This window comes from Protopterus annectens, chromosome 5.part0, assembly GCF_019279795.1.
Source record: "Protopterus annectens isolate FY-2018-M chromosome 5.part0, PAN1.0, whole genome shotgun sequence".
NCBI classification, from domain to species: Eukaryota; Metazoa; Chordata; order Ceratodontiformes; family Protopteridae; genus Protopterus; species Protopterus annectens.
This window is the reverse complement of record NC_056735.1, coordinates 276,300,166-276,588,523: the sequence shown is the minus strand read 5'-3', so window position 1 is coordinate 276,588,523 and position 288,358 is coordinate 276,300,166. Positions and strand designations below refer to the sequence as shown.

At 39.2% G+C, this 288,358-nt stretch overlaps 1 protein-coding gene across 1 annotated transcript; it reads left to right on the top strand.

Moving 5' to 3' along the window:
* The first annotated feature begins 71,211 nt into the window (after positions 1–71,211).
* Positions 71,212–253,832, top strand: LOC122802151 (fibroblast growth factor 4A-like). Its single transcript, XM_044071828.1, has 4 exons — positions 71,212–71,311; positions 91,567–91,710; positions 228,297–228,400; positions 253,478–253,832. Exons 1-4 carry the CDS (start codon positions 71,212–71,214, stop codon positions 253,658–253,660), a joined length of 531 nt encoding a protein of 176 aa, XP_043927763.1. The 3' UTR covers positions 253,661–253,832.
* The last annotated feature ends 34,526 nt before the right edge of the window (positions 253,833–288,358 follow it).

Here is a 288,358-nt window from a genome sequence, read left to right as displayed (position 1 = left end):
ATACACCATTAAAGCAGGAAGGTTGTAGCACCAAGAAAATATCAGTCTGGGACAGGAATGTGATATAAAGCAACTTGAGCAGGAGGGAAGGTATAAATATTTAGGAAGTGACGAAGGATCAGCAATAAAGCATGAAGAAATACAAACAAAATTCAGTAAGGAATATATTTCAAGACTAAAATCAATACTGAAAACAGCCCACATATCTAGGAACAAAGTCCAAGCTATAAACCAGTTTGCTCTTCCTGTTCTAACTTACAGTTTTGGGGTGATTGACTGGTCCCAAAAGGTATTGGATCAGTTGGACAGGAAAACAAGAAAAATGATGCACACTTATGAAAGTATATACAAAAATGAGTGTATACCAAGATTATATAGTCCTCATTCTGGAGGAGGTATGGGCCTTCTATAGATCTGCAGTCATAAGACTGCATACATATCTGCTGATCTCACCAAATCCAAACATAGTGAAAGTTTTGAAACATGAAGAGAACAAGTCTAAAATGACTTCCTTGCTTAGTTCAACAGAAACATTTTGGTGTCAAGCGGGAATGGAAACCAAACCAAAAGTAGACAAAAATCAGGAAGTAATTGAATGTGTCAAAAGAAAAAAAATAAGAATAGTCATGCAAATGGGAATAGGGGTTGACGATGGATGGATCAGATGAGAAGGCAAGAAATGTGGAAAAGGCATAAATATAGTTGCAAGTCAGAAAACTCCTGGAACAACCTCACGTTGATCAGGATCTGACACAGGAATGGTTAAGGAGAGGTGAATTTATACCAAAAGATGAAAGCTTAATATTAGTGGACTATGTACAAGTTGGTTGATTGGTTGAAGTCCATTGAACATGCAAAAGAAATGGACAAATGCAGATTCTGTAAAACAGAAATGGAAACAGTCCCACATCTTGTTGCTGGGTGTGATACACTAATGGCAAAGGGCCTGTATGCTGAAAGGCGTAGTAATGTGGCAAGACTGTTGCATTATGCAAATATTACAATATTGAATTAGTCAAAAAGCATTGGAATCATGAACCACAAACTTTAGAAAATGATGAAGTTTATAGCACATGAGATTGCCCATTACTAACAGTCCAAAAAATAGATGTGAGAAAACCAGATAATGTAGTCCATGAAAATAAGACAAAAGTAGTACTGATCTCTGAAATTGCTACACCCAGTGATCACAGTGTCCTGCATACAAAGAGACTCAAAGTTATAATATACCAGAATTTGCAGGCAGAAATTGGGGCAATGTGGAAGGATACCAAGACAGTTTATTTATTTATTATTTATTTATTTGCAGTTGGTTTACCAAGATAGTCCATTGGGCCAAAATGAACCCGTTTTCAATGGAGTCCTGGGGAGAAAAGCTCCAAAAACAAAACAAACTAACTAGGTACATACAATAGATTACTAATGATAAAATATACAAATGTAAAAAGATACAAGCATATCATTACAAAATTCAGGAAACATTTCAAACAATACAGTCAAGTGATCAGGGTCAGTTCCAATAGTAATAGGAGCAATATAAAAAAGAATTTACAGTCATATTTAGATATGCTACCAATATGTCTAACTCCATTTGAATTGCAGAAGGAGTCATTTCTGGGCACATTGCAAGTGCCTTGAAGAGCACTTTTAGCTTACATCAAAGATTGAAACAATGCTAATTTCATGAACTTTTATCATACCTTGAGTTAGGAATGGGATCCATTCCTGTCATGGTATTAGAAACTCAAAAGACTTGGAGAACTTAAACCAGGAGAAGTTATAATGCGAGTCTCCAAGATATGGAGAAGTTAAACCAGTAAGAAGTCATAATAACTCCTTATGAATTGCTGAAGGAGTCAATTATAGGCACATTGTGAGTGCTGCAAAAAAGCATTTTTGGGTATTATTAAAGATTAAAAAATACAAATTTCATGAACTTTAATCATACCCTGACTTAGGAATGGGGTCCATTCCCATTATAGTATTAGGTGGGGAGAAACTGAACTAAAGTTATAGTTACAGGAATCGTGCAGTAAGTGATTCTTGTTTGGCTTTTAGAACAGTAGTTAACATAGACTACTTCCAGGAACCTGAATATATTTAAGCTGAAATGGCTGTACTCATCACCTGTACTAAGAAACGAGTGTCCAACACTTAAAGATTTTGTTTTAGACTTTCATGAGAAAAAAACATCTACATTTGGAGTTTTATTACATTTTATGGAAGCTTTCATTTTCCTGTAATCCGGATGTGATGATAAATACCAACATGACATTAAATTGATCTGGGAATTCAGAAACACCATGTCTGTCATTGCTTCCAAGCCAGCATTATTTGCACTGCTTGGGAGATGTCCCTCAGTGCTAATTACCCATGCATATGGCCAAGCCATTGTGTGCGACTGCTGATTACCCATGCATGCAGCCAAGCAGTGCCTCATTGCAGCCATAGTACAGACCCCTCTGGCTGGATGATGTTAGAGTACTTCACTGCCAGATTAATGTATGAGCAGCTGAAGTAAACACTGAATGTGCATGAGCACCCCTAGGAATTGTCATGATCCCATGTGCACAGATGGAAACATACATTGACAATGTGTTGGTATAATTTACAGCAACATATATGCAGATAAATGCTCCATGAAAAGTTAAATGCCAGAGATGGCTAAGGGTGGAGTGTAAAGGTTTCACTATAGCAACACAAACAGCAGACAGAAGAGTGCAAAGAGGGCTGCCCAGCAAAGCAGTGCTGCAATGCACAATGGAGAAGGTGGTATGACAATACTTGAATTTAGAATAAAATGAAACTTAAGACAAGAGGGATACAATAAAGTAACATGATGTAGCGACCTGCAACAGTCCTGACAACATCAAAGTGTGATCAATGGACTTGTACTATAATGTTGATGTCATTAAAAAAGGAAAATATAACCTCATGGGAGTTGAACCCTGATTTCAGTTCACATAACAGTATAGCCCAATTCTTTAACCAGGTGAAATACAAAAATACTCAAAAAGTGTCATAAAACACACATTTCAGGGAGATGTTAACACATTAAGGGATTTGAACCCATGCCTCTTTTACTGATATTCTCATAAGGAAGGCATTAGCAAGGTGTGACACAGAAGCACTCAGAATAAAAGGTGTCGTAAAACACAACTTTCAGGATAATGTAACACATTGGTAGACTGATGACTAAAAAAAAGAGAGAACTCAAGGAATTTGAGCCCATGCCTGTTCTGCTGACATTCTCCCAGTGAGGGCATTAACAAGGTTAGTGAGATCAGCACTCAAATTAAAGGTGTTGTAAATCACACATCTTGGGAAAATGTAACTCATGGCAGACTACAGACTTACCATCGTAAAATAGCATACAACCGCTTGGTGCTGCGCACAGGTGCTCAGGCATGTGTACAGCATCACTTGTAAAGCAACACAATGTGTATCAGGTTTGTTAGTTGAACAATAATGAGAGGAGTTCTAATTAACATACTCATCACACCAGAGGGCAGTTTTTAAAAGATATACATTCTACAAGAAGCCTTGTTTCTCATCAGGTTACAGAAGAAAACTTGGCTACCCTGAGCTGAAATACTATTGCTGACTTTTTTGTTTATGATTGAGATTTCTGCTTATTAAGTACTATTTACACAGCTGCTTATTTGTATAAGTCTAGATTTTCATTTGCTCAATAACGTAAAACCTAGAAGGGATGTCAGTTTGTTAGGGCTTCTAAATGTATTGATCAGAAATGTCTTAGTGGTACATTGCAAGTGTATTGAATGTAGTATTCTGCAGGACTCTTAAAGTACATTGGAGAAATAGGACTGTGCAGTACTGTTGTAGTGTTTTGTCATAGACATATATGATTAGCTACAACCTTTATAGCACTGCTGTTGCAATGCCTTGTGCTTGTTAAGTTGCACTTCGTTATTTTGGGAGGATATGTGCTCAGGACTCATACATACCGGGCATTTACATAAGACTTTCTTGTGGATTTGGTTATGTAACTGTCAGGCACAACTGCAGCATACTATATGGCTGAGTAGGATAGTAGCATTAGGATTAGGAAGTCCCATGCAGGAGCAAGGCTTTTAATTCCACTGTTTTCCCTACCAGCAGACCTATACCTAAAAACAGATGTAGAAGAAGGGTACTTAGTGTGGTCATACTTTCACCTAAACCTGTAAGCTGCAATTAATGGAAACTGAAAATGACATAGCACTAGAAGCCCTCCGTCTTCATGGTAGATAGCCCTTTGCAGTCCTTTCCACCAATCATCCATTCTCTGTCCATGTCGGGCATGAAATTGTCACTGATGTTAATGCTGTGGGTAGTCAGGATCATACTTACAAATATAATTTGCACAGTAGGGCAACTAATATAATCTGTGTTGTCACCCACAGAGCCAAGTCTTTCGCATGGAAACAGAGGGCAACAGGTGGTTGGCCTGCTACTGAACCACCCCTTATTGAAATGCAGGAGTTCCTAGCCATGCTTAAAAATGGTACCACCACTACAGAGTCCCATAATATGATGCTGGATGTCAGGCCAGAGTTGGAAAGGCCCCAGGGAATTTCAACTCAAGATACCCCAAGTATGCAGTCCTATATTGTAGTATCAATAACTGACACCCAAATTTAACTTTTTGCCACATTACGCGGTCGAGTGGCCTCCGAAAGACATGCGTGAATGGGCGTGCCTTTGCTGAAGGTTGGGCATCGGGCTGGCAACTTGGCACCATAAAAATCTACTGCCAATCATTAGCGGACCGGAGTTCTGCTGTGGCGACCCCTAACCGGGAAAAGCCGCAAAGACAAACAAACAGCTTGAAATATCTGTCTTGGATATTTTTTGCTTTAGTGTATTCAGAGGTGGAATTTTGTCTGGCATCAGCATTGTGGAGCTGTCCCTGTCTGATTTTTGAAGATCTGTAGCTATGGCAATCAAAGTGGGGATGAACTGGCACAGTCTGAGTGCAGAGTATGTGGCCACCAGCAGTGTGATCCCCTGCATCCCCTACTCAGTATGTCTTCTGCCTGAAGATACTCACAAAACATAGCCATCTGAGAAATAAGTTGAAAGGCAGACTATAGATCAGGGAAGTGTGGTGGCCCCAATACAGAGATGTCTTAATCTTGTCCCTAACAATCTTGGGCAGAGGGATCCACATGGGAGCTGTTAATGTTGCTCACTGGAGGTGTGATTGCCACCATCTTGATCTGCCACCCAATGTATGTGCAGGATCATTGTGGAAGCACAGGTTTGTTCTACTACAGCCATGGCAGAGCTAGTGAGGGTGATCCAAGCTGTGTTAATGCTGAACCAAATGGGTGCATGACACATATGTGTGATAAAGTGAATTCTACATTGAACCAAGCAGTGTCTTCTCTGGGTCAGAGGAGAATGGCCATCCATGCAGTTATTCATCTGCTACATCCACAGATGGTACATAGCTGTGGATGAGCAAGATCCTAATCCTAGCAGTCATAGTACTTCCATAGCAACATTTAGTTGCAGATGTGTCCACACCCAGGAGAGGCCATCCCCATGGTCTTGGTCATCGCCATGCTAGGACATCCTCCAGGAGATGTCAGTCACGGTCTGGCAGCATAGCAGCTTATGGCGTACAACATGGTCATAGGATCATAGGAAGTTACTAGGCTGTTGGCCCTGAGGCCCCTACCAGCCTAGCCAAGAATTTAGCCCCTGTTCCAACAGGTCAGCACCCTATGCCACTGTCCAGCAGGGACACAGGTGGAATCCCAGGGGTGTATATTCAGTTCCCCATCCAGTTGTCCAGGTAGCGCTTAAAAGGTTTAATGAGGTACTGTGCTTTACATGGAGCGGGAGTCTATTCCACAAAAAGGGGAGTCTTTGGGGCACAAATCTGTCCCGCCAACAAGTCCTATTGATGTCACAGACCAGGTTGAGGTCACGCATGCCAGTTACTCGAGTGGAGCTTGACTTGCAGATGTGCAGCAGTTCCATCAGGGTGGGGTCTGAGATTGCTTTGTATGCCAAACAGAGGTCACCTCTGAGGAGTCTGTAGGAGACTGAGTAGAGGAACAGGACTTTTAGCCTATCTTTGTAGGGTAGATGTTTGAGACCATGGATTCTCCTGGTGAGAAACCTCTGTGGTCTCTCCAGCTGCTGCATGTGCTTTATGAGGTACATGCCGAAAGGGGCATTGTACTCAATAATGGATCTTATAAGGGAAGAATCCAGGGATGTTATGACCAACTTGACCCTGAATGAGATACCCTTACTAATGAGGTGGGCATGTAGAAAGCTTTCCATACAACAGAGGCAATATGTTGGTCAAAAGTCACTTTTCTATCAACCTGGGTGCCCAAGTCCCTCACAACTGATTGCGTGCTTAGTGCCTTATTATCAGTGTGATAATTTGTGGTGACATCACTCCCACCAAAAGGGATGACTGCATTTTTTGACATTCAGTTTGAGGCCATGTTTCTGGCATCAGTCAGTTGTTTGGGTGAGACCCTCTTGGAGGACATCCACATCACTAACAGAATTGATGACAGTACCCAGCTTGCAGTCATCTGCAAACTTGGTCAGCCATAGACCACTAGATTTGGCCTGCACCTCTGAGAAGTATATCCCAAACAGCAGAGGCCACAAGACTGATCCTTGGGGTACACCACTTGTTATAGGTTTACTACTTGAGGTGGCTTCCCCTATTTTGTCCAGCTGGGTTCTATCAGGGAGCCAGTTTGCTACCCATCTGGTACCATATGGATTGATGTCTAGTTGAGAGAGTTTATCTATTACACCTGAGTGTGGAATAGTATCAGAGGCCTTGACCAGGTCAAGGTAGGCATTGTGAACCATCTTCCCATCGTCTATGGCCTTGGTGACTGTCTCAAAGAAATCAACCACATTTAACAGGCATGACCTCCCCTTGACAAAACCAAACTTTGTGGGATCAAGTGTCTGGAGGTTGCCAGTGCCCTTGTTAATGAGGTCCATGATAATCCGCCCCATGTTCTTGCAGATCAGGCTAGTTAGGCTGATGGGTCTATAATTTCCTGGATTGGTGGATGCTCCACCTTTGTGCAAAGGGATGACAGTAGCTGTCCTCCACCCAGCTGCGACAAAGCCGGTACTCAGGATTTAGTTGAATAGGGTACCTAATGGTGCTGCAAGCTCCTGCCTGAGTTCATGTAGGATGCAGCCTGGGATGTTATCAGGTCCCATGGAGGCTGTATTTTTTGCCTTTGAGAATGCAGTGATGACTTACTCCCTAGAGATAAGGGGAGGGGAGCAGGTACTAGGGATGTTCTGTTTTACTGATGGCGGGACAGAGGAGTGAAGTTTTTACTGAACCTGTCTGCCAGCAGGTTGGCTTTATCTACAGGGTCTGTGTATGTGGTGTCCTTGACCACCATTTCTGAGTAGATCTGTGTGCTTCCCTTGAGATTGCGGACACATGTGAAGAAAGCCTTATGATTGTCTTTAGTAGATGTGGCCAGTTTGAACTTGAAGTTTGCTTTGGAGGATTTCACTAGTGGTACTGCCAGTGTAACTCCTGGCAGAGCTAGCTTTCTTGGGCAGAGTTGTGCATGGGTCAAGCCACAGTGCTGAGGCTGTGTCTTTGCAGACATATACATACACACACACACACACACACACACACAAACCACCATCACATCCCACACATCCACTGACTCTGGCCCTTCTACAAATTAACCCTCAAGTCCAGTTCTCACATTACTCATAAAAGCTGTTTTTCTTTTACTACACCTCCACACTTACACTTATCCCTGTGAAAGACATGCAGTTCTGTACTTTCTTGTCCACCTGAATAAATGATAACAGTGTCCTGTCCTTTTTACATTGTAACTTGGGTTACCTAAGACTAACACACAGTACACCCAGCCTATGCATGGATAAGCACAATCTGGTATTATTGCATGCATCTGTTTTATTGTAGTGTATCTCCTTGATTCTTGTTTAATTATGTTGTAAAGTTATGTGTGATCTGCTGCCTCTTTTGTAGTGCCACAACATACTGTGCCCACCTTTGTCTGGCATGATCATCCTCTGCTGCTGGCTCTTCCTCTGACTACTTGTCAGTCTCCGGTACCACTGCATGCGGTGCTGGGAAATGCTGACCTCCAAGAGACCACCCTGCTGTAACTGCTTTCTAACTATAATATTATGTAACATAGCAAATATAAGCAGTATATTTGCACACGTGGAAAAGTTCATACTACAGGGAACCACTGGATGTTTCCAGAGGATGAAGACAGCACAAACACATACTCTATAATTTTTCTGGTTTGTGTTAATGTATAGTTGTACTCCTGGTCAGTTTGTTTGTGGAGATTTCTGATTGGTGTCATGAGCCAGGGCTCCAGGGCATCACTAGCATCACCAAAAAAAAATGGCCATGTGGGAGGTCACCAGTTGAAAATTGTTGGTATAAATCCAATGTGTGCTATATGTGGGAGTCATTATAACTATCCAGGAATCATGCACACACATTGTATATGATACCCTGTGCATTACAGATCACTTGGTAGTTCATAAAATTATGATCCTTGCAATTCACATGCCTCCTTCCCAGTTCACTAGATGGGGTTTGTATTTCAAAGTGAGTATAGTCTTTGACTCCCAGTACCTCAGTGAAATGGATTATGTCAAAGAACACATGCATGGTGTTTTTCTCTTTCTCTCCATCCTCTGTGTTACATGGGAACCACATATACTCCCCCACATGCTAAAGCATGCCATCATGGATTTGATGTAGTATTCTTGAGGCAGATGCCTGAGATAGCCCCTATATGTCCCCAGTAGATCACTAAAAGATCCCCTTAGCTAATACATATAAAGTCACACATACCTTTGTACCCACTTGAGTAGATACTCTACAAATCCCAATAGGCTCCAGATGAGGCATGTCCATGATTTCCTGTATGGTGCCCATCTCCACACAGTACCAATTCACTATATCACTGTCATGGAGCATGGCAATGTCACAAACTGTCAGGGAAAGCATGATGTGGCAACTCCAGACACATTTACATGATGTGTATTGTTTGAAAATGAGCATATGGCTGAGTTCAATCTATGATAGCACAGTGTCACTGTATGGGATTTAAGCATTTCTGAATCACTCTGCCATCTTGACTTGCCACCTTATCTTGTACAGTGCTTCATTATATGGTCATTAGCATAGAGCATGATTGACCACATTGTCTGGGTTAGCCACATCATGGAGCCAGATTTTCTGAATCACACCCACCCTTCACACTGCTGCTGCTTTTCGAGCAAATTAGCTGAATGTGATGTGGCAACATTTTCTGAACCTGACACTGAGTTTATGATAACATTCCATAAAAATAATCATAAGTTTCACATGATGTATGTATATATACATATATGTGTGTATATATATATATATATATATATATATATATATATATATATATATATATATAGGTTAGATGTAAGAGTATATATAGACAAAATGTTACTGTAAAATCTGTTTCTTAAAGAAGAAACAATCGCTGTTTGTTTCAGAAGTACTGTAATCATGGGAAATGATCTTTGATTTTTAACTTTGAGCAAGAGAATGCTTACGTTTTGCATCTGCAGGATTTGCAAGATTCCTTAACTTCTAGAAAAAAAAAAGAATAACTATTATCTTGAAAAGATAATCCTCAGCATTAGGCTTCATATTATTTGGTAACATTTCTAGGTGATATAACTCCTCTTGAAAAGATGTTTCTTCTATTCAGTTTGTTATAATGAAATCTCTAAGTGCTGCTTTCACTGTCTGACAGGACAAGTGTCCCCGATTGTAGACACTGTTGAGCAATATCTGTGAAATATGCTTTACTATAAGTTTTTAAAAATGTGGATTTTAGAGATGAAATGGGCTAAGACTCCAAACAAAGGGATCATTGATCCCTGAATACACAACAGTAGCTAAAACATGCCTTCTAACATGCACTTGGGTCTAAAAATTTTTAATTAGAGGCATATCTAGCCACTGTCTGCTATGGTAGGAAAACTGATACCGCCATCCAGTGTCATTAAGGAGTACTTCTCATACTGCTATTCATTTCAGAATAACCCTGTTCTGTTTAGGGCATAATGCAGGAAAGGCCAACACTTGTGTCAAGAAAATCAAAATTAAAATATAGAAATCCAGATTATTAGGGGACTCATTTACACCTTTGCTTCGTGAGATCCTCTAAGTAAGGAAACCACTTGCTTCTTGAGAGCTTTTCTCCAAAATCCTTTACTGAAATTATACTTCATAAGATTTATAATATCTGATAAATGCTGTCAGTTACAAAAAATGTAGGTTATTATGGCTGTTTGGTAGACAATGGGCTAATGCTGATATCAAAGGTCTGCCTGTAGGTGCTGATTTTTTACTGCATATTTATGAAAAAAAAAACTGTTTGCCAAAAACACTAGTGTTATGGTCAAACAAAGGGTTATATCTCTGTAAGTGTGCAAGGTAGAGTCAAGATATTAGTGAGGGAATTGTTCACCTGTTCAAGAGCTTTCCAATGAGAGGATACCATACTGCTGTTCTGTGATTCTACTGAATCTTATGCAAATTATGCATATAATAATTTCACAATATTTCAAAATAACATTAATGTACAAAACCATGTGTTAGATAACCATTGTCCTTGGCAACATTGTGAGCCTTAATGACACCATTTGTTCACCTGTAGGTGACACTTTTATGAAATAAATGCAGTTATAAAAATATAGGTAATAGTCATAAATGCTTTACCAAAAGAGCATTTATATCTCTGAATGTCTTCACATTACCCACTATGCTTTAATGCCATTTTACTAACACCCACTTCTTGAATATACCACACCCAACATGACAATTTCCACACACTGTTTTTGCATTATTAATATAAACATGGAAATATGTCCTATTTTTTCATAACATTTTGTAAACCCTCATTAACAACTCCAGCTTTGCACATCCCATGCTGATCATTTCACTGTTATGCTTAACAAATCATGTTAGCTTGTAGATGCCACATTGATGCTTTAGTTTTATGAATGTACCTTTGCCAGGACTTCTGAAATTAGATGAGTATACGCATTTTAGGAGTACGGGGAAGTCTCCTGTAAAGGTGAGTATACACTTACAAGAGACACAGGAGCTCTATTTTCCCTGACAACTATACTCTTGTAGGAGGCAGTGAGTTAACAGTAGTAATAGGCAAGACTAATTTCTTAGCCATTGTCTCAATCATCCTTGTAGCAAAGTTCCTGTCTCCGCAAAAAAGAGTTAATTGCTGTCCATTTTTAAAAATTGGTGTCCACCTGTAAAAAGAAACTAGACATAGAGATTGATATGCATAAGTTCCAAGATGCGAAAACTACAGTCTGCTTCTTGATGACCTCTGGGCTGTAAACTTGAAATGAACCTGCAAATCTATAAAGTAAAATAAATAGTGCTGGTAATAGACTATGATTATAAAATGTCTCTGCATGTACCAAGCTCATCTCAGTTTGATGTTGATATTGATAATCATTGTTAGGTCTACAATGAATAAACTGGGTGTCCACATTTCGGAATGATGTAACTGCATTAAACACAGCAGATGCCATACTGAAATTATTATTATTATGCATGCCAGTACCAATGTATGTGAGAAATTAAAGAAATATTTGAAACCTGAAAAAATGTACATTTTCAAATTTATACATCCAGGAAAGTGGAGCAGCAACTGGACAGGTGGAGGAAACAGACTGTATGGCTTAACTACTCCCTGCATTTCTGAAGGGGAGGAGAGAGAGAGAGCACAGGCAGCAGATTGTAAGGACTACTCCCTGGGTCTCTGAGGGGGAGAGGGCGTAGACAGCAGATTGCAGAGACTAACTGCTCACTGGATCCTTGAAAGGGAGAGGAGGGGAGTGCAAGAAGCAGTTTGTAGAGAATAACTACTCCCTGGATCTCTAAAGAAGGAGAAGGAGGCACAGGCAGCAATTTGTAATCCCAAACTGCCCCATAGATGTCCAGATGAGAGGGAAGAGAGGGCAAAAGAGATAGATTTTAGGGAAAAACTCCTCACCAGAGAGGGTTGTATTATTACAGTGGATGGTAAATAAGGGAGTCAGCCAGACATTCAAAAGGACATGAGCTAGGTGAAGAACAAGTGGAAAAAGTAGGGATATAAGAAATGTAGGCAGTTAATGCATTTAAAAGACAAACTAGATAGCCTTATTCTTTCTTCTGGTCCCAAATAAATGCAATGTGATATAATGCAACATGCGAATAGAGATGTATACTACACAAATTAAATTACCTAGCAAAGAAAAGTAATTTCAGTGTTATAAATCAAGAGATTAAAGCACACTTTATAAACAAATGTACTTCAAGAAAGGTATTGTCTGATCAAGATACGCCACCTGGTAGTTTATAAGATATACAAGCTACAAGTATAGAAGTGATAAAGGTTAAAATGAAAAGTTCAACAGTGATCTAAAATGTACATCACATTAGCCACTCTTTCATTGTTTAGATTTGGTTCTTTTACCCATGCACTTTGCCACCTCATCCTACCCCTGTTCTATCATTTTAAAACTTTCTGTTAGAATTTTTACCACTTTCCTATGTTTCATCTCTTCATCTCCATTTCAGTATTATGTTTCTATCCTTACACCTACTATTACTTACCCTTTCTTATTATGCATAGACTAAGGATCCCTTCAGTTTACCTGTCACACTTATGCTGCCTTAGACTGACTTGTCATTCCTGCTAGTTATGATTCCTAGTTGCAGAGTAAACTACTTTCTCACCATCCCACCTTACCTCTTTGTAAATATGCTTCTATACACTGTTTGTAATCTACACTGCTCCAAATTTTTAACCCCATGTATTTCTACCGTATTAACTTTTCATTATTTATATTTGTTTATTATTACAAATGTTTACTGTGAATGTTATCAGTATAATTTGTATTTCTATTTTTATTGCTGTATTTTAATTTCATTGAACAATATTGACATTCTATTACCAACTTGCCCAGGTCACACATGAGAAGGGTCTTTTGACTAGTGCACTTACCCAGTTAGTAAATTTATAAATAAATATATAAATAAGATGCATAATAATAATAAGACAAATAAATAATTTGTGTCAAAGTACAAAGCAATAAATCGTTTGAAGTATGAAGAGTTTTTTAGATATCACTGAGGTAATTATCCATGCTATTGATAGGAAAGGCTGCAATCCTCTTTAACTGCCAAGTAGTTTGAGATGCATGGATGCTGATTAACCATGTGTATGTGGTATCCTGGCACTTCTCAAGATTCACATATTTGGCATGCTTTGGAACTGCACATCCATTCCAGCATGGTGATATCATGTAGGTTTGTCTTGTTGGCAAGTGCTAGATGGTACATACAACATATGGGGAAATACACACACATACATGCACACACTAAGCATGCAACCAGTATCCCTCCAAATTTTCTCGTGTTTTGCAGATGATGCTGGCTGGCCCCTTGAACCAAGGCTTAGACCCCCATGAATAACCCTGAAACCATTGCAATGATAAAATTCAGCACTTCTTATGCCTAGACACTGAACATCTCAGAGCTTGAGTTTGAGCTACTAAAGGCATGGTTTGGTTGCCTGGTTACGTGTTGTTCCCTGTGGTACACTGACAGCATTATCAGTAAGATGTTTGCAGTCTACTTCATAGTTTGATACTAAGGATCACAGCATCCCTACTATATGTCAGCATTACACTGTACACCAGCAATAGCAGCAGCAGTATATGACAACAACAGTAGCCATTAGCATCAGGTTGAAGTACAATCAGCAAGATTCCTTGGACAGTGACCACAGCAATATTCAGCAGTTCTGGCAAGGTGGGAATGTTTGGCTAACTTTGGGCCATGAGATGTAAGGATCAAAACAGTAAACATGATGCATTCAGTGTTCCTATCAGATTTTGTTGGTCAGTGGATGGTCTAGTTTCACTGTGCACTACAGTAACTCAACATCACATGGAATGAAGGATGACGATGTTTACAGTTATCACCATTTTCACAAGGGACAGTGAGACACAGTTTAAGACTGTCAACACAATCTGGGTAGGGAAAATGGGGTGGAAGGTGTGTTCACAGGGCAGCAGATACACATTGGCCACAGGCTATAGTAACACAAGACTGACAAGAGGAAATGAGTCTGCTACACATGTCACTGGAGAAGAATGCTGGGAATGGGATTGCTGGAAGAATAGATGATGTCAGTAATTCTATCCTGTGACATAGAGCAATGCTGTGAGCCTGTCTTCCGATGTTACTTTGCCTGTATGAGAGAACAGGCCTCAAGGACTACAGTGGCATACATGGTGTTCTATTTCATGGCCTCAGCCTGTTGTACCTTTGCTGGTCAGTGGGTGCGCAGCTCATGACCTCCTGAGGCAAGGATGGCAATATGTTACATAACCTGGTCCTGCATCACATCCTCATTTTCATATATGCTCAGTTTATCCCAAACATTTTTATTTCAACACTGATACATCCAGTGTATAATACAGATAAACTCAGTTTACTGTAGGGTTGTCATTGAAATGATTTACATACCACTATTGTTTTTCATAAAAGCAATTATTCAATGGTAAGTATATGTTTATCCAAGAATGCCAAACACTATATCTTTCACTATGAATCCTGTCCTGTTCAGTTTTGCATTTGTTACTTTTTTATGTTTGAAAGCATAGTTGCAAAAAAAAAAAAAAAAAAACTGTGAAATCTTAACTCGTGATCTTTAATTCTGATTTTGCACAATGTAGCCATAATGAGCAACACCTCCAAGACTGCCTTATTGCATTCTCAAAGGCAGGTGCAAGAAAGAGACATGCACATAAGCACTGCAGAACTGAGCAGCACATACTTGCTTTATATGAGACTTGTGTCTATTTACATGCGTTGCTGCTATTTTGATATACTGTTTGGTATCCTAAGACATACAGATGGTTGGTAGTGTTTACAGACTCTGAGTTTCTGCATGGTGTATGAAACATATAAATGTTCTTTATCTACTTCACACCCACTTCAGGCAGCAACATTTAGGTCCATATTATGGACCTTTCAAAAACGTGGTTGCTTAACATGAAGTAGGCTTCATGCTTATCAACAGCAGGTATCCATTTATACAGTGAGCAATGCTAATTGCAACTCCTATGAATCCTAGAATATTGGCACCATTCTAAGGGCCTGATGCAACACTGCCTGAAAGTACACAGGAGTGAGAAGTGGAAGTGCAAAGAGAGACCATAGAGATGTACCATAAGTATGAAAATTTCGCTTAAGCTTCAAGATAAATGCATAACCCTCAAGGAGGTACTAATAATGTGCTCACCTTTATCTTTCAGTTCATAAGAAGAAAACATCTCAGTAAAGTAAGGTATCATAGGAGGCAGAAATATCTCAGTAAAGTAAGGTATCATAGGCGGCAGAAACATCTCAGTAAAGTAAGGTATCATAGGTGGCAGAAACATCTGGCTACATGACAGGTATGTATTATTGTTGTCAACAGTGTGTTTCAGGTCCACCTGATGAGGAAGATGAAGATCAGCATGTCAAGGCACTTTCAACACCTTCTCCTTATTTTGTGGCTCATGACACAGTTGCAGTAGATCATTGAGGCTGTGGTAGAGGATGAAGTTGAATCTAAGATCAGCCACTGTCTTGGCCAGATAATTGTAGATTTGTTGGAGAAGTAGACTCCACCAACCAGGACACAAGAAGGTTAGGCACCAGCTGGCAATGCTTAAATGGGATCATTAGCTGGCAGTGGTTCTATGTTAGAAGCATTCTGAGCAGGACTGGATTAAGGGCTTGAAGGGCTTGGAGCTAAAATATATGCTAGGCTTATTTGCTCAAAAAGGACTAGCCTTAGGTGAAATGGAGCCCCAGACAAGCAACTCCATGGTGCCTCCCCACTGGCTTCCTCAGGCCTCCCTCCCCATGCCTCCCCTCCCCTTATTTTCTCCCAGCTTGGTTCCTCGGAATATACTGATTACTTTTTCTTGCTCTTTGCTCCATGTTTTCACCTACTCTTCAGCTTTTTCCTCCATCCTTTTAACATAACCATACTATCTGAGGCAGTTGTGCCATGATGTTCTTAATGCTTATTTTTCCTCTGCATCCTTTCAACACACAACAACTGTCCTAAACTTCACCACAATAACTGTGAAAGAAATACCTAAATTAAGCCAGAAGTCTCAGGGCTGCTAGGTCACTAGAAGTCATGGGGTTCTATATGCTCTGAGATGCATTTTAGAGCTTATTTCCAACCTTTTAACTCAGTGATTGCCCAAACAAAAATATATTTACTTTTTATGTTACTGGGTGTAGTCATTGATGATCACGTTTGGTTTGATCTTCACATTCAGCAAAACATTAAGAAAACCCACCAGAAACTAGGCACACTCTACAGATACAAACACACACTAACCTCCTCTTCGAAAAACGCAATCACTAAGACTTTGCTTTTACCTTCCCACCTCTGCAGTGCTCCAGTTCTTAACAATTTACAAAGCTCCGCTATATCCAATCTGGAACAGTGCTATGATAAAGTGGCCAAGTTTGCCACCAACTCAAAAACTAGAACTCATCACTGTTATCACTAAAGAATCTAACATGCCTAGCAGTCCTTTACCTACTGTATACCCAACTTCTTACATTTCACAATGTAGTCTACAAACCACTAGCCTGCCCAGCACTAAATAGAATCATTACACCATACAAGCCCTACAGAACCCTAAGGTCCACAGACAAAGAGCTTCTGTCTATATACAAACCCTGTAAGGCAGCAGGACAAAATCCCTACTCCCACTATGCTGCCAAAGCATGGAACTCTCTCCCACTAAAAATAAGAAGCATCACTAACTTACCTGCCTTTAGAACTATACTGAAATAGCACATGCTCATCCTGGCTGTGCTCTTGCTCTAACCCACACTATTCCTCTCTCTCCAGATGACACCAAACTGCATCTCTCTTTCACTATCCATCTAACACATGCATATTTATTTCACTACCTTGAATATTTTACAAAAAATCCCAAGTGAAGGAAACATGTACCAAATTTGAGTAATCTCATCTATGTCATAGCCTCTGTTCTCACACTCAGTAGCTAGTTGAGTCATAAGAAAAATAAGAAAAAGGTCATCGACAAAACGTTGATAAAACTCTATATGTGAATTCTGCTTTTTTAATATGAATTGATGACCTTTTTCTTATTTGGGAGGGTGATGAGGATGCATTAATAGAATTCCATAATTACCTGAACAATACTAGCCCTTTTTTGAAATTTACTATGAAGTACTCCACTAAGTCAGTGGAATTTCTTGACGTCTCAGTAACTAAAATGGGCAATCTGCTATCTATTAAACTATATAGGAAGGCATGCTATTGTCCAACATATTTGCATAGAAATAATATGCATCCGAGATTCACCTTCCAAAGAATAATGAAGGGTCAAGCGTTCAGGGTATCTCGGTTATCATGTGAAGAACAAGATTTTACATCAAGTATGACCCAACTAGCTACTGAGTTTGAGAACAGAGGCTATGACAAAGATGAGATTACTCGAATTTGTAGAGAGTTGACCAATGAGAGGATGGATCGTGCCCATCCCTATTATAGCAATAGACCCATAAATAGAAAAATGAAATCTACATTGGATCAAGTACCATTGATTCTTACATATACTCAGAATATTTCTAATATACAACAGATTGTTAAACGGAATTGGTCCATACTCCTTACAGATCCTGAAACCACAGCTATAGTGGGGCGTCAGCCTACTTTCATATATAAGAACAAGAAGAATCTGAAACAATTGTTATGTAATTCGAATGCCAATACAATACCTTCTCGATTAAATAATTTGAATGGGACACGTAAATGTGGGAAGTGTGCCCATTGTCAAAATATAGATGAGTCTAGATTTTTTAGACATCCTGAGACAAGAAAACTTTGGGAATTAAGGACCCAAGCTAATTGTAATACAACAAATGTAGTATATTGTGCACATTGCATACATTGTTTTAAATTTTATATAGGTAAAACAAATAGACGTCTTAGAGAACATATTAGGGATAATATATATTGCACTAATAAAGGTTTAGAATATAGTGCTTTAGCCAAACACTTCTTAAAAGAAGGATCACAACATGCATTTTTATTTCAAGTGTTGCAAGTGGTGGATGAAAATATAAGAATGGGTGATACAGTTAATAAAACGGAAACCTTAGAATTGCAGTGGATTTTACGTCTGGGCTCTCATAGGGGACACGGTCTGAATGATAGTGTCCCATTGGATCCTGTTCTGAAGTCTAGAAGGGTTGATAAATGTAAGAAAGGTTTATAATATTTATAGTTTACATACAGTTATATTACATAGTTATATATTATGCTCTGCAAATTGCACATGTATTTGTTTTGAAGTTTAGATGAGTTAATAATTGTAAGAAAGGTTTACAATATTTATAGTTTACATACAGTTATATCATGTAGTAATATATTATACTATGCAAATTACACATGTATTTGTACTCATTATAGGTCGTACTTATATTTAGATATTGTATTTATATATGTACTTTTTAGCCACATTTATAATTATAAATACATGATACAGCTTTTATTTATTATTTTTGCATTATTTCATTTACTTTATTGTTGAATATTTATAGTATCTTGTATGTATGTAACATGAACTGTAGGGAAATTTGCTTAGAAGCTACAATGTTATCTAATGTATCGTACATACAACTTAGACCAGGAATTAGTTACTTTGTCTTTAAATTTTAATTGACCTTAGATTTGCTAGCTTTTGAATGGCTATTTTGAATTTTGAGATCTAGAAATGTTATAAAAGGATCTATGTCAGTTGTTATTCTTGGTCTGATGAAGCAATATTGAGTTACTGTGAAAGCGCTTACCGTTGTTAAGTATTGGAATAAATGTAACTGTTGTTTTTATTCAGTTGTATCTCTTATTGGAACGTGTTTCCTTCACTTGGATTTTTTTTGTATATTTACAAGGTGATGCTCTCTTTTGGGTATTTGGTGACCTTGAATATTTTACTATCTGCCTTGTATCGGATTTACTGTAACCAAGGAATTGCTGTTATATGTGTGCAAAATTCTATTGTTTTCTGTTCCATACAATATATGTAAGTATGTATAAAATTCCATTGATTTCTGTATTGTAAATGTCTGTAGGAACTTTTAACTTGTGTAAGAAATTTTTTTTATGATTCCTGTATAAAGAGTGTAAATGTTTGATATGTAACAGAAGCTTTTCTCCCCAGCCCTCCGCTGAAAATGGGTTCTTTCTGACCCGGTCGGACTTTCCCAGTTAACAAATGTCAAATAAATGTCTACGGAAAGAAATTTATTTTTCTTTTTTCTTTTAAGAATGAGAAATATATTGCATGCAAGGCTTAATGTTCAAAGCTGACAAAATAGTAGTGCCTAATAAAGTCAGAATACAAATACTTGTGAGGGCATATACAGTTCTGAGAATAGTGCCTGTTTATCTAGCCCCCCCCCCCCCCCCCCACAAAAAAAAAGATAGTTACCATCTGTTAGCCCTCTAGTGTTAGATTGGGATTAAAGTGAAAGAAAAAATGGCCACAGTCATATATTTCAAGTTGTTCCTATGTTACATATACACAGCATGCTTCCTCACCCCTTCTCCCAAAAGAAAGCCACCTTCTGTGTACTCCTCTGATGTCAGACTGGAACAAAAGTGAAAGAATAAATTTCCACAGCATTATGTTTCAACGTGTTGCTGACAGACTGATATACACACTGCATGCTTCCTTACTCCTACCCCAAAAGGATAGCCTCCTGTGTATATGTCTGATGTTTGATTGTGAGGAAAGTGATCTCCAACACACACACAATTTTATATGGTACCCATTTCCTTTTACAAGAATAAGGCAATATACATATCTGTTGTGAAACAAACCCAAATGCATTTATAGCAAGGATGCTATGATATTATAAGCACCTGAAAAATTAAAACCTGGATTTTACCTTCAGTATGTTCATAAAATACCAAGGTCACTAGTTTTAAGACATTTGTATTTACAGATGCCAATTCTGACAGGGTACACCTACTCATACTGTGATAAACTGACATAAAATGTCCTTAGGCAAAAAACATAAATGAAAACTTGTTCACACACATCCAAACCCCCCACCCCTGCATACATGTGCATATGCACACACACACACACACACACACACACACACACACGTAAACTGTAGGAAGGAAGAGATAGCTTGTAGATAAGATTTACTTTGATTTACATTTTGTTGTTTTACCTTGAATTTTCACTGTTGGTTGTTAGAAAGTGATAGGTTTTAGACAGTCAAGCTGTAGCCATCCCAGGGGGCCTAGTCAGCTATAAATTCACAGAGACTACAGAGAGGTCAATCCGGGGCTTATCTAAACAATCCCATCTTGGCTTGTGATTTATGGATCTTTACTGTTAAAAAGAAGTTTGACTGCAAGTAATGTAAAGGAATTACAGTTTTTATCTGATTTCAGAACTTGTATGGTCAGAACAACTTTACTATGAAACAAGACAATGTCCCTGACAACTTTGGAATTCTGGATGCAAGTATTCAGCAATCTGAGGATTTGGAGTGTTTAAAAGGAAACAAAAAAGAAATAAAGGAAGTAGTTCACAACAGATAATAAGGAAGAAAAATAAACGAATGTCTGTAAAGTAAAGAGAATGTTGTCTTTTGGCTTTTCCCGGTTAGGGGTCGCCACAGCAGAACTCTGGTCCGCTAATGGTTAGCAGTAGATTTTCACAAACACCAAGGTACCAGCTCGACATTCAACCTTCAACGAAGGTATGCCCATTTACGCATGTCTTTTGAACGTCCACCCAACCGTGGGGAGGACATGCAGACTCTACACAGAAGGCACTTCCCACACTCCAGCCGAGAATTGAACAGGAGAACCTCTTGCTGTGAGGCAACAACACTACTGCTGGACCACCGCGGAAGTAAAGTAAATAGAATACATACTAAAAAGGACACTGCTTTGTTATGTAACACAGACATTACAGGGAATTATAATACTTTTCTATCAGAAAACCTTCAGTCTACAGAAAAAGCCACCATTTTTTTTTCCAAAAGGGAAAGTAGAAAAAAGAAGCAAGGGGCAGATGAAAAGCAAGAGATCAAAATTAAACATGGAAGGATTGAAGAACATTACTGAAAGAAAAAAAAGAGAAAGACGTATGTTGACTACATGGCTCAAGTTGTGGATGTACAAAGCCAACTGGATGAAAATTGTATGCTTGCAAACTTAATATGCAATGAAAACAGTGAGAATAAGACTAATGGTGATGAATATCATTCATTTGTAACAATTTATAGAGCAGATATTATTGTATTAGAAGTTGAAGATTCTTCAGATCTGGTCAGAGAAGATATTCTTGTAATTGGATATACAATTATTAGAGGAACTGATATTTATATTTGCAGAGGAGATAATGAATGCCGGACAGTGTTATGCTTGCCAGGAGCAAAAATAGAAGATGTGAGACAAGCCTTGGAATGCCTATATGTAAGGAAGTATGGATCTGTTTTTATTCATGTCTGTACAAATGATCTCATCTGCAAGGACTCTTTGACTGTTAGTAGGGCACTTACAGTTACTTGGGTAATATAGCTTGTACTGATATTAGGAAATATTTTTCATAAATCTCATATAGAAAGGATAGTCAGGTCACTGTGAATGAAGAGATTTTTGGAGTAAATACCTACATGGAAAAAATGTCCTGTTTTAAAAAATTGAAATGAGTAGAGCATCCAAGCCTAGTTTGGGCAAAAATGTGTTCAGACAGGGTGGCATGCATTTGTCAAGATCAGAGAAGAGAATTTTTGGAGCAGATATTTTACAATGTTTGACAAACACTAGGCAGGATTTTTGCCAGGTCAAAAATTTAACGGTTCACAAATAGCAACATTTGATGCATTTCTGTTGGTTTTTATTAATAATAAAGTTTTTTTAAAGGAAAATTTGCTACCTTCCCCCAGTATTGATGTTGCTATTTTGTGAAACTTTTTAAAGAACAATGACTGGAAACCAGTTTTGTCAGGGTATAAATGTTTTTACTGTTAACAGGCATTCTAACAAAAATCCGGTGGAGGTGTTATGATAGGGATTAAAGATAGTTATGAGACCTGTGATTATTACATGTTTGATGATTACACCAATACTATAGACAGTGTAACTGACAATAAAGACAGCCCTGGAACATATAACAATTGTTGGAGTGTATAGACCACCAAAGTCAAGTGCAGATGTCCTAGAGGAATTCATACAATTTATTGCATGAAATACAGGAGTGAAGAATAATATTAGCTAGGGACTCACATTTACCAGAACTAGACTGGAATAATATTGATTCAACAACATTTGTAAGGAAATTATTGACAAGTTATATTCAGGAACAACAGTTGCTTCAGATTGTAAAAAAAAAAAAAAAAAAAAATACCACGGAACAGAACATATTAGACATTGTTTTTGTTCCCAGAGAAATTACTGTTACTTCAAGTCAAGTTTTACTACCGTTAATGTGCAGTGATCATGGAGTTATAAAGGTTAATTTTTTGCTAGATAATTCTGCCAAACTGAAATATAAACCAATGCACAGAAGGTTAGTCACTGTCTAAAACTAACTGGTGTGATGTGTTGAGTGGAAAAACTGCAAATAGAATGTGGAAGGTTTAAAGAGAAATTGAGTGCAAAAAAATTTTAAAAAAAAGTTGAACATCAGGACCTAGGCATAAAACGTCAGGGGGATATAGTTCCATAAGAACAAGATACCCAATTATGGTGAGATAAGAAATTGAAGAGAAGTCAAACTACAACTTTGAAAACTGAAATAAACTGAACAAACAAATTAAGCATATTGTGAGACAAGATCAATAAAAAGTTGAAGAAAATTTATATAATGATACTGTGCGTAATAGGAAACCTTTTTATAGATACATACGATGTGGAAGGAGTAAAGAAATACAGATTGATAAACTGTCTGCAGATTCTAAAATTTATTCTTATATACAACAGTTTATAGATGTAGTTACAAAATCTTATGCAGAACAGTTTGGCTCCACAGAGGGGGTGATAGGTTATCCTATTGACATCTAGGTAACTTCAGATACTGAAATCAAATTAGATTATATTGAAAAAGAACTGTACAAACTGGATCCAAACAAAGCACAGGGAGGGGGCGAAATTAGTAATAATGACCTGAGAGCACTTCAGTGAGAACTTACATTACCACTATATCTATTATTCACTAGGTCATATAAATATGGGGAGATTCCTCAAGACTGGAGAAGGAAACGTGCTTATTAAACCTGTCTTTAAGGGAAAGAGAAAGAGGACAAACTTAGAGTCATATACACCCTTTAGTTTACTTTCATGTTGTGGCAAAATAATGGAGAAGTTAATATTGGATAGGTTATTATCAGGATTGCATAGGTTGGGACTATGTTGAAAATAGATCCATTACCACCTGTAACATGATGTTCTATAACAATATAATAACAGTTATGAATGAAAAATGTGACGTGATGTAATTTATGTAGATTTAACTTCAGCATTTGACAGGGTTATACACAAAACACTGATCAAAAATTAGAACAACTAGGTATTGATGTACTCTTGATAAAATGGATAGCTGCATGACTTACAAGATATGGCAAGTATCATACAGCAACTGAACAGGTGAGATTCTTGGTTACATTCAGGGTATCCCATGGAGATCTTTCATAAGCCCATACTTGTTTAGATTGTATCTTTCAGACCTAACTTTTTCATCTGAGGTGTTCTACAGTTTATATGCAGATGACCTGAAATTGGTTAAACAGATTACATGTGTTACAGATAAGGTATGTTTGCAAAAGAACCTGACTAAATTGACCATTTGGGCACAGGAGAGTAATATACTGATAAATACATCAAAAACTAATCACATGAGATTTGGAAGACATAAAGTGAAAGGTGAATATTTAATGCAACACACAGTGATTGAAACTGTAACTGCGGTGGTGGTGCTGTGGTAGCATTGTCGCCTCACAGTAGGACGTTGTCCTGTTTGATTCTCAGCTAGAGTGTCTTCTGTGTGGAGACATGTGTGAATGGGTGTACCTTTGTTGAAGGTTGTGCATCAGGGCCGGCAACCTGGCACATAAAAATCTACTGCCAATCATTAGCAGACCGGAGTTCTGTTGTGGCGACCCCTAACCGGGAAAAGCCGAAAGACACAACAACAACAGTGATTGAAACTGTAGATTCATTTAAGGACTTGGGTATATGGGCAGATCCAGGTATGAGTTTTTCTAATTGTATCAACCAATTACTTAATGATAGTTATAGAACTATAGGTTGTATAAAAAATATTTATAAAGTCTAGGACATCAGAAATGATGAAGTCATAGTTTGTTAGTTACATTAGACCCAAAATTAAGTATGGAATAACAATATGGAAACCTTATAAAAAAACAAGCATGAATAAACTGGAAAGAGTACAGTGGAAATATACCAAGAGCATGCATAGATTTGAAAATTTAAGTTATGAAAGAATAAAATATTGAAAATTGTACAGTGTCTCTTATAGATATCTAAGAGGAGATCTTATTCAGGTATATAGGGCATTTAGAGACAGCTACCTCTGGGAATGTTTGGGGTTATCAAAAAGTAGTAGAGAATCATCAGATAACCTATGCAGAAGATTCTATAGGAATGAGAAGTGTACTAGTTGGTTCTCTAAGAGAGCAGCCAAAGCATGGCACAGACTACCAAATTGCATTGAAGCAAGTACTAGTTTAGATATTTTTAAGAACAGCCTGGACACTTATTATTGGAACAGCTGTTTTGGTATATTGGCAAGCTAGAAGGGCTTTAATGCCCATGCTTGAAATATTTGTATGAATGTACACAATGTTATTGCAGAGATATCCATGAAAACTGAGAAGCAGGGCACTTGAATCAGGGTTGGTAAGAAAGCAATGAACCACCAAGACACATCTGTGTGGCCATAGCCGGCATTAGGCACCCGCTGAACCCGCGGCTATGATGAGCCCCTGATTATCTCCCCACGTATGAGGGCCCCCACATGAAACAGCTGCGGGTTTCTTCCGCTCCCTGCTTGGTGCCTCATTTGGCTATACAGCGTCATTGCGTGATTCCGTTTTTTTTTTTTTTGAAAGAACTTGCTTCCTTGACTGCTGCAGCCAATCAGGTCCCTTGCTTCACTTGTAAGCTACATTCAATCAGGTCCACTCAGTGAAGCAAGGGACCTGATTGGCTGCAGCAGTCAAGGAAGCAAACCTTTTCCACAATTAAGCTTCTGTAAATTAAAAATATCCACCCATTATGCCATGAAACTGCTTAAGCTATTAATACCATTTTCCTAGTGTTAACAATTATATATTGTGTATAATATGAGTTCCAGTACTTGTGAGGCTTATCACAAGCAAACAAGGTCTGAAGGTCCTACAACGATATGCAAGGAAACCAGATAAGATCCTCCTAAATTCTGCAAACAACTGTCCAAATGCAATGCATCTAGGATTTCCAAGTTTACATTTAATGCATCTACATCTCTGTGATGAATCTTCTGAGTTATGCTTTGCTTCAACAGTACTGAGGACATAGATTTTTGTAATACATAATCCTCGTAGTTCAAAGAAGAAACCTTCATGGCAGATCCTTATGAGTTGTCTAGATCCAGAAAAAGCACTTCCTTTTGGAACAAGGGTCAAAGTCAATTCTAGAATCCCATTTACTTTATGAATCCCCCTCTTTAATGCTATTGCCTGGCAGCTTAACCTAAATGTTTTACACTTAAGAAATATGCTTTTGACTCTAGAATTCAATATGCAGCTGTAGATCCCGGACAGATGTCATTAGGTACTATACATGTATCCAACATAAAGACAATCCAGTTGGTAATAGTAAAACAAAACAAAATTCATCTCTCAAAATAAATAAAAAATCACTCATAGAATTATCATCTAATTGAAGTTTCTGATATTTCCAGTTTATTTTGAACCCCCTTCCACTCCTTACCAAAAACTATTAGCAATACCATAATGGTGTTAAAAATGTTAACCTTGTCTGCTCATTTTCATTAACTGACTTTCAAAATGATGCCTTATTTTTCAAATGCCCTTTATTCCATTTGCACATTACAAACATCCTGGAAATAATCCAGTCTAGAACTGACTGGCTGAATTTCCAAACAATCAAGAAACAAAGGCAGTAGGGCAAAGATTTTAAGTACTAAAATTCAGGATAGCACAGTGACATTTAAATGATTGCTCTTGTATATTGAGTAAAAAATAAGGTTCCAGTTAATGTAAGTGTTATGCTTTAATCATTTTAGTTAAACTATATCACAGGACAGCATAACTGAATTTCAGAAAATTCAGATACAGTGTTTTTCAAAATATAAAAAAAAAAATAACCGAATCACTTAATGCAATCATAATTTCTATTTGTGTCTCCTTTTTGGGATGCAGCAATAAATGACTTCTAACAAAAAAGTACTTGCATTATATCCTAGATAAGCCACATCCAACTCCTGATCCAAATCAGCACTATCTGGACAGAATAGGCTGACAGCTTAATAAAAACTCCTTTAATCTGAACATTCCACATATTGTGATTTACCTCATTTTAGAGTCAGAAAAAAATGTGCAGTACTCTTCTGGAAAAATGGATTTAGTCTAGGAGAGGATTTTAAGTAAGGAGAAGAAATGATGCAGCAGTAGCTGTGATGCCATCTGCATTTGGCCGCACTACAAACTCAGAAATGTACTCTGGCCTTTAGTGGTCATAACTGGGAAACTTGAGAGTCCAAATATAAATACAACTGTACGGGTGAAGCATATTTTTGTTAGCATCAGAGTGGAAAGCCCTCATCACCACATCTTGCATTTTGTCACTACTATTTGGTATCCTTGTCTAGATTCCTGCAAACTCAGAGTACTACTAACATTTAGTAAGGGACCAGACATTGATATTTTTATTATCCCTCATCTGCAGGGTTAATATCTGTATGTATTTAGTATGAAACCATAAACAAATACTGATAATTCTACATAAATTATGGTTCAATAAGTCAGAAACTATGCAGTAGACCAACCAAAAATTACAAAATATCCTTTATTGAGCAAGCTATGTATTATAAAATGAGCACTTTCACATTAACATCACATTTCCTCAGGTTTAAAAAATGAAGAATTGTGATGTTAATGTGAGAATATTGGTTCCTTTGCCAGTTTTCTCGAGTAAATTCCAGTCCCTTCTTGCCTCTTCTGTGTATCCCTAATTGTAGTACCCATATTTGCAGAATTTCCTTTCTCCATTCCTGTGTTGGCTTAGTATTTAAAATACTTCTGCTACTTTATGAATATAATATTCTGTATGGCTATTGTTTTTCTCCTTAAGGATCTACATCCAAAATCACAATCTCTCCTTACTTCTTAAGCTCTCCCATCCCCATGTTTCATCAGCATCACTTTCCACTTCGAGTTATAATTTTCTGCATGTGCTGTGTATAGGATCCTTAACTATGTAGAAAATACTCCTTCAAATCATGTGATCCCAAACCACATTGTTTCCATTGGAAGGGTCAACTTATCCCACTTGACTCTTGCCCTCTTCCCCTCCCAAATACAATTCTTCAACTCCTTATTAATTGCTATCCACAACTTCTCATCTGGTTGTTAAAAATATGCCTGACCTGTGTCTAAAACTAAAGGGACTAAAAACATTTTCACTGCTTGTATCTTGCTATCCATATCCATAAAATCTCAGTTTTTGTGTTATCTTTTGTTTAGTCTCTTCCCACATATAATTAGCTGCCATAACAGAATCCTTTTTGCGCCATACTCCTAAGTACTTCATTTTATCATGTCCTCATAAATATGGGTATTGATGAACCAATTAATTTGTGGATACATTGCTTATAGCTATTGCCTTTGTTTTATCTTCATTAATTTTGCATCTGGAAAAGACTTGAAACTGTCTCAGAATGTTCCACAACACTGAAATGTCTTTTTTTGGATTTATCAAGTACAAAATAATATCATCTGCAAATAAACCCAACTTTTTTTAATTACCATACCAATTATAGCCTTGAATTTTGGGAGTGCCTTATTTTCTTTGCCAATGGTTCTAAATATAACACCTATAACAAACAGGAAAGATGACTCTCCTTCCAGATTCCTCTGTTCAAACATAATTTATCAGAGAAGAACTTAATCAGCAGTGGCAAGGAGCCATGGCCAAAAGATTATCAATACTTATCAAGACAGTAACCCAAGGATTCATCGAAGGCTACCAAAAGTGAGAGGAATTGTCAACTTAAAGATGAGGGCCTTTTGTATAAAAGTAGCAGGGTGCTATTTGACTGACAGGCACTGACAGGTTAAGAAGGCATCAGCCATAATAGTTGCTGAATTGAATGCCAGGATATGGAAGGAGTTTGATAAGGCCATGGAAAATTACTTTCGGATGGCTTCAAATGAGTTCTAGTAAATCATTTAGTGATTTGTGGGGAGTGCAGATGTGGTGCAGGTTCTTTTTAGTAAGGGTGGAGAAATGTTAACCTCAGCTGGAGACATTGTTAGATCATGGCAGGAGTAATTTTAAGAATGTCTGAACCTTGTGAATGCACATTTCCTCCAGGTGGTGGCTTCAGAAGCAACTAATGGAACTGGACTCATTTCTGTAAATGCGGTTGCTATGGCAGTTAATCTACTTCATTGTTGCAAGGTTGAGGAAATGAGTGAGATGTATTCAGAAATAATAAATAATACTAACTAATATAAATACTATATGTTGGACATTGGGATGGATGAGATTAATTCCAAAATAATAATTAAATAATAATAAACAATACAAAATACTATATTTTGGATACTTTTAGAGTTTCATGGTTAACATGCCTTTTCAATGTTGCACAGAAGACAGGGACAGTATTGATTCATTGGCAAATTGTAGTGGTGGCCCCATTTCTCTTGGGGACAGGAGTCTGTAGTCAAATTTCAGAGGGCTCATCATCCTCAACCATCCTGGGAAAGCCGATGCAATGGTCCTGGAAAAAAAGACTCCATCCAAAAGCAAATTCTATTATTTCAGAGTAAAAGTATGTATTTTTTCATGACTATGTCTGTGGAACACTGGATTAGTTCTTTGTCCATCCAAATTGTTGGAGTTCATCTGTATAGTCTACATATGCTCTTTAGACCTCAAGGAACCATATGATTATGCAATTAGGAGTGTTTACAGGAAATATTACAGCAATATGGCATTTCTGCATGCTAATCAATTCTTGTATTTGTAAAATGAGAACCATTGATTCATTTTCAACATTAAGTAAGATACACTGAAGGTGAGTGTAGGACTCTGTCGAGAATATCTTGTGTATCCTCTCCTGTTCATGATCTTCATGAAGAGGATCAAGTCGCAAATAAGATCTGGAGAATATCCAGTTTGGGAATGTATAGGTTACATCTTTGTTTTTAGATGATTTTGGCTTCTTTCAAAAAAGTGAATGTAATTTCCAGCATGCTCTAGCCTACTTCACTACTGAGAGTGCACAGGTGGCTAGAAAATCAGCATCTTCTAATCAGAGGTCATGGAGATCTTGTGTTAAAGAGTGAGTTGTTATCTATAGATGAGAAGGAAGCAACTACCTCATAGGAGAATTTAAGTAGCTTGAGATCATAGTAATGGGTAATGGTACAGGGGACTGAAAGACTGACAAGTGATTATACTTCAGGCACTGCTCTGTGACAGAGTAAAGAGTTTGACAGTGTGGAAGATTTTGGAGTAGAGGAGGCAGTGCTTCTTTGGGTTGAGAGAAGTTAACTGAGGTGGTTTGCTCACCCTTTAAGGCTAACCCCTGGGTATGTCTCATAGAAAGCACTGCAGATAACTAACTGGAGGGATGCCCTAAGAAAAAGACGGATATTGTAGAGAAATTACATTACTCAGCTTTATTGGGAATCCTTGGGTATCCTGCATCAGGAGATGAGGACTGCTGATGTGGACAGAGATATGTATTCTGCCCTACTCACCATGTTACCATCATGGCTCTCGACATGATAATTGTTTTAGAAGATGGATGGATGAATTAGCAAACATCTTTAATGGTGCATTTAGGCCAGTAAACCAAACTCCACTAGAAATGGGGACATGATTTTGCCTTATTATGATCTGATTAGTTATTTAATCATTAATGGAAACTCTGACGTAGCTTATAACATCTTCATCTTAACAAGAAACCAATAAATTGTAACCCAGTAATGTGGAAAAGTAAAGCCTAAGCCCCACAGCAAATGTATAGAGGATCTAGTAATAAAGACCCTGACAAAACACAAAAACATATGTATGAAGAAATTTAGAAGCTTCCCTTTATCAAGTTATAGTAGGAGATATGTGGAGGCTTTTGTGTTTAGTAGCTAGATGCTATTAGCCTGTTTTGTGCATTGCTACTAAATAAGTATGCACCAATAAAGGTCATATTCTTCATTTAACCATAAAGGATCTGGCATGCACAGTGGTAGTATATTTTCTACAACCCAAATCCTATCAGAGTGAGAACTTCTATTTTCCATATCTTTTCACTAGGTATCTGTATATAATCTGATGTGGACCAGAATGAGCCTTAGCAAAGGCAAGGTATTATTTCTTGTAGTCCTACTTAGATATTGCGAAGAAAAGTTCCTCCCTTAGTAAAGTAACCAGGAACATTTGGTCCTAAACTAAATATATATTAGAGAAATGTGAAGGAAAATAACCATTAAGCATAGCTCTATAAAGTCAGTTAAGTCATTCCATGTAATTTGTGGAGTCAGTATTAACCAGGAAACAGCTGTGAGACTCTCTTAGCAGTAGATGCACAGTGCTGGGAACAAACACAGGGAACACAGGAACTGATCCCATGAAGTATTTCAGTTAAGGAAGGTTGCAAAATGTTGATGTCAGCAGGCATGTCATACAGAAAGGGAATAAATACAATTATTGAAAATGTGGTAGATTAAGTGAGTATCGGAGAAACAAAAATAGCATTTTGTCTGTGCTAGGCACCTGATTTTTATATTATTTTAAATGTACTTTTCCTGCTGCAGTGTGTATTACTCAGGCCAATAAGGTAGAGTGGGATAACCAAGGAACTTACTGAAATTCTGTGAAAATGTCTGCAGTGATTAAATAATTTCTTATCCTTCCAGATGCCTGAATTATGAAACTTTCTATTGAAATGCTTCTTTGCAGCTCTAAGAAAGCTGGTGGTCCTTATCATAACCTTGGCAGAACAGCAGCAGAAAATAATAATAACAAAAAGCATAAAAGCAAAAAGTGATTCAGACTGGCCTTGCAGGCTGCTATGACCTTATATAATGCACTATTTACTTTTACAGGGGACAATCTGTTTGTAAATTATATTAATGATATGCACAGTATGAGAAATGAGGGCTGTCTGAGCACTTACACATGAAAGTAACAATCTATACTTTGATTAGACAATATTCATTTCATCTAGCACAATATCAGTGTGCTTGTACTAGATGGGTGTTGTACTTTCCCAAATGTTGCAGAGCTTTGACCCATTGACAGTGTATACTTTTCTATTTAAAGTGTTCTGCTTTTGACAAATAAGTCTTTTTTTTCTAGCTATTCATTTGTAGAGTTAGTTTTTGCAGTGAAATGGAATATTTTTTTAAGTGAAGACATTGTAATGTTGTCACTTTGTCCACTATGCTGAGTATTTTATGTCAGCAGACAATACTTGTGTTACTATGTGCATTGTGCTTTTACAATGTGCAAAGCAGTGGCCATGAAGGAATGATGACTGGGATGCATAAAAAGGCAGTAGAGCTGTGGATTAACTTGAAAAGACTCAGAGGTAAAACAAAAGGCAAGTTTATAATTTATTATTATTTTTGTTGTTATTATTATTAGTAGTAGTAGCACTATTCTGTGAAAGAAAATCTTCTTCTGCTGACTTTTGTAGAGATCTAGCACAGTAGAAGGTTATAAAGCTATCTCCAAGTTATTCGTTTGTATGCAAGCAGGGTAGGCAGCCTTAAGTATTTGACACTTTGCTGATATGTGTTTTGTAACTCTAAAGTTGTAATTGTTGTCATTTAATGTAAACAACACATTATGTAAGAGGATACTAGACTGTTTCCTGTCTGGAAAATAATCTATACTGAGCAAGTTAAACTTTTCTTATATGGTATATTTATGCCAGTCCGGTAATCTGTTATACTTTGTAGTTAAACTGTGGCTTAACTGTAACATTTTACTGCAGAATATTTGTTTGTTAGGATTCAAAACATGACAGTTACTTATCTGCTTTTGAAAATAACTAAAAAGTACAGTGCATCTTTAATGGTAGAATTATTTAATTAGCTAACATATTTATGACATTTTCGGGTGAAAGAGGTAAGGAGCAGAAATAGTTAAATTAAATAACAGGAATAAAATATGAGGCAACTAAATGGTACATTTACATGGTACAGAAATTATTGTGTCAGGAAACAACATATACAGTATATTTCAGTGAGATCTTTCAATTAAATTTTCAGCCACAGTAAAACAAACACTCATGTGAACTGACTGTAAGAATATCAAGTTGTTTAAACAATAATTCCAGCGAGGTGGAGAGTACTGAAGAAAAAAGGAATCCAAGGATGGCTGTATACCTGTCAAATGTAGGCAGATTAAGTTGGCCTGTTTTGTGCTCCGGCCCTGCTCAACCTGAAATGGAGGACTTTATTGCATTTGGAAATCACAGTGCAAACAAAATGTTTTTGATGCTTTACTCAAAATTATCTCGTAGATAAGTGTGACACTAAATTCTTAATTTTTCTGAAAACCACAGGATAACTTAAATTGGTGTCACATGGCACTTGATAATATAGTTGTGTTATCTAATTTTGATTGTTCATTTATGCTTTGAGATGCATGTAACAGATTTTGACAGAAAATGCAAACAGATGGTTCAAATGTACATTTTTTGCATGCCTCTGAAAATTTATAGGAAAAGACTGCTTTTATTTTAAGCCTGTTTTGGATTCGACTTACTTCTGGTAACTAAACTGGCTCTAAATGACTGCCAGTCATGTGCTTATTTGCTCCCCTTCCTATAATCCTTTTCTGAGGAAAGGTACTGTGTGGTGAATAGCATGGTCCAAGGGCATCATACTGTAGATGAAGGGCAGGGATCTTTTTTTCTTTCAACTTTAATTTCTTCTTCCACCTGGTGTTGTCTAATTGTATTATGCATATGCATTGCTGCATGTGTTATTGGATGATTTGTCCATGTGATTCTGCTACCTGAGTTAATAAAGAAGACTGCTCTCCAAGATTGACTGAGGGACACTCATGCAGTGGAAACCCTCATCTCACACTCCCCTGATAGCACAGAGAGAAAAATTCTGTTGTGGTCTTCTATAGTATAAATTCATGGGATTGTCTGTGTACATATAGTAATCATAAATATGATCTTTTAGTGAACTTGTTTATTTTTTCATCCACTCTTAAGTATATCAATGTGCGTGTTGCTCTAATCTCTAATAATGTATCAGTAGTTTAAAGTAGTATTGCTGGTGTTCAGTGATACTGGCTATGACTGAATGTTTCACCGTGTGACACATTTACATTCCTGTACCAGCGAAACCAATGTTAGATGGTGGACAACTACTAACTTTTGTTTCATTTATGTAAAATACAACACATGCTTTTTTAAATTTCATGATGTTTGCTCATTTAATAACTTCTTCCAAAAATCAGAACACCACAACTTAGCCACAAGCAAATCCACTTTAGCAACCATTTTGTATGATTTCCTAAAATGATCAAGTTTTCATTTATAATAGCTTTCCTGCTTTGGTTCTAACATATCTTCTCAGACATATCTATTAATTGTAGTTTATTTTAATTGCAGCAATTGCCCTACAAATCTCAAGAATGTAGCCAGAAAGTCTGAATTTACACACCAAGCTTCCATATTGCTACTCTCTAGCAAAACTTAATTTTGTGATGTGCATGTGTTTATGCGTGTATTTGCGGGTGCATGACCTTTATGCCTTGCATCCATTGAGTGTTGGATAGGCTCCGGTTCACTGAAGACCCTAAACTGGATAAATTAGGCATTGGAGAATAAACAAACTAATAATTGTGAAGTACATCCTGAAATTCTTATATCAGAAGCATTTTATTATGTATGTATGTATTATTTGGTCTGCATTACCTTCATTGCTGGCTCAATTCTATACATTTAACTTCATAAGTTTTTGTTTGAAGAGAGAAAAAGCTACTCCAGACTTCAGCAAAATGTTACCTTTCAGAAATTATTTATATGCCAAGGTGTATGTGGTTTGATCCCAGCACATCCTGTTTTTATTTTCAGTTCTGAATTAACATTGGTTTGATGCATCTTTTTTGTGAAAAACCTCAGCTGTTTAATGGTCAGCTATGATCCTTTGTACCTAGAAAAACATTCACACATGCACAAATACACATATGCATACACAGTCCCACTCATGTTCTCTCTCGCACACAAACACACAAACACATACACACTTGGAAACTGTCAGTCATTCTGTTACACAAGAGCATTTGCGCACAAACACATGCATGTGCGCACACATAATGTCTCTCAGGCATATGAGTCATGCTAGTAAGCAACCAAGATGTTTACTGAGGTATTTTCTCATAAAGATATTTTTATATGTCTCTCCTTCTGGAAAAGTAGTGATACAGTATATATCTTATATATACCTACGCTCTTCAAACAAACTACTGGTTAATATTATCATACCCAATAACTCTGCAGGTGACAGCCTTTCTTCTAACTCTGTTGGAAAAATGTGGAACAAACTGCCATCTGATATCTCATCTTTGTCTAGTCTTCCACTCTTTAAAAGACAGCCGAAAACACATCTCAATAAACACTGGCTTTGTTCCTGTAACAACCCAGATTAACCTTCCTTTTTCCTTTCCTCCTTAATTCCTCCTCACACAACATCCTATAGACATATGTAAAAAAAAAAAAAAAAAAAAATTTTTTAATTATTTTCTTTTTCACCTTTTTCCATATTATATACTTATATTTTTAGAATTTGTATAGCAAATATCTACTAAACTTTGTTTATGTAATTTCCTGCTATGACTATGCCTGTCTGCATGTATATCTCATGTTCTGACTCAATGTGTTTATAATTTTTACCTTGTATTGCCCGTTTCTGTGAATTACTTGTAATACCGTTGGAGCTTTTCTCCCCGGGCCTCCGCTGAAAATGGACATATATCCAGCTGGACTAGCCCGGTCAACAAATGTAAAATAAAATAAATAAATAAATAAATCTTGTTGGAGCTTTTCTCCCCGGGCCTCCACTGAAAATGGACATATATCCAGCTGGACTAGCCCGGTCAACAAATGTAAAATAAAATAAATAAATAAATAAATCTTGTGTGTGCGTGTGTGTGTGTGTGTGTGTGTGTGTGTGTGTGTGTGTGTGTGTGTGTGTGTGTGTGTGTGTGTGTGTCTGTGTGTGTGTGTGTGTTAAAGCATTTTGTTAAACAACTTGCTAATTCAAGAAAAAGGATTCATTTATGTAATCCCAAAGCTTATCCTGTCTTGCTTGTAAAATCTTTGTAAGTGCACTAAAATATATAATTTCACTTCTATGTTCCAGTGCTGCCTTTCCTTCATTATCATCAGTTCAGTGACTTTTATTCCATCCAACTCCACCATCCCTTTTTCTTCTTTAATATTTAATACACCTTGAAGCTATGTATTACCAAACCATAACCTTTTCCATCATTGTACATATTCTGTTGCACCTGCAATAGCTATTTATTCTTCTATAAGTGCAGCATGCAGCTGCCGATACTTTTGGTTTAATATGATATTTGGCATTGTGACTATCACCTTCTACCACTTCCTTCCCTGTTTCCATTAAAACCTCCTAGCATTGCCAGATTTTCAGATGGGTGAAGTTGGATATTTTTCACTTAGACACCTAAGCATAAAATCCACAATCAGTGCAAAAGGCAAAAAGTCTATTATCAAAATAAAGGGACAAGTCTTTAGAAGTTCATTTATTTCTATTGTTTTGTATCATAAGTTGCTTCATATGCAGAAATGATATAGTTTCTGCAGCATTTTAAGGAGTGTTAGAAAATATTTATTGTCCTAAAATTGCAGGACACTTTTTTTCACCAAGCACAACTGATTAACCAGGGAGTGGTCTATGAAAAGTGAGGGAGGGGGTAACCCTTATGTCTCCTGTAACCATATCCCTTCTTCCTATCCCTTGTACCACCTCTAAGGTTTAGGAAGTGATGATGCACTACCCTTTCCACCTTTTCAATGTTAGGGGACATTTATCAAAAACACATCTTTACATTTAACTGACTAAGATTTTACTCTTCATTTTCAACAGAAATATTTTTTTCATACAACGTTACTCATCTGGGAAGATTTATTAGAGTCAGAAAGTAGTCTGTTGTCAATCACAATATTAGGATTACAATTGTTACAGTCAAGTTTTCTCACCGTGAGCACTATATCCTAGAAAAAAAAAGTTATGTTAATTATAATTTATACTGGAGTGCTGCACTGCCGAGTCTGTCATCCATTGGATTAGATGTTAAATCGAAGCTCCTTCTGCCTGTGTTGATGGTAGCTCAGGTGGATGTAAAAGATCCCATGGTACCTGTCAAAAAGAGGAGTGGAAATTTTCTGATATCCTAGCCAGTTTTCCACTGGTAGTATAAATACCTCCTCAGAACTCCCCTGAAAAGAGGGTACTAGCCTTATGAGACTAACCAGTCAACAAAGGATAAATAAATAAAATATATCAATATACTGAATTATATCAGCTGTAACTTTAGTCCATGGCATCTATTTAGTTGATGAAATTTTGTTGACTACACACATGGTCAACAGTTGTGTGAGATTGCACAGTTCTCAGGTTTGCATAATATGCCCTTTCCCTGGCCTTGTACAGTCTCAGAGTTATTGTATATAACTAGCAGGGAGTATAGGAGATGCAGCCCCCCACATGGAGGATACAAGAGGAACTTGCTCCCTCAAAAATGATGATGAATTCATTTATTTTTTTAACTTGAGTTCCATGCACAGAGGTTGTTGCTTGGCACGTGTAAAAGTGTGTTAACATTCATGTTGTTTACCTTTTCTGGTAGACATTTTTGACAGTTGATGTTTGGTAGTTTTTACTATTGTCAGTACACCTATATATATGGATTTTTGCTTTCTTATATGCCAAGTTATTTATGAGCTATTTACTGATGATAATTTACTATTTATCTGCAAAGGGGATGCTCATCACTATTTTTAAGATATTTCCATTCATAGATTTGGTCTGGAATTCACTTATGAATTGTTTTTGTCCCAGACTAATTAGCAGATCTTACATTAATCAGTGATAGTTCTGGTAAAATACAAACAAAACTGAATAAGATGCTTACATCTTATGTGGCACAGCCCACCATCCAAGCATATTAATAGTTTGCTAAGAGCATGACAGGCAAGCAGTGTTTGGGATGGTTTCTTGCAAGAAGCAAAAATGATGGTGCATATGTTCTTTTCTAGAGTTTATAATAAAAATTAAGTTATGACAAAGTCTTAGAAAGTTTGTACCTCAGAGAGAGAGAGAGAGAGAGAGCAAGAGAGAGAAAAGTATATTAAGCTGTCTGGCTGTTGTTCTGTTGTTCATGACAATAAATATGTGAAAGCTACAGCTGTACATTCTGGTAACATTTATATGGTGCTGAAACAGAATTGTTTGACAACTAAGATAATAAATATTATTAAAGGAGCTTGGAACATTTTGATGGAAAATAGTCAGTTAAAAACTGATTTTACCCCTCTGCTAAAATTTACTTATTGCATGTGGCAACAATATATCAGATTATGTAGTCCACAGCTTATTTATAAGATCGAGAGCATGGACAATATAATTGCCTGTTGGCGACAGTCCCCCCCCCCCCCCATCATTGCAATATCTGTCAATATATTGTAGTGGAAATAGGTCAACTAAATAATAAAAACATTGAAATAGTAATGTCTTTTGGCTTTTCCCGGTTAGGGGTCGCCACAGCAGAACTCCGGTCCGCTAATGACTGGCAGTCGATTTTTACATTGCCGAGTTTCCAGCCTGATGGCCAACCTTCAAAGAAGGCACACCCATTCACATACGCACCTACATGCATGTCTTTATACGTCACTAGACCACAGAGAGGACATGCAGACTCCATACAGAAGGCGTTCCAGCCGAGAATCAAACGGGAGAACCTCTTGCTGTGAGGTGACAATGCTAACTGCTGCACCACCGCGACCCTAATAAAAACATTGAACTAATGGTCTTTTTTCTTGTAACAGTAACTGTTTAGTGTATGCCCTCAGGTGTTCCTGTAACTTGGTGAAACTGAAGGAATTCTTAAAACTGAAGTGCAGTGGCACATATATTACCCTAGGGTTCATAGACCTGTTGCAATGTGTTTGTTGTAACACCATAACAGTTCTCCTGCAGACCTTGTAACCACCATTACTGGATAATGAGTATTAGACATGCTTTTCAATATGATGGAGAGCTACTCATTTTAAAAGTTCATACTTTAATCCTAATGGTTTTACTTCTTCTGGAATTTTCCTGTACATATGTATGTATGTATATATATATATATATATATATATATGTATTATATATATATATATATATATATATATATATATATATTTATATATATATATATATATATATACACACACACATACACACATTTGGTTGCTCTTAATTTCTCATAGTAGTAGCTGTAATGATGCCATTGGCTTATTGATTACTTATTTTTATTGGAACCTAAAACAAGTTCGCTTGGAGATCCAAATAAGGGTCAGAAACCAGAAGCCAGAAGTGAATCCTCTTTAATTATTTATTACTTATTTTTATTGGTTTTAAATTGATTAATAGGAGATTGGGTTCACATTTTATGATCAAGGACCATAACTATAACCCTTGAAACTGAGAATGTAAGTGCAGCTATGGTGAAAGCTCTACTAACTTTGAAACTGATGTATCTCAGAGTACACCCAGAGTATGGAAGTTTCACCTCCACTCCACATCAAAAGTTGCAGAAGGCTTTGCTCCTCTGCAAACAAGAATAAATACACATTAGTTATTAATTATATATATATATATATATATATATATATATATATATATATATATATATATAATAGTGACTTTTAAAGTTCAATGTTACTTGTGTTTAAATTATATTTAAACTTTCATAATTTCAGAATTTACATTATTGAGGGGCTGGTTTATCTGAGTATGGTTCCTTCATTTGTAATCTTATGAAGGTCAGTGCATTAAGGTGTTAGGAACCAATAAACCATTTTAGAGCTACTTCTTACTACTTATTTCTTTTTTCAATATATAATAAGTTTCTTTTCATGTTGTACCATTGTGCCATTTGTGTTAGCACAAAACTGCATTTTTACAAGTAAAATAACTTCCCTGCATCACCAGTAATAGGTGTCAGTTTAATCCTTAACACTTTGATCTAGAACTCATCAAATTACATATGCATAGTCTAATATTGCTCAGCTGAAAGGTACTGTAATGTTTTAATACTGACTTATTACTGGAGTAGTACCTGTTTAAATCTGTTAATCATGAAGAATGTTTGGTTCTAAATTTAGTGTTGCAATATATCTTAGTTTACATTCAGCAACATACTTTTGTTACCCCAGTATAATCCTTGATTTTGTGTAAGCAAAAAAAATAATAAATATTAATGGATGAAAGACTGACCTTTGAGATGTATCACATGAGAAATTATTTCTGTGAAACTTTGACTCATGGTTTTCTTCCTTCAAAGCTTCTTATACACTAAATTACCTATTTTATGTTTTAGTGTTAGCATTTAAGTTTCCAGATGTGCTATGTTGTACAAGTTGTTTTCTCATTTTTGACATAACACGGCAGCTGTTAATCTTACATCTACAGTTGCTATGACTTGTCCATAAAATGCAGCCAGATTCAGAAAATAAAGTCTCCCTTTAAACAAAATGATTGATCAGTTACTAGTATCTTTATTAGTAATTTGATGATTATAACTACAGTTACACTTATTTAGAACTTTACACAAAATACAAATAAAGCTTTGTTTTCTAATATCCAACCTGTCTAATTCAGTTTACCTTTATGGAGAGGGGCTGTTAGGTTTCTTTCCAAATGCTAGGAATGCTACCAGTTTGAACTGAATTGCCTAATAGTATTTGAACTGATTGTACAGTGATATGTTTCAAACAAAATGTAGATATAACTTTGATACAGTAAAAGATCATTAGTATTCAAAAACAAGCATGCTGAATGGACAGCCCATCCAGCGTACCCATTATAAATCAAGCATGTACCCACAGCAAAATGTTTGCTAAAGCACCACTGAGGCAGCATACTTTCTATTAGTATGTGCTGGATAACAGCATTATATATCAAGGGCACACCAAAATATGAGAAAAAGCAGGTACAGTCTGCAAAACTAAAGAAACGCAAACATACCCGATATTCCTCTTATTTTGTCGATATATCTTGTAAAATTTTCTTTGTTTTTTTTTTTTTTAAATGTAAAAAAAGTAGAAAAAATGCAGCAGAGATGTTCCTTGCTCCATTGCTATTGGGAATGTAAGTCCCATACACATGCTTAGTCCATCAGCAAAGAGAAGACAACAAGGAAGGAAACTAAAGCACTGTTATACAAGCACATTATTTAAGAATGTTAAGCTTACACCTAAACATATGGTTTGTTACCCATTAAATATTATTATTAGTTATCGTAACTTTATATTCATGCACCCTAAGTATAGGGAATGGAATTTTATTATATTCCCTATAATGTATACTCAGGGTATGCTTTTGTCATCTACTTCTGAAGGAACTCATTTAGCTATAGATAATGATCTAAAGTACTGGTATCAGTTGATATCTTATAATAAAGTTAAAAATCTAGATTTCTTAAAACAAGAATTTGATCTAAGAGAAACTTGCTGGTTAGAGGTTCAGACCTTTAGACAACATCTCATTAATAAAATAGATCTAATATCTATAAAAGTTAAAGAATCTATTCCAACACTGATTGATTACTTGATATTAAATTTACAACATAAAGTTTCTGATAAAGGTAAACTTTCATACATACATAAAATTATCAGACAAGAAACTTTTTACAGTGTAGATTCATATTGGAATTATTTCACTTCTATTAATGGGGACCCACCAAATCAACAAAATAAACAATATATATTGGAATCTGCCTATAGAACTACATCTTCCATTGTCTGGAGACTTTATACATGGAAATTTTTACACAGATCTTTTTATACACCTTTGATGATGAATAAAATAAATAATAAAGATAATCTATGTAAGAGATGTAATGTAGAAATTAATGCTGACTGGGCTCATATGTTTTATGACTGTATAAAATTGAAAGAATACTGGAAGTCAATTAATGAATTTTGCAGGCTCTTTTACAGATTATTTCATTATTTCTAAATCTCTTATATTATTCAACACACCTGTACCTCAAAGTGTTGAGAAGGTTATGCTTCCCTTGTTATGGTCTATTCTAGCAGTGGCTAGGAAAATAATAACCAGAAATTGGATTTCAGATACACCTCCTTCGTTCAATGAATTTAAAAATGTTATGAATATAGTGTGCCATATGGAAATAAACACAATTAGGTCAAGAACAACTAGAAAAACATCTTATTATATTGTATGGGATAATTTACAAAATTTGTTAAAAAAATCCTAATTTCAATAGCATGGTATTTTAGTTTAATTAATTGATCTGATTGTAGTGGATGTCTTTGTAAATACTTTAGTTGTTTTGTTGAATGTTATAATCATATCTATTTTTAATTACTTGTATAAAATTGTTATGATATTTCTCTTGTATGTTAAAACAATAAACCTGTTTTGAAAAAAAAAAAGAATGTTAAGCAATTTATTTCTTAAATAATATTATTGTATAATAGCAATAATCCACTCCAGTGTGTGGGTAAATCAGGATTTACCATCAGTTGGCTTTGTTTAATCACTCAGGCTTTGCACTTGTGTTCAAACTACATCAACTGTGAATAAATCCTGATATACTCATACACAGTCATGGATTACTGCTTAAGGATCCATTGAGCTGGTGCAGTGGATGTTAAACGAGAAACACAGAGCAGTACAACAGCCAACCAAAGACACAGGAACTAAATTAAATTTCATCAGGTGAACTTTAACAAAAAGTCATTCAGTCAGCCTAGTATCTGCATTTCTTGATGAACTATAACCCATCCCGACGTCAGATATGATTCTGGAGTTGCATAAGTAAGTAAAAGGGCTGGCTGAAAGCAAAGCTGCAACATCTAACAAAATCTATTGGAATGATATTTGGCCAACCATTTTCAGTTGAATGTTATTTGGTGCATCTGCTTTTGATAAATCAGACCAGATTTAAGCAACAGTAATACCTTATTTACTGAAACATTCATAACCCATTTAGAATGCTAAGAAATTTCTTCTACACCATTTCCAAAAGGGGAGTTAAAACATTTTAAGATCATCCAGTGACTTTGTTGAAATGTGAGAAAAATTATTTAAGATCACCTCAACAGTATCAGTTATTTCTGTGAATGACAAACCATCTTTTGTGAAAATTCTACAATATTGGATTGTATTTATACTTTAATGCCATAGATACAAATTGATATGCTGTTGTCTTTGATTGTGCATACAGTGGCATTGTCATATTCACTTTTTGGTCATTTTTAGTATTAATTGAGAGGAGTTTCTTACAAAACAGTAAGCACTTGTTTTTCTTGTTTACAGAATTTTGATATCTTATAGTTCTACTACACTAGTTTGTTTTTAGTGTTTATAATAATATATTATTACATAATGGAATATTTTTAGTAATATAGTCATATAATCTGTTATAAAGCAAACATACTTTTAAAAATTCCTAATTGTATGTAACTTACTGTTTTCTCTTTATTAGTACCTTATTCGTAGAGTTTTCTCCCTTAACAACTCTCCAGAATTCAGGTGTGTTATTAGTACTAATGTTACAAGCCAAATGTTCAAGTCTTATGTAAAACAGTGATTTCAGAGTGGAGGAAATGACTCCTGGTGTGGTACATTTTTTATGCTATTTGTTACAATTAGGTGGGGAATGATGTTGTTGTGTCTTTCGGCTTTTCCCAGTTAGGGGTCGCCACAGTGGAACTCGGGTCCACTAAAGATTGGCAGTAGATTTTTACATTCCGAGTTGCCAGCCCTGACGCACAACCTTCAATGAAGGTACACCCCTTCATGCATGTCTCCGCACAGAAGATGCTCTAGCTGAGAATCGAACGGGACAACATCTTGCTGTGAGGCAACAATGCACCGTAGTACCACCACCTGCTAAATGGAACTTTAATGCCTTCACTGTCCTTGGATGAATGTAAAGTGAATGAAGCTACCACTCATTGCATACACATTTCTATGAGTTTTAACTTGGCAATTATTATTTCCTACTGGAAACCACTGCTTGTGCAGTTTTGATTAGTGCACTGGCAGTGATTCCATGTTTTGGCATTTTTCAGTTTTCTCCAAGACTGCCCAGCCATTAAGTTAGTAAATTCAACTAAGGGTGGGTATATGGGTGCTTGCCCCTGTTAAAATGTTTATACTGCATTTTGTTTCTTGTTGAAGCATTGCTTGGTTTGTTTCACCTGACTGAAGCTTTGAACAGGCACAAGTAAACAGCCATAGTGGAAACAATTTTATCTAGATGCTTTAATTTATCACAACTAAGAAATTCAAAATATGTTTGTGCATATCTGTTATTCATGTGATGTAGCTCCAGTCTAGCTTTAGATAACTAGAGCAGTCTGTTTTAACAGTACAATGTTTTAATGATACACATTTGGCACAATGGTTAAGGTATTTGCTTCCCATGTACACAGTACAAGGTTCAAGCCTGACCTATGGCTAATGTCTGTATGGAGTTATCATTTTCTCCCTGTGTCTGCATGGGGTTCCTCCTACTGCCCAAAAACATGCAGTTTCCAGATCAAACTCAGCCCAAGAATGGAGTTGTGGGGAGCAGCATAGACTCAAGATGTTGCCTATTGGGGGAAGAGTTCTATAGACCAACAACTTTGGCCATCAGCTGTGGTGCACAGCTTACCTCTCAAGCATACCAAATTCTTTGGTAAATACAGGTTTTGAGAGCAAAATATTGGGGTCCCACTAATTCCTGCGTGACCCCTTTAATTTCTGAATTTCCCAGGTTTTTTTTTTTATGACTGTGCCCAACATCATCGCATGCAGGACATGCACAATGATGTCAGCCAGCTTCATGAGGCCGAGCCATAATTTAACATTAATGGTTAACCATCCATGAGACTGTGACCGCAGGTTTATTCAGCATCAGCAGCATACATGGCACATATTTCTTCCCGGCTCATCCAGCTCCAGGTAAGCTGTTACAATTGTTAGGATCAGCAGTCTGCTCTGCATTGAAGTTTGTGTGTGATTTATGGTTTATTCACCGCACAAAACGTCTAACTTTAAATGTCCTCGAGACTCGCTGCATTGAAGTGTATTAATTCACAGCACCAACGAAACCCGTATTCAGATATACTGCCAAATACTAATTTGCTATTTTGGATATGCAGATGTTATATTCAGCTGTAGTCAGTTGCTGACAGTGTGCTAGTGCTACCAATAATGCATAGTTGGCCTGGAATTGCTTGGCTATATATCCAAGCATTTGATATACAAATGTTATGGTCAGTTGTAATTATCTGCCTGTATATGAGATTGTGCCGGCAAAAGCTGAAAGTGTGCTACCAATAATGCTTAGTTGAGCTGGAAATTGCTTGGCTATATGTCTGAGCATGAACTTAAGTGTTGCTGTGAAATAACTTTCTTATCTGATTAAAGGAACAAGTAAACAAAACAATTATGCCAGTACTGTGTGAGTGGTACAGTAGATGCACGTTGTTATGAAATGCTACTTATCTTCAATCTGAAAGCTGTTACTGTTGGTCCACAGGTTTATTCAGTGGAGAGCTTTCTTTCTGGCTCCTTAAACTGTTAACTGCTTACTTAATTCTCTATGCTCAAGTGTACTGCCAAGAGGAACTCCATTATTTTGGTTACTGTTGGTCCGTGGGTTTTTTCAAAGTACAGCTTTCTTCCCGGTTCCTTAAGCTGTTACTGTTTATGTTTATTTAATTCTCTGCTCAAGTGTACTGCCAAGAGAACCACATTATTTTGAAAGTGACTGTGAGAAATGTATTACAAGTACTTAATTCTCTGCCCAAGTGTACTGCTGAGAGAAAATTACAGACTGCATTATGGTGTGTGTGTGTGTGTGTGTGTGTGTGTGTGTGTGTGTGTGTGTGTGTGTGTGTGTGTGTGTGTGTGTGTGTGTGTGTGTGTGTGTGTGTGTGTGTGTGTGTGTGTGTGTGTGTGTGTGTGTGTGTGTGTGTGTGTGTGTGTGTGTGTGTGTGTGTAACTGGGTAGGGAGGGAGGGAGGCATGTGTGTATGCAACCATGCGTGCATGACTGTGTGCCCAGAATTTAGCTAGGAGCTTAGGAAGTCTTTCAGAGTGGTTTAAAAACAAACATTGGCCAAAGGCTGAAACAGCTTGTTAATACTGATAATAGACTTTACAGAAATGGATATCCACTTTATCCAGTGATTTTTAAATAGCTTCTAAAGACTGACTGTCTTTAATGTGTATTTATTCTAGTAATTTACAGCTCTTTCTATAAATTGGCGGATAGATGATTTGTTCTTTGAGAATGTTTTTATTAATTAGTCTGTGTCAGTTCTGCTGCTCTTTTAAGTCCAAGGGATTCCAATATGTTTGAGTAGTTTTATAAAAATGATTCAGATGACTCTCCTTTATTTGTGGCTTTTAGAATAGTGTCAGTTAATTGCAGCAGAACTCTGCAGGTAGCAGTTTAATGTAGAAGCAGTTTAGTTTTTTTTCACAAGTTCAAAGTTTGATATTCTGTTTATTTTGTATTTAATATTTTGTCTGTTTTTCAGTTTGCTTTGAATGCTGGTATCCCACAATTCCATAGGAATGGGTGGGGTTACATAATTATGTATGCAAATTGTATGTTAATCAGCATACAGTTTTGTACCTATTTTTCATGGGCCTTGTCCAGATTTTTGATGTTTTCAGGTGGAGCGGTATGGTGCACAGTATCCCCCTAGATAAGAGAATATGGATCACATACTGTGCATCTTTTCAGAGCTAGCCACTTGGTGTTAAAATTGTCTCTAGGTGATTTGTTCATTTCAACTAACGTTGCTAAAAATGGAAGTAGAAATTTGCCAATGATAAGTGGGTTGAAGACCTGGCCTAATCTGACCTACATTGGAGAGCTACGCTAATGATAGGAGGGATCTATGTTTCCCTCTTGGCCATTGTGTGCTCCCCATAAAGCCTAGAACCCTGGGTTATTAAGCTACTGACTGTCTGGAGTCTAGTTGCCCAGCACTCTTGAGTGAAATCTAGATGTAAAACCAATCAGCCTGCTAAATATGAATTAAGGATTGCTACACTCATTATAGGTTCACTGACAGAAATGAGCTTGGAAGTGGACAATGTGATGGTAAGAAGGAGACTGCACATCCTCTGTATCCAGGAGACAAGATGGATCCAGAGTCTACTTCACAGGCGGAGGAGAGACTAGAAATGATATGGGAACTGTGATGTGGGAGAACCTTCAGAAGACAGTGAAGGATGATATCAGAATTAGTGACAGACTCATGGCAGTCAGACTACAGTGTAAATATAGGGCAGTAATTATAACCTTGCCTATTCCTCACAGCAGGGTTTTAACAGCAAGGAAAAGTGTGCATTCAGGCAGCAGTTGTAGGACCTACTAGATAAAGCAGGACAACATGAGTTGCTTTTAATAATGGGGGACCTGAATCCACATATCGGGACAGACATAACAGAATATGAGGACTACCTGGTTCCACATGTGTGGGGCAACCAAAATAAAGAAGGAGAGGTTATTCTAGATTTCTATGTGGCAAATGGCTGGATGGTGGCCAACACATGGTTCAGCAAGAGAGATAGTCACAAGATCTCATACAAGAGTGGCCAACATGCAAATCAGGAAGACATCTTCTTAGTAAGGAAAGGGCACTGGGGTAGACTCAGTGATTGCAAAGACATCCCCAGTGAAACAGTTGACCCACAACATAAACCACTGGTTGCCACAGTCAACTGCAAGCAGTGGTCACAGAAGGATCTCAGATCAGCAGAGACTAGGCTTAAGACCTGGAAGTTGCCTGGAGAGAAAGCACAAGAATTCAAGGAAATACTCAGAGTGCAAGTACCTCATGAAGAAGAGGAAATAGGTGGAGCTGAAGAAAAATAGCAGCATCTCAAAATAGAATGTGTGAGGACTACAGAACAGATATGCAGCTAAGCCAGGTACAGAAATAAGGTACACAAGGAAAGTTGGGGGTAGAATGCAAAAATCATAAATAAACAAAGAATGCAGGAAAAAGTGAGAGACAGGAAAGACGTACTAGGCTAGGAAGGAATACTTGTTTGCTAAGAAAGTGGAGAACAGCTGCAATAGAAAATGACAATGCATCAGAGGCACTCTACCAGTTTCTGGAAAGCAAATTAGTAGATAGCACAAAGAAAGAAGACAATCATCAGAAACCCCTCATAAGGAATGACAGCAATACCCTGCTCACCAGTCCTTATGACATTAAAGACAAATGGAAGGAGTACTTCTGTCAGCTTCTGAATAAAGTAAACCCCACAGAAGCTGTAATGCCACAGAGACAGCCTATGATGAAAGAATGGGAGCCCTTCCTCAAAGAAATAAGAACAGCACTACAGAAAATAAAGTCAGGGAAAGAGCAGATTCAGGTGAGATCACAGCAGATATGATCAAGCTGTTGTGTGAGTTAGGGCTTTCCAAGATGGCTGCACACTGATTAACAGCTTAATTTCAGCCTTCCAAGTGTGAAAAAACAAACTGAAAGACGGGCCAAAAACTATGCTGCTTTTAGTAAATTCAGTTACTAGCTAGTAAGTGCATTGCCTGGATGTCAGCAAAGAAGATACTAAGAAAATCAACTAGAAAAGGTGAAGAGAAAGCACTGACTATGAAGAATTCTGCAGCTGTTCAGCAAAACAAGATCCAGCTTTGGTGCCAGACATGACTTCCAGTAATCTAGATGGAAAAATAACTCAAATGTGATCAGAGGTGATTAAAATAAACAAAACACTGAAGCAGTATATCAACTCAGATAACTAAAACCTGAAAAGAAAAATGGAAGAAACTTTAAACAGATATTCAGAATAGCTGATAAAACTGCAAAAATCAGAGGTCAAAATGAACTAAAGGCCGACTGAGTAGAGACTATTCAAAAAGAGATGTTTCCAAAATGGTAGAATAAGAGGACCAAGCATATAGGGAAAATATGAGATTTTCTGCTGTACTAGAGAAACTAGAAGGAACAGACTGTATTAATTTTATGAAATCACAAATAAGCAACTGGACTGGTAGTCTACAACAGGAACTGTTAATTGAAAGGGTACACCATGTGAATGCTACAAATATAGCCACGTGAAAGCAGCCAGGACCAGTACTGAAAAAGTTGCAACCCTACCAGCAAAAAGAGTTGATCCTGACAAAACTGTAGCAAAAGGGCAAATTATTAAAAGTTGGATACAGTATAATACTTATGGAAAATGATTATTCACTGTACACCAGCAGAAGAGAAACTGATTTATTCCAGCAATCAGGGAATAATTAGAGACAGTTGTGAGATTCGAGCTACTGCATCCAGCTGTCTTCAGATTATTTTTCCTGGGGGATCAACATTGTTTTTTGATGCAAAACAGGCTCATGGGGAAATAGAAAAGCTTTCCTAACAAAAAGTGAGCTATCAAGCAAAAAGCAACCATGCTTTTCATTCTTCTGATAATTAAGAACACAGAGAGACTTTGCCAGTGAAACACTTTCCACTGTTTCACTGTTCCACTGTTCCAAAGGAAAATGCTTAAGAGACAGAGAAAAGCACAAGAGTTGACTAGAAGAACTGGGAGTACCTTAGAATTGAACCAGATTCTGGAGTTGGGAGATGGAGATGAACAGGAAGAAGACCAGCAACATGGAAATTAGTGAATAAATGTGAAACTGCAAAGCATAAAACATTTGTAAAACATGGTTGTAGAAGAAAAAACAGAAAGAGTGGATTTTTGTTGACCTTGTTAAACTTGTGGGGGGGACGGAAAGGCATTTGCCTCACTTCATGTCATTAATGTTTGGGAGGACACTGATGGGGGAGAAAATGAAGGAAATAAGTGAATGTCTGGATTAAGACCATTGGCTTAATCTAATAAGTTTTAAGTGGAAACAAGTTAATAAGAGAACACTAAATGTAACCAAAAGTTTTCCTTTAGCAATAAATGTTTCAGCTTGTCTTTAGAAGCCTGCAGCTGAGGACTACATTTTTTTTCCTCTTGCATTTCCCTGGAGACAATCTCATAACAGGCACAAAAGCCAGAACACTGACTTCTTGAAAGCTAAAAATGTATGTTTTCTGAAAGCATGCAAGTTGTTTTTCACATCTGGGAGGGGAATAAAGATAAAAAAGAATAGGCACCAATTAGTGTAAGTAGCAGCATAGGCAATCACATGTATCTTAGCATACCCTCAATTTTAAATTAATTAAAGCCTGTGTTTCCAGCTCTCTGTTTGGGGCAATTGCTCCTTATTAGGAGGGTTAAACTTTATTACTTGAAGGTGTACATAATTGTGTGTGGTATTATTAAGTTAACAGGTTATGGGGGTGTTTTTGAGGGTTTTCATTAAAACAAAATATCTTGTAAAATGTGACATAGATTCCAAGATTGATGATGAGACAAAATGTATAAAGGATTAATCTGCCAAACATTAATGGGTGAGTGTATCACAAAAGATGGAAATAGACATTAAAAAGGCTGTCGTTTATAACAGGTGGAAATAATGACTTCTTATCATAAAAGCAACACTTTTCAAATAAACTTCGAATGGGAATGTCTCACAGGTACAGACAAAAGGAAAGGATATTTAATCATATTAAAAATGTAGAGTGTTGGAAAGCCTTTCTGTGTTGGAGGGAAGCTTTCTAGCTTATCAGTGGGACTGGTAAGCACTAGGTAGCCTATCTACCACAAGAGGAGTGGTTTCTGGCCCAGAAATTGTAGTTTATTGGCCGTTTGGCCAGGTTTTCCATCTCTTTCAACTTCTGGTTTAAAAGACCACATTTGCACTTGTTTCCCACCTTTCCTGTAAATAGTTTAGTCCAGATACAGATTTGCTGCATTCAGGACTGTGTGTAAGCTTCTGAGCCCCCCAAGCCTTTCTGTGTTGAAGGGAAGCCTGCTAGCTTATCAATGGGAGTGGTAAGCAGTAGGTAACCTATCTACCACATAAGGAGTGGTTCTGGCCCTGAAATTGTAGTTATTGTAATTTTGGGCAGTTTTTCCATCTCTCTCAACTTTCTGATTTAAAAGCCTGCATTTGCACTTGTTTCTTTCCTGTGACTAGTCTAGTCCAGATACAGATTCTTAGTTTTAGCACTTGAATTTGCTTATTCATGCTCAGCACTTGTTCAGAACTTGTTGTAAGCACTAAATAAGCTACAAATTACTACAGCACTCAACCTTCCTCATTACCTAGAGGAAAACAGTTTTTGTACTTACTTTCCTCACTTGCTTAGAGAAAAACAGCTCTTGTACTCACTTTCCTCACTTATCTAGAGGGAAATAATTTTTATTCAGGCATGTCCAAGGGTCAGCTCCCACTGTTCTCTCTGTCTATCTGATGAATCTGGGCATCTTGGGGAAATGTAGCAATTGCCTTATGTACACAGACAACCCTCTTCTCCTACCATCCAACACTACAACCTGTGAGAGATGCACGTCTCTAGCCAAACTGGAGATAAAGCTCTCTCCAACCAAGACTGAACTTCACAGTCAAGAGGAGAAGGCAAACACTTGCACCATACCACACTCATCACATAGTCCCACTAAATCTACACCACCAAAATCCACATGTAGAAACACAAAAACATTCGTGGAGCCTCTCAGTAATAATCTGTTCAAGCACCAGAGACCTCCAAAGCAGAAATGCAAGCAATCTCCACCCCCCCCAACACAACCCAAATGACACATAGCCTACAGACTCAGTGTGCCACTCAACCACAGCCCTTAAGGCAGAACAACGTACCCAACACACTACTCATAGGTGACTCAATATCAGGCACACTGATGTCCCACTCACCAGGCTAAACAAGGAGAAGGTTACTGTCAGCTGCCTGTCAGGTGACAGGATCCACCACATAACCCACGCACTCAGGTCACTTCACAACAAGTACAAATATGACTCTGTCATTGTCCATGTTGGTGTGAACGACCTGAGATGTACCTCCCTGGACTACATGAAAAGAGACATGGAAGAGCTCTCCGATCTTGCTGCCCAGGCAGGTATGACCCTAACCCTGAGTAGCATTCTGCCATTGCCCAGAATGATACAACACTACAAGGGCAAAATGATTGACTTCAAAAATTGGCTAAGCTTCTGGTGTCATTCTAAGGGAATCCCCTATCTGTCTGCCTGGGATGACATGGTCAACAGACCATGATGCTTTGCCAGAGATGGCCTGCACCTGTTGCCCCTGGGATTCTGGATACTGGCTAAGGCTCTTGCCGCCCCTATAGTGCCAATTTTAGGCAAGGTTCAAATGACAAATTCACTACCATAACAGGAACAGGCAAGCAAAAACTGAGGGCAATGCTGGAAGTTTAAATCTCAAAATGCACTCACTCGAGGCACTTCTTAAAATGGAGAACATCGATATCTGTGCAGTGACTGAGACCTGGTTCAAGGCTCCAGAGAGCTACCAGGCTATAACTCATACCACACTTTTTGGCCATGTAACCTGGACCAGAACACCAAAGGCGGAGGTGTGTCCATATTCATTAAGGATAGCCACACCTCCAGGCTAGTTGCTGAGCATAATGCATCCGAGTTTATCCAAGTGCAACTAACTCTGGGCAAAACTGCAATCCAAATTGTAGCTTGCTACAGATCCCCCACCATGCCCCAGGATTTATACTCCTCTTTTCTTGATATAGTGGAAAATATTAGGGTTCAACCAAGCACCCTAATAATGGGCGATTTCAACTAACCCACCATTAACTGGGAAAACTACTCATGTACCAACTTCTTCGCTCAATGCTTTCTGGAATTCATAAATTCTAATGCCTTGGATCAACTTATCCTCATCCCCACCAGGGGCAACAATATACTAGACCTAGTCATTACCAACATGAGTGACCGGTGTTCCACACCTGAAGTCAACTCCTCATTGGTCCGATCCGACCATAAGCTAGTCACCCTAGATATCCACATCCCACCCCCACCCCCCATTAAGGAAACCATGATAAAAAATTTCTCCAAAGCCAACTTCATGCTTCTTAAGACAGAAGTGGTGAACTTCATGACACCCATGCAGATGAACAATAAAGTTACAACTGCTGAATCCTACACAAATGCACTCTATAAGCACTTACACAAGTGCATGGATTGTGCTATCCCAAACAGAACTAAGATGTTATCCTCCAAAAAAAGGAAGCCAGTCTGGTGGTCCCCTGCCATAAACAAACTGTACAATAGAAGGAAGAAACTGTTGCAAAAGAGAGTAAAATCCCATGAGGGGAGGAGCTCCCTGCTCAGCCTCAGTAAGAAGCTGAGATCCCTTATAAGATCCTCCAAAGCTATCTATGAAAACAAAATCACCACTGGTTCTAAGGACAACCACAAAGCATTCTACAGCTATGTCAAGAATCTCAATGGCAACACCCAGATCTGCTCTGAGTTACAGCATAACAGCATGAAAATTACAGAACCAACTGATATTGCCAACATCCTGGTAGATAGGTTCAGTGCTAAGTTTACCCCCCCCCCTCACCCCCTAAAGGGCCTATATCTATACAGGAAGAATGCAGAGGCCCTATAATCACAACTACGCAGGTAAAAGCTGCACTCCCTAAAGCCAAAAACACAGCATCCATGGGACCGGACAACATCCCAGGCTGAATTTTACACGAACTTCAGAATGAACTAGCTCCCCACCTAAGCACCATGTTCAATCATAGCCTCTTATCAGGCTTTGTGCCCACTGAATGGTGCACAGCAACAGTTATCCCACTCCACAAAGGGGGAGCCACCACTAATCCTGGGAACTATCGCCCTATTACCGTGACGAGCCTGGTCTGCAAGGCCATAGAACATATCATCATGGAACTCATAAACAAAGACATTGGTAACCTGCAAACTATAGATCCCACCCAGTACAGGTTTGTAAAAGGCAGATTATGCCACCTGAACCTGATCGACTTCTTTGAGGCAGTCACCAAAGCCATAGACGAGGGTAAGGTGGTTCACACAGCCTATCTTGACCTCGCCAAGACTTTCAACACTATCCCCCATTCTGGAATTATAGCTAAACTCACTAAACTAGGTATAAATCCCTACATCACAAGATGGGTTGCCAACTGGCTCACTGACAGAACCCACACTGTAAAAGTTGCAGACTCCAAATCTGACTTCAAACCAGTGACAAGTGGAGTACCTCAGGGTTCAGTCCTGAGACCTCTCCTGTTTGGTATCTACTTTTCTGAAGTACAGGCTAACACAGAAGGCCTCTGGCTAATGAAGTTTGCAGATGACTGCAAACTAGGAGCCATAGTCGAGTCCCCAAATGATGTGGACATCCTACAGAAGAGCCTCACTGAGACAGATGCCTGGTGTTAGAGCCATGGCCTCAAGCTCAATGCCAAAAAGTGCATTGTCATCCCCTTTGGTAAAAACTCTGTACCCATGAAATACCACATAGGCAGCAGTCTACTTAACACCGAATGTGTGATAAGAGACCTTGGGACCCAGGTGGACACTACTCTCTCCTTTGATAATCACATCACCACAGTAGTCAGGAAGTCCTTTTACATGGCACACCTCATCATAAAAGATTTCTCATGCACAAAAAAAGAGGTCATTGTTCCCCTCTACTGGACACTCATTAGACCCATTATAGAGTACAACGCCCCTTTTGGAATGTACCTCACAAGACATCTGCAGCAGCTGGAAAAGCCACAGAAGTACCTCACGAAGAGGATTACTGGCCTCAAACAGATGCCCTACACTGACAGTCTCAAAAAACTCCAGCTTTACTCCATAGCATATCGCCTACTCTGAGGTGATCTCTGTCTAACATATAAAGCTATGTCAAACCCAGAGCTGTTGGACATGCTGCACCTAAAGAAATCACAATCCCTCTGAGCTACACACTCTAGGGACCTAAACCTTGTCACCACAATAAACAGGACATGCTAGAGGGATAGATTCCTGTCCTAGAGACTTCCCATATTCTGGAACAAGCTACCCAAATATGTCAAGCAAAGTTCCTCATTAGCACTCTTCAAGAAAAATCCTGATGAGTGGATGGGAAATAGGAAATACACCCTGGGGATCACTTCTGTGGCTCTGCTCGACAGGGGCACAGGAAAATAACTTTCTTGGGTGGCATAAGCCAGGGAACCATGTTGGCTAGGCTTACTTAGGCCCTTGGGCCGATAGCCTAGTACCTACCGATGAATCTATGAATTGAGTATGTAAATTTGATATTGAAAGGATTTTATGGTGGATATTCAGCACAATATCAGGGACAAAGGAAAAGAGGAGTACCTAAATAAATTGCTAGAGGAGCTCTAATAGTGATATAAGAGAAACTAAAAGATAATGGCAGATTTGTGGTAGTAAAAGGCTACTGGCAAGAGATGAGGATTATGTTTGTGTGTATTTATATATGACCTAAACTGCTATTATGGAGGTTAAAAAAATGTGAGAAATAATCAGCTTTCAGCAGGGAATATTTCTTATAGGTAGGGACTGGGATTTGATTAGCAACAATGAGAATGTATGTGGGGGGCCTAGGAGGGAAATATAATAAAAAAAGGGTAGATTTCTGAAGAAATCTATGAAATAATTTGGTATGAAAGATGTAAAAGTAGTAGTAGGAGCTTGTAAAGAATTTACACATTATTCCCAAAGCTACAATCACTGGGCTAGACTAGACAGAAATTATATTTCACAGGAACATGTGCATTTCATTGAGAACTGTGACACATATCCAATAACTCTTTCAGATCAATTACGAAGATAAAGATGATACACTAGCACTTCCCCACCTACCTGTTGAAAACAGAGGAATTTAAGGAATGTGTACTGGAAATTAGTTTTGAGATATTAAGAAAGACAATAAGTACTCAAGAAGTTATAGCTAGTGAGTGGAATAAAATAAAAGTGAAATTTTAAGAACAGGGTAGAAATAAAAGAAAAAAGAGATAGGGTTAAGAAGTAACAAGAATTATTTAGAAGGGCAGACAAAGGTTAAAGTATTACAGAATAAGGATAATCTCACAGAACAAGAAAAGGCACAAATGCAGAGTGCTAAAGAGAAAACAAGGAAGTATATGGATCATGTACTCCTTGGACTACATGAAAAGAGACATTGAGGAGCTCTCTGATTATGCAGCCCAGACAGGTATGACCCTGACCTTGAGCAGTATCCTACCTTCACCAAGAATGATGCCACAATACAGAGATAAGATGATCAGCTTTAACAATTGGCTTAAACACTGGTGTCATTCAAAGGGGATCCAGTGTCTGTCTGCCTGGGATGACATGCTGGACAAGCCACGCTGCTTCGCAAGGGACGGCTTGCACCTGTCACCCCTGGGATTCCGGATATTGGCAAAGGCTCTTGCCACCCCATAGTGCCTTTTTAGGCAAGGCTCAAATTCTAAACCTACCACCCTAGAACACAAAAAAGGAAAAAAACTAAGGGTAATGCTGCTCAATGCCAGAAGTCTAAATCTCAAAATGCACGCACTCGAGGCCCTTCTCAGTATGGAGAACATCGATGTCTGTGCTGTGACAGAAACCTGGTTCAAGGCTCCTGAGAGCACCCCAGCGCTATCAGGTTTTACCTCATATCATGCGTTCCGGCCCCAAAATCTGGACAATACCAAGAAAGGAGGGGGTATCCATATTCATCAAGGACACCCACACCTCAAGACTGGTGGCAACGCACGATGCATCGGAGACCATCCAGGTGCAATTAACCATAGGCAAGACTGCTCTGCAAATTGTAGCATGTTACAGGCCACCCTCACAAACTCAGGAACCTCACATGGCCTTCCTGAAAACACTAGAGGGGATAAATGTATCACCAAACACCATCATACTAGGTGACTTCAATTACCCTAATATAGACTGGGAACACTACTCAAGCCCAAACACCCTAGCCCAAAAGTTCCTGGAATTCGTAAACTCAAATGCCATGGAACAACTAGTCACCATCCCCACAAGAGGAGATAACATACTTGATCTCATCATCACGAACATGGGAGCACAATGTTCAACACCGGAGGTGTACCCCTCACTGGTGAGATCAGACCACAAACTAATCTCGCTGGAGGTCCTCATCCCACCCCCACCTGAAATAAAAAAGACCACAGTAAAGAACTTCTCAAAAGCCGACTTCACACTTCTAAAGACTAGTGTGGTCTCCTTTAAGGCCCCCGAGCCGGCGGAAAACAGTACTCAAGCCGCTGAATCACTTACAAATGCCTTCTACCAACACCTGCAGGACTGCATGGATAAGGCAATCCCAAGCAAAACAAAGACTCTTTGTACCAAAGGCAAGCGTCCAGTCTGGTGGACCCCAGCCATAAACAAACTCTACAACAAAAGGAGGAAGCTACTACAAGATAGAGCAAAATCCTTAAAAGGTAAGACACCCTTGATCACTATAAGTAAAAAACTAAGAGCTCATAAAATCATCCAAAGCAAATTTCGAGAGAAAAATAGCTAAAGACTCAAAAGACAATCATAAGGCCTTCTTTAGCTATGTTAGAAACCTGGGAGGAAACTCCCAGATATGCTCAGAGCTAGTTCAAAATGATGTGAAGATTACTGATCCTACAGACATTGCCAACATACTGGCTGACAGGTTCAGTGCAAACTTCTCCCCTCCCCAAAAGGAGAGATATCTATACCAAACGATTGCAGCCCCCAAACATCTCCAGCGCCCAAGTGAGAACTGCTCTCTCCAAAGCAAAAACACAGCATCCATGGGACCTGATGGTGTCCCCGGCTGTGTGCTCCATGAACTCAATGAGGAATTAAACCCACAGCTAGGACAGCTGTTTAATCAAAGTCTTACCTCTGGATACGCACCCAGGAGTGGCGCACTGCAACTGTGGTACCACTTCACAAAGGCGGTGCCTCCACCGACCCTGGAAATTACCGGCCCATTAGCTTGACAAGCCTTATCTGCAAAGCCATGGAGAGGATCATAATGGACCTCATAAATAAAGACATAGGGAATTTGCAGACTTTGGATCCAACCCAGTTTGGCTTTGTCAAAGGCAGATCCTGCCTTTTAAACTTGGTTGACTTTTTTGAAACAGTCACCAAAGCCATTGATGAGGGAAAGGCAGTCCATACAGCCTACCTCGATCTGGCTAAGGCCTTCGATACAATACCCCATTCGGGTATCATTGAAAAACTCATCAGCTTAAATGTCAACCCATACATCACAAGATGGGTTGCAAACTGGCTGAGTGACAGAACCCACAGGGTCAGAGCTGCTGGCGCCATGTCAGACTCAAAGCCTGTCACAAGTGGTGTCCCACAGGGCTCAGTCCTGGGCCCACTCTTGTTTGGCATCTACTTTTCCAAGTACAAGCAAACACAGGAGGGTTATGGCTGACAAAGTTTGCAGATGACTGCAAACTGGGCGCCATAGTAGAAAACACATCTGACACAGATATCCTTCAGAAGGGTCTCACAGAAATGGATAACTGGTGCCAGAGCCACGACCTAAAGTTAAATGCCAAAAAATGCATAGTCATACCCTTCGGGAAAAACAAGGTTACCCCTAGCTACCAAATAGGTGGCAATCCACTGAGCACAGAAGAAGTTATCAGGGACCTGGGGACCCAGGTTGATAGTAGTCTGTCATTCGACACCCATGTAGCTAAAGTAGTTAGGAAGACCTTCTACATTGCCCACCTTATCATGAAGGGATTCTCATCTAGATCAAGGGAGGTCATAGTCTCCCTTTACTCATCACTCATCAGACCAATGATTGAGTACAATGCCCCATTCGAATGTATCTGACCCGACACTTGCAGCAGCTGGAGAGGCCACAAAGTTCCTCACCAAAAGGATAAAGGGTCTCAAAAATCTGTCCTATGCTGCCCGACTGAAAGAACTCCAGCTCTATTCAGTCGCACCGCTTGCTCAGAGGTGACCTTTGCCTAACATACAAGGCCATGTCAAACCCAGATTTGATGAATATGCTTCACCTCAAAAATCTAGATCCATCAGAGCCACAAGGGCGGAGACTTAAACCTTGACACGGCTATTAATAGGACGTGCTGGAGGGATAGATTCATCACCCAAAGACTCCCTATGCTGTGGAACAAAATCCCGGTACATGTGAGGCAGAGCACCTCGCTGGCCTTGTTCAAGAGAAATCTTGACCAATGGATGGGAGATCGCAGATATACCCCAGGGATTACCTCAGTGTCACTGCTCGACAGAGGCACAGCAAAATAATGGGTATAGTTCCCCATACTAAAGGGGTGGCGTAAGCCACAAAACGATGGGCTAGGCTTGTAAATGCCCTCGGGCAGATAGCCTAGTATGAACCTATGAACCTATGAACCTATAATATACATAAGTTTAAGATTGCTGATAAATAACTTTTTTAAACAAGAAACATCTTTATTAAATTATCACATATGACATAAGCTATCTTATATATATATATATATATATATATATATATATATATATATATATATATATATATATATAAATGAAAATAATACATACCAAGAAAATCTCAGTTGCAAACTTTATACATTGCAAACCATGCTGACACAACTGTAGCTACAAACATTATATATCACTTATAATATATCCAGTCATTATCAGTCAACCATTACATAGCTCAGTCAAATCCTGCCTTCTTTTAAACCTCATTCCTCCTCTGCATGTATTGATCCTGCAATTCCCATTTTTTCCTATGTAATTTGCTCCTACCCTATTCTAAAGATTCCAATTTCAGTTGTTTTATTTTGGTTACTATCTTCACTACTTCCAGTAAAGTTGGTTTAAACATTAATTTTCATTTTCTAATAATTGATTTTTGGTAGCCATCATAATTAGACTCCACAAGGCTTTACTATATCTAAGCAATTCTGATTCTGTATCATAGCTCAAAATCATTTCCTTAGTTACACCAGTTTGCTCAACCAGAATCTACAACAGAGCAGTTTGCAGGGAATCTTCAAAGTCTGTCAACTCAATACATTCCCTGAAAATATGTTCCCATTTACCTCTTTCTTCCCCATTACACCTCCAACATTTGTGGACTACCTGAGGAAAAATTATTTTGAATCTTGTTGTGTCTTTCGGCTTTTCCCAGTTAGAGGTCGCCACAGCGGAACTCCAGTCTGCTAATGATTGGCAGTAGATTTTTATGTGCCGAGTTGCCAGCCCGGACGCACAACCTTCAGCGAAGGTACGCCCATTCACGCATGTCTCCACACAGAAGATGCTCTAACTGAGAATTGAACAGGACAACGTCTTACTGTGAGGCGACAACGCTACCGCAGCACCACCACCGCAGTTATTTAGGGTATAAAAATAGCTATGTAAACACTTCCAAGCAAAGATCCTAAATCTTCTGGATTTTTTGCATATTTGGGAGACATACATATACCCCCCATTGTTTCTTTGTGAATTGGTTATCCAGTCTCTCTTCCCAATCTGTCTAATCTCTTGTGATTGACATTTGTACTTATCATGCAATATTTTATATGATGTACTAATTATTCCTTTCTTAATGGCAACTTCTGTTCTAGATTCTACTAAAAACTCTACAAGTGCTGGTATTTCATTTAGGATCCCTCTATTTTTTTCTCTTTCCCTGTACTCTGATATCAATTCTTGATAGAAAAGACAATCTCTAACCTGCAGTCCAAATAAGTTCTTGGCGTCTTCCCATTCTATTACCTTTCCCTCTGTAGTTATTTACTCCCAATAGTTACTTTGCCAGTTTTCTCCATTAAATTCCAGCCCCTCTTGACTATTTTCTGTATCCCTACTTGCAGTCATCCCTATCAGCAAAATTTCTATGTTGGCTTAGTTCTCAGGATACTTTCTGCTACTTTATGAATATAATATTCTGTATGATTATTGTTATCCTCCTTAAAGGTCTGCATCCAAAATCCCAGTCTGTCCTTGTTTCTTGATCTTCCCCCCTGTTTCATCATTTTCTCTTTCCACTTTAAATTATACTTTTCTGCTTGTGGTATGTATATCCTTAACTGTGTTGCTCTGAAATACCCCTTCAAATTGGGTAATCCCAATCCTTCCCTTTCTATTGGAGGAATAAACGTACCCCACTTGACTCTTGCTGTCTTCCTCTCCCAGATAAAATCCTTCAGATCTTTACTAATTGCTATCCAGAACTTCTCCTCTGGTTGATAAAAATATGCCTGCCCTGTGTATAAGACTAACGGGACTAAAAACATTCTGGTTATATCTTACTATCGATATCCATATAATAGAGCTTTCATTTTCTTTCTTTTGATTAGTATCTTCCCAAAAATCCTTAGCTGCCACAACAGAATAATTTTTGATCCATACCCCTAAATACTTTATTTTATTATATCCCCATAAGTATGGATATTGCTGAAGCAATTTTCTATGCAGATACATGATTCACCGCTATTGCCTTTGTTTTAGCTTCATTAATTTTGTATCTTGAAAAGATTTGAAACTGTCTCAATATATTCAATAGCTCTGCAATGCCCCTTTCTGGTTTTGTCAGATTTAAAATAATGTCATCTGCAAATAGAACCAGATTTTCTTGACTATCACATTAATTATATCCTTGACTTTCTGAGTCCCTTATTTTCTTTGCCAGTGGTTCTAAATATAATGCAGATAACAAAGGGGAGAGAGAACACCCCTGCCTAGTTCCTCTGCTCAAGTAGAGATTATCAGAGAGGACTCATCCCACTTTAATTTTTGCTCCAATCTCTCATATATTCTCCTAGTCAACCTTATAATTTTATCAGGGAATGCAAATGCTTCCATTGATCTGCTCACAAAGTCCTTTACATTCTGCTTCCCTCTGGATCACCAGTGTTCTGTTAATGTTGTCAAATGTTTGCCTCCACTCCACAAAACCACATAGATCCATGTGTATCTAATTTGGCATCACTTCTGCCCTTCATTTAGGTATTACAGACATAAACACTTCACATTCATAGTTTAGAATTGAAATGGGCCTGTATGAAGCTGAATATGATGAATCTTTACCCTCTTTAGGCATTACAGCTGCCACCAATTTCTTCCAGGATGTCCTCTTAAAATACTGTTAAATAAAACCTCCCAGATCTTTATCAGTTTTTTCCTCCTAACTTCTAAACTTCCACAGGAATACCATCCATTACTGGGAACTTTCCTGTAGACTGATTATATGTCACCATTTTTATCTCCTCTCCTCCTATCCTAACTGTTAGTAATTGAGCCTCCTCTACCTCTAACTTTGGCATATTTAATTATTCCATAAACATTTCCATTTGTACCTTTTCTTGATTTCCATATTTCTTGGGTCTATATCACATTGTCAAACTTTTAAAAGTTTGAACATCACACCATATGATTGAACTTTTAAAAGTTCGAACATTTCAGTGGAGATCGCCATACAGTGTGGAATGGGAAGATTTCCCTTTCTGCACTGTAGTGCAATCTCGGAGTTGGTATATTTAAAGAGCGGGTGATGTTGGGGGTGCAGGGGGGGCTTGCCCTCCTGCTTAAACTGTTCAGGTAGGTTTTTTCTTTGGTTTTTTTTTATTACATTTTCAAAATTTCAAAAGTTTGATCATATGGTGTCGACCATATGACATTCAAACTTTTAAAAGTTTGATTATGTAATGTAGATACTATTTCTCTGCTTTATACAGACTTTCATAAAATTTCTAAAATATTTCTAATAGTTCTACAGGATCCCTTGTTAGCATCCTAGTTATTGACTCCCTAAGCTTGGCAACAGCCCTTTTTAATTTCTGTTGCCCGAGTCATTGTGCTAAACATTTTTTGTGCTCTAGAATTATTATCAAAAAGCAATTGCTTAACATTCTAAACTCACCCATATTATAGAGGTAATCCCTTATTTTCTGTTAAACATTCTGCAGTTGCTTCTCTTCTTGTTCTGTGAGATTCCCCCTATTTTGCAATACTTTAACATTTGTCAGTCCCTCTAAATAATTCATGTTACTTCTTAACCATATCTCCCTTTCTTTTATTTCCAAAGAAATTTCTATCTTCTCTAATAGCTCCTGAATAATTTCCATTACCCATTCCTTAAATTCCTCTCTTTTCAGCAGATAGGTGGGAAAGTGCCAGTGTCCTATTTTTATTTCATTATCCTATGTTTTATTTTAGTTATTATTGGCGCATGATCTGAAATAGTTAATGGGTACGTATCAAGACCTTCAAATGCATGTTCCTGTGAAATGTAAATTCTGTCTAGCCTAGCCCAGTTTTTGTATCTTGTGGAATAATATGTAAATTTACTCTGAACTCCAAGTACTGAATTCACATCTTCTATGCCAAATGTTTTCATAAATTTCTTTAAAAGTCTACTCTTCTTTGTTATATTTTCCCTTCTGGGCCCTGCAGATACATTTTCACTGTTGCAAATCAAATTCCAGTCCAACCTATAAGTAATATTCCTTGCTGAAAGGTGATTATTTCTCCCTGAATTTTCTTAAGCTCCATTATAGCAGTTTTTGGTGGAATATAAATACAAGGAAGTGTAATCCTCCTCCTCTTTGCCAGTAGCCCATTAGCACTACAAATCTATGATTATTGTCTTTTTTATCCTCTTCTATTACTATTGGAACTCCTCTTGCAATTAATATAAGGACTACTGTTTTCCTTTGCCCCAGGTATTCCACTGAATACATCCTGAAAACATTTCTGTATCAAATTCACATGTTCATTTCTTTCCAAATGAGTTTCCTGTATCAAAGCTATTTACACTCTACATTTTTAATATAGTCCACTACTCTTTCTTTTTGTTGTGTTTATCTGTGAAACCATTAACTTTTAAAGACATTATAGAAAACATATTCTTGATAAATTATTATTCCCACCTTTTAAGTATAACAGCTTTTTTGTTAATATCTGTTTACAGCTTTTGTGTTATATGCATTTACTGTTAGGCAGGTTAATCTTTTATACAGTTGTTTCTTGTCATCTCCATTTGAGCCTATGTCATATCTTACAGAACTTTTTGTTTTTTTTTTGAAAATCCTCAAACAAAAATATACAAACATACCCAATACCCCCTAAAACCTATTAACTTAATAATAAAACACAAAACTATATACATCTACAAATATTGTAGTTTTACTATTTTAATAGGATCAAATGTTCCAAACTGACAGCGACACACACAAATTTGAGCTAACCTAAAAGAAAGGTTATCCATGCTAAGATGCACGGTACAGCCTGGGGTTCTATTAAGGGGTCTATACTATATTCTCGAAAGCTGACAATGTCGAATCTGACATTGTCAACATGAGAATAGTGAATGCTCAGAATCTCGAACGTGTAAACGGAAATCTCCTTAAGGGGAGATTTCCATTTACTGCAATGTAGTGCGGTCTTGGAGTTGGTATATTTAAGTAGTGGGGGGTGCAGGGTGGCTTGCCCCCTACTTAAACCCATTATTTTTTCTTTTTTTCTTTTTGTCTTTCTATAAGGTCAGTGTTTGAAAACATCAACCATATGGTGTCGACCATATGTTGTTCGACGTTTTCAACCGTCGATCTTATAATATAGACCCCTATTAAGTGCTGTCTAGTTTTGTCTTATCTTTATATGTATATATATATATATATATATATATATATATATATATATATATATATATATATATATATATATATATATATATGTATATATATATATATATATATATATATTTATATTTATTTATTTATTTATATATTTATAGTTCTCTCATTTGGGAAATACTTGAATGCTTTCAGAAAACATTTTCTCCAAGCCATTTCTCTTTATCCGATTGTCTATTAGAGACATGAGAACTAGGCACAAAACTGTTTACCAGAAAAAAAGCCTTGTAATATTCAATATTCTTTTTCATTTACTTGCTTTCTCTTAAAACTTGTTACTAGATTAAGCTAATGGTCTTAACCCGGTCATCCCCTTATGCAAGAATGAGAAAAAGCAGTTTTTTTTTTCTTTTCTCATGCTCTTTTAACCAGATATTGTTTGTTAAATAGCAGTGCCTATATTTTTTAAGCTAAACAAGGAGAAAGAGAAAAGTGAGAAAGAAAAAGAAAGAAAAAAATAGGAACAGCTATTTACATTAGTATCTTCATTACATTTAAAAAATACTGAAAAGAATTACTTTATAACATGCAAAGAAAATCATGCACTATTTAAATAATACTTTTAAGAAAAAAATACTTTGGTTACTGTTAACATTCTCCCTCCTCTTTCTCTCTCCTGAGTATTTTTCCAAACATTAATGACATGGAGCAAGGCATATGCTTTAGAGTTCCTTGCAAGTTCAGCAAAGTAAAAAAAGTCCAATATTTCCAGATTTTCATGTTCTGTCATGTTTCATAAATATAATTATTGCTTTGTAATCCCACATTTGTCATTTTCCAAGTTACTGATTTTATTCTTCAGACGTTAATGACATGAAGAAGGGTGTATGCTTTAGAGTCCCCTACAAGTTTAACAAAGTCCAAGAAAGTCCAATATTTCCAGGTTTCTTGTTCTATTCCTCTTCATGTCCATCTCCCAGACTCTGTCTCTGCTTCATTTCCAACATATTCTCAATTCTTCTCATCCAATCATGTGCTTTTTTCCCCCTCTCTCAAGCATTTTTCATTGAAACACTGGAAAAGGTTTCACTGGCACAGTCTCTTTGTGGTCTTTATTACCAGAAGAACAAGAAGCAGAATCTCCGGTTTCACAGCACACATTTTGTTGGATAAACTTTTGTGTTTCTTTCTTAGCATGTACTTCACCAAAAAATGATTTTGTTCCTCTAGGGAAAATATTTTAAAGATAGCTGGGTACACCGGTTTGAATCTCATGCCTGCTTCTTGACATTCCCTGAATAATGGAATAAATTTACTCCACTTCTGCCTTGTGTACAATGAGTAGTCATTTTCCATAAACATGATGCTGTGTCCCACTTTTAGTACTTTGTCCTCCTGCCATAGTTTTGTCAGAATCAACTCCTTCTGCTGGTAAGATTGCATCTTTACAATTAAAGGTCTAGGTTGTTTTCTCATAGCCAAGTTTGGAGGATACACACAATGTGCCCTTTCAGTTAACAATTCCTGTTGTGTAATAGCAGTCTAGTTGCTTATTTGTGTTTTCATAACATTAATACAGTCTGTTCCTTCCAGTTTCTTGGGTACAGCACAAACTCTTAGGTTGTTCTTATGTGCTGTATCCTCTAATTCTATTATTTTTTAAACACCTCTTCTTGTGCAGTCTTATATTCAGCCAGCCTATTCTTCATTTCGACCTCTGAGTTTTGCAGTTTTATCACATTATCTGAATATCTGTTTAAAGCTTCTTCCATTTTTTTCTAGCCTTTTATTGTTTGAGTTGATATACTCCATCAGTGTTTCATTTATTTTAGTCAGGTCTGTATGCAGTTGCCCTATACTTTCCTCTAGGTTACTGGAATTAATGTTTGGAGTTTGCATTGCTTTTTGCTGAACTGCTACAATACTTTTCCCTGACAGTGTTTTTTGTCACACTTTGTAGCTGATTTTCCTTCAGGTCCTCTGTATTTCTTTTTTCCTGACATCTACACAGTGCACTTACTAGCTAGTAACTGAAATTTACCCAGAAATCTAGGTCTATTGGCTTTCTCTACTAAGTTTCTGTTTTCACTCTGGGAGAGTTAGAATTAAGCTGCTACTCAATGTGCAACCATCTTGGAAGTTCCATTAAACAACTGTTTTTGATAATAACTCCAGAACACAAAGCGATTGTTACAACAACTTAGGCAACAGAAAGTGGAAAGGGTTGTTATTAGGCTAAGGGAGCGGGTTCCTATTACGTGAGCGAACTTCAACAAGTTCAAACCCTATATGGTCGAAACCATATAGTCGAACTTGCAGAAGTTTGAACACGTAAAAAATAAATAAATAAATAAAACATGCAACAGTAAACTAACTGTTGCAAGCGGGGGGGGTAAGCTCCCCTGAACCCCCACACCCCTGCTCTTTAAATATAACAACTCCGAGACCGCACTATAGTACAGAAAGGGAATATTTCCATTTACTGCACTGTAGTGCGATCTCGGAGTTGGTATATTTAAAGAGCGGTGGGTGTGCTTGCAACAGCTAGTTTACTGTTGCATGGTTTTTTTTTCCGTGTTCGAAGTTTTGAAACTTTGAACAGACAAGTTCAATATTGTCGTGTTTGAAGTTTCAAAACTTCAATCACGTAATAGGAACCCTAAGGGAGCATATAACAAAAAGAAAATAATAACCAGAGATCCTCTAGAGGTATTTGAGATATTTAGGAAATGTTACTGAAATTTGTATAAAGCAGAGAAGTGGGGAAATCAAGAAAAAGCACACATAGAAATATTTATGGAAGATTTAAATATGCCAGGGTTAGAGGTAGATGAGGCTCAAAAATTAACAGTTAAGATAGGAGGAGATGAGATAAAAATGGTTATGTATAACCAATCTTCAGGAAAGTCTCCAGGAATAGATGGTATTCCTGTGGAGGTTTGTAAGCTTGGAGGGAAGAAAGTGATAAAGATCTGGAAAGTTTGTTTAACAGCATTTTAAAAGGAGGGGAAGCACCAATATCATGTAAAAAAAGCTGTGTGGCTCTAATACCTAAAGATGGTAAAGACCCTTTAGATCCAGCTTCAAATAGGCCCATTTCAATGTTAAGCAATGATTATAAAGTGTTCATGTCTATAATGGCTGAAAGAATCACAAAGGTATTGCTAAAATTGATAGATATGGATCAGTGTGGTTTTGTGAAGAGTAGGCAAACACTTGACAACATTAATATAACAATGATGATCCAAAAGGAAGCAAAATATAAGAAAATACCACTGTTGTTGGTGGGTCTCAATGCACAGAAAGCAATTGACAGACTAAGCTGAGAATTTATGAGTAGGGCAATTGAAGCATTTGCTTTTCCTGCTAAAGTAACAATGGTAATTAGGAGGAGATATGAGGAATCAGAGGCAAAAATCAGTGGGAAAGTTCCACTTTGATAAGTTGTGTCTGACCACAGCAACCAGATAGGGGTGTCATCTTTCCCCTTTGTTATTTGTCCTATAATTAGAATCATTGGTGAAGAAAATAAAGGGGCACAGAAATTCAAGGATATTATTCCTATGTATTGAATAAAAGTTGGCTTTATTTGCAGATGATATTATTTTATACCTGGTATAACTGGAAAAGGACATCTTACATTCTGAGACAGTTCCAGTTTTTTGGGAGATATAAAATTAATGAAGATAGAGTAAAGGCTATAGCTGTAAAATATGTGCCCACATATGAATTGGTTCAGCAATAGCCACATTTATGGGAACATGATACAATGACATATTAAGGAGTATGAGTTAAAAAGGATTCCATTATGGCAGCTAAGAATATGTAGGAAGAGACTAGTCAAAAGATAAAACAAAAATCAAGAAAATTGAAGCTCTTGCCTATGGATATATGGATAACAAAGTACAAGCAATAAAAATGTTTTAGTCCCTTTAGTTTTATGCATAGGTCAGGCATATTTTTATCAACCAGAGGAGAAGTTGTGGACAGTAATTAATAAACAGTTGAAGGATTTTATTTAGGAGAGGAAGAGGGCAAGAGTCAAGTGGGATAGGTTGATCCTTCCAATAGAAAAAGGAGCTTAGGATTACCTGATTTGAAGGGATATGTTAGAGGTACACAAGTTACAGCTAGTATACATAACACAAGCAGAAAGCTACAATTCAAACTGGAAAGCAATGATGATGAAGCAGGTGGGTGATTCAAGAAATAAGGAAAGAGTGGGAATTGGACCAGTATGGTTAAGTACAATAACAACAATCATACAGAATATTATATTCATGAAATAGCAGAAAATATACTAAGAACTAAGCCAACATGGGAATGGAGAAAGAAGATACTGCTGATAGGGAAGACTGCAGTTAGGGGTACATAGACTAGGCAAGAGGGCTTGGAATTTACTAGAGGGAGCTGGCAAAGGAACTGAGGTACTGGGAACAAATTAGAGAGGAAAATGTAATAGAATGGGAAGAGGCCACAAAGAAATTTGGACTGCAGGCTAAAGATTACCTTCCCTAGTAGGAATTGATATCAGCATATAGGCAAAGAGAAACGGATAGGGGAATCCCAAATGAAAGTCCTGCACCAGCTGAGTTTTTAGCTGAATCTAGAACAGAAACTGCTGTTAAAAAAGAGATAATTAGTAGAATATATAAAATATTATATGATAACCATAGGAATCAATCAGAGGAGGTCAGAAAAGATTGGGAAGACAGATCAGATAAGCAATTCACAAATAAACAATAGGGGTACATATGTATGGTCTCCAAATACGCAACAAAACGTAGAAATTTTTTAGATTTTTGCCTGGAAGTGTTTGGATAGGTACTTTTATACCTGAAGCAGACTCAAAAGAATGTTTTCCTCAGGAAGATGGCAAAAGTTGGAGGTGTAATGAGAAAGAGGTACCTGGGAGCATATTTTCTTGAAATATAATGAGTTGGCAGATTTTAATAATTCCATACAGAGTACTCTGTCAGGAATACTGGATGAGCAAATGAGCGTAACTAACAAACTGATTTTTTGAGTTGGGATATAGAATTGTTTACACATAGTTAGGCCATGCTAATTTTAATTTTGATGGCTGTCAAAAAAGCAGTTACTACAACATGGAACTCAAAGTCTAAGCCAACCATACTTAGAGAAGTGAATATTGTAACAGATAAAAGAACAGGAAGTGGGTATGGGAACATTATATGCAAAAAGCATTTTGTAGGAGGAATGAGGTTTAAGAGAAGGCAGGAAATGAACAATTCATGTAATGCTGAGTTGATTATATTATAGTGAACAATTTATATGATGCATTTTGTTTGTAAATGTGAACTTGTTAATATGGTTTATCTTTTATATGAATGTAGGTTTGCGTATGCAGAAGTGATTTCAATAAAGGTGTTTTAAAAAAAATGTTAACTGAGTTTGGGGAGAAATGACTCCTGAGGGTATTCATAGCAGTATGGAGAGAAAGGTGTATCCCAAATGACTGGAGAATAAGCATACTAATCCAGTGTACAAGAACAAAGGGGACATTCACAACTGTGGGCAGTACAGATGCATCAAACTCCTATCACATTGTATGAAAGCTTTGGAGAGGGTCATTTATAAATAAATATGCAGAAAATAAGAAGGGGACTAGGAGTTTGGATTCAGATCAGGATGCAGCACAGCTAATCTGATGTTTACAGTGAAACAGATAGTTGAGATGAAGCTAGAAATGAGAAAACAGTGCAACTGGGCATTTCAAAACTTGGAGAAAGCATATGACAAGGTCCCATAACAGCTGATTTGTGCAATCCTGTGATGGCCTGAAGGCCCAGAAACATTGATAGAATTAGTACAGTCTATGTACAAGGATCCAGTGACACAAGTACAAACAGTGTTCAGACTCACAAGGGTGCTCCCAGAGAGAATGGTTGTGCATCAGGGTTTAGCTCTGAGAACACTGCCTTTCATACCGGTGGTGGACTATATTAGCAAACAAGTCAGAAGGGAGAGATCAACAAACTTGCTGAATGCAGATGATGTGGAATTATAGGCAGAATCTTACCAAGAACTTCAGCAAAGTATAGGAGAATGGAATACAAACCTGAAGGCACATGAGATGAAACTGATTACAGATTAAGACTGTTATAATGGCAGCAAATGGGGGAAATCAGTAGAAGTTATGAACTGAGATAGAAAAGAAAATAGTGGAACAAGTTAATAGCTTCAAGTACTTGGGAGGGATGGTTGAGGAGAAGGTAAATTTGAATGAGAGTCTTTCAAGATGGCTACACACCGATCAACAGTTTACTTTCAGCTCTCCCAGTTGAAAAAAGAAAATGAGAAATAAGAGCCAGTGATATTGTCAGCTTGAGTAAAATTCATCTACTGGCTAATAAGTACACTGATTGGAGGCCAGCAAAGTAGAAATGTAGATAACATGGGAGAAAAATTAACCAGAAAAGGTGAACAGAAAGCACCATCTGGAAAGAATCACACAGCTGTTCATGAAATAGCAGTTCAAGCTTCAGCTTTGGTACAAGAGATGGCTTCCAGTAACTTAGAGGAAAAAATAAATAAAACGTACTGAGAGAGGTGATTAAAATAAATGAAACATTGATGGAGTATATCAACTCAAATAACAAAAGTCTGGAAAAATAGAAGCTTTAACTAGCTATTTAGATGAATGGATAAAACTTAAAAAATCAGAGGTTGAAACGAAGAAAAGGTGACCCAAGTATGAGAATTCTCAAAAGGAGCTATTTCAAAACATGTTAGTTAGAAGGCAGACTGCACAGAGAAAATGGAGATTTTCTGTTGTACCAGGGAAACTGGAAGGAAAAGACTGTAATAATTTTATGAAAGTAAGTAACTGGACTGGTATTTCAAAGCATGATTTATTAACTGAAGGGTTACATCTTGTGTATGTTCCAAACTTAGCTATGAGAAAGTAGCCAAGCTCTAGATTAGTAAAGATGCACTCCTACCAGCAGAAAGAGTTGCTCCTGAGAAAACATGGGTAGAATGGAAAAGTATTACAAACTGGAGACAAGAGACTATTTGTGGAAAATTATTATTCACTGTACCCCAGGCAGAAGAGAATGTCAAGAAGCAGGTGTGAGATTCAAACTGCTGTACCTAGCTATCTTCAGAATATTTTTCCTGAATGATCAAATACATTTTGGTTGCAGAACAGGCTAAGGAAGAAATAAAAAATATCCAATAAAAAGTGAACCATGAAACAGAAGGGGACTCTGTTTCTCATTCTTCTGACAGAAATGTTCATAGAGAGACATTGCCAGTGAAATATTTTCCAATGTTCTAAAGAAAATTACTTAAGAGGCATACAAAAAGCACAGGAGTTGACCAGGAGACTCATGGTGGACCTGAACAGGAGTCTGGTGTTGGGAGATGGAGATGAACAGGAAGAAAACCAGCAACACCGAAATTAGTAAATAAATGGGAGACTAGTATCAGTCACATTTGTGAAATATGGTTTTACAAGAAAAAGTGGCTAAGAAAGTATAGACTTTTATCAGCTTTGTTAAGCTTGTGGGTGGATTGTAAAGTACACACCTCACTTTATGTCATTAATATTTAGAAGGACACTAAAAGGGGGAAGCAATTGTAAGTAAAACAAATTTTGTTCTTATTAGTAATTGTATAAAACATTTCATGTTATAAACTGCACATTATACACAGTAAAGCAGTTTTGTGTAAATGTGTCGGTGGATTCAGTGACTGTTGTATGTGTTAAAGATATTAAAGTAAACAAGTACTTTTTTAGCTGTAAGAAATGTTGGCTTTACAGTATAATAAGAGAAAAAAGGCTGGACAAAAGTACCTTTAATGTTAATATGCTGTAATCTTGGGCTGCTGAGGTGGGGTGGGGTATAAAAGTGCATTGGTTATATTAAATGTAGAATTAAGATATTTTTTGTTATTTTACAAGGGCAAAATGTCCATGCATGCACTTTAGCATGGGTATCCTTCATTTTCATTTAGGAAATTATTGTAGATCAGCTGTCAATTTGAGGCCATTGTTCCAATCTGCAGGGCAAACTTCATGTAGTTTTGTGTGTTTGTTCTAAGCTAATAGGGGGTGGACAGTGTTCTGAAAATGTATTTAGTTTTTTTCAGGGGGTTCATTAAATCAACCTGGAAACCTGTGATATAAGTAAAAATGGAGATGAGAAGAAACAACTGTATAAAAGATCAGCCTGCCAAACATTATTGTATGCATATAACACAAAAGTTGGAAATGCACATTAAAAAACCTGTCATGTATAATAGGTGGGGACAATAACTTTTTACCATAATATCTTGGAATGTAAATGGCCTTACAAGTATAGCCAAAAAGAAAAGAGTAATGAATTATATTAAGAAATGCAGAGTACAAATAGCAATTCTGCAGGATACACATTTGCAAAGAAATGAGCATGTGAATTTGATAAAGAAAAGATTTCAGGATGGACAAAGGAAAAGGGGAGTAATTATACTAACTCTAATTTCTAAAGGGGTTCTGATAGTGCCAAAAGAGGGGAACAAAGACAATAATGGTAAATTTGTAGTAGTAAGGGGCTACTGGCAAAGGAGGAAGATTATGCTGGCATTTCTTTATATACCGCCAAAAACTTGCTATTATAGATCTTAAGAAATTTTGGGGAAAAATAGCTTTCAGCAAGGAATATTACTTATATATAGGGAATGGAACTTGATTTGCAGCAGTGAGGATGCATCAGGGGTATCTAGAATGGAAATATAATAAAAAGGGTAGATTTCTGAAGACATTTATAAAAATATTTGGTATGGTAAACATAAATTCAGTAGCAGGATCTCTGGCAGAATTTACATATTATTCCCTAAAGTACAGTAATAGAGCTAGACTGGATAGAAATTATATTTCACAGGAACATGTGAATTTAATTGAAAACTTCAACACACATCCAATAACAGTTTCAGATCATGTACCAATAAAAAATATAAATGTGCAGAGTAATGAAGTCAAAGTGAGACAGGGGCGCTTTCCCACTTACCTGTGAAAGAAAGAGGAATTTAATAAATGGGTGGTAGAACTTATTTGAGAGTTATTAGAGAAGATAGAAATCTCTTCAGAAGTTATAGCTTGAGAGTGGGATAAAATGAAAATGGACTTTTAAATTAAGGTAAAAATAAAACAAAGGATAAATGATTAGGAAGTAATAGGAATTATTTACAGGGACTGACAAAGGTTAAAGTACTGTAGAATAAGAAGAATCTCACATAGCATGAAGAGGCACAACTGCAGAGTGCTAAAGAGAAAATAAGGGAGTATTTGGATAATATGCATGAGTTTAGAAAGACTGCTGCTACTCAACTATTTTTTTGATAATTACTCCAGAGCACAAAAACTTTTAGCATAATTCTTAGGCAACAATAAACAAAAAAAGTTGTAATCAATCATCTTAGAGAGCCTATAAGAAGAAAAATGACCAGAGATCCAGTAGACATATTACAGATGTTTTGGAAGTTTTATGAATATTTGTATAAAGCAGAGGAATGTGGAAATCAAAAATGAGCACAAATGTAAATATTTATGGAAAACTTAATGATGTCAACGCTAGAGGTAGATGGGGCTCAACAATTAACAGTTAGGAGGTAATGAGATTAAATGGTGAAGCATAATCAGTCTTCCTGAAGTCTCCAGGAACAGATGGTATTCCTGGGGGAGTTTGGAAGTTAGGAGAGAAGGCAGTGATAAAGATAGAAGCACTAATATCTTAGAAGAAAGCTGTGGTGGCTGTAATACCTAAAAACGATAAAAGACCCACCAGACCCAGGCTTCATTTAGACCTATTTCAATTTAAACCATTATTATAAAGTGTTAATGTTTACACTAGCAAATACAATGGCAAAGGGGTTACCAAAATTGATAGATATCGATCAGTACAGTTTTGTGGAGGGGAGGCAAACATTTGATGACATTAATAGAACAACGATGATCCAGAGGGAAGCATAATGTAAGAAAATACCACTGTTGCTGGTGTGTCTTGATGCAGAGAAAGCATCTGACAGGGTAAGCTGCGATTTTAAGCATAGGGCAATGGAAGCACTTGCATTCCCTGATGTAATAATAATGTTAATTGGGAGGATATATTAGTGGCGGCAAGAATGAAAGTTGGAGGGTTGCTTATGATAAGTTGTATTTGAACAGAGGAACCAGGCAAGGGTGTCCTCTTTTTCCTTTGTTATTTGTTTTATATATATATATATATATATGGCCACTGGCGAAAAAAATAAGGTGCTCGGAAACTGAAGGATATAATTAGTATGGTAATCAAGAAAATTTGGCTTTATTTGCAGATGATATTATTTTGTACCTGATAAGTCCATAAAATGACATCTCAGCATTCTGGAACATTTTGAGGCAGTTTCGTCTTTTTGGGATATAAAAATTAATGAAGATAAAACAAAGGCTATAATTGTAAATTGTGTACCCAGACATGAATTAGTTCAGCAATACCCATATTTATGGACACATGATAAGATGAAGTATTTAGGAGTATGGACTGAAAAGGCTTTTGTTATGGAAGCTGAAGATATGTGGGAAGAGACTAAACAAAAATAATACAAAAACTGAGAAACAGGAAGCTCCTGTTTATTGATACGAATAGTAAGATACAAGCAGTGAAAATGTTTTTAGTCCCTTTAATTTTATTGATGGGTCAGGCATATGTTTATCAACCATAGGAGAAATTGTGGACAAAAATTAATAAAGAACTGAAGGAATGTGTTCAGGTGAGGGAGAGGGCAAGAGTTACGTGGGATAAACTGATCCTTCCAATAGAACAAGGTGGTTTAGGATTACTTGATTTGAAGTGATATTTTAGAGATACACAGTTAAGGCTTATATACATAACTCAAGCAGAAGGTTATAATCCAAAATGGAAAGTGATGATGATGAGGCGGGGGAAGTTCAGGAAATAAAGAGAGAGAGTGGGATTTTGGATGCAGATACTTAAAAAGAATAACAATAACCATACAGAATAGTATATTTATAATCTAGCAGAAACTATTCTAAGAACTAAGCCAACATGAGAATGGAGAAAGGAGATTTTTGCCAGTAAGGATAGCTGCAAGCATGGATGCAGAAAATAGGCAAGGGAAGCTGGAATTTATTGGAGAAAGCTCACAAAGGAACCAAGGGAATTAATATCTAGAGAGGGAAACGTAACAGATTGGGATTAAGCCAAGGAGATGTTTGGACTGCAGACTAGCGGCTGCCTTCATTATCAGATGGTGATGTCAGAGTATAGGAAAAGAGAAAGGAATAAGGGAACCTTATGTGACAGACCTGCTGTGGAGTTTTTTAGTTAAATCTAGAGCAGAAGCTGCTGTTAAAAAATAGATAATTAGTAAAGCATATAAAATATTGCATGATGACTATAAAAATCAATCAGAGGAGGTTAGAAATTATTGGAAAGAGAGACTGGAAAATCAGTTTACAAGAAAACAATGGGAAGACATACGTAGGGTTCCCAAGTATACAAGACAGTCCAGAAGGTTAAGGATCTTTGTTTTTAAATAGTTGCATAGGTATTGTTATACTCTGAGCAGACTTCAAAGAATTTTTCCTCAGGTAGATGGCAAATGTTGGTGGTGTAATGAGGAAGAAAGCGGTAACTGGAAACATATGTTTTGGGAGTGTAATGAGTTGGCAGATTTTAAAAATCCCCTACAGATTACACTGTCAGACATATTGGGTGAGCAAATAGCTTTAACTAAGCAAATGATTCTTTTGAGTCAGTATGCAAGATCTGAATTGTCTAGGCATAGTAAGGCCTTATTAAGTTTAATTCTGTTGGCTTCCAAAATACACGTTACTAGAAGAGGAACTCAAAGTCTAAACTAACTGTATTTTGAAGTACTGGATGTTATAAACTAGACAAAAGGACTGAAAGAGGGATCTTTAGAAAAGGGAAGGAGAAAATGACATAGAAATAAATGGAAATTGTGAGGACAGTACATGCAGAATAATGTTCAGGAGGAGGAGGAATGAGGTTTAAGGAAAGGCAGGAATTCAGCATTTTATGTAATGCTGGACTGATAATGATTACAAAGGAAGAAAAGATATGTGATGTATAATGCATATGGGTTGAGGGTTGGCATAATGGTTAAGGTGCAGGGTTTGATTCTCACCTTTGAGTAAAACTGGCTAGACTTAAATTGACCACAATGACAGCTATCCTAGAACTTACCTATGAACCTATGTAAATGAAAAAATTGTCAATATGGTTTGTTTTCTTTTTTAAACAAAACCAACCTGTTGACCAGAAGAACAGACCAAAATCTGAAACACTCTCATAGTGAAAACCAGCCAAATTAATACTTCAAAGTTTATTGGCTAAGCGCTTTCATTCATTAAGAACTTCTTCAGCTGAAGAAGTTCTTAATGAATGAAAGAGCTTATCCATCAAACTTTGAATTATTAATTTGGCTGGTTTTCAATACAACAGTGTTTCAGTTTTTTTGTTTTTTTTTTCTGTTGATGCATGTTTGCCTATCTCTTAAATGATAATTAAAAAAGGGAAGCCTGAATGAGGAGGTCAAAGCTAAAATTTGAGGGGCTGCAGCCAGCTGGCACAGAATGTCAGGGGTATTGTGTGACAGAAGAAAGACAAAGAAACTGAAAAGTCTTTTGACAGTACTACTGTATGGCAGAGAAACCTGGGCAGGGAAGGCTGAGCAGTTGAGGAAGCAAAAGGTGGTAGAGATGACATGCCTGAAACAGGTGGTAGGATGCATACTGTTGGACAGATGAAGATATGAGGACATCAGAACAGAAGCCCATGTGGCTCAGTTGCAGAGTAGGTAAAAAAGAAATGGTTATTGTGGTTCGAGCACATGTTGGAAAGCAGAAGACAATCTGGTGAAGATGATTTAGAACAGAACAGACAGGAAGAAGGGAAGAGGAAACAAGGGCATCCAGCAAAGTGATGGATGGATTGTGTGAGAGAAGACCTGTAACAGTCAGGCATGAGTGCCAAAGAAGACAGCAGAGTGGCAATGAATCAAGAGAGATGGCAACAGTTAATGGAACACCCCAACCCATGTAGAAACTGAAAAAAGGGAGTTGATGATGATGCTGAAAAGCTCCTTATGCTAACTTTAGAATGAGATAGCAATTTGTAGCAGTAAAGCAATATGCATCATTGTCATTAATGTCAAAAGAAACATGTACAAATTATAAATTATTCATGACCAGCAGACAGTATGAGATGAATGACTGTTTAAAGTATAAAGCTCCCCATATTTCTATATGATAAGCCTTGTGCCCATTTATTTGATATGTGCTGCTCTCATGAAAAAAAAAAAAACAATAAAACAGCATTTTTTGCAAGGGCAGCCCTCTGCACCCTACACCGCTACTATTTATGTACACCAACTCTTGAGAGCATACAACAGTAGAAAAATAAAACTCCCTAATCCCAACTGTCCAACAATCTTGCACAAAAAGCATCATTATGCATTCAACAAAATGTGAACTGATTAAAATATTCATTGATTTCTGCTTGTTAGTCTGAACATTTAGGGGCTGAGGTGCTGGTATCTACAGAAGTTGCCTTTCAGTGGTTTCAATTAATATAGGCTGTATTAACCCTATACACATAAATATAGATATAGATAAATGTATGTATGTGAACATAATTTCTTCAGTGACCCACTAATCATGTGCCTTTTTTACATTACAGCAAGAAATTTGCTAATTGAGCTTATTGAGTGATCAGCAACCTTAGTTCTAGTGTAGTAAGAATGGGAGGAGCTAGAGTGCAGAGGTTTTTTTTTTTTAATTTTGATGTTACTGTAATATCATTTATATACATACCATCATAAACCTATAAACACACACACACACACGCACGCACACGCACATACACACACACACACACACACACACACACACACACACACACACACACACACACACGCGCACACGCACATACACACACACACACACGCACACACACACACGCACACACACACACACACAGTAGACACCCACTTCACATTATCGTACAAGCCCTCATTTGAAATCTCTGCAGTTGCTGGTTGCAAGGATATGAAATGTGTATAACTGCAGAGTTTCAAAGTTTGTGCATCCTACACTGGCACACATTCTGTTAATTAGCCTTACAGGATCTCTGGTGCGCATTAGCCAGTTGCTCTACTGCGTCTTCTGAGTTTCAACTGTGGTCAGAATGACATAATACTTCTCATGTAATGTCACTGTTATCACTTAGTTTAATAAAAAAAAGGTGAAATGCATATTTTTTGCTATTTAATATTACTAAGTTCACTTCTCCATATGTCATTACTAAATAAACCATTTATCAGAGAAATATAGTTGAATTTCAGTTATTTACACACTGTTCTGCAGTGCTTGTGACAAAAAAGCTAAGACCTGTTTCTTCCATTACCTTATAAGAAAGACAGCCCTGCTGTACCAGCTCCATAGGCTGTGGCCACAGATTACTTTGGAGCATTCTCACTGCCCACTCACGCACTGGTTCCCACCTCACTAACAATACCTAGCAGGTATTATAAAGACATTAACAATGAGGAATCACAGAGAATAAAGCTCTTGTCAGTAATGTATGAATCCAGGAACAAATAAAAATGGAGAGGAAGCAAACACAGTCGAAGGCTCCAGATATAAAAATGCATATATTAAAGAACAATGTCTTTACACAAATGCTTCATCAGACTTAAACATCACAAAATTAATCAATTATCATTTAAATACTGACATTTAATTGATATGCTGTTCATTCATAAAATTAAGCTATCCAATCATCTCATGTGAACAGTGAACACACTCGACTATCTACATATAGTTTAGTTTTGTTATATATACATATAGTACATACATTGTTTGATATCTTTTAAAATGTATTATTTTTACAGTGTACCACATTATTTATTTGCATTTTCTATGTATATGGTTGGATAGTTGAATTGTAGTTTGTCAATTTATTGAACACGATTTGAGTTTAATTTAGATTTGAAAATACAGTACTTGTATGTTTTTTAATAATTTACCGATATTTTGATAATGTTCACTATATCTGGAGCCTTCAGCCATGTTTGCTTCCTCTCTGTTTTTATTTGTTCCTGTATTATAAAGACAGCTAAGTCAGACTGCGGCTCAGCCCTGTTGCACCTCCCAGTAACATTATGCTTTTGCATAAAACAGTCTTCCCAAGGCAAGAAGTTTTTAATTTGAGAAAAAGTAACCACAATTCTTGCCACCTCCTCTGAAGAACTTTGCTGTCTGCTATTGCAACAGTGAAACTCTCCTAAAAAAAATTGCAACAGACAAACTCTCCTAAAGAAAGAGTTGACTCAGGCTGCATGGCTTTCAAGGCACAGCCAAGCCATGCAGGCCTTCCGAGCTGTTTGCACAGGAAAAATGGATCATAACTTTTAACTTAAAAATGTAGTCAAAACTCCTGTAAACTGCTTATTACCACCCTTATGGTGAGCTTGTTTTTATTTATTTATTTTTTCGCCATCTTATACAATTTTGAATAAGTTCATGTTTGCAACTTTTCTGTCAACTAATTACCCTACAGTTAAACCAGTTCTGTAACCTTGCTGTTTCACACTGTGGCATTTGTAGTCTGAAATAGTTTCTGAGATTTGTGCTCATTGGAATTTTTACTAGCCCTTAGTTTTATGATAGTTTTTTATCTATGGAAGCTGTGTATGCTACATTTGTGTCTCCCATCCATTATCTGTAAGACAGACTGTGGCTCCTGATTCAACATTTTTAATCTTTTCTTGCAAGGTTGACACCTTAGGCATGGAAACTACTTAAGGAAGAGTTTTTGGGTTTTCTCTGTCATTTTAAACAATTATTCTATATGGATTCCAAACAAAGCATGCATATTTGAGTACACCACATACTGCAGAAATAAAGACATATTATGAACTTTAGTTACACTCTTACATTCTTGCATATAAGACCTTTGTGCAGTTTGAAAGTTAATGTCTTATCCACTATTGCACCTTTTCTTTGTACTGATATGTTTTAACTGTTTATTTCCTAGATGGTAGTTTTCTTGAGATGATATTTTGCTGAATAATATGGAATATGTTTTAATACCATATCTGACTACCACTAAGTCAGAGATCTTCACATCTAGTTGGAAAATCAAGCCCAGAGTATGTCCAAATTTGTGTGTAGAAGTGGTAATAACCCAAACAAATGCAAAGTTCTTCCCGGCATAGTAAACAATAGTAATAATAAGATACCATTAGGAGTTCATGCCATGGGGACATTGGCAGTGTCCTTAGGGTCATGCAAAACATCTGGGTAGCTATGTCCTTCTTATTGTTGGATGCTGTTGTACTGGGGGCAGTCATACATTTGCTGAAAGACCTCTAATGCTGACACGCCAGGAAGGGTGAGTTTGGAAGAACCTTGTACATTGACTTGTCACAGTATTTATCAGAGGGGCACGCTGCAGTGCCTAGGTTTGGTGCTGTGGTATAAAATAGGGTTTGTATACCCCTGGAGCATTAGGGTCTATCTGACATGAATGTTGCTCTTCCGTTTATGTCTCCTGTGCTTTTGTCTCTACAGATATCCAGGATGTGATAGAAGCTGCTGCATGGCCTCAACTTTCTGATGCTCCAGTGGTGATCCTGCCTTGATCAGTGGTTACAGACCAGCAGTTGAAGTTGTGCTGCCCCTTCCAATTGCTGCAGTACTGCCCCTCAATATGTGGAGTTGCCCCTATTCACACATGAATGAGTCTGTGACTCAAGTGTTGAATTCATATTGGAGACTTCATAAAATGTAGTTGCGTACTGGAATAAACAGTACAGTTGTGTTTTAGGAATTTGAATTTCATGATGAAAATGGTTACAAAATCATCCATTTTCAATTTCTTTTAAATTTTATAATGAAAAACAATGATTTTATTAGGTCTTACCTTAGCTAGCTTCTGAGTTGCAGTATTGATATGTCTACTACCTTCTACTACTATGTTTTCATAAACACAGAGCAACTTTGTTGACAAATCCTCCCTTTATGTCTAAGGTCAGGTCAGACATTACACTGAATCAAGATATTCAACTTCCCTTCTGCTTTAACCCCCAGAATGTGCTTCAGTGGTTGTTGCACTTTATAGTTATTTAGATTTTCCTTATATTACCAGGACCAAGTAATTAAGAAAGTCTTATCTTTCACTCCTAACAGATTTGCAGCTTCTGTGCATACATAAATAGACTGTTTCTAAGTGTACTGCAAATTGCAGTTAATTTTGCTATGATTCTGCAGGCAAACTCTTTGCATGATGGGAAGAGCATAATCTATTAGGAGAACTGCAAGCTACAACTACGTGGCACGGACTTCTGATAACCAGACAGCAAACTGGATGAGCCAAACTTGTCGAAAAGCACATGTGTTGAAACTGCGTGTGACATCAAAACATAAAATTAAGCATTTTTTTTTTTGTGGGGGGGGCAATCCCTTCTATACCTCCATGTAGGAGGCTTCAAACCTGCTTCCTCCACTTATGTATATTAACTCCATCATTGCACTACCATGAGGAAAAGAGAAAAATTCTGAAGTAAGTAAAAGAAAAGCTTGTACAACTAGTCCTGCATTTCACTAATACAATGCAAAGTAGTTCTGAAAAATACTTATTAGAAGAGTTGGGATCAGAGAAATAACATTCCACATGTTACACTTTATCAAAAGGTAGAATTCCCAACTGCTGCCGCTATGAAGTTATCAGAATATTTTAAAGTGGGAGGTATATGCAAAGTTGTTACTTCACTTTATAAAAACCTATTCTATGTGTTGCAAGCTGAATTATTTTTTAAGGCAAGTGGAGGTTTTGCTACATCAGTCTTCCAACGTAGGCTGGAAGGTGCCTGTGACCAGTGTTTGGATGCATAGCTTGCTATTTTACCCAGAATACAAATAACTGAGGAGACATAAATAAAGGACACATCATAGTACAGTTGAGTGAGGTATTCACCATAACAGTAGTTATCATCATATATGTCTACACAGTTTATGCTCTCTCACTCTGCCTCCCTTGCTTATTATACATTTGTAAGAGTGTGGAGACTCTGTTTCTTACCTTCTTCAAGGTTTCTCAGTTTGTTGGCTGTTATTGTATAACTTTTGTAAGAGTGCTTAATATTTTCATATATCTGTGCACTGTTGTAGTTGAATGCATGATTTTGCTTGCAATGTGAGTAATAATGTGATTCTAGTGAATAGTAAGCCTATTACATTAGTCAAAGACTAAAAATGGAGGTGGTTCTGTAAGTTGCCGTCTAGCTTCTGCCTGAATCTACATGAGCTGAGGCATACTGAGTAATGTTCTGATGGTCTCATCAGTTGATAGGGCTTACAGGTTGCTAAATCTCAGCAGGCCATGTCCAGTTGCAGATATGGCACAGGCTGATCTAACTCGCATGATGTTACTGCAACTCAGAAAGGGGAAAAAGTTGCATGACTACAGGTTTAACTATTTTAATCTGGAACATAAATGGCTTAATTGACCTTGCAAAAGAACAAGAATATTGGCGTATGTTAAGGCTGAGGCCCATGTAGTCATGCTTCAAAAATATATTTAAAACTGGTTAAACAAGAGTTTATTGAGACTCACTGTGTCATTTACAGAACAGCAGAAATTAGCAGGACAACAAATTTGATATTGAAGAGTACATTGCTTACTACTAATGATGAGAAGATGGGCAGAGAAGCTAGTTATGCTATCTTGAGATGGTATTGGCAGGCCAGGTAGGATACATTGGTTAATGTGTATTGTGACTGACTCTCTACCATGGGCCAATAATCAAGGAGCCTCAATCGTTATCACTGACACTGGTGAGAGATGATCACTAAAAAGCAGGAATGGATTTACAGAGTATTTTCAAATGCAGCTCTTTGCATCTAGCACAGCTTTCCCTAAGAGCACACAGGGAACATATTGCAGACCTGGGACTGGACTCTTTGTCTCTCCCGATCCCAAACAAGACTCACTTTGGAGCACTGTGTCCCAGTTCCAAGAAGTTCACACACACACACACACACACACACACACACACACACACACACACACACACACACACACACACACTCCTAGTAAAGGCTGGTATAGATTTACTAGCTGTAATCCTTCTGCCCAGACTATAAGGCAACCAAACTGCCACCAGTCAACCACTCTCAGGTTGTTACAAGGATATCCAATTATACTGAGTAAAATCAATACTAATATAAATCATAAAGTGTAACCAAAGTAGCAAGGCTTTTCCAAGTGGCCACAGCATTATTAAAATTCTCGGGGTGCAAGGTATAAAAATATTTAATAACAAATAATAAAATAGAAAACATGAGAATACTAAATATCTAAGTACAATAAACACCAGAGTGTCAATCACATGAGAAATAAAAATAACACAGCTGGATAGATTCAAACAGACACAGAAAAACAATACTTAACTAATCTCACTGTATTTCCTGACTGTCTAAAGAATAACTGTTCCCTAGCTAAATAATTAATACAGCAACCTGACACCCACTCACCCACCTATGAAAAGTAATGTTTACCTCAGCAGTATAATCACATACACTTTCATCTGCCTTGCATCTATACTCACATTTTTTTTTCTGTAAGCTTAAGGTGTTAACTTATAACAGATCAACAAACACTGTTTTACTGTATCATAGTTTAAATAATCAATGTCAGACAATTTAGAAACAGTAGTTACAGATTTACCATGGAGTAAGGGGGTCAGGAACAGTACCCAGAGCTCTTGGTCAACAATGCATTGTTTACATATTCTCTCAAATATATGAATAAAATTATCAAAGTATCCCCCTCTGCAAATTGTGGAAAAATATAATGACCTTTATTGCTTCTGGGGTCCAAGTATTCCCTTCCCCATTACCTCCATGACATTGACAAAGGGTCAGCATTTCTCTCATGCTAACACTGCTTCTCTTTTTCTTCAGCCTCCAGTCAGCTCAGTCTCTCATTTTCTTCAATCTCCAAATCCTGCAGTCTCTCTTTGGTCTCCAAACATTAGGCCTAAAGTTCATGCTGATGCTGTTTCTCCTTTTCTTCAGCCTCCAAACATTGCAAGTCTCTCTTCAGTCCCCAGTTCAAGTCTGTTTAGCTCCAAACAGATTTTTAAGTCCTCCAAGGAAAAGGTGATCTGTCCTGTTTCTGAAAACTGCATTATCCCAACACTAGACTGATTGTCTTCCTGATCACTGGTCCATGCTGCAGCTGCGATTAAGACTGAAATAATTTCCTCTTTAGTCCAGTTAGCATGCACCAGTTATTTGGCTTCACACACCTTGGCCAACTGGTTCTTTGCCAGCTTACCATAATCCTCTGCTGACTTCTTTGACTGTTTTCTCTGACTAAATTAAACTAACAAAAATAAATAATACTGTTGTGAAAATGAAATTCTATGGCTGTTGAGAGTACACACACCTTCAGTGACAACTGCCCACAGGCTACTGAAGTTCAATTAATATCCCACTGCTCTGCCACCAATAAGTGACAGATTCTTTACCCCTGGCCAGTAATCAAAAAGCCTCAATCCTCACCACTGACACTGGTGAGAAATGGTGACTAGAAATAGGAATGGATTTACATCAAGCACAATTTCCCCCAAGAGCAGACAGGGAATATGTTCCAGACCTGGGACTGGACTCTCTGTCTCTCCAGATCCCAAACAAGACTCACTGTGGAGCACTGTGTCCCAGTTCCAAGTAGCTGCTACACCCACATCTGGGTATTTGATTTTTCACACACACACACACACACACACACACACACACACACACACACACGCGCGCGCGCGCACACACACACACACACACACACACACACACACACACACACACACACACACACACACACACACACACACACACACACACACACACACACACACACACACACACAATCCTGGGAAAGGCTGATACATATTTACTAGCTGTACCCCTTCTGCCAAGACTATAAGGTAGCCAAGATGCCACCAGTCAACCAGTCTCAGGCTTTTACAATGGTATCCGATTATACTAAGTAAAATCAATACTAATATAAATGGTAGACTGTAACCAAAGCAGCAAGACTTTTCGGTGTGGCCACAGTATCATTAAAAGAAGCACAAGTACTTTCAAGATGTTAAAAGTATTCTATAAAAGACCAGCCACAATGAAAGGTATAAAAATATTTAATAATAAATAACAAAATAGAAAATATGAGAATATTACATATCTAAGTACTATAAATACCAGCGTTTCAATCACAGGAGAAATAAAAATAACACAGTTGGACACATTCAAACAGATACAGGAAAAACAATAATTAACTAATATCACCGTATTTCTTGACTGTCTAAATAATAACTGTTTCCTAGCTAACAATTAATACAGCAATGCAAGACTAGATGCTGAGATGCTTACTTCCACAAGGCAAGGTGATGAGCTTCTAACTAAAACTGAACTGAACTAACTCACTCAACTAGCTGTGATAACTGTCATAGATCTTTATAACAGGTTCCAAATAAAATAAAACAAGAAACGCTGCTATGTGAGTTCCATCCTCTCAGTGCTGGTTATAGAATAACATCACATTTGATCACCTGACTCTGGTACAGTACACACTCAGAGCTTTGCTAATTGCAGTATCTGAAAGCTATAGAACAATTTCATAAACTTCTACTCTTCCCTTCCAGAATTCTTTGTTTAAACATAAACATTTAATCAGTTATAATAACACTGCTTATACATTTTTAACACAGGCTTCTGTGCAAATCAGTATGATACTCAAATGACACAAAATTATTTACAAACTCCATCTAACTATACTGGCATATGTTACACATGCACTGCCCTAGTCTCCCTGGCACAGAAGACAATACCTCACATTGTCACATCTATGTCTTCAAGGATAGGTAGAAATGAGCGCAAAACGCTAATAAACAACTAATAGACTTGTTTTTGTAGGTCTGAGACAGCTATGGTTAACAGAAGAAAGAAATAAAGATGTTTAGATTAGGGGATGTGGCAAAGATAAAAAAAACAGGAATTTACATTTTATGCCTACAGGATAAGAGCTGGTCTAGAGCACATACAGTATATGCAAAACATGAACATGTTCCAGTTATTAACATTTTTGAAATTTTAGAGATAGAATTATCAGATCATGCATCTAGTCTAACTCAGGAAGTATATACGGCAAAGCACTTGAGATTTCCAACATACTATTTAACAAAAACACTTTTAACATATGACATAAAGGGTAGATACAAGCTTTAGTATACAAGCTTGCCACAACAGTTGTGGACCAGAAAAACACTTTGGACTTCTGAGAGGAAGATTTTAGAGAAGAATAAGTAGAATGAAAGTGATGTGGGAAGACTGTAATAAATAGAATAGAAATTTGTGAAAATAATAAAACATTACAAAGGAGGTGGAGGAAGAATTATCACAAGAAGAGCAGGGTTCATTGGAAGCAACTACAAGATGGTAAATGACTGGGATGATCAAATTACAAAAGGTAGTGTGATAAAGATGTCCTGCTTTAAAAATACAGTTCAACACCCCCCCCCCCAAAAAAAAATGGCCCAAAGATTAAGGAGGCAGAAAGTCAAAAGCAAAATATTTAAAGTTAGACATTTAATGATGGGAAGGTTTACTAGAAGCTCTGATGAAATACTAAAGATGTTAAGGAGTAATGTAAGAGTCTGTATTGGTGAGAAAAAGAGGGGAACTATGACTTAGATCAGTTATTAGATTTCTTAAGTGGTATCCCATTGATTTCATTGGCCCAGTTACAAATAGGACAATTGTGTCCTATAACATCTGTTGTGTCCTTCGGCTTTTCCCGGTTAGGGGTCGCCACAGCAGAACTTCGGTCCGCTAATGATTGGTAGCTGATTTTTACATGCCGAGTTACCAGCCCTGACGCACAACCTTCAACGAAGGTACGCCCATTCACGCATGTCTCCATGCAGAAGACGCTCTATCTGAGAATCGAACCGGACAGCGTCTTACTAATAGATAAACCTCAGGGAAGTGCCAAGGAGAAGATGGGATACTGACTAAAGAATGGAAAATAGAGGGATAAAAGTCAGTAGATGTTTGGATGAAACTACTCAATAAAGTGCTGTGAGATATGGGTGCCTCATGATCACATAGCCATGGAAGAGTTTTGGTCATACCCAAAGAGTGCCAAGATCCCTTGAGCTTGACATTATATAGACCTTTCTCTGTGATAAATCATGCTTATAAGGTCTTTATGAGGATACTGCCAAAGAAAATGTCAAACCTATTGTTATAATTGACAGCTTGACCAACATGAGTTCATTGAGGGGAGACAGACTGACAAACATTCAACAATATAATCAAAACCATAGTTCTAATAGATGATATAAATAAAACAAAAAATGATTTAGGGATAGGGTTTGGATGTGTAAATGGCATTTGATAGACTTAGCTGAAATTTTCTAAGAATGGTATTTAGAAAAGTGTTGGTTTTCACATAATTTGGTCAGGTCTACATATAAAGGCTCCTTAGCGAGGATAAAAATTATAAGAAGCTTGTCTGAAAACATTAAGTTCTGTAAAGGCAGACACCAGAGACTGTCCTTGAAACCTTTATCTTCACTCATGAGATTAGTTCAAATATGGGGTTGTACTTGGGGAAGTTCACAAATTACATTAGTGCTGTTTTCTGATAACATTACAATATTCCTGGTGAATCTGGAAAGAGAGAGAGATGTATCAAAACTAATGTTAAGGGTTCATAAACTCCCCAGAGGACACCAAGATCCTCCAAGAAGACCTGCCCACACAAATAGCTGGTGTTAAAACCATGGACCAAAACTAAATGCCAAAAAATATATAATTGTATCCTTCGGCAAGTATGACTTCCCTTGAAATTATCACATTGAAAACATGCTTGTGAAAATTGATTAGCTAGGGATCTGGGAACCTATATTGATGAACTGTCCTTTAATCACCACATATCCATTCTTGTAAGGAGGTCATTTTTTTCATTGCACAGATTATATCTAAAATATTACATCTAGATCCAGGGATATAGTCATACTGCTGTACTTGGCATTAATTAGGCCAATCACTGAGTATAATGTCCCTTTTGGGATGTACATGGCAAAATACTTGTCACAGCTGAAATGACCACATTGCTTTGCCACTAAAAAAAAAAAATCAAGGGCCTAAATTGTAAAAACTATGCAGACTGTCTCAAAGCCTTGTCCCTATTCTCATTATCATACAGGCTACTGAGTGGTCACCTCTGCCTCTCATAAAAAGCTTTATCATACCATTTACTTTCAGACCTATTACACATTTGCAAGTCCAATGGTATCATAAACACATGCTCAGGGGATCTCAATCTCTTTTGCAAAATAAATAGAACATGTTGGTGGGATTGTTATATATCACAGAGAACCATCTTCCTCTCCACATATAGCAAAGTACTTCTCTTACTCTATTGAAACGTAATTTGACAAATGACTGAGCAACTGCAAATTCACCTTAGTTTAGAATCCCTGTCCCTTATGGATAGGGGAATCATGTAACTGTCTCAACATATCCTTGTTCAGCCTACCACTGGGTTATTTGTATGCAAACCAGAAGGAATGAACACTACCATGGAAATGTAAGGCTTAGCTTCTTAAGATCCTCACAAATCACTAGCCTAGTAAGTAATTATGAACCTGTGAAAACTGTTTCTGGATCAGAAGTATTTCTGACTTTACTGGGAAACTAAAATTAATGAAACTAGCTTTCAAATATATACAAACATATGAAAATTACTGATTCTCTAGGGAAACAAAACAGCAAAATACTTGTGGTATGATTGGGTCAAACAGTTCCTTTGTAGTTACAAGAAATGTATGAAGACACGAAGAGTGAATACTGGATATGATAAAAATGGAAATTAATGATAAAGAAAACTGACCATAATGTACAAACTATAAAATGTCTGTGCTTCTACAGATCATATACATAGGGCAGCCCTTTGTAGACTCCCTTCTAGAAAGACTATTAGATGGTATTAAAAAGAGGGATGTGGGATTTCAACTGGAAGCGGAATCATCCAGTGGCTGCACTAGAAAAAAAATTGTAATGCCAATAAAATATAGAGGCTTAAGCTTGCCAGATGTGTCTAATTATTATAGAGTGACTCAAATGAGCTGCCTATATTTGTTTCACCAGAATAATTACAAGGTACAGTGAAAGACATGATGTCACAAATAGGGCCAAGTTAAAAAGCAAGGAGGCTTACATCTTGGGCAGTGTAGAATGATAGAGAGTATGAGATGACATGCCTAGCAAAAATACATAGCATAGACAAGAAAGTAGTGAAATATAAGGAACTGAAAGGTTGTGAGCACAAGATCTTTCCATGCAAAAGAACCAGGGAGGGATCTTGATGCTGCCAGAAAGTAGAGAAGTAGAAAAGTAGAGCCTAGATACTGGCAGCAGTTGAATAATCATCTGAGAAATGGCAAATGAGAAATTTGGTCAACATGAGAGTCTCAGGCTACATTTCTATGACCTTCAATTGAAATGATCACAAATGATTGTGTAAAAGGTCATAAGAAGGGGGAGCACCTGAGATTGTTAAATTTCTAGAGGAACCAAGGATAGAAGAACAAAGGGGAAAAAATGATAAGCAAACTTGTAAAATATAGCAGCAAAAAGAGCAGTCTTGAAAACTTAAGATGAAGTAGGAAGGAAAGTTGAAAATAAATTTAGAATGGGAACAGTGGCATGAGATATGTTTGGCCCCAAGATATGCCACAAGGCTAGAACATTTAGGATCTTTGCTATAAAATGTTTGCACAGATATTTTTATACACTGAGTAGAATTGAAAAGATGACCCAGGAGACCATATTTTGGGAATGTCCTGAACTGGTAAGCTTTAAACAACAAGTAATTCAGATGATTGTGGAAGTATTTATGGCAAAGTTTACTTTAACAAAACCTGATTTGATGTTATGCAGTATTGATAGTGGCTAAGAAAGTTGTCACTTGTCAATGAAAAAGCGAGAGTAGTCCCATAGGGCAAGAAGTTATGAAAATAACAGTTGAGATCTTTAAATCAGAGAGTAGTCAGAGGAAGGAAAAACTGAGACAAAAGTATAGGAATAATAGATGCTACGGCTGCATTATAGAGAAAGGAATTCTATGGACTGATTCTTCACTCTAAACCAATAACAGAACATTGTTCTTGGAGAGGTTAGAAGTCTATTAGCAAGATCAAGCAGAAGATCACAAGTGAAAGTTAAAGAAGACTAATCTGGGAATGTGAGAAGATTTTGATTGCTGTTTGTCTGACAATAGCATGAAGGAGACATTGCTGGAAGTCACTTTCCATGAATGTTAACTGTTGTTGTTTCTGCACTGCTGTGCAACTGTGAAGTTTGTATAGATAAGATAGAGGGAGTGTGGGAGTCTCCTCCACATGGTGTATATAGGCAGGCTTGCACCACTACATAAAAGCTTTGCTTTGTTGCTCCCTGAAAGTAGGTTTCAGTGTTAATTCTTTGAGCTGTGGTCTGTCAGGCAAATATCGTTTGATGTATAATCACGAATCCACTAATTTTAGCTGGGGATTTCTTTCCTCACCATAACTACATGCTTGGAATGTTTTCTAATGAAAGGAAAATTATATATATAAAAAGAAAGAACCTCTAAAGTTTTTAGAAATAAGGCATTGAGCTGCTATTGGCTGTTGAAGTGGTGATATGACTTTTAGCTAGTTCCAGTAGCAGCTCTTGAAGTTATTTTGTTAATGTTGAGTAAATGTTTATTTAAAAAATTAAAAACAAATCAAACATACCAGGAAAAAAGAAAATAAAGCACGGAGAAATAAATAGTCCTCTGGCTCAGCAACTATGTCATCAAAAGTTTGATGGTCTAAACACGTTCATGTAGTTTTATTTAATACATGAAGATATAACTACCCTGTCATTGTAGATTGCTATTCAAATATTATCAGTAAAACAAGACATATATACACACACACACACACACACACACACACACACACACACACACACACACACACACACACACACACACACACACACAAAGTGAACAATGAAATCCAGAAATGTAAATTATGTAGTGTGTCATGTTTTTTTTGACAAGCTAAGTGAAGTGGACCTTCTTACACCTGTTTCATCCTTGATACAGGCCATAAGGACAAAGTTAAGTTCAATACATAAGGATAGTTTAAATTAATGAATCAGCCAACAAATTCAAATTTGAATCCTTTGGCCTGTGCTAATTTTGTTTAAATATTTTGCAGATGGGACTGTACCTTTGGTTCATCCTTGGCCTGTGAGTGGATTCTTGAGACATCAATTGCTATATTGCAAAGCTGGAATTGGATTCCACTTACAAATTCTTCCAGGTGGAAAAGTGGGAGGAGCACACGAATACAATGAGTACTGTTGGTAAACCTTATATATCTTTATGCTCTGATTACTAGTTATACTGTAACTACTAAGAAGCATGGAATTCACACTAAAGTAAATTTAATACTGGATGTGCCATAAAAATTGTTTATGTTTTATAAAATATGTGATGTCCCTTGGAGCCTCAATCCTCAAAGGGAAGTCTCTGTGTTCACCAGTGGCAGTGGTTAACACTGAACAGCCTGCCTGTCACTGGAGGAGTGGTTACTGCCTAGAAGCTGTAGTTTTATTGGCCATTTTGGGTCAATTCTAAACTCCTTGATCTCTCTCTCTCTTAAAACCCGGCTGCCTCGTGGTTTTGACGTCTTTCCAGGCTTGCTAGTTGTTGCTGAAGCACCTACCAAGGGGAGAAAATACTGAGAGAAGAAAAGGAGCCACTTTTGCGATTTTAAGTATTTGCTTCTGATTTTTTGTTAAGTTTTACTGCTTTGCTGCCTACTTTTTGGCATTTTCCGGCTTGCTAAAGTTTATATCTGTAACAGTAACAGTACTTGGAACACATCTAGAACCTGTTTACTGCATTTCCTGTGTTGCACTTAATTTAAAAATTGTTTTTTTCTCTAAAAACTGCATTTTACCTGATTTTGGCCTAGCACTCAAGTGTGGGGTCATTTATTGCACTGTTGTGAATAATTTGCTGCTTGTATATCTCTGCTACATTTAAACTACAAAAAAAAAAAAAAAAAAAAATCTTGCTTTTTTCCTACTTTCTGAAAGTTTAGAAAGTTCAGTTACAGATTTGCTGTTCTGAACTGTTTGGAAGTTTCTAGAAGGCCAGTGCTTGCTTGGGCTAAAGGGAAGTCTCTGTGTTCACCAGTGGCAGTGGTTAACACTGAACAGCCTGCCTGTCCCTGGAGGAGTGGTTACTGCCTAGAAGCTGTAGTTTTATTGGCCATTTTGGGTCAATTCTAAACTCCTTGATCTCACTCTCTTAAAACCCTACAACTCTCTTTTTGCGCGGTTTTGCGCACTGAGCAGCGTTGGGCAGCGCCGCCTAAACAGGTTTAAACTAATCCAGGCTCCACAAAGTCTGCTCTTCACTTTTTCCCTTAGAACTGTTCAAACGCTCAAAGTAGTCACTCTATTCTCTTTCTAAAGCCCTGCACTTGCTCAGCTCTTATAAGGAAACACTAACTAACTAAAGCACTACACCCTGCTTGACTTCTCATAAGTATTAGGCTCCTGATTGGTCCTTCCTGATCAAGTGAAAAATCAGTTCCCTTCCCTAATCTGATCAGTAAAAAAAACAGTTCCCTATACTAATCTGGTATGTCCAATGGTCAGTTTTAGGGTTACTTTCCAGTCCAGCTGGTGAATCTGGAAATTTTGAGGCAATGTTACAATTGCCTTATGTACACAGACAACCCTCTTCTCCTTCCAACAAACTATAATACATGTGAGAGATGCAGTTACATAGCCAAACTGGAGGCAGAGTTCTCTCAACCCAAGACTGGCACAGTCAGTCAGGAGGAAAAGGTAACCACCCGCACCATAAATCCAGTCTCACACAGACCTATTGCATCTGCATACTCAACACATAAACACACAAAAACATACTTGGAGGCTCTAAATAAAAATCTGCCTAAACAGCAAAGACCTCCTAAGCAGATATCCAAGCAACAGCCACCCCTCAACAAAACCCACAAATCACATATCTCACAAAATCAGTGTGCCTCAAGGTCACAGCCCTTAAGGCCAAACAACACACCAAATACACTTGTTATAGGGGACTCTATTGTCCGGCACACTGACGTCCCGCTCACCAGACTGAACAAAGAGAAGGTCACTGTAAGCTGCCTGTCGGGTGCCAGGATCCACCACATAATGCAAGCACTCAGGTCACTCCAAAACAAGTACAAGTATGACTCCGTCATTGTCCATGCTGGTGTGAATGACCTGAGACGTACCTCCCTGGACTACATGAAAAGAGACATAGAGGAGCTCTCTGATCATGTAGCCCAGGCTGGTATGACCCTGACCTTGAGTAGCATCTTGCCCTCACCAAGAATGACGCCACAGTATAAAGACAAAATGATCAGTTTCAACAATTGGCTAAAGTATTGGTGTCATTCAAAGGGGATTCAATGTCTGTCAGCCTGGGATGACATGCTCGACAAGCCACGTTGCTTTGCTAGGGACGGCTTGCACCTGTCACCCTTAGGCTTTCGTATACTGGCCAAGGCTCTTGCCACCCCCATAGTGCCTTTTTTAGGCAAGGCTCAAAGGACAAACCCACCTCCATAGACAACCCAAGGATAAAAAACTAAAGGTAATGCTACTCAACGCCAGAAGTCTAAACCTCAAGATGCACACACTCGAGGCTTTCCTCAGTATGGAGAAAATCAATGTCTGTGCAGTAACAGAAACCTGGTTCAAGGCTCCTGAGAGCACCCCAGCACTACCAGGTTATAACTCATACCATGTGTTTCAGCCCCAAAACTCGGACCAAAGCACAAAAGGAGGGGGAGTATCTATATTCTACACCTCCAGGTTAGTGGCACTGCACAAAGCATCGGAAACCATCCATGTGCAACTAAAACTGAGCAAAACTGCCTTTCAGTTTGTAGCCTGCTACAGAGCACCCTCCCTATTACAGGAACCCCACTTGGCATTCCTGAGAACACTGGAGAATATGAAGGTCTCTCCAAACACTATGTTATTGGGTGACTTCAACTACCCAAACATTGACTGGGAAAACTACTCAAGCCCAAATGCCCTCGCCCAACGGTTCCTTGAATTTATAAACTCTAACACGATGGAACAACTGGTCACCACTCCCACAAGAGGGAACAACATATTGGACCTGGTCATCACCAACATGGGGACTGTATGTTCCACACCAGAGGTAAACCCCTCATTGGTAAGATCAGACCATAAACAAATTTCCCTGGACATCCATATCCCGTCCCCACCCCCAGCCAAGGAAATCACAGTAAAGAATTTCTCAAAAGCCAACTTTGCACTTCTCAAGACTGAGGTGGAATCCTTCAAAGCCCCCGGGCCAGAGGATAATACAGCCCAATCCGCAGAATCCTTTACAAATGCATTCTGTGAGCACCTGCAGGAATGCATGGATTGTGCTATCCCAAATAAAACCAAGACTCACTCCTCCAAAAACAGGAGACCTGTCTAGTGGACCCCGGCCATAAATAAGCTATACAGCAGAAGGAGGAAGCTACTACATGACAGAGCAAATTCTCAAAAAGGGAAGGCATCTCTGATCAGTAGTAGCAAGAAACTTCGATCCCTCCTAAAATCATCAAAGGCCAGTTTCAAAAGAAATATTGCCCTAGACACTAAAGATAATCACAAGGCCTTCTTTAGTTATGTCAGGAATATGGGTGGAAACTCCCAGATATGCTCTGAATTGTTGCATAACAGTACAAAATATACCGAACCTACAGACATAGCCAACATCCTGGCAGACAGATTCAGTGCAAACTTCTCCCCCCTTCCCCCCCAAAGGAACAAATGCCTATCCCAACTGAATGTAACCTCCCTGACATCACAGATGCACAGGTGAAAGCTGCCCTCTCCAAAGCAAAAAACACAGCATCTATGGGACCGGACGGTGTCCCAGGCTGTCTTACATGAGCTCCAAGAAGAACTTAACCCTCACATTAAGTCACTGTTCAAACTTAGCCTTACTATGGGATATGTACCCAAAGAATGGCGTACAGCCTACAGTGGTCCCACTCCACAAAGGTGGTGCCACAACAGACCCCTGGAACTATCACCCCATAAGCCTGACTAGTCTGGTCTGTAAAGCTATGGAGCGTATTATCATGGAACTCATAGACAAAGACATTGGGAGCCTCCAGACACTGGACCCTACTGAATTCAGCTTTGTTAAGGGCAGATCTTGCCTCTTAAACCTAGTTGATTTCTTTGAAACAGTTACCAAAGCCATAGATGAGGGCAAGGTAGTCCACACTGCCTACCTAGACCTCGCAAAAGCCTTTGACACAATACCCCACTTGTGCATCATAAATAAGCTTACCAGCTTAAATATCAACCCCTATATCACAAGATGGGTTGCAAACTGGCTCAGGGATAGAACCCACATGGTCAGAATCGCAGGTGCCATGTCCGAATCCAAACCAGTTACAAGTGGCATCCCACAGGGTTCAGTTCTGGGACCTCTCTTGTTCGGTATATACTTCTCTGAGGTTCAGGCTAACACGGGGGGATTATGGCTGACAAAGTTCGCAGATGACTGCAAACTGGGGGCCATAATCAAATCTCCAGCCAATACAAGCATCCTCCAAAAGGGTCTCACAGAGCCGGATGCTTGGTGCCAGAGCCACGGCCTCAAGCTAAATGCTAAAAAGTGCATAGTCATCCCCTTTGGGAAAAACAAGGTGCCCACAAATTACCACATAGGTGGTAATCCATTAAGTACGGAAGAAGTAATTAGAGATTTGGGGACCAACGTAGATAGTAATCTCTCCTTTGATAATCACGTTGCCAAAGTCGTTAGAAAGACCTTCTATATAGCCCACCTTATCACGAAAGGGTTCGCATCTAGATCAAGAGAGGTCATTGTGCCCCTCTACTCATCACTCATCAGGCCCATAATTGAATACAATGCCCCTTTTGGGATGTACCTTACCCAACACCTGCAGCAACTGGAGAGACCCCAAAAGTACCTCACCAAGAGGATGATGGGCTACAAACAGATGTCCTATGCAGCTCGACTAAAGAAACTCTAGCTCTACTCAGTTGCTTACCGCCTACTCAGAGGTGATCTATGCCTGATGTACAAAGCCATGTCAAACCCAGAATTAATGGACATGCTCCACCTCAAAAAATCCAAGTCCCTTAGAGCTACACGCTCCAGGGACTTAAACCTCAGCACAAAAATAAATAGGACATGCTGGAGGGACAGATTCATTTCCCAGAGGTTACCCTTACTCTGGAATAGAAGCCCAATTCATGTTAGACATAGCCCCCTCGCTGACCCTCTTCAAGCGAAATCTGGATACGTGGATGGGTAATTGCAAATTCACCCCTGGGATCTCTTCTGTGTCCCTGCTAGACAGAGGCACAGTAAACTAATCTTAAAGGGTACCTTCTTTGACCTACTTTACAGAGGCACAGTAGGCTAATCTAATAGGGAGGCGGAAGCCAAATACACTCTGGCTAGGCTTATAAATGCCCTAGGGCAGATAGCCTAGTATCTACCTATGAACCTATGAACCTATGGACACTGGTGGGGGAACATTCACTTTGAGATAAATAGACACACACACTATTTTCAGATGCAGCTCTCTGCATGAAGCACAATTTCCCTTGGGAGCACACAGGGAACACACTCCAGTCCTAGGGCTGGAATCTCTCTCCAGGCCCCAAATAAGAATCCACACTGACACTACAGAACTCTGTGTCTCTGTTCCAAGTAGCTGACACACACACTCTTTAAGATTTGATTTTTACAGACTCACAGACAGACACACACACACACACACACACACACACACACACACACACACACACACACACACACACACACACACACACACACACACCTGGGAAAGGCTGTTACAGATTACCCACTGTACCACCTCTACCCAGGCTATAAGGTAGTTCCACTGACACCAGCCAGTCTTAACAGGGTATCCAATTATACTGAATGAAATTAATACTAATACCAATGGTAATGTTGACTGAACAGCGAGACTTTCAGGAGCGTGATGCCACACCACCACTAAATAAGTATAAGTACTCTCAAAGGTTAAATATTTCCTAAAGCAACCAGCCATAATGAAAAGCTTAACTATATTTAATAATAAATAATAAAATAATGTGAAAATACTGAATATCTATTTACAATAAACACCAGAGTTTCAATCACAGGAAATATTAAAAACAACATAGATGGAAAGCTTCACACAGATACAGAAAAACAAAGCTTAACTAATCTCACTATATTTTCCTGACTGATATACATAATTACTGTTTTCTAATTAATAGAGCAGGGCAAGGTCATATGGGTGAGTGGTCTTTCTTGTTAGGTCACCTGACTATGTGGTTCCCACACTACCCCCTTTACTAGAAGCTGAGCCAGGAACTTGTACATATGTGTTACAATACACACATAGAGCTTTGCTAATATGTGTTACAGCATTTGGAAACTATAAAACCATTTCAACACTTCCACCCTTCCAGATTAGCAATTAGTTCACCACTATGGGCAATACAGCAGGATTCCTAGTTCTTGTTTTAACAAACATTGTGTCTCTGGCTGCATTTAATTTCCAGTTATTTTTCAAAGTTAGCCAGACTGAAATTAACCTCTTCTCTTCCAGTATCCTCTGTTGAAATATATTCATTTCAACAGTTACAGTGCAGTCTGACATACAGGTATATTTATTTTCTGTCCAGCAGAACTCACTGTTGGTATATTTTTAACACAAGCAGCTTTACAAATACATTTTCAACATAAGCACCTGTACAAATCAGTTTATACAAATGACATATAATTCTTTACAAAACTTCAGCTACCTCTGCTGGCATATGTTACACATGCACTGCCCTACTCTCTCTGGCATAGCTGGCACTACCTCACATCATCACAATATATTTACTTATTTTTAATGTTATGATGCTCCAGTTTTCTCATATTTGTGTTTAGTCACTTATTTGTCTCTACCAAAGAAAACATTTTCCCTCAACTCTACTATGCCATTTCTGAATGAACCACACCTATGTGGTAGCCATCTGAAGGTCTAATACCCAAAAGTTTAGAAGGCTGTTTCCCTCAAAAGTGAGTCAGACTCCAGGTGCCTAATTTGGACAGCAAGCAATAACTGGCAAAAACCTTAGTTTGCTGCTACTTTGTTTCACAATGTCCTCTTCTTTTGAAGTTTTACAATTGCATAATTATTGTTTTAGGTTTATGTTATATGCTTTGTATTCATTGTTGGACTTTTTTTTTTTTTTTTTTTTTTTTTTTTTGCATTTCATAAAATTCTGCTTCACCTCCAAGAAAATCAAGTTTTGCCCAATGGACAACTCAATCAACAAAACATAAGTAATTTAGGATTCTTTGCAATGATGATCCATACCCATATGTACAGATATGATACACTGGAGTGGGCAAGTTTCAGACTGATAGAAGTAGAGCTTACTCAAGAAAGACAACATTTGCATTTGGGGTTCTCAAATGCAGACATAAAGAGGCTCTCAGATATGGAATTCATTAGCCATTTGGGAACAGATGGTCTGCATGATCTGTAGACTCTATGCTTCAGTGTCAACTTGACTACACAGTCATATGAAACAGAAAGGTCTGGAAAGCAGACTTTAACAAAATGGGACTCTGCCTCAAAAAAGCTTTTGTAAACATGACTAAAGGCAGCATGATAAACAATGCAGATACATAAAAACTATCACACATATCTCTCAAGTGCACCTCATTACAAGGAATGTTCCTTATTTGGGGTCTTGAAACATCCACATTCCTCACAGTTCCACACTGAAAAGATCTGTCATACATTCAGTGTTAGCAATTTTAACCAATATCAATGGAAAATTGAACTGAATCATTTAATTCATTAAAAAAACTATTACATAATTAAAAATATCTCATATTAACCATCCTATGAGTTTCTTAGATGAAGCTCTTAGTAAGCTGTTAGTGAGTGTTCCACATTTTGCCCATTTGTTCCACATTTTGAAAGGTAGTGTTCCTCAATTTGAAGATGGAAGGTTGAGAGTTATGATCACGCAAGCAAAACAAGACTTTTTTTAAACAAATGTTATTCAGAAAGAAAGAAATAATTTGAAAACTGTAGAAGAACGTTGAAATATAAAGAAATAGAATAGACAAGACAAAAACATAAAGAATTAATATAAAAGAGTCAAGAAAAACAGTCAGAAAGGGTAAGGCTCAGAATGAGGAAACAATGGCTTAGTCAGTAAAGTAAGGAGATAAAACATTATTTTAAAAGATATGTAATAGAGAAAGAAAGACAAAAGGAGTATAGTGAAAATTAGAAACATTGATAGTGGATAGGCAGCAAAGTATGAAAAAAACAATAAGGCTATGAAATGAAAATTTTCTTCAGTAGTCTCAGAGCAGGAGAAGGAAGGCTTACTATAGCAGGTCAGTAGAAGCAATCAGGAAACAGTCTTTTCAGAAATGAAATGATCATGAAAGAACTTCAGAAACTAAAATTCGACAGCATAATGGGACTCAATAGGATTCAGCTCTAGAAATCTTATTGAACTGAAAGAGAATTGTCAGAGTCACTAACTAATATTTTAAACAGACTGTGGGAAGAGAATAAGGTTCCAGCAGACCAGAAGAGGTTAGATGTGTGTCATCTCCATAAGAATGAAGACAAAGACACTGACAGAAAATGATTAACCTATAAGTTTTGTTTCACTTGTTCATAAAATCATGGAATAATTGTTAAAGCTAAGAAAGATGGCATATTTAGAAGTTAGCAAGGCAATAAACTCAAGGATGATATGCAGTTAGTGTGATCAAGCAGCAAATAAGGCATATGGAGTGCTGAAGTGTAGAGGGAGAGACATCATCATAGGGAGAAAGAAGATATCTGTCTATAAGGACAGCTTTTGAGATCCCCATCTAATTCAAGAGATCTAGATTCTGGTGTTGAATAAAAGGAAAGCAATATAATAGGAGGGCAACAAAATATGTTTCATGGTCTTTGCAGAGACTGCATGAAACTAACATGTATGCTAATGCAGAAAACAGGCAAAAAGGAATATGAAGAAATCAAATAATTGTTTTAGGTACCTCAAGGAAATCCTCACAGTCTAAGTGGGTACACTGGTTAAAATAAATGAGTAAAAAGAATGTGGTTTAAAACTATAAGATAAAAGGCCCAAGGGAGAAAATTAAGTATTTTTCAGAGGAAAGAGCAGTAGAATCAACATAGTAAAATAATCCAGTAAGTCATAAGACATGGGGGAGTTCTTAGGTTCAGTGGAAGAAAAAAGGAGAAAGCTGTTATTTAAATAGGCTGTGTAGCAGGTCTACTTTAGTTTAGCGAATGATCAGATTATCAAACACAGTTAGTTCGAACACTAAGTGTCGAACCGGCAAAATAGTGAATGGCCAGAACTGCAAATTTTTTTCCCAGGGAAAGAAATCACTGGGTCGGCTGTCCGGTTTGTGCCATTTCCTCCACTGTAGTACAATCCCGGAGTTGGTATATTTAAGTGGGGTGGGGTGGGGTGAGGGGTAGTGATTTTTTTGTGGGGGGGAAACAGTGATTTCTTTCCCTGGGGAAAAAAAATCGCTGTTCTGGTTGTTCGCTGTTTTATGTATTCAAGATTTAGGGGTCGACATAACAACGTTCGATCATCTGATCATTCGTTGTTATAATATAGACCCTGTGGAGCTTATTCAGAAGGTAGGATGCTGGGCAGATTGTGTGGGCTAAGAGATCCTTATCTGCTACCAGAATTTCATTATGTTTCATGCTTAAAGGTAAACACAAGTAATGGTAGTTGGAAAGTTCCTTCCTAAACTTGCTCTGCAGGTAGCCTCTGCCAAGTCACAGTCATGTGAATATATGCATCCCCATTGTCACCCTACTTAGGAGAAGGAGAGTAGCTGTCTGTGATTTAATCTTCTTTCTGCCATGATAATCTATATCTCATCCTCACTATAACCACAATATAGCAGGCAGGTATTTGCTTGTGTGTTAAAGAGTTAGCTAAGATGCCATCTCAGTCAGTGCAGTTAGGCTGCTCTTCTTTTCCTGTGACATCATTCTCACCTTAGGTACCAGTCTTTACTATTGAGGTCATCATATAGTTTCTCACCTTAAAACCAATACTGCTAAGTCCATTGAACATGTGGGAGAAACAGACATATGTATGTTTTGTGGAACTGAATTGGAAACAGTCATACACCTTATTGCTGGCTCTCTAATAGCAGAGGGACTGTATACTGAAATGCATAATAATGTGACGAGATGGTTACACTGGAGATTGTGCAAACATTATGGTATCAAAGTGGCTGAAAAACACTGGAAACATGAGCCACAGAGAATCATATAAAATGAAGTTTACATCACATGGGATCACCCAATACCAACAGTCCAAAAGATAGATGCTAGAAAACCGGATATAGTGGTCCGAGAAAAGAAGACAAAGGTAGCATTGATCATTTAAATCATCACACACAGTGACTACAGTGTCTTGCGTACAGAGAGACACAAAGTCATAAAATACCTCGATCTGCAGGCAGAAACGAGAGCCATGTGGAAGAAAGATACCCAGACAGTTCCAATAGTAGTAGGAGCAACTGGTCTTATAAAAAAGAATTTGCAATCGTATTTAGATATGTTACCAGTTCATGTAACACCGTAAGAATTGCAGAAGGAGTCATTACTGGGCACATTGTGGGTGTTGCGAAGATCACTTTTGGCTAACATCAAAAAGTGAAACAATACTAATTTCATGAACTTTAATCGTACTTTGACTTAGGAATGGAGTCCATTCCCGTTATGGTATTAGAAACCCAAAAGACTTGGAGAAATAAAAAAAAAAAACATAAAATGTAAGACTTTAAAGGTTGAACATGAACAGCCCCAGTTGTTTTCTGGTTGTTTACAGCTCAGTGAATCAAGATACATTTATACTATGAAGTAAGGAACTGCTGTGGGTAATTAAATAATTATGAGATACGCTTATTCCCGGGGAATACTGGGGTAAACAAAGTAATTATGAGTATGGGGTACTACTGGAGGTAACATAATAAATATAGGATCTTATACCTAGACATTGTGGGGGTTATATGAATAACACAATTATTATGAGGCATGTTTATACCCAGGGGTATGGGACTGCTGAGATAACATAATAAATATAGGGGGGGGGTTATACCCAGGAGTTAGGGGGAATTACTTGGAGTAACACAGTAACTATAGGGTATGTTTATATCCGGGGATGGGAAACTACTAGGCGGCAACACAATAATCATTTGTTATGTTCATTCCCAAGGGGTAGGGTGCTTCTACGTAAACATAATAATTACAAGTTCTTATACCCAGGGTTAAAGAGATTACTGGGGGGGGGGTCACACAATAAATATGAGGTATGTTTATACCCTGGGGGTAACATAATAACTATGACATATGTTTACACCCAGGAGTAGGAGACTACTGAGGGTAACACAGTAATTAAGAAAGGTGGTCTGCTGCTGCATTTGGAAGACTGATGCTAACCATTTATATGAAGTGTGACTGAAAAGTGTGGGTACCACTGGGTCTTGCCTTACAACATGAATCAAAAGTTACAGTTGTAGCAATCCTCACTACCTGTTGGATGAATTGCATTAGCACATTCTTCTGGAAGGGACTTCCTATCTGGACTTGTGTGAGCCCCGTCTCTCTCTCTCTCTTTTTATATATATATATATATATATATATATATATATATATATATATATATATATATATATAAATATCAGACACACCTTACTGCTTACCTCTGTCATACTGCAGTAGGTAGATGAGCATGTTTCAGTCTACTTGTGGTAGTTCTTGCAAATTAATATGTGGCTGACATGTTGGGCCACTCATCACCATACATAGTGTCACAGATGCAGGTGAAAAACAGCAAGTTGCTCGGATGGTGTGGTGTAACAAGGTGTGTGGAGTCACTGGCTCAGAGCTCAATCGGCTATAGAAACAACACAAAATTGGAAAAAAATGATGACCTGGGTATCTGGAGACTTCCGAATAAGATTCATTTGCAAAAAAAAAAAAACTAACAACAATCACAGGTCCTAACCTTGAGCAATACATGCTGTGAGAATCTGGGGTAACTGTTGTGCTTCCTTCTACTACACTAGGCCATAAGTGTCCTTTTTTGCTATTAAATCTATCCTGTCAGCTATGCAGTACAAGTAATTTTTTTACATAAAAAATAGATACAAACTGCAGAAAATTATGCAAAGATGTTTCCACACAGTCACTTGGAAACAGCTGTTTACTGTCTGAAAATGTTCATGAATTATTCTTGTGTGTTGCTATCTAAGCTGGTCACTGTGGAGATAACTGAGAATAAATACCATTCAGAAAGGAAAATATAAAGAAAATATTACTTCATTGAGTGGGTGGTGAGGTTTTGTAATGTGTTTCTGGGGAAGATACTTAAGCAGAGGATTTCTAATAGTACATGGGACATGCAGGAAAATGATAGAGAGTTAAATGCAGTTGTAGATAAGTAACTGCAACACTTGAATAATCTTGTGACCCAAATCCCTTCTCACATCAGTACCTGAATATGTCTGTATGTCTATATGCACCATAATGGCTGTGAACAGCACTGTTATATGAATCACTTCTTGGGCAAAAAAATGATTAGCAGTTTCATTTTGAATGCTAGCTGTTCAGACTGCTTAGTGAACAGAAGGAAAAAAGGCAGCTGTTATCCTTATGGCACATTAGATTGGGAAGGAGGACATAGGATAGCTGGACATACAAATGGATGTCCTTCACTGGATGTAAACATATTGCAATACTGCCTAAAGGCACTTGTAAAAAAAAACAGGCAAACCAGAACCAGGCAAAACTATCTCTTTTATTCATAAACCTAAAAACACATAAACGCGTAACTGATACACTGTATTTTCGTCCCAGCAAGAGTTCATCAGATGAAGTCTGGCTCTGGTTTGCCTGATTCTTCACAAGTGCCTTTAGTTGGTTCCTAGTTACTACACTTTTTGTAGGTTGGCACTGGACTGCCCTCAGTTTACTTTTTATTTTGTAATACTGTAGTAAACCAGTATATTTAAACATATATTCATTTATTCACTTACACACACACACACACACACACACACACACACACACACACACACACACACACACACACACACACACACACACACACACACACACACACACACACACACACACACACACACATATGCACTAACATAAAAATAAAAGTACATTCACTTTGGACAGCATATTAAGGACATATAAAATGTATTTCACCATCTAAGAAATAAAGTATTCCCCTATGCATCTCAACAAAATATAAGTAATAAAAACATATTCTGTTCGAATGACTGAAACATCATAGGAATATTTGAGATTATAGAGTTCACCCTGTGGTATTTATATTAAGTATTGCACAACCTAAAAATTTCTCATGTTGCTTTGCGGATTAAGAATTTCCATTGTTGTAGTGTTAGGGAAAAATTAACCATGATGCAGTAGTAGTTTTCTTACTTTCTGTGATTATAATCAACTGCAAGTCCTGATGTTCAGTTAAGATGGACTGTTTTGAACTTTTCTCATTTCTTCTTCGTGAAATTACATCAAATTCTGGTCTCTAGAGATAGCTTTATTGCCAACAAAATTAATTCATTCATTTTATCAGTAATATTTAGTTAGCTTGTTTACACCTAAAATTTATTTTCAGAATTGGAGTTAAATGCACCTGTTAGACACGTAACTGCAACACTTGAATAATCTTGTGACCCAAATCCCTTCTCCCATCAGTACCTGAATATGTCTGTATGTCTATATGCACCATAATGGCTGTGAACAGCACTGTTATATGAATCACTTCTTGGGCAAGAAAATGATTAGCAGTTTCTTTTTGAATGCTAGCTGTTCAGACTGCTTAGTGAACAGAAGGAAAAAAGGCAGCTGTTATCCTTATGGCACATTAGATTTGGAAGGAGGACATAGGATAGCTGGACATACAAATGGGTGTCCTTCACTGGATGCAAACATATTGTAATACTGTAGTAAGCCAGTATATTTATGCATATATTAATTTATTCATACACACACACACACACACACACACACACACACACACACACACACACACACACACATGCACTAACATAACAAAAATAAAACACGTGCACTTTGGATAGCATATTAAGGACATATAAAATTTATTTCATCATCTAAGAAATAAAGTATTGCCCTATGCATCGCAATAAAATATAAGTAATAAAAGCATAATCCCTTCAAATGACTGAAACATCACAGAAAGATTATTGAGTTCACCCTGTGGTATTTATATTAAGTATTGCAGAATCTAAAAATTTCTCATGTTGCTTTGCAGATTAAGAATTTCCATTGTTGTAGTGTTAAGCAAGAATTAACCATGATGCAGTATTCATTTTTGTTACTCTTCTGTGATTATAATTAACTACAAGTCCTGATGTTCAGTTAAGATGGACTGCTTTGAACTTTTCTCACTGCTTCATTATGAAATTACACCAAAGTCTCTAGAGGTAGCTTTATTGACAACAAAATGAATTAATTCATTTTATCAGTAATATTTAGTTAGGTTGTTTATACCTAAAATGTATTTCCAGAACTGTTGATCCTGGCTGAGGTTTAAGAACAGCTTCTGAGCAGGCACAAACTTGTCACTCAGAGTTATGTCAGCCATAAAGCCAGAATGGATAGTCCTAATACATAATGATCTCTTTACACCAGGCATTGGCCACTTCAGCTGCCTTTACAGCAGGGACAGGTAAACTATACAGAAGTATATGCAGTTACGGAAGTGTATCATTTATTAAAACCTTTGCCTTCAGTAGAATGTCTGTCAAAGGCTTGGTATCAAATGTAGAAAACAAATACAATACTGACACCCTGCTTGGAGTATTGTGAATTTCTCAACAGCTTGACAACAGTTTGGATTCTTGTTATTCTATTCCTCATCCTGGCAGTAAAATGTGATTCTAGCATAACCAAGCTCCATCTGGCAGTGAGTTAAGTCCCTTGCCTACTATCTTACAATACCAGTAGAGGTCAGGAATCCCAAATCACCTTCTCCCAACTGCAGTAGTGATTGCAGTCCTCAGAGTACCCACTCCATTCCAGCAGTGATCAGAGCCCCAGAATGCCTTATCCAGCTTGTCAGTGTTTAAAATCCCCTCCTGACTACCTCACCATGCCTAGCAACAATTGGTGCTCCCTCCTAGCTCTCTTACTTAGCCTAGTGGTGGTGATCAGTGCCTCCCTTTTAGTCTGCTCACCTGCTAGTGATGAGTTTTCTCTACAAGATGGCATGTCAGCCAGTGGTGCTGGTAACCCCTGGAATAATGGTTGACCTCTATCCCAAAACCATCAGGACACACTCTCTCCCTATTTGACATAGAAGTGCACACTGCAGCTTCTCTGCTACCCTTGATTCACATGGTCTAACTATTGCCCTACACATGGGGAGATTGTTTTCTGCCCATGGTAATGAAGACATGCAATCATACTTCAGTACACTTGCTTTTGGTGGACAGGTTTCTGTACTATAGTGGTGTTACACCACATGATTACCATGTACTTTACTTCTTCTGTCCCAGTAGCAAATGTATGGTTCCTACAATGGTCTATCAGAACAACATGGACAATACTCAGAGCAAACCTATGCAAAGCTAATTACCTAGCTTCGTGGAATCCAACCTCCTGTCCTTTGTTTGCCTCCTGAAAGGTTTTGTGCAACCTTATTTTTCATGAGGTATAAAAATTACCAAGTTGCATTTTATATTCTTTGCGATTCAGAATTCAATATGGGTCTCAGTCTATAAAGAGACAGGAAAATATCTTTCTTACTTTAATCAAGATAGTATTAATCCTGTCAAGTAAGTGCAAACCATTTAGCTTTTGAGTCATTTGTCTGTGTCTCCAAGTACGTTTGTTGTCCTTAATAACTTGCACAGCACTTCAGAATGTTTGATTAAAACACTCAGTACAAACTGAACAAAGATCAAGCTGAACAACTTTAAATATAAATCCTTTTAGTTTCAACTCTGATAAGATGCAAAGAAGCATGATCTGTAGCACAAAGCCTTTCTCTTTAAATTAATGTTTCAGTAAGTAGACTTAAATTTCACAAATGACAACGACCCTGAACTGTTTCATACTGTTCCTTAAACAGTGTTTTCTACAGTATGGATTGGCATTTAACATTTTAATTTGTTGATTAGTCCCTTTTTGGAATAGCATCAAAAACCTCATTAATGTCAAGATAAGCAGTATGTAATATGCCTGACTCTGAGTCTTAGAAGATTAAAATCCTGACAGGGCCCAAGATAACCCAGGCTTAATTAGCAGCTTGAGAAGCTGGAAGGGCCAAGTTGGGGGATGGGCACCTAGGCCCATTGCACTGCTGACTCTATTCAGCAAGCTGAGATATTACAGCAGGACACAACTCACAGGGTCATATTGACTGTATGTTGCACACAGAGTTGACAGGCTGCCATGTGGGTACATGCTCTATCCCAGACTGCAACATAATGCAGGGGGTAGCCACTGCAGAGGTAGGGTTAGGTGGAGGTTGGAAGGGATCCTATTTAGCTCCCACACTGGACCTCTCCCTGCCTCCTGACAATCTGCTGGGGAAAAAATGGGCTGTCATGGATTGGTTCAGACCAAGAACAAATGATAGGCCTCTCAATCTGCCCAGGTTAGAATCTTGCTGTTATCCTTACCAGAGGATACATGGGCTAGATGGGAGAGGAAAGAAGAACCATTGTTTGGAGGAGGTCATCTGATCACCAAGTTAATAAACAAATTTATAAATAGAAAGATAGAAAAAATAGTATGAGGTGACAACCATTCATCAAGTGCAGCTGTTTGCCAACTAGGCTGGATGTCAATGGTCCAGATGGGAGAGATGAGACTAAGCAGCTGATGATCAGCTCTTCTGTCATATGGGAAGGCTGCAGTGATGACCCTTACGGAGGCCTGAAATAAAGCAGGCTACAGCAGTATAACTCTTTGGGAGGGCAGGACATTACATTGTCTTTGACAGCATGTAAAAGTGTGCCCTGTCAGTATACTGCATCACTACGCTCTGTAAATGCCCACTGGAGAAGCAGAAAAAGCTGACAAGGAAAAGGAAAGTCAGGCTGCTCTGTGGTTTATAACTGCATCCTGGTTTTTGGATCCAGAATTGATTGTGTGAAAACACAGTTGCTTGGACTCTCTGGTAACTACACATTGTACGTTCTGCCATTTTCTAAACATGCAGCAGCCCCTGAGTTAGATATAATGTGTGGCTTAGAGGTCATGACATTCCGCCTACAAAACAAAATATATATATTTTTGTTTGTTTACGGAAGTTTGCTTCTTCAGTTAATGCAGTTTGACTAATGTTTTCTTTAGTGAACAGCTGTTGCTGAGGACTTGTAAAGTGAAATCAGCTTGCTGTTCATTCACTTTGTATAATTGATATACTCCACTTATTGCAAGCTCCTTCCTCAATGTGGGATAACAGAGACATGATAACTGCATGGTAGGGTTACCACATGTCCCTGTTTGCAAGGGAAAGTCAATCTTTGGACAATTGTGTCCTGTGGAAAAAATTTAAAAATGGCAAATACCCTGATATTTTAGGCAAAAACATTTTCTAAATTTTCTTTAATAGTTGCATAAAACAGTTATTTTGTATCTGAAACACCTAAATTTTACATTAAATAGCATAAGCAACTCAAATACTACAAGAATAAGCTTTTTGTTTGGCAAAAAAGTGAAGTTCTGTCCTTTGCACTATATGTGGGGATGTTTTGCCCTGCAATATTTTGCTTTTCTACAAAAAATGCCCAAATTTGGGCATTTGAAAGGGTGGCAACCCTTGCTGCATGGTATTGCCCAGGAAGCACAGGACTATTGAGATACAGCTAATCTTAAGCAGTTTGTAACATTAACTGTTTGCACTAACTTTTAGCTATCTGTGGATGTATTGCTGGAACCTATAAAACAAGAATGTGTAATAAAGGTGTATTGCAAGCTGTTAAAGGGAAAAGAAACTGACTATCAGAACTATACGAAATAGATAACCACATCCAAACCAATTTAATAATACAGATAAAGGGAGTGAGAAGAAACACAGGAATAGGTTATAGTAAGACAAAATGACAAGAAGAGTGACTGTACTCAAAAACCCACACATTTATTAAGTGTTTTCTTCTTCAATAAGAAAAGGCTTCATCAGAATGAATGTATAAAAAAAATTAACTTCCTTAAGTAATGGAACACTGAAATCACATGATTCAAGAATAACCAATCAAGGTAATGTGTCATGTCTGCCTATAACACCCTAACAATAGATATATACTCATTTAAACCTGGTGTCTTACAAGCCTCTTATAAAAGTTGCCAGTATAACTCTCTATACAATAGAAAATTTGACCATTCACCACCTCCTTCCCTCTCCTTCACCTTTTCCAAAACAAAAAATAGAAACTCATTAAAGTTTAAACATGAAGCACTAAGTTTGGCTAAAGTGTTGGTATCATCCTTTCTCTACATAGCATATTTATGCTGGTAAATTTTCATTCTAAGTTTATATTAAGTTTTATCATCATAAAATGCAGAACAGGAAGAAAAAGTGGCCACGTAAACAACTGCTCAAGTATTAAAATTATAATGGCCACTGCAATAGTAGTATTTACTAGTATTACTAATCTGTTTAAATGCTCCCTCATGGATCAAATTACATTGTTGACAGCTATTACATTTATTCATGACACAATTAAAAAACATAGTTTTCTACATTCATTTTAATGATTTTGTTTGTATAGAAAATGAAAGCACTTCATAAACTTGTGGGTTTTTTGAGCACAGTCACGGTTCTTGTGATTTTATTTGCTTTATTATTTTTTGATCAAAAGTTGGACATGGCTTCTACTTCATGTTTTTTCCAGGGTTGCAGTAAGAGTTAGTTAGGCAAAAGACTAAGGAGATGAGGAAAAGCTGGGATAATTACAGACCAGAATCTCATTCATCCATGTGTCATGTAATTTAGTTAACAGTAGGTACAATTAATAGTTAGGCAGGACATAATAAAATTCATTTTGCTACCTCACAGGTGCATTCCCTTTAGCCTTTAATTGGAATTTGAAAAAATGTAACTTAGAGACTTCAAGTAGAGAATGTCACACCCCAACTAGTTAGTTGAAAGAGCCCATCACCAAGCCTAGTTCTGCTTCTAACTGCACCAAGTAGGTCTTTCCCAATGGGCCTATTGTTCTGTATGTTTTAGCTTAGTGTCTTGAAGACAGAAGGTTGTTGTGAAGAGAATATCAGTGTGTGGGAAAAATAGAGGTGTATTATTCTAAATGTGGTGAGAAGGCATGGCCAGCCCATTTGGCTTAAAACAAGTCAGTCATATTACGTCCGTGTAGATTTACTTATGGAGTTTGCTTTCCAGTAATAATAAGACTTCAGCTTTCACAAGACAGTGCCTGGTAGCTGGGTGTACAGCACAGGTAACAGGAGTGCAGTAATGAGCTTAAGCTTTGAGTCAGTGTCAGGAATTAACTGACTCTGGAGATAGGCAGGTAGCTGGGAGGTCTTTTTAGTTACAGTTAGTAAAGCATCTTTGAAGTTCATGTCATTATCACACAGTAGACCAGATGTTTTGGTCAGCTTAGTTGTCTGAACAGGCACATATATGCAGAGGTTAAACTAAATTTTTCTTGGCCTTTTTAATGAAAACAGTATGATTGCAGTTTTAGTGCTATTAACAGCAAAGCAGAATCAGTCAATCAATGTTCAATGCAGTGGAAGCCTGCTTGTAACTTAGCCTACATAAGCACCTGAGTGACTGCGTTTGCCTGACAGTCACCCACATGTTGCACTAGCTATAGATCAGATCATCAACATGCCTCCATGTCATTTTAAAAAATGTAGAATACAAATAAGCCACACACTGACCTCTAAGTGAATGTTATAGGCATGTGAAAAGGCTCAGAGTTTGCACATTCTAGGCATAGCCACAGTTATAGATCCAATCCAAACATGATGGTTCCATGTCTAATACGGTCATTGTACTGACGAGAAGAAGAGAATATTTGATGTAGTGAAATGATTTTGGCAAATTTAAAAACACCTTCGCTGGGATTCATTAATGCCTGCACTAAGTATACACTGTTCTGAGGGAACAGACAGCACAAGCATAAATCACACCTTCATCCTCATAATTTTAGTTTTCCTACTGATTTTCTTGCAGCTTTAAATATCGGGGGGGGATTCATAAAGGTTATCACAAAGTGCAGACTACATATTCACTTAGTGTAATCTTTCTGAGTGACTAGAAAACATACAAAATGTGTTAGATGTATACATGTCCCTCTGTAGGACACACTGTAGATATATTTTTGCCCCTCTGTAGACACACTGTAGATGTATATTTGCCCCTCTGTAGAACACACTGTAGATGCATATTTATTCCTTTGTAGGACACAACGTAGATGTAGATCTGTCCGTATACTTATCCCTCTGTAGATACATTGCAGATGTATACCCGTCCCTCTGTAGACAGATTGTAAATGTATACTTGCCCCTCTGTAGATATAATATAGATATATACTTGTCCCTCTGTAGACACACTGTAGATGTATACTTGCCCTCTGTAGACACGCTGGAAATGTATACCTATCTCTCTGTAGACACACTGTAGATGTATACCCATCCCTCTGTAGGATGCACTGTAAATATATACTTGTCCCTCTGTAGACACTCTGTAGATGTATACCTGTACCCCTGTAGACACACTGTAGATGTATACTTGCCCCTCTGTAGGACACACCGTAGATGTATATAAATAAAAATCCACGGCCACTGCACACCAATAGCTGAAGGATCCAGTATTGTCCAAGATGGAATAAATCAAAGCCAGGACATCAAAGTAATCCACAACCATGAAATATTTAATGACAGACTTAGCGCTTTCACCTTACATTTAGATAGTGGGGGTGACATCAAGAATAAGGTAGCTTTAAAAGAGATGGAATGGCAACTTAGGTTAAATGCTATGAGCTACCCGGGGCTTAATGATTATATTTCCATTAAGCCCCCTTTTGGTGCATAGATCCCAGGTCTTGTAGATCAGCAGATCAATAGACATCTAAGTACACCATCAATATGACAATATTAATGTTAATATTATTAATTTTATACATACCATGTATATAAGTATACAATAAAAGTTTTTTTAGGAACATTTATTGATAGATTCATAACTTTACCATGTTAATTTTGATAAATTAATTTTAGTATAAATAATAAGGATGCGAACAGTATTTATCTATAACATATATTTTTGTGTGTAATTTTGTGTGTGTATTAATGAAATGGGTATTTAATATTTCAACATTAGTGTTGATATTTGATACCAGAATTGTTGTATGTTTTTATCAATAGAATTCTAGACATATATACAAAACTTGGAAAAAATTTTTTAAAAAGATATATATATATTTTATTAGGTATTTCCTGATTTTTTAACATGAATTATTGAAATGTGTATTAACTAATTGATAGCAAAGGCTCATTGGGTGAGTGTATATGTTTAAATGTTTAATTGTTTAATTGTTTTAATTGCTTACAGATTTCAGTATTTAAATGAGGGTTATTGTAATGGGTATTCGACTCTGATGATGCCTTGTAAGGTGAAAGCGCTAAGTCTGTCATTAAATATTTTGTGGTTGTGGATTACTTTGATGTCCTGGCTTTGATTTATTCCATCTTGGACACTACTGGATCCTTCAGCTATTGGTGTGCAGTGGCCGTGGATTTTTATTTGTAGTTATTTGTGCCCTTCCATTGGGGCTATTTTCTTCTTTTTTGTTTGGTTACACCGTAGATGTATACCTGTCCCTCTGTAGACACACTGTAAATGTATACTTGCCCCTGTATAGACACACTAAAATGTATACCTGTCCTTCTGCAGATACACTGTAAATGTATACTTATCCTTCTGTAGACACACTGTAGATGTATACCAGTCCCTCTATAGGACACACTGTAGATATATACTTGCCCTCAGTAGACACACTGTAGATGTATACCTGCTCCTCTGTAGACACACTGTAGTTGTATACCTGCTCCTCTGTAGACACACTGTACCTGTATACTTGTCCCTGTGTAGACACACTGTAGATGTATACCTGTCCCTCTGTAGATACACTGTAGATGTATACTTGTCCCTCTGTAGGACACACTGTGGACATATACCTGTCCCTCTGTAGACACACTGTAAATGTATACTTGTCCCTGTGTAGACACACTGTAGATGTATACCTGTCCCTCTGTAGACACACTGTAAATGCATACTTGTCCCTCTGTAGACACACTGTAGATGTATACCAGTCCCTCTATAGGACACACTGTAGATATATACTTGCCCTCAGTAGACACACTGTAGATGTATACCTGCTCCTCTGTAGACACACTGTAGCTGTATACTTGTCCCTCTGTAGGACACACTGCAGATATTTTCTTGTCCCTCTGTAGACACACTGTAGATGTATACCTGTCCCTCTGTAGACAAACTGTAGATCTATACCCATCCCTCTGTAGGACACACTGTAGATATATACTTGCCTTCAGTAGACACACTGTAGTTGTATACCCGCTCCTCTGTAGACACACTGTAGCTGTATACTTGTTCCTCTGTAGGACACACTGTAGATCTATACCCATCCCTCTGTAGGACACACTGTAGATTTATACTTGTCCCTCTATAGGACACATTCTAGGTGCATACTTGCATATTAGTCTAACTCCTGTTTCTTCTGTGTACCAGCTTAAAAGGTTATTGTTGTGCTTGTCTGCTCACTTTAGTTGTAGTAGTTGTTACGTAACATTTTTAATGCCCTTCCTATTCAGTCTGATGTAATGTCTATTATTAACATCATGTAAAGTTCATCATGACATTCAAATTTCACTTGTTGTATTATCCATTGTTAATGTATTTTCTTGCCTTTTTGAATTTTTCCAAGACGTTTGGGTTTCTAATACCATGACGGGAATTAAACCCATTCCTAAGTCAAACTACAATTAAAGTTCATGAAATTAGTGTTGTTTCAGTCTTTGATGCCAGCTAGAAGTGCTCTTTGCAGTGACCACAATGTGCCCAGTAATGACTCCTTCTGTAATTCATATGGAATTACATGTATTGGTTGTTGTTGTTGTGTCTTTTGGCTTTTCCCGGTTAGGGGTCACCACAGCGGAACTCCGGTCTGCTAATGATTGGTAGTTGATTTTTACGTGCTGAGTTGCCAGCCTTAACAAACAACCTTCAACGAAGGTACGCCCATTCACGCATGTCTCCACGCAGAAGACACTCTAGTTGAGAGTCGAACCGGTCAGCGTCTTACTATGAGGCGACAGCATAATATATCTAAATAGGATTGTAGATTATTTTTTATAAGAACTGTTGCGCCTACTACTATTGGAACTGTCTGGGTATCTTTCTTCCACATTGCTCTAGTTTCTGCCTGCAAATCCTGATATTTTATGACTTTGTGTCTCTCTGAACTCAAGACACTGTAGTCTGTGGGTGTGGTGATTTCAATGATCAATGCTACTTTTGTCTTCTTTTCATGGACCACTATATCTGGTTTTCTAGCATCTATCTTTTGAACTGACGGTAATGGGGGATCCCATGTAATGTAGACTCCATCATTTTCTATGATGCTTTGTGGTTATATTTCCAGTGTTTTTCAGCCACATCAATACCATAATGTTTGCACAATTCCCAGTGCAACAGTCTTGCCACATTATTATGCCTTTCTGCATACAGTCCTTCTGCCATTAGTATGTCACAACCAGCAACAAGGTGTGCAACTGTTTCCAATCCTGTTTTACAAAACCTTCATTTGTTTGTTTCTCCCAAATGTTCAATGGGCTTTTTAAACCAGCATGTACATAGTCCACTATCTTGTGCCGGAATATTAACCTTTCATCTCTTGGTTTGACTTTGCCTCTCCTTAACCATTCCTGCATTCCTTCCTGATCAACATGAGCATCTTCCACACATTTTCTATACTTGCACTATATTGATGCATTTTCCACAGTTCTTGCCTTCTCATCTGGTCCTTCACCTTATATTCTTTCTTTTGTTTTTTTGGCACATTCAGTTGCTGCCTGATTTTTATCTACTTCTGGTTTGATTTCCATTCCTGCTTGATGCTGATATGCTTCTGCTAGCTTAAGCAGGGAAGTCATCTTAGATTTATTCTCCTCATACTTCAAAACTTTCACTACGTTTGGGTCTTGTGACGTCAGCATATACGTGCGGAGTCTCACGACTGCAGATATGTACATGTAATCAGTTTGAAGGAGGCCCATCCCTAATTTGGAACGGGGAATATATATAATCTTGGTATGCACAGATTTTTATAAATCATTTGGTGAGCATGAAGCATCCTTCTTGTTTTTCTATCTAATCTATCCAACACATTCTGGGGCCAGTCAATCACTCCAAAACTGTAAGTTAGGACAGGAAAAGCAAATTGGTTTATAGCTTGGATTTTGTTCCTAGATGTCAACACTGTTTTCAGGATTAATTTAAGTCTTCTAAATTAAACCTTACTAGGTTTTATTTGCATTTGTTCATGTTTTATTGTTGATCCTTCATCATTTCCCAAATATTTATGCACTCCCTCTTGCTCAAGTTCCTTTATTTCACATTCTTGTCCCAAAATGATATTTTCGCGGTGCTGCAGCTTTCCTGCATTAAAGGTTGCTTTTGCACATTTATCAAGACCAAATGGCATTCTTACATCATCTGAAAAAGTTTTGACAGCTTGCAGTTGTGTTTTCAGTTCCCCATCTGATGAGCTATACAATTTTAAATCATCAACAAAGAGAAGATGAGATGTCTTTACACTTTAGAATTTTTATATTAATGTTAGTGCAACATGTAATACTATGCATGTGGTATATCTTGCTACATGTACTTTATGTAATAAATATTATGTAGGTAAAACTGATCGCTCACTAACATTAAGAAAAAAAACCTCATAAATGCACTTGCTAAACATGTGGTGAATACAAATGAATCACATATTTTTAAATTTCTAGTTTTAGGTAGGACTTATGATAATGTGAGACATGGGGATATTAGGTCCAGAACAGAAGAGTTGGAGGCTACTTCGATAGTCAGAGTTAGGGCAGATCATGGTCATGGTCTTAATGACCATGTCCCTATAAGACCTATATTACGCAAGAGACCTTTACGTTAATAATATGTATTATGTTTTTATATATATTGTCGTGTTTTTAATTGATATTACACTAGTATGATGCTGTTCACATATTTTTAAATGTCATGTTTCTTTAAATTTGAATTTATTTTTGATCATATGATGCTCTGAATGAGTATATATATAGGTGGTTTATGTCAGCAAATGTTAAACACCTGATGAAGCTGTATGTGAAAGCGTTAGTTTTATTAAAGCTGAGCTCCAAGAATATCTTCTCTGCCTTCTATTTCTTGGTACTACATATCATTTGGAACTAGTGACTGTGTATACTGGAGCCATACCTTTGCTATTTGGATTTTCATTTGGACTACATTTTTTCAGCAGAGGTAATAGTTGTTTGTTTGGTGACGTTGTTGTTTTTATGTCTTTGCACTTTGTTGTTTTCTAGGAGCCAAATTGTAGTCATGGCCTAAGCTCTTAAGTTGACAGCTTAATGGGTTAAGAGCAAGGCAGCGGTGACAGAGAGCCTCCCTGGAATATCTCATTTTCAATTTTTATCCCTGGAATAATAATTTGTCCTTTATCATGGCTTAATTACGAAGTGGTCTGCAACAGTTTCATGATCACTGCAATGTAGTTGATCAGTGTAGGTTGAAACTTATACATTTTTAAGCACTCTTTTATCCATAAATGTGGGATACTATCAAATGCTTTTTTGTAGTCAATCTATGCCATACTTAAAGTCTTCCCCTTTTTATAGTTCTCCACTATGACCTTATTTAACAACAAATGATCCTTTGTTCTATATGACTTTCTTTTATTGCCCCTTTGTTCTATTGCCATAATTAAGTTTTCTTCTAAATGACTATAAACTCTATCAGCATCAATTCCATTGTATACTTTGCATGTTGTCAGAAGGCAAGTTATTGGTCTATAATTTTTAGGGTAGCTTTCAGTTTCACTTTTTAGTAGGAACATTGTTTTTCCTATTGTTAGCCAGGTTGGTGTCTGTTCAGGGTGTGCATATAAATAGTTCTTACTCATGGCTACATCTTCATGCAAAGATGTTAATACTTTTAAACAGACGTTAGTTACTGCATCTGAGCTTGGGGTTTTCCAATTAGAGGTTTTCTTAACTTTATTTCAGTCTTTCTGGCTGTTACTTCATCCCATTTCATATCTTGTACCTTTAAACTTCGTATTTTCTGTTTTACTTCTTCTATCGATTTAGCATGTTTGTTATGTTCTACAGGACCTTCATAGACACTTCTCCAAAATGTATCTATTTCTTCTTTTTTTGGTGGTCTTTTAATTCCTTTTACCTTGTTTCCTAATTCTGTATAAAACTTTTTTGGGTCATCAATAAATTGCTTATTTTGTACTTTTCCTTTATATTTTTCTGTGTATCTTATAAGTTTTTTTATTTTTTTATTTGTGATAGTGCATGATAGATCCTGATCTGTTCTAATACTGTGCATATTTTTTATCAAGTCTATCTTTCTAATTGTTTTTGTTGATCTGTTCCCTCTTCTATACCCTTCTAACAGTGATACTTCTTGTCTTAATTGCTTTATAGTTTTTTTCTATTCAATACTTCCATGATGGTATTCAATTTCTCCCCGTCCTTTCTCTCACTACCCTGTGTTCTTGTGGTAGAACTTTATCAGTTATTAATTTAGCTGCATACTAATATATTCTGTTTACTTCTGTTATATCACATGGATCCCTATGGACAGTCCTAATTACTGTGTTCATTTGTTTTATCAAACTTCTAACTCTGGTTTTATTGACCTTCTGCAGTCTATTTCTTTCATTGATCTTAATATGTCTATCTATCTCTATTAAATCAAGCAACTCTTTTCTTAGCTCATTTTCTTCTAAACTGAGGGCACATTTTTTTGTTTTCCATTTCCTGCGAGCATTCTATAGAAAGTTCTATAGCATCTTCCTGTGGCACATTCTCTTCAAATTCATCCTGTGCTATCTGTTGCTCTGTCATATGGGAACTCACCGGCTTATCACGCCTCAACATTGACTGCATCAGAGTTTCCACAGTTTTCTGTTCTTTCCCTTGCTGTCCAGCTTCAAATAAACATTTATACTGGTTTCCTGTAGAAGGCTCCAAAATATCCTCATATGCCACCTGACCAATTGCTTCCCATTCCACTGGTTTTCCCTTAATTTGGAGGTCCATTGCTCTATCCTTTTGTGGAGCTTTCTGATTTAGATTTTCTACACTGAATCCTTCACTTCAGAGGTACTCCATAACTTCAGTTTCTATTTCTTTAACTTCTCCATTACTAATCTCCTTTTCGTCTTCTTATTTTTTATATTGTAAAGTTTTCCATATCCAGATTCCTTTGCCTGTGTTTCTCTTCAAATTTCTTTGGTGCTGCTCTTTTTGTATTGGTTAGTTTTGCTTTCTCCTTTGCATCGATATTACACCATATTAAATCTCTTTTTCTTTCCCATGTCCATATTTCTTCATTAGATGTCTCCTGATCTTCCTGCTTCTCCTTACTTTGGGGACTCGCTCCATCATGCTGTGATGTAACCTGTGTTAGACACTCTATGTCAAATCCTTCACTTGCAGGTACTCCATATCTTTATTTTCTATTTTTTAACTTCTGCTTTACTATTCTTCTTTTCTACATTCCCTCTTTGTGAAATTATTTTCTTTTATTATGAAATGTTCCATGTCTGGATGCCTTTACATGTATATCTCTTTGAATATCTTTGGGGATGCCTTCTCTATGTTGATGAATCTAGCTTTCGCTTTTGCATAAATATTGCATCATATCAAATCTCTATTTCTTTCCCATGTCCATATTTCTTTTTTATATTTTTCAAAAATATCTAGGTTTTGTTGTTTATATTTTTGCACTTCCTCAGATGCTTCTTTTTTCCAAACAGATCAAAGTTTCTATACACTGTTTTTCCACAAATCTGTTGTATTAATGACCACAACTTTTTATTTGAAGCTTCTCACAATTTTCTTATGGAAGTAGTTTTCTTTCCTCTAATTTCTCTCTTAATCTGTTCGTATATCTTGTTCCTGGAAATTCTGGGCTTTTTCTGCAATAGTAACAATACATAATTTCTTTCTTATCCCCAGTAGTCCACTTTATTGTCTTATGGCTCTTCTTTGGCCTATCAGTTTTTGTGATTTCTGTGGACTGCTACTTCCTTCTAGGCCCCTGTCCACTGAACCTGTTAATAAACTGTAAATAAATAAATAAATAAAGAACCCATCTGCCCCCATGAAATGAGTCAGCTGCTTATAGATTATGCTTTTTGTTTTTTTTTTATAGCAGCAGAAAATGGCATTGTTGGTGACAGCTGAAAGTTTCACACTTGTAGCTGAATTGTGAAGTAGCAGCAGTATGGCTTCCTTCTACACACTAGGTGTATCCATACCCTGAAAGTCCTGTTAGTGAGTATTATAACTGGCCAAGCAGGTAGTATATATACTTTTCAGAAAGGAAGCTGCAAGGCTAGTGGACACTGTCTGTGACAGTAGCCTCCTTATTTGCTATCAGGCAATTTTTGAAGTTGAAAATTCTAGGTGTGACCCATCAGCATATAGACTGAAACTGGTAATCATACAAACTGGTAGTGTGGTACTGAAATGGTGAGATGCATTTTCTTCTGAGTCAGGCCAATAATTTATTTTCCAGTCTACATTTGAGAGCAACTTTCCATAAAGTTCTACATTACAGTTCTTCACAAACTGGACTCTGATGTACTTGCACATGATACTGGGGTTTGTATAGTTGCTCAGATTTTAAACATCAGCAGATATTCACAGATGAATTCTACCAATGTCTAAAGAGTTTTGGAAAGAACTAGTAATGCTGATAAACTTCTTAATAATTTATGGCAGTGGTGAGGTTCCTAATGACTTCAAAAGAGCAACTGTGGTTACCCTTCATGAGAAGGGGGGCAGGACACAGACTCAAAAATACTGAACTGTCAATCTAACCTTGGCTGTAGCAAAATCTCATGAAATCAGTAACAGAGGAAACTAGTTCTATAATATGTGGGAGCCAGCAGGGACATGTGTTCAAGTTAGCACGGCAATACAGTGGAATGGACATGCTAGGCAACTCTGGTAAAGCTGTTTGAGGGGCTAAGCCAATGAACAAGGAAAGAAGCTCTGATCACAATTTACTTAAACTTCAATGAGATACTTAGCATGGTATCCCACCGTGGTTAATAAATAAGTAAGACTGGCGTATAATGGATCATATGGTGTAGCACTGGTAAAGCATTGGCACACATGGTAATCATAAATGATGCCCCCCCATGAACTAATTCTTACAAGTGGTTTATTATAAATGTTAATATTGAGGCCAGTTCTTTTCAATGTCTATATACATGACACAGCAAACTGATTGAAAAGAAAGGTATGCCTTTTTGCAGATAATGATATGAAGGCTTGCAGGAAAGTTGGCACACAGGGTTTTGTGGAAAGCATGAAAAGAAACTGATTTCATAAATGTGAAAGTAATGCATTTTAGTTGTAAACAAACAACAAAATGAAAACATAAAGGAACCAACAGCAATAACAAAAGTGGAAAGGGAAGGGACATGGAAGCAATCACTTCAGATGTACATGTCAGCAATGTAATTGAGCAACAAAGGAGGAGAGTGACATGACACTGGGATACACAGAAAGAGGAATTGCCAGTAGAAATGAAGATAATGTTATCTTACTTTATAGCATTTATTTGTGCATTTGTTGTTTATTGATCAGACTTTTCAAACTTAACCAAAATAGAAGAGGCCTGAAAGGGATAAAAGCTCTCTATGTAACAATAATATTACAAAAGTCTAGCATGCATAATTTCAAAACACAAAATGTACTTAATGTCAACATAGTTAGCGATTAAACATATATTGTCAGTAACATAATAGTAAGTAGTTTGAACACAAAAGTAATCTAGTACAGGAATACCTCCATCATAGTAATCAGAGCAGAAGTACAAAACATAAAGTGACCTAATGCAGTAATCATTAAGAATGAAGACACGACTTATACCCCTATAATGTGACAGTATATATATTCTCTGTGTAGTACAAGACAGTACACAACCCGTTAGCTAAGTAAAGAAAAGTTGGTATAAACTGTGTTACTCAGTGCAGAACTTGATTTATTCATAGTGAGTATGCACCCATCTAGACTACTTTGGGCTACTGACAGGGAGTAGGCAGTTCAGATAGGGAGGCAACAAAATTGTTTGTGATTTTACTATAAGCCATGTATAGAGAAAGATATGTACAGTTTGGCATATGCAGTCTTGAAGAAAATAGGCACTGGGATATAAAAGAAACATTTAAGTACTTTAAGGTAATTCACAGCATTACTACCATAGCAATGATGCATGTCTGAACAGCCTTCTTGAAGAGGTCATATATGATGGCTTTAAAGAATTCATGGGAACAAGATAATGTAATTCTTATAAAGTGTAAAAAATATATATGGATATATATATATTGTTTAGTAGGCTTGGCACTTCATCCAGTAGTCTTTGTTTCTGTGATTTATCCCAATTGCCCACCAGCATAATTAACTATACTGAAGTGAGTTCACAATACTGCACTGAAGGGAGATATTGATAAGAATGTTATTTCAGGCTGTAGCAGAAAAAATAAAACAATACTAAAGAAGAAAATTTATGAGAATATGACATGAGGTCATAATAGGCTTGACTTCTAATCTGATTGTCTAGCAGAAGATTAACTTTGAGAGTGAATCTCTAGCAGAATTCTGGAGAAGTGTCCCAAGAAGTTGTACGAAGGATAGAATAATAAAAAAAAAATGGCTAGTACTATGGTTGAAAATTCCAAAGTCCAGCCAATACAGTATATAACTACACATCTGCAAAAGGGCAGCTGTACTTAACAAGAAGTTTCAAAGCTCAGTCATGTTTGTTTATTTGATGTACAGTATATAAAGTACAAACAGCACCTGCATATTTAACAGCTTACTGATTTCACTAATGAGGGTCATAAATGTTTTAACAGAATGTGTAAAGAGAAAAAACAGCTTCACAGCACCAAGTATTAAAAGTGTAGAAGGTTTTAATACAAATATTCCAATTTTCCAAAACAAATCTTTCGGACAAAGTCCTTCATCAGTGTTACAAGTTCTTTTCCATATACATTCTTTTATACAACCCTAAAATAATCACATGACACAACCTAACCTATCATATAAATATATTAATTAATAAGCATAGAAATTTAAAAATACATATCATTAGTTCATTTTAATTTAATAAAAATAGAAGTAATAATAAAATAAAAAAGATAAAAAAAAAGACTATTATTTCATTTTATCAGAGTTTCATATATTGCTGTTTATGTTTCAAAATTGGCTTAATAGAAACTTGTTTATTAATTCCAGGTGGAGAATCCACATGAAGTCGAATAATCCACTCATATTCCTTCTTTTCCAACTTGGTGTTAATATCCCCTCTTCTTAAACTTGGCTCCAAAACATCTATAACCCTAAATACAAAACTATGTGCCGGTCCTTCTAAATAATAGTCTTTTTATCTTTTTTATTTTATTATTACTTCTATTTTTATTAAATTAAAATGAACTAATGATATGTATTTTTAAATTTCTATGCTTATTAATTAATATATTTTTATGATAGATTAGGTTGTGTCATGTGATTATTTTAGGGTTGTATAAAAGAATGTATATGGAAAAGAACTTGTAACACTGATGAAGGACTTTGTCCGAAAGCTTTGTTTTGGAAAATTGGAATATTCATATTAAAACCTTCTACACTTTTAACACTTGGTGCTGTGAAGCTGTTTTTTTTCTTTGGACATTCTGTTGTTTTACAAGCTTTGCTTTATCTCAGTTGTGTTTATTTTACTATTTTTTAACAGAATATGTCCCATCTCTGTCAAATGCCATGCTTGGAAGTGTGGCTAATGGTAATCTAAATATAAACTCTGTATAAAGCACGGATAACTGAGTATGAAACTCTAGCTATTATTTTTAACACTGGGCCATTGCATTTGCATATGCATTATATCTTTTAACCTGTCTGTATATTTCTGTAAATGCATACATGAGCCATGCTTACTTTTAATCCTTTTCACTGTGATCTATTGCAAATCATACTGTTCTTACTCCTGATAGACTACAAAAGCAAATAGGTGGGAGGGGACAAATCCACAAAGCTGCTGTAAGAAGATAATGTGGCACTACAGGCAGGCTCTGAACAGGGACCTCAGCAAATGATAGGGGACTTCAAAGCCAAAGTAAAGGCACATGGGATGAAATTGAGCATAGACAAGACACCTGTTATGTCAGCAAATAGAGGAAATCAGAGGAAAATGAAAACTGAGACAAATGGGAAAATAGTGCAGCAGGACAGGTTAACCATTTCAAGTAGCTGGGTGGGGTGGTTCAGGAGAAGGGAAGTCTGAATGAGGAGATCAAAGCTAAAATCAGAGGTGCAGCAGTCAACTGGCACAAAGTGTCAGGGGTAGTGTGTGACAGAAATATGACAATGAAGCTGAAAAATAAGGAGCAAAAACCAGTGGTGTGACCTGTGCTTTTATGTGATACAGACCTCTTGACAATATAAGCAGAGCAGATGAAGAAGCTAGAAGTGATGGAGATGAAGTGACTGCGATGAGTGATAGGTTGCATACTGCTGACTGATGAAGAAATGAGTACATCAGAGCAGACTCCAAACTAGCCTCAATTACTGGTGAGATCAAGGACTACATAGTACTGTGGTTCAGTCACATGTACAGTACATTGTGCTTGTTACTACTCGGCCAAGCTCCTCGTGGTCCTGCAGAGTGGTGCTAGCAGCAGAGAGGCTAAAAGAGTGTCTGCTAACCTAATAAAAGTGTTTTTTTTCCTGCTACTACCTGGGCGACTGTCCGATCTAGCTAAACTGCAAGTATTTCTGCTTCTTGAACTGTTTTAAACTGTTTAAAGTTGTTTTTGCACCTGCACTTTTAAAGTTTGTCCTGTTTGTTGCATTTACCTGTTGAGGCTGCACACTCAAGTGCGCTAGCCTGTGTTACATATTTATTGCATTTTCCTGCTGTTTGTTGCAAAAAACAAAAAAAAAAACAAAAAAAATTATCCTTGTTTCCCGTCTTTCCTGACCTAGAGTAGTCCGAATACAGGCTTTGCTGTATTCTGGACTTTTGGAAAGTTCCTGTGTTGCCCATTTCCTTTCTTGGATAAAGGGAGGCTTCTTTGTTTACCAGTGGCAGTGGGGAGCTTAGAACAGCCTATCTATCCCTGGAGGAGTGTTCCCAGCACAAGAATCTGGTAGTCTATTGGCTGTTTTGGGCCAATTTCTAGCTCTTTCAAGCCCCCTGTATAAAACCCGCTTTGGCGCGATTTTGCGCATAGCGCAGCATCGGGCAGCTCCGCTTAATTGGGTTTAAACCATTCTCGGCTCCACAAAGTCTGCTCTTCACTTTTTCCCTTAGAACTGATCTAGTTCTCATAATAAACACCCCATTCCTACTCTAAAGCCTGGCACTTGCTCACTAAAGCAATTATATAAGTCAGCACTAAAAAATTAAAAGCACCACACCCTCACAAACTCCCCTTGAGTACCTTGTTCCCCATTGGCCCTTTTTTCAATTATAAAGGAATTCCCAATACTATTCTAGCATGTCCAAAGGTCAGTTGTCAATCTCCTCTCTGGTCCAGCTGGCAAATATGGGAATCGTGAGGCAATGTTACAACTGCCTCATGTACACAGACAATCCTCTCCTCCTCCCAACAAATTCCAACACATGTGAGAGATGCAACCATATAGCCAAACTGGAGGCTAAGCTCTCTCAACTCAGTACTGGCGTAACCAGTCAGCAGGAGAAGGAAACCACACTCACTACAATTCCAGTCTCACATAGACCTACCACGACAGCAAACCAAACACATAAACAGACAAAAAACATACTTGGAGGCTCTAAATAAAAATCTGCCTAAGCAGCAGAGACCTCCAAAGCAGACACCCAAGCAACCGCTACCCCAAAACAAAACACATGCAACACATAGCTCACAAAGCCAGTGTGCCAAACAGTCACAGCCCTTAAGGCTAAACAACACACCTGATACACTTGTAAGAGGTGACTCTATCGTCAGGCACACTGACGTCCCGCTCACCAGGCTGAACAAGGAGAAGGTCACGGTGAGCTGCCTGTCGGGCGCTAGAATCCGCCACATAACACAAGCACTCAGGTCACTCCAAGGCAAGTACAAATATGACTCAGTCATTGTCCATGCTGGTGTGAATGACCTGAGACGTACCTCCCTGGACTACATGAAAAGAGACATAAAGGAGCTCTCTGAGCATGTAGCCCAGGCCGGTATGACCCTGACCTTGAGTAGCATCTTACCCTCACCAAGAATGATGCCACAATATGAAGACAAGATGATCAATTTCAACAATTGGCCTAAGTATTGGTGTCATTCAAAGGGAATGCCTGTCAGCCTGGGATGACATGCTCGACAAGCCACGATGCTTCGCTAGGGACGGCTTGCACCTGTCACCCCTGGGCTTTTGGATATTGGCAAAGGCTCTTGCCACCCCCATAGTGCCTTTTTTAGGCAAGGCTCAAAAGACAAACCCACCTCCATAGGTATCACAAGGGATAAGAAACTAAGAGTAATGCTACTCAACGCCAGAAGTCTAAACCTCAAGATGCACTCACTCGAAACTCTCCTTAGCATGGAGAACATCGATATCTGTGCAGTAACAGAAACCTGGTTCAAGGCTCCCGAGAGCACAGAGCACCCCAACACTACCAGGTTATACCTCATACCATGCTTTTCGGCCCCAAAACTTGGACCGAACCACAAAAGGAGGGGGAGTATCAATATTCATCAAAGATACCCACACCTCCAGGTTGGTGGCACAGCACGAAGCATTAGAGACTATCCATGTGCAACTAACAGTGGGTAAAACTGCCTTCCAGTTTATAGCCTACTACAGACCACCCTCCCAAACCCAGGAACCCCACTCGGCCTTCCTGAGAACACTGGAAAATATGAAGGTCTCTCCAAACACCATTATATTGGGCGACTTCAACTACCCAAACATAGACTGGGAGCATTACTCTAGCTCCAACACCCTAGCCCAAAGGTTCCTAGAATTTATAAACTCAAATGCTATGGAACAACTTGTTACCACTCCCACAAGAGGGGAAAACATACTGGACCTGATCATCACCAACATGGGGGCTCTATGCTCCAGACCAGAAGTGTATCCCTCACTGGTAAGATCCGACCATAAACTAATCTCAATGGATATTCACATCCTGACCCCACCCGCTGCCCACAAAACCACAGTGAAAAACTTCTCTAAAGCAAATGTCACACTCCTCAAAACCGAGGTGGAATCCTTCAAAGCCCCGGGCCTGTGGAAAATATGGCCCAGACCGCAGAATCCTTTATAAACGCATTCTTTGAACACCTTCAGGAATGCATGGATCATGCAATCCCAGATAAAACCAAGACCCAATCCTCCAAAGGCAGGCGTCCTGTCTGGTGGACCCCAGCCATAAATAAACTATACAATAGAAGCAGGAAGCTACTACATGATAGAGCAAAATTCCAAAAAGGGAAGGCATCTCTGATCAGTATTAGCAAAAAACTGCGGGCACTCATACAATCGTCTAAGGCCAGCTTCAAGAGAAAAATTGCACAGGACACTAAGGATAATCACAAGGCTTTCTTTAGTTATGTTAGGAACCTGGGTGGGAATTCCCAGATATGCTCAGAATTAGTCCAAAATGACAAAAAATACACTAAACCCACAGACATTGCCAACATCCTAGCTGACAGGTTCAGCGCAAACTTCTCCCCCCCTCCCCACCAAAAGGGCAAATATCTATCCCAGCAGATTGCTGCCCCCCTGACATCTCAGATGCTCAGGTAAGAGCCGCCCTCACCAAAGCAAAAAACACAGCATCAATGGGACCAGACGGTGTCCCGGGCTGCGTCCTACATGAACTCCAAGAAGAGCTAAACCCAAGCATAAAACTACTGTTCAGTCTCAGCCTTACTACAGGATATGTACCCAAAGAGTGGTGTACAGCAACAGTGGTCCCTCTCCACAAAGGTGGTGCCTCAACGGATCCTGGAAACTATCACCCCATAAGCCTGACTAGCTTGTTCTGCAAAGCTATGGAAAGGATCATCATGGACCTCATAAATAAAGATATTGGGGACCTACAGACACTGGATCCTACCCAGTTCGGCTTTGTTAAGGGAAGATCCTGCCTCTTACACCTGGTCGATTTCTTTGAAACAGTCACCAAGGCTATTGACGAGGGGAAGGTGGTCCACACAGCCTACCTGGACCTCGCAAAAGCCTTCGATACAATACCCCACTCGGGCATTATAGATAAGCTCACCAGCTTAAATATAAACCCCTATGTCACTAGATGGGTTGCAAACTGGCTCAAGGACAGAACCCACATGGTTAGAATTGCTGGAGCCATGTCAGACTCCAAACCAGTTACAAGTGGCGTCCCACAAGGCTCAGTCCTGGCACCTCTCTTGTTCGATATATATTTCTCGGAGGTACAGGCCAACACAGAAGCACTGTGGCTGACCAAGTTCGCAGATGACTGCAAACTAGGCGCCATAATCAACTCTCCAGCCGACACAAGCATCCTACAAAAGGGCCTCATAGAAACAGACAACTGGTGCCAGAGCCATGGCCTCAAGCTAAACGCCAAAAAGTGTATAGTCATCCCCTTTGACAAAAACAAAGTGCCCACAAATTACCACATGGGTGGTAATCTATTAAGTACAGAAGAAGTAATTAGGGACCTGGGGCCCCAAGTTGATAGCAATCTCTCATTTGAAAACCACGTGGCCAAAGTGGTTAGAAAAATATTTTATATAGCCCACCTAATCATGAAGGGATTCACATCTAGATCAGGGGAGGTCATCGTGCCTCTTTACTCATCCCTCATCAGGCCCATAATTGAGTACAATGCCCCTTTTGGGATGTACCTTACCAGACACCTGCAGCAACTGGAAAGACCCCAAAAGTACCTCACCAAGAGGATCAAAGGGCTCAAACAGATGCCACATGCTGCCCAGTTAAGTGGATGGGAGATCGTAGGTTTACCCCGGGTATCACTTCTGTGTCACTGTTAGACAGAGGCACAGTATACTAACCTCGAAAAAGGGCATAGCAAAATTCATTTAAAATGGGTGGCTAAAGCCAAACACACTCTGGCTAGGCTTATAAATGCCCTAGTGTAGGGCAGATAGCCTAGTATGAACCTATGAACCTATGAAAGCAGAAGATTTGTTGCAGAAGATATAGGAGAATCAGGAGGAAGGCAAGAGGTAATGAGCACATCCAGCCAAGATATGGATGGATTATGTGAGAGGAGACCCGTGACAATCAGGCATGACTGTCAAAGAAAGTAAGACAGTGGCACTGATTTGAGAGAGGTGGTGACAGCTTATATGACACCTGGACTCCATGTGTTAAAATGGAGAAAGGTGGGGGGGGTTGATGATGATGATGATAATGATATTGCAAACCATTCACATAAGTTACCAACCAACTACTTATAACCTGAATTCTGAATTACCTTGTAAAAAGCTATTAGATTCAAAGTTGCTAATTTAACATTCTGTCATCAGTTGCTAGACTTGCACTACTATGTATCCCCTCTTTTAAGTATATTTTGGATACTTGGGAATGACACTGCTTAAGCTTCTCTTAATGTAATAAGGCATCACTATCAAATCCAGTACACACAAAGGATAGTCAGAAACCCAAAAGAAACACAGGCCGAAACAAGATGCTAAAACAAAATTCAGCATAGCTTTTTTGTGAGGGGGGGGGGGCAACCCCATATATACTATGTATATGAGGTCACCAAGCCTTCTGGGAAATAATAAAGTATGATTGGCAAATGTCATTTTAGCATCTGGAACCAGTACAAGCAGATTTTGGTCTACAAGCTATAATTGTGGTGTTGTATTCCATTTATCTCCCAGATTTTTAACTTCCTTGCTAAGCTTTTTTAGAGTAATCTAAGGATAAATCTCATAAAATCATCAAGCTGTTGAAATAGAGCATCATACATGGATCTGCTGCATGCCCATCTAATTTGAAGATTATAATATAAGGGCAAATTTGTAGAAATTTAGGAACATTTTAGTTGTAAAATAAAAGACAAACTTGAATATCTGCCTAATACATTCCTTACCAGTCTGCAAACAATATGCATTAAAGTGAGGAGAACCAAGCACAGGCCTAGTCTTAGGTAAAATGGATCTTGAAATAGATTCTCATTCTCTGGAAGACTTGGCTGCCTGCTTGGCTGCCACCCATCCAAGGAATCTTATTCATAGTTTGACAACTGATTCCCCAAATGCCAATGCTCCAAAGGCCATGCATTCACTTTCAGGAAATATTGTTATAAAGATCCTCTCTGTGTTCCTAATGTAGGGAATACCCCTTACACTCCTAGATTTATATATGTATTCCGAGGCTGCCCAACAGTGAAAAAGAGAGAAAACTCTGGTGTTGCTAAAAGTTGTTTCAGCAAGTTGACTTACTATTGGCATTCCCTGAAATAGTGTTTCATTTTTCATACATTCCCCCATCCCATGCAGTCCTCACTGTCTTGTTTGTTGCTGTACATTGACACACCTGCTCCAAGTCTGATGTCTAGTCTCACCTAATGGAACATAGCAGTATAGCACATGGCAACAACGCAAAAGTGCTCACCTTTTGTTTCGTTGCATAATATTTTTTTTTTACTTGGATACTGGATTCATCAGTCGTGTTTGGATACATTTTTGTACTTTTGTGACAACTTAATTCTCGTAGTGGGATAGTTTTCATATCCAGTATAGCACATGTTTAGTTCTGCAGCTTCTGCTGACTTCTACAGCTGTTTCTCTTCAAAACTGAGCAATGATGTTTCAGTCTTTCACTTCTTAATCTAGAACCACTGCTAAAGAAGTGCATGTAAATTAAAAATTAGAATAAAATACAAATAACAAGGAAAACTATGACAGTTTCCAGAATTAAATGTTTGCTATGGCTATCCATTTAAAAATTTCTGAAGTAATATTTTTACCATATATGATGCATCTTTAGGTCTACATTTAGGATCTACAACATAGAAAGCTAACACAATGCCAAATGTTGGCTTGCAGAGCACTGGTAGAGCTAAATACAGGTGTAGAGGCATGAATGGAATTATGAAACAGTTGTCTAGATGTCATATTTTTTATACAAAAATTGTGAACAGATATAATTTATCTAACAGTACAAAACCAAATCACTTACAAAAGGAGATACTAAAAAAAATGTCTTTCTTGACTTCACAAACACCATTCAGCACTATGGTTGTAAACTTCAAAGTCAAACCAATGCAATATCAATGACAGGGTGTTACTATAAGTTAGTTAATTTCAGCAGTGGTATTATTCTTAATACATAAAAAGACAATATGGTTCTTTATGATCATCAGTTTCCTTGCCCATACCACCTGGTCGCATATAAAGATGTTTATAAAAATGGAATTTGTAAAGTGGGTTCTGGTAGGAAGACAATAATTCTGATTACATCTGTGAATTTTGTTCAATAAACAGCACTGTATTCTGTTCTTAAAGTTGTGAAGTTGAACTATGGTATGAGCAAAACTGCAAGATATAAGTACAGTAACATTTGCAAACATTGTGATAACGTTTCATCTAAGATAGACCAAAGGGGGGTGTGTGTGTGTGTGTGTGTGTGTGTGTGTGTGTGTGTGTGTGTGTGTGTGTGTGTGTGTGTGTGTGTGTGTGTGTGTGTGTGTGTGTGTGCAAACGGAGGCCTTCTGGACTCCAGACTCCAGACTCCAGATGTCACAGGTGATAATTTTAACTCACTATGTTCTACCACAGGAGTGGTATGGAATTAGTCCTGTTCAACTTAATGTTGAAACATTGAGGCTTAATCTGCCCAGTATAGATTGTACTTAATGTGTGCATTAATATTTTATTTGCTAGCTAGCACTGTATGCACACTGCCCCATCCAAAATATCATGCAACTATATAGTTCTTCCTTCGTCAATGACCTAACAGTTTATAGTACTCTAATCTCTAATAAAATATGCTTCTTTATACAGGTTTCAGCAAGACCTGCCAGCATGTCTTTTGTTGTAAATCACAAGCATGAAAAAACAAACCTACATCAGTGAGAGAAAGAAAGGTAGCATTTATTAATGCCAAATGTCAAGTCACACTGATAATCAACTAAAAAAATATGATAAGGGAAAATGGGGGACAATTATTACCAATATACAGCAGACAAGCCATTCTGTAAAAATTAGTTATGTGATATTACTTTGTCAAATCCATAGCGAGTGTCATGTCTTTTTATACCTGGAGGTGGCACAGATCACTGCAAATCACTAGTTTCTGTTCAGCACAAGCAGATGCACAGACACAAACATCACTAGTAAATACAATGGGATGTAAGAGTGTACACAGTGTGCTTACTATGCAGCTGGATGCATTTTTTTACTACTAGATAGGAGAAATTTGAAAGAGCAAGGTCTTCTTAACTGAGCAACTTTACAACACCCATTAATATTGTCTTGTTTTATTTAGCTATACTGTTAATACCTACTCTTTTTATTTAGCAATGCTGATGTTTTTTGCCTAACAAAGCTTTTAAGGATCTTTTCTTTTTATTTTGGACTCCCATACAGAACAAAAAATACTGAAAGGCCAGTTGGGAGCTGTCATATAATTCGGGTCATGCATGATTCATGGACCTTCACTTCCTGGATTTTCTTCCTGATTTATACTCAGCCAATGACCATCTCATAATCATGTCCTTTATCAGTCACAGATCAATGCATTTCCATGGAGAGAATAGATTACTATAGCAATAGGTTCATAAGTTCATAGATACTTACTAGGATATTGATGTGTGAGGATCTTTAGAAGCCTAGCCTTGCACTCCCATTAAGCTTTTAGCCTGTGTAATCTAGCTATAAATAACCCAGAGACAAACATAAAATTTAAATGTTACCCTTTTCCATAAACCAGGAGTTAATTTGCAGTTTCCCATCCACTCATGCAGATTACATTTAAATAGAGTAAAGTTAGTACTTTGCTTTATGTGGAGAGGAACACTATTCCAAAGAAATGGTATCTCTATGATACATATCTATCTCTCCAACATGTTATATTTATGTTGCAGAAGATATTAAGATCTCTTAAGTAGGTGTTTAATCCGTCATTGGACTTGAGGATGTGCAGTAGATCAGAGAGGGTAGATTCTGTTGAGCCTGTTTATGTAAGGCAAAGATCACCCCTCATTAGCCTGTATGATACTGATAGGAAGGATAAGACTTTGAGATAGTGTGTGTTTTTTATGATTTGGGGCCTTGTGACTTTTCCCTGATTTAGGTGCTTGTGACTCTTCACTGATGATTTATGCCATGGTGACTTTTCACTGGTTTAGGCCCTTGCTACCCTTTCTTGATGATTTATGCCCTTGTAGCTTTTCCCCAATTTAGGTGCTTGTGACTCTGCACTGATGATTTATGCCCCTGTGACACTTCCTTGATTTAGGCCCTTGTGGCTCTTCCCTGATGATCTAGGTCCTTGTAGCCTTTCCCAAATGTAGGCCCTTGTGACTCTTCACTGATGATTTATGCCCCTGTGACTCTTCCCTGGTTTAGGCCCTTGTGGCTCTTCCCTGATGATTTAGGCCTTTGTGGCTCTTCCCTGAAACTTCAAATGTAATAAATGTCTAGAAGAAGATTTTTTAAACAACTTAATTTTCACTTAAAGTATTATTGGACCCAGATAATTTGGGAAAGTGAAGAACCAGTAGGGAAACGCACAGGGCAGTACTTTGCTATACAATATTCCCCTATCATCCTCCCTATAACTGCTTGTGCTACTTCTCCAAAATTCTCCTAGTCATTGTTTTATTGTTTTATCCTTCATACAACTTCTTGGGACACCACCAGAATTCTGCTAGAGATTCACACTCAAAGTTAAACTTCTGCTAGAAAATCAGATTAGAAGTCAAGTTTATTATGGCCTCATGTCATATTCTCATAATTTTTACTTATTCAGTATTGTTTTGTTTTCTCTGCTACAGCCTGAAATAACATTATTATTAATTATTTCTCTTCATTGGAGTATTGTGAACTCACTTCAGTACAGTTAATACTTCTGCACAAGCCAACCATTGCATCATGCATAGATTAGCTCAGGATCGGAGGACCCCTTGTGATGAACAAGCAAAAGCTGTGCTTTGTTAACAGAACCACCAACAGGATCTGTTAAAGGAGGTTGTTATTTTGTTGTTCTGGTGGTTTAAAAGTATTTTAAATAGTAAATATGTATTAAAACAACATAATGATGTTTGTTTACTGCAAAAAAATGTCTGTAGTCGAGTTTGTAGAATTCAGTCTGGCAGCCACACTAGTGGTGATTGATTGACTGATTATGAGTTTATACATAAAAAAGGACAGACTTTAAGGTAATAGAATATTGGCAACCCATAAAAGTTCCAAGGTTTGGACAAATGGGCTTACCATAAGGTTGCCACCTTTTGTTGTAGCAAAGAAAAAAACAGATTGGTGGCAAACCAAGCTTACCAAGCAATACTTGTGAGCATCCCCATGCAAATGAGGATAGGTCTAGCATCCTATCAGATGTGTAAATTGTGAGCAGGGGAAAGGCCCCCCATGCAAATGAGGATGGGTCTAACATCCTATCAGATGTCTTTATTCTGAGTAGGTGAAAGGCCACTCAGGTGAAAATGGTTGTCCCATAGTGTATTACAACCATTTTGTAATGGTATTTATAGTAGCATCATCACGATTATAGAAAATTCAGATGTAAGAACTTGATCTGAAGAAGTTTACAAGGATCAAAGTGCTTATCCCAATAAAACCTATAAAAGGAATGATCTGGAGTCAGTCTCTTTTTTTGAAGAAGGAGGATTTAGAACTGGATTTATTTTCTTTTTAGAAATGAAATTATTTAGTTGAAGTGATTGCTCTAAATACTTGGACTCTCAACAATCCTGTATTGGAATTTTGATTGTCCTGATGTATACTCCCAGTGTACAGCCAGGTTGGATTAGAGTTACTGGAACCTTCACCTGTGGGTGACCTTTGATTGTCTAATTTGAGGGAGGAGCTCAGGTTCGATTTTTATCACTGAGGTACTTACAACTCGCTTACTTTAATGTTAGAATGGCTACAGCACCATGGTACTTTTTCAAAACTGCTACACCAACAAAACTAATATGCTGTTGGTATGCATTTATGACAATAGCACCACTGTGAATACTTTAAATAAACATTGCTATAAACTTATTTTATAGACAGGATCATGTATAAACTGTTACAGCTGGATACACTTTCATACAAAAGCCCATAAACTCTTACACCTCTAAAGAAATATTCATTTCTTTAGAGAAAACAGTTTTCTCAAATAGAAACTGTGATTTTGCTTTGCTTTTAGATGATTTAAAAAAAAAAAAAAATATATATATATATATATATATATATATATATATATATATATATACATATCTGAATATATATATATATATATATATATATATATATATATATAGATAGATAGATAGATTCATATATAGATATAGATAGATATATAGATAGATATATCAATGGGTCTACTTTAAAATGTCAACTTACCATTTCATCAGTGTTCAAAATAGTGAGACAAAAACGTTAGAAGGTTACAGTCATGAACTCCTGGAACATCGTATTTCCTCTCTAAGAAAGTATTCACTTGGCCACCAATGATAACATTACAAATAGAAGCAAATTATACCCACTGAAGTGGGGGGCTTCACCCCCACACCCCCTAAGATTGCACTACAATGGAGAAAGGGCAAAGTTCACCATGTTGGCTAAGTGGTTACTTTCCCAGAGAAGAAATATGTTGTTCTGGGAGTTTGTGATTGTAAACTTCCAATGTTTTTGTCTCGCTGTCTTGAACATCGACAAAATGGTAAGTTGATATTGTGAAGGGGGCCCATATCAACATATCTATAAAGGATAAAGAGGTAAAGATGAGCAAATATATTCATGTCAACATATCTATATTGGGTAAAGATGAGCAAATATATTCATTTAGGTATAAAGGTGCTTTCACAGTTGTCTGAAAGCTTCTGGCCATAAAGCCAGATGGTCAGTGCAGTGGTGCAGAGGTTAATGTTGTCACCTCACAGCAAGAGATTCTTTGGTTCGATTCTTTCCTTGGGTGCCTTCTGTGTGGAGTCGGCATGTCCTCCCTGCATTAGTGCGGGTTTCCTCCAGGTGCTCCAGTTTCCTCCCACATTACAAAGACAGGCATCTGGAGCATTTCTCCCCAGGCCTGCGCTGAAAATTGTCTTTGTTCCAAGCTGGACTTTCCCAGTAAACAAATGTTAAATAAATAAATAAAATAAAATAATTAAAGATATGATTCATTAAATATATTTCTATGGAAATGTACTCTCTGGTGCAGTAGCAAAGCTAAATCACATGCATACATATTTACATGACACCATGCCAGATCATGCCAGGACGTCTGCAAAGAGCAGTGCCTGCCAAATGTGTGCTTTTCTTTTATCACTGCAAAAATAGTTCCCTTTATCTCACTTTATTTATTTATTTATTTTACATTTGTTAACTGGTTAAGGCCACTGGACACAGTGCTATTTTTCAGGGCAACCCAGAAGTACTGCGTGGTTAAGCGACTTTCTTCAAGTCACACAGTAGACAAGTGGAGGTGAAAAGAGTCAAAAAATGTTCTGAGCTACAGGAAAGAGCCTTAGCCCTCTGTACTAATAGTCATGCTTTATTTTCATGATTCAATAACAGTGTAGTTTGTGGAGAAAACTAACATTCCTTGACCCTTTTTAACATAAAACACCTTTTCTTGTTGCCCTTATCCTTCTGATGATTCTATTAATCTTGTATCCATTCTGCCATGGGGCTTGTTATATAAAGAAAAGACTGACTATTCCAGCTCCAGCTGTAGGTTATATGGCTGTTGTTAGGCTTCTCAGCATGTTAGTTACTTGTTTCTAGTGATTTCCTTTGAGCATGGCAGCTGTATGTTTGTTAGCAAAAATATCTGCAATCTAGTTTGTAGAATTCAGTCTGACAGCCACACATGTGGTGATTGATTGACTGATTATGAGTTTATACATAAAAAAGAACAGACTTTAAGGTAATAGAATACTGGCAACACATAAAAGTTCCAAGGTTTGGACAAATGGGCTTACCATAAGGTTGCCACCTTTTGTTGTGGCAAAGAAAAAAAAAACAGATTGATGGCAACCCAAGCTTACCAAGCAATACTTATGAGCATCCCCTTGCAAATGAGGATAGGTCTAGCATCCTATCAGATGAGTAAATTGTGAGCAGGGGAAAGGCCCCCCCCATGCAAATGAGGACGGGTCTACCATCCTATCAGATGTCTTCATTCTGAGTAGATGAACGGCTAATCAGGTGAAAATGGTTGTCCCATAGTGTATTACAACCATTATATAATGGTATTTATAGTAGCATCATCGTGATTATAGAAAGTTCAGATGTAAGAACTGGATCTGAAGAAGTTTACAAGGATCAAAGTGCTTGTCCCATTAAAACCTATAAAAGGAATGATCTGAAGTCAGTCTCTTTTTTTTTAAAGAAAGAGGATTTAGAACTGGATTTATTTTCTTTTTAGAAATGAAATTATTTAGTTGAAGTGATTGCTCTAAATACTTGGACACTGAACAATCCTGTATTGGAATTTTGGTTGTCCTGATGCATACTCCCTGTATACAGCCAGGTTGGATTAAAGTTACTGGAACCTTCACCTGTGGGTGACCTTTGATTGTCTATTTTGAGGAAGGAGCTCAGGTTTGATTTTTATCACTGAGGTACTTACAACTCGCTTACTTTAATGTTAGAATGGCTACAGCACCATGGTACTTTTTCAAAACTGCTACACCAACAAAACTAATATGCTGTTGGTATGCATTTATATATAGATATAGATAGATTAATATATAGCTATAGATAGATATATCAACAGGTCTACTTATATGGATGACATTTAGCTTCTCAGCATGTTAGTTACTTGTTTCTAGTGATTTCCCTTGAACATGGCAGCTGTATGTTTGTTAGCATACTTAACTATAACTGCCAATTTAACAAGTGTAAAAGATGTAAATGTTTATTATTTCAATTTATCCAAGCATAGTTATCAGCTGGGCACACTATGACTTCCTGTGTTTACAACGTCACCTCTAATTTTTTATGGTGTAGTTCTGCATTTTATGTAAAACAATTGCTTTCTTCATACATCCTTACTGTTCATGTTACTACAGTTTTACTTACTTTGCATTACTTGTTTTGATTGTGTGGAGCTTTTCTCCCCAATAATCCGTTGAAAATGATCTGTGTCCAGTTGGAATTTCCCGGTAAACAAATGTAAATAAATAAATAATACTTTTGCTTAGGAGGTCTACTGTCTTGTGGCTAAAGTGGATTCACCTTTTTGTTTAATTCCTTGACAGTCACAAAACTTTTCATGCTGATCACTTTTGAATGATAGACATTTATTCAGCTCTCACTGTCTCTGACAGGATTAACTTGGTTCTTAAAGTATCTTTTGCAGCTAACTGGTACCAAAACTAATTGAATTAGGGAGCATAACGCTGTTTTCCTTTGAAATTACCAAAAAAAAAATAAAATAAAATAACAAGTACTCTTCTCTATAATTAAATGAGTCATCCTTGCATTGCAATATAATGTTTTTCAAATCTGCTGCACTGCATATGATTTTTCTCACAATTAAATGCTATATTGCATGTATCTATTATAAAAATTGGATCCCACTTACAGGAACCAAAAGTAGGAAATATTTTGTCAATAGCAGAAACTACTGCATGTGAAGATGTAGTATGTAAATAGACAATGACCAGAAATCTTAACTAGTCATCAATAATAACTAACAGGTACTCCTTGTTTATCACTGAGTCCATGGTAACCTCATACATGCTGTCACTTCTGTTTGAACAGATATACTTTATTTTACATTGACTTGATAAGACAAACAGGCTATATTTTTTCAAACTCAGTTGATGGCTCTTCATGTTCTACCTCACGTTTTGCTACTATGTTCTACTCTACTGTCTTATTATTTTTTTCTACTTCATCTTCCATTTCTATCTACCAGTCCAATGTTTTCTACTAGGCTATAACATGGTTGGATCATTTTTCGTCTAGGATTTTAAAATTTGATTTTATTCTTCTTCTTTTCACTATGACATTTCCCTTCATGTTATCCTTAAAAGAAGTGCTATTTTTGAGCTGTAAATGCAAACCCTTTTCTTGGATTTCTGCAGGCAGTTCTGACATTGGCATTAACTTGCTGCATATCTGATCTGTTTAGATATTCAATAATTATCCTGCATCTATCCCCGTATTAACTCCTTTCTTTGATATGCTTACTGATTTCTGACCTTTCTGCAGTAGTAGCTATATCTTGAATTTCTACATCTCTACCATTGATTTGTGTCTTGTTTCTGATGAATTGCTGACTGTCAATAAAAACTGCTCCTTCTGTATTATTGCAAATCATTTCTATGTCTGCTCTGCTTCTACATACTCTTGTGAAATGTTTTTTTATACTGCACATTATTTTCTAGAATTGAGTACTGTCTCTTAACAGAATATTTTCTACCACAATGTTTGCACTGTTTTTTGTAACCCCTGTTTTCTATAGTATGTGTGGATTTTTTTTTCTATCTTTTTCTGTTAATTCACATTGTTTATCTTCAAAGACCCTCACAGATGTAGCTAAATCAATTGCTGCCCTGGTCAGTTCTTCAGCTGGCACCCCCCCCAACATGATAGCCCTTTCAGAAACTGTGGTAAAGAGCTATACTTGCTTCTTGTTATAGTTCCTAAAACACACACACACACACACACACACAAAACAAATCATTTAAGCTTCCATAATCTCTAGTCACTGCTTGAATGACTAATGATATTGTTATCCAGCAAATGTGATCAATCAACTGAGTTGTAGACATTGATTGGCACAGAATTCCACAGTGTCAGTTGCACCCTCTAACACCTAGCACCTGGACCATCAATCCTCTTTGCCCCATCTTAGTTAAAATTCTGGTGTAACCTAATTGCATAAACCAAATTAATGTAAAGATGAATTGTTTTTGAGGCTATAGCAGGAGGTGGGGTAATAGTTGAGTGGCACACTGCATTGGTGTAGTTATTTTTAATGTTCTGCTTTAAATGAATATAAATACTCGGGAAGCAATTTTTAGACAAAAAGTTACCTCACTGTACAAAATGCTTATCTGAAATGTACATATAAACTGGTTGTATAAGTATGAATGTACTTTTCCAAAACCGAAGAGAGTATATGCTGAACATGTCGAAGCAAAACAAGAATGCACTTTTTTATACTGAGATAATATCTATTACCATATGTTAATTCATGTGTTATCAGAGCAATGCAATGGAAGTTTCTAAATGTTAAATTAAATGATTAGCAAGTGATAAAGGCATACAGATATTTCAGAAGTAATTTTACTAAGTTGTTTAATTATATATTATAAATCATTGCTCAGGTAGTTTATAGGGAACACATTACTATGGTGAATACAAATAAAATTATTTTGGTCAAGGCAAAGCATATATCACCTGGAAAGGTTTTTGGATAGCATCTGGGTGAGGGTCATGTATGCTCTGTAAGAACCTTTATTGCTGCTGTGGAAGATTGTTCAGCATATGCAGAAATAACAGAGACGTACAGCATATGCATCAATGCTAATGGAATAAGGAAATTCTTAACCCTAATTAAAGCAGTGGGCCTAAAATAATTAGCTTCTTTCTAAGTCTGACTGTGCCAGAAGGGCCTAAATTTAAGGACTTTTACAATGTTTTATTTTATAAGAATGTTTGAATCTAAAGGTATCTATAATAGTAGAATGCTTTAGATTTCATAAATAATATTAAAGGAAGGATAAATCTATTTCTCAATGTTTAGTGTGATCTTTCTAAATTGGCAGAGTGTTGCCATTTTAAAGAGGAAGAGAGGAAGACACCAAGAGACCGACTGACCTGTGGGGTATGTCATTATACCATGCCAAGACTTTTACATTATTTTCTGATCAATCATCTCCCAAGAATATATGTTTGAATCATGGTATTAATTCTGCCTCAATTGCATATTCAGTCCATATAACTCCAGGGCTCTTCCTTTAAAAAACATTGGAAACTTTTTTTAATTTTCTATTTTTCTTCTTCAGTGAGAAATCTTCATTTTTGATACTGGTTACCCAATTCCATCTATCACTCTAGATGTCTATCTTACTCCATGTCATGACAGGGCTATAATATATTTGACTGCACATGGCTGGGACTCGCAAGTGAACAAAACAAATGCCAGAATTTAGAATTTTGCTATTTTAGCAAGCCGCACTTGTTATGACACATGCCACAAGAGAGAAAGTATGCAGATATTCACTCACCTTCTGGCCAGTGTGTTAGATTCTTAAGGTAAAATCATACACAGAAAGGATTAAATCACAGCAAAGCTCACACACTTGGCATTTATTATGGCTGTAGGAGAATATATGTAAAGCATTACTGCTGAAATCAAATTTAGCCCTGATAAAGCATTATAAATCCCAATGTCAATAGAAATGACAGCACAGGACATTAGGGAACTGTAACAAGAACTGAGGAACATTGTGTACGAAGTATTGTAAGAGAAGACGATGTTGGCATACATCTCAACTGTTCAGATTTTTACAGAATGTCCAGACTTTTACCTCATAATTTTGGACTGTTCCTTATAAAATTTGTGGTTTTCTGACAGATGATTGAGAACTGAACACAGTAAATAATGACAGACATTTGACTTTCAGACTACAAGTCCTTCAGAAAATTCATGTTAACACAGAACCTGGTATTCTAGAAACTTAAGTGTATAAGTGCAATATTTAAAAACGATCCCTATTTTTGAGCCTTTGTTCCCCCATTATTTTATTTTTTTCCAGATTTCTTGGGCTAAGAGGTTGAGAGGTATGGATATTAGAGTTAAGTGCAGACGTGAGGATTTACTATAACAATCAGAATAATACATTGCAAACTGTTGTAGTATATAAGGTAGATGCCCAGACAACATGCCTAAGTCAGAATCTGCGAATGACGATGAGTGTGAAGCCCAGGGTACTGAGTGTCTGACCCACGGTATTGAGTATCTGACCCAAGGTATTGAGTATCTGACCCAGGGTACTGAGTGTCTGACCCAGGGTGTTAAGTATCTGACCCAGGGTACTGAGTGTCTGACCCACGGTATTGAGTGTCTGACCCAGGGTACTGAGTGTCTGACCCAAGGTGTTAAGTATCTGACCCACGGTATTGAGTGTCTGACCCAAGGTATTGAGTATCTGACCCACGGTATTGAGTGTCTGACCCAAGGTATTGAGTATCTGACCCAGGGTACTGAGTGTCTGACCCAGGGTGTTAAGTATCTGACCCAGGGTACTGAGTGTCTGACCCAGGGTATTGAGTATTTGACCCAGGGTGTTAAGTATCTGACCCAGGGTAGTGAGTGTCTGACCCAGGGTACTGAGTGTCTGACCCAGCATACTGAGTATCTGACCCAGGGTATTGAATATCTGACCCATGGTACTGAGTGTCTGACTCAGGGTGTTAAGTATCTGACCCAGGGTACTGAGTGTCTGACCCACGGTATTGAGTGTCTGACCCAGGGTGTTAAGTATCTGACCCAGGGTAGTGAGTGTCTGACCCAGGGTACTGAGTGTCTGACCCAGCATACTGAGTATCTGACCCAGGGTATTGAGTGTCTAGACATATAATCTAGAAACAAATACTTCTAGAGATATATATGTCACATTAAAGCTATCTGAACTAAAGCTGATCATGAAACTGAGTACTAGATCAACTTTGTGCATTTTTTTCTGTGAATAAATATGATAATGTTTTTGTCTATACATTAGAAAAAAAGCTCTTCTGTTAAAACTGCATCCGGGGATGCATTAACATCTACAGGCATGCTGAAAGTTTCAGCAACATTTCAATATAAAAGATAAATATTGCATTATTATATGTGTGGTGAAACAGGACTTCTTTTATTTGGCAAAGGATGGACCTAGTCATTAGAAGTGAGCACAGAATTTACATTTAGCCACAGCATAGCTGCTAAAAGCAGGCCAATGAACAGCAGTCACTGTTACATAAAGTACACAAATATTACACCTCATCAAACAAACTATAAGTGGCACACAGATTATATCATTAAACCAAGTATGAGTGCTGCAAATCAAACAATTACTTTTTTTTAACCAGGTAGCTCCAAACACTGAACTGTACATGTGCACAGCTTTGAAAGGTGTAAAGCACTAAGCTTTGTCAAACAAAGGACAGCCAAAATTTAAGTGCCTCTCTAATGAACTGACAGGTTTACAAGCTGCTAATTATGTTAATTATTTCAGTCAGCCTTTTTTGTGGTGTTGAAAAGTGTTTTAAAGCTTTTAATAACTGTTACCATTCCCTGGTGCTATTCCATGTTGGATAGTGCTTATGCTGTAACATGAAATTAGAGTATGCTAACTCTGAAAAGATGCATAAAAAACATATACAACTCTTTGATGTTTATGAGCTGTGCAACACGAATGCCCTTTTCCCAGTTCTGGAGCATAATCATTGTACTCAATATACCATATATAATTTAGATTATACATACACACACAGCTGTTTTATGCAAGAGTTTGGCAACTCTTTCTTATGTTATGAAGCATGCCAATGCCATGCAACTCTTATTTTCCTTGTGGACTCTTGTAAGATGATAGAAGGTATAGTGTATGTAGGCACTAGTGTACATGTGCATATGTGATATACATACTCCCACTCAGCTAGGGTACACCTTCTTATATAGTGCAAACATAAGGTTAACAGTATGAAATTCTTTCTGATCTGGCCTGCATTGTAATCAAAAATGGTTTATTGAACAGTTGCAAATTCCATTTAATAACATTACCTTGGTATCATTTGCACATTGACACAAGTTTTATAGCTTGTTTATGCTCAGTAAAACAAAAATATTTGCTTGTCTTTATGTGTCTTTTGTAAATAACTTCTTAACCATGTGTCAACTATTCCTGAATCTGTATATTACTTCCTTATTTAACTGTGCTTATTCTTTGGCTGGTATTCATAGTCCAGGGCTTCACATTTTCACATTTTTCAGCAGTAATCCATGTTTAGTGGAGCTATGTGGATATTCAAATCCTGGACTTTCAGCATGAATACCACATGCAAAGGAGTTGTTATAAACATGCCCCCTATTGCAAAAGCTTAACATGTTTAACGCATATGCAATAGTGGGGCAGCTAATATGCTGATAAGAGGCCTTAGACGTTTGCGTATGAGTACAATGCATATTCATGAATCTATAATGAGGTAACTAGCATACTAAGCATGTTAATAGCCCTGATCTTACGCCAGTAAGCAGCAGTTTTCCAGGAGAATATGCAAATGAGATGGGAAATCAGTTTGTTAAATGCTTCATTTTAGTGCATATGTATACCTCAACATATTACTGAAGGGGTCACTTGAGGAACTGTTTCTTTTTGGTGCTTGTACATAGTTAGACATATTCCTGAAGGGGTTGCTGGGGGAAATAATTCATTTGTGTGTTAGGAAAGTGTTTGTGCATACATGGTCAGACTGCTGAAGTGATTGCTGGGCAAAATAATTTACTTTGTGTCATTTTAGTATGTGTGCATACTTAAGACAAACTAATGAAAGGGTTGTTGGGGGAAATAATTAATTTGCATGTCAGGAAAGTGCTTGTGGATACTGCAACAAACTAGTAAAAGGATGGCTGGGGCAAATTCATGGATTGCAACTCCGATATCAAAGGTGAAGTATCGCTTTTAACAACAGATGTGTGTTCCAGACAGACATTGGTCTATGAAATGAAAAACCACTTCATCAGCATACACTGCTTTACAACATTTCTCATTTGCATCTTAATATTTTTAAGGCCTTTACATTAAACGGCCTCTATGAATCTCGCCTTTGCTATGCTCGTTCGTAAGCATCAGGAATACTCCTATTACATTTGCGCAACTGACAATGAATACCTGCCTTAGTCTTCTTATAATTTATTTCATTATTTAACTGTCCTTTGAATCAACTTTGTTATTCTCAGCAAGTACACATCATGCAAGAAACAGAAAACTACTCATGTACTAACTCATTTGCCCGTTTTCTGAAATTCATCAATTCCAATGCCCTGGACCAGCTTGTCCATACCCCTACCAGGGATAGCAACATCCTGGACCTGGTCATTACCAATATGGGTAATAGATGCTCCATGCCAGAGGTCATCTCCTTGCTGGTCAGGTCCAACCACAAGTTAATTCACCCTAGACATCCATATCCCGCCTCCCCTTCCCCATTAAGGAAACCACCATAAAAATATTCTCCAAAGCCAACTTCATGCTTCTTAAGTCAGAAGTGGCAAACTTCATTACACCCACAAAGATGGAAAATAGTGGCACGACTGTTGAATCATATACAAATGCACTGTATAAGCACATACACGAGTGCATGGACTGTGCCATCCCCAACAGAACCAAGACGCTATCCTCCAGAAAAAGGAAGCCAATCTGGTGGTCCCCTGCCATAAATAAGCTCTACAACAGAAGGAAGAAACTGTTGTAGAAAAGAGTAAAATCCCAGTAAGAAGTTGCGATCCCTCATAAAATACACCAAAGCTAGTTATGAAAATAATAACACCTTGGATTCTAAAGACAACCACAAAGCCTTCTACAGCAAAGTCAAGAATCTCAATGGCAACACTCAGATCTAATTTGAACTACAGCACAATGGCACTACATTTACCGAACCAACTGATATTGCCAACATCCTGGCAGACAGGTTCAGTGCTAACTTCAACCCCCCAAAGGGCTCATCCCCATTTCTGATGATTGCAAACCCACTGAAATCACAGCCGCACAAGTGAAGACCACACCCTCCAAAGCCTAGAACACAACATCTATGGGACAGTACAACATCCCAGGCTGCGTTCTGCACGAACTACAGAACGAACTGGCACCCCACCTAAGTACCATGTTCAACCATAGCCTCACTTCAGGCTTTGTGCCTAAGGATTGGCACACAGCAACAGTTATCCCACTCCACAAAGGGGGTACCACCACAGACCCTGGGAACTACCGCCCTATTAGCCTGACAAGCCTGGTCTGCAAGTCCATGGAACGCATCATCCTAGAGCTTATAAACAAAGACATAGGTAACCTCCAAACTCTGGACCCAAGTCAGTTTGGGTTTGTAAAGGGTAGATCATGCCTCCTAAACCTGATTTACTTCTTTGAAGCAGTCACTAGAGCTGTAGACGAGGGTAAGGTAGTGCACGCTGCCTATCCTGACCTCACCAAGGCTTTTGATACCATCCCCCACTCTGGCATTATAGATAAACTCACTGGATAAACTCACTGGACTAGGCATAAATCCCTATGCCACAAGATGGGTGGCCAACTGGCTCACTGACAGAACCCATACAGTGAAAGTAGCCAACTCCAAATCTGACTTCAGACCAGCGACAAGCGGACTACCACAGGGTTCGGTCCTGGGTCCTCTCCTGTTCAGTATCTACTTCTCTGAAGTCCAGGCAAATACAGCTGGTCTCTGACTAACAAAATTCGCAGATGACTGCAAACTAGAAGCCATAATCGATTCACCTAAGGATGTGGACATTCGACAAAGAGGCCTCACTGAGACTGATGCTTGGTGTCAAAGTCATGGCCTAAAGCTCAATGCCAAGAAGTGCATTGTCATCCCCTTTGGGAAAAATACCATACTCATGAACCACCACATAGGCGGTAGCCTACTAAACACCGTTAGTGTGATAAGAGACCTTGGGACACAGAAGGATAGTAGTCTCTCCTTTGATAATCACGTCGCCACAGTAGTCAGGAAATCCTTCTACGTGGCACACCTCATTACAAAGGGGTTCTCCTCCAGAAAAAGAGAGGTCATTGTTCCTCTCTACTCATCCCTTAATAGACCCATCATAGAGTACATGCCCCGTTTGGCATGTACCTCACAAGACAGCTGCAACAGCTGGAAAGGCCACAGAAATACCTCACTAAGAGGATTACTGGCCTCAAACAGATGCCATATGCTAACTGTCTCAAAAAACTCCAGCTCTACTCTGTCGCATATTGCCTAATCAGAGGCGACCTCTGCCTAACATACAAAGTCATGTCTAACCCAGACCTGATGGACATGCTACACTTAAGAAATCCCAATCTCTCCGAGCCACATGCTCCAGGGACCTAAATCCTGTCACCATAATAAACAGAAAATGCTGGAGGGATAGATTCCTGTCCCAGAGACTTCCCCTCCTCTGGAATAGGCTGCCCATTCATGTCAAGCAAAGCTCCTCATTAGCCCTTTTTAAGAGAAATATTGACAATTGGATGGGTAATAGGAAGTTCACCCCGGGAATCACTGCTGTGGCTCTGCTCGACAGGGGCACAGGAAAATAATTTTCTTGGGTGGCAAAAGCCAGGTAATTCATTTGGCTAGGCTTGTATAGGCCCTAGGGCCGATAGTCAAGTACTTACCTATGAACCTATGAACCTATATATTTGAATATTGTTACTAAGGTTATTCAAGTATGTTCCTTTAAATGCTGCTGATTGGCAAGGTGCATAATATGTAATTTTATTATTGCTCTACATTGTACAGTTTATAAGTTCTGATGATGCTTTTCAAAATCTCTACCTCCTTTGATAAGAGTCTGGGGTTCAGTCCTGACGCCTGACCTTCAGTCATTGTGTGGAGCTTGCATGTTCTCCCCATGTTTCAGTGGAGAGACTGCAGGTGTTCAGGTTCACTCCTACTTCCCCAAAACACGCTTGTTGATTGGCTACTCTAAAGTGTCCATAAATATTGTATTTATTGTTGCTCTTTGGGCCTGTGTAGCAGATGAAAAGAGTCTGAGGACTATCAGCTGTCTGACTGAGAAACAAACAAAGAAATAAATTAATAAGTTCATCACATGATATGCAATGGCTTTATTATCCTGTTCCTGAAAAGCCTACATACTTACAACCTAAATACAATAATTAATTTTACTGTTGCTCTACATTCTGAATTGTATAGATGTTGGTCATACCCTTCAACCTATAATCTGACTATGGGCTTTAACTGTTATGTTATCTTGTGTTGTCAGTTGTTATTGTATGTACCATAAACTTTCTGAAATAAAGTTACTCCTGTTTATATTCCTGTTTGGCTGCCTTTAGCATGGTTGGAATGGGTCCCAGACCAGTTCAATTTCTCCCAAATCAAATAAATAAATATGAAGTCAGAAATCAGAGGATGAATAGCTTAGAGAAAATGTAAGATTTTCTTTTTCTCAGAGTTCTGTAAGCATGGAGCAAACTGCCTTTGTGAGAAGGAAGTGGTGATGTTAAGACTACAGAAGAATTCAAAAATGTACAGGACAGAAGCAGGACAGTTTTGAGTTTTTTTGTTGGATAAGTGGAATCTTATGGGTTCTAAAGTGGTTCGGCTGTGTGTGTGTGTGTGTGTGTGTGTGTGTGTGTGTGTGTGTGTGTGTGTGTGTGTCTGTCTGTCTGTGTGTGTGTGTGTGTGTGTGTGTGTGTGTGTGTGTGTGTGTGTGTGTGTGTGTGTGTGTGTTTGTAATATTTATGTACTGTAAAACTATATGCTTACCATATGCAAATTTTGGACTAGGTTACATTGTTTTATAAAGCTAGGGAACAGCATCACAACTAGGCAGTATGCTATTTTCCCAGTAGCAGCTGAGGTTTGGATAGGGCTCTCCCCCTTATCTATACACAGTTTTATTGCATATGAATACAATTTTGCTACTGTTTAAACCATAAGGCTTTCCCCTTTCCTCCTCCATGCAAGACCTTAACATTTTGGCAGCGTTAAGGAATACAATAAAAACTATTTCCTCTTTTTCATTGTCATCCCACCCCACCCCAGCTATTATTAATGAGATAGCATTATGGGTTAAAGTTAAAGAAAAAGCTAAATGAAGATACCTTCATATCTCACACCCTGAGAACTGCACATAGAAGTGATTCTTTGCGTAAAAATCACATATAGAGTTCTGTTACCCATAACACATTTTCTGTCATAGCACACACACCCACACATGCATACACACCCATACACACACACCCACACACACACACACACACACACACACGCACACGCACACACATAAAGTATAGTGTACATATATGTAATTCAAAAAGGATGTCTTTGGATGATATTTTCTAATACTTAGACTTTATTCTTTCAAATATGCCAGTGTTGGTGTGCTCTTTATTGATCAAAAATGAGTGTACTACAGTGAAAATCTGTAGCTCATCAAGCATGTTTCTAGACTAGCTAATGTGTCACTTGTTTTCTAGTTCAGAAGTTGTAGTTAATTGGAAATGTAGACAACACAAGAAAAAGAAGGCTTATTATGACAGAGTCTGCCTAGTGCCTACCAGAGGTCTTCCTTCATTAGCCAGTACCCTCTCCCTTCTCACAATAAATTGTCATATATTATATATTCATTAAAAATGATCACAACATGGATGAAACTGTGTGAGCATTCTTATTAGGTACTTACTATTATAAGAAAAAGTAAACAAGTTAGGGAATGAAGTTATTTTACTAAATGAAAATGAAGGTATTGTTATCTGCTTATACTGCCAAACCACATTACTGAGCAGATGTTCTTTTCAACAAAAAAGTGCTTATTTATGAGTAAGCAAGCGCTAAATATTCATCCTCAATCTGTGAGTTATAAACTCATGACTCATATGAACGAACTGTCCAACAAGATCTATCACATTATACAACACATTTTCAGGGAAGGGGCAGAAAAAGAATTGCTCTGACAACTGCAATTGTAATGATTGCTTCTGAGGTGTTTAAGATGCTTTGGTTACTTCTTTTATCATCACACATTTCATGTGTGATGCATATACTATTACATCACCACCATGGTTCAGTGGAAGGATTTCTGTATACAGTTCCAGGTTTCAATCCTGACATCTGTTCAGTGTGTGAGGTTGGTATACTTTCCCTATATCTGTACATACTTTTTCCTCTCTAGGTAGTCCAGTTTTCTTATCTACCAAAAAAGAGATAAAATGATTGAATGTTCACTCTAGGCTGTCCATATGTCTCTGTATTTATTGCATATGCCCTTGACTTTCTGGCCTGGTCATGGCTGAAAACAATTGAAAATAGACCAGTCCACTTACATAGTTAATAGATGAATAAGTAGAACAAAAATCTAAAAATAACTGCCTATTACCCAAGGTGAGCAACACCCTAACACGGAATTCTTCAAAGATAGGGAGAAAAGAAAATCAGGAGGATGAGGCGTAAGGAAGATAAAGTCACTGATTATCAATGCACCAGTGATATTCTTGCATTTAAAAGGGGTTTCTCACAACTCATTCTGCTTACACTACACAAAAGTGCTGCATTTTTATCATTCTGTTTGTATTTTGAAAAGCAAGCCTTTTCTACTAACGATCATTCACAGAGCTTCCACACAGCAATTAATATAAGCCAAACCAGGAAGGGTGAGGTGGAAAAAGGAAAGGTTGGGTAAGACAGTGGAGTTGTGTAGCGACAATTTCAAGACTGCAGATTTACTTAAAAGTGTCTGTTTCCTTATAATACAAAAGAACTTAAACCCACATAATCTGACATAGCCGTGCACTGTGAGTCAGCGTATAATGAGTGTGTGAGTCATCATCATGAGTTCAAAGTCTGATCACAGCAAGTTTATCAAAGACAGTATTTACAGCAGCTAAATACTAAAAAGAGACTGTTGGTAGGCATAGCTTCTGTGAAACATACATGAGCTGAAAGGAGACGTTCACAGGTTCCATCCCTGCAGAATGTCTGCTCCAAACAGTATATTTTTGACACCAGACATTCTATTGTGCTGTGTATAATTTAAACTGTTCCTTGCCTGTTTTCTTATGTCGTATCACAGCATCAGGTGTGGAAGACAGCTGTGCTTTTCACTTACACATTTTCCATTTAAAAAATGACACAGCTGTCCTTTTGATGTATCTAGATAAAATTCTTTCTGTTTACCTGACTTTCATTAGATCAGCCTGGTGTGCACACTTTTTATACACCATGTGACTGGCTCATCTGGCTTATCTGGGCACATTTTGCTAGTTAAACAGCTGCTCTGCAGTATGTATCTGTCTGTATGTCATACAGTTGATTCACATATCCAATTATTTAATTTTCTTGGCCTACCCACAACCACAAACCTGTTTCGAACTGTACAGCTGATGATGTCATATGCCCATAAGAATGTTACCAAGCAGCCTTTTATCTGTTGCGTGTTACGTAGATGACGTGTCTTTTACCTGTTGAATTTCATGCCTCTGTGCTGTGAGTCTTTACACTGAAAATTATTTAGCTGGTCTGCCAATATAACTACTGATTTTCATATTTTGCAGTCCATGTATTTATTCATTTGCACATTCAGTATTGTATTGCTGGCCCAACTGTGCATCTATGTGAGTGCTGAACAACTGGTCTATCATTATATCTGTTGATGGTTACATAATTAAGCCGTCCATTTATGTGGTTAATAGCAAGTTACTAGTCTTTGCATAGTCAAGTAGGCAATTATAAGTTGACATATCAATATGTAACACAACTAAAGGATCCAAATGAGACAGTCAGCAGGAACAAACTAAAAGATACCAAATCGAACTTTTATTCAAAGAAATCGTTCTAGCACCTCAGTGTAACCACCTTTAAAGAATATAAAAAACGTTTATAACCAGTTCCTTATATACATTAGTTTTAAATTAATCTACCATCATTATTCAATTAAACAATTAAACAAGATGAAATAAAACTTTTTCTTAAAGCAAGCACTTCCAATTTACTTCATTGTTAAGCCCCATAGGGGCTAACATAATATTTTAAAATATAAATAGACTCTTTGTATAAAAGTTTATCTTTTAACAACAGTTCATTCCCATATTTCACATTTATTTGTCCAAAATGGTACCCTGTAATAATAAACAATTACTTCCATGTCCAACTTTAAAATGTGCAGAAATAGCCTTTCTTCATGTTGTTTCTTAATATCTCTCACATGTTCCATAAATCAAGTTTTAAACATTCTTTTGTCTCCACAATATAAAATAAATTACAGGGACATTTCAATACATAAATTACCCCTTTACTGGTACAAGAGAATGTCCCTTTACATGTATACTTAACATTATTAATATACTCAAGGGTAGTTAATATCTGTGCACAAACTGAGCAATTACCACACGGACTAGTACCTAGTTTCTCTTGCGAGCTCTGACCGTATACTCATACACAGAAAAACTAAATTTCCGTGTAATAACATGTCTCGTAAACTTCTACCTTTAGTTTATGACAATGTAAGATATTTTGGTAACATGTTTGATAAGACTTTGTTTTTCTTTAAAAACTCCCAATAGTATTTAACCATATTAGTAATTTATTACTTTTGATGTTATACATGGACACAAAATACATCTTTTCTCTACACAAAGCTTCAACGTCCTGATGTTGTATTTTCCTTTCTCCTTCTTCTTTTATATTAACTGTATTTACTTTACCCCTATTAAGAGCTTTCTCTTGTGCCTGTCTTACAACCTTAGGGTCATAACACCATCTCAAAAACATGTTAGCCGATTGTTTAATCTCATCATCCAAGACATTCTCATTGTTGCATAGCCTAGATAGACATAAAAATTCCCCATAAAGAAGGGATGAAACCAAATGTGGAGGATGGCAAGTCGAAGCATGTAAAAACTGGCTGCCATCCACAAATTTTCTGTGAACCTTTGTGAACACAGAACCATTTCTTTTACATTCCAACACAAGGTCCAAAAAGACTACTTCATTACCTTCTTGTAACCCATCAAATGAAAGGCCAAAAGAATTATGTTCTGACTCAAAAATAAATTCAGCAACCTGATTTCTTCCCCCTTCACAAATGAAAATTAAATCACCTATACATCTGCAATATAATTTTATATATTGTTTCATGAATTTTTGTTTATACAAAAACTTTTCTTCAAAACAAAGCCATAAAAAGGTTGGCTGCATGGGGGCAAATGGTGCTCCCATTGGCCGTCCCTTATTTTTGTCTATATATTTGATTGTTATAAGAAAAAAATATATTCTTTAGACAAAAATCTACTAATTTTATTACAAAATTGGAAAAAGGACTATCACCTAACATAAAAAGTAAAGAGGAACGACCATCTTTATGCTTTATTGAAGTGTATATAAACTTTTTACATCTAAAACCAGCCGATACAGCTCCTCATTCCAAACAACTGTCGAAATTTTGTTCAGGAAGTCAAAGCTGTCTTCTATGTATGAGGGAATCTTTTGTACATAAGTAAGCAATAATTGGTGTAACAGGATACCTATATTATGTAGAAAATATTGACAGGCTGATATAATCGGCCTGCCAGGTGGATCTTCCATATTCTTATGGATCTTAGGCAAACAAAAAATGTAGCTAAATCACTACTTTTATTTATAATTTTTTTCTCTACATCTTCCTTAGATAGATATCCTAAACATACACTTTTTTCCATTAGTTCTTCAAACTTCACTTTAGCATCTTCAAATTGTTTACCCTCACATATTTCATACACTTCCTGAACCCTTAAATGATCTAAACACATTTTGTGATACTGTAATACATTCATTATCGCAGTTTTATTACCTTTATTGGCTGGTTTAATTACTAGGTCTTTCCTATTACTTAAGTCTTGTAAAGCCTTCCTTTCTGTATATGTTAAATTATACTCAATGTCCTTTTTGTTGCACTTCACATTATTACAGATATTTTCTCCTTCAAATTTAACCATAGAATTAAAATGTGCAATATTTTCATTCTGAAAGGGTGGAATAAACTTGTTTGCAACAGGGATACTAGATGTGTCCAACATACAATACACATTAACTTCAGTCAATTCAAACAACTCTCTCTCTTTTTCATAACACAAATAAAAACTTTTGTCAAAAGAATTACACTCTGAACATTCGATGCATTTGTTTGAACTATTATTAAAAAACACTCTCAAATGTAACTTGCGTACTAATCTAAAAATTTCTTGTTGCAAAACATGACTTCTGGTGGTAACTGTTGGAATAAACTTCAACCCCAGATTTAACACAACAAACTGTTCCGCTGTTAAATTACAACTGGACAAATTCACAACCATATTCACATCATTATCAAGCAAAGCATCAGTACCATTTTGTTTTCTTACTATTGAACTGCCCAAAATCTTTTTTGTTTGTCCCATTCCGATTATTCCTCCTCTTTGTCCCTGTTGTTGTCCCTCGTTGTGACAAAATCATTGCTGATGTTCTTTGGCCTGTTCCTGTGGAGGTAGCGCCAGAAACTCTGCCTCATTACTCACTCGTGAATCATTCTGACTTCCTCCCTCAGAGGAAGCAAAGGAAATGGAATGAGGTCTCTTAAAGCCTTCATGCTTAGGTTGGTAATTCCTTCGTCTCTGATTGGATGAAGCTACGATGGCCCTACCATTCTCATGCTCACCAATATCCCTTTGCAATTTAGTTTTTTGTACTCTATTAAGTCTGCTTCCAAATCACTCGACCTGTCACTGATTTTTTTCCATCAAGCTTTTAGTATTAACCACACCCAGAGAGTTAGAAATTTCGCTTGACAAAACAGATAGTTCCTGTTTCAATTTTTTCTGCTTTATTTGATTTCTCTCAAGCAGAATTTGTAACCACTCCATTATACATTTATGTGAAACAGCTATCCAGCACTATTTATACTGTTTATCCAAAGTGCAGTTCTCATCAAATGGAGTACTCAGGTTCTTAATAAAGCGTAACCCGCTGGGTGTGATATTAAGATCACTGTATCGCTGTAGACCCATAATGTTGTACTGCACTCTCTTTTCTTTTTCCTAATAACTTTTCAAATTTGTCACATATATCCCTTTTGTCTATAGGTATCACATTAGTTGTATATCCAACTGACAAAAAGGGATTAGGTGCACGTTTTGATTTCTTATTAAAAAACACATCAGAAAACTGTCCTGAATTATGACTTACATTAGGGCTTACAGCTCGGTTCTCGTTCACCACACCAGCCAAATTCTGTGTAGCATTTAAATAGTGTTCTAGCGACCTCTGGGATCCAACTAGGGACCCTATACCACCAACTGCCCCCATGGCAGAGGTGGAATCCTCTCTAAACACTCTGGGAACATCCACATTAGGATCCGAAGACATAATATCACACAACCACTTTTCCAATCACCAAATGTAACACAACCAAAGGATCCAAATGAGATAGTCAGCAGGAACAAATGAAAAGATGCCAAATCGAACTTTTATTCAAAGAAATCGTTCTAGCCCCACGGTGTAAAGAAATCGTTCTAGCCCCACGGTGTAACCATCTTTAAAGAATATAAAAAACTTTTATAACCAGTTCCTTATATACATCAGTTTTAAATTAATCTACCATCATTACTCAATTAAACAATTAAACAAGGTGAAATAAAACTTTTTCTTAAAGCAAACACTTCCAATTTACTTCATTGCTAAGCCCCATAGGGGCTAACGTATTATATTTCAAAATATAAATAGACTCCTTGTATAAAAGTTTATCTTTCAACAACAGTTCATTCCCATATTTCACATTTATTTGTTCCAAATGCTGTCCCATCTGTGCATCTATGTGAGTGCTGAACAACTGATCTGTCCTTATATCTGTTGATGGTGATATAATTAAGCTGTCCATTTACATGGTTAGTAGTAAGTCACTAGTCTGTCCATAGCCAAGTAGGCAATTATAAGCTGACATATCAATATAACTGCTGAGTGTTATCTTGATAAACTGTTTGGTCCCTTCTACTGTAATTTTAGCTTGGTGACCTTTTTGTGGAACTGCTAACATGGTTAGCTCAAGCCAGTCCATAGCATTCATGTAGTTACTAACAGTTATGTTTTTGGCTCAGTCTGGACCATGCAGACTGTTAGCTCACTTTACAGATTGACAGGTTCTTACTAAACCTATAATGAAGGAGAACAAAAGGAAACTCCATGACATCACCCAATATTGGTGCGGCATTAATAATGTCCTCCATTAAGTAGAATTTCCACACATATCCCAAGTGAAAATTTGTGAGCACCCAACCACTCATCCAGACTGGTTTTAAATGTTATCAGGGAGAGCACTTTCTTGATATGAAAGGGGAGCGTATTCCAGGAATGGGGTACACGTTGGGTAAGATACCTGCTGAACCAGCTGGCATTCTTAATGTGGCAGCATAGCATGAGATCTCCAGCACAGCTGTATATTTAGGTGAAGAAGTGACCCATCTCTGTGACCAACAAAAGTTAAACTGTTTCCCGGTTCTTGTTGACTGCAGTTTCTTAGCTGGCATGTTCATATGCAGGAATCTGCTGAGAGTTATGCAGTCCCCTCTTTGTGAATTAGCAGATACCAACAGTGGTCTGCCCACTTACTTGCAGAGTGATTTATAGCTGGGATAACTTCTACATATGTTGAGCGTTAATTTGATTGACTTGACAACTTAATGGTTGACTATTAAAATAATTACCTGGCCATGAATCCTCTTTGTGCTATGCAGTTTGTCTGTTTAGGTCCATGATATTTGTTTAACTGCTAATGTCTTCAGGTACATTTGAGAGATGTGTAACTAATCTGTTCATATATACCTACCTGTGGTGTATTTGACCAATTACCTATCAAAGGGCAGTTTGTTGACCTAAATATTTAACTTTTAAATAGTATGCTGTTAACATGACTTCATATGAGCTGGGTATCGTTTAGTTGATTTATTTAAATACATGCAGATCTGTAAAGCTGTCAGTTGAAGACAGCCTGAGCTAAATAGCACCAATATAGGTATTGTAGGGGCTAAGGTATGTAGCACCCTATTGCAAAGCCTGAGGTACTGAATGGTAATTTAAGCACTGCAGCTAACACTATGAAGCTATGCTTCCCTTATACCTGCCTCTTTCTTTCTTTGTCTATGTCTCAATCAATACTGAAGAATTCCTCTCATGACATATACTGTACCACTTCATCTGGCTATTCTATCTAAGGTCCATCAACCTCTCTGTAAAATACTATTTCCCAAAGTCAGTCTAGAGTCATCCAGTTTTTAGGTGCCAACAAAGTCCTTTTTATCTCTCCTGTGACATTCTTCATCTCACACTCTTGCATTCTGGCAGCGCGATGTGGCCAGGTGATATCCTGACTTTCTCTTGTGTCTTCTCTTTTAGGGTAAACACCATGTTTGATAACACTGTGCTGCCACTTCCTTCTGTCTGAATCTTCCTTCCTGTAATGGCCACAGTACTGAAAATCTATTCCATTACTTTTCCTGGGACAGAAGTGAGACTAACAAGAATGTTATGTATGGAGCACCAAGATTACACTCTGATATTGGGAAAAAGATAAACATATTCAGTGCTTCCCTAGTACGAGCCCTTATTGCATCAACACTTAGGAGTGTTTAACAAAGGTTTAAGCCCCCCCCCAAGTGCTGTTATAATTGGGTCTCACACTAGGGACATTGCCACCAGGCAAAACACAATCCCATATTTTAAAACAGTTTTAAAACTAGTAGAACTTTATTCTGCCATACTTATAAAACAAATGTCAGAAAGAAGGGTCTAACAGCTTTTTCAGCTCTTTGTTTCACAGAGGGGCACTTTGTTTCTGCCTGCTGTCTCTTTGATTGTGCTAGTGTTTTGCCAGCTTTCAAAGGTTTTGATAGCCACTAAAACACTTCCCACTCCCACACTTTTTTCTGTAATTGGTAGTGAGTGGAGCAGATAAAGTTCAAAGCACTGCAAAGAATTTTGATCATATCTGTGAGTATAATTAGCTGTGTTCTCAACATAAATGCTAAGATTCAGCTCTCAAGCTTCACTGTCAGAGTGAATTTCCTGGCATTCATGTCTCGAACACGTAATATACTGGTTATAATTGGAGACCCAGTGATAATCCTCCCTAATATATCCCAGTTCTTTCCAAGCCAGTACCTTTATGCAAGGAAACTACCACTGCTATCCTCCAGTTCTGTAGCTCAACTCTGGTTTGTAAATAGAGATTAACAGGACTACCAGCTCTTTTATAACATACTCTATCCAGAGCTTGTACTTTATCTCCTTAAAATCCCTTGAGTTCTTTATCTGTGTTATCCCTTGTCACTTCCCTTTCTGCCCATTTGTCTCCACATTTCTGACCTACTGCCCATGCTGGCACTCCAACTCATCATTTCTCCCAAAGGGTGAAGAACTCATACCAGATGTCTTCCTAATAAGTAGTATTTTTGGCTATTTTACCCATCCCTTACCTCCAGGGTATTTTCTTCTCCTGCATCATCTTAGTATGCTTCCTTTTTCCTGCTATCCTCGTAATCCCTTTTCTTATCTTATCCTATAGTTCTCATCCTCCTGTGTACCCACATCACGTCACCCATCATATCTATTACTGCTATCTCTAGGGCAAGACCAATCCAAAACAAAAACACTTAGCGGGGTGATGCTACTCTGTTCATTATAAATGAAGTTAAAAACCAAAAATGAGCTTTTAGCCTAGAAGAATCATTATCCTGGAGCTGACATGTTTATATGTCACAACATCTGAAAAAAAACATTGGTGCTAATAGAATACAGTGTGCATTCATATCTAAACATTCTAATTTATCCAACTGGTATTCAGATTTCAGACTTAACACAATAAAGAACTGAAGCTCGCTGACTGTGTTTCTGAAGTCTGCTTGGGGTATAACATCTACATAAACATTTCTAAGCAAAAATCCTAAATCTTCTGGACTGGGCAATGTTGCATACTTAAGAGCCCTACAGATGTCCTCCAACTGTTCCTTGGTAAATTGCCTTTCCAGTCGCTCTTGCCATAGTTTTTATTCAATATTTTGTATGCCTTACTAACGATTGTTTTTTAAAAGGCAGTTCTGCATGGTTAGTTTTTCATGTAGCACCCCTCTATCCATTTCCTTTGCCTATATTCAGTTATCAGTCTCAGGTATGGAAGGCAGTTTCGGACCTGCAGTCCAGTCTTCTGTTCGGCCTCATCCTGTGCTGTTAACCTTCCCTCCCTAGTTATTTGCTCCAAATACTTTGGGTCTTTTGTTAATTTTCTCCAGTAAATTCCAGCTCCATCTTGCCTATTTTCTGTACCCCTACTTGTAGTCACCCCTATTGGTCAAAACTCCTTTCTCCAGTCCCTTGTTAGTTTAGTTCTAAGAATACGATGAATGTAATGTTTTCTCTCGGTTTAACTTCTCCAAGTCTTTTGAGTGTCTAATACCATGAAAGGAATGGACCCCATACCAATCATGGTATGATTACAGTTCATGAAATTTGTATTGTTTCAGTCTTTGATGTTAGACAACAGTCCTCTTGTCTGTACCCACAGTGTGCCCAGAATGGCCTCCTTCTGTAATTCATATAGGTTTACATGTACTGATAGCATATCTAAGTATGACTAAATTCTTTTTCATTAGACCAATTACTCCTAATACTACTGGAACTGTCTAGAGCATCTTTTTCCACATTGCTCTAGGTTCTGCTGCAAATCCTGATTTTTTTATGTTCTTCGATCTTGTAGCCCAGGCAGATATGACCCTAGCCCTGAGTAGCATTCTGCCATCACCCAGAATGATGCGGGAGTACAAGGACAAAATGATTGACTTCAACAATTGGCTGAGCTTCTGGTGCCATTCTAAAGGGATCCAGTATCTGTCTGCCTGGGATGACATGGTCGACAGACCACGATGCTTTGCCAGAGATGGCCTGCACCTGTCACCCCTGGGATTCCGGATACTGGCCAAGGTTCTTGCCGCCCCTATAGTGCCTTTTTTAGGCAAGGTTCAAATGACAAATTCACCACCGTAACAGGAACAGGCAAGCAAAAACTGAGGGTGATGCTACTCAATGCTAGAAGACTAAATCTCAAAATGCACTCACTTGAGGCACTCCTTAAAATGGAGAACATCGATATCTGTGCAGTGACTGAGACCTGGTTCAAGGCTCCAGAGAGCACCTCTGCACTACCAGGCTATAACTCATACCACACTATTCAGCCATGTAACTTGGACAGGAACACCAAAGGCAGAGGTGTGTCCATATTCATTAAGGATATCCACGCCTCCAGGCTAGTTGCTCAGCATAATGCAGCCGAGGTCATCCAAGTGCAACTAACTCTGGGCAAAACTGCAATCCAAATTGTAGCTTGCTACAGATCACCCACCATGCTCCAGGACTCCCACTCCTCTTTTCTTGATGTACTGGAAAATATTAGGGTTCAACCAAACACCCTAATAATGGGCGATTTCAACTACCCCTCTATTAACTGGGAAAACTACTCATGCACCAACAGCTTCGCTCAACGCTTTCTGGAATTCATAAACTCCAATGCCCTGGATCAACTTATCCACACCCCCACCAGGGGCAACAATATCCTAAATCTAGTCATTACCAACATGAGTGACCGGTGTTCCGCACCTGAAGTCAACGCCTCATTGGTCCGATCCGACCATAAGGTAATTACCCTAGATATCCACATCCTGCCCCCACTCCCCATTAAGGAAACCATGGTAAAAAATTCTCCAAAGCCAACTTCATGCTTCTTAAGACAGAAGTGGTGAACTTCATGACACCCATGCAGATGGACAATACAGTTACGACTACTGAATCCTACACAATTGCACTTTATAAGCACTTACATGAGTGCATGGATCATGCTATCCCAAACAGAACCAAGACACTATCCTCCAAAAAAAGGAAGCCAATCTTTTGGTCCCCTGCCATAAACAAACTGTACAACAGAAGGAAGAAACTGTTGCAAAAGAGAGTAAAATCCCATGAGTGGAGGAGCTGCCTGGTCAGCCTCAGTAAGAAGCTGCAATCCCTGATAAAATCCTCCAAAGCTAGTTACGAAAACAAAATCACCACTGATTCTAAAGACAACCACAAAGTATTCTATAGCTATGTCAAGAATCTCAATGGCAACACTCAGATTTGCTCTGAGTTACAGCACAATGGCACTAAATATACAGACCCAAATGATATTGCCAACATCCTGGCAGATAGGTTCAGTGCTAACTTTACCCCCCTCTCACCTCCTAAAGAGCCCATCTCTATACTGGAAGAATGCAAAGTTCCTGTAATCATGGCTGCACAGGTAAAAACCACACTCTCCAAAGCCGAGAACACAGCATCCATGGGACAAGACAACATCCCAGGCTGTGTTCTACATGAACTACAGAACGAACTGGCACCCCACCTAAGTACCATGTTCACTCATAGCCTCACCTCAGGCTTTGTGCCTGAGTGACGTAGGGGTTTATGCACAGCGACGGTTATCCAACTCCACAAGGGGGGAGCCACCATGGACCCCGGGAACTACCACCCCATTAGTCTGATGAGCCTGGTCTGTAAGGCCATGGAATATCCCCCTTTGAATTTTTATCCCTGGGATAATAATTTGCCCTTTGCTGGGGCTCAAATGCAAAGAGTTTACCTCTGTTTCATAGGTTCATAGGTTGGTACTAGGCTATCGGCCCTAGGGCCTATGCAAGCCTAGCCATAACAATTCCCAATTCCCTGGATATTTCTTCCCACGATATTTACTTCTCTGGACCCCTGTCTAGCAGGGCGACTGACATGATCCCCGGGTGAATTTCCTATCTCCCATCCAATCATCAAGGTTCCTTTTGAAGAGGGCCAATGATGTGCTCTGCTTGACATGTATGGGCAGTCTCTTCCAGAGTATGGGGAGTCTCTGGGTCAGGAACCTATCCCTCCAGCATGTTTTGTTCATTGTGATGACAAGGTTTAGATCCCTGGAGAGTGTGGCTCTGAGGGATTGGGATTTCTTTAAGTGGATCATGTCCAACAGCTCAGGGTTTGTATGTTAAGCAGAGATCACCTCTGAGTAGACGATATGCCAAAGATTATAGCTGGAATTGTTTTAGATGGTCAGCATATGGCATCTGCTTTAGGCCTGTGATTCTTTTAGTGAGGTATTTCTGTGACCTTTCCAGCTGTTGGAGATGTCTTGTGAGGTACATACCAAATGGGGCATTATACTCTATAATGGGTCTAATGAGGGATGAGTACAGTGGGACAATGACCTCCTTTTTTCTGGATGAAAAGCCCTTAGTGATGAGGTGTGCCACATAGAAGGATTTCCTGACTGTTGTGGTGATGTGGTTATCGAAAGTGAGACCTCTGTCCACCTGTGTCCCTAAGTCTCTCATCACACTTTTGATGTTTAGCATCCTGCCACCTATGTGGTAATTCATGGGTACATGTTTTTTTCCAAAGGGGATAACTATACATTTCTTGGCATTAAGCTTGAGCCCATGGCTCTGGCACCAGGCATCTGTTTCTGTAAGGCCTTTTTGTAGAATATCCACATCATTTGGGGATTCAGTAATGGCTCCCAGTTTGCAGTCATCTGCAAACTTTGTTAGCCAGAGTCCCTTAGTGTTGGCCTGTACTTCAGAGAAGTAGATGACAAACAAGAGTGGTCCCAGGACTGAACCCTGAGGTACTCCACTTGTCACTTGTCTGGAGCTGGATTTGGAGTTGGCTACTTTTACAGTCTGGATTCTGTCAGTAAGCCAGTTGGCAACCCATCGAGTGACGTAGGGGTTTATGCCCAGTTTAGTAAGTTTATCTATGATTCCAGAGTGGGGAATGGTGTTGAAGGCCTTGGCGTGGCCCAGATAGGCTGTGTGGACCACCTTACTCTCATCCACAGCTCTGGAGACTGATTCAAAGAAGTCAATCAGATTCAGGAGACAAGATCGGCCCTTCACAAACCCAAACTGGGTGGGGTCCAGTGTTTGAAGGTTGCCAATGTCTTTGTTTATAAGTTCCATGATAATGCGTTCCATGCCCTTGCAGATCAGGCTTCTCAGACTGATGGGACAGTAGTTCCCGGGATCCAAGGTGGATACTCCCTTGTGGAGCGGGATAACTGTAGCTGTGCGCCACTCAGTGGGCACAAAGCCGGAGGTGAGACTATGATTAAACATGACACTTAGGTGAGGTGCCAGTTCATTTTGTAGTTCATGTAGTACACAGCCTGGGATGTCATCTGGTCCCATGGATGCTGTATTCTTAGCTTTGGAGAGTGCGGTTTCTACCTGTGTGATTATCGGAATTTGGCAATCTTTTGGTATTGAGATGGGCCCTTTAGGGAGTGAGAGGGGGGGGTGAAGTTGGCACTAAATCGATCTGCCAGGATATTGGCAATATCCTTGGGATCAGTATATTTAATGCCATTCTGTTGTAGCTCAGAGCAGATCTGAGCATTGCCATTTAGATTCTTGGCATAACTATAGAATGCCTTGTTGTTGTCTTTGGAATCTTTGGCAATTTTATTTTCATAACTAGCTTTTGAGGATTTTATGAGTAATCTCAGCTTCTTACTGAGGCTGGTGAGGGAGTTTTGTGCATCCTGAGATTTTCCTCTTTTCTGTAACAGTTTCTTCCTTCTGTTGTATAGTTTGTTTATAGCAGGGGACCACCAGATTGGCTTCCTTTTTTTGGAGAAGAGCATCTTGGTTCTATTTGGGATGGCACAATTCATGCACGAGTGGATGTGCTCATACAGTGCCTTAGTGTCATGGTCACTGAAATGTATGTGATCAGTGTGAGATGCATCTTAGACATCTGTAAGCAGTCCTTTATCTATGAATGTGGGACGCTGTGAAATTTTTTTTTTTTTTTTGCAATCTATCCAGGTTCTTAGGATTATACGGTTGTACCCTAATACTTTCCAGTGTATCAAGAAATGAGGAGTGTGAATCCTGGGGCATGGTGGGGGGTCTGTAGCAAGCTACAATTTGGATTGCGGTCTTGCTCAGAGTTAGTTGCACTTGGATAATCTCAGATGCATTATGCTGTGCAACTAGCCTGGAGGTGTGGATATCCTTAATGAATATGGACACGCCTCCGCCTTTAGTGCTTCTTTCTGGGTTAGGTGGCCGAAAGGTGTGGTATGAATTGAAGCCTGGTAATGCAGGGGTGCTCTCTGGAGATTTGAACCAGGTCTCTGTCACTGCACAGATGGCACTGACTCCAAAGACAACCACAAAGCATGCTATAGCTATGTCAAGAATCTAAATGGGAACACTCAGATCTGCTCTGAGTTACAGCACAATGGCACTAAATATACAGAACCAACTGATATTGCCAACATCCTAGCAGATAGGTTCAGTGCTAACTTTACCCCCCTCTCACCTCCTAGAAGGCCCATCTCTATACCGGAAGAATGCAAAGTTCCTATAATCACGGCTGCACAGGTAAAAAACACACTGTCCAAAGCCAATAACACAGCATCCATGGGACCTGACAATATCCCAGGCTGCGTTCTACATGAACTACAGAATGAACTGGCACCCTACCTAAGTACCATGTTCAATCATAGCCTCACCTCAGGCTTTGTACCCACTGAATGGGGCACCGCGACGGTTATTCCACTCCACAAAAGGGGAGCCACTATGGACCCCGGGAACTACCGCCCCATTAGCCTGATGAGCCTGGTCTGCAAGGCCATGGAATGTATCATCATGGAACTCATAAACAAAGACATTGGTAATCTCCAAACTCTGAACCCTACCCAGTTTGGATTTGTAAAAGGCAGAGCATGTCTCCTAAACCTGATTGACTTCTTTGAAGCAGTCACCAAAGCCATAGATGAGGATAAAATGGTTCACACAGCTTATCTAGATCTCACCAATGCTTTCGACACCATCCCGCACTCTGGAATTATAGATAAGCTCACTAAACTAGGTATAAATCCCTATGTCACAAGATGGGTTGCCAACTGGCTCACAGACAGAACCCACACTGTGAAAGTAGCGTATTCCAAATCCGACATCAGACCATTGACAAGTGGAGTACCACAGGGTTCAGTCCTGGGTCCTCTCCTGTTTGGTATCTACTTCTCTGAAGTGCAGGCCAACACAGAAGGTATTTGGCTAACAAAGTTTGCTGATGACTGCAAACTAGGAGCCATAATCGAAACACCTAATGATGTGGACAAACTACAAAAGGGCCTCACTGAGACAGATACCTGGAGTCAAAGCCATGGCCTGAAGCTCAATGCCAAAAAGTGTATTGTCATCCCCTTTGGTAAAAACTCTGTACCCATGAACTACCACATAGCTGGTAATCTACTTAATGCCGAAAATGTGATAAGAGACCTTGGGACACAGGTGGACAGTAGTCTCTCCTTTGATAATCACATCGCCACAGTGGTCAGGAAATCCTTCTACGTGGCTCATCTCATCACAAAAGGATTCTCATCCAGAAAAAAAGAGGTCATTGTTCCCCTCTACTCATCACTCATTAGACCCATTATAGAGTACAACGCCCCTTTTGGTATGTACCTCACAAGACATCTACAACAACTGGAAAGACCACAGAAATACCTCACAAAGAGGATTACTGGCCTCAAACAGATGCCCTATGCAGACTGTCTCAAAAAACTACAGCTTTACTCTATCGCATATCGCCTACTCAGGGGCGATCTCTGCCTAACATACAAAGCTATGTCAAACCCAGAGCTGTTGGACATGCTCCACTTAAAGAAATCCCAATCCCTCCGATCTACACACTCTAGGGACCCAAACCTTGGCACCACAATAAACAGAACATGCTGGAGGCATAGATTCTTATCCCAGAGACTTCCCATACTCTGGAACAGACTACCTATCTATGTCAAACAGAGCTCCTCATTAGCACTCTTTAAGAAAAATCTTGATGATTGGATGGGAAATTCATCCCGGGGATCACTTCTGTGGCTCTGCTCGACAGGGGCACAGGAAAATAATTTTCTTGGGTGGCGAAAGCCAGGTTACATTTTTTGGCTAAGCTTGTATGGGCCCTAGGGCCGATAGCCTAGTACCTACCTATGAACCTGTGAACAACCACCATGGTCTTTACAAGCCTAGCTGTGCAACCTAGGCCAGTTTTATCCCTGATTTCCTAGGGATGCCTATATGGTGGGTATGTTAGTAAGGAGGGAGCTAAGTGTTTTATGGGGAAGGTATGTTAGCTGGGGATTAATTTACTTACTGTCAACCTCTTTCCATCAGAGACATGGGGGCCAGATCAAGGGTGAATTTGCGATTTCCCATCCAGTGATAAAGGTTTCATTTGAATAGGGTCAGGAATGAACTCTGCTTCATGTAGATGGGGACCTTATTCCATAGCACAGGGATCTTTTTGAGACACCTATCAATCTCTCCAGCATGTTCTAATTATGTCACAAGCAAAGCTCAGGTCCTTCGATCTAGTGTTTGTGACACTGTTTGTTTTGCAGATGTGTAAAAGATCCATCAGAGCTGGCTCTGAGGATGCCTTATATGCCAGAATAGATCACCTCTCTGTAATCTGTAGGAGGCTGAGTACAGGGATAAGGCCTTAAGGTGATTTGTGTAGGTCTGAGTATTCATACCCTGGATTTCCTGGTGAGGAACCTTTGAGAGCATTCCAACTGTTGCAAGTACCTGGTTAGGTACCTGCAAAAGGGAGCATTGTACTCAGTGATGGATCTGATAAGGGCTGAGTAGAGTGGTATTATAACTTCCTTGGACCTGGAAGCCATACCCTTGCTTATGAGCTGGGCAGCATAGAATGAGTTTCTTACTATCTTGGCTACTACATGTTGATGAAAGGCCAGATTACTGTCTACATATGTGCCCAGATCCTTAACTGCTGGGTCAGCTCTTAGGGGTATTTTATCAATGGAGTAATTAGCTCAGATGGATGATTTCCCAAGGGGCAACATAATGCATTTTTTAGTGCTGAGCTTTAGTCCATGGCTTTGGCACCAGTTATTTGTGTTAGGCACTCTTGTAGGATGTTGATGTTGTGTGGGGAATCTATCTATCCATCCATCCATCCATCCATCCATCCATCCATCCATCCATCCATCCATCCACAACCCCTTTTTTCCGTGTTTGCACATGGGATGGGGGTGTCACTTCAATAGTGCAATCATCCAAATCCAAGGTTTACACCATCGGGTAGCTAGCCCTGCCATGGTAGTTCTTTCACACCACACACTCTAACATACACTAACACCTGTGGTCAATTTAAAGTGTCCAGTCCACTTAGTGCATGTCTTTGTAATGTGGGAAGATATCTATGCTCCCAATTAACAGTCATGTGTGAACTTGGTGAGCCAAAGGCCTTTCACATTAGCCTTGACTGCTGATGCCAAACAGGAGCAGCCCCAACATGGAGCCCTGAGGTACTCTGCTGGTGACCAGTCTCCTGGTGGAAGTGACCTCTCCAATCCTCACTTTTTTGGTCCTATCTATGAGCCAACCGGTAATTCAGTGAGTTATGTAGGGATTTATGCCTAGTTCTGAGAGTTTGGTAACAATACATGAGTGTGGTATTGTATCAAACATGTTAGCCAAGTCAAGCTAGGTGGTATGCACCATTTCCCCCCCTCATCTATAGCCTTGGTGACCCTCTCAAAGAAGTCTACCAGATTAAGTAGGCAAGACCTTCTCTTAACAAAGCCAAACTGGGATAGTTCCAGTGTCTGTAGGTTGCCAATGTCTTTTTTTGAGCATTTCCATGATAATTCATTCCATGGCTTTGCATATCAGACTTGTCAGATTGATGGGGTTGTAGTTCCCAGGATTGGTTGATTGTCTGCCCTTATGAAGAGGGATAACTATTGTGGCCCTCTTTTCACCTGGTGTATAACCTGTTTTGTGGTCCTGCTAGGTCATATTTTAGGCTATTTAGGAGAAAACTGGGGATAATTTCAGGGCCCACTGAAGCAGTGTTTTGTTTGCTTTAGATAGCAACACCAGAACATGCTCCCTATTGATAGCTGGGGGAGGGGATATGCTAGAAGAGATTTCACAGGAAGGGGTAGTGGAGAGAGGATCGTGGCGTGAAGTTAGAGCTAAATTTATCAGCCAGAAGGTTCACTATGTCAACCTAGTCGGTGAAGGTTGTGCCATTTACCACCAGTACTGCACACTGCTGTCACCTTTAAGGTTCCTGACATAGCTGAAGAAGCCCTTGTGCTTGCCCTTATCCTGGGAGGCTATCCTGACCTCATAACTTGCCTTGCTAGACTTTATTAGATCTCATAGTTTCTTATTTAGATGAATCAGAGAGCTGTTTTCACTATGAGAGTTGCTTTTTTCTGATTTTGGCCATGACTTTGTATCTTTTGATATATACCCTGTTAAGGTTCTTATTCCAGTGGTGAGTTTGTTTTTTGTGTTAGACCCGGGCTTACTTCTGGTAGGTATGGCAACCTCAATGCAGCCATTTGCATGTTTGTACAGGGGTTCTGTAAATAAGTCTGCATAGATGGCTATGTTCTTGGAGTTTGGGGAAGCCGTCGCTTAGTGGGATGTACTTTGCTTTAGAATAGTTCCTAACTGTTATGGGTTTAGTTGGGTTTTCTGGTTGATTTTTATTTCGCGGGAGACAGCTTTGTGGTCTGATCCTCATCAATGAGAATGTGACTGCGGGGGGGTGGGGGGGCAGCACTCTCCCATTTGCTGAGTACTAGGCCCAATATGTTTGATCCTCAAGCTGGAGTGTGCACCATCTGGTCCAAGTCCAGGAACATTATGCTTGTGAGTTAGAGGCAGAGTACATTTCCCAGTCTATAGAAAAATCTCCCATGAATAAGGTATTTGTCTGGATGGTGAGCAACTCTAGTAGGTCTAGGTTAGAGCTGTGACCTTTGTAGGTCATAGAGGTTGACCTGTAGCTGGCAAGGACATGGTAAGGGGCCTTCTATATAGATGCTTGGACACCGATGAACTCCAGAGCATCATCCTGTTTAACCAGCCTGGAGATTGAGACACCTCCCTGCTTAGCCCCTGTATGTGCTGCTGTTGGCTGAAATGTGTGGTAGGCTTTGTAGCCTTGCACTGCTTGAGTACTTTCTGTGGCTTTAAACCAAGTCTCAGTAACAAAAAGATGTCTACATTCTCCAGAGTTCCATACTTAAATTCTTACCCTTTTTATAAGTCCATACATTATGGCTTTATTTTGCAGGTCATTCTTTCTTCCATATGAATTTCTTTTGTTACCCTTTTGATCTACTGCCATAATTTAGTCTTTTTTTAAATGAATATAAACTCTGTCTGCATCAATTCCAGTATGTAATTTGCATATTGTCAGAAGACAAGCTATCGTTCTATAGTTCTTAGGAATTCTTGCAGGTTCACTGTTAAGGAGAAGTATTGCTTTTCCTGGTGTTCACCAGGTTGGTGTCTGTTCCAGATACACATATAAGTTATTCTTACTCATGGCTAAATTTTGGTGTAAAGATGTTAATGCTTTAAGCCAGAAGTTAGGTACTATGTCTGGGCTTGGGGTTTTTCATCTAACAGCTTTTCTTAATTTTAGCTCAATTTTCAATTTCTCTGCCCAATCTTTCATCCTATTTCATAGCCTTTACATCATAGCTTCTTACTCTTTCTTTTATAGGTATATAGGTGTTTACTAGACTAAAGACCACAAGGCCTTTTTAAGTCTAGCCATGCATGCCAAATCTCTGACAACTTCTGGTACCCTTGATAAGTATAAGCAGGGGCTTGGGAGACGAAACATTTACAAACAGGGGCCTGGGTGATGAACCATTTACAGGTTGCCTGTGTCCATTAGGGACATAGATGTCAAACCAGAGATGAATTTCCTGTTCTTCATCCAATTGTCCAAGTTACACTTGAATTGGGTTAGGGTGGAACTTTGCGTCACATAAATGGGGAGCCTGTTCCAGAGAAGGGGTAGTCTCTGGGATACATACCTCTCTTATATCACAGGCAAGGTTTAAGTCTTTAGAATAGGTAATTATGGTGTTGTTTGCTTTGTGGTTATACAGGAGGTCCATCAGAGTGAGGTCTGACAATGTCCTGTATCACAGGCATAGATCTCCCCTCAACAGCCTATAGGAGACAGAAGGTGGTCTGCACAGGGCATTTTACTTATGCCCTGTATTCTTTTGTTGTTGGATATGCCTGGTTAGGTACATACCAAAGGGGACACTGTACTCTATGGTAGGTCTGACAAATTCCAAATACAATGGAAAAATGACTTACTTGGACCTAGATTACATTCCTTTGTTTATAAGTTGTGCAACATAGAATGATTTCCTCACTACTGTCGAGACATGCTGGTCAAATGCTAAATTACTGTCTGTGTGTGTCCCTAAGTCCCTGACTACTGGGTCGACTCTAAGAGGTGTGTTGTCAATATGATAGTTACCAGGAGTGGATGGCATCCAGAAGGATACTATTATGCATTCTTTGGCATTTAGTTTTTGTCCATGACACTGATAACAGTTGTTTGTCTATGTCAACCCTTCCTGAAGAACATTTGTGTCAGTGTGGGATTCAATGACATCTCCAAATTTGCAGTTATCTGCAAATTTAATGAGCCAGTGATCACTGACACTGGCCTTGTGTTCAGAAAAGTAAATGCCAAAACAGAGCGGTCCAAGGACCGATCCCTCAGGGACTCCACTTGCAACTAGCCTCTTTGTAGAGGTGGATTCCCCATTTCTAACTTCCTGTGTCCTGTCTGTGAGCCAGTTGGCTATTCACCAGATGACATATGGGTTTGTACCTAACCTCTTGATTTTGTCAACAATGCCTGAGTGGGGTATTGTGTCAAATGCCTTGGCTAGGTCAAGGTAGGCAGTGTGAACCATTTTGCCCTCATCCATTGTTTTGGTGACCTTCTCACAGATGTCCACCAGGTTGAGTAGGCATGACCTACCCTTGACAAAACCAAATTGGGTTGGGTCCAGTGTCTGGAAGTTAACTATATCATTATAGATAATTTCCATGATAATTCTTTCATGGCTTTACATATATGACTAGTGAGGCTTATGGGTCTGTAGTTTCCAGGGTCTGTAGATGTTCCACTTTTGTGCAGAGAGATGACTGCTTCTATTCTCCATTCATGAACCATGAAGTCTGTTTGGAGGCTACACGTAAATAGCCATTAAACAGGGTCAGATAAGTCATGTATTGTGCTATTTAGAAAGCATCCTGGGATATAAGCGGCGGTGGTGCAGCCGTAGCGTTGTTGCCTCACAGCAAGAGGTTCTCCCATTCGATTCTCAGCTGGAGCACCTTCTGTGTGGAGCCTGCATGTCCTCCCCGCGGTCGAGTGGCATTCAAAAGACATGCGTAGAATGGGCATGCCTTCGTTGAAGGATGGGCATCGAACTGGCACCTCGGCACCCGTAAAAAAATCTACTGCCAATCATTGGCGGACCAGAGTTCCACTGTGGCAACCCCTAACCGGGAAAAGCTGAAAGAACAAGAAAGCATCCTGGGATATTCTCTGGTCCCATTGATGCAGTGTTCTTGGCCTTAGAGAGAGCATTAAGAACCTGTTCCCTAGTGATAGCAAGGGGAGTTATATTTGATTGCATTTTCTGAGGGAATGTTAAGAGGGAGAGAGGAGTAAAATTGGAGCTGAATTTGTCAGCCAGCAGATTTGCAATATCATCTGGCTCAGTATAGGTGGCTCCATTTACAATGAGCTCTGCACACAATTGTATATTGCTTTGGAAGTTGCGGACATAACTAAAGAATGCCTTGTGGTTGCCCTTGGCCTGAGATGCCAAAGTTACCTCAACTATGGCTTTGGTAGACTTTATTTGTCCTCTGAGATGTTTGGTTAGTTTGATGGGAGTGCTTTTATCCTGCTCGGTGCTGCACCTCCTAATTCTTGCCATGATTTTCTTCCTTCTGTTATACAGCCGATTGATTTTGTGATTCCACCAGGGTGGCTTGTTTTTTGAGGTAGTTCTGTACTTCTTCCTGGTGGGTACAGCTGCCTCTATGAAGCTATTAACATGCTTGTATAGGGTTTTAATTCTTCTATCCTTTCATCATCATTGTTACGTCCAACAGGGTCTTCCTAACTATTTCTCCAAAATGTGACTATTTCTTTTTTATGGTGGTGTTTCTATACCTTTTGTTTTGTTTCCCAATTCTCTATAGAATCGTTTTTAGTCATCAATGAATTGCTTATTTTGTACTTTTCCTTTATATTTATCTAAATACTTTCTACATTTTCTGCCTGTGCTGATATTCTGAGTTTATTATTGGCAACGGTTTATGATAAATCTTGGTCTGCTTTAATACAATAAAATAAAGAATTTTTGATGATTTGTTCCCTTTTCTGTATTCTTCTAACAGTGATACTTCTTGTCTTAATTGTTTTACAGTTTTCTCTATTCAGTGCTTCCATGGTGACATTTTAGTTATTTCCTTCCTTTCCTCTGTTACTATATATGGTTGTAATAGCTGTTTATCGTTATTAGTTTAGCTGCACAGTAATATATTCTGCTTATTTCTGTTAGATGAATTTCTCTTAAAAGTCATGATTACCGCATTCATCTGTTTTTGAGTCTACTTTTAGTAATATATTTCTTTCACTTATCTTAATATGCCTATCCATCTCTATTATATCAAGCAGGACTTCCATTAAATCATTTTCTTCTGGATTGAAAGCATTTTCTTTGCTCAGTGATTGCTGTAAGTAATCACAGAAAATTCAAAAAAATCTTCCTGTGACATACCCTCCTCAGATGCGTCCTGATTTGGCTAATCTTTAGAAGAAAAAAGTCACAGGCATTCAGAACTGCCATATAGATGAAAAAGGTACGACAACCCTGTGTTTCTGAAGGTTAGCCAATCAGTCCACTTATGCTGTGCTGATGAGGTCGTAGGAAGACTGAAACATGCATGTCCACAGCTAGTGGGGTTTGACTTTATTAGCCTGAATTTGTCCATTAATAGACTTAAGAAAAAAGTCACGAGCATTCAGAACTGCCATATAGCTGAAACACCTGATGTCCTTAAGGGGTCATATGCATATATCTCATTATCCTCTTTTACAAGAAGTTTTAAATCACACAGTAAAAAGTCTAGCTTGGCTAGGATTTTCTTGTATTTTTTGCTAATTGGTTTGGCTGTGTGTCCTGCTTACTCTTTTATTAAGTTGTTAGATGGGATATTTTGCAGACACCTTAACGGTTATGCACATCAGCTGGGTACGACAACCGTGTAATTTTCTTGAAGTTTTTTACTAAGTATCTTCTAGCTACAAATTCTGGCCTTCTTGCATAATAGTAACATTAAATCATTTCTTCCTTATCCTCAGTAGTCCACATATTTATAGATCTTTTTTGCCCTGTCAATTTTTGTGTTTTTTGTGGACTCTTTCTATAATGGGGTGGGACTGTGAGGTATCTTATGCCTGAGCCTGGCCTAACCCTGTTATAGGAATGTTTCCTTATTCTGAGGATTCTGCACTGCCTTTTTCCAGTCCTGGCACCAGTGCATACAGCAGAATTTGGCACCATTTTATCCTGGGACCTGTGTGCTCAGCTGTCTTTTGTATTTTTAACCTACCATTCTCCATGACATATGCTATATAAAATGCACTGTATAGGTCAGTGTCATCTTATTGAGATTTTGTGAAAACAGCGTCCACCACATGAAGATATTCAGCAAGATTTGAGGATGAATTCAGTTCCAGCAGTACTACTCTCCTTTTCTTGCTGATTTCTTCTCTGCATTCAGATGCCAAATAATGTTCTGTATGATTGTTGCTGTTTTTCTTAAGGACCTTTATTCACAATCCTACTTCTCCTTACTTCTTGAGCTCCCCATTCACATGTTTCATATCCTACTCCTCCTTACTTCTTGAACTCCCCATTCCCGTGTTTCCTATCCTACTTCTCCTTACTTCTTGAACTCCCCATTCCCATGTTTCCTATCCTACTTCTCCTTACTTCTTGAACTCCCCATTCCCATGTTTCATATCCTACTTCTCCTTACTTCCTGAATTTCCCATTCCTGTGTTTCATATCCAACTTCTCCTTACTTCTTGAACTACCCATTCCCATGTTTCATATCCTATTCTCCTTAATTCTTGAACTCCCCATTCCCGTGTTTCATATCCTACTTCTCCTTACTTCTTGAACTCCCCATTCCCATGTTTCATATCCTACTTCTCCTTACTTCTTGAACTCCCCATTCCCAAGTTTCATATCCTACTTCTCCTTACTTCTTGAACTCCCCATTCCCGTTTCATATCCTACTTCTCCTTACTTCTTGAGCTCCCCATTCCCATGTTTCATATCCTACTTCTCCTTACTTCTTGAACTCCCCATTCCCATGTTTCATACCCTACTTCTCCTTACTTCTTGAACTCCCCATTCCCATGTTTCATACCCTACTTCTCCTTACTTCTTGAACTCCCCATTCCCATGTTTCATATCCTATTCTCCTTACTTCTTGAACTCCCCCATTCCCATGTTTCATACCCTACTTCTCCTTACTTCTTGAACTCCTCATTCCCATGTTTCATATCCTACTTCTCCTTACTTCTTGAACTCCCCATTCCCATGTTTCATATCCTATTCTCCTTACTTCTTGAACTCCCCATTCTTTTGTTTAATATCCAACTTCTCCTTACTTCTTGAACTCCCCATTCCCATGTTTCATATCCTATTCTGCTTACTTCATGAACTCCCCATTCCCATGTTTCATACCCTACTTCTCCTTACTTCTTGAACTCCCCATTCCCATGTTTCATATCCTATTCTCCTTACTTCTTGAACTCCCCATTCCCATGTTTCATATCCTACTTCTCCTTACTTCTTGAACTCCCCATTCCCATGTTTCATATCCTACTTCTGCTTACTTCTTGAACTCCCCATTCCCATGTTTCATATTTTACTTCTCCTTACTTCTTGAACTCCCCATTCCCATGTTTCATATCCTACTTCTCCTTACATCTTGAACTCCCCATTCCCATGTTTCATATCCTATTCTCCTTACTTCGTGAACTCCCCATTCCCATGTTTCATATCCTATTCTCCTTACTTCTTGAACTCCCCATTCCCATGTTTCATATCCTACTTCTCCTTACTTCTTGAACTCCTCATTCCTGTGTTTCATACCCTACTTCTCCTTACTTCTTGAACTCCCCATTCCCATGTTTCATATCCTATTCTCCTTACTTCATGAACTCCCCATTCCCATGTTTCATACCCTACTTCTCCTTACTTCTTGAACTCCCCATTCCCATGTTTCATATAATATTCTGCTTACTTCCTGAACTCCCCATTCCCATGTTTCATACCCTACTTCTCCTTACTTCTTGAACTCCCCATTCCCATGTTTCATATCCTATTCTCCTTACTTCTTGAACTCCCCATTCCCATGTTTCATATCCTACTTCTCCTTACTTCTTGAACTCCCCATTCTCATGTTTCATATCCTACTTCTCCTTACTTCTTGAACTCCCCATTCCCATATTTCATATTTTACTTCTCCTTACTTCTTGAACTCCCCATTCCCATGTTACATATCCTACTTCTCCTTACTTCTTGAACTCCCCATTCCCATGTTTCATATCCTATTCTCCTTACTTCATGAACTCCCCATTCCCATGTTTCATATCCTATTCTCCTTACTTCTTGAACTCCCCATTCCCATGTTTCATATACTACTTCTCCTTACTTCTTGAGCTCCCCATTCCCATGTTTCATATCCTACTTATCCTTACTTCTTGAACTCCCCATTCCCATGTTTCATACCCTACTTCTCCTTACTTCTTGAACTCCCCATTCCCATGTTTCATACCCTACTTCTCCTTACTTCTTGAACTCCCCATTCCCATGTTTCATACCCTACTTTTCCTTACTTCTTGAACTACCCATTCCCATGTTTCATATCCTATTCTCCTTACTTCTTGAACTCCCCCATTCCCATGTTTCATACCCTACTTCTCCTTACTTCTTGAACTCCTCATTCCCATGTTTCATATCCTACTTCTCCTTACTTCTTGAACTCCCCATTCCCATGTTTCATATCCTATTCTCCTTACTTCTTGAACTCCCCATTCTTTTGTTTAATATCCAACTTCTCCTTACTTCTTGAACTCCCCATTCCCATGTTTCATATCCTATTCTGCTTACTTCATGAACTCCCCATTCCCATGTTTCATACCCTACTTCTCCTTACTTCTTGAACTCCCCATTCCCATGTTTCATATCCTATTCTCCTTACTTCTTGAACTCCCCATTCCCATGTTTCATATCCTACTTCTCCTTACTTCTTGAACTCCCCATTCCCATGTTTCATATCCTACTTCTGCTTACTTCTTGAACTCCCCATTCCCATGTTTCATATTTTACTTCTCCTTACTTCTTGAACTCCCCATTCCCATGTTTCATATCCTACTTCTCCTTACATCTTGAACTCCCCATTCCCATGTTTCATATCCTATTCTCCTTACTTCGTGAACTCCCCATTCCCATGTTTCATATCCTATTCTCCTTACTTCTTGAACTCCCCATTCCCATGTTTCATATCCTACTTCTCCTTACTTCTTGAACTCCTCATTCCTGTGTTTCATACCCTACTTCTCCTTACTTCTTGAACTCCCCATTCCCATGTTTCATATCCTATTCTCCTTACTTCATGAACTCCCCATTCCCATGTTTCATACCCTACTTCTCCTTACTTCTTGAACTCCCCATTCCCATGTTTCATATAATATTCTGCTTACTTCCTGAACTCCCCATTCCCATGTTTCATACCCTACTTCTCCTTACTTCTTGAACTCCCCATTCCCATGTTTCATATCCTATTCTCCTTACTTCTTGAACTCCCCATTCCCATGTTTCATATCCTACTTCTCCTTACTTCTTGAACTCCCCATTCTCATGTTTCATATCCTACTTCTCCTTACTTCTTGAACTCCCCATTCCCATGTTTCATATCCTACTTCTCCTTACTTCTTGAACTCCCCATTCCATGTTTCATATCCTACTTCTCCTTACTTCTTGAACTCCCCATTCCCATGTTTCATATCCTATTCTCCTTACTTCATGAGCTCCCCATTCCCATGTTTCATATCCTACTTCTCCTTACTTCTTGAACTCCCCATTCCATGTTTCATATCCTACTTCTCCTTACTTCGTGAACTCCCCATTCCCATGTTTCATACCCTACTTCTCCTTACTTCTTGAACTCCCCATTCCCATGGTTCATATCCTATTCTCCTTACTTCATGAACTCCCCATTCCCATGTTTCATACCCTACTTCTCCTTACTTCTTGAACTCCCCATTCCTATGTTTCATATCCTACTTCTCCTTACTTCTTGAACTCCCCATTCCCATGTTTCATATTTTACTTCTCCTTACTTCTTGAACTCCCCATTCCCATGTTTCATATCCTACTTCTCCTTACTTCTTGAACTCCCCATTCCCATGTTTCATATCCTATTCTCCTTACTTCGTGAACTCCCCATTCCCATGTTTCATATCCTATTCTCCTTACTTTGTGAACTCCCCATTCCCATGTTTCATATCCTATTCTCCTTACTTCTTGAACTCCCCATTCCCATGTTTCATATCCTACTTCTCCTTACTTCTTGAACTACCCATTCCCATGTTTCATATCCTATTCTCCTTACTTCGTGAACTCCCCATTCCCGTGTTTCATATCCTACTTCTCCTTACTTCTTGAACTCCCCATTCCCGTGTTTCATATCCTACTTCTCCTTACTTCGTGAACTCTCCATTCCCATGTTTCATATCCTATTCTCCTTACTTCTTGAACTCCCAATTCCCATGTTTCATATCCTACTTCTCCTTACTTCTTGAACTACCCATTCCCATGTTTCATATCCTATTCTCCTTACTTCGTGAACTCCCCATTCCCATGTTTCATACCCTACTTCTCCTTACTTCGTGAACTCCCATTCCCATGTTTCATATCCTATTCTCCTTACTTCTTGAACTCCCCATTCCCATGTTTCATACCCTACTTCTCCTTACTTCGTGAACTCCCCATTCCCGTGTTTCATATTTTACTTCTCCTTACTTTGTGAACTCCCCATTCCCATGTTTCATATCCTATTCTCCTTACTTCGTGAACTCCCCATTCCCATGTTTCATATCCTATTCTCCTTACTTCGTGAACTCTCCATTCCCATGTTTCATATCCTACTTCTCCTTACTTCTTGAACTCCCCATTCCCATATTTCATATTTTACTTCTCCTTACTTCTTGAACTCCCCATTCCCATGTTTCATATCCTACTTCTCCTTACTTCTTGAACTCCCCATTCCCATGTTTCATATCCTATTCTCCTTACTTCGTGAACTCCCCATTCCCATGTTTCATATCCTATTCTCCTTACTTCTTGAACTCCCCATTCCCATGTTCCATATCCTACTTCTCCTTACTTCTTGAACTCCTCATTCCTGTGTTTCATACCCTACTTCTCCTTACTTCTTGAACTCCCCATTCCCATGTTTCATATCCTATTCTCCTTACTTCGTGAACTCCCCATTCCCATGTTTCATATCCTATTCTCCTTACTTCTTGAACTCCCCATTCCCATGTTTCATATCCTACTTCTCCTTACTTCTTGAACTCCTCATTCCTGTGTTTCATACCCTACTTCTCCTTACTTCTTGAACTCCCCATTCCCATGTTTCATATCCTATTCTCCTTACTTCGTGAACTCCCCATTCCCATGTTTCATACCCTACTTCTCCTTACTTCTTGAACTCCCCATTCCCATGTTTCATATCCTATTTTCCTTACTTCGTGAACTCCCCATTCCCATGTTTCATACCCTACTTCTCCTTACTTCTTGAACTCCCCATTCCCATGGTTCATATCCTATTCTCCTTACTTCGTGAACTCCCCATTCCCATGTTTCATACCCTACTTCTCCTTACTTCTTGAACTCCCCATTCCTATGTTTCATATCCTACTTCTCCTTACTTCTTGAACTCCCCATTCCCATGTTTCATATTTTACTTCTCCTTACTTCTTGAACTCCCCATTCCCATGTTTCATATCCTACTTCTCCTTACTTCTTGAACTCCCCATTCCCATGTTTCATATCCTATTCTCCTTACTTCGTGAACTCCCCATTCCCATGTTTCATATCCTATTCTCCTTACTTCGTGAACTCCCCATTCCCATGTTTCATATCCTATTCTCCTTACTTCTTGAACTCCCCATTCCCATGTTTCATATCCTACTTCTCCTTATATCTTGAACTACCCATTCCCATGTTTCATATCCTATTCTCCTTACTTCGTGAACTCCCCATTCCCGTGTTTCATATCCTACTTCTCCTTACTTCTTGAACTCCCCATTCCCGTGTTTCATATCCTACTTCTCCTTACTTGAACTACCCATTCCCATGTTTCATATCCTATTCTCCTTACTTCTTGAACTCCCCATTCCCGTGTTTCATATCCTACTTCTCCTTACTTCTTGAACTCCCCATTCCCGTGTTTCATATCCTACTTCTCCTTACTTCGTGAACTCTCCATTCCCATGTTTCATATCCTATTCTCCTTACTTCTTGAACTCCCCATTCCCATGTTTCATATCCTACTTCTCCTTACTTCTTGAACTACCCATTCCCATGTTTCATATCCTATTCTCCTTACTTCGTGAACTCCCCATTCCCGTGTTTCATATCCTACTTCTCCTTACTTCTTGAACTCCCCATTCCCGTGTTTCATATCCTACTTCTCCTTACTTCGTGAACTCTCCATTCCCATGTTTCATATCCTATTCTCCTTACTTCTTGAACTCCCCATTCCCATGTTTCATATCCTACTTCTCCTTACTTCTTGAACTACCCATTCCCATGTTTCATATCCTATTCTCCTTACTTCGTGAATTCCCATTCCCATGTTTCATATCCTATTCTCCTTACTTCTTGAACTCCCCATTCCCATGTTTCATACCCTACTTCTCCTTACTTCCTGAACTCCCCATTCCCGTGTTTCATATTTTACTTCTCCTTACTTTGTGAACTCCCCATTCCCATGTTTCATATCCTACTTCTCCTTCCTTCTTGAACTCCCCATTCCCATGTTTCATACCCTACTTCTCCTTACTTCTTGAACTCCCCATTCCCATGTTTCATATCCTATTCTCCTTACTTCGTGAACTCCCCATTCCCATGTTTCATACCCTACTTCTCCTTACTTCTTGAACTCCCCATTCCCATGTTTCATATCCTATTCTCCTTACTTCTTGAACTCCCCATTCCCATTTTTCATATCCTACTTCTCCTTACTTCTTGAACTCCCCATTCCCATGTTTCATATCCTACTTCTCCTTACTTCTTGAACTCCCCATTCCCATGTTTCATATTTTACTTCTCCTTACTTCTTGAACTCCCCATTCCCATGTTTCATATCCTACTTCTCCTTACTTCTTGAACTCCCCATTCCCATGTTTCATATCCTATTCTCCTTACTTCGTGAACTCCCCATTCCCATGTTTCATATACTATTCTCCTTACTTCTTGAACTCCCCATTCCCATGTTTCATATCCTACTTCTCCTTACTTCTTGAACTCCTCATTCCTGTGTTTCATACCCACTTCTCCTTACTTCTTGAACTCCCCATTCCCATGTTTCATATCATATTCTCCTTACTTCGTGAACTCCCCATTCCCATGTTTCATACCCTATTTCTCCTTTCTTCTTGAACTCCCCATTCCCATGTTTCATATCCTATTCTCCTTACTTCGTGAACTCCCCATTCCCATGTTTCATACCCTACTTCTCCTTACTTCTTGAACTCCCCATTCCCATGTTTCATATCCTATTCTCCTTACTTCGTGAACTCCCCATTCCCATGTTTCATACCCTACTTCTCCTTACTTCTTGAACTCCCCATTCCCATATTTCATATCCTACTTCTCCTTACTTCTTGAACTCCCCATTCCCATGTTTCATATTTTACTTCTCCTTACTTCTTGAACTCCCCATTCCCATGTTTCATATCCTACTTCTCCTTACTTCTTGAACTCCCCATTCCCATGTTTCATATCCTATTCTCCTTACTTCGTGAACTCCCCATTCCCATGTTTCATATCCTATTCTCCTTACTTCATGAACTCCCCATTCCCATGTTTCATATCCTATTCTCCTTACTTCGTGAACTCCCCATTCCCATGTTTCATATCCTATTCTCCTTAGTTCTTGAACTCCCCATTCCCATGTTTCATATCCTACTTCTCCTTACTTCTTGAACTACCCATTCACATGTTACATATCCTATTCTCCTTACTTCATGAACTCCCCATTCCCGTGTTTCATATCCTACTTCTCCTTACTTCTTGAACTCCCCATTCCCGTGTTTCATATCCTACTTCTCCTTACTTCGTGAACTCCCCATTCCCATGTTTCATATCCTATTCTCCTTACTTCTTGAACTCCCCATTCCCATGTTTCATATCCTACTTCTCCTTACTTCTTGAACTACCCATTCCCATGTTTCATATCCTATTCTCCTTACTTCGTGAACTCCCCATTCCCATGTTTCATACCCTACTTCTCCTTACTTCGTGAACTCCCCATTCCCATGTTTCATATCCTATTCTCCTTACTTCTTGAAGTCCCCATTCCCATGTTTCATACCCTACTTCTCCTTACTTCGTGAACTCCCCATGCCCATGTTTCATATTTTACTTCTCCTTACTGTGTGAACTCCCCATTCCCATGTTTCATATCCTACTTCTCCTTCCTTCTTGATCTCCCCATTCCTGTGTTTCATACCCTACTTCTCCTTACTTCTTGAACTCCCCATTCCCATGTTTCATATCCTGTTCTCCTTACTTCTTGAACTCCCCATTCCCATGTTTCATATCCTACTTCTCCTTCCTTCTTGAACTCCCCATTCCCATGTTTCATATCCTACTTCTCCTTACTTCTTGAACTACCCATTCCCATGTTTCATATCCTACTTCTCCTTATTTCTTGAACTCCCCATTCCCATGTTTCATACCCTACTTCTCCTTACTTCTTGAACTACCCATTCCCATGTTTCATATCCTACTTCTCTTTCCTTCTTGATCTCCCCATTCCTGTGTTTCATACCCTACTTTTCCTTACTTCTTGAACTCCTCATTACCGTGTTTCATATCTTACTTCTCCTTACTTCTTGAACTCCCCATTCCCATGTTTCATATCCTATTCTCCTTACTACTTGAACTCCCCATTCCCATGTTTCATATCATATTCTCCTTACTTCTTGAACTCTCCATTCCCATGTTTCATATCCTATTCTCCTTACTTCTTGAACTCCCCATTCCCATGTTTCATATCCTATTCTCCTTACTTCTTGAACTCCCCATTCCCATGTTTCATATCCAACTTCTCCTTACTTCTTGAATTCCCCATTCCTGTGTTTAATATCCAACTTCTCCTTACTTCTTGAACTACCCATTCCCATGTTTCATATCCTATTCTCCTTACTTCTTGAACTCCCCATTCCCGTGTTTCATACCCTACTTCTCCTTACTTCTTGAACTCCCCATTCCCATGTTTCATAAACTATTCTCCTTACTTCATGAACTCCCCATTCCCATGTTTCATACCCTACTTCTCCTTACTTCTTGAACTCCCCATTCCCATGTTTCATATCCTACTTCTCCTTACTTCTTGAACTCCCCATTCCCATGTTTCATATCCTACTTCTCCTTACTTCTTGAACTCCCCATTCCCATGTTTCATATCCTATTCTCCTTACTTCTTGAACTCCCCATTCCCATGTTTCATATCCTATTCTCCTTACTTCTTGAACTCCCCATTCCCATGTTTCATATCCTACTTCTCCTTACTTCTTGAACTCCCCATTCCCATGTTTCATATCCTTCTTCTCCTTACTTCGTGAACTCCCCATTCCCATGTTTCATCATCACCCCTTCCATTCTGATGTATAACCTTCTGCTTGTGTTATGTATATACGCCTTAATTACATAGCTCTTAAGCATCTCCTGAAATCAGTTAATCCTAATCCATCTTTTTCTTTGGGGAGAATTGGCTGATCTCACTTACCTTTTGCCATCTTCCCCTCACTATAATGGATTTTTGAACCATAACCCTATGCTGTCACCCTTTCTTGCAGTTTCCACCAGTTCTCCCTTCCAAAATATCATTATAATTAAAATTAATAAAATAAATAATGGAAAAATTACTCTCATCCCACCTGAGAGACTAAATAAATTACATGCTGTCCAGTCCTAGACAGTGATATACTAAATACTAGTAAAAGTAATAAAAGAAACGAAAAATAAAGATATCATTCAAGTTTAACTATTTCTATTCAATCTGTAGCCACTCACACAACCAGGCAACATATCAAGGAATCCCTGCTCTTAATTTCTTACAGTTGTCAATCTCCCACCTTGTAATTTCACTTTCACACCCCTTTAGCTTTTCGATACCCATAAAGCATGGTACCCTGTAATACTCTTTGCATGTAAAATAAAATTAGTATCCATCTCAACCTGCTGTGCACAGTAAGGCACTCAACCTTAAAATAAAACATGACGTACATAGATTTAGATTTTTGCTTTTCAGCAATTTGTTTGAGCTTTTCAACCCAGTATTTTCAATGCAAAATACATGGGTGATATCTAAGGGATACTATAAGCCTATATGTATTTGATAGCATTTTTTCCGTAAAGTTAGCAAGTTCGACAATGTATTGTGAATTTTGTTGTAACACTGAAAATTCTCTTGCAACAAGATGTTCCTAAATATGACTGTAACTCTTCTACTATGTAACTGAATTGTGGCTTGTAAAATGACTGGAATTGAATATGCAATCAAAACAAGACAAGAAGAAAAATAGAAATATCTGAAAAAAAAATATGACACATTTCAAAACAATGCTGGTTTTCATCAGCCCTGTGAAGAGCCCTGCACTAGATAACATGCCATGTTTGGTAGAGGCCTAATTACTATGCCATTCACAGCTCACCTATATTCAGTTCATGACTTAACCTTGTCAGTTAATCAACAGAAACCCAACAATAATATCAGCATCTAAACAATGCAAACCAAAAGCATGGGAGGAGATGCATGGGCACTGATGAAGTAGTTTCTACTACTGATACTGTCCTTTTATTGAATAGATAAAACGTTTTTAAAACATGCTAAAAACAGTAAACTGAATGCGCTTTTTGGTAAAATAATGGGCGAAGGTGTCACTGAGCAGCATGTGCTGGAAAAATGGACTGTGTGGGTCAGTTAGAGTATTATGAGGGTGAAACCGTCCAGGAATCAGAACTGAGTTCCCATGATACTCCATATCCTGCTCTGTGAGAAGCTAAAAAAGTCCTATGACTGAATGTCACACAGATCTCTAACAGTCTTGAAACTGCATGAACTGATTTGTGAAACTTAATTGGGCTGTTTGTTGTATACCTGGGGAGATTTGGAACTACTATGCAAGATAATGTGGAAAACCTGCCCGACTGAAGAGTGGTTGTCGAGCCAATTACATAGCAATTGTATCAGATACATGATAACTCTACTGAGATAGTTGCACAGTTTGAAAATACTGAGGGGGGGGGGGCAGTGACTGGGCTGGAAGATAAAATGAAATTTAACGTTTTATAGAGATCTAGAAGAGAAAAAAGTATTTGACAGATTATGTGAAATCCAAAATTGTGGAGTGGGCTTGATTTGCTAAAGACACATGGAGGTAGTATTTGTGAAGCATCTGCCATTGCCAGAATCTGAAGTCAGGTATGGGAGTCCCAGGCCAGTCCTAACTGTGTTTTTGATTTCTTATGAGAGAGAACAAGCACTATGGAAGCTGTGGTAATGAGGCAGAAAACTGTCTGTTGCTGAGAGAACTGCATTTGTAGAAAATGACTATTTGGAGGTGACCCTGAAACATAAAATATGTTTTGTGGATATTATACAGGAACATAAGCATAAGCAGCTTCAAATAAATTCCCATTTCCATCAAGTGGAAGATGTTTTTGAATGAAAACATTTTGACAGTTAATAATCCAGATGAAGCAATTGATAAAATAAAAGAGATATCAGTGCAGTTGTTGCAGTTACAGGTAGACAAAAAGAAAAAGATAACATTGTACTGATAAACACTGATACCACTAGAGAAATAGGAGCTGATTGGGCAGAGAGGTCTGACATTTCTGAGGAAAGACATTTGTTCATGGCAGCTATTCCAGGAACAACATAGCTGCATCAAGTAGAATGTTCTAAATGAGAACATCAGTTTGGGGGATGAAAGATGTGCTGTATAAGACATAATAAAAATGTAGGTATGCCCAGCCATTGGATATAGGCACAACAATGCCCTTATTAAAAGGTATGCAAAAGTGCTTACTTTAATGAAGCAATTTTTGTATAAAGGTAAGGCGGCATCTATATTACTTGGTTTATATTACAAATTGTTAGCATGTGGTCTGATTTAAACATGTATCATTATACATTGAGTTTTGTTTATACCTGATGAAACACTAATGGTTAAATGTGAATTTATGGATAAGGTGGGGATTTATTCTGGGCAGAATTCCTTTCCTGATATTTGGTTATTTAATCATATTATTTATGCATATTAACAGCTTGTTAAGCAGATATATGTGTGTGTGTGCATGTATATGTATATATGTGTGTGTGTGTGTGTGTGTGTGTGTGTGTGTGTGTGTGTGTGTGTGTGTATGTATGTATGTATGTATATATATATATATATATATATATATATATATACATACATGCATATGTGTGTGTGTGTGTGTGTGTGTGTGTGTGTGTGTGTGTGTGTGTGTGTGTGTATATATATATATATATATATATATATATATATATATATCTATATATATATATATATATATATATATATATATATATATATATATATATATATATATATATTTATTTATTTATTTGCAGTTGTTTAACCAGGATAGTCCATTGGGCCTAAAGAACCCGTTTTCAATGGATTCCTGGGGGGAAAAGCTCCACATACAGATTATACAAAGATTATAGTCCACATACAGATTATACAAGGTTATGTTACACACATAGTTTATATGAGAAATTAAAGAAAAAACATTGTAGAAATTCTAATTATAAGTTAGACTAAAAAAATATCAACAAAAACAAGTGATACAGGCATAACATTTTTTTTTTTTTTTGCTAAAAATTTCAGGGTACAAATAAGGAGTTGTATGCTAGGAGACAGCATGCATTTGCTAGCTGGGATTTGAGAAAAAGGAAAGAGGAAAAGTATTGGGAGTAGAGAGTAGGTTATGAGGGATGTGAACAGGAGCATTCCCAAGAGGATGTTAAATGAGAGTGTAGAGATTTTTTAAAGGATGGCAGGCTTGCAATTGTACGAATGAAGGGGGGAAGGGAGTTCCATAGGCGTGCTAATGAGAAGGACAGGAGGTTTTGTCCTGGAGGGTGTAGGGGTCTGTAAACTTCTATGAGGTTTTGATTATTAGATCTTAGAAGTCTTTGAGTTTTATGCATTTTGAAGGTAGTTGAGAGAGAGGGACAGAGGGATGGCTGGAAAATGAGTTTATGTGCATAGATGAGCTGAGTGTAGTAGAGGTAGTTGGGAAGCCCTAGCCAGTTGAGTTTATGGAGAGGTTCACAGTGATGGGTGGATGATTTGTTACTGATGGTGAATCTGGCTATTTTATTGTAACAAGATGAGAGCTTGGTTTTCAGGGAAGATTGTAGATTTATAAGAAGAGGGGCACCATAGAGAAGGGAGGGAAGGAGAAATGTGGTAGAGAGAGTACTTTTAGTAGTTGAGGTGAGGAACTGATTGTGACGGTAGAGAAGGCCTAGTTTTTGGTGAGTTTTTTTTATATTTTGTAGAAGGTGGGAGTTGAATTTGAGCTTGTCATCAATTTGGACTTCTAGTAGTTTGGTTTCAGATACTAGCTCAAGAGATGTGTTGTTTTGGCTGGTGATGGAGAATAGAGCTCTATCAAAGTTATGAGTTTTAGAGGGGGTAAATATAAGTTTAGTTTTAGCAGCATTGAGTGCAAGATGGTTGTCTTTCATCCATTGTTCTGTGGTGGTGAAGGCATCTTGGGTAAGTTTTAGAAGTGTTGGGATGGATGAGGCAGCACAGATGATTGTGGAGTCATCCGCATATTGAATAATGTTTGCAAGGGAGCTAGAGTGGTAAAAGTCATTGATGAAGATATTGAAGAGGAGGAGGCCTAAAATAGAACCTTGTGGAACACCTGTAGGGGTGTTGAGGAAGGAGGAGGTGGCTTTTTTCCACTTGATGGCTTGTTGCCTATTGGAGAAATAGCTAGTAAACCAATAGAGGGAAGAGGGGGAAAGGTTTAGGTTAGATAGCTTAGTAAGAAGTAGGTTATGAGAGATAGTGTTGAAAGCTTTAGAGAGATCGAGTAGGATGGTAGATACAGTGAGGCCAGAATCTCTTGCTTTATTCACAGTTTCAAGGAAGGATAGGAGGGCAGTCATTGTACTATGATGAGGTCTGAATCCATGCTGTGTGGGAGTTAATAGATTGTTGTCCAGGAGATGGGGAAGGAGTTGTAGATGGATACATTTCTCTAGGACTTTTGAAAGGGGAGAGAGGATGGCGATTGGACGGAAATTGGTAATATTAGTATTGGTACCGCCTTTATGTAGGAGAATGATGTAGGCTTTTTTCCAGATTTGAGGAACAATACTTTCTTGGATGGAGCGGTTAATTAGTATGCTGATAGGGAGGGCAATGGCTTCTGCAGCTATGCTAAGGAAGTATGAGGGAATGTCATCTGGGGCATTGGTGCATGGTTTTAGTTTTTTCAGGAGTTTTTTTATGATGGATGTAGGAATAGGTTTAATGAAGAATGGTGGGGGTGTGGGATGAGTGGGAGAAGTTGGAGGGGGAGAAGCATGATAAGGGGTTGGAGAAGTTGGAGGGGAAGAAGTCTGAGGAGAAGTGGGAGAAGTTGGAGGGGGAGAAGCAAGAGGAGAGGTGGGAGAAGTCTGAGGAGAAGTGGAGGTAGGGAAAGGATTGTTATTTGAGAAAGAGGAGGTAAGTTTGTAGATAGAGTCTATGAAGAAGGAACTGAATTGGGTAGCAAGATCTGTATTGTCTACATTTGGGCAAGGGATAGGGTTTTCTGTGGTCCTGGGTTTTAAGAGGGTAGTAATACCCCTCCAGACTTTTTGAGGGTTAGTTTTGTGGTTACTTTGCAGTCGGGTGAAGTAGTTACGATGGTCTGCAGAGATAATTTTTTTAACTGAGTTACGAAGAGTTTTGTATTCATTGAGGGAAGATGTAGATTTGTTCTTTTGATATTGTGTCCAAGCTTTGTCTCTAAGTCGCATGGTGGTTAGGGTGTTTATAGTTAACCAGGGGGTGGATTGTCTTTTTATTCTTTTGGTTTTTAAAGGAGCATGAGTATCTAGAAGGTTTAGGAATGTGGTATTAAAGTGAGTGATCGCATCTTCAAGGGGTAGAGTTTTTAAGGGGTGTCAGTTAAGTGATTTTAGGGTATTGCAGAAAGCTTCTGGGTTAAAGTTTTTATGGCATCGGGTAGTAATGTAATTATGAGTGACTTGTAAGGGAGAAGGAAGACGTCTAGTGAATATAGGTAGGTGGTCACTGAGGGAGTCAGGTATGGTTCCACTATCTGGGTAGTTGTGAGGGTGGGAGACTAGAATCCAGTCTAGGATGTTGCCAGTGGTGAAGTCTTTGCGTGGTCTAGTAATGGAGTTGATGAGTTGAGAGTAGTTGTATAGGTTGATGTTAAGGGAGTGAGAGGGGGACTGAATGGAGGTCCAGTTAATATTGGTATCTCCCATGATTATAGTTTCGTTTTTAATGTTAGCTGAGAGGCAGGAGAGGATTTCTTCAAGTATTGGAATATTGTCTCCTGGGGGAATGTAAAGAGAGACAATGTATATATATTTGTGTTTGTTTAGCTGGAGATGAGCCAATATTAATTCTGCATTATGGAACTGGGGGATGGCTTTATCATAGGGTGATATACATAGGGAGGATGAGTAGAGTAGAGCTACTCCACCACCCTTTTTATGGGTTCTGTCTGTTCTGATGATTGAGTAGTTAGGTGGTACTATCTCTGAATCCTTTATATGTGGTTTTAGCCAGGTTTCAGAAATGGCTAGGATGTCTGGTGTGTTGTGAGATAGCCAGGCATGTAGATTTGGAATTTTGTTAGCTATGCTTTGTGCATTAAGGGATGCAAATAGGATGGATTTAGAATTAAAGGAGGGGAGGTTTGGGCCTGGGTTGGGGTGTATATCACTGGATAATAGTAGTATGGAAGTTAGGAGTTGAGTTACGTAGTAGAGGTATTTGAGATGTTTTGATTGAGAGGTGAGGGTTAAGGGATTAGCCGAGGATATGGGGTGGAAAGTGTGTGTAAAGGTGTTATGAGAAGGGATTGGTTTGTAATGAAACCATAGGATGTGGTTAGTGGGATAAAGTTCAGGAGAGATGGAGCTGGTATAGTAGGTATGTGATGTGTGGAGAGGGTAGGTTGTATGTAGGAGTAGGGTGTGGTTGAGGAGGTAAGGCTGGGTGAGATGGTAGATGAGGAAAAGGTTTAGAAGGAGTAGTAGTTGGATTGAAAATGATGGATATTTTACAGACATGGGGTTTTAATAAGCAATGTAGGTGTTGAGTAAGGAGGTGGGGAAAGGTGATGTGGGTGTGGTAAGACTAGAGGAGGGGATAGGAAGAGGAAGGGGTGGAGTTTGGTTGGTGTAGAGGAAGTAGGTGTGGCTATATGGGTACAAATCTAGAGGTCTAGAGGTAGTGGGGGTGGGTGGAATTTAGGTGTAGGGTAGGGGAGCGGACTGAGCCCGCAGGGTGAACGGAATGGGTAGAGCAAGAGGGGATGGAGACAATCAGTAAGCACTAAAGCCAAGAGAGAGCAGGTGGAGCAGGTAAGGAGCTTTCAGTGGTATAGGTATGATAGAAAAGAAAGTGACAAGAGGAGGACAGAGTAAGAGATAACAAGTCAGCAGAGGGAAGGGAATGAGAAGAGTGCAGACTAGGAGCAGAAAGAGAGAAAAATAGGGGAATAGTTAGGCAATAGGTCAAAAGAAGAGAAAATCCGAGGGAATGTAATGAGCCAAAACTCATACAAACTGAAAAGAGAGTAAGGGGTGAAGTCTAGGTCGGACTGCCACCTAGTGGCCGGTGTAAGTTTTACAAGGGTGACTAGGCACGGTAGTATACAAGTAGTGAAGGGTAAGCTAGATGGAGGGAAGACAGTAACTTAAATAAAAAGGTGCTGGGGAGGAGTCTGGCTGCTATCTCTCCTGACTCTGAGACAAAAATAGATTAATAGGGTTAAAAAGCTAAACACAGAATTGCTTTCTACGTGGGGAATAATAAAACATACTTTGCCAGAAACTGTTCAAACTGGTGAATGTACTGGGGCAGCAGAAAAGGTTGGTTTAAGTTGTGAAGGCTTGAGGTAGATGAGGATATCCTTTGTAGCCAGGTAGGTCCCTTATTGCAGGTTAAAGGAAAGAAAGTTTGCCAGAAACTGTTCAAACTGGTGAATGTACTGGGGCAGCAGAAAAGGTTGGTTTAAGTTATGAAGGCTTGAGGTAGATGAGGATATCCTTTGTAGCCAGGTAGTTCCCTTATTGCAGGTTAAATGAAAGAAAGTTTGTCAGAAACTGTTCAAACTGGTGAATGTACTGGGGCAGCAGAAAAGGTTGGTTTAAGTTGTGAAGGCTTGAGATAGATGAGGATATCCTTTGTAGCCAGGTAGGTCCCTTATTGCAGGTTAAAGGAAAGAAAGTTTGCCAGAAACTGTTCAAACTGGTGAATGTACTGGGGCAGCAGAAAAGGTTGGTTTAAGTTATGAAGGCTTGAGGTAGATGAGGATATCCTTTGTAGCTAGGTAGGTCCCTTATTGCAGGTTAAAGGAAAGAAAGTTTGCCAGAAACTGTTCAAACTGGTGAATGTACTGGGGCAGCAGAAAAGGTTGGTTTAAGTTGTGAAGGCTTGAGATAGATGAGGATATCCTTTGTAGCCAGGTAGGTCCCTTATTGCAGGTTAAAGGAAAGAAAGAGTTAAGACAGTAAATACTGGGTCAGGAGCACACAGCAGCCAGGAAGAAAACCAGGTAGTAAAAGAAATATAGAATAAAATATTCTAGACATAATAATAATAATAAAATAAAAAGAAATATAGAATATAGAAGTATATATATATATATATATATATATATATATATATATATATATATATATATATACATACGTGTATGTGTGTGTGTGTGTGTGTGTGTGTGTGTATGTGTATATATATATATATATATATATATATATATATATATATATATATAGGGTCTATATTAGAAGCTCAAAGTCTGACAATATCGAATCTGATATTGTCGACACGAGATTAGCTACAGCGCAGAACATCGAACATTTAAATGGAAATCTCCATAAGGGGAGATATCTGTTTACTTCGATGTAGTGCAGTCTCAGAGTTGGTATATTTAAGTAGCGGGGGGTGTGAGGTACAGGGGGGCTTGCCCCCTGCTTTAACCCATCAGGGTAAGTTTTTCTTCTTTATTTTTTTTTTTTTTTTATTTTCGAAGTTACAGATCTTCAATCATATGGTGTTGGCCATATGGTATTCAATGTTCTGTAACTTCGAGATTCTAATATAGTCATTAGAATAGTTTGATATACACTTAAATGCTAGTCAAATCTGAAAAAATTAATCTTTCAAGTAGCAAGGAAGGCATGTTGCTTTTGTTAATCCTATGTTCACCTGTCCATGATAATTCCACAGCTTAGCCAAGGCTTTTAACTGAAATGGATAATTGGCTCTACAATACCTTTGTAGTGGCTATTACAGATGTGAGAATTGTTCTATATACCCTGTGTGCTACTGAAAATCTGTTGTGACTTTGTTCTGTGTGGTGTGTTCAGCAGATCAAAAAGGCCAAAACTGCTCAATAGGTGTTATGGTGTTGTCAGATCACAGAAATAATACATACATTTTGACCATTGTCCATATTCCACACTAAGATATGTGTTTACTAGATTGGTTCATTTTGTCCTTTGAGAACTTTTGTTAACTGAATTTAGTCTTCACAAACTGATGACTGTTAATTGTGCCAGGGGGTAGAAGGCCTGGCCAATGATTTTAATGGATTTATTTAGTGATAATACTTAATGGTTCAAAGGGATAGTTGGAGGATTTTGAGTGGTCATCCTTGCTTAACCTATTTGTTTGTACTTTCAGAGGTACAGTTTGAATAACTATATATTCATACAGATGAACCAGAGAAATATGTACTCAAGAGCTCAGCCCTACTAAATGTTTTCCTACTTGACCATATCAGGGTATTATAAAACTGAAGAACCTGTGCCTACCTAATTTCATTACTTAGAAGTATGGCTTAGTGCTCTTACATCATTCCTTAAACTTTACTGATAGTTACTCAAATGTTGCTAAATATTAAGCAGTATAAGCTTCCAGTTCTGGTATTTTTACTAAAGGCTCACACATGAGCTTTAAGCAGATAAAATAGTTGCACATCTGAGGGTTCAGTGCGGGTCCTAACATGATAATTAAATTTTGGTGAATTAAGCCTATGAATTCATCTTGTGTTTTTAGCTGTGGAACAGAGCAGTGATACATTGGGGTTTCAAGTAGTAGCATCAAATTCTTGCTAACCAAATGAATGCCAATGTATATAGGTGAGCACAATTTTATGTTGGAGTGGGGGCTTGCTTTGAATATTTAATTGTGTTATTTTAGTTATCCGCTATCTTCGTGTAGTGGTTTTATGATTAGATCCTGGGTGTCAGGGGCGACTAGTTTTGGTGTTCTTTGCCATTGCTCTTTTAGCTTTACATTTTAAGATATTATGTCATGGTGGTGATGGGGTTTGAGCAGCTGCAGAAAACAATATATCTAAGCATGACTGTTTTTTTCAAGATGTGCACTATTACTTCTAGACTATGTAGGCAGGGAGTTAGGAGGATGTTCATTTATGATAAACTCACATGACAATTTCATTGTTATTTGCACCGGTTTCCTAAAAGATGATGTCCACATTACTGTTTCATCTTGGAATGTGCAGGTAAATAGTAAAAGAAAACTTTTTTGGCATCTTTTGTGTAAGAGCAAAACTAATGTATGCCTCCTACAAAAGGCCCACATGTGTGCTTCACTATTCAACTCTTTAAAAAGGATATGGGTTCCATACATCTGTACCTTGGAAAAAAATTATCAAGACTTCAGGAAACATTTATTAAAAAAAATTTCCCTTCCAGGTGTGGCAGGCAAGGGAAGACATTGATTATCTTGCCCCTTGACCTTAGTTTCTTTGTATGCACTTTACTGTGAGAGCACTAGCTTTTTCAAAGATATCTCTCTCATTAATAAATATCATATCATTCTACGGGATTGGAATATGACTCTGGATCTACCCTTAGATAAACAGGCACCCCACTCTGCGCAATAAATCCGAAACCTTATTGCTTCAGGTGTTTATGAATGTATATGATCTTTTTTTAACATCTTTTTACTAAATATGACATTTTGAAAGGTGACATAGGTACATATACAGTAACAAACAATTAAGCCATAACACTGTCATTGTCACTTTCATGCAGTATATATGTTTCAACAATTACTGTTCACTCTAACATTATATAAATTGTTCAAGTCCTGCTTTCCCTTAACATCACTCCCCTTTTTGAACATTATTTAGCATGTATTGTTCCCACACATTCCATGTATTTCTTTGTCATTTGCTCATTCCATGATCTAAAGATGCCATCTCCCGTTCTTTTATCTCCTTTACAATAATCGGTACTTCAGTCACAATTGACTTAGATTTTGATTTCCATTTTCTACTGATTGCTTTTTTTGGCAGTCAAGAGCATTAAACTTAGTAAGGCATCACTATGTCCAGGCAATTCAGTGCCTGGGCCCCAACTTTTTAAATTATTTTTGAGCATTATACCCTCATGGGAAGAATTTGATTTTCTTTTTGGTTTCTCATCAATTTTTGGTCCAGGGTAGATTTTTTTCTCATCTCCAAATTTCTTAGTATTTATGGTCTATACTATATCTAAGAGCCTCATGCATTTTCTGATTATTTGTTAATTCATCTCAAAAATACTGTTGTTGTCGGAACTAATTTTTTTTCCCTAAATGGATATTAAGCCTATACAATTTCCCTTTTTAGATGTAATTAATCCATTCTCTCTAGTGTTAGATTGACCTTACCCATCCCATGGTTTATAATTACATATTATCACCCTAGTAAAAATAGATACTTCGAGGGCACCCATGCATGGGATAAACAATTTTGTAGCTGCCTTTGCCCATTAGTAGCACAGGGACAATACTGGGATAGATATTCTACTACCTTCCATAGATCCAAGTTGCGCTTGAAAAATGGATAGGGATTAGCTTTATTTTATGTGGGTGGGGAGTCTGTTCCAGAGCAGTAGTATCCTCTGTAAGATATAACTGCCCCTTCAAACCATTCTGTTGATGTTGCAGAAGACATTTAGATCCCTGGAATGAGTATTTTTGATGCCATTTAACTTGCTGATTTGCAATAGGTCCATCAGTACTGGGTTGCAGGTTGCCTTATATACCAGACACAAGTCAGTTCTTAGCAGTCTGTAGGATAACAAGTATAGTGACAAGGCTTTGAAATGGTCCATGTGGGACATTTTGTTTAGGCCTTCTATCCTATTAGTAAGCTATCTCTGAGAGTATTCCATTGGTTGAATGTATGTGGACAGATACATGTCAAAGAGGGCATTATATTCAATGACTGGCCTAATGAAGGCTGAGTAAAGGGGACATTGACTTTTCTAGATCTAGTCACAATCCTTGTGTTTATAAACTATGCAATATAGAAGGCCTTTCTTACAACAGTGGACACATGGTGGTCGAAAGCTAGGTCACTGTCCACATAAGTTCCCAAATACCAAACAATGGGGTCAACTTTCAGGGGCAAATTGGCAATGCAGTAGTTTCTCAGAGTGAAAGACTTCCCAAAAGATAGAATAATGCATTTTTTGGAATGTAATTTTATTCAATGACTCTGGCACCAGGTATTTGTTTGGGACAAATCATACTGCAGAATGGTTAAGTCATTTGGGGACTCAATAATTGCTCCTAACTTGCAGTTATCTGCAAACTTAGTCATCAAGAGCCTTTGACATTGGCTTGTACTTTAAAGAAGTAGAAGAAAACAGGAGAGGTCCCAGCACCGAACTCTATGGACTTCACTGGTGACTGTTCTCTTTGTGGAGGTAGCTTCCCCTATTTCAATCTCCTATGTCCTATCTGTTGAGCTAGTTGGCAATCCAGTGAGTGATGTAGGGGTTTGTTCCCTGTTTATTTATATTTTTACCATGCATGAGTGGGGATTGTGTCAAAAGCTTTGGTCAGGTTGATGTCTGTGTCGTGTACCATTTTACCTTCATCCATTGCTTTGGTTACCTTTTTAAAGATGTCCACCAGGTTAGACTGAGGAGAGAAAGCAGTAAAGTACATTTATCAGCCAGTAAGTTAGCTATATCTACAGCCTCAGTGTAGGTAACATAGCTCACAGTCATCTCAGCACAGTGTTGCACTATGCTTCTGAGATAACGGACAAAAAGGCCTTGTGATTGTCTTTGGTGTGGGTGGCTATTTTCACCTCAAACTTGGCTGGGGTGGATTTTATTAAGTTTCAGAGTTGTTTGTTTGTTTATTTCAATGATACAGGCTCTACCATTCTGGGAATTACTCTTCTTATTTTTGGTGAAAATGTTCTTCTTTTTATTGTAAAGCTTGTTGACATTACAGTTCCACTAACAGAGTTTGTTTCTGGGGTTTGCCATGCATTTATTCCCACAGGGTACAGCTGTTTACATGCTGGTATAATGTGGTGCTGTATTTTTCTGGGTATTCAGTGGAGTTAAATGGGTTTGATGGGATTTGAAGCTTGCCAGTATATCACTTAGGATCACAGAATCATAGGACTATAGGAGATTACTAGGCTATCTACCCGGAGGTCATCTTAAGCCTAGCCGTTTCATCCCAATGTAATGTCAGAGAAATGCTAATCAATACACAAGATTGCATTTTGAATGACTGCCCATGTCCAGGAGGGTTGTGGGCACTATGCCTGGTAAGAATTTATGGTGCCCCATCCACTCATCCAGGTTCTTCTTGAAGAGTGTCATAGAGGTGCTCTATTTCACATTAATTGGTAGCTTGTTCTAAAGTCACTGGGAGATAAATTTGTCCCTTCAGCATGTCCTATTTAACTCACAGGCCATATTTAGGTCCCTGGAATGGGTAGCCCTAGTCGCGTTTGATGTATGGCTATGCAGCAAGTTCATTAGGTTTGGGTCTTGGATTGCTCTGTAGGCCAGGTATAAGTCTCCCCTAAGAAGTCTATACAATATGGAGTATAGTGACAGGGACTTTAGTTGGTCTGTGTAAGGCACATGATGGAGACACCTTGATCTTCTTTTTTAAAATCCTCTGAGGTATCTCCAGTTGCTGCAGGTGCTTTGCACGGTACATGCCGAACAGGGCATTATACTAAATTATGGGCTGGATAAGTGCCAAGTATAGAAGGGTTATAACCACTTTTGCTCTCAATGCAATACCTTTACTAATCAAGTGTGCTATGTAGAAAGCTTTCATTACTACAGTGGACACATGGTGGTCAAAGTTAAGGTTGCAGTCACCTTGTGATCCAGGTCCCTTACCACTTCATGGGTACTTAGGGTATTGTTGTTGATTTGATAGTGTGAAGAGATATTGTTTGTGCCAAAGGGAATGATGATGCATTTCTTTGCATTCAGTTTGAGACCATGACTAATACACCAGTCGCTGGTCTACTTGAGACCTTCCTGGAGCATACTGACATCATTTGGTAATTCAGTGATTGCACCTAGTTTGCAGTTGCCTGCAAACTTGGTCAGCTACAAACCCTTAGTTTTGACCTGAACTTCTAAAAAGTATATACCAAACAGTAGGGGGCTCAGCACTGATCCCTGTGGCACCCAATGGTAACAGGTCAGCAAGTTGATGTGGAGTCGCACACTTTTGTGAGCCAGTTGGTAACCCATCTTACAACAAAGGCATTTACATTCAGTTTGCTAAGTTTATTGGTAATGCCTGAATATGGGATTCTATTGAAAGCCTTTGTCAAGTCGAGGTATGCTGTCTGCACAGATTTCCCCTTGTCAATGGCCCTGGTCACATTTTCAAAGAAATCCACCAGATTTAACAGGCAGGATTTGCCCTTGATGAAGCCGAATTGGGTAGGATCCAGGGTTTGGAGGTCACATATGTCCGAGGTCCATAATGATGCATTCCATTGCCATTGCCTTACAGATGAGGCTGGTCAGGTTTATGGGTCTGTAGTTCCCCATGTATGTTGCTAGGCCATCTTTGTGGAGAGGAATAACTGTTGCTTTTCTCCATTCCACAAGAACAAAGCCTGTGGTTAGGCTATAATTGAAATGGATGCTAGTTCATGTTTTAGCCTGTTTAGAAGACAGCCTGGGATGTCATCTGGTCCCATAGAGGCTGTGTTTTTTGCCTTGGACAAGGCTTTGAGGACCTGCTCTTCAGATATGTAGGTGGTGATTTGGGGAAAGGTTTGTGATAAGCTAGGAGGGGATAAGGGATTGAAATTTTTACCAGACCTATCCACTGGAAGGTTTGCTAACTCTGTGGGGTCAATGTATGTAATACTGCTGGCCACTACGTCTGTACATGTTTGGGTCCTACCTTATAGGCTATGTACATAGATGTAAAAGGCCTTATGGTCATCCTTGACTGTACTTGCTAAGTTTCTCTCAAAGGAGCCCTTGAAGGATTTGTCAAGTTGTCTTATTTGCCTTTTGAGGCTGAGGAACATGCTTTTCCATTGTTGGGGCCTTGCCTTTGTTTTCTTGGACAGCAACTTTTTGCATTTATTATAAAGTTTGTTGATGCTGGATGTCCACCATGGCAGCTTGTTTTTACTGAGGCTCTGACTTTGATTCTTTCTGGCACAGCTGAGTTTATACACTTATGCAAGTGATTGTACAGGGCTTTAGAATAAGCTTTGGTGTAGTTACCACTTCCAGCTTGGTGTGGGGCTTGGAATGCATTTATACCTTCACCTAGGAGGGTATAGTTTGCCTTGTTGAAGTTCTTTAGTCTGATTTCACCATTTGTGAGTTTTGCTGTCAGTGTCAGCTTAAAGATGACTCATCTGTGGTCAGTTTTAACTAATGAGGGTCCGACAGTTGCAGCAGTGCATCTGTTTGACATGTTAGTGAGGACCAGATCTAGTATGTTTGTTCCTCTTGTCAGAGTATGGACAATTTGTTCCAGGGCATTTGAATTAACAAAGTCAAGGAACTTTTGCACTGGAGAGTTAGGGCTAGTGTAGGTTTCCGAATTGATGGTGGAATAATTGAAATCCCCCATAACCAGTGTGTGTGACCCGTGGAGGGGGATATGTAACTGGCTATGACTTGAATGGGGGTCTTACCCACCATAACCTGGATTAGGAGTAACTCCATGAAGTTGTCCAGTCTAACTAGACGGGAGGTGAATTTATTTCTAATATAGACTGAAACACCACCTTCCCTGGTTTTCACAAGTTAATTTTGTGGTCTAAAGATGTGGAAGGCATTGTAGTCTTGCAAGGCCAGGGAGTAGGAGTAGTCAGTTTGTCTCAGAGAAATTTCTAAAGGTACATTGGGTAGAGGGGGTCTCTGGTTTCAGTTTTATTTTGAGGGAGATGGCTTTATGGTCAGACCTAACAAATGCTAAAATATGCAGTTGATTGTGCAAGATGCCCCCATATTAGTAAAGATAAGATTCAATACTTTGTTCCCCCTAGTAGGTACTTTGACTAATTGTTTAAAGGCATTTGTATTGACAAGGTCTAGGAATCTCTGTGCTTGTGCACTAGTGGTGGGGTAAGTTTCTCAGTCTATAGTTTGATAGTTTAGATCACCTAGGAAAATGGCATTGGTTTAATACCGAGTGATTGCAGTTCCTGCAGATGGGCACTGTGGCTTTCTTGGATCTATAAAGAGAGAGTTCTATAGCTAGCTAATATACATATACCTACCCTCAATATATTTTGTCAGCCTCTTATGAAACGTATGTGGAAATCTATGCCTCTTTCAATCCATATATATATATATATATAAGTGTGACATTACACAATTTACTTGTGTGCTTGTTTTGAAGATGAAACAGATATCTGATAAGTAATGATTTTCTCTACAAGAAATCACTGATGCCATCTCTACTGTTAATCCTGGTAAGGCTCATGGCAGGATAGTTTGATACTTCTGTCTACCAAAATCATAAGTATTAGTTATCCCCCATACTACGGAAAAAATTTAACCATTTTAAGTCTCATGGTAAACAGCACTCATCTTGAAACCCAGTTTGGCTCCATTACTTATCAAAAACTATTACCCCTTCTCCCTTTTACTGTTGATAAAAAATATACATAACCATTCGAATCAGAAGGCCTTGAATAGTGGTAAATCAAGTACCTTTTTAATTTTTTGATCCCTGATGCCCGCCAACCATCAAACACCCCCAACATATGCACATACACACACACACACACACACACACACACACACACACACACACACACACACACACACACACACACACACACACACACATACACACACAAAAACATCCTGCTTCTTTCCTCCTGTGTCACTAGCCCATTAATTAACTTGAGATAAGATGTAGCTGTGAGGACATCATCCAGGCATCCATCAGTACCTCTTTTTATGACCGGCTCATACTTTCCAGTCTCATGTATGCCTGTGGAAGATGTGCAAGGAGCTGATGGTGAAATTGTCTACAACTCTATGTGTGACTCAACCAAAGCTCTGACCCCTGCCAGACAGTATTGAAACATTTTATTGACATTATATATGTGATTGTATGTACAGTTTTCACATATATATTTTTACTATAGTTTTTAGGATGTAATTAGTATGTTCTGACACCAGGTGGCAGCACTTAGAATTTAAAATGTCTTTAAATTGTATTCTGTTATTTTTATTGGTCATTTTTTGATTGGGGGAACTATTTAACGGGCCTTTGTTATGTAATTTATTATTCTGATGAAGTTCTTGTGAACAAAAACGTATTTGGAGTGTTATCAGTATTTTGGTGTTTTGCTCATCTATCATTTGGTGCCATTAAACCTTGAAGAAACTGTGAACCTGAGTGCTTCCTTCCAGCCTGAACAATTATAAATGCAGACCGTACTTTTAGTGAATGGAGAGTGACTAGCTAAGTAGAGTTCATGTGTTAAGCAGCATGTCTCCATCCACCACAGCTGTGAGCTGCAAGGCTAAAAACACAGTGCAAGAAGGGTAGTAGGGTGTCCAAATGGAGAGGCGATAAGTCAGCAAGTAAAGGAGAGTATTATTGCTGAAACTGAATTCATCCTTAAGTCTTGGTGAGTACCTTCATGAGATGGACCCTGTTTTTCAGAAAATCTCACGAAGATGACACTGAAATATAGACTGTATTTATATAGTATATATCAGGGACAGAAGTAGGTTAAACATTAAAAAAGCTAGCTGGGTGCAGAAGACCCAGGATAAAAAAGTGCCCAGTCCTGGTAGGCACACTGGTGCCAGGACTGGAAAAGATGACAGTGCAGAATCCTAAAAACACAGAAATATTTCTACTATGGAGCCAGGCAAGGCCCAGGGGGAGGATGGCCCCCCTGTTGTAGAAGGAAGTAGCAGTCCACAAAAATCACAAAAACGGGTTCCTATTACCAGATCGCAGATGCAGTTTGTCGAATGCATCTTGATCAAACTGAAAAGAGCGAAAAGGCAAACTAGCGAAGCGGCTTTTCAGCGAATTCTTTCCATGGGAAAGAATTTGCTTGGCCACTTTCATTACGTTGCCATTTTCAGCACTGTTGTGCGATCTCAGAGTTGGTATATTTAAGTAGGGGGGCTTTTGGTTTAAAGTTTGTTTTTTTTTTATTTTGGAACAGCGATTTTTTTTCCCTTGGAAAAAATTGCTGTTCTGAGGTTTTGACGTTGTAAGCTTTCGCTTACATTTTATTTATTTATTTTTTTTATTTAACATTTGTTGACCGGGAAAGTGCGACTAGGTTCCACAGATCCTGTTTTCACCGGAGGCCCAGGGAGAAATGCTCCCGAAGCATGTCTTTAGAATGTGGGAGGAAACCGGAGTACCCGGAGGAAACCCACGCGAACGCAGGGAGAACATGCAAACTCCACACAGAAGGCACCCCAGCCGAGAATTGAACCGGAGAACCTCTTGCTGTGAGGCGACAGCATTAACCACTGCGCCACCTATATGGGGTTGACTATTTATCATTCGCTTTTGTAAGCGTGCGATAATATAATATAGACCCACAAAAACTGATAGGCCAAAGAAGAGCCATAAGGATGATAAAGCGGACTATTGAGGATAAGAAAGAAATTATGTATTGTTACTATTATGCAAAAATTCCAGAATTTCCAGACACAAGATATACAAAATGATTAAGAGAGAAATTAGAAGAAAGAAAAATACTTACACAAGAAAAACTTTCAAAAGCTTCAAATAAAAATTTATATTCATTCATACAACAGATTTGTGAAAAACAGTATATAGATTAGGAAACTTTGATCTGTTTGGAAAAAGAAGCATCTGAGGAAGTGCAAAAATATAAACAACAAAACCTAGATATTTTTGAAAAGTATAAAAAAGAAATATGGACATGGGAAAGAAAGAGAGATTTGATATGGTGCAATATTTATGCAAAGGAGAAAGACAAATTAATCAATATAAAGAAGGTAGCCCTAAAGATATTTGATGAGAAATACAGGCAAAGGCATCCAGATATGGAAAATATCACAATAAAAAAATAATATCACAAACAGGGAATGTAGAAAAGAAGATTAGTAAAATAGAAGTTGAAAAACATAGAAGTTGAAGTTATGGAGTGCCTGCGAAGTGAAGGATTTGGTGTAGAAGGTCTAACATAGGTTACATCAGAGCATGATGGAGTGAGTCCCCAAAGCAAGGAGAAGCAGGAAGATCAGGAGACATCTGAAGAAGAAATATGGACATGGGAAAGAAAAAGAGAATGAATATGGTGTAATATTTATGCAAAGGAGAAAGCAAAACTAACCAATACAAAAAAGAGCAGCACCAAAGATATTTGAAGAGAAATGCAGGCAAAGGAATCCGGACAAGGAAACTTTACAATACAAAAAATAAGACGAAGAGGAGAAGGAAAAAAGGAGATTAGTAGTGGAGAAGTTAAAGATATAGAAAGTGAGGTTATGGAGTACTTGTGAAGTGAAGGATTCAGTTAAAAATCTAATTCAGAAAACACCACAGCAGGATAGAGCAATGGCTCTACAAATTAAGGGGAAACCAGTGGAACAGGAAGCAACTGGTCAGGTGCCATCTGAAGATATTTTGGAGCCTTCCACAGGAAATTGGTAAAACATTCACTTGAAGTTGGACAGCAAGGGAAGGTACGGGAAACTGTGGAAATTCTGATGCAGTCAACGTCGAGGAATGATAGGCCAGTGAGTTCCCATATGACAGAGCAACGGATGGCAGAGGATGAAATTGAAGAGAATGTGCCACAGGAAGATGCTATAGAACTTTCTATAGAATGCCTGTGGGAAATGGAAAACAAAAACTGTGTCCTCAGTTTAGAAGAAAATGAGCTAAGAGAAGATTTTCTTGATTTAATAGACATAGATAGACATAGTAAGATCAATGAAAGAAACAGACTGTAGAAGGTCAATAAAACAGTAATTAGGACTATCCATAGAGATCCATGTGATATAACAGAAGTAAACAGGATATATTACTGTGCAGCTAAATTAATAACTGATAAAGTTCTACCAGAAGAGCACAGGGTAGTGAGGGAAAGGAAGGGAAAAAATCGAATGCCATCAGGGAAGTATCAAATAGAGAAAACTATAAAGCAATTAAGACAAGAAGTGTCACTGTTAGAAGAATATAGAAGAGGGAACAGATCAACAAAAATACTAAGAAAGATAGATGTGATAAAAACTATGCACAGTATTAGAACAGACCAGGATCTATCATACAATATTGCAAATAAACTAAAAATCTCAGCAGAGGCTGAAAAACTTAGAAGATACGCAGAGAAATATAAAGTAAAAGTACAAAATAAGCAATTTATTGATGACCCAAAAAATGTTTTATAGAGAATTGGGAAACAAGGTAAAAAGAATTGAAAGACCACAAAAATGAAGAAAGAGATACATTTTGGAGAAGTATTTATGAAGATCCTGTGGAACATAACAAAGATGCTAAATGGAGAGAAGTCAAAGAAAGAATAAGAAGTTAAAGGTACATAATATGAAATGGGATGAAGTAACCAGAGAGATTAAAACAAAGTTAAGAAAAGCCTCTAACTAGAAAACCCCTGGCCCAGATGCAGTACCTAACTTTTGGTTTAATGTATTAACATCCCTTCTAGAAGATTTAGCCATGAGTAAAACCTATTCATATGCGCATCCCAAACAGACACCAAGCTGGCTAACAAGAGGAAAAACAGTACTCCTACTTAAGAGTGAACCTGCAAGCTACCCTAAAAAATATAGACCAATAACATGCCTTCCGATGATGTATAAACAATACACAGGAATTGATGCAAACAGAGTTTATAGCCATTTAGAAGAAAACGTAATTATGACAATAGAACAAAAGGTCAAAAGAAAGTCATATGGAACAAAGGATCATTTGTTGTAAAATAAAGTCATAGTGGAGAACTGTAAAAAGGGGAAGAATTTAAGTATGGCATGGACTGACTACAAAAAAGCATTTGATAGTATCCCACATTCATGGATAAAAGAGTGTTTAGAAATGTGTAAGATACATCCTACACTGTTCGACTACATTATAGTGACCATGAAACAGTGGGAGACCACTTTGCAATTAAGCCAAGGACAGATTATTATTCCAGGGATAAAAATTCAAAGGGAGATATTCCAGGGTGACTCTGTTACCACTGCTATTCTGTTTTACCCTTAATCCATTATGCTGTTTACTTAGCTTAGGCCATGGCTATAATTTGGCTCCTAGAAAACAACAAAGTGTAAAAAACTTCTCATATTCTCTTTGTCAATGATTTAAAACTATATAGCTCATCAGATGAGGAACTGAAAGTACAACTGCAGTTGTCAAAACTTTTTTCAGATGACATAAGAATGTCATTTGGTCTTGATAAATGTGCAAAAGCAACCTTTAAAGCAAGAAAACTGCAGCACCAGAAAAACATCAGTTTGGGACAAGAATGTGATATAAAAGGACTTGAGCAAGAGGGAGTGTGTAAATATTTGGGAATTGATGAAGGATCAAAAATAAAATATGAACAAATGTGAATAAAACTTAGTAAGGAATATTTTAGAAGACTTAAATTAATCCTGAAAATAGCGTTGACATCTAGGAACAAAATCCAAGTTATAAACCAATTTGCTCTTCCTGTCCTAACTTACAGTTTTGGAGTGATTGACTGGCCCCAAAATGTGTTGGATAGATTAGATAGGAAAACAAGAAGGATGTTTCATGCTTACCAAATGATTTATAAAAATCAATGCATACCAAGATTATATATTCCCTGTTCCGAGGGATTACATGTACAGATCTGCAGTTGTGGGGCTCCACATATATCTGCTGACCTCATAAAATCCAAATGTAGTGAAAGTTTTGAAACATGAGGAAAATAAATCTAAGATAATTTCTCTGCTTAATCTAGCAGAAGCATATCGGTGTCAAGCAGGAATGAAAATCAAAGCAGAAGTAGATAAAAATCTGGCAGCAACTGAATGTATCAAAAACCAAAAGAAAGTATATAAGGTGAAGGACCAGATGAGAAGGCAAGAAATGGGGAAAATGCATATAGTTGCAAGTATAGAAAACTTCTGGAAGAACCTCATGTTGATCAGGAACAAATGCAGAAATGGTTAAGGAGAGGCAAATTCAAACCAAGAGATGAAAGGTTAATATTGGCAGCCCAAGACAGTGGGCTACGTACACGTTGGTTTGCAAACTCCATTGAACATGTGGGAGAAACAGACAAAGTAGGTTTTGTAAAACAGAAGTGGAAACAGTTGCATACCTCGTTCCTGGTTGTGACATTCTAATGGCAGAAGGACTGTATACTGAAAGGCATACTCATGTGGCAAGACGATTGCACTGGTGATTGTGCAAACATTATGGTATTGAAGTGGCTGAAAAACACTGGCAACATGAACAACAAAGCATCATAGAAAATGATGAAGTTTATATCACATGGGACCACCCATTACCAACAGCTCAAAAGATAGAGTCTAGAAAACCAGATATAGTGGTCAAAGAAAGAAGACAAAAGTAGCATTGATCATTGAAATCTCCATACACAGTGACTACAGTGTCTTGCATACAGAGAGAGACAAAGTCATACAATATCAGGATTTGCAGGCAGAAGTGAGAGCAATGTGAAAGAAAGATACCCAGACAGTCCCAATAGTAGTAGGAGCAATGGGTCTTATAAAAAGAATCTACACTCATATTTAGATATGTTACCAATACATGTAACTCCATACGAATTGCAGAAGGAGTCATTACTGAGCACATTGCAGGTGCTGCAAAGAGCACATCTGGCTGACATCAAAGATTGAAACAATACTAATTTCATGAACTTTAATCGTACTTTGACTTAGGAATGGGGTCCATTCCTGTCATGGTATTAGAAACCCAAAAGATTTGGAGAAATTAAAAAAGTAAAGAATCATTACACATTTTGTTCAGTGGTCATAAGAAACTTTATCATGCTTAGACTGAGCCACTGATTGGTTGAATAATATGATCATTGATATAATGTCGCAGAAATCAATGGTAGGTGTATGGATATTGCTGAGACTTACTCATAGCTGTCATACTTTGATAATGAGGACAAAGCCCAAATGACCAATTAATCTTGTCAGGCATAAGTACATCCCATCATAATTTATTCTCCTTTGACATATATTATTGGTATTAAGTCATGTTTCTAATTAATTATGTGGAATTCTTTCATGGTTTGGAGTATACTGAATTTATGAAGCACACACACACATATGCAAGCACACGCACACACACACACACATACACACACACACACACACACACACACACACACACGCACATACAGGTACAGGTATATATACACACACGCACGCATGCACGCACACAGACACACACTCACACAGACACACACACGCACGCCCAGTCATTTCCCCAATGAAGCATAACAAAATATTAAAAATGGCAGTGACTATCATACAATATAGTGTGTAGTTTTAATGTTAATGTACTAGTCACAGAAAGTTGTTTGTCATGTAATACATTTAGCTTCTCATTTTAAACGTCAGATTAGTTTGAATACACTCATGTGGGAAGTTACAACATGCATCCTGTACCTCTGTCTTATTTACTCACCAAGTAACATTTTATAATGCTCAGAAATGCAAAACCTTCTGCAAGAACAAAAGAAATATATCTTCAGAAATGAGGAAATACATTTAATTTGAGAGTGGTTTTGTGTTTAGAAGTATAGTAACTTTAAGTGCTTAATTGAAAAGGAAATAAAAGAACTAGAGGTGGGATCTTAAGCAAAGTAAAGGAACAAATTACTTTGAAATAAACGGATCTTGTGGGAACAATATCTACAGCATAATGTTCAGGAGGAGGTGTGAGGTCTAAGGGAAGGTAGGAACTGACAATTTATGTAATGTTGGAGTGAATGACAAAGTTGTAAGAAGAAAACATATACGTATACTGGGGTCTATATTAAAAGCGCGAAAGCCCTAGTAACCGAATATGAAAACATCGACACATATTCCACGAACCACGAATATACCGAATGCCCTAAACTGTGAAATTCAAAAACTCGAGCCGTCATAGTTGTCCCACCCCACTGCCCTCTACATACTACCTACCCAAACAAACTAAATAAACCACATACATACACTAACCAAAACCCTACTTCTAACCCTAAACTAAACCCTACTTCTAACCCTGCACTAAATCTTGCATAAACCACCATGCATACACTTACCTTAACCCACACCCTAACCCTAAAGTCCGTAACTATTGCACACTTACCTTACGAAGCTATACCACAGAAGGGCCAACCATGACGATTCAATGTTTCTGATTTCGCGCTTCAGGACGATTGATGTTTTCGCGGTTCGATGAAGATGTGTCAGCGTTTACGTATTCGGGTAAGTACACCTTCGAGCTTCTAATATAGACCCATATACTACATGAAAATAATGAAAATGTTACTATGTGCACCGAAATCGTTGCACAAATTGTGATTTAATAAAGGTGTTTAATACTGTGAAAGTGAGCATGTGTTGTTGTAGTAAGGAATGCAAAAAAGAGAAGCAATGAAGAAAAAATTCCAGAAGCAAAGAAGTAGTGCTTGTACTTTTTATGGCCTTGGTCAGACCGCAAGTTAATTACTGAGTGCAGATTTAGAATACATGCAAAGAAAAGGACTTCAGCCTACTCAAAGCTACTGGAAGAAATTCAGAGGAAAGCTGCCAGAAAGATTTATGGGACAGGCAGGAATATGATCAAATGCTAGAGGAGCTAGGAGCTTGTCTCATCTATGATCAAAAGGGACAGGAGGACATGGCATTGATACACAAGATGATGTCAGGGAGATGTATAAGGTCATTCTGAACTGAAAGAAGAGAGGAGGAAGGAGGGGCAAAGGCAGCAGATTGTAGGGACCAATTACTCCTGGGATCTCCAAATGTACTTTTTCACAGAAAAAGGTTTGATCCCATGGAGTGGATTACTGAAATGTGGTCGTGAGGGCATTCACAGAGGGATTCAAGAGGGCATAAGACAGATGGAAACTGGGTAAGGAGGGAGGCAGGGATGGAGAAAAGTTAGAATGGTTTGGCACTTACAAGGGTAAACTAGATAAGATTATTATCGTATGCTATAAAAGATATGTAATATAATGTACTATTACAAAAAAGAGGATCCAAGATGGAAGACAGAGAAATGTTCACATCGTTTTAATTCAAGGTTGCAGTAGGTGTGGCTACAAGCATGAAAGAAGCCACTGCCAAGCACTCGATCAATCCAGCATTGTCTGTGCTACAAAAAGCTGTGCTGGAAAAGTGAAATTTGCAAAGGTATGTGAAAGCAAAAACAAGTGTGTTTAAAGGAAGTTGCATTTAGTGAAAAGAAACATGAAAATGTGCTGTTTGCTGTTTATACTTCTGAAATCACCATCATTGAAACTTTGAAATCTAAAAATGCACTTGAAGTACTGAGATATGAGTGCATGGCAGACTGTTGAAAAGATATGCTGAGCATTAATGGACATAATATAAAACATAATGTAGCTATAGGTGCAATCTGAAATATTTTGTTAGAAAGGTTAGAAAATACTGAAAAGAAAACTGCACACAATGTTAACCTATTCTAAATAAACCCTGACACTGCCAATAATACATGCTCCTAGAAAAGAACCAATGACTTCCAGAAATAAAGTTAAGTAGCAGATAAAGAGAATGGAGACCAGGTGTTATTAACTAAACAAAATGGGTGAGTAGTGCGGTTACTGTGGTAAAGAAATATAGCAGATTTGTTTTAGTTGATCTGCCCAATTTTGCCACAGGCATAGCAATCTTCTTGCTGAAATTTACATTCACTGGCTACATGCTGTTTCCTTGGGTACCTAAAATGAAAGGCCTTAAATAATACTTCAATCATCCTTATAGATTAGCACGATTCTGCTTATAGTCTGTAACTTACCCAGCAACTCTGAGGTAATTTTTCAAGCAATGAAAGACCTAATCCTATTATTTGACCTGCTATTTTTTCCTAGAAACAGTGGCTCTAGAAACACACTTGCTGGAGGGCTAGGTTCCTAACTCTTCAAATTCATAACGTACAGAATAAGTTACTACTACATGTCAAACAGTACTACTCTGGCTACTCTTAATGATTAAAAATGCCTAGTGGTGCAGCGGTTGCATTATCGTCTCACAGCAAGAGGTTCTCCGGATCGATTCTTAGCTGGGGTGCCTTCTGTGCAGAGTCTGCATGTCCTCCCTACATTCATGTGGGTTTGCTCTGGTTTACTCAAATGTTGTAAAGACATACATCTGGAGTGTTTCTCCTGGGGCCTCTGCTGAAAATTGGCTTTGTTCCAAGTTACACTTTCCTGGTAAATAAATAAAAAAAAAGACACAAATTTATGCTATGGTTATTATATATGGACCTGATCAGATCTGGGAGATGAGTGGTATTAAGTGTTTGAAATGAGTGGCAAGAACTTTTAACTTTGCCTTCGTAATGGTATATATGGGTAGGCTTCTTATGATCTTTGTAATCACTTACCTAGTACTTTTCCTGTATTCCTCTCCATTTACTTTGCTACCCTCTTGCACACTGTAAAATGTCATTCAGGCTTTTTTACTTTTACTTTTGTGTTTATATTTGTGTTTGCTACTTCCACTGCTGCAGCAGTCTTTTCAATTATTAATTTCAGTTCTGACAACAGACTTATTTGTATATAAGCTCATTTGTTCCAAGTGCAGTTCTGTCTCTCAGCACTGGATGTAATTCCCCTCCATAATACAATTCTGGGCTAATTTTCTCAGTTCTGCCATGTACTCGTTCATTGATTCAGTCATCTTTCATTTAAGAGACTCATACTTGGATTTTTGTACTGTTTCATTGAGTTTATTGTTAAATGATTTTGACAAACTTACCAGATGCTTGTAGATTTGTTCTACTAGTTTTGCAGGACTTGATAGATTCCTCATTAGACTGTAGGCTCTGTACCTCTATGCATACTGAAGAGGGTGACTTTTTTACTGTTTTCATTCCCAATTTGTCTGGCAAAAAATGTTCTGGATATCTAATGAAGTCAGACTGCCTGCAGTTATATCTCTTTTTCTGTTTCCTCTTTCAAAGTATCTTGCAAATTTTTGGAGCCCTTTAAATCCTTGTATACCTAATTTCTTAAAAAAAATCATGTATTATATCTTAGACAGAAAATGAAACGTTTGATGTTTCAAAAGCTTTAATACATAATACAGACCCTGTGACAGCAACAGCCTCAACATTTTACCAAAAAGAAGCACTTTTTTAAACAAGAAGTTTGATCTATCTGGTTTAAAAAGGTTCTAGAAACAAGTAGAGTAACACAGTACCTTTCCTCTGAATACCACATACCATCTAGTGGAGTACTCACAATATTGTACTTTTCTTCTGTTATTTGCACCTAAATATTTAGCTTTACTGACTATTATGCTGTGCTACTTAATTTTATAAACTTGATTTGGCTGTAATAGTCACCTTATCTGACTTACTTTTAGCCTCTATGTAACATTTCTTTCTGTCTTATGGCTGACATCTCCTGCATTTTACGTCCTTCTCTTCTATTGTATTGCCTCACTAGATACTTTTTAAGCTACAAGGGTCTCTTCTTGTTTATTTCTCTCAGCCTCTCCCCCATTGTCCTCACTATATTATCCCAATAGCTTTCCCACAACTTGTCATTTCCCTTTGCTTTATGTCATACCCATAGCTCTATACCCACTCTTTCCCCCAGATGTTTATAGTACATATCTATAGCATATCAGCATTGTAAACTAAATAGCGAGGGTTGCTGCTCAACTGGCAAACGCTCGTTCAAGCAGTATAAAATCAATATTAAAATTAAACCAGAGTTGCAGAACTGAGCAAAAGCAAGTTAAAATGCAAGTTATTTAACTACCAAGTACATTATTACAGAAGATTATAATCAAGATAAGCGCTTTCGCTAAGTAGCTTCATCAGATCTTACATTCACTCTCAAATTCTACATCTTATATATACAAATTCTTCTCAATTAATCAATCAACCTTGTCAATTAATGTGATCATTTAAAGAAACAGATAAACATTGTAAAACCTAACCTAGTAAATAAAACATAAAATCTATGAAATAATATGCTATGAATAGTTAAAATCATGTAAATACATTTAAATAATTATAACATATATAAAATATATAAACTGTATATATATGTATATATATATACATATATATATATATATATATGTATGTATGTATATGTCTATTTATAAAAATATATATATATGTGCAACGAATATATATGTATATAGAAAATATCTATCTACACCTGTATGGAACTTGATTTATACAAAACAAATAAAAAATACATATGAAATCTCATATCTGTGTTTATGTAGGGATATATATATTATAGTATTGTGTATATATATATATATATATATATATATATATATATATATATATATATATATATATATATGATATCTTATTATTTATAATATAGAAGAATATAGACTCAATGCATATATAGTTAGCAATTCTTAAACATAATATATACAATAATAGTGTGTGTAACAACTTCCTTATAAAATAGATAAAATGTATATTTTATTGGGGCTGTTCATGTCTTATTTAATATTTCTACGCTGTCTCAATTTTGGTTTTATTGAGGCCCTATCATTGAGACCAAGCCCTCTATCTGATCTTAATAAAATTATCCATTCTGTCTCCTTACTCTCTGTATATATCTTAATATCACCTCCTCTAGCATTCGGAGTAATGACTTCGAGTACCCTAAATAAAAATCTATGTTTTTCATTATGCAGCACTACATGCTTAGCAAGAGCATTATGTAATGTGTCTTTCCTCATGTGATATATATGTTCCCTTATCCTATCCCTGAATGGACGATTTGTCTTTCCAACATAGAAAGATGAACATAATTGGCAAACAGCTAAGTATATCGCATGGGGAGTCATGCAATTAGCATCTGCTTTTATGTTCAAAACTTTCCGTTGATCTGGGTGAAAAAATTCTGTACTACTATCTATGTAAGAACAGAAGTTACAATGTTAGATTGCACATTGGATGCACCAGACATTGTGGTCATTGTAACTTATTTTATTCTAAGCAAAGGACAATAGATCGTGATGTGCCTAATTTTTTAGATAGTACTTTACAAACAGATGAAGAAGGTGACATTTTTGTTTCTTGTGATTCATCTTTTCAAGACGAAATGAATGCATACTGTTTGTTAGATACATCTGATAAGGTGTATGCGTTTGCTTAATTAATGAGGGTGTGTTTGTACTATTTAGGTTTACTGATGTATACTGGGTTTTATTCATTGTTCTGAAGAAGTTCCTGTTTGGACGAAAGCGACAATAAAGAGTTTTTTTCACTAATTTTCGGCATTTTTCTTCAAGTTTGTGGCATTGCTCTTGGATCCAGCTCCACCCGATAGTGGGTTTGTTTTTAGTTTATTTTATATTACTTTGGATTTATTGATGACCTTATTTTTGTGTGTGAAGGGTGTGAACCCATGGTAAATAGTTTTTTTTTCAGATTTACAAAATAATGAGTTTGGTCTTAAATTTGATGGGATGCAGGTAGGAAGAAAAGTCATATTTTTGGACACTGAATTAGAAGGCAAGGTGGGACAACATATACAGACAAGATTTCACAGAAAATTCCTGGATGTTAATCATGTTTTAATTGGTGGAAGTTGTCATCCGACACACTTAATTAATTTACTACCTTATAGTGAATTTTTGAGAATATCGAGACTAAGTAGCAATGATGATATTTTGTGGGAAGAATTAGAAAAGATGTGTAGACTTTCTAAGTAGGGGATACGAACAATATACTTTGGAGAAGGCCTTAAATAGACTGATATATGAAAATAAAAGTTAGAAAGGTAATACTGATAATATTTGGCATGATATGAAAAATAAAAATAAAAGTAAACAGCAAGTTTACTTTGTTACTACATATAATGTGGTGACAGAAGAAATATTCAAAGTGATTAGGTATTATTGGGAGTTCTTATTAAAAGATAGAAGGATAAAAGACATATTACCATATAAGCCTATATTGTCCTATAGTCCATAGTAATTTTGAGTTCTCCAAAGAAGAACTGTTATTGGAGTTAAGATCAGTGGGCACAAGGATATGTGGTAAATGTTCCATTTGTCAATATGTAGTGCCTTATTTTGAAAAGATTAATGATGTAACATATACCCCTAAGCAATATGTAAGTTGTAATACCAAAGGGGTTGTTTATGCATTGAAATGCTTTTGCAGTCTTTTCTATATAGGTAAAACAAAAGGTCATTTAAGATAAGAATGCAAGAGCATCTAAGGGATATAAAAAATAAAAAAGTAGAAAGCCCAATAGCACAACATTATATGACATGTCATGAAGGTATAAGTGATTGTTTAAGAGGTACAATTTTGGAAACTGTATATGGATAGGATGAAATACAAGTTAAAAAAAGATTATTGTATAAGGAGACAGTATGCATTCTGAAGTTTGGAACTATGGCACCCAATGGGTTAAATCTTGAATGTAATTGGAGGGTGTTTTTGTAAGTAATTAATTAATTAATTTTACTTAATTGATTAATGTGTTGATTTATGCTCTTTATAAGAACTAATGTGTGTGTATTTTATTATCTCTTGAAGGCTTGTATAAGCCGAGGCACTAAGATCTATTAAAGACACTGTTTTTTAGAGGTTTCAGCTTTTTTACTCTCTGTGGTGGTATTTTTCTTTTGCAAGTTAATTGTTGTAAATATTATCTGGAGCTGCCCCTTCTAATAAACAAAAAGAGGGCAAATCGACATCATCTAGCACGTCCTCTTCTTCATCTAAAATGTCCAAAAAATCTAAAAAGAGGCTTCTGTAAGCCCCAACATCTCTGTCAGATCTGTTAGTCAAACAACCCAAGCTTTTGGATCCTACAAGCTCCTTGGATCCGAAAGTGAAGATTAAGAAACATATGGATCCATCTACGTCTTTGGATCAGACCTCGGACAAGACTAGATCTTCACCAGATCAGACACCCTTCGATTTGATTGACTTCAAGCCGACCTACAGCATACCTACTTTACCAAGGACTCTCCATCACTGTACCCAGTCCCATTGAGAGTGCCTTCTCCCTTCCTAGAAATGCCCAAGTCTCCCTCTCTAATGTCTATTCATTCTTCTAGGAGTTTGACCTAAGAGGATGTGAATAGACTGGTGAGAAAGATTTTCTGGGCACAGAGTATGCCATGGGTGTCCTTGGCTCCTACCCCTTCGGGTCAGGAGTTTTGTACATCGACAAGCCATCCTTTACATCCTCCTCTGGCTTCTTTCAAAGCTTCACAGTTCTTGAATCTGAGCCATCCAGCTCCATCTGCTTCAGAATGTGAAAATGACTTTATCATTGGATCCACTGTTTGCTCTGAGTTCTTTGGCTCAGTTGAAGCCAAAGACCACTTGGAGCCATAGCTGCCTAGTTGGCTCCCAGGTATTGGGATCAACTCTGAAGTTTTTGAAGCCATCCCTGCACCTGGGGGCTTTGCTCAAGTGAACTCAGCTCTGGCTTCTGCCTGGGGAGGATTTTCCTCAGAGATGGAAGGGACTAGGACCCAGAGGCTTGCCCTCTCAGATACAGAGTCCTGTCTCTCTCAGGGGAGGTCAGACTTTGAGATGTTGGAGAGAGCCATGTCTACTTCAGCAGCTCAGGCAGTTCCTGTCTCCTCAGATCTTCAGCCTCCAACCCTGTCATCTCTACATACAGAGTCTCAACCTTTTTCTTCACAGGGGCAGAGAGTACCGAAACCCCAGGCTTCCTAGCAGGGCATTCCCATTTCTTCTGATACTTCCCCAGGGCATCCCACTGAGGAGATCCCTAAAAAGAAGTTGTGGAAGAGGAAGCACTTGGATTCCTAGGAGGAACCCGTCACCGAAGACACATACTTTGATGAGGGTGAAGAGTCCTCAAAGTCATGTCTGAAGATGTCTCCTTTGGAGACATCCTTGAAATACTAAAACAGCGAGGTGATTTGAAGCCCAACAATCCTTTGGCTGAGGAGTCAGTGTAACTGGAGGCTTTTGGTACCAGCATGTCTACCTCCTGGGTGAGTCCACCTGCCAGTCAGCTCACTGAGTTGATCTGTCAGTGGGAATGGAAGGCCCCCAACACCAATGAGCCAATTTCCTGGAGACCAGACAAAATTATTACCACTCCTGAGGACAAAAAAATTTGGACAAAAACTGTGCCTGTGGATGCCATGGTCATGGCAGCAGCCACAAAGAAGGAACTAGCTGAGGAAAGTTCCTTTATCCATCCCCCAAACAAGCAGTCTCAAGTGATGGACAGATTTGGGAAGCATGTTTATGCTTCAGAGACCTTTTCCTTATGGTCTCTGAACTACCTGATACACTTCACTAGGTTACAGAGGGATCTGATTAAAGAGCTTTCAGATACCCTCTCATGATCCGTATCTGAGGAAGTACGGGTCTCAGTTACTTCCCAGTTGGTTACCCTCCAGTCTATTTCCAACACCTCCATGAGCCTCATTTCACATATAGCTGAAGGAATGAGTAGAGCAGTGGGTTCAGATATTGCTTGCCATCAAGAGGCACACCTAGATGTGCTTGTGTGACTTTGTGGAGCCTTTCAAGTCTATGTTTGTCAATGCTCCATTTAATAGCAAGTCCTTATTTAGCCCTAAAGTTAAAGACACATCATCCAGGTATGAGAAAGATGGGAAGACCCTATCTGCAGTGGGCATATGTTTCTCCACTCTGCAGAGATCCTTCTCCAGGAATCAGCGAATCAGTGGGAACATGTGGTTCAGAAAATCTAAAGGGTCTTTTCAAGACACACGTCGCAGCAGTTCTCCCAGGAGCAGAAGGGGAAATTCCAATGGTAGACACTGCCCTCACAGCAGAGGAGGCCCACAAAACCAAGGGTACAGAGATTCTTTCTTTGGCAGGCCCTGCCAGTGCTCCTGAATGGAGGCCTGATTGCCCTACTCTAGAGGAAATCTGGGGTCGACTGTCTCTGCACCAGACAGCCTGGCTGGAAATAACATCAGATACTTGGGTGCAGAGGATTATTTCCAGAGGATATATTATACTCTTTTCCCTTCCTCCTTCCCAGTGCAAAAAAAATTCCTGATGTTCCACCCAGTCAGAGGGAACAAGCAGCTATTAAGGTGCAAAACCTGCTAGAAAAATGAGTCATCCAAGAGGTTCCACAAGACCAGAAAGGATCCGGAACTTATTCAAGATACTTTTTAGTGCCAAAGAAAACAGGGAATTGGAGAACCAACTTGGATCTTAGCAACTTGAACAAATCAGTTTGATGAAACACATTCCAGATGGTCATGGTTCAGTCCATTCTTCCATTTCTGGAGAAGGATGACAGGATGTGGTCGACAGACCTTCAGAATGTGTATAATCACATAAAAATGAACAAATGATCCAGGAGGTATTTACGCTTCTTGCTGGAAGCCAGCCACTATCAGTTCAGAGTACTGCCCTCTGGTCTCACCAAAGCCCCCAGGGTGTTTACCAAGTTCATGGCAGTAGTGGCAGCTCACTTAAGACTGCATGGATTCCGGGTGTTTCTATATATAGATGACTGGCTCATTTCTGCCCCGACCAGGCATCAACTATTAAAGGCAAGAGACAGCATTCTCCAGACGTGTTTCCATCTAGGGATAACTATAAACTATGAAAAATCCTATCTAGAGCCCACTCAAAGTTTAAACTTTATAGGAGCAATTCTCAAGACAAATGAGGCAATAGCCTCACTCCCTCCTTTGAGGGTGGAGACAGTAAGGTTGCAAGTCACAAGAATAAAATGCAGCAACAAAATGTCAGCTCATCTGGTTCTTCAGGCTTTAGGATCCACGGCAACGGCAATAATGCTAGTTCCACTGGCCAGCTTTCATATGAGAATTCTGCAATGGCTGTTATCAGCACAATGGTCTATCCTTCAACAACCAATGTTGACTCAAATAAGGATCACCAATATTTGCATAAAATCTCAAATGGTGGATTCAATCAGATCAGATACTACAAGGTCACCTGTTTGTTCTCTGCCAGCCCAAGGCCACAGTGACCACAGATGCTTCCCAGCTAGGGAGGGGGCATTTCTGGGCAAAACAGTCAAAGACACCTGGTCCCCCACAAAGGCCAATTTGCAGATCAACATTCTAGAGATGACAGCAGTGCTTTTAGTGTTGCAGGCTTTCCAAAATGCTCTTCCCTTAGGAATGATTACAGTTCAGTCAGACAACATGTCAGTAGTCTGGTATATAAACAAACAAGGAGGAACCACATCCTATACCTTGTGTCGAGAACTCAGAGTCTGGCAATGGGCGATCTCATCAAACTGCTTTCTCATAGCAACGCATATTCTGGGAAAGTCCATTGTGATAGCAGACAAGCTGAGTAGGTGCATTCTTTTACCCCATGAATGGTCCCGCAATCAGAATGTGATAGAAAGGATATTCTGTTGATGGGGTCAGCCTTGCTGCGATCTTTTCACCTCTCCCCTAAACAACAAGTGCAGCATCTACTTCTCCCTGATCCCCCCAAGTGGGGAATCACCACGGGATGCTCTTCTTCACAACTGGCCCTCCAGTCTCCTTTATACCTTTCTCTCAACTCCATTAATCCTGAAGTTTCTACAGAAAGTGTCCAGGTTGAAGAAAAAAGTAATCCTCATTGCACCATATTGACCTCGACAAATTTGGTTCCCCTTCCTCTGCCCTCACTTACTTCACCAACCTTGGATTCTGGATCCAACTCCAGACCTCCTGTCTCACCCAATGGGCAAGATTCACCCAGACATACCCAATCACAGGCTGATAGCCTGGCTTCTCCAATTCCATTAATAGCCAGATAACCTATGCTCTTCTCTCCAGACCGACATACTCCTGTCTGCTCATAAACCATCTCCATGTAAGCTATATTCCAGTAAATGGAAAAGATTCATTCACTGGGCTTTACAAAATAGTATTGATCCATTCTCTGCTCCAGTTCATGATATTCTTAATTTTGTAGCCCAGCTTTTCAATGAAGGGTCTTTGTCTTCAACTATCAAAGTCCATTTGGCACCGGGTCTATATTAGAAGACCGAAAGAGTACTTCAGCGAACGTTCACATGAGCGAAAATACTGGTAGTCGAACTGCTGATTGTGGGGGGCTGTGCCCCCACTCCGCCCCGCTAACTATATATTCCAACTTCAAGATCACACTACAGTGAGGAAAGGGCAAAAATCCCACTTCTCACTGTACCATGACCCCATAAACACCCTTTTGTTTACCAGCGTTCATGTGCGCGTTCGTTGAAGTAAACTTTCGGGTTTATAATATAAACCCGTTGGCACCAATATCCAGTTTTCACATTGGTTTTCAAGGTTCTTCAGTTGTTTCACATAAAGTCTGCAAATCATTCTTGAGAGGAGCACTCCTTTTAAAGCCTCCATATAAAGACCCTACCCTCCCTTGAGACCTAAATTTGGTGCTGCAGACTATTACACACACACCCCTTTTTGAACTAGCAGCTAAGTGCAATCTCAAAGTTTTTTCTTGGAAGACTGTCTTCTTGGTAGCCATAACTTCTGCAAGAGTTTCAGAAATTCAAGCCTTGTCTTCCAAACCACCATATTTGATTTTTCACAGTGACAGAGTATCTCTCCATAACTAATCCATCCTTTTTTCCAAAGGTGGTATCAGCGACATATATCAATCAGTCCATCAATTTACCTGTACTTTTTCCACAATTTGAAAACAAAGGTGAATACTTGTTACATTTATTAGATGCTCACAGACAATTGTGTTTTTATCTTCATAGAACCAAAGAGTTCAGGAAATATGACCAATTATTTGTTTCATTCTCAGATGATAAATTGGGTAAACCAGTCGCCAAAGTAGCCTTGTCCAGTGGCTTAGCAGTTGTATTACTTTTATTTATGATCATTTGGGCATGACCTTGCCAAAATTGTTATGAGCCCATTCTACTAGAGCAATGACCTCTTCTTCTTTTTTCCAGACTAGAGCCTCTTTGGATGATATTCGTGCAGCAGCAGCAAATTGGGCTACTTCTCATAACTTTGCTACTCATTACAAATTGGATCTGGTCTCCAGGGATAGAGCATCATTCAGTTCAATGATGTTGAGGAAAGTACTGTTGTGTACCTACCATAAATGTAGATGTTCGAGTGTATTCACTGTTGCAGTCATTACTCTTGGGTTATCCTGCTGGCAGACTACCCGCAGTCGGCCAGAATTCCAAAGTTTAGGTCCGGCATCAGTTGCTGTCACCTCTTCCCTGATGTCAGTGTGCCAGGGGTATAAAAGATGCAGCTGATGCCATTTTCTTCAGTTTTTCTTGCCCCAGATGTCAGGTGCCCCCAAATTGGTAGGCTGAAAAATATGCCAATAAAAATGCATGCACAAAAATAACATTGTCTTCATCTACAAGCAAATACACCAAAAAGGTTGTATAGGATAGAGAAGTGCAGATAAATCCCAGCAAAGAAGAGGAGGATGGTGGGTGGGTAACCTGGACTGCAACAGTGAATACACTCGAACATCTATATTTATGGTAGGTACACCACTGTACTATGTTCATCGTGTTTCACTGCTGCAGTCATTACTCTTGGGTTGAATCCCAAAGCTGAGGAAGGGTGGCTGGGGTAAATAGGATTAGGAGAGGCTATGAGGCCCTGCAGAACTGCAGTGGCAAAGCCTGCTCTGGACTTAGAGTAAAGAGGTAAGTGGTAGTGCTTTGTGAAAGTGTACACTGAACTCCAAGTTGCAGCCTCTAAGATATCTTTGGTTGGTACTCCTCTGAGGAAGGCTGCTGAAGTGGTGCTGCTCTGGTGGAATGAGGCCTAATGCCCTTAAGCACTGATTTGCCATGTTGTAAATAGCAGAAATGGATGCAATGGCCTATCCATTGAGAAATAGTCTGTTTTGAGATAGCCTTTCCTTGTGATCCTGCAGCATATGACAGTAAAAGTTGCTCAGTCTTTCTGAAAGCTTTAGTTTTGTCCAAGTAGAAGCTTAACTGCCTGTGTATGTCCAAATAATGCAGAATTTTCTCACCCTTGTTCTGTGGATTAGGATAAAAGGTTGGCAAGTGAATGGTTTGGTTAAGGGCCACACTGGACACCACCTTAGGCATAAATTTAGGGTTTGTCCTCAGAGAAACCCTGTCTGGATGAAAAATGATGAAAGGTTCCACAGTCATGAGTGCTTGTAACTCCAAGACTCGCCTTGCAGAGGTTATTACTAGGAGCAGAGCTGTTTTCCAGGATAAGAATTTTATATCTGCTGTTGTTGCTGGCTTGAAAGGAGGCTGTGTGAGTTTTTCCAAAACATAATTGAGGTCCCAGGCCGGAATTGGTGCTCTCCTTGGAGGCCTAATGTTTTTGGCCCCTCTGAGGTACTGCCTTATTAAAGGATGAGAAAAGATAGGTGGTTCCATATTGTAATGGGCTGAAATGGCAGAGGCATGGATCTTAATTGATGAGAAGGAAAGGTCTTTGTTCAGCATCTCAGTTAGGTATTGTAAAATCTGAGGGATATTTGGTACACACGTGTCGATGCCTTGTTCCTGGTTCCAAGCACAGAATCTCTTCCATTTTTCTGCATAAGATTTTCTGGTGCTGGGCCTCCTGGCCTCCAAGATAGCATCCATAACAGCTTTTGAAAGAGGAGTGTTCTGAATGGCTGCATTATCCGCCATGCTGCCAGATTTAAGGTTCTGAGTTGGCTGTGCAGGATATGATTGTTTTGTTGGGTCAGCAAGTGAGAAGTCTGAGGCAAAATCCATGCTGGACCTTGAGACAAGCTCTTTAGGATTGGGTACCAGTGCTGGCATGGCCAGTCTGGTGCAATCAGTATCATTTTTGGCTTCTCTTGTCTGACCTTTAGGAGTACCCTGGAAAGGAGAAGCAGTGGGGGAAAAGCATATACCGTTAGATTTTTCCACCTAAAGGATAGGGCATCCACTTTCCATGCTTGCTTGTGATAAATCCTTGTGCAAAATCTCTGCAATTGGCAGTTGTGAGGGGAGGCAAATAGATCTATGTCTGGTCATCCCCATTTCCTTATTATCATGCCAAAGACTTGTGGATCCAGTTTCCATTCGTGGGGATCCATGAGGTTTCTGCTTAGTTTGTCTGCCAGAGTATTAGTTTTTCCTGGCAGGAATTGTGCTTGCAGGTGAATTTGAAAAGCCAATGCTGTGTCCCATAAGGTCATTGCTTGTCTGCAGAGGGGGTAGGAATGTGTACCTCCCTGCTTGTTTATGTACCACATGACCGCAGTGTTGTCCATCTTTATCAGTAACTGTCCTGGATGAAGTAGGTCCTTGAAAGCTGTCAGGGCATTTTGAACAGCTAGCATCTCTTTTTGATTGATGTGAAGATGCATCTGGTTTGCAGGCCATGTGCCCTGAATACATTTTCCTGCCATATGGGCCCCCCAGGCATAATCTGATGCATCTGTTGTCAGTGTCTGTCTGGCTGTGGGTAAACTGAATGGCCCACCATCAAAAGTCCTGTTGCAGGCAAGGAATGAGTGCAATTACTGTCTCCAGGCTGTGGCAATGCTGAGTCCAAACACTTTTTAGGTACCATTCTAGTTTCCTCATATGCAGTCTGGCATATGGAATTAGTAGAATAAAAGATGCCATGAAACCCAAGGCCTGCAGGATTTTCCTTGCAGATAAGTGGGTTTTTGTTGCCAATTTCTTGAAGTAAGTAGTCAGATGCTTTTGTTTGTTTGGCATGAGATAAGCCATCTGGGCAGTTGTATTTAAGCTTGCACCCAGGAATATTATCTCTTGAGAGGGCACTAGTTTTGATTTATTTTCGTTTACTGTGTATCCTAGGCCAATTAATAATATTTTTACAAACGCCAGATGCTTCAGAAGAATGTCTTTGTTATCTGCTTGAATTAGGCAGTCGTCCAACTAGGGATATATTTGAATTCCTTTTTGTCTGCAAAACGCAATTACTGGTGCCAGGCATTTTGTGAAGACCCTGGGCACAGTAGATAAGCCAAAGGGCAGTGCAGAGAATTGGTAATGCATTGAGCCAGCTATGAATCTGAGGTATCTTCTGCAAGATTGTCTGATTGGGACATGCAGGTAAGCCTCTTTTAGGTCCAAAGTTACGAGCCAAGCCTTCTTGCCCAGCATGGGCAGTAGTTGCTGTAGAGTCAACATCTTGAATTTTGGAACTTCCAGGAACGTATTTAAAATTGACAAGTCCAGTATTGGTCTCCAGGTTTTGTCCTTTCTGGGTACTAGAAAAAGTCTGGAGTAAAATCCTTGTCCCTGCTCTTGTAGTGGTACTTGCTGAATGGCCCTCATGTCCATGAGGGCTGTAATTTGTTTTTGTGCCTCTACCAATTGATTGTGTGGCAGGTCTGACATACCTTTTGACTTTGGTAGGGTGTGAAATATGGAACCTTTAGCCTTGGGACACTATGTTCAGGACCCATTTGTCTTGGGTAACCATTTGCCAATTTGATAAAAAAGTGTTAGTTTTCCCCCCAAGGGGGCTGACAAAAGAAAAGTGCTTGGATCTGGTAGAGGAAAGTCATTGGGACTGTTTCCTGTAAGGCTGTGATTTGTCTTCTCTGCTTTTGGAGGTAGGAGCACCCCATTGTTTAGGCCTGTATGAGCCTTGGGGCTGAGATCTGCCTCTAGGATGCCTGTGTCTGCCTCTTTGTGGTCTGTCTGACGCTGGAAAGGACCAATTTTTAGAGGGCCAGTTCCTGCTAAATCTGGGTGACTGCACCTGTAAGAAATCCTTGACTGTCTGCATGGATTTTGCTTTATCCTCCATTTTTTTCAACACCTCTTCTGCTTTAGTACCAAAGTATCATGCTGTAATGGTGCATCTAATAATTTTGCTTTAACATGAACAGGCAGATTCTGTTCCTTTAACCAAGCATGCTTTCTAATAACAGAACCTGTAACAGCGGCCCTGCAAGAGGCCTCCAGTGAATCATAACCACATTGCAAAGTATGCTTTCCCACTTGTTCAGCTGCATGCAATAAGTCCTGCAATTCCTTGTTCTCTGAACTTTCAGTATTTGTCAACAATTTCTGTTTAAGCAGTGACATTAAATATTGCTGATATTTAAGCATATGAAACTGACAATTTAAAGCCCTTACAGCCAGGGTAGCAGAAGTGTAGACCTTTTTCCCCCATCTGTCTAGAGCCCTAGAATCCCTATCAGAGGGGACAGGGTTTTTTGCAGTGGAAGCTTTAACCCCTTTGGGACCCTGAGATATAGTTTCTGGGTCAGCAGCTGGGTTTTTATATAGGAATTTATGAAAATCCGGGACCCTGTAGTACCTGTCTGGCTTAGCAGGTGCAGGGGGTAAAGAGTCAGGGGACAGGCCGGACTCTGAAAATACATCATCTACAATATCCAGGACAGGTGGAATAGCAAGGGGTCTGTGCTGAGGAAGTAGCAGAAAGTCTCTGAGCCTTTTCTTAGATTCAGAATAATCTTGGCTCTCCCAGTGGAAATGCTCCCTCATGGTATGCAGGGTTTCTCCAAAAGAATAATCCTCAGGAGGTGAGGCTGAAGGAATGGATTCTTCAGTCTCAGAATCCTCATAGGGAAGCATGGGGTAATCCTGTTCGGAAGATGAATCAGAGGAAATCGAAACCTGATCAGAGGAATCATACTCTGTCTCTTGCCTAGGCCTCTTATCAGGAGGGGGATGGGAACCCCTGATCAAACTAATTAGGTCTTCGGCCATTTTGAGCATCTGTTTTTTAGGCATGGAAGTCTGAGAAGGAGAATGCTATACTTGTTTCTTTGTCTTTAGAGCTGCTTTAGTCTTTGTCGTTGAAGCTGAAGATGGCTTAATATATAGTTGTGTAGGTCTGAAGACACCCTTAGAAGCCGATGCCTGCTCAGCGGCTCCGGACCCATCTGAGGGAATGATTTCCGAGGGTCCAATACTTTCAGTTTCCAGAGGCCCAGTCAGCTCCACGTGAGAGTCAGAAGTGGCCTGTGGCTCTGAGGTAGCGGGTGCCAGGTGCTGCGAAAGTGCCTCACTGAGAACCGGCGACTGGCCTAGCAGAGGCTTCGTCGTCGGTTTTGGACCTCGGATGCCTATCTTTTTCCTTGTCCTTGCATTTTTTGTAAACTCCGGTTGTCGGCTGATCCAACGGCATTATATAATTAAATCTTCGGCCAAAGTAATGAAATGCAAAATCAGACTGACGCTTGATAGTGCGTTGGTTAAATCTAGCACAAAATCGACAGCTAGCAACGTTGTTATCAGGGCCTAGGCAAGGAATACAGTAAGAGTGAAAATCCTTATGAGGTATTTGCTTCCCACAGGAAATACAATTGTTAACTTTTTCTGACATCAGTCTGGAGCAAGAAAAAAGTTTCCCAAACAGGGTACTTAGCTTTAATGAAGACTTCAGTTCTGAAATTCGAATTTGAAAATCTCAGGAGTCGGCCGACCGGCACTTGTGAACTGCTTTTGCTTTGGGCACCACGTGGCAAGAAAGACTGTAGAAAATGGCGTTGGCTGCATCTTTTATACCCCTGGCGCACTGACGTCAGGGAAGAGGTAACAGCAACTGATGCCGGGACCTAGACTTTGGAATTCTGGCCGACTGCGGGTAGCCTGCCAGCAGGATAACCCAAGAGTAATGACTGCAACAGTGAAACACGATGAACATCATCTTTCCTTGAGTCCAGCTGGGGACTCTGTCCTATAGGTTGAGGATAGAATGAAATTGACAACATCAGATAAAGAAGTTATATACTCACCATAGTGTTCCATTTTCATTCTTCCTCAACTCCCCATCCACTATCCCCCTACCCTTGAACTCTTAGATGAATGAGTAGCCTTTAGTGGAAACTTACCTTGTACTGAGCTCCAGCTATAGTCTCTCTAGATATTTCTGATATTTTCTTTTACTTTTCTTAGCAAACAAGATGTGAGGTACTTAGGAAGGGTGCATTATGGATAAGGGAGAAGCTTGAGAGTTATTTGGTTACCACAAGCTACTGTAATGGCTGAGTCAGATTCAAGGTAGGTTGAGGAAGAATGAAAATGGATAACACAGATAGAACATTATGGTTCACACAGCCTATCTTGACCTCGCCAAGGTTTTCAACACCATACCCCATTCTGGAATTATAGCTAAACTCACTAAACTAGGTATAAATCCCTACGTCACAAGATGGGTTGCCAACTGGCTCACTGACAGAACCCACACTGTAAAAGTTGCAGACTCCAAATCTGACCTCAAAGTAGTGACAAGTGGAGTACCACAGGGTTCTGTCCTGGGACCTCTCCTGTTTGGTATCTACTTCTCTGAAGTACAGGCTAACACAGAAGGCCTCTGGCTAACGAAGTTCACAGATGACTGCAAACTAGGAGCCATAGTCAAGTTTCCAGATGATGTGGACATCTTACAGAAGGGCCTCGCTGAGACAGATGCCTGGTGTCAGAGCCATGGCCTCAAGCTCATTGCCAAAAAGTGCAGTGTCATCCCCTTTGGTAAAAACTATGTACCCATGAACTACCACATAGGCAGCAATCTACTTAACACCGAATGCGTGATAAGAGACTTTGGGACCCAGGTGGACAGTAGTCTCTCCTTTGATAGTCACATCACCACAGTAGTCAGGAAGTCCTTCTACGTGGCACACCTCATCATAAAAGGGTTCTCATCCAGGAAGAAAGAGGTCATTGTTCCTCTCTGCTCGACACTCATTAGACCCATTATAGAGTACAATGCCCCTTTTGGAATGTACCTCACAAGACATCTGCAGCAACTGGAAAGGCCACAGAAGTACCTCACAAAGAGGATTACTGGCCTCAAATAAATGCCCTACACTGACCATCTCAAAAAACTCCAGTTTTACTCCATAGCATATCGCCTACTCAGAGGTGATCTCTGCCTAACATATAAAGCTAGGTCAAACCCAGAGCTGTTGGACATGCTACACCTAAAGAAATCCCAATCCCTCCGAGCTACATGCTCTAGGGACCTAAACCTTGTCAACACAATAAACAGGACATGCTGGAGGGATAGATTCCTGTCACAGAGACTTCCCATACTCTGGAACAGGCTACCCATCTATGTCAAGCAAAGTTCTTCATTAGCACTCTTCAAGAAAAATCTTGATGAGTGGATGGGAAATAGGAAATACACCCCGGGGATCACTTCTGTGTCTCTGCTCGACAGTGGCGCAGGAAAATAACTTTCTTGGGTGGTGTAAGCCAGGGAACCTTGTTGGCTAGGCTTACATAGGCCCTTGGGCCGATAGCCTAGTACCTACCTATGAACCTAAGTACATAAGTTCTTTTTTTAAATAGAGTGAATGGTAAAAATATGCAACAGTAAATCAGAAGTGAAAGAAAACTGACAATTTCAATAATGCATGCCATTCACATACACATGTTAAAGTATGATGCCATTTAAAATAATTAACTTGGATCTGTAGCTTTTCTGTACTTTTTTTTTGGTTAAAAGCCTAAAACCACTAGACTTGAACACCTCTTTTTAGGAAAAGCCTAGAAGCATATCCGATTAAACCTAAAACCTTATAGGATGCTATTAATGAAGCTAGCCCATGGTCACATTTTAGAAGGTCACCTAGGGATGGACAAAATTAAAGCAAAATTATTAGCTAGATTTTGGCCAAGCACAATGAAAAAAAATACAGAACCTCTGCTTCTTGTCTATAATGTCTGAAAACTAGATATAAAAGTCCCCTAATCCCAATGCCTATCACAGATGGACCATCTGAATGTACTGCTATGACAACATGATGTCATTAATAAAAGCTATCAATAGGTATTAGTTTATAATACTCATCAAGGACTATGCTACCCAATTTCCAGAATCAATGTCATCATGTAAATATAGTGTTAAGGTTATTGTCAGGGTAGTGGAACTGTTTTTCTCCACAACTGATATCTTTAAGGACATTTGCATTCCTTGTCCCTCTCCCATTATTTTTGGATTAGTCCAGAATTCTTAAGCAAAGAAATTGAGAGGTATTATACCGTCTGTTTGATAGTGCTACACGCTTTACCAGCTTTCAAAGCCGATAAAACAATTTTCATTTCTACACTTTTCTCCTTTTTTCTCTGTAACTAGTTGTACATGGAGCAAATAAAACTCCATGTACTACAAAGAATTATAATTGGGTCATCGATCATAGCCTTTTATTACTTTAGCATCCATGTCTTGAGTGCATAATAATCTCGTTATGAGTAGAGAACTGATTATAATCCTTTATGTCTGGCATTGATTATAATCCTCAATAATTTACCAGAAAATAATTTAATGAAGGACAGAGTAAAAAATATAAAGACAAAACTGGGGATATGTAGCAAAAATAAGGAAAGATATACAGCTTCATATTATCATGTAAGTTTTGTTGTCATTTTCACTGTCTTTATTAGCATTTTTTGTATTTTTAGTTAACTGTGTTCGCAACACGTTTGTTTGATGAATATTCATTACCTTCATATCACCAGCCTTAAATGTAGTGATTGCATAGGTAATTAATATTCATTAAGTATGCATAACACTGCAATAAAGGCATGCATAAGTTTTGTTGTGCATAGAATGCGCTACTGTGCATCCAGAGGGACAGCGTTCTGTACCATCATTGTGGAGAGCTTGCCACTCTGTAAAAAAAGCATGTACTATAGTAGCATGAGCTGCTAGGGGTATTTTGTTGCAGGTTGCTATAACAGTTGAGGGGTTGGTATAATGGCTCAGCTGCTTACCTAACAGTCACAAGGTAGAGGGTTTGATTCTCACCTTTGAAAGGAAAATTGTCTAGGCTTAAAATAGCCCACAAGAGCAGCATGCCTAGTATTACTGAGCATTTGGCTTTTTTTTTTTTTTTTTGCAATATTTGAAAGTTTGGGATTATGTGTCATCAAGATTTACTTATATAATCATACTCATATATGTAGATAGAGAGATTTAGATATATGCACATCTAACCAATGTGTAAAATTAATACCAAAAATAATACTAAGGTCAGCTATTAGCTAAGGCTATACAATGGTATAATAATGAAATGTTTTGTTTAGAACAAAAAGGATGCAAGAAGTGACAGGACGACAGGAGATGCTGTAAACATTTCAAAGAGCGTATACAAATTCCTGTCACTTTATTACCTCAGACACCACACATCTGAGACACAGCATGCTCAGCTCACACTTTAATTTTGTATTAGTAAAAGTAGAGTATCAGCTTACAAAAGAGCTTCCAGTAATTAACAACCCATGTTCACACTTCTGTTAATGAACCATAGTTGTTTGACTAATATAGTGCAATGGTTACACTTCTTACAACAGATTCTTTTCATGGTCTGTTTTCTTCATTCCACTCTCTCAGTCAAGAAACCAACAGATATATGCAATCAGTGCATATGAAAGGGAAATATTTACTGTGAGTTCTGAAAGAAAAAATAATTTAATCCTGTGTTATACAGTTTGTATTTAGAAGCAGAAAGTATACAGAGATATTTGATAAATGTTTTATTTCAGTATTGTTACCATATTAATGTATCACGTTATCATTTTTGCAGGTATTCTGGAGGTATTTTCAGCTAAAGCAGGCATCATTGGACTCAAAGGATCAAAGAGCAGACTGTACCTTGCCATGAACAAAAGTGGCAAATTATATGGATCTGTAAGTGTACACACGTTACTTGTCTGCCTTATAAACTTTTGATCAATACTTGATATTGTTTTCCGTTTTGCTACAATAACTCACTACATTGTGTAAATGCTTATGTAAAAAATGTGTAATGTTAATAAAATAAATCAATTTCTGTCTCCATATGATACTATCCAGATCCTTACAACCAGGGTGTATAATTCTAAATTTTGAGTCATACCAAGAACAGGTCATTTTTCAACAGGAATTTGGGGTGTTTCTTTATCCCCAAGACACAGTGAACTTAGAAGTGATTATGTTTTTTAGCAAGGGTGCAGAATGCAGATGGATAATTGATGTTACAACAGACTATAAAATGAAATTAGGGATGTACTGTGGAGGCACTTATTATCTGTTTTGTGTATTGCTGGGAATGCTGAATCCTTTTATGGATGAATGGATTATACAGATGTGGTCAATCTCCATGTGAATGAATGAATTCATAAGGCAGACAATTGCAGGCGTATAAACTTGGCCACAGAAACAGGTGAAATAATGAATATAGAGAACTATAAAGTGTTGGAGGGTAGTGGCTCACACACATTTTGGTAACATATACTCTCAATGAAAAGGTCCTAGAAGATTCAAATAATTTTTATTTTTGACTGTATTTTAGGATAGTAGCCCAAGGGATGACAGTTTAGGCATATCTGCACTTCAGCATGGCTTTGACACAATCCCACACAACAGTCAAGTAAAGTTGGACCTGTGGCTAATGGTGTTATGATTCTGGTGAAGGAACATGACTTTATATATATATATATATATATATATATATACACATACATCTGGTGAAGGAGCATGACTGAAATTTGTAAGATATATATATATATATATATATATATATATATATATATATATATATTTTTTTTTTTTTTTAATTTATATAAAATATTTATCATAGATACAGTTTTCTAGCATATCACCTACTAGCCTTTAAGGAGTTTTGGAGTTCAATTGTTTTAACCCCATGTTGATATTTTGTACATCCCATATATATTATTCCCAAAGGAAATTAATGACTTACTTCTACTTCTAAGAGCTTATTCCATAATTTTGGAAGAGATTGTTTAATATTGTACTATTAATTTACTTTTGGTACTATGTTCCCTGAGCTGGTGTGAACGTCCCTAGTGGTGTAATCATGGTATAGACTTTCAAGCAGAACTGGTGAGCTGGTGTGAGCCTCCCTAGTGGTGTAATAATTGTGTAGACTTTCAAACAGAACTGGTGAGCTGGTGTTAGCTTTCATAGTGGTGTAATCATGGTATAGACTTTCAAACAGAACTGGTGAGCTGGTGTTAGCTTCCCTACTGGTGTAATCGTGGTATAGACTTTCAAACAGAACTGGTGAGCTGGTGTGAGCTTCCCTAGTGATGTAATCGTGGTATAGACTTTCAAACAGAACTGGTGAGCTGGTGTTAGCTTCCATAGTGGTGTAATCATTGTACAGACTTTCAAACAAAACTGGATCATACACAACCTTTTTTACCTATCTGTTAACTGGGTCATTTAGATCACCAAAGGCTCACTATAAACACCCTCACACACTGATTTTGCAGCACTTATGAGCCACAGCTGACTCATATAACAACCCCATGAGCAGCTATTATCGGCCAGGGAGTTTACTAGGTAAAATAAGGGGGAAAACAGAAGTAGATTGCCAGGCCTGTCTTCCATATCACACACGCACACACACACACACACACACACACACACACACACACAGACATGCACACAGACACACAGACACAGACACACACACACACACACACACACACACACACACACATACACACACACACACACACACACACACACACACACACACACACACACACACACACACACACACACACACACACACACAGTCAGGAGAAAGTAATTTTATAAAGGAAAGCAGAATAAACTATGAACAAGACTTTTCCAAATGAAACTAGAATGAGGTTACTGCTTTCTTTCCTGCTATCGAAATCTGCTGTTCCCAAAAATAGAGATTCTATATTATGCAATCACTTGAGGCATTCCTTAAAATGGAGAACATCGACATCTGTGCAGTGACAGAGACCTGGTTCAAGGCTCCAAAGAGCACCCCTGCATTACCAGGCTATAATTCATACCACACCTTTTGGCCACCTAACCTGGGCCGAAACACTAAAGATGGAGGCATGTCCATATTCATTAAGGATATCCACACCTGCAGGCTAGTTGCTCAACATAATGCATCTGAAATTATCCAAGTGCAACTAACACTAGGCAAGACTGCAATCCAGGTTGTAGCTTGTTACAGATCCCCCACCATGCCCCAGGATTCCCACTCTTCATTTCTTAAGATACTGGAAAATATTAAGGCACAACCCAATACCTTAATTATGGGAAATTTCAACTACCCCACCATCAATTGGGAAAACTACTCATGTACCAACTCATTTGCTCAACGTTTTCTGGAATTCATAAATTCCAATGCCTTGGATCAGCTTGTCCACTCCCCCACCAGGGGCAGCAATATACTGGACCTGGTCATTACCAATATGGGTAACTGATGTTCCACGCCAAAGGTCAACTCCTCGCTGTTCAGATCCGACCACAAGCTAATCACCCTAGACATCCATATCCCACCCCCATCAAGGAAACCACAGTCAAAAACTACTCCAAAGCCAACTTCATGCTTCTTAAGACAGAAGTGGCAAACTTCACAACACCCATGCAGATGGAAAATAGAGGTACGACTGCTGAATCTTACACAAATGCACTGTATAAGCACCAACAGGAGTGCATGGAACATGCCATCCCCAACAGTACCAAGATGCTATCCTCCAAAAAAAGGAAGCCAATCTGGTGGTCCCCTGCCATAAACAAACTCTACAACAGAAGGAAGAAGCTGTTGCAAAAAAAGAGTAAAATCCCAAGATTTGAGGAACTCCCTGGTCAGCCTCAGCAAGAAGCTGAGATCCCTCATAAAATCCTCCAAAGCCAATTATGAAAATAAAATCACCACTGATTCCAAACACAACCACAAAACATTCTACAGTTATGTCAAGAATCTCAATGGCAGCATTTAGATCTGCTCTGAGCTGCAGCACAATGGCACTAAATATACAGAACCAACCGATATTGCCAACATCCTGGCAGATAGGTTCAGTGCTAACTTTACCCCCTTCTCACCCTCCAAAGGGCCCATCTTAATACCGGAAGAATGCAAACCCCCTGTAATCACGGATGAGCAAGTAAAGACAGCACTCTCCAAAGCCAAGAACACAGCATCCATGGGACCAGACAACATCCCAGGCTGCGTACTGCATGAACTGGTACCCCACCTAAGTACCATGTTCAATCATAGCCTCACCTCAGGCTATGTGCCTACTAAATGGTGCACAGCGACGGTTATCCCACTCCACAAAGAGGGTGTCACCACGGACCCTAGAAACTACCACCCCATTAGCCTGATGAGCCTGGTCTGCAAGGCCATGGAACTTATCATCTTGGAGCTTATAAACAAAGTCATAGGTAACCTCCAAACCATGGACCCCACTCAGTTTGGGTTTGTAAAAGGTAGATCAAGTCTACTAAATCTGATTGACTTCTTTGAAGCAGTCACTAGAGCCATAGACAAGGGCAAGGTAGTGCACACAGCCTATCTTGACCTCGCCAAGGCTTTTGGTACCATCCCCCACTCTGGAATTATAGATAAACTCACTAAACTGGGCATAAATCCCTATGTCATAAGATGGGTGGCCAACTGGCTCACCGACAGAACCCACACAGTAAAAGTAGCCGACTCCAAGTCCGATTTCAGACTAGTGACAAGTGGAGTACCACAGGGTTCGGTCCTGGGTCCTCTCCTGTTCGGCATCTACTTCTCTGAAGTGCAGGCCAACACAGAAGGTCTTTGGCTAACAAAGTTTGCAGATGACTGCAAACTGGGAGCCATAACAGAATCAACTTATGATGTAGACATTCTACAAAAGGGCCTCACAGAGACAGATGCTTGGTGTCAAAGTCATGGCCTCAAGCTCAATGCCAAGAAATGCATTGCCATCCCCTTTGGGAAAAACTCGGTACCTATGAACTACCACACAGGCGGTAGCTCACTAAACACTGAAAGTGTGATAAGAGACCTTGGGACACAGGTGGACAGTACTCTCTCCTTTGATAACCATATCACCACAGTAGTCAAGGAAATCCTTCTACGTGGCACACCTCATCACAAAAGGGTTCTCCTCTAGAAAAAAAGAGGTCATTGTTCCTCTCTACTCATCCCTCATCAGACTCATTATAGAGTGCAATGCCCCGTTTGGCATGTATCTCACAAGATACCTACAGCAATTGGATAGGCCACAGAAATGCCTCACTAAGAGGATTACCAGCCTCAAACAGATGCCATATGCAGACCATCTCAAAATACTCCAGCTCTACTCCATCACATATTGCCTACTCAGAGGCAATCTCTACCTAACATACAAAGCCATGTCAAACCCAGAGCTATTGGACATGCTACACTTAAAAAAATCCCAATCCCTCCGAGCTACATGCTCTAGGGACCTAAACCTTGTCACCACAATAAACAGAACATGCTGGAGGGATAGATTCCTGTCCTAGAGACTTCCCATACTCTGGAACAAACTACCCATTCATGTCAAGCAAAGCTTCTCATTGGCTCTCTTTAAGAAAAACCTTGACGACTGGATCGGAAATAGAAAATTCACCCCGGGGATCACTGCTGTGGCACTGCTTGACAGGGGCACAGGAAAATAATTTTCTTGGGTGCAGAAAACCAGGGAACCTTTTTGGTTAGGCTTATATAGACCCCAGGGCCGATAGCCTAGTACCTACCTATGAACCTATGATGTGTCCTGCCATAGTTAAAAGTTTGTCCCCCAGGAGGTCTTGTCCCTTTGTTTTTGGCAGAACATGCCTTATCTAAGATGAAGCAGTCAACTTCAGGATATGAAATTCTGCAGACAAAGAGCTACAAAGGGCAAGCAAGCAAGAAGGAATATTTTGGATGTGGTCACTGAACGTCAAAAGATAGATGAGGGGTTTCAAGATGACAGCAGCAGTGTAAGCTGCTAAAGCTAGAGCTTTAGGCAGTGATCAATTAGTAAAAGCCTGCAAACTAGTTTAAATTGTTAGCAGAAATTGGTAGCTGAATTATCTGACATTCAGAAAGACAACAAGCAAAAGAAAAAGTGAATTGAAAGGTACAGTAAGTGTGAAAACTCAGAAGCCAACTGAAAGCAGTATGGTAGAGCAACGTTGGGAAAAGCAGATAGTAATGACAGCTGGAGGAGAAAATGTTTCAGTCACCCTAGAGGGAAACGATTGATCAAATGCATACTCAGAGTTTCAAAATAAGTGGGTGACTGTTGGAATATATAGAGACAAATAACATAAAGCCATGGGAAATAGATGTGTAAACCAGACACTCAGACTAAATGCTTGATATGCAAACTGCTAAAAAGGAAATAAAAGAAAAGCCCTGGAACAGCAATTAAAATATGAAGAAATGGTACAGAAACTGATTGAACATGAGAATAGGTGACACACACACAACCTGAGGTTTTCAGCAGTACCAGAACAAACTGAAGGGAGGAATTGTAAAGACTTTTGTGAAAAAGCCTCAGCAGATGGAATGGACTTTCTACTGAAGCTATTAGAATAAAAAGAGCATATATAGTAAATATTAAGAATTTGATATTAAAAAGTAGCTGAGACCTATGCTGACTAAACTGCAAACATATCTACTAAAGGAGGAAATCCGTTCTACTTCATGGAGGAAAGGAACAATCGTAATGGTTGGAGACACAAGGGTTTATGTGGATAATAACTTTTCATTACAAACACAAACTAACAAATGTTTTTTCCTTCCATAAGACTCAGCATTAAAATGAAACATTGTTTCAAGTTATCATATCCTGCATTACTTTGAGTCTTCTGTCTACTTAGATTAAAAATTTATACAGACCCTTGACAGGCACAAGTTGAACTGGCACAGGGAAAGCAACAGATGAAGAACAGTTAGTCAATAGATGCAAAAAAGCAAGCTATGGATACTTCAAGGGAGAGATTTCCTTTTCCTGTTTTCCAAAAAAAATGATGAATAAAACAAGAGACAGATGAAACATTTTTCAAAAAAAGTGGAAAAATCCATAAAAACAATGCACTGGGAACATGGAATGAAGACATTACTTAAAAAGGGAAAATGTTTATAAGGAAAATGATGTGATATAATCAAAATGTGAGTTGCATTCTGAATGGTGCCTTAAAACCATTGAGAGTAGCAAGTACTGGACTGAAAAGGACAGTCTGATTAATGTAAATGTTATAATATAAATATTATATGTCAACACTTCACTTAAAAATGAAAGTTTATGTTTAACTAAGTGGGAGATAGGGGACCTACACTGCATGCTGACTGATTAAAGTCTCTGTTCTCAAACTGAAAACTGTGTTTATGTTGCTTCTAACACAGGTATTATGACTTTGTTGATGGGGGAGTAAATGATTGATAGATGAAAAAGGAAAATAACACTTTATGCGATGGAAGCTAACATACAGTGTAAAGTCAGTTCTTGTAACGCATGCACCAGGTCTTAGAATGTATGTAAAATTGATGAGATGGGTATGATTCACAAAGGATACACAAAATGCCCTAGAAAAACTGACAAAGTGAATTGATTAAATGCAGGAGGTTGTGTGGTATAAGTAAATTGTAAAATGTGTGCACTGAAATATGTTTTAAAACTATGACATCAGAGATAAGTGTTCTCAGTTTGTAAAGTCAGGCATGTCTCTAGTGCTTTTGGATTGCAAATAGCCTTGCTTGATAACTGATAGATTGCAAGAAGATGGAGCCACTGTCTCTGGTTAGTAAATCTTGACCTTTTAAAAATGGCTACAGCATCAGAAATAGTTAATGGATAGCTAAAAGCACAATAATTGAAGAACTCCTTCAGAAATACATTTCTGCAGGCAAGGGATATAAGCAGATCAGTTATTTATAATAGCTGTTTTTCTGACCAACAGCTTTAAACGATAGTATTGGAAGAAGCTTTATATTGCTATTTATACAGAACATCATTTCTATGACTGTGCAAATAAATAAATATATATATATATATATATATATATATATATATATATATATATATATATATACATATATATATATATATATATATATGGGTCTCCTTCAAAACAACGAAAGACCAGAACATCGAAAGTGTTTTGAAGGAGACCAAAACAACGAAACTGCAGAACACCGAAAAGCGCGAAATTCAAAATCCCGATGTTACGGGATTTTGATTTAGCGCTATTGGTGTTCCGTTGTGGGTGAGTATGCATGTGTAAGCATATTTGTGAGGGGTAGTGCTGTGTGTAAGTGTGTGTTGTGACTGTGGTGTGTGTGTGTGTGAGGGACTGTAGTGTGTGGGTGTGAGTTTGACTTGTGTGTCTGTTTGTGCGATCTGGGAGTTAGAATATTAAAGTAGGGGTGTGGGGGTGCAGGGGGCTTGCCCCCTTGCCTATTTGTAGTGTAGGGTGGTGTGGTTGGTAGTTTGGGGCAGTTGTGTATGTATTTGTGTATGTTTTTTACGTGTGTTATACTTACATGGTTTTCGGTGTTGTGGGGTTTCATTGTTTTGGTCTCGGTGTTTTGGTCTTCGGTGTAGACCCATATATATATATATATATATATATATATATATATAGAGAGAGAGAGAGAGAGAGAGAGAGATCCATATCAGACACACAAAACAACACTTACCCAACGACCAAATCAATGAGACCACATCACCGACAGATCACATCTCCGACAATGGTAAGTATTCCCGTTTCCTCAATAAAAAGAGAAAACAAAATGTTTTTGCTGAGACAGTGAAAAATAACATATACTAAAGAGGTGAAGATGTTGCTGTCTTTAGTTTTGATAGTGGATAAGAAAGCTAGAACTAGAAAATGTAAAACAAAAGACAAACCACTAATAAGACAGATGAAAAGACTGATTACAGAGATTAAAAACATTGGAACTGAGAACTTTTAGAGACGGAAACAGAACTCCACATTAACAAAGCATAGGTTGTATGGGATGATGTAATGGAATTTGAGCTTGAAGAAGATACCAACATGAAACAAAGTACCTAAAATCTATATCTGTTTAATAAACTAAACACAGATGAAAGATCTGCTTCCCTGCCAGTAATACAGCCCTGCACAGTACTGAGATAGAGATCTTGAGTTGCATAGATGTTACCACTGTGCAACTACATATATGCTGTGTCTTTGACCATGTCTCTTACAGCATGTCCACAGGGCTAACACTGCCCCCCATCCCCATTGCATATTACATTCAACATCCCCATACCACCACTGTAGCCATCACCCCATCTCACCCAAACTTGGCTACTGCTACAATGATACTGCTCATTTGGGCACACATTCTGCAATAGTGACATTTGAGCTTATGTACCTAGGCATTGCTAGCTGAGCTGTTCTAGTAGCATATCTAGAGGCTGGGTAGTACAAGGCAATGTACCAGTTTGAGTGGTTATCTGAGACATTCATATTTCCAATTTATTTATTTTATCTCTTCCTCTCTTTGCCACTATTCTTCCATTTTACACCTTATTTTATGTTTGTTGCTTTATTTCTAGCCATTTATGTTAACATTTTCTGCATCGGCGGCTATAAATATACCAGTGACATAGCACTGTTACCCATGCCACCAGTGGCCTTGGCCTTCTCCTGCCAGTGCTCTATCTGGCTGCAGACCTCCCTTATCATTGAATTTGGTGGGGGGAAAAATGAGGGCATAACTTGTGGCATCTGAATATTTCTAACCAGAGGGGAATGCCATTGTTCCATCTAGTGGCAGTGCCATGGGGCACAATTCCTCACTCAGTTAGAATTTACAGAGGTGGTGGGGCAGATGATGGACTGGCAGCTTTATGCTTGCATTGACCAGCTAGAGAGGATTCTTGTGCAGCATCAAGAGCCACACCAGTGCCTGACTCAGCCATCACCATCACTTTAGGCAATGCCCAATACAGAGGGCAATCCTGGGTCTAGCCCAGGTTAAGTGATATCAGGAGTGGGTCCCTCATCCTTGTGTCCCACTTCCTTGTGTGTCCCATCCTTCCTCTGTTTATTGTCCAGTCCTCCAAATCAACAATTACCTCCCTGTGTCTATAGGCTAATAATTCCATTGTCAAGTTGAACCCCTTTGTGTCAGCACCTGCCATCTTAGTCTGTCTGTGTTTTGTCTGTTTATTTGATTGTGTGCCCTACATCTGTACCTCCACTCTGTTTTCATACCCTGCTTTTCCTTTACATCCTTCCCATCTATCATTCTAAAAAAAAAGAAAATAGTTCTGTCACTCAAAAAAGTACACCCTTCCTGTTCGTCTCCGCATTTACCTTCCTTGTGTCCATGTGCATGTAGCTCTGCTTGCTTTCCTCCTTTTCCTATACATGCATTTCATCCACTTTTAAAACAGTAAAAACATATATTAATATTGCTGGGAACTACTTAGTGTGGCTTCCAGCCATTCTTGTAGTGTCAAAATATTGAGTATGTACAAACCCTTATGCATGTTGTTCGCTCACCACTGGTCTTTGCAGCATTCATAGCCACAGTTGCAGGAACCACTCTCTCACTGCTAAGGCTTTGAGTGAGTCCCTTAATTAGTTGCTTGAGGTGTGAGATTCCTATTAGTTAATTAGTACTTACCTTCAGGGCACATCATGCACTCCGCATCCGCACGGCAGCCTTTGTGCAGCCATGGAAGACGTGTCTGAATCCCAGGGGATGTAATTGTGATAATGTAACAAATTCAAGATGTTTAACAAATCAACAAACAAAGGATCATAAAATTAAACACCAAATAAATGGATGAGTTGGTCTTTGTGTATAGACAGTGAAGTTGCTATTCAATGCCAGGAAACTGTGTATAATAAATGTGGGGGACCACTGCATGACAGAAGATTTGTACTGAATAAAAACTAAAAAGTATTGTGAAAATTGAACTCTGGGAATAGGTGGGAGCTTGAAAGAAAGCATATGAGGATGCAAAAAAGCTAATTGTGTTTGAATGACAGGGCTGATTGTTACTTGTTGAAATCTTTGCCTATTCCTTGATTATTTATGGTTTAATAAAGTTCATTTTTTTTTTCAAAAAAACATATAAACATGAATGGTAGTAGATAACATTGTTATGTTAGTGATTATTTTATTATTATATTATATGTTAATTGCATATTCAAGTTTGTGTGACACCTTTCATCTGTTTTAATACTGAAACTATTGAAGGATGTGAATTGGTGAAGGTCGTGTAACCTGAAATGCTCTTGTTTTAATATGTTTTAATTAGAAGTTATGTCCTTACCATAACGTTCCATGTGGAGTGTTCATCTCACCTTTGTTCTTACACCTGGGTTTGGAGCCGATCCTCGGCTCCGTGTCGGCCGCTTGGCAAGCTCTGCATCAAGAAGAAGCTCGAGACCAACCTAACTCCCAAAAACCCACCTCTGCCTTTACCTCAGATATAGTTTGCAAGCAAACCAGAAGTCAACAGAGAGAGTAACACATTCATGCCAAAAACAACATAACTGAGAGAAACACCTATACATATATATATATATATATATATATATATATATATATACATATATACACAACAACTGCGTAATGCAGAAGCAGGAGAAACCAAACCAGACACCAAACTGGACGTTCTTCCTGAGGGTGGGAGGGTGGGAATGTAAGAACAAAGGCGAGATGAACACTCCACATGGAACGTTATGGTAAGGACATAACTTCTAAATGTGAGAGTGTTCAATCTCGCCGTTTGTTCTTACACCTGGGTAGCGTCCCTAGCTTCATGTTCCCGAGGAACTCACGGGAGAACGTTCTTGAGCACAGTGGAACCAAAGGTTGCCCTGTCCCTAGAAACCCTGTCTACCTTGTAATGAGAAATGAATGTATGTGGTTTAGACCAAGTGGCAGCTGCACAAATAGTGTCTAGTGGTAAGCGAGCTGCATGAGCCAGGGATGTAGATACTGATCTTGTAGAGTGCCCCTTGGGTTTGACAGGTAAAGTTTGTTCCGAAGCAGCATAAACAAATATAATGCAATCAGTTAGCCATTTGGAAAGGGTTCGTTTAGTAACTGCTATACCTTTCCTGCTGTCTGCAAAGGCTACAAAAAGTTGATCTGTTTTCCTGTGATCCTTTGTTCTATCCAGGTAAAATCTAAGTTGTCTATGGACATCCAACTTGTGTAACATATACTCCAACTTATTGGAGTGGTTTTTGAAAAAGGTAGGGAGCTCAATGGATTGATTAATGTTATTAACGGAGCAAACTTTGGGGAGAAAGGACGGATTAGTGCGAAGAGATACTCTGTCAGAGTGAAAGATCAAATAAGGGTGTTTAATAGAAAGAGCCTGAAGCTCTGACACCCGTCTAGCCGATGTAATGGCCACCAAAAGAGGGTCTTCCGACAAATACTTCAATGGACAAGAAGAGGCTGGTTCAAACGGAGGTAGCATCAATTTAGATAATAAAAGGTTCAGATTCCAAGGTGATGTAGGAGTTCTAACTGGTGGTCTAATATGGAAAGATCCTTTCAGAAAGGCCTTACAAAGTCTGTGAGCCATAATAGGGGCCCCACATTCTTCCACATGAAAGTTGGAAATGGCAGCCAATTGCACTCTCAAAGTGGCAGGAGAAGCTCCTTGGTGGAACAATTCAGTTAAAAACTCCAAGATCTTATTTAAGGAGCTATAACAGGGTCCAATTGCTGTGTATTTGCCCAGTAAACAAAACGCTTCCATTTACTAGTGTAAGTCTTTGTAGTGGAAGCTTTATGAGAAGCCACTAGCATATTCTGAACTGCAGGTGAAAGAAGATCAGACCTGGCTAAGTAGGGAAGCGGAGCAGCCAAGCTGCTAGTTGGAGTGACAGTAGCGAGGGGTGGGGAGCCCCTGACGAGTGGGTCAGTAGATCCGGCTCCGGGTCCAGGATCCAGGGTTCCCGAATGCGGTGTGCCAGAAGAAAGGGAAACCAGATCTGACGAGGCCAGAATGGGGCAATGAGGATAATCGTCCTTTGCAGGTTGTTGGCTTTCTGCAGAAACTTTGCAATCAGGGGAAAGGGAGGAAAAGCATACAGGAGACCCGGGGGCCAATTGTGAACCAGAGCGTCCCTGGGGACTTCCCCTGGAGGGGGTAATAGGGCAAAATAGCTTCTGCATTTGGCGTTCATTGGAGACGCAAAAAGATTGCAGGAAGGCTGGCCCCATTTGCGAAAAATCTCCTTTGCAACTGACTGTTTGAGGGACCACTCGTGAGGCAACAGGATTGCTCTGCTCAACCTGTCGGCTATGACGTTGGATGACCCCGGGATGTGCGTTGCAATCAGAAAGCGACCCATGGACTCCGCCCATTGCCAGATTCTCATGGCCTCTCTGCATAGCTGATAAGACTTGGTTCCCCCTTGTTTGTTTATGTACCAGACTACGGACATGTTGTCCGTCTGAACTGCAATAGTCCCTAGAGGAAGAAGGGGAGCAAAGTGTTGCAATGCTAGAAACACTGCCCTCAACTCTAGAACATTGATGTGCAGATTGTACTCTAAATTGGTCCATTCGCCTTGGACTGTCTGTCCCTGAAAGATGCCCCCCCACCCTATCAGGGAAGCGTCCGTGGTCACCGTAGCTGTCGGCGTGGGTAGCACAAATGGTCTTCCGCTGGAAAGATTGCAAGTCCGGAGCCACCAGGCTAGGTGTGATTTGCATGTGTTTGTGATCAGAATTTCGTGTGTCAGAGGTAGCTGTTGGAACGACCATTGTGCAAACAGTAGCCATTGTAGAACTCTCATGTGCAGTCTTCCCAATGGTATCGCAATGAGAGAAGCTGCCATGAGACCCAAAACCTTCAGAACCAGTTTTGCTGGGGATTTTCTGGATGACAGAAGAAGAGATATGTGGCTTTGTAGTGAGGCTATCCTTTCTGGAGGAAGTCTTAGAATTAAATGATGCATATCCAATTCTGCTCCTATGAATGAGATATGCTGTGATGGCTGTAGTAAAGATTTTTCGAAATTTACGGAAATTCCAAGATGAACACAAAGCTGCAGTGTGTAATCCCTGGCTTGAATCAGTTGACGCTGGGTGGTGGCAGAAAGGAGCCAGTCGTCCAGATACGGAAACACCTGGAATCACAGGCGTCTCAAGTGAGATGCTACCACTGCCATGCATTTGGTGAAAACCCTGGGGGCTGAGGTCAGACCAAAGGGCAGGGCTCGAAACTGAAAGTGGCTGGCTCCCAGCCAGAAGTGCAAGTGATCCCTGGACGCCCTGGCCATTTTGATGTGGTAGTATGCGTCCTTCAGATCTATTGAGCACATCCAGTTGTCCTTCTGTAAAAATGGAAGGATCGATTGAAGCGTGACCATCCAGAACTTTTCTTTCTTGACGAAGGTATTGAGATTGCTTAGGTCCAGAATCGGCCTCCAGTCTCCTGTCTTTTTTGGAACTAAAAAGAACCTTGAGTAAGTTCCAAATCCTCTTTGGTCCGCTGGGACTGGTTGGATTACTCTTTTTTCTAGCAGCTTTGAAATTTCTATAGCTGCAGGGTCTCGCAGATGGGGCGGCACATCTGGGAGTCTTTTCTTCGGAATTGGGGGCAATAGGAAGGGTATTCTGTAGCCTCTGGTAACAACACTTTTTACCCAATTGTCTGATGTAAGATTTTGCCAGGCCTGAGGGTATAAAGCTAAGCGACCCCCGACTGCCTCCAGAGCAGGACAGTCGGGCCTCCTCTCAGGAGTGCTGGAAAGGTTTCCCAGGGGTTGTATCCCTGTCACCTTGGTTTTGCGGACCCCCTCTGCCGCCAGGGCGGCGTCTTCCACCTCTGCCCCCTCCTCTGCCTCTAGAGGGGGCATCACCCTGTGTGCCTGGGAAAGAGCCTTGGGGTTTACGAAACCACATTTTTCCACCACGTTGCCCTTTGGGGTACGGTCTGGATGGGGTGGAAAAACGGACTCCGACAACAGACAGAGTCTTTCACTCTTGCTCACACCGGGTAAGGGTCTCCTTTACTTTGGGGCCAAAGAGAGTGGCACCATCGAATGGGGCGTTAGTAAAGGAAGACTTGAAGGCTTCCGCAAATGAACATAAGCGCATCCAGGATTGTCTACGAAGAGCAATCGCTGAAGCCGCTGCCCTACTCGATCCTTCGGCTGCGTATGAGATCAGCCTCATGGACGAGTTTGCAATAGATGTAAGGGTATTGAGATGTGCTGTAACCTTTTCTGAAACAGCAGCATCTGTAGTACCCTGGAGGGTATCTCCCAACTCTTTGATTAGATCCCTCTGTAGCCGTGTGAAGTGGGTCAAATAGTTCAGGGATTGCATAGAAAAAGCCGCTGAACTAAAAATGCGCTTCCCATACCTGTCCATAGTCCTAGAATCTCTGTTAGGCGGATGGACAGATGAGGAAGATTCAGACATCTCCTTTTTCGTGGCCGCTGCCACCACCATAGCGTCCACTGGCACTCCCTTTGTCAGATAAGCCTTATCCTGAGGGGCAGTAATATATTTGTTAGGCTTTCTAGGGACTGGCTCCACCGTGTCAGGTGTCTCCCACACCCTTCGAGCAATCAGCTCCATCAACTCATCGAAGGGCGGAGTGACCCAGGAGGAGGAAGGGCGAGCACCGAATGCCTTCAGCAAGACTGACTCATCCTCAGAAGGGGGGAGGGATTGCCAATCACCTCTCTGCTTTAGGATCTCCAGGATGTCAGAAAAAGAGACATCCTCTGAGGGTGACTTTGGGGACCCTTCTGACTCATCCAAGTCAGTGTCCGATGTCAATGATTCTTGTGGAGAATCTAAGTGTCTTCTCTTACACAATCTTTTCCTCGGAACTTCCTCGGGGGGGGCATCCGAAGAAGCCTCCGAGGAAGAGGGGGCACCCTCCAGGGGTGGCTGAGACACAGGTGCTCGACGCTTAGATGTAGCTGTGGGTGCAGAGGAGGATAACAGTCCTTTATGGGAAGGAGAAGCTGTTTCTGCTGATGTGGTTGTCTGGGTAGACAACACCTTCCTCATGAGGCCGAAGGCCCCTGGGTCCCGAGTCGAGGTATCTCCCGGTTCCGAGGAAATGGGAAGAATCCTCGAGACAGGCACCGAAGGCATCGACCCCGAGGATGGAGCCGAGTCGATCCGAGCCGAGGCCCCGAGAGGGAGCGTCGGAACCGAAACATCGGTCCGACTCTCAGTCCCGGATCCAAGGATGGATCTTCGGCTCCGAGACTCCGGTACTGGATCCGACGGAGTCGAGCTGAACGGAGCCGACCGAGAGAAAGACGGTTCTGGCACCGAGGGCTCCACAATCACCAGATCAGCCTCTCCCAGCTCCGAAGACTGGATAGGTTTCGGAGGAGGAACAGGTGGAGATAAGGGAAGGCCTTCGAGTCTCGACACCAACTGGGAGGAGACAGAGATGAGCTTGGATAAGGCCGTATTCTCCATTAATTTCTGCACCACGCGGTCTACATCGGTGTCGGAGAGGGGCCTGGAAGAGCGCGTCGAAGGAATCGAAGACGGAGCCGACCTCAACAGTGCCGGGGGAGGGAGCTCCGTCACCGGTTCCAAGACTCGAGGCTCGGAAACTGACAACAGTTCAACACTTGGCCCCGAAGTCTGTGGAACCGGTGATTGAACTTTAACTGAAGAGCTCAGAGCCGATGACCTGGGCTCCGATGTCTTCGATTCCTTCGAGGATTTGGATGTCTGGTCTGATGCATCCAGAGCCTCTTGAAAGGTAGGTTTTAAAAGACCCCTATCCATAAGTTTCCTGCGCCTATCTGTCATGACCCTTCCACTGAAAGAATGACATATTGAGCAGTCTTCTTGCAGATGGAGAGGGCCAAGACAGTAGATGCAGGAACTATGATTATCAGTCACCGACATCTTCTGCCCACATTGGCAGCGTTTAAAGCCAGACTTAGCTTTCTCAGACATGTCACAATTTTAGGTACAGCTAACAGAGAAAAAGTCACTATTAAGTCAAATCCAGTAATTTTGTCTAATCCAGAAACTTATTGTCAAATCCTGTAAAAAGTCAATCCAGTAGTCAATCCAAGTAAAAGGGTGGGGTAGGCCCCGAGGGAAAACTCTAATAAAGTATATAAAAAGACTTTATATGGAACCGAGAATTCCTCGAAACACTACTAACACACACACACAGTCACTTAAGAACAATTTTTTTAGAAAAAATTTTAGGAGAAATATAAGAAATTTATAAATCTTAGCTTAAGGTTGCTCGAGCCCATCAAACTGATGCGAACGCTGCAGCGGCAAACTAGATCTGAGGTAAAGGCAGAGGGGGATTGTGGGAGTTAGGTTGGTCTCGAGCTTCTTCTCGATGCAGAGCTTGCCAAGCGGCCGACACGGAGCCGAGGATTGGCTCCGAACCCAGGTGTAAGAACAAACGGCGAGATTGAACACTCTCACATTATTATTTAATTTACTTTGTTTTTATTTTGGCTCAAGTTTTAATTACACTGAGTTTTATTTTTCAGATTTTGTCTGGTTGCTACATTTTGAATTATGCTGGCTTATGTGCATTATCACTGCTATGGCCGGGCTAGGAATGAAACACTTTCAGGAGACCTATTTAGAGTATTTGTTCTTTGTTACTACGACATCAGTATGTCCAGGTCGCAGGTGTAAGCACTTGCCCTGTCAGGATAACTGGATTAGCTCAGGCACTTAATTTACCATAATGTAGATTAATTGATTACATTTTTAACAAGGTACGTGAGCTTGTCACTATGGCCCCTTTTCAGCTATGACTCTGGTCAGAAGGACAAGAGTAAAAGCAGTATAAAAGTAGACAGTTTAGAGTAGCCAGTCATGCAGCATGTTCTGTGCAGATGAGAAGAAACCAGAGTACAAGAAGAAAAATCATACAAATACTGGGAGAACATGCAGATTCCAGACATTGACAAGAGGTCTGGATTGAACACAAGACCTTGAAGCGGCAAGGCAGAGATCTTAACCACTAATTCACAATGGTACCTATATCTTGCTGCAGTGTTAGAAGTATTATGGGATGACAAGAGGTTGGTAGGAGAGACCCTGATTCGCAGGAGAGGGAAGGAGCAAAACTGTTTGGAGGACCCCAGCCATAAACAAACTATACAATAGAAGGTGGAAGCTACTACATGATAGAGCAAAATCCCAAAAAGGGAAGGCATCTCTGATCAGTATTAGCAAAAAACTAAGGGCACTCATAAAATCATCTAAGGCCAGCTTCGAGAGAAAAATTGCACAGGACACTAAGGATAATCACAAGGCTTTCTTTAGTTATGTTAGGAACCTGGGTGGGAATTCTCAGATATGCTCAGAATTAGTCCAAAATGACAAAAAATACACCGAACCCACAGACATTGCCAACATCCTAGCTGACAGGTTCCCCTCCTCCCTACCAAAAGGGCAAATATCTATCCCAGCAGACTGCTGCCCCCCTGACATCTCAGATGCTCAGGTAAGAGCCACCTTCTCCAAAGCAAAAAACACAGCATCAATGGGACCAGACGGTGTCCCAGCCTGCGTCCTACACTACATGAACTCCAAGAAGAGCTAAACCCAAACATAAAACTACTGTTCAATTTCAGCCTTACTACAGGATATGTACCTAAAGAGTGGCATACAGCAACAATGGTCCCTCTCCACAAAGGTGGTGCCTCAACGGATCCTGGAAACTATCGCCCCATAAGCCTGACTAGCTTGGTCTGCAAAGCTATGGAAAGGATCATCATGGACCTCATAAATAAAGATATTGGGGACCTACAGACACTGGATCCTACCCAGTTTGGCTTTGTTAAGGGCAGATCCTGCCTCTTAAACCTGGTCGATTTCTTTGAAACAGTCACCAAGGCCATTGACAAGGGGAAGGTGGTCCACACAGCCTACCTGGACCTCGCAAAAGCCTTCGATACAATACCCCACTCGGGCATTATAGATAAGCTCACCAGCTTAAATATAAACCCCTATGTCACTAGATGGGTTGCAAACTGGCTCAAGGACAGAACTCACATGGTTAGAATTGCTGGAGCCATGTCAGACTCCAAACCAGTTACAAGTGGCGTCCCACAAGGCTCAGTCCTGGGACCTCTCTTGTTCGGTATATATTTTTCGGAGGTACAGGCCAACACGGAAGGACTGTATCTGACCAAGTTCGCAGATGACTGCAAACTAGGCGCCATAATCGACTCTCCAGCTGACACAAGCATCCTACAAAAGGGCCTCATAGAAAGACAACTGGTGCCAGAGCCATGGCCTCAAGCTAAACGCCAAAAAGTGTATAGTCATCCCCTTTGGCAAAAATAAAGTGCCCACAAATTACCACATAGGTGGTAATCCATTAAGTATGGAAGAAGTAATTAGGGACCTGGGGACCCAAGTTGATAGCAATCTCTCATTTGAAAACCACGTGGCCAAAGCGGTTAGAAAAACATTTTATATAGCCCACCTAATCATGAAGGGATTCACATCTAGATCAGGAGAGGTCATCGTGCCTCTTTACTCATCCCTCATCAGGCCCATAATTGAGTACAATGCCCCTTTTGGGATGTACCTTACCAGACACCTGTAGCAACTGGAAAGACCCCAAAAGTACCTCACCAAGAGGATCAAAGGGCTCAAACAGATGCCATATGCTGCCCGGTTAAAGAAACTGCAGCTCTACTCAGTGGCATACCGCCTGCTCAGAGGCGATCTGTGCCTGATGAATAAAGCCATGTCCAACCCAGAATTAATGGACATGCTGCATCTCAGAAAATCCAAATCCCATCGAGCTACGTGCTCGAGAGACTTGAACTTCAGCACTGAAATAAATAGGACATGCTGGAGGGACAGATTCATAACCCAGAGGCTCCCTTCACTCTGGAATAAAATCCCAGTCCAGGTTAGGCAGAGTCCCTCATTCACTCTCTTCAAGAGGAATCTTGATGAGTGGATGGGAGATCATAGGTTTACCCCGGGTATCACTTCTGTGTCACTGTTAGATAGAGGCACAGTATACTAACCTCGAAAAAGGGCATAGCAAAATTCATTTAAAATGGGTGGCGAAAGCCAAACACACTCTGGCTAGGCTTATAAATGCCCTAGGGCAGATAGCCTAGTATGAACCTATGTTAAATAAAATGCATAGCACACCAGGTTCCACTATGCAAAGATAAGTCATAATTATTTTTATTTATTTATCACTAGCTAATATTTCATTGTGAAAAAACAATTCCCGAAATAAAAAAGTGTAAGAAGAGCACAAAATATAGTAGGAAAAAATGTGTCATTCTAATGAAGCAATAAAATAAATGTAAAGCTGGTTAAGTCACAAATTCTCATGATATGCTGTGAGAGATGGAACTTGATTTCTAGAAAAGTATGTTGACATATCTGCTCAGTTTTTAAGAAAAGACTTAGCAAGGCTTATTCTAATTTTTGACATGCAGAGTAATTTTCTGAGGAAAAATTTAAATTTTCAGCTCTGCAGTGTGCTGTTTCTGATTAATATACCCCTGTAGCAAAAAATATGCTAGAATGTTTATTGTTCATAATTATACATTCATTTTCTTGATTATTTATACTTTAAGGCACTGTAGCTTAAAAGGGAATTTCTCCAACCATAAACATAAAAATCTCAGAGCACAGTAAGTACCAAACATTGAGAACATCTTTCAGGTTCATAGATGTACACTAGGCTAACAAAAACTGGGGTCATTATAAGCCTAGCCATGCAAACCAAGTGTATCCCACAAATTATGGTACCTCAGAGGTTATTTTAAGGGGTATATGTTAGCCAAGGCATGATTTGGCAATTTCCTCTGTCAGTCAGAGACATAGGTGGCAGACAAGAGGTGAATTTTCCAATTTCCAATCCACTACTCCAGGTTGTGCCTGAATTGGGTTAGGGAAGGGCTCTGCTTCACAAGGACTGAAAGTTAATTCCAGAGAATGGGGATTCTCTGAGACACCTGTCACAAGCAAAGTTTAAATCCTTAGCTCTGGTAGCTCTTGTGCTATTTGTTTTACAGACATGCATAAGGTCCATAGAAAGTCTGAGGCATGGAAATTATCAATAATGACATAGGAAACCTCCAAACACTGAAGCCAACCCAATATAGTTTCATCAAGGGCAGGTCGTGCTTATTCAACTTGGACTTCTTTGAGAAAGTCACTAAAACAATGGATAAGGGCAAAACAGTTCATACTGCTTACCTTGACCTGGCCAGGGCATTTGACACAATACCCCACTTGGACATTGTTGATAAACTTAAGACATTAGGTATAAACCTTAATTTCACCCAGTGGATAGACAGCTGGCTCACAGACAGGACCCAAGAAGTTAGAATTAGGGAGTCCACCTCCATGAAGAGGCCAGTCACAAGCAGAGTCCCTCAGGGATTGTTCCTGGCACTGCTCCTTTTTGACATTTGTTTCTCTGAAGCCAAAACCAATGCCAAGGACCTCTAGATGACTAAATTTATAGATGATTACAAATTAGGAGCAGCCACAGAATTCCCCCGCCTACACAAATCTTCTCCAGGAAGGTCTGATACACACAACCTGTGTCAGAGCCATGGACTAAAACTAAATGCCAAAAAATGCATAATAGTATCCTCCAGTAAGTCATCCACACCTGGTAACTATTAGACTGATGACACATCTCTAAGAGTCAACCTAGTAGTCAGGGACTTGGGGACAAACATAGACAGTAATTTAGCCTTTGACCATCACATGTCTACAGTAGTGAGGAAATCATTCTATGCTGTGCAATGTATAACAAAGGTATGACATCTACATCCAAATAGATCATTATTCCACTGTATTAAGCATTCAATAGACCAATCATTTAGTACAATGCCCCCTTTGGCATGTACCTAACCTGGCACATCCAATAGTTGGAATGTCCACAGGGTTCCTCACTAAAAGAATACAGAGCGTAAGTAACATGTCTTGTGCAGACTGCCTGCAAGCCCTATCCTTGTATTCTCCCTCTCATACAGGCTATTGAGGGCAGATCTATGCCTGGCGAACAAGGCATTGTCAGACCAAACCCTGATGGACATCCCACATATCCGCAAAACAAACAGCACCAGAATTACCCATTCTAAAGACTTAATCCTTGCCTGTGATATAAATAGGAACTACTGGACAGACAGGTATGTATCCCAGATACTATCCCCTTCTCTGAAACAGGTTGACCATCCATGTGAAGCAAAGATCCTCCCTGACTCAATTCAAGTGTAACTTGATCAGTTAGATGGGGGATAGGAAATAAATCCCTGGTTTGGCACCAGTGTCTCTAATGGACACAGGCACTCTGTAAATGGTTCATCTCCCAGGTTCCTGCTTCTAAGTTTTTAAATTTCCAGGCCCCTGCTTATATTTATCAAGGCTACCAGAATATGTCAGAAATTTGGGGATGCATAGCTAGGCTTAAAAAAGCCCTTGTAGTTATTAGCCTAGTAAACACCTATGAAGCTATGAATTAGAGTGGGATCCAAGGATGTGTTGTATGCCAGGCATAAATTGTCTCTCAGCAGTTTGTAAGAAACAGAGTATAATAGAGACAGGGATTTGAGGTGATCTGCTTAGTAGCTTGGTGGGTTTCTATGATTGCTCCTAGCTTGCAACTATCTGCAAACTTGGTAAGCCAGAGACCCTTGACATTGGCCTTGACTTCCGAAAAATAGATACCAAAGAAGAGCGGACCCAGCACAGACGTAGAAGGTCTAGAAGGTCTTTGGGGTTTGGGAAGGTTGCATGTAAGTGCCTCAGCATAATTAGGTCTATGTGTGGGGTATGTACTATGTGTGGAAGGTGCAGTTTATGTGTTTCTGACAACTAGACTGTTGTTATGAATATTTGTACTTGAAAATTTTGCCTCCAGAGATGTTGTATATATAAATTTCTTGTATACTGTATTTGTTTCTTTGAGGATTAAATGGTTATCCATGAAAATTAGGCAGTTGTTATATTATCTCAATATACCCATATCCAGCAAATTGACTGCAGGGAAATTGAGAAAGTGTATATCCATGATGTCAGGTCCTTTATTGGGTGAGCTACAAGGGTGTGGTGCACAAAGGGTAACAGTGGGCTGACTAAGGGTGCTTTTGGGGCTTGAGGCTAGGCAAGGCTGTATAATACTAAATTCAAGAGGCAGTGAACTTCAATATGCAAACTAGCTGCTCTATGCAACTCAACATGCAAATTAGTAATTCTACATTTACTGAGCTACTGGTACTGTTTCAGAAGTTATTTTATAGGGAAAATTTGGTTTCTAGGTATCTGTGTATATATACAGGGTACTACTAACCACAGCTGCATGATGATCAGTGGCACACACACGTGAAATTTATACAGACTCTTAAAACACATGAAACTGGCTTTAAGCCCTCTGTCCAATAAAGCAACAACATGTATAGCCTTCTTATGTGTTCCCCCAACTCAGATAGACCAGGCCACCACCTACTGCAACTAGATAGAAAATGCCAAAAATTAAATGCCAAAAAATGCATAGTCATACCCTTCGGGAAAAACAAGGTTACCCCTAGCTACCAAATAGGTGGCAATCCACTGAGCACAGAAGAAGTTATCAGGGACCTGGGGACCCAGGTTGATAGTAGTCTGTCATTCGACACCCATGTAGCTAAAGTAGTTAGGAAGACCTTCTACATTGCCCACCTTATCATGAAGGGATTCTCATCTAGATCAAGGGAGGTCATAGTCTCCCTATACTCATCACTCATCAGACCAATGATTGAGTACAATGCCCCATTCGGAATGTATCTGACCCGACACTTGCAGCAGCTGGAGAGGCCACAAAAGTTCCTCACCAAAAGGATAAAGGGTCTCAAACATCTGTCCTATGCTGCCCGACTGAAAGAACTCCAGCTCTATTCAGTCGCTTACCGCTTGCTCAGAGGTGACCTTTGCCTAACATACAAGGCCATGTCAAACCCAGATTTGATGAATATGCTTCACCTCAAAAAATCTAGATCCGTCAGAGCCACAAGGGCGGGAGACTTAAACCTCGACACAGCTATTAATAGGACGTGCTGGAGGGATAGATTCATCACCCAAAGACTCCCTATGCTGTGGAATAAAATCCCGGTATATGTAAGGCAGAGCACCTCGCTGGCCTTGTTCAAGAGAAATCTTGACCAATGGATGGGAGATCGCAGACATACCCCAGGGATTACCTCAGTGTCACTGCTCAACAGAGGCACAGCAAAATAATGGGTATAGTTCCCCATACTAAAGGGGTGGCATAAGTCACAAAACTATGGGCTAGGCTTGTAAATGCCCTCGGGCAGATAGCCTAGTATGAACCTATGAACCTATAGAATATCCTAGTTCTCTTTATCTAGAAACACAAAAAAAGATGGCATGTAAGCATAATGTTACCACAAAGCAACTTAAACAAACTACCTGCACAAGATGATTTCAAATATTAGGGACCATTACAATGATTTAAAATGCAAAATCAATGCATAAAGCAAAAATAAAGCAGTAGCACTCTAAAACAGTTAACTGAAGTGCAAAACAATAAAATAAATCTTTTATCTACCAAGGATGGAGCAGGATTAATTCAAGACTCTCTCAGAGTATGGTGAGGGTGCCAAACAGATAGGGGTCCTGAGAAAATGAGCAGGAGACCAGAGCAACGTCGAGCCCTCGGTGACCTAGGCAATTGCCTAGGGCCCTACTGACTGGGGGTCCACTAGTTGGGGAGCCTACTGAGCAAGGGGAACTGTCACAAAAAGTACATTTCTTCTTTAAGGAACCACGCACATTTAAACATTGGAAAAGAGCACACAGGGATTTTTACAGAGGATAACGATCATTACATGTAGAAAGGGTCATTCTGGGAGAAGTGAGTGCATGTGTGTGTGTGTGTGTGTGTGTGTGTGTGTGCGTGTGTGTGTGTGTGTGTGTGTGTGTATGTGAAATGCCCCACTTTAGGGATGTCAGGTTGGTTAACTTGTTCAGGCTCAAACCATGTACTTTGAATAGAGGACCCTAGAGCCTGAATCCTCAGTATCAACTACCAAGCTGTCATGAGCAGGTATATTTCAAGGAGTGTTGAATTTCAGTGCATTTTCAAAGAATGTTGAGTTTCAGTGCATTTCCAAAGAATGTTGATTTCCAGTGCATTTTCAAGGACTGTTGAGTTTCTGTGCATTTTTAAGGAATGTTGAGTTTCAAGGGAAGAAAAGTTTACTGTTGCTCTTACTAAGTCTGTTTTCAACATGTAACAGTTTTATTTAGCAAATGGCCATTGTCTCTCATTCATCTCTAACACATATAACAAAAAGGCTTGGGGTTTTGTTTAGATGCTTTAATACATAGAAACACATCAGGCTGGATAGCAGCATCATTAAATACGAATGAACTAGTTAACAGACAGACCTTACATACATGCATGTTTACATCTCAACAGCTAACTACAAAATGGCAGTAAGGCTTGCACATGCTTAGTATTTATACACTTGTGCAAGCCATTAGATAGCTTCTTAAAGGCATATACAGTGGATATAAAAAGTGTACACACCACTGTTAAAATGTCTGTTTTTTGTGATATAAAAAAATAAGACCACAATAAATCATTTCAAAACTTTTCCTGCCTTTAATGTGACCTATAACCTCTACAATTCAATTGAGAAACAAACAAATCTGTTAGGGGAATTAATATAAAAAAATAAAAAATCTACAATAAGCTAGTTGCATAAGTGTGCACACCCTTAAACTAAAAGGCATAAAAGGACAAAAAAAAGTATCACTACACAGATCACTATAAGTACAGCTTAAAATATTTAATCAGAATTGAAATAAAAGCTTTTTTTCTTCCCTTTTGATGAAATGCTTGTTTCTTACAGTTCAGGGCTTTGCACGTCTCTCAGAGTCTTGATATTGCATTTTACAATTGTTTATTTTGCATGGTTACCTCACCAGTTATTTCTATGTTACTTTTATAGGAAACATTTACACTGGAATGTCTGTTTAAAGAACAATTGGAGGAGAATAACTATACAACATATTCTTCAAGTGTAAGGCCTGACTATTATGTGGCATTATCAAGAAGAGGTAAAGCAAAAAAAGGAGGCAGGGTGAAAAAAGAAAATGCCGGTGCCCTCTTCATTCCACGTCTTATCCCTTAGTACCAAGAACTACCGCCAGATGGCTAGCGTCACCACTGTTTTCAAATGAGTAGAAATGCTTTCAAGGAGTTTGTAGCTGGATGTTGAGCTGAAATACAAACAATGGTACTTTTTCAGTTATATTAATCACTTTGAAATTTGTGTGACCAGAAGTTTAAGAATTAAGATACTGATACAGCTTATTGGTGAATTCTTTACAATGTGTAAGAGGAGATGCATTCCAAAACTATACAAGGCACTTTCAGGAAAGCAGGAGCTGTTATTTGACTGTTCGGTCACATATGCAGTTCAGTGTCCCCTAATTGTTAAAAGATCCATCTATATACTTTTGATTCATCTGCTAACCTACTTCTTCAGAGTAACATTGTATGGCACTCACTTATTTAACATGCTATTACTATAATTTTGAAGCGATGAAACTCCATGTGAAGTCATGATTTTACTTAAGAGCAAGGGATGGGAGAGTAATGCACATGCTGCATACAGTGATGCACACAGTCATTCTTGGAAGAATTAATGGACCTGATTTCCTTTTGGTGCATCCCTCTGTGACAGCTGTTAACCAATATAACTGCTCTGCTATGATATAAGACTGAAGTGGTTGATAAGTACAGTTCTACTGTGTCTTGGTGAAAGACTGAGGTAGAAGCAACTATGTTTAAATTTATCAAGGTGCATTATTAGGCCTGCATTTCTGCAAATACTTCCTGAGTCTACAAACATGATAGGAATAAATGTTCTGTACACATTTGTCAGTGTGTAATCTAATTTGTACAGAGGTGAATAGCATTTTTTGGCTTTGTTAATTATTAATAAACAGTGCAAATAAAACAAAATGACATGACTTAGCCTTAAAACAAAGAGAGTTGATATATTTTGTTGCATCTGTATGTGTACTGGGAAAACAGTCAGTTTATTTTCATCACAATACAATACAATGTTGTATTGGCTTTTTGTGTTTTGACATTTCTGTTATATTGCTGTCTTTTTCTTTTTGCTTGCTCCCTATCGGAATGTTTTGTTACGAAGTGCAAGACCATTTATTTTCATTCCAATACAATGCTTCAATGTAATATATGCATCTTGACTTTTCTGTTGCATTTCTGTCTTTTTTATTTTTATTTCCCACCTGAATGTTTTGCTACAAAGTGTATTACTGTATTTAATTTAATTTAGGATTTATCAGATGGATATTTCCCAGCAACACAACTACTAGTAAAAAATGTCATAGTTTGTTTATAGGTTCATAAAATGCCTTATAACCCTACAAAAACAGATCTAAGACTCATAAAAGACAAATACAGACTGGAATCATGCAAATTATTTCATCTGTATGTTAAATATATATCTTTTTGTTATGTTTCTCTTTTCTGTACAGTCTATTTCTTGCATTAACAATGCAGGTGACATGAGCTCAACTTTCTTTATTGTAATAATTTAAAAGAGATATGGCATACAAAACAAAATCATATTACGCTCCAGTCAATATACCTCTCAGTTGCTATGGTTTGCTTATAGTGATATTATTTTTGCCCTCAGATTTAACCTTGCTTTTGATAGATTTATTGTTTTTTATGACATTCAACCTATTGAGGATGCATACATTATTTAAGCAATAACTGACGACGTGGTGTGGTACATTGAAGATTTACCCATGGTTGGCTCATGATTAAATAAAGCAACCATGGGTAAATTTCAATATACCACAACCACAAAGTCGGTTATTGCTATTATACAATAACATTATTTAAGAGAAAAAATAATTACTTTATTTAAATAATGTCTTTGTGTAACGGTGCATTACTGTTCTTCCGCCGGTGGTGGTATATTGCTTCCTTGTGTTGATGTACTGCGCATGCATATGGGACTTGCATTCCTACGCATACCCAGTACATCAATGCTTTGAAATGGAAGCAACGGGGAAAAGAAAGTCTCCGTTGCGCCATTTTTTCTTTTTTTTATTTATTTAAAAAAAAGGTTTTGAACACTTTATGCCAACGGAAAAAAGTCCGGGTGACCGGACCTTTTTCCGTTGGTATATTGTTGGATTTATAACGGGCACACTGGCCAATCAGCCTGCATGTTTGGAATATTAATGGGGGGGGGTCATTGTATAATATGCAATAATCAATAAAGTGCCCATGGATTAGTGGTTAGCAGACCTGATTTTCATGCCAGGAAAATTAAAAGGTTTCAGGAGCATGCCAGGTGCAGGTAGAATTATACCATAATGCAGCATGTGGACAGGTGCTGCACTGCTAGGATTCTACCTGTCTGAGCTGGTAGTAGCACTAATACATGCAAAAGAGTTCATGGTACTTATTGAAAACAGAGTAAAGAAATTTCCCAAGTGGCCTGGCAAAATTAACTCAGTCGATATGAATACCACCTCAAGTGTGCACTGAAAATATAAAAAAATTAACCCAGACAAGAAAAGTAAATGCATGTATACATACATACATACATACATACATACATACATACATACATACAGACAGACATAACAAGAACTAAGCCTATATAAAATTATTCTTCACTAACTTTATGCTATCACCTGGTTCTACTGTACAGGTGACAGATTTCCAACTGCATCCCAGGTGACCAGGGTGCAACTGCTGGAATTGATATTGCAGAAATCAAGCAGGAAAGGGCAAGATTAAAGGGACATGGCCTACATATCTTTCCCAGAGGGGTGAAAGTGGTTGTGTGAACTTGGAGAGCAAACTGGGCAGTGCTAACTTCCTAGTGGAGATTGAAAGCTCACAGCCCATGCTTCATGGGTTGGGGCAGGATGCCTTGAGGGAATGCCCTTTGCAAAAGTGAGAGGATATAGTCCTCCATCATCCCATTGTACACTCCACCATTACGCCTTGCTAATGTGAATGTTAAGGATGGGGAAATCATAGAGAAGCCCTCAGACATGCTAATGGCTATCTGATGGCCCTTCCTGGCCTCACCATGATGATGGAAAACAAATGGGCTATATGTCTATGAGGGGGCTGATAAGTGACAAACAGTGGAGGCAAAGAGTACAAAGAAAATTATATGTTGTCTATTACCTGAAGATCAAGTCTGAACTATAAGAAAATGTTTGTCTTTCTGATTAGTAGCAATTATTTTACAGGCCAGTGCTATGATTGTTAGTACTAGGAGACTGAAATATGTAATCTTTAAGGGTAGCAAGTGACTACTTGTTTATAAATTGACTATATTAAAGTGTTAAGTGTCAGAGAAGTGTGTCTTTCTTTACAACTGATATTTTCCTGTTTTCCTAATGTTTATGTGGCATTCTTTGTGCAGTGTAATTATAGGTTCTTACTCTTTAGAATGCCTCATTGTTTACTACTTAAATAAAGGTGGAGACTTTGAGAGATGGTACAGAAGTGAAACCACAAAAAGTTAGTGTCTGAGGAGAATAAAATGCTAATATCCCTCATACAATCTTACTTCTATTAAGAAATAAAGCTGGACATTTTTACTAAATATTGTGTCCTTGTTCTCTTTTTATTTATAATGTGAGAATATCTTTTATTAAACAATGACTGGTCACTAACATTCAAAAACGATCACCCTGATTGGTCAAGCCCAACCAGCGTGCCTGTTGTAAATCGAGAATATACCAAGAGTAAAAGTCCAGCAACTAAAGTACTGAGCGGCCAGACTTTCTTATTGGCATATACAACTTCCAGTCATAATTCTCAACTGTACATATTTTTGCAGAATGCCCAGAGTATTGCTTCAGATTTTTGGTCTGTTTCTCATAAAAGTGTGTGTGTTTTTTTTTTTTGGCAAATCTTTGAAGGTTAACGTTAGAAAATAATGGTAGACATTTGAGTTTCAGACTTCATACCCTGCAGGAAATTAATACTAATGCAATACTTGCTATTCTATCAATTTTCTTAAATTGTAACAGCAATACTTAAAAACTGTCCCTACTTTTGGACCTTTATCCCCCCATTATTTACAGCTTTGTCCAGATTTCCTGTTCTAAGTGGTTGAAATGTATGCTTCCAGACAACAAATGATGTTGTAGATCTGGAAGGTGTTCGTAAGCTACTAATTCAACCACAGTGTTCTGCAATCAAGAAGAATCTGTTATGTTAAAAAAAAAGAAATGAAAAATGTACTTTATTCTTCCTATATGCAGAACATCACAGCTGACACACTAGCTTATGAATACCTTCACCATCTATATTTCTTTCCAAACCACCAGTGTACTGTGTAACCATGGGAATGCAAGTCCCATACACAGGTGCAGGACATCCAGAAATCCCAAGACATAAAATTGAAGAGAAAGAAGACTATGGTGCCATTATACAACTATATAATTTAATAAAAACTAAGTGAAAACTCCAGCCAAGCTAGAACTTTATTTCTTAAATAATGTCATTGTATAATAGCAATAACCCACAGCTGAGTGTGGGTAATACTGATGTACCCAAGGTTGGCTTTGTTTGGTTACTTGAACTTCGCTCTCTTGACCAAACCACACCAACCCTGGGTAAATCTAGCATTACCCACACCCAGCCATGGGTTATTGCTATATTATACAGTGTTACTAAAAAAGGCTGCAGCTACTCGGTTTGTTAAATATAATCTTTTAGCAGTGGCAAAATATAATTAAGATAAGCTTAGCAGAAATATTAAATCAGACTGAACATGTTGTCATTATGAGATCTTTCTCCACTGATTCAGTAGCTCAGGTATTCATAAGTCAGTCTGCACATGTTTGAAAGTGTACTTAAGGGTTTTATTAAATGGTTTGAGGGGCAGGAATGTATGCAGTTCTGTCTTTAGTACTAGCATATTACGTTTAATGCTGAAAGTTTGTACTTTGTGTTTTGTGATACAATAATAACAACACCCATTTGTTAACCAGTTTGGCCCACAGCTCCTTTTCAGGGCAACATAAGACACTGGCTGGTTAAGTGACTTGCTTAAGGTCACACAACAGGCAACAGAGGGATTATAGAATCAAACCCAGTACCACTAGAACTACAGCACACAATCTTAACTTTCCACATGAACTGTATAGTTGAGGATGGCTTAAAGATTGCAGCATTTTGGAGTGTCAAATGCACCATAAAATATAAATATTGTAAAAAATTACATATTTCTTAAGTATTTTGCCTTTATAGCAGTCCTAATGTCCATGTGTAATAAAGATATTATGTAAGTAATATTATTTTTTTACAAGTAGTTAAGTAATGATACGGATTATCTAGATGAGAAATGTATCAGATTTATAAATCACTATGAGACAATTAAGTGATTTATTCTTGTATAAAAGGAGGGATTTTTTAAGCTATGGGAGGTTTGCTAGCATCTTAAGGGGAGGCTCATTGTCATGTGTACAGGAAGACTGAAGTTTGAATGGAGACTGTCACTCTGCATCAGTCAGACATGGATCTTCATACTCGGAGAGGGATTCTCAGGAAGGAAGAAAGGATATATCTAACAGCCTAGAGTGGGAAGATCTAGAAACACTGTATCTATGTATGTAGGCCTGGAGTGAGATGCTGTGGGTGACAGGTTAATTTGCAGTCTGCAACAAATTAATCTTTGCTGGACCAGGAGTTTGTTGTACAAGTTAAACCTTTTACTCAACTGATGGGGAGAAAAGTGTTCAGGGACATATTTTTTCTTTTGGTGAGAATATGCACACACACACACACACACACACACACACACACACACACACACACACACACACACACACACACACACACACACACACACACACACACACACACACACACACATATAATGATTGCGCTGACTTCTTGCCAAACGCTGTTTTGTCGAGCACACATAATGGATGAAAATAGCTGAAAATCTGTAACAAATCTTATTCCAGATTATCAGTTTAATGGCTCCCTACTAGTAATGTGTAGAGTGACCTGACTGCACTTATGAGCAGAACTAAAAGAAGTAAATAATACAAACAAATCATTAGTATAGTGATGAAGAACACATACATTATGTGCATTATTTCCACATGAATGAAATGCCTGACACAAAATGAGATTAAATGTATTGTGGAGCAACTGAAACCGAGGCCTTAAAGAAAGGTGGGTCCAGAGATTGGAGAATTTATTATTTAGTTCAGGAAGAACTGCAGTTGCCCAACCAGTCTTGAACAAACACAGGATGTGCAGAATTTTTGGCTTTTATTTCACTGGTGTTTTTAAAGGAAAATTTTACTTATACTGAGATGTGTTGACCTTGGAATTTTGTATTTTTTTTTTTGGTTTTCTCTACTGTGTTGTATATTTGGACTCCAGAACATAGAAACATGCATAAGTTTAGATGGAAACAGCAACAACTGCTTTACATTTAGATTTTAAGTATCTCATCAAGTTTCAGAATGATTTTCTTTTTGTTTGTTGATTAAACATTAAAATAGCTTTCTTTCCTGAATATTGGGTATTTGCTACCACAGGAACAGTAATTTTCATCCATTCATTTTGTTGTTTTATCAAATATTTCAAAACCTTATGCTGTGTTTTGGATTTGACTTTGGTTCTTAGAGTAATACTAGGCTAGCAGTATACAGACTATTACAAGCCTATCCAACAACCAGCAATCAGGATCAAACCCTTTACCCTGTATCTGTGAGGTAAAAACATCAACCATTATGCCAAATCCTCCTAATTTGGATTTATGAGTCCATATTTAAAGTCGATAAATACCTATGGAGAGTTAAAGTAACTTTTATACATACTGGTGCTAATGTTTTTCAATTTTTGAGAGACGGACAGGCAAACAAACATAAATATCAGCACTATAATTATTGTACTGATTTTATTACAACTGTAAAATACAGAAGACTGCCTTTTCAGTTAGAAACTGCAAAATGAGGAGCTTCACTGAAATGCTGTTTACAACTGACAGCCGTCTTAAAAATCTAGTGAATACATGTTTAGACAAGAAAAGAATATCCCCAGGATTCACTAATCTTCCGTGTAAGACTAAATTAGTCTTACACAGAAGAGCCAATCTAAGAGTAAGATGGCAGCGTGCCATGCATATTAATGAGGGCGCGCTGCCTCAACTCTAAAACTAACATGGAGCGTGGACGAGTGTAGGGGGCGTGTCGGACTGCCGATCAGTCCAAAAATCCATGCCACTGCAAGTTTGAATCACGGGAAATGTCTAGTTATATGAGCGAGTCCACTCACATGTGTACATTCTAACACTAAACTCCCCCATATAGTAAACCTGTACAAATATAAAAAGTAAAAGAAATTTTTTTTTTCATTTCTGATATAGCTGCCCGTATTTGCACGTGTTTGCGCGGGTTTGCCCACTGCTTAGCTACAGTTAGCAGTTTAGACACCGAAGAGGATAATAAGAAAAATATATGCAAATTAAGCAAAATAGTAATAGCGCAGTGGTTAGAGCCTTCGCACAAAGAGAAGGCATTCCTGGTTCGAGTCCCACCACTACACTTTTCATTTTCTGTTGGAAATCTGTATACAAAAATATTTCCTGACATGTATTATTTAAAGTTTTGTAAAAAGCAATGAAATGTTATATGTAGTAGTGAACGAATGATATATATATCTATATATATATATATCTATATATATATATATATATATATATATATATATATATATATATATATATATATATATATATATATATATATATATATATATATCTATAGGAAGGTGAAATGGTTATGCATACTGATGCATGAGTAACTTATTTTAAGTAATGTAAAGCACTGCTAAGCATATTTTACCAGTATTGAGCATATTTATATTTAATTGCTCGTAGCTGAGCACTGCGTTAACTAGCGCAATGTCTTTGCGCGGAGCTGCGCATCGCACAAACTAGCGCAAACAGAACATGTTTGTGTGAAGCTGCGCACCGTGCTAACCAGTGCAATGTCGGGCAACGTCGAGCAACGTCGGGCAACGTCAGGCAATGTCGAGCAATGCTGATCAATGTCGGGCAAAGTTGAGCAAAGTCAGCTAAACACGGCCACCCCTCCTTCACTGTACCTTAACCATTGAGGTCTGGCCAGTAGGAAAATAAAAAACAGTGACTGGGCTCGAACTCAGGATACTGTGCACTATAGTCATAGTACATAACCACTAAGCCATGACAGCATTTCATAACCATGCACTTCCAACAGACACATATCTAGCAAAGGAATATTAAACATTGCTAACATCAGCTAAGCAGGTGTGCCTACAGCAGAGTTTTTTCCAAACTGGCCAATCACAAATAAGTGTGGGAAATGAGGCATATTTAAGCTCCACAGGCAGGAATACTTGCCATAACTGGTTGTAGCTCCCTTCTGCAGTCAGCATGGACGGGGTTGGAGAAGCCACTCGATTTCGAGTGCAATGTTGGGGCATTGAGGAGACCAAAGTAATGGCTTGGCTCCTTGTCCACAATCACAAGGAAAGACTTCTGCAGGGCCAGTACCAGGGCAGCCAATACAAAACGGAGGCATGGAACTGTCTAGCTCGTGATCTCACCAGTGCCACTGGCATTCCTCGGACTGGTGAGCAGGTCAGGCACCATTACTCTGACCTGAAGTGACGCAATGAGGATCAACTGGACCAGTGGATCCAGGAGGCCCATGGGATGGCAAATGCCCCAGTACTGAGCAAGTAGCCATTGTATTAAGTATTTAAGAATTGCTATTCTTGTCTATACTATGGATAGGTATGTCTCATTATCACTGCATTTACTTCACAGCTGCAGGTGTCCGGGCTATGAATCAGCAAGCCCATGAAGATAGGCTGCAAAGGCTGCGTCACCAGGCAGGTTAGTAATTATTCTGCATGTACTGTTATATAAAATAAATGAGAGAGCCTTCAAAAAGTGTTTTAACCCAATAAATAAAGGTATAATAATTCTTTAATAATTATTCTGCATGTACTGTTATATAAAATAAATGAGAGAGCCTTCAAAAAAGCGTTTTAACCCAATAAATAAAGGTGTAATAATTCTTTAATAAAGGTATAATTCCTGGAGTGCATCTGTGTGATTTTCTTTGATATGTTGTTGTACTGTTGCATTTTAGAAATAGTACTGTTGTATTAAGCAGTGTTAGTTAACCCACACTTGGGTAGGTCCATATAAAGTGGATGAAGGGAGTGCCAGTAGCTTTTATGCATATTTACAGCCCTTAACTGTTGGTTCATGCCCAGCATGTACAGGTTAATCTGGCACATGAGTAGCTTGGTATTGTGTTCCCCAGAAATGTCAGTGTGCTGCCAGAAATGTAGGGAGCTGTTAACATATAACTGATAATTTCACCTGAACATATCTAGATAATTATATGAAAGTAGAGCTGTCAGTGTACCATCACAGCAGTAGTGTGTGTGAGCAACTCTCAAAATATGTAGCAGTAACATCTGCATCCTGGACAGTTTGTATGTCAGATACAGCTGATGTATATAATGATCTAGTAAAATCCAATTGCACAACAGAAGGACATTGGGTAGTGCAATAATACATGTAAGGGATATATAACTGCAGTTAATAGGAATGTAGTGTAAACTAGAAGGATATATAAGTTGTTAATTGAGCTATCTTTTCCACCCTACTGTATGTGCATAAAAAATGCAATTCCACACCTCAATGGGTATGTCTAATCTCAAAACATTTGTTGGGACATATGTCCTATTGGTTTATAAATATTTGCATTCATTTCTATGCATGTGCCCTGTTCAAATACCACAATATTGGTGGCCTGTTGCCATCAATTAAACCTGCATGTTGTTGTAATGTCCACTATTGTTCTATATATGCATGTGTTATGCTTGTTTTTCAACTGTTGAAACTCTGATGTGTTGGGTTAATGGGAATACTTCTGCATGCTGTTATAACTAAATGGGAATGCTGTTGACTGTTACTAACCCATATCTTTATTAAATTCTCCAAAACATAGTTCGTATGGGAAGGTCGGTCCCAGCGGACCCACCTGTCCCACCTCAGCTGGACATGGCACCTGGCAGCAGCAGGTCCGGTGCCCAGCCTGGGACCTCGTCCTCCATTGGCTCTGTGCCACCTTCGGGTGGAAGCACTGCAGGGGATGGGGCTCGGCCCCCCTCATGCAAGCGTGGGCAGAGGAGGGCCACCTATCACCCTTTGAATGGTCCGGGCTGTGGTGCGTAGAGAGATCGAGCGTTCTGTTGCAGATCCTCTATGCCAGCTTGAGGCACGAATGGCACAACTCCCGGGTCAGCCTGCCCCTCCTACACAGCCCCCAGCACAGCCACCCTCTGGGCTGTGAAGGTGCAGTGGTGACTGCCCATGGGTAGGGACCTCAGTTCCACTGTTGCCATCTGTGGGCTCATGGGCTTGCGATTTCCAAACATCCCTCCCTGTCAATGGTTTTCACCCACCACGTGTCATATTCCGCCCCTGTATGCATCTTGTTTGTCTTGTCTGTTTACCTCCCCAACCTACCTCCCCAAATAGACCTACTTCCCTACCCCACATTCCACTCTCACCTGAAAAAAAAAAGGGCAATCTGCTCCCAAAAAAAAAAAAATTACACCCCATACATAGCTGCCCATTTTGCACACATGTCCCCTGGACACATAAAATGTAATTTAATTGGCATTACAACATACTTTGTTGTCCTCACCCCTCTCTCAGGGGTTGAAGGTTTCATATTTACCTCCAAATTTATTCCATATGCACAGCTGTTGCTGTTAAAGAAATGGGCAGCTATGGACCTTCCCTACACCCGTCCTGCACATCCCGAGCTATTTTCCCTACTGTTTTTCCCTCTTTGTGCCCCTTTTTCACTTCTTTCCTATCTTCCCATTTTCTTTTCTTTCAATGAAATGAGCGTGGGGGTTAGCGGGAGTAAGCACTGTTAAGCAGTAGTTAGTGGGTTTGCGTGAGTGTGCGCGTGTTTGTGCTTAGCTAAGCATTGCTAAGCATCGCGCAATCCCGCGCAAACCCACTTACAACTGCTTAAAAGTGCCTTAGTCACTCTGTATGTGAGGGCCCTTGTTCTGCTCAGCAGCAAAATAAAACACCTCTGTCAGTCTCAAACCTGGGACCTTGTACACACTACACTGCATGAAGTACCACTAAGCCACGGTAGATATACAAGTTGGTGCTGAAATAAATATATCATGCATCAGAATGAGTGAATGTAAAGGAAAAATAGGAATGCCATACCACACAACTTGTTCTGTGGATCTTTACCAAAAGTTGTTGTGGGATTACATTACATGACTGTGATAAGAGAAGCAGCCATTCTAGCAGGAAATAATGTTACACCATCACTTTACAAACCCCACACAGTATCACAGCAGGACAAACACTGGCATATCTGTTTAGGGCAGAGGCCATACCTCCCAACTGTCCCTAATTTTCAGGGATGTCCCTGATTTTGAAACAAAATTTATCTCTGTCCCTCTGAATCCCTCCGAAAACTACTGACTTTGGCCAGAAAGGTGGTGAATTGCACGTAATGAGTAATGACTAAGAGTTAGACACTTCTTTTACTTCAGAAAAGGTGTATTAATCCATATGCTCTGGTTCTCTCAAAGTCTCAACTTAATGGCACTAATATTTTAAAGGTGTCCCTGACTTTTTCTCTACTTTTCCCTGAGTCTGTTCAAATATGTACCTGAGTGTTTGAGAGGTCTGGCAGAGGCAGAAACACAGAGGCATAGCAGCCTTTCTGCTGTTACACACTGTGCAAATAGCTTTGGAAGGAGTTCTGGAAGCATACCCTTATGTAGGAATACAACACTGAAATACAAAAGGATGTAGCCATGTACTGGTAGCAACCAACTGTAACAATGCCATTGCTCTAGTGCTGAAAAGACCTGTGTGGTACACAGACAAAGAATAACAGGCTAATCTCTGGCTACCGTGTGGATAGGTCCACAGTTGGGAGTTATGCAGACAGACTACTTGCCTTGATAAACTAACATGTACACAGCAACCCTGTAAGTCCAACAAGATAAAATTCACACAATAATACGCTCTCTGTACTTCTGCACCCCTACCCAAATGTAGAATATACCTGTGTGTGCAGGGTCTACCAAGGATGTAGGTAAGCATACTCACAGTACTGAAATGTGTCCAGTTTTCTTGTGCAGCTTGTGCTAATGTCAACACTAAAAAAGCACAAACTGTTTAGAACTGAGTAAATGAATATTCACAGTATAGCAGTTCTCAAACAATTCTTGTGCCAAAGGAATACATCTCAATAACTAGCTTTGTATGGCAATTAATTGTAAAATTTTAAAAGAAAGTACATCCTCCCATGTATCTTGGGTTAGCATTTTGAGGGGTGAGTATATTTCTACACTGACAAGTGTGTACTGAAAGCAGCAACATTTAAGTCTGAGTACAAAATGTAAATCACTGGCTACACCCCTGGCTTCTGATATAAGAACTATACCAACCTTCTGTCTTAAACAATGATGTCCACAGCAAACAAGGATGATCTCCATCTTGGAAAGCTTTAAGGGCCATGCCTACCTGAGTTAGCAATTTATAGTACTGGGTTGCTATGACAGTGATTACTGCAATTACTACACAGCAGGCTGCATACAATTAGCAAATGGTGGCCACTAACTGGTGCAGAGGCCATCACATGCTCATGTGCAAATACCTACAAAAGCAGGCTGCAATCGCTGCCAACAAACTCAATCACTCTATTGCAGAGACTGACAGAGAGAGACAGAGAGAGAGAGAGACAGAGAAAAGGAAAAAGAAAAAGAAATAATACCAAATCATACAAAGGAAAGGTATGTGACACATATGTATTTACTGGCATGTAGTAGATGTTTTTGAAGAGTAGTCTACATAATGTGAACCATTCATATATGGCAGCAGTACTTATCTATGCACAGATGTCCTGCTTAACTACTGCTATGGACAATACAGTGTGTACCTGTGGGCAGTGGGACATACCTGTGAAATGTGTAGCTCAGCATTAAATGTCAAAAATCTGATCCATGTTATCTGTGTTCTGTACAGTAGTGTGGCCAATGGCTGTTGGGGGGATTAGTGCTGCCATTATATAAACATGGATGTGACAGAGCAACACATGCATGATAGTCATATTAAAGTGTAGCTTAGCATTGCCAACTGCTGTAGCAGTCTAGTATGCTTATCTAGCATTTGTAGATATATATACCCCCTCTAATGTTAGTGTGTGTTCACATGTGACACCTGTTTGTGTTGCAGCAAGGCCCAACAGTTCATCTGTGAGGTCCAGGGACTTACAACAGTGTGGACCTTATGTGTGTATGCCACACACATATGGAGAAATATATATGTGTCATATATATTCACATCTGTATATGTGCATAGAGCAGGGGACATATTGCAACTGTTTGTGAAGGGTGGAGATATATATGTTGGTGAAGGTTAGTATACGCATATTTGTATGTAGGTTTTAATGTGTGACGAACAAGACAGCATACAGTGCTGGTATATGACATGTGGTGGTTAAACAGTGTGGGTGGTTTGTTCAGTTTGCAATGTTGAAGCCAGTGAGGCCAGCTAAAGCTACCTGGGCTGTGAACACTTTCAATGCATTTATCATAAGACTGTGCAATATTATTACATTATTGTACACCTCACATCCTTTGTATAATTGATATCCCACTATGAAAGGTGAAATGTATATGTGCCTACATATATATATGTATATGTACACCAATGGATGTGTATATGTATATATACACACACACACACACACACACACACACACATATATATATATATATATATATAGAGAGAGAGAGAGAGAGTCAGTCATATATACTCATACACACCTACATCTACTTGTTGCAATAGATTCTCTGTACTGTTGACTGACTGTGATGGTCAATGTGTTTGTGAATACATCAAAGATATGTATTTGTGGGATAGCTTAGTGGGAAACTGTTTATGTCATGGTATTATGGGTCCTTGCTTTGATCCCAGCAAAAGCTGTGTATTCTGTTGCTAGGCAGAAAAGTGCTATGGCATACAGTGTGATTAAGTCCCTTGGTTTTAACTGGGGTGTGTCATTGGAGGCTAAAGCACTACATCTATGATTATTGATTGGTACTGATGTTGAATCCAAATCCTGTGTGTACTGCAGTACTTCTTAAAGCTCTGGGCCTGTACAGCAAAGTATGGTGTATGTCCACATTGCTTGCATCCACTGTTTTGTGTGGTCCCTGTATTCATCACAGATTACATTCCCCAAGATTAATGTTTTGTAAGTACTGACACACAGTACTGTATAGTAGACATGTAAAGCTTATCTGGGTTGCCATACCTTTGTGTCCTGTAATTATGTCTGGTGTGTGTGGGTATGTCTGTAACATGTCCTCTGTCATATGTGTGGTAAAACATATAACTGCGTATCTAGAAACATTTATAGTGGACTACAGCAGTATGCGACCTATATTCCCAATTGTGCACATATTTTGGCCACGGGCTTGCCATTAACAAGTTGTGTGGTATAATAGTAATACATTTACTGGACCTTACACTCATTGTGATAGATGACATATTTCTTTACACGTCAGCTTGATGTATATCTGCTGTGGCTAGGTGGTGCATTGTGTTGCATACAGTGTTCCAGGTACTCTTGTATAGTCTTATATAGTAATTTTATTTTGTTGCTGTGCAAAACATGGTTCATTAGATAGAGTGAGCCAGGCACTTTCAAGCAGTTGTGGGGTGAGCAGTGATAAGTGGTAGTTAAAGTGTTTCACTCTCAGTTAGCTAATAGGTTGCTATATATGGCAGTTCAGTGATATCTGTACTGTATAATGTTAAATGTGCCATATGACTTGCTCAGACATATTTTTTCTTTATGTCTTCCAGGGATCATTCCACATCACAGAAATCCCAGCTATAGTAGTGCTGAAGATGAGATCATTACTAGCTGTATGATTCAGTACTACAGTTTAATGTTCTCACAAACCAGCCAGAACCAGCAGAAGTGTACTGCAATGTGGCAAGATGTTGTCTGGAGGGTCAATGAGGTAGGCCTGCATAACCGGACATATGAGCAGGTACGCCACCACTGCAGTGATCTACTCAGACATGTCCATCAGCGTGCTTCTGATGTGCAGAGAAAACAGCTTGCAACAGGAGGTGGTGTTAATATCCATTCCCCCCTCACCAGAGTGGAGGAGCTGCTCCTGAGCCTCGTGGCACCTGCTCAACAACAACAGCAGCAGACATACACCATGATGGAAGTTGGAGCCACCCAGCAACCACACATGGAGCATGTAGGTAACATGGCATATCTGTAGACTACTGTTATCTGTACTGGTAGATCATGCATATGTGAGATGTGGAGTGTGTAGTTAGAAGATGTGGAGCCTGTTGTTGTGCAATACTGATCATTTGGAACATAATCTGTAGGCCTGTGAATGTAAACTGTTGTTCTACTGTAAGATTGCAAACACACAGTAGCAATGCCACAGTTGTGGCCACTGACAAACTGTCTCATCTCTATGTAGGTCCCTCTGGGGTGACATCAAGGCAACAGACAGATGCTGGTGAGTGTGTTCTACATTTATTATTGTAAATAAAAAGTGCATGTCATAGTTAAGGTGTAGGCCGTGTACACATGTAACACACCTACCCATAATGCATGCTGTGCATGTTTGGTGTAGGACCACGCACATCCCACTAATGTGATTAGCTGCCTCAAACACATGCAATACCCAGATCATCTCAAACAAATGTGGCTACACTGTAGTCACCATTGGATAGGCAAAGTTGATACTCAACATGCACATAATATACACAACTATGTCATACACAGAGCATTTTAACATGCTACACATAAAGGATTCACAAACCTTCTGTAAAGACACACTCCAGTATCCAAAATCTCATCCACACATTACACATAATATACCTGAGGGGTAGAGGCCTATCATGGGGCATTTAAACACTCTGCAACACACTACACATTAATTTCAGGGAATGGTCCTTATTGGCCTCCTTACAAACCCATGTAACAACTGGTTGTGAAATGGTGAATGTAGCCAAGGTAGTACAGTTCCGGTACAGCATGATTAGTGCTGGTTTGGGAAACATTTGTAGCCTTGAGTGACCACATGATGCTTCATGGTGATGCCCTATGGTACTATACCCCATCCAGTTACTGTAACCACAGTACTACACAAAGCTTTCATTGCTATACACCTCAATGTTGTGTGTGTGCAAACATATGCACCTCTAAACAATATGCATACCAATCACCATTTGCACAACTAACACATATATGTCTTGTGATGCTATTGAGTAGCTAGGTCAGATGACACACATTGGGTATGTGTGATGTTTAAATATGCAGTTGTGTTTTAGCATGCCATGTCATGGATGACACTGGCATGTCCACAATATGATCTACACTCACCATAACTACTGTACATTGGGTATGTGGATGAATGGTATTCCATCAATTATACATGCACCACTGATGATGTTGTGTGAATACTCATCATGCATGTGCTAAAACTGTGTCCACAATTATTTGCTAAAGACACAGAGGCTGTAATCAGCATTGGATACCTATCTGACACACAGATACACATCCAGCCATGGTATGTAGACCTGTGAGTTATGGTGCACAGTATATTACAGAGTTTTGAATACTTGCACAGCAATGTTGTGTCCATGTATGCATTGCGTTCCAGGGGGAGGCCAATCACCTAATAACAAAACACATGCATCAAAGCCATGTATAGTGTTAGTAACAAGGACTGTCTACACTTGCACTGCATGCTGTTGAGCAACACATGTCCTGCATGCTGACATGTGTGATATGACTGTTTTGCTTGTGATACTGTACCCCACCATCACCTGCTATTGTGTATGTTCTGAGATTGCTGGTGTTGTGTGTGTGTGTGTGTGTGTGTGTGTGTGTGTGTGTGTGTGTGTGTGTGTGTGTGTGTGTGTGTGTGTGTGTCTGCTTTAGGGAGGAGTGTATTTGTGTGTGTGCATGTGTGCATGTGTGCATGTGCATGTGTGCATGTGTGCGTGTGCATGTGTGCATGTGTGCATGTGCGTGTGCATGTGCATTTGTTCATGTGCGCATGTGTGCATGTGCGCATGTGCATGTGTGCATGTGCGCATGTGTGCATGTGTGCATGTGGTCTGACATCATGTTCAGGTCTTAAAGTGTGTTTCCTGTTTTCCTCTCACAGGTGCTGAGGTGGGGCTGGTTCAGTACAGCAGGGAACCTGATATCACTGAGACAGACAGTGATCATGAGGATAGGTGTGTTGAGGCACAGGCAGGTTTGTCAGGGTCTGTTGTTGGGCCACCAATTGACAGTACACAAGTCTCCACCCCATCCATGCACACAGTCATACTGCCTGTACATCCATCATCACCATTGCCCTTAGCTGAGGGACAGTGTATGGTTGGCACTGGCCAGGAGAGTGTGGTATCTATGGCACATGTATCAGGACACAGCAGCCATAGCCAGAAGTCTGGAAAGGTACCACATAGGCAGATGCCCAGGGGTTCTCGTCAGAGCACTGCTGGTCATCATGCCCCTGGCAGACGTGCCACAACTCTTTCAACCACGCACATGTTCCAGGCTGTCATGGAGGTACAGGCATGAATGGAGCAGTACACCAGACAGGGATGAAGGGCAAAGAGGGTTCATAACACCTCTGTAAATGACAGTATCTGTGACCTAGCAGGTGCCATACATAATTACACTGAGGTCATTAATAGACGTTGGGGTGAGACATTGGATGTCCTACACAATGTCATGTCCATGTGTCAGGACAGTGCGGGACGGTTGAGACGTGGACGTATGCCAGCAACATCAGCAGCTGGAGGTCACCGTGGACATCCAGCAAGTCACAGCCACTCCCGTAGTGCCAGTACCAGCCCCAGCAATGTTGGGGGGGGGCTGTCCATGGACCGTCCTAGAAGACCACATGCACGTGGCTCTGGCTAGTCCTGAGCAGGGACCTGAATCCAGTGGACATATGTCAACCTCTGAGGATAGTACCCAGTCTGGATTAGTACCTGATACTGTCTGTAGCACCCCTGCCAGGCACAGGTTCCGCATCCATGGCCAAAGACGGTGATCTGTAAAGCCTGCCAGGTACAGTCTGTAGCTGTCCCACTAATCCCCGTATATGGCAGCCACATGGTGGAATTGTGTGCATGCAGACACACACACATAAACCAGAAACCTAGGGCAAACACATACTCACACACATTACATCAACATTGGCCCATAACAGTACTCATGGCCCTCACACACACATACATACACATACACACACACACACACACACACACACACACACACACACACACACACACACACACACACACACACACACACACATGTCGATTGTATGGCTCAGTGTAGGCCTCTGGCAAACCAACAACACACCCTGTGCATATGATGAAACCTGTGCCACCTCCTGTCATCTGTAACATTGATGCAGGAACAGGCTAACATGGTTCTGATGCACAGGGTGACTTTGATAAAGTATAGCAATGGTTGAATGTGTAGCATGTTGTCAGCAGTAAAGTGTAATGATATCCTTGAAGGTGTAGCTGAGCAGGCATGATGCATTAATGCTGTAATTATCAATGTTGTATTGTTTCCACCAGTGTTTATTCCAATTGTGTTTTGTTTGCCCATGTGCCACTTGGCTGATGTGTGTAGTTGTGCCAGCATGTGTTATACAGTGGACAGTAAGTGTGGGGTGTGTGCAGCACAGGTTTGCAGGTGTACATTTGTGAACATGGTGGAGGTGCACTGTCTGCATGTACGTGCATATTGGACACATGGGCAGGGTGACGTGCCCTGTATAGGCCAGTGTTAACACTCCATAGTTTCTATTGGTGGCCAGTATGCATTGTACTACACACGTTTTGGAACTTGAGTACGCATGTGTGTGTATGACACGGGTTGACACTGTGCTGTGGGTGATGCTGTTGTTCCCATCTGTCATTGGTTTGCATTACTAAGGTTAACAGTGTCCCAGCTGCATAATCCTGTATTAATGCACACTGTTCACCTACAGGGTTGCATGGACTGTGCTACCACAAACACGAGAAATTCTCACTTATACAATAAAAGTGCATTAGTCTCATGGACCCCTGCCATAAACTAAATATATAATAGAAGGTGTGATGTTATACCAAAAAAAGAGTTACATACCAAGAAAGGATAACCTCTCTGGTCAGTATCATTTGGAAAATTCAATCTCTCAATAAACATACAAGGCAAGCTTCAAAATACAAAATGGCAATGATTCCAAAGACAACACTAAAGCTGTCTTTACTGTTGTTCATAATCTACAGGGGAAATCTCAGATTGGGTCACAGTTAATGTAAATGGTCACAAAGTACACTTATCTGACTGACTTTACCAATTCCTTGTCAGACAGTTTGAATGCGGATTTCACCACCCTGTCGCTATACAAGGACCACATTTCCAGACCTGCAGAACGTAATACCTGATTCACAGACACTCTAGTTAAAACATCTCTTTAACAAGGTCCACACCACAGTGGCAATGGTACTGGACAGTGTCCCTGGCTGTCATACACAAGCTGACATATGAAGTCACCACTCACCTAAACGCTCTGTCCAGATGGAGCCTCTGTACAGGTTACATACATGTGGAATAACGTATGGTAATGGTGTTCACAGTCCACAAGGGTTGAGCTACAACATCTACCTCTCCTTTCGGTTGCTCCCATTAGGGGTCGCCACAGTACATCATCTGTTTCCATGCCTTCCTGCCCTCTGCATCTTGCACTGTCACACCATCCACCTGCATGTCCTCTCTCACCACAGCCATAAACCTCATCTTAGGCATTCCTCTTTTCCTGTTACCTGGTGGCTTCATCCTTAGCATCTATTTCACAATATACTCTGTATCCCTCCTCAGCACATGTACAAACCAACTTAATCCTACCTATCTGGCATGGTCTACTAACCTTCAAACCTGGCCTGACCCTCTAATACACTTATTCTTAAACCTGTCCACCCTCGTCACACCCAGTGCAAATGTTAACATAAATTGATTAAGGGTAGAACTACAACAGGTCCTGGAAACTCTCACCCTATAAGCCAGACCAATGTTATCTGGAAGGCTATGGAGCACAGCATTATGGAACTCATTAACAGAGACATTTTGAACCTGCAAACACTGCACTATACCCACTTAGGTTCTCTAAAGGCCAGATCATGGCTCCTACACCCAGTAGACTTCAAGCCAGTCAACAAGGCTATAGGTGAGGGAGGGGAGGTCAACACAGCCAAGCTATAGCTCACCAGCAAATCATTCCCATCCCACATACTGGTATTAGACATAACCTCAACAAACCGATCATAAATGATTGTTAGATGATGGCTTGACAACTGATGCACAGATGTAGGACACACAGTAACATTTGCAGACTCCATTCTATGCCAGTAACATGTGGTATTCACCTGCACTCAGTCCTGGGACAACTCCTGTTTGGCATATAGCTTTCTTAGGTACAAGCAAACACAGTAGGGATATGTCTGCCCACTTTTGATGAAAATGCATACTGTGGGCTATACTTTATTCTCCAGATGACACACACATCCTCCAAAAGGGTATCATACAGATAGATACCTGGTGTCAAACTCATGTTGTAAAGCTATAAGCCTAAGAAAGCATAGTTATCCACTTTTAGAAAACAAAGTATCCCCATAGTACCACATAGGTAGTAGCCCCCAAAATGTGGAACAGGTACTAATGTATACATAGAGTCATGTGTTAAGTCATCTCTCCTTTGATAATCAGATTACCAAAGGGTTTTGGAAATCCCTCTGTGGAGCACATAAGCAATAAAGGGTTTGCATGCAGATCCACAGAGGTTGTTGCACACCTATAATGATTAGTCATCTTTGCTTGACTTTGCTTGCTTTGGAACAGGTTTCAAATATACCTCAAGCATAAACCCTCACTCACACTCTTCAATAGAAACCGTGATGAGTGGATGTGAAATGGAAGCCATAGCCCAGGGATCACTGCAGTGGCTAAGCTTGTCACCAGCATACAAAAGTGACCTAAGGTCTGGAAAGTGCCAGCACACTCTGGCAAAGATAACACATGCGTTCATGGAGAAAGCAGAGTACCCACCTATGAAATACTTGAGGTCACATGTATGTATATGGATTTGCCCCACAGCTACCTTACATGTGTAATGCACATACAGTTGTCATTGTGACATGTCATACACTATAAAAATCAAAAACCACTCCACATTGGCCAACAGTGTCACACATCTGGAGAACAGACACAGTCAGCATGTGAAAGATTCAAACTCTTTCCTAACTACATTATGATATTACAGCAGTATGCATTTACACGACGTGCTATACACATTACTGGGATTTCACCTTTCCACAGGTATATTTGTAGGATGGTGACATCATCTGGCTTGACAAAGATGAGTATACCACTTTTAAGGTGTTTGAGTAGTTTCCAAAAAGGCTGCTCCTTCTCAGGGAGACACACATATATAGTTGGCAAGTGCAAGATTCAAACCCCTACCTAACTACATTATTACACTACAGCAGTACACACTTACACAGCACGCTATACACATTAGTGATATTTTGCCTTTCCACAGGTATATTTGTAGGATGGTGACATCATCGGACTTCACAAAGATGAGTATACCACTTTTAAGGTGTTTGAGTAGTCTCCAAAAAGGTTGCTTTTCCTCAGGGAGATGCACATAGTTGGTAAGTGCAGAATTCAAACCCCTACCTAACTACATTAGGATAATGCAGTAGTATGCATTTACATGACGTGCTATACACATTACTGGAATTTCACCTTTCCACAGGTATATTTGTAGGATGGTGACATCATCGGACTTGACAAAGATGAGTATACCACTTTTAAGGTGTTTGAGTAGTCTCCAAAAAGGTTGCTCTTCCTCAGGGAGATGCACATAGTTGGTAAGTGCAGAATTCAAACCCCTACCTAACTACATTAGGATAATGCAGTAGTATGCATTTACATGACACGCTATACACATTACTGGAGTTTCACATTTCCACAGGTATATTTGTAGGATGGTGACATCATCGGACTTGACAAAGATGAGTATACCACTTTTAAGGTGTTTGAGTAGTCTCCAAAAAGGTTGCACCTCCCCAGGGAGAAACACATATACACACACACGTGGCAAGTGCAGGATTCAAACCCCTACCCAACTATATTATGATACTACAGCAGTACACATTTACACAACACGCTATACACATGACTGGGATTTCACCTTTCCACAGGTATATTTGTAGGATGGCGACATCATCGGACTTGACAAAGATGAGTATACCATTTTTAAGGTGTTTGAGTAGTCTCCAAAATGGTTGCACCTCCCCAGGGAGAAACACATATACACACACAATTGGCAAGTGCAGGATTCAAACCCCTACCCAACTACATTATGATACTACAGCAGTACACATTTACACAACACGCTATACACATGACTGGGATTTCACTTTTCCACAGGTATATTTGTAGGATGGTGACATCATCGGACTTGACAAAGATAAGTATACCACTTTTAAGGTATTTAAGCAGTCTCCAAAAAGGTTGCTTCTCCCCAGGGAGACACACACAGTTGGCAAGTGCGGTGTTCTTAATCCAAACTAAGTACGTCTTCACACTTCAGCAAGCAATATGGAGTTACAGGGTGCAATACAGACATTACTTGCTGACAGTTTGCACAAAGGTTTTTTTCACATTTGCTAACCTCAGCAGGCTTATCATACTAGGTATATTGTGAGTGTATTGTATGTATAGGCCATGACCATATCATATATGGGTTGATGCACCACATGATGGCACACACAGGGTCAAACCTTGAGTAGCATCTTACCTTCACCTACATGATACTGCAATATAACAGAAAGATGATAAACGTCAACAATTGGCTGAGCTTCTGGTGTCTTTCAAAGGGGATCCAGTCTCTGTCTGCCTGTGATGACATGATAGACAAGCCTTGTTGCTTCACTACAGATGGTTTGCACCTGTCTCCCCTATGCTTCTGAATACTGGCCAAGACTCGTACTGTCCCCATATTACCTTTTTTAGGCAAGGCTCAAAGGTTCATAGGTTCTTAGCTAGGTACTAGTCTATTGGCCCTGGGGCCTATACAAGGCCAGCCAAAAAGGTACCCTGGCTTTTGCCACCCAAGAAATTTATTTTCCTGTGCCATTGTCGTGCAGAGACACAGAAGTGATCCCCAGGGTGAATTTCCTATTTCCCATCCAATAATCAAGATTTTCCTTGAAGAGTGCTAATGAGGAGCTTTGTTAGATATAGATAGGTAGTTTATTCTGGAGTATGTGAAGTCTGTGGGACAGGAATCTATCCCTCCGGCATGTTAGTGTAGGTTCATAGGTTCATAGCTAGGTACTAGTTTATCTGCCCAAGGGCATTTATAAGCCTAGCCAGAATGTGTTGGCTTTCACCTCCCTTTTAAATTAGTTTCCTAGGCCTCTGTCTAGCAGGGCCACTGAAGTGATCAAAGGGATAAATTTACAATTTCCCATCCACTCATCAAGATTCCTCTTGAAGAGAGTCTGCAAGGGGCTCTGCCTAACATCAACTGGGATTCTATTCCAGAGTGAGGGAAGTCTCTGGGACAGGAATCTATCCCTCCAGCACGTCCTGTTTATTGCTTTGCTGAGGTTTAATTCACTGGAGCGTGTGGCTCTAAGAGATTTGTTTTTCTTGAGGTGGAGCATGTCCATTAATTCCAGGTTGGACATGGCCTTATACGTCAGGCATAGATCACATCTGAGCAGGCAGTAAGCAACCGAGTAGAGCTGGAGTTTCTTTAGTCGAGCTGCATAGGGCATCTCTTTGAGGCCCATGATCCTCTTGGTGAAGTACGTCTATGGTCTTACCAGCTGTTGCATGTGCCAATTAAGGTACATACCAAATGGGGCATTGTACTCTATTATGGGCCTAATGAGTGATGAGTAGAGGGGTACAATGACCTCTCTTGATCTAGAGGTGAACCCTTTTGTGATTAGGTGGGCTACATAGAAGGAATAACTAACCACTTTGCTACTGTGATTATCAAAGGAGAGGTTACTATCTACCTGGGTCCCCAGGTCCCTAATTACATTCCTTACCTAGTGGATTGCCACCTATGTGGTAATTTGTGGGCACTTTGTTTTTTCCAAAGGGGATGACTATACATTTTTTGCCATTCAGCTTGAGGCCATGGTTTTGACATCAGGTATCTGTCTCTGTAAGACCTTTCTGGAGGATGTCTGTGTCAGCCAGAGAGTCAATTATGGCCCCCAGTTTACAGTCATCTGGGAACTTGGTCAGCCATAGTCCTCCCCTGCTTTCCTGTACCTCAGAGACATATATACTGAACAGGAGGGGTCCCAGGACTGAAGCCTGTGGGATGCCACTTGTGACTGGTTTAGAGTCGGACATGGCACCTGCAACTCTGACCATGTGTGTTCTATCCGTGAGCCAGTTGGCCACCCATCTCATGACATGGGGGTTAATGTTCAAGCTGGTAAGCTTGTCTATGATGCCAGAGTGGGGAATGGTGTCAAAGGCCTTAGTGAGGTCCAGGTAGGCTGTGTGGACTACCTTCCCTTCATCTATGGCCTTGGTAACTGTTTCAAAGAAGTCAACTAGGTTTAGGAGGCAGGATCTGCTTTTAACAAAGCCAGATTGGGTAAGGTCCAGTATCTGGAGGTTGCCAATGTCTCTGTTTATGAGTTCCATGATAATTCGCTCCATAGCTTTGCAGACCAGGCTGGTCAGGCTTATAGGGCAATAGTTCCCAGGTTCTGTTGTGGCACCACCTTTGTGGAGCGGGATGACTGTTGCTGTACGCCATTCTTTGGGTACATAGCCTGTGGTAAGGTTGAGTCTGAACAGTGAATGTAGGTGAGGGTTTAGTTCCTTTTGGAGCTTGTGTAAGATGCAGCCTGGGACACCATCCAGTCCCACTGATGCTGTGTTCTTAGCTTTGGAGAGGGCTGTTTTTACCTGCATGTCCATGAAGTTTGGGGCTCTGCATTCTTTTGGGATGGACACGGGCCCTTTTGGGGGTAAGGGGGGGGGGGTGAAGTTTGCACTGAACTTGTCCACCAGGATGTTGGCAATGTCAGTTGGTTCAGTGTATTTTTTGCCATTTTGCAGTAGCTGAAAGCATATCTGAGAGTTGCCACCTAAATGTTTGATATAGCTAAAGAAGGCTTTGTGGTTATCTTTAGATTCCTTGGCAATTTTTCTTTAGAAACTGGACTTGGATTATTTTATGAGTGATCATAGTTTCTTGCTAATAATGATCAGTGATGCCTTTCCTTTTTGGTATTTTGCTCTATCATGTGTTAGTTTCCTCTTCTGTTGTATAGCTTATTTATGGGCAAGGACCAACAGATTGGTTTCTTCTTTTTGGAGGAGTGAGTCTTGGTTTTAATTGGAATGGCTCGATCCATGCATCCCTGTAGATGCTCATAGAATGCACTTGTAAAGGATTCTGCAGACTGGATAGCATTATCCTGTAGCAAGGGGACTTTGAAACCTTCCACTTCGGTCTTGAGAAGTGTGAAGTTTGCTTTTGAAAAGTTTTTCACAGTGGTTTTGTTGACTGGGGGGGTCAGGATGTGGATGTCCAGTGTGATTACTTCATGATCTGATATTACCAGCGAAGGGTTTACCTCTGGTGTGGAACACTGATCCCCCATGTTGGTGATGATCAGGTCCAATATGTTGTCACCTCTAGTGGGCATGGTGACCAGCTGTTCCAGGCCATTTGAGTTTATAAACTCTAGGAAGCATTGGGCAAAGGACTTTGTACTCGAGTAATTCTCCCAGTCAATGTTTGTGTAGTTGAAATCTCCTCATATCATGGTGTTTGGTAGGACCTTTATATTTCCGAGTGTTCTCAGGAATACTGAGTGAGGGTCCTGAGACAAGGTATGTGATCTATAGCAGGCTACGATCTGATAAGCAGCTTTGCCCAATGTTAGTTGCACTTGCATGGTCTCCAAGGCCTCGTGCTGTGCCACTAACCTGGAGGTGTGGGTATCCTTTATGAAAATGGATACACCCCCTCCTTTAGTATTTCAGTCTGGGTTTTGGGGCAGACGCTCGGAGGGACTGGGATTTCTTTAAGTGGAGCATGTCCAACAGCTCTGTGTTTGACATAGCTTTGTATGTTAGGCAGAGATCACCTCTGAGTAGGCAATATGCGACAGAGTAAAGCTGTAGTATTTTGAGACAGTCTGTGTATGGCATGTATTTGAGGCTGCTAATCCTCTTTGTGAGGTATTTCTGCAGGGTTTCCAGTTGTTGTAGATGTCTTGTGAGGTACATAGCAAAAGGGGCATTGTACTCTATAATGGATCTAATGAGTGATGAGTAGAGGGGAACAATGACCTCTTTTATTCTGCATGAGACACCTTTTGTGATGAGGTGTGCCATGTAGAAGGATTTCCTGACTACTGTGGTGACGTGATTATTAAAGGAGAGTCTACTGTCCACCTGTGTCCCAAGGTATCTTATCACACTTTTGGTGTTGAGTATACTACCACCTATGTTGTAGTTCATGGGTACAGTGTTTTTACCAAAGGGGATGACAATGCACTTTTTGGCATTGAGCTTGAGGCCATGGCTTTGACACCAGGCATCTGTCTCAGTGAGGCCCTTTTGTAGGATGTCCACATCATTAGTAGTCTCGATTATGGCTCCTAGTTTGCAGTCATCTGGGAACTTCATTAGCCAGAGGCCTTCCATGTTAACCTGTACTTCAAGGAAGTAGATACCAAACAGAACAGGATCCAGAACTGAACCCTGTGGTACTCCATGTGTCACTGGTCCGAAGTCGGACTTGGAGTCTGCTACTTTCACATTGTGAGTTGTGTCTGTCAGCCAGTTGGCAACCCATCTTGTGACATAGGGATTTATACCTAGTTTAGTGTGTTTATCCATAATTCCAGAGTGAGGGATGGTGTTGAAAGCCGTGGCAAGATCTAGATAGGCTGTGTGAACCACCTTACCCTTGTCTACAGCTTTGGTGACTGCTTCAAAGATGTCTATCAGGTTTAGGAGACATGATCTGCCTTTTACAAACCCAAAATGGTTGTGGTCTAGAGTTTGGCGATTACCAGTGTCTGTTTATAAGTTCCATGATGATACATTGCATGGCCTTGCAGACCAGGCTCATCAGGCTAATGGGGTGCTAGTTCCTGGGGTCTGTGGTGTCTCCCCCCTTGTGTAGTGGGATAACCATCACTGTGTGCCATTCAGCAGGCACAAAGCCTGAGGTGAGACTATGATTGAACATGGTATGTAGGTGTGGTGCCAGTTTGTTCTGTAGTTCATTTAGAACACAGCCTGGGATGTAATCTGGTCCCATGGATGCTGTGTTCCTGGCTTTGGAGAGTGTTTTTTACCTGTGCAGCCATGATGACAGCAACTTTGCATTCTTCCGGTATAGAGATGTGCTCTTTCATGGGTGAGAGGGGGGGGTAAAGTTAACACTGATCCTATCTGCCAGGCTGCTGGTCATATCAGTTGGGTCTGTATATTTAGTGCCATTGTGCTGTAACTCAGAGCAGATCTGAGTGTTGCCATTGAGATTCTTGAGATAGCTATAGAATGCTTTGTGGTTGTCTTTAGAATCAGTGTCGACTTTGTTTTCATAACTAGCTTTGTAGGATTTTATCAGGGATCGCAGCTTCTTCCTGAGGCTGACCAGGGAGCTCCTCCACTCATGGGATTTTACCCTCTTTTGCAACAGTTTCTTCCTTCTGTTGTGCAGTTTGTTTATGGCAGGGGACCACCAGATTGGCTTCCTTTTCTTGGAGGATAGCGTCTTGGTTCTGTTTGGGATAGCACAATGCATACACTCATGTAAGTGCTTATAAAGTGCAATTGTGAAGGATTCAGTAGTCGTAACAGTATTGTCCATCTGCATGGGTGTCCTGAAGTTCAGCACTTCTGTCTTAAGAAGCATGAAGTTGGCTTTGGAGACATTTTTTAACATGGTTTCCTTAATGGGGGGTGGGTCCAGAATGTGGATATGTAGGGTAATTAGCTTATGGTCAGATGGGACCAATGAGCTGTTGACTTCAGGTGTGGAACACCGGTCACTCAGGACAAACCAAACCCCATAACCAACACAAATAACCACAAAGTTAGCTAAATGCTACTCATTGCCAGAAGTATCAGCCTCCAGATGCACACAACACTCAAGGCACATCTCAGTATGGAGAATATTGATATCTGTGCAGTAACAGAAACCTAGTTCAAGGCTCCAGAGAGCACACCAGCACTACCAGGATACTACTCATTCCATACCTTCCAGCATCAGGACCTGGATCATAGCACATAGGGTGGGGATGTATCCATATTCATCAAGGATACCTACATCTCTCTCTATGTGCTCTGTACAGGATATGTACCCATAGAATGTTGCACAGCAATATTCTTCACACTCCACAGGGGTGGGGCCACAAAAACCCCTTGGCATTCATGCTCTATGAGCCTGACGCGTCTGCTCTTTAAGACAATGGAGCCAATCATAATGGAAGTCAACAATAAAGAGATTGTGAACCTTCACACAGTTGAGCACACCCAGTTTGGCTTCATCATATGCAGATCACACAACCTGAACTGGGTGGATCTCTTTGAGACCATTACCCAGGCTACAGATGATTGCAATGAGCTCAACACAGCCTACCTATACCTCATTACAGCCTTTGACACCATTCCCCAGTCAGGTATCATAGATGAACTCACCAACCTGGGCATGAATCCATACATCACAAGATGGATTGCAAACTGGCTCACAGATAGATTCCAGAAACTAAGAGTTGCTGGCTACATATCAGACTCTACACCGGTAACAACTGGTGGCCCCCAGGGTTCAGTCCTGGGGTCCCTCCTGTTTGTTATAGACTTCTCAAATGTACATGCCAACACAGGAGGGTTGTGGTTGACTAAGTTTGCTGGGAACTGCAAATTGTTTGCCATAATAGATTCCCCAGATGACACAAATATTCTCCAGAAGGGACTCTATGAGACAGATGTGTGGTGTCAGAATTATGACCTCAAGCTCACTGTGGAGGAATGTTTGGTGATCCCCTTTGGTCAAAACAAAGTACACACAAACTACCACATAGGTGTTACCCCCTTAAAACTGACAAGGTAATAAGGGATCTGGGGACAGAAGTAGATAGTCATCTTTCCTTTGACAACCATGTTGCCAAAGTGATTGGAAAAATCCTATGTGGCCCACCTAATCAACAAAGGGTTTGCATCAGGATCCGAAGAGGTAGTGGTAGCCCACTACTCTTAAGTCATCAGACCCATCATTGAGTACAATGCACCATTTTGGATGTACTCGACTACGCATATCCAGCAACTGTAGAGACCACAGAGGTACCTCACCAAGAGGATTACTGGCCTCAAACAGTTGTGTTATGCAACACAACTGGTAAAACTAAATCTGTTCTTTGTTGCGTACCGCCTACTCAGAGGCACACTCTGCCTAACATACAGAGCCATGTCCAACACATAACTGCTGAGCATGCTCCATCTACAGATAACAAAATTGAGTTGCCCTACACACTCCAGGGATATGAACCTAATCACAACAATGAATACAACATGCTGGTGGGATAGAGTACCATCCCAGACACTTGCCTTACTGTGGAACAGAGTCCCAATGTACATCAGATGGAGCCCCTCGCTGACACTCTTCAATAGGAACCTTGATGAGTGGATGGGAAACATACAATTCACACCAGGCATCACATCAGCAGCCCCACTAGAAAGGGGCTTAGGGTACTAACTATTAGAACAAGGGCTTGGGAGACTACCCAATGGGGTGGTGAAAGCTGCACAACTTGCCTAGGCCAACATATGCCTTATTGAAGATAGGTTCATAGGTATGTAGTAGACTATGTGACAGGTACATGTCTACAGATAGTAGATATGTACTTCATTGTACCGTCATGTTGTACAGCAGGCACATGGACCACATACACTGTAATGCTTACAGATACTGGTGGCTGTTATGTACACTGGGTGAGATGTGCACTTCATGTCTTTTGTGCCATTGGGATGTGTGCAGGGTGGGACAGTCCTGGATGGCTCCCTGTCATGGTCACTCTCTTACACACATCTCTGCCCATCCATCTTTGGCTTATTATACTGTGTTCCCCCTACATGTATATATAGGTACATAGGTAGGTAATAGGCTATCTGCCTGAAGGCATATATTAGTATGGCCAGAGTGTGCAGCTATTACCACCCATGGAGTTAGTTCCCTAGGCCTCTGTGTAGTAGAGCTGATGAAGTGATCTATGGTGTGACAGTTCAGTTTCATATATACTCATCAAGGCTCCTCTGGAAGAGTGTCAGTGAGGGACTCAGCTTAATGTAGGTTGGGAGGGATCCTGTTCCAAAGAAAGGGAAGTCTGTGAGTTATTACTGTATCCCTCCAACATGTTCTATTTATTGTTGTGATGATGATATCCCTAGAGCATGTAGTACAGTGAGCTTGGGGTTACTTCAGATAGCACATGTACATCCGTTCTGCATTGGACATGGACCTGTCTGTTGGGCAGAGATCACCTGAGTAGACAGTATGCAACAGAGTACAGACTGAGTTAAATTCAGTCTTGTTGCATGAGGCAACTGTTTGAGGCCAGTAATGCTCTTGTTGAGGTACATCAGTGGTCTTTCCAGCTGCTGAAGGTGCCTAGTCAGATTCATCGCAAGTGTGTTGAGGTACTCTATGATGGGACTGATGAGTAGAGGGAACCTCCTTTGACTTACATGCAAAGACCTTGGCAGATGTGGGAACATATAGCATAATTTTCTAACCACTTTGTGAATGTGTTTCTGGAAGTAGCGATGACTATCCACCATGTGTCCATAGATCCCTTATTATTACCTCCATATTTAGGGTGTTGGCACCTATGTGGTATTTGTATGACTGTAGCTCGAGCTCATAAGTTTGACACCACATCTGTCTGACTGAGACCCTTTTTAAGGATGTCTCTGTTGTCTCAAACATCGATTATGACAACCTTTTTGCAGTCATCCACAAACCTTGCTAAACATAGCCCTCGTGTTTGACTGTATTTCTGAAAAGTATACACCAGACAGGAGGGGTCCCAGGACTGAGCCATGGGGGACAGCAGTTGTTACCAGCTTGAACAGGAGACCACAATTCTTACCTTGTGGGATCTATCTGTGCCCCAGTTGACAATCCATCAGATGACATACGTGTTTGTGCACAGGTTGTTGATTTTGCGGATACAACATGTGTGTGGGATGTTGGAAAAGGTCTTTTCAAGGTCTATGTAGGCCGTGTGTAGCTCATTTCATTGATGCATGTCCTGGGTGACTGCCTTGAAAACTGTCTAGCAGGTTTAGGAACCATGATCTGCCCCTGACCAAAACAAAATGGGTAGGGTTGGGGGTTTGTAGGCTCTCAATAGCTCTGTTTATGAGTTCCATAATGATGGACTCCATGGCCTTGCACATCAGGCTTATTAGGCTTATAAGACAATAGTACCCATGGTCTGCTGTGCACCAACACTTGTGGAGTGTGCCAAATGTTGCTGTAACCCATTCAACAGTTTCATATCCTGTACAGACGGTGACTCTCAACAGACTGTTCAGGTGCAGGGTCTGTTTGTTTTGGAGTTCACATATGACACAGCCAGGGAAACCATGTTATCCCATACATGCCATGTTTTTAGGTTTGCAAAGAGCTGTTTAACCATTGTATATGTGATTTCTGGGTTTTCACAATCTCCAGGTATGATAATGGGCCCTTTTGTCAGTGAGAAGGGGTAAATATGTATGAACCTGTCTGACAAGATGTTGGCAATGTCAGTCATGTACATGTATTCATTTACAGTTTGCACTGACTCAGAACATATATGAGTTTACATTGATATTTATGACATAGTGAAAGACAGCTTCATGGTTCTCTATGGACTCTTTGACCATGGCTTGGATAATGTTAGGAGTGCTCATTGTTTCTTGATGATACTGATCGGAGTATTATTGTTCTTCTTTGGTTTTTCACTTTCTTTGAACAACTTAAGTACTTGGAGTACATAGTTTGATTATGACAGGTGTCCAATATATTATATGGGTCTGTTTTCATATCAGTGTGTGCACAAGGCAGGATTGGTGAATAGTGACAAATGTCTGGAGTAAAAACTGCAACTGCCAGATATGTGTGGCCCACTGCTGTACTCAGACATGGCCTAAGTGTGTGAGCATGCCCAGTATGACCTTTTAGTATGTTGCTGACTGAAATTTGCCAAATTAGTTTAAGTGTGTGAGCATGCCCAGTATGAGCATATATACTATGTGTGTGTGAAAATCAAGTTGGTTTTTACTTCACGGCTCACCTTTGTGGTGTACATCGACAGGAAGCACAGTGTGCCTGCAGGTCTTCCATGAGTCATTCCACATACAGTGGGGATAGCTATTATTTGTACATTTCTACCTGGGGGGGGGGCACACCTGATTGTTACTCTGGGTGTACATAGGATGAAGGGTTCACCTGACACTTATACACATTTGCTAGGCCTGCACTGCTATGTCAGGTACTCCATTTCAGTCTGTACTGTTGCCTATCGTACTGGCTTGAGGCATACCACTGCACTACAGACCTTAGCTTCCAATTACACACATATTAGTTTGTGACTTCATAGCCTACCCAACCCACATCACACTGCCTGGCCTGCTGTTATCTGTCTGCATAGGCCTGGGGGGAGGTTATTCATATGCCTCTTCAGAGGGCATGATACAGCATTTGTTTGTGTTTGCGTTTGTCTGCATTTGTCCTGCTGGCTGTGACTGTTAGGTATGTGACCCCCCCCCCAACTGGTATGTGTGAGTGAGTTAAGTTGTGTCTGTGACAGTGAAAGGCTGTCATGGCTTAGTGGTTCAGTACTGTGACTATAGTGCACAGTATCCTGAGTTCGAGCCCTGTCACTGCTTTTTATTTTCCTGCTGGGTGGACCAGACTGCTTGAGGAACAGTAAAGCAAGTGTGAGCGTGTTTACCCGACTTTACTCAACTTTGCCTGACTTTGCCCAACATTGCTCAACGTTGCGCTGGTTAGGGTGGTGAGCAGCTACAAGCAATTGTATTTAAATATGCTCAGTACTGGTAAAATGTGCATAGCAGTGCTATATATTGCTTAAAAGAGGGCACTCATGCCTCAGGTGGTGCTGCAGGGCTGCCTATGTCAAATGCACATAGTACACTCCCTATACATGTTTGAAAACAGGTAGTGTCAAGTTAGGCATCCCTTTTACTGTATGTGCGAGTCAGAGAGAGGTGTCATTTCCAGGGTTCCTACTGAGTCAGTGTGTGTGCTATGCGTTGCCTCTTTGCCAAGGCCAGGGCATACTGGGCATGCCTCCTTCTGCCTACTGGGGCAGGCTCAGGTTGTTCCTCCTCCGAGTCATGCTGTGCCTGTGCAGGCTTTGGCAATGGTGGGGGGCTGTTTGGCCCTGCCCCATGATGTTCCTGCTGCAGCTGTTTTCCCAGGATCATATTGTGTAGCATGGCACATACCATGACAACTTGGGTACACGTAGTTGATGAGTACTGCAAGGCTCCACCAGATGTGTCCAGGCATCAGAACCGTGACTTGAGCATTCCAAACACACGCTCAATAATGTTTTTTGTTTGTGTGTGTGTGCCTCATTATGGAGTCCTTGTTCGGGTGTGTGTGCATTTCTGATGGGTGTCATCAGCCACGGCTCCAGTGCGTATCCAGGATCCCCCACTAGGTGACCATCAGGGATGTCCCCATTGGCAAATCTCTGGTACAGCTGCGTCAGATGCCAGACGTGGGAATCGTGATAGCTTCCAGGGCAACCAACACACACATTCATTATTATGCCCTGGGCACATGACCTGGCAGTTGATGGAGGGGAAGCCCTTGTGGTTGATGTAGACCCTACCCCGCTCACCGGGTGGTGCTTTGATGTGTATGTGCGTGCAGTCTGTTGCATCCACTACCTCAGGGTATTCTGCTATTTGGTGGAAAAGACGCATATTGCTGGCCAATGTCTCATGGGAATTGGGGAAATATACGTGCTCACCGACGTGCTGACATGGCATCCAGGAACTGGTGCAGTACCCTGGATGCTGATGCATGTGAAATCCCCATCATATCACCAGTTGGTCTCTGGAAGGTACCTGTAGCTAGTATTCTTAGGCCAACACATACCTTGGTATCCACTGGGATGGGTTCCCCTCTGTTGGTTCTGTGTGTGAGGCGTGGCTGGCACAGCTCAACAATTTGCTGCAGGAGGTCTCTGTCCACCCTATAGTGCTCCACTATCTCCAGCTCATGTAGCCCCTGGTAGGTTACCCTGGGTCTGTACACTCTTCTCCGTCTCCTCACTGTGGTTTGCTCAGCAGCATTCACAACATCACCAACAGCACCTTGCACGTTGGTTTATGATAGCAAGAGCAGCCCCTAACATTTTGTCTGACTTTAAAGTTTTTAAGCTTTCCCTCTTTGTATAGTGCAGTGTTGCAGACTTCATGGGAAAAAACAGGGAAGAATGCTGTTTGCAGAGTTTAAAGTGCTGGGCTGGGCTGGGCTAGTCTGCTGCCTGTGTAATTGGCTGATTCTGATATATTTCACCTGGCAGCTCTGCTAG

What these genes read in the sequence shown, in the direction of transcription:
- LOC122802151 (XM_044071828.1), top strand. Translation starts at nt 71,212, where the DNA reads ATGGGTAGAATGGAAAAGTATTACAAACTGGAGACAAGAGACTATTTG. An exon ending in AAGAGAATGTCAAGAAGCAG is followed by an intron (nt 71,312 to 91,566) that starts GTGTGAGATTCA and finishes AATATTTTGCAG; the next exon opens with ATGGGACTGTACCTTTGGTT. An exon ending in ACACGAATACAATGAGTACT is followed by an intron (nt 91,711 to 228,296) that starts GTTGGTAAACCT and finishes TCATTTTTGCAG; the next exon opens with GTATTCTGGAGGTATTTTCA.